At 47.3% G+C, this 257,500-nt stretch overlaps 11 protein-coding genes, 5 long non-coding RNA genes and 1 other non-coding gene across 28 annotated transcripts; 4 read left to right on the top strand and 13 right to left on the bottom strand.

The window, feature by feature from the left end:
• Positions 1–108,915: 108,915 nt before the first annotated feature.
• HOXA1 (homeobox A1) lies at positions 108,916–115,511 on the bottom strand. The gene is made up of 3 exons (XM_001363043.4): positions 114,884–115,511; positions 111,099–111,827; positions 108,916–110,457 (listed from the first exon to the last, which is right to left on the bottom strand). The coding sequence occupies exons 2-3, from the start codon at positions 111,751–111,753 to the stop codon at positions 110,099–110,101; spliced, it is 1,014 nt and encodes a 337-aa protein (XP_001363080.1). The 5' UTR covers positions 111,754–111,827; positions 114,884–115,511; the 3' UTR covers positions 108,916–110,098.
• Positions 115,512–115,930: 419 nt separating this feature from the next.
• Positions 115,931–120,825, bottom strand: HOXA2 (homeobox A2). Of its 2 annotated transcripts, XM_056800438.1 has the most exons (4): positions 120,229–120,359; positions 119,575–119,682; positions 118,514–118,748; positions 115,931–117,882 (listed from the first exon to the last, which is right to left on the bottom strand). In XM_056800438.1, the coding sequence occupies exons 2-4, from the start codon at positions 119,602–119,604 to the stop codon at positions 117,146–117,148; spliced, it is 1,002 nt and encodes a 333-aa protein (XP_056656416.1). In that variant the 5' UTR covers positions 119,605–119,682; positions 120,229–120,359; the 3' UTR covers positions 115,931–117,145. The 2 variants fall into 2 exon arrangements, with proteins under 2 accessions (XP_056656416.1, XP_001362994.2); XM_001362957.4 differs by having other exon boundaries at positions 118,514–120,825.
• Positions 120,826–121,407: 582 nt separating this feature from the next.
• On the top strand, positions 121,408–126,854 carry LOC107650212 (uncharacterized). 2 transcript variants are annotated; one of them, XR_008912518.1, is made up of 3 exons: positions 121,408–121,546; positions 122,330–125,418; positions 125,786–126,854. It is a non-coding gene; the product is annotated as an uncharacterized LOC107650212 (long non-coding RNA). The 2 variants fall into 2 exon arrangements; XR_001625320.2 differs by having other exon boundaries at positions 121,507–121,595.
• HOXA3 (homeobox A3) lies at positions 124,082–143,447 on the bottom strand. Of its 5 annotated transcripts, XM_056800437.1 has the most exons (4): positions 141,679–143,447; positions 139,713–139,794; positions 127,243–127,956; positions 124,082–125,946 (listed from the first exon to the last, which is right to left on the bottom strand). In XM_056800437.1, exons 3-4 carry the CDS (start codon positions 127,835–127,837, stop codon positions 125,174–125,176), a joined length of 1,368 nt encoding a protein of 455 aa, XP_056656415.1. In that variant the 5' UTR covers positions 127,838–127,956; positions 139,713–139,794; positions 141,679–143,447; the 3' UTR covers positions 124,082–125,173. The 5 variants fall into 5 exon arrangements, with proteins under 5 accessions (XP_056656415.1, XP_007505387.1, XP_007505386.1 ...); XM_007505325.3 differs by lacking the exons at positions 139,713–139,794; positions 141,679–143,447 and adding an exon at positions 135,973–138,251; XM_007505324.3 differs by lacking the exons at positions 139,713–139,794; positions 141,679–143,447 and adding an exon at positions 135,149–135,952.
• Positions 143,448–145,783: 2,336 nt separating this feature from the next.
• On the bottom strand, positions 145,784–148,278 carry HOXA4 (homeobox A4). Its single transcript, XM_001365671.4, has 2 exons — positions 147,460–148,278; positions 145,784–146,908 (listed from the first exon to the last, which is right to left on the bottom strand). Exons 1-2 carry the CDS (start codon positions 148,085–148,087, stop codon positions 146,568–146,570), a joined length of 969 nt encoding a protein of 322 aa, XP_001365708.3. The 5' UTR covers positions 148,088–148,278; the 3' UTR covers positions 145,784–146,567.
• Positions 148,279–158,415: 10,137 nt separating this feature from the next.
• On the top strand, positions 158,416–171,633 carry LOC130454679 (uncharacterized). Its single transcript, XR_008912519.1, has 3 exons — positions 158,416–158,749; positions 170,824–170,890; positions 171,493–171,633. It is a non-coding gene; the product is annotated as an uncharacterized LOC130454679 (long non-coding RNA).
• HOXA5 (homeobox A5) lies at positions 159,281–162,078 on the bottom strand. Its single transcript, XM_001362699.4, has 2 exons — positions 161,509–162,078; positions 159,281–160,376 (listed from the first exon to the last, which is right to left on the bottom strand). The coding sequence occupies exons 1-2, from the start codon at positions 162,065–162,067 to the stop codon at positions 160,126–160,128; spliced, it is 810 nt and encodes a 269-aa protein (XP_001362736.1). The 5' UTR covers positions 162,068–162,078; the 3' UTR covers positions 159,281–160,125.
• HOXA6 (homeobox A6) lies at positions 164,256–171,868 on the bottom strand. Of its 4 annotated transcripts, none has more exons than XM_007505326.3 (3): positions 171,473–171,868; positions 165,957–166,215; positions 164,256–164,515 (listed from the first exon to the last, which is right to left on the bottom strand). In XM_007505326.3, exons 1-3 carry the CDS (start codon positions 171,866–171,868, stop codon positions 164,256–164,258), a joined length of 915 nt encoding a protein of 304 aa, XP_007505388.3. The 4 variants fall into 4 exon arrangements, with proteins under 4 accessions (XP_007505388.3, XP_007505389.3, XP_007505390.1 ...); XM_007505327.3 differs by having other exon boundaries at positions 171,491–171,868; XM_007505328.3 differs by lacking the exon at positions 171,473–171,868 and adding an exon at positions 169,315–171,466.
• Positions 171,869–172,858: 990 nt separating this feature from the next.
• HOXA7 (homeobox A7) lies at positions 172,859–179,693 on the bottom strand. Of its 2 annotated transcripts, XM_056800440.1 has the most exons (4): positions 179,570–179,693; positions 178,060–179,442; positions 176,146–176,448; positions 172,859–174,861 (listed from the first exon to the last, which is right to left on the bottom strand). In XM_056800440.1, exons 2-4 carry the CDS (start codon positions 178,133–178,135, stop codon positions 174,557–174,559), a joined length of 684 nt encoding a protein of 227 aa, XP_056656418.1. In that variant the 5' UTR covers positions 178,136–179,442; positions 179,570–179,693; the 3' UTR covers positions 172,859–174,556. The 2 variants fall into 2 exon arrangements, with proteins under 2 accessions (XP_056656418.1, XP_016281984.1); XM_016426498.2 differs by lacking the exons at positions 178,060–179,442; positions 179,570–179,693 and having other exon boundaries at positions 176,146–178,038.
• Positions 179,694–184,585: 4,892 nt separating this feature from the next.
• HOXA9 (homeobox A9) lies at positions 184,586–205,357 on the bottom strand. Its single transcript, XM_056800435.1, has 3 exons — positions 205,274–205,357; positions 187,770–188,363; positions 184,586–186,049 (listed from the first exon to the last, which is right to left on the bottom strand). Exons 2-3 carry the CDS (start codon positions 188,317–188,319, stop codon positions 185,811–185,813), a joined length of 789 nt encoding a protein of 262 aa, XP_056656413.1. The 5' UTR covers positions 188,320–188,363; positions 205,274–205,357; the 3' UTR covers positions 184,586–185,810.
• Positions 193,025–193,110, bottom strand: MIR196B (microRNA mir-196b). The gene has a single exon (NR_032189.1). It is a non-coding gene; the product is annotated as a microRNA mir-196b (primary transcript).
• Positions 194,439–205,363, bottom strand: HOXA10 (homeobox A10). Its single transcript, XM_016426497.2, has 3 exons — positions 205,274–205,363; positions 197,650–198,843; positions 194,439–196,074 (listed from the first exon to the last, which is right to left on the bottom strand). The coding sequence occupies exons 2-3, from the start codon at positions 198,701–198,703 to the stop codon at positions 195,800–195,802; spliced, it is 1,329 nt and encodes a 442-aa protein (XP_016281983.2). The 5' UTR covers positions 198,704–198,843; positions 205,274–205,363; the 3' UTR covers positions 194,439–195,799.
• On the top strand, positions 200,864–202,918 carry LOC103105937 (uncharacterized). Its single transcript, XR_473681.3, has 2 exons — positions 200,864–201,157; positions 202,733–202,918. It is a non-coding gene; the product is annotated as an uncharacterized LOC103105937 (long non-coding RNA).
• Positions 205,364–207,256: 1,893 nt separating the features above from the next.
• On the bottom strand, positions 207,257–211,651 carry HOXA11 (homeobox A11). 2 transcript variants are annotated; one of them, XM_001362521.4, is made up of 2 exons: positions 210,718–211,651; positions 207,257–209,011 (listed from the first exon to the last, which is right to left on the bottom strand). In XM_001362521.4, exons 1-2 carry the CDS (start codon positions 211,454–211,456, stop codon positions 208,779–208,781), a joined length of 972 nt encoding a protein of 323 aa, XP_001362558.1. In that variant the 5' UTR covers positions 211,457–211,651; the 3' UTR covers positions 207,257–208,778. The 2 variants fall into 2 exon arrangements, with proteins under 2 accessions (XP_001362558.1, XP_007505384.1); XM_007505322.3 differs by having other exon boundaries at positions 208,825–209,011; positions 210,714–211,651.
• A 14,740-nt stretch (positions 211,652–226,391) lies between these two features.
• HOXA13 (homeobox A13) lies at positions 226,392–229,982 on the bottom strand. The gene is made up of 2 exons (XM_001362439.4): positions 228,952–229,982; positions 226,392–228,058 (listed from the first exon to the last, which is right to left on the bottom strand). Exons 1-2 carry the CDS (start codon positions 229,904–229,906, stop codon positions 227,814–227,816), a joined length of 1,200 nt encoding a protein of 399 aa, XP_001362476.1. The 5' UTR covers positions 229,907–229,982; the 3' UTR covers positions 226,392–227,813.
• A 262-nt stretch (positions 229,983–230,244) lies between these two features.
• Positions 230,245–239,160, top strand: LOC107650208 (uncharacterized). Its single transcript, XR_001625308.2, has 3 exons — positions 230,245–230,619; positions 233,092–237,969; positions 238,295–239,160. It is a non-coding gene; the product is annotated as an uncharacterized LOC107650208 (long non-coding RNA).
• Positions 239,161–251,633: 12,473 nt separating this feature from the next.
• LOC107650207 (uncharacterized) lies at positions 251,634–256,709 on the bottom strand. Its single transcript, XR_001625307.2, has 2 exons — positions 255,211–256,709; positions 251,634–251,799 (listed from the first exon to the last, which is right to left on the bottom strand). It is a non-coding gene; the product is annotated as an uncharacterized LOC107650207 (long non-coding RNA).
• Positions 256,710–257,500: the final 791 nt, after the last annotated feature.

Genomic DNA, 257,500 nt, shown 5'->3' with positions numbered 1-257,500 from the left:
TTCATATAATATTCTATACCTTTGTATACATTTAATTTTATATTCTTCTGTTCTATTACATGCATAAATTAGAATTGATAATAAATATGAAGTAAGAAGAGTAATTTAAAAGATATGGTGTGTCCTTGAAAAGATTTAATGCTGAATTATTTAAACAAGTTGTTGAAAATCTGGGAAGTGGATAAGAGAAATGACATAGACTCCAACTATAATTTCCTCTTGAAGTTAAAGGAATATAAACGGATTCCTCTAACATGGGGATCAAAAGAGACCCAAAAGTATCCTAGTCAGCCAGTCTTTGACTCATTTATCAAATGGAGTGAGATGGCTGCTAAAGGCAACAGTGGGTTAGACTATAAACTTTCTTACAAGGAAAGGTAATAGATGAAGATGATCATTATCATCTCATTAGGCAGAAAAAAGCAAAAGAGAGTAAAACTAGTTCCAAGAAGGTTTAGCAAGCTATCCAGATAAACCAAGTCATCCCAAAGGCATTCAAGGATAAAAACAGAAAGGACTACAAATTGAAGAAAAATGGAAAAGATTTGCAAAAATCACCTTAAGAAAATGCTTCTTCAAAGATGGCTGAACCACCACACTTGGATCCCACCATCACATTCCCTGAGGGACTTCCAGAGGAAATGGCATTAAAAGGAAAAGATAAAGAAAAAAAGCCCAGATCAGTTCTAGTATAGAGAGAAGAGATCTATGGTGGAGGTAACATAATTATGAGATTGAGGGACCAATTTACAAGCTACCTCAAAGAAGGGAAGACACCAAAGGCATGAAACCAACAAAACAACCTCTTAGACCCTTATTGCTTCCTAAAAGAAGTGACCAAGAAAACACCAGCTATGTTGCCTATATAATAGGCAGCTATGTGGCTCAATCAATAAAGAACTAAGCCTGGAGTCAGGGCTACATGAGTTCAAATCTGGCCTCAGGTACCTTTCCTTTGCCTTAGATTTCTCATTTGTAAAATGAAGATAATGAAAGCACCACACGGAGTCATAAGATTCGAATAAGATAATAATTGTGAAGCACTTAACACGGTGCCTGGCACATAGTAAATACTACATAAATGTAGATTATGGTCATTACAATATATCTACTCCCCCGTCTATGTAAAATTTGAGGGTTCTCCATAGGAAAATAGAGAGTATCCTGGATAAGGGTACTAGTAGAGAACAAGTAGACTTTCATAATCTTCTTCAATAATGGGCCCCATCTTTTCCATCTCACAACTGTTTGCAAGATGTAGAGGATGTTTGATACATACATACCAACCACCGTGTTCATTATTTGTTGAGTAGGAGAAAGCAGTCAACTAACTAGGCTTACAGACTCTTACAATAAGAGTTGTTGTATCCATCCATACACAGTGAACAACGCCACTCTCTCTTGCAGAGTCATTGAACTCAAGTAGCAAGACAAACGCCAGGATGACTGCTGATGGCCCGGGAGGCAGTCGATGGATGACCTGGGCATCTTCAGTGTCTGCCCAAACTCTAAGCACTCTACAGTGCCTGTTTCAGCTGCCTTCATGGCTGTTCTCATCCACCTATTCCACTAGGGGACCTTCACCCGCTTGGAGTAGTCACCTCCCTAACTCACCAATGGGCTTGTTGCCCTGAGGATACCCTCCATCTGGTTTAGCTCCTCTGCCAAGCTGATTTACTTGGAGCCACAGTGAGAGGCATGTCAGGTGGACATCAAAGGGCTCAGCAGGCCCCCACACCAGAGGTGCCAATCCTCCTTGAACCCTCATACATATAGAAGTGTAGCCATAACGATGATATATGTATAACCCAGATCAAATAGTTTACTCTCTCCAAGTGGAAGGAGGAAAGGGTGGAAGGGATCTTAGAATTTCAAAAAACATATAAAATTGTTATTGTATGTAATTAGGAAAATATATATTTAAATCTTTAGATCTCTTTAACATTTAATAATATTAATTATGATATATAATATAATTATCAACAATTAATATTTAACGTAAAAGTTTTTTTTAAAGAAGTGTAGCCATATTGAGTGATTATATCTGCTGCTAGCTGTAGCTGTTGATTGACTGGTTAATCAGAGTTGGGGTGGAGTTCCATGTTTACGAAAGGATTCATGCTTTTCAATGAAATCCACAGACATCAAAGACCTCTGAGGTAAGAAGAGTCGACGTATACATGGCACTTTAAAGTTGCAAAGACATTGCTGGGCATCATTTCATTTGAGCCATATACCAACCTATGAAGTAGGTACTACAGTATGGTATCTTCAGTTTATAGATGAGGAAACGGAGACTCCACCTTGCCAATGGCCATACGTTTAGTGTCAGGAGCAAAATCAGAACCCTCATCTCCCGTGATGCCAAAAACACTCGCATCTCTCCATCCTACTGAGAGAAGAGCAGCAGGTTCCTTTGGGAGAACCGGCTTCATGCCTCGCTGCTTGTTTCTTAAAAGCTGATGAAAACCATGAGAATAATGATGGCAATGACCGCTGCTCTATTGCCAAATAAAAACATTCAAACACTTCTAGATGTGATCATAAAAGATATTATGTCGCTGACCAAGAAAAGCCCACCAAAGGCAAATCATTTTTTATGTAGTGATAGCACAACCGAAAAAAAAAATAAAGCCATTCTCACTCAATGGCCAATAAAAAGTGGTAGAAAGAAGTATGGCCCCAGGAGGTTTGTTTCACTGTTTGATATTCCCTAGATATAACATCTCTCTCCTTACACGACTTAAGGAAATGGAGCCACAGCCATTTTACAGCTCTAGCATCTGGCACTCGATGATTCCTTCGGATGAAGGGAAGAGAAGGGACAGGAACTGAGCATTTATTAAGCACCTACTATGTGCGGGGCACTTTGCTGACTTCTAAGTGGCAGCCCTTTCCAACCTGTTCTTTGAGAGAGAATGGATTCCATTCAGCCATTGACTTTCTGCTTATTTGTCTTTCACTTTCATTTTATTTCCCATAATTCTTTATTGTCATCTAGGTAAGAGACTTCTCCTGTCTCTATTTGTTTTCTCTAATTTTTTGACAGTCTGGGATAGGCTTGATTCAGGGCTGTCCCCAGGTAATTTTGGTTCAACACTAGAATAAATGGAAACATTTGTGGTTTATTCTTGAGTTAGAAGGATTTGTTCCGCCCTAGCAGCAGAGGGACGTTCGACAAGGATGTGCATGAAGAATAGTGCCGTTTTTTCAGCTGAATGAAGCCTTCCTGCCTCGGCCAGCCAAATCCCCAAACCAGACTGAAGCCGCCATGGATCTTTTGACGTGGGTGACCTGAGAGGGCTACCAGTACTCTTGTCACTGGAGACGATCTCATCTGGAAGATCATCTCAATACCTCTTAAGGCTGGATTGGGGCGAGAGTAGGATATTCCTCTCATCACACTTGGGATGAAGCATTCTTTTTGGAAGTGCCAATGGAGGTGTGCACAGCATTATGCCGAACACTCAAGGTGCTTCACCTAAATGCACCCATTTCAGTAAAGTACGTGGAGATGCAAAGCATTTTTAGAGGACCTTCAAGGCTAGTATAAACAAACCATAGTGGGGCAACAGTGTCCTGAGTGCTGAAGGTCAATGAATGGATTTCCTCCCTGAAGCCATCTTCTGGTCCTCTCATCCAACCTCTTCAGAGAAGGCAACTGAGGCTCTCTGAAAAGGTGACCCAAGTCACCTCCCCAAGATCCCCCCGATGACCAGCGGCAGAGTCCAGATTTAAACTTGGCTCCTGTGGCTGCCATAGTCAGTGCTCACTCCGTCCACTACCTCAGTTTCGGTGGCCCACTGGCCACATCCAGCTAATAATCAGGACCAGAGGGCTGAGGCTCCTGAACTTATTGGGATTAGAATGTCCCAGGTGAGGAAACTTCCTCATCAATACAGATCACCTACTTCCCTACCATTTATAGTCAGAGAGTTGTCATGAGACCCATAATACTCCCCAGTGTGCCCAGAACCAGATTAAAATGTAATTGGGGAAGCAGCTAGGTGGCTCAGTGGATTGAGAACCAAGCCCAGAGATGGAAGGTCCTGGGTTCAAATATGTGTGTGTGACCCTGGACAAGTCACTTAATCTCTACTGCCTAACCCACACCACTCTTCAGCCCTGGAACCAAGACGCAGAATTGATTCTAAGATGGAAGACAAGGTGTTATTTTTTTTTTAATTTCATTGGGAAATATTTAAGCAATAAATAAATCTATAATAAACATAGATAATACTGCACTCCAAGCCACTACACAGCTGGTAGGGACCTGTTTCTTGCTTGTCACCCCTGGTTCACAGCCTTCCAAGCTTAGGTGAGTGACCAGGGTCACTGGGCCAGTAAGTACAGGGTTTAGACTCCGCTCTTGGCTTTGGGTTTAACTCTCTCTCCCCCAGGTCACCCCATAAATCTGTAAAATCTTGAGGTCCCAGGTGAACTATGAACAGGCAATCATTTCCTCCTGCCTGCTCCCATACACCTGCCCACTGAGTGTCTCATGTGACCTCTCACTTTTTCTGGGCCATGTTAGCAAAGATTTCTTCCTGTTCTGCTGTTCCTAAAAACAAACATCATGTTATTTTCTAACCATGAAGTATGGCACTTTAACGTTGCCGTGCCCTTATTATCCCTATCTTATATACAGGATGCTCCAGAAAGTGTCAGAGGCTGGATTTGAACTCAAGTTTTCTGGATCTCAAGTCCAGTATTCTATCCACTGTTCCACCTATCTACTTGTCTAGGACAGCTTGGCTCAGATGACAACCCTATAGAGTGTCGTAATCATTACCAGTATAATTATTTGACTTAGTTACCTCAGCAGAAAGCCTAAACCAAGGGTACAGTCAAGGGAGAATTCATGGCGACCACAAGGAAACCACATTCCTACAAGGACAAAGACAAGATAACTCTGCCAGGACCTACACCCTGGGCCCAAGGCAGAACAAATGATTTCAGACATAGGACTGAGGTACCAGGTGAAAGTAAGAGACAAGATCTATCACACACACACACACACACACACACACACATGCATGTGCGCCATCTTATCACTGCCTAGAGGAGGCAATTCAAGACTTAGCCTCCCAGCAGCCTCCAACTAACATGGAACGTTTGACATAGATCTTGGAAGTCATTAAGGCTCCTTACATCTAATGCTATAGACAACAGCCCTGAGCCACCCTCCCTCCTGGTCGGTCAGAGCCACCTCGGCCACCAGGGCATGTGCCCCTTAGTCTCTTGATCAGCACAATATTAGCTCCGATTCGGATGGCTTTGATCTTCACAATAACCTGGAAAGGTGGATGCTATTATCATCACTCTCTTTTTATAGAAACTAGGAGAATCTAGGTTAAGTAGCACCCACCCCACCCTCACACAGTCAGAGAGTATCTGAATTTCTGACTCTCTTTATATATATATTTTTCCCCATATTTCTGACTCTACCTCTAGCTCTTTATCCACTTCTCTGCCCCCCCCCCCCACAACAGAACTGAAGCAATGATGAGCAGAGGGCTGGCTAGCCTGGGTGCTGAAGCCTTAGACATTTAGGGATCATGGGCTGTAGGCATCTCAGAGGACATCAGAGAAGTCAACCAGCTCATTTTACAGATGATGAAACAAGACCTTGATGGCCACAGTGACTTACCTAATTAATGTTAGTACTACTGTATGGGCAGTTCATGTAAGGGTAGAAGCACGTGAAGCTGGTCAAAGGTAAACTCTGCCTACTCCAAAATGTCACCTGGGGTCAGTCTGCCTGGCTCAGTTCATTCTTCCCTATGCAGAGACACGCTAACAGCAATAATCTGGGCTTGCTCCATCCAGCATCCACACCAGTATTAGACTTGCTCAGATCTCACAGAGGTTCAATTCCCAGCATCCATAGGCTTATGCCTCCTGGGTCCTGGGAAGGTTGGAGAAGAGCAGAGTTCAATTTCTCTCTCTGTCTTTGACTAGTTCAACGGCACCTCCAGAAGCCCCAGGCACCTCTAGAAGACTGACTCCAGGTGAGTTGCAGATCTGGATTAGTGGAAGCACTGGTACCCCTGGGAGTTCCCTACAAGTTGAAACCACAGGTTCATACCCACCCATACCTAACTCCCATACCACACCCATCCCAGGCCCCACCAAAAATGTGCCAAGCACTATGCTGAGTACTAGGAAACATGGAGACAAAAAAGATATGGCCCCTGTCCTCAGGGATCTTACATTCTCCTTAGTTGTATGAGCCAAGGGGACCAAGTAGAGAGCAGGTGAGACTTGGAGTCAAGACAAGCCAACAAACATTTTTTAAAGATGTCCCTAAATTGTGCATCGCCTCCAGGGGATGGGTGGAGGGAAAGAATATGAATCATGTAACCATGGAAAAATATTCTAAATTAATTTCAGTTAAAAAAATAATGTCCCTAGCTCTAGAAAGTCAATAAACAGCCCCTGCCTTCAAGGGCATCACAGTCTAATGAAGTCATTTAGCCCTTTTGATCTCAGTTTACTCATTTGTCATATGAGCTGGAGAAAAAAAATGACAAACTACACCAGTATTTCTTCTAACAAAACCCCAAATGAGGTCACCAAGAGTCCGACAGGGCTGAAAGAACTGAACAACCACAACAAAAACAAAGATCTATACGAGGTAAATTGGAGATAATCAGGGAGGGGAGGCACTAGAATGAAGAGGGATCAGAAAGGCTTCTGATAAAAGGTGGGAAAATGAAGAGACAGAAATGAAGAAAGAATTCCAGATGTGGGGAAGAGCCAGTAGAAACTCAGAATACAATAGGAGACTACGTGTTATGTTTGGGAAATAGCCAAGAGGCCAGAAGAAACTCGGGTTCCAATCCTGCCTCTGAAACAGACTGGGTCTGTGATCAGGGCTGCCTCCCTTGGTTTCCCCATCTGTAAAGCAGAGATAAGGACACTGGCAAAAAATACACACTTCCCTGGCTTGTTGGATTGTCATGAGACTCGTTCCAGGGGGACAACGCTCTTGAAGCCCTCAGCCATCCGTAAAGAGCTCTCCCAACATCAGTTATCATTATACGTTCCTTTTTCCATGGCTCTGCCATTCTACATCATTCCAGACTTATCATCTTCAGGTTTTCCCTGGTGGGCACCTCTCTTGGCCTGAACCAGATTCTCTCTCTTGCTTCAGTCCTCCATTCTGTCCCCCACCCAGCGCTGATGCTGCCGGGATCGGAACCTCCTAATTCCCAGCCACAGGCAATGAGGCAGCAGATGGGTGGGAATCGGAGGCCAAGCTGGCATCAGAGATAGGCCACGGGTCCTGCCCGAGTCTGTCTGTTATGCAGTTTGGCTCATGGGCACAGGATGTGTTTCCGAAGTGCCCCCCAAAGGAAAGAAGGAAAGTGCGGCTCCAATTTCAGGCACTCCTCAGACAAAGACTCGCATCGCCTGCCATTAAAAAAAGCTCTCCAAACTTCACTCCCTGTCTCAGAGATGCTCAGGCCCCAGTCCAGCCGGGGGGGGGGGGGGGCGGTGAAGAGGGCACCCCCTGGCCAAAGCTAAAGAACAGCTGATGAACTTCCCAGGCATCATCACCGGCTCTGACATGCATTTCTTCTCTGTGCTGACCTGCTTTTCCGGGGTCAAAGTTGAAGAGCTGGGCTTGAGCTGCTGCGTGGAAATGTGGTGAGTGGCTGATATGTGCTGTCAGCATTTGTCCCGGCACAGCCCAGGATGGGGGCCTGCCGGGTCTCTCCAGCTCGGCTCCAAGTTAGCAAGGAATTCCTTTCAGGCTGGCCAGGGCCAAGCCGAGAGAAAACAGAGACCGAATCTGGCCCGCCAGAAGCCGCTCCTCCGTTGGGGACACAGCCCGAAAATGAGGTCGCCTTGGAAGGAACAGATTTATTCCCATAGATTTATGACAGGAGCGAGAGGAGGAAGATGAAGAAGAAGAAGGGGTGGGGGCGGGGGGACAGAGAGACAGAGAGAGAGAGGGAGAGAGACAGAGACAGAGCCAGAGACAGAGAGAGACAGAGAGAGAGAGAGACAGCCAGAGAGAGAGACAGAAACAGAGACAGAGAGAGAGAGAGAGAGACAGAGAGACAGAGACAGAGACAGAGACAGAGACAGAGACACAGAGAGAGAGACAGCCAGAGAGAGAGACAGAGAGACAGAGAGAGACAGAGACAGAGACAGAGACAGAGACAGAGACAGAGACAGAGAGGGAGGGAGGGAGGAAGGGAGGGAGGGAGACAGAGATGGAGAAACAGACAGACAGACAGAGACAGAGAGAGAGGGAGAGACAGAGACAGAGAGAGACAGAGAGAGAGGGAGAGACAAAGGCAAAGAGAGAGACAAAGAGAGAGGGAGAGAGAGAGATAGAGACAAAGAGAGGAGAGAGAGACAGAGACAAAGAGAGAGGGAGAGACAGAGACAAAGAGAGAGGGAGAGACAGAGACAAAGAGAGAGGGAGAGACAGAGCCAAAGAGAGAGGAAAAGACAGAGGGAAATAACAAATCTTTATCAAAAACATGAGTTTTCATGAAAACCACATTTGGGGGAAATGGTGTTTGTCCATCACTATTCCCAACATAACTGCCTTCCAATCAATTGGAATCAATTAAGCACTCTGTCAACAAGCATTTATTAAGTGCCTCAAATGCAATACTCCATCTCCTGTCTCCAGGCCTTTGTCCTAGTTGTCTTCATTTCTGGCATACTCTCCTTCCTCACATCCTTCTTTTGGATTTCCTGAGTTTCTTCAAGACTCTACTCAAATGGAGCATAGAGGTGGCCCACTAGATAGAGAGCCAGGCCTACAGACAGGTGGTCCTGGGTTCAAATCTGACCTCACATACTTACTAGCTGTGTGACCCTGGACAAGTCATTTAACCCCAATTGCCTAATCCTTATGCTTCCCTCTCAAAAAAATACTCCCCTCAAATGGTCCTTTCAGCAGGAGTCCTTTCCCCTACAAGCCTAGCTTTTTAGACTGTTTCCCCTAAGGAAGTTGGGTCTTGCATGTAGCTGTTGCCAAATTGTCTCCTACACAAAATGCAAACACTTGGAGGGCAGAGACTGCATTTTACTTTTTTTTTTTATCCTCACCACTTAGCTTAGAACCTAGTACTTGGAAAGACTGGAATAAATACTTGTTAATTCATTCTTTGTGCCCAATGGGTACAACTAGACTGATTTGTGCAAGGTACTCAACCTCCCCTGTGTCTTCTGGAAGGAATCCTTTCTCCATTGTGATTGACCATCTCCTCCCTCCAACTGACGTCTTTTCCTCTCCTGTCTCTTCTCTCCTGGGGTTTGCCTTTCTCTTAAGGACACCAACACCTCTTGGCCTCCTTCTGAGACTCTTATGGCTCCTGACATGGAGGCTTAGGAAGATGACCTAGCATCGTCTTTGCTCCCCTTCGATCACCATGAACAGAACTTTCTGTTCCCACTACCCCTCAACAGTCCCCTCGCCTCCTTCACTCCATCCTGTCCAGATCATTGCTGCTGTTATCAACAGACCTTCCTCCTCCACAAATTCAGTGTCTAGCCCAGTGTTCTCCCCCACTGACTCCCACCAGCTTGGCATCTCAGTTCCTTAATCACCTCAACTCCCCTGGCCTCTGTCCTCAGTCTACCTTCATCATACATACCTTGGACACATCCCCAACCTTCAGCAATAGCTAGTAATAGCTAACATTTTATGGCACTTACTCTATGCCAGGCACTGTGCTAATTGTCTCATTTGATACAACACTAGAAGATAGATGCTATTATTATCCCATACATTACATATGAGGAAACTGAGACAAACAAGTTAAATGACTTACCCAGGGTGACATAGTCAGTATCTGAGACTGGCTTTGAACTCAGATCTTCCTAGTCCCAGGTCCTGTCCTCCAGCCACACAAAGCAGAATCCCATTGGATCCCAGAAGCATTAGCATTAAATGTAGGAGGAGCTTCATAGATCATCTGAGCTAACTTTCTCATTTTACTGAGGAAAAAAAAATCAGGGTCTAGAGAGGGGATTAGAACTCAGATCCACACCAAAAAAAAATGATATAAAGAGGAAGCAATGGGGATTGGAGGTGCCATTTATTTGAAGGAGTTGGGTTGCCTCAGACAATAATCTGATGGCATTTCTTGATTTTAATCACATTTGGGTTTTGTACTGGATCAAAAATAGACAGAATGAGGTAAGACCCCTTGCTGTGAAATGTCCCCATATAGTTGATAAATGAGAGGAGCCATGATGGTATGCATTTGTCCTCAAAATGCTACTGGGGAAAAAAATGAGCAAAATCTCCAGATCTAAACTGAGAAGAACCAGAGAATAGTTCAAGAGGTCAAGAAGTCGTCATCTTTTAGGAAAGTGATGTTATTTATAACGATGCCAATACAAATCCTTCAGTGTCACAGGAGAGAGGAGAAGATTGTTTGCTACAGATATTAAGAAAAAAAACGGGGCCGTGAGAAAATGGAAAATTGAGGCGGGGAGGAAAGTTCCCTTCTGGAAGTTCCCCACTCCTGGACATCATCCAAGTTCCTAAAGCTGTATTTGGGGGAGAGGGAATCAAGAGCAAAATATCCCTCCATTTGTGTGTCATGGCTCCCCTTTGGCAGTCCCATCAAGCCACTGGACTGCTTCTCAAAATGGTTGTTTAATCGCAAAATATGCATAGGATTACTAGAGAAATCAACTCTATTGATTCTTAGTTCTCAAAATATTACTTAATACAAATTCACAAATTACGGGTTAAAAACTTGTCTTAAAGGAACCTGGGAAAGAAGTTAAGATACTCAAAAGGGTGACGGGAGAGTGCCTGGATCCCTGGAAAAGAACAAAAACATGACATTAAACGGTGAGGACCGAGAGGTGAACAGTTACGAAAGGGTGCCAAACCAAGAGCGGGGAGCAAGCAGGTCATTATCTATTATGCCAGCTTCAGGACTGAGAGCTATTAATATTTCCTGCCCCAGGCTTTAAAATTGTTCTCACTCTCCTATAATCTTGCAGCCTTGGACAATGAGATTAGATGTAGTGTCCAATCATCCAGTGAGGCAATTAAGTTATAGAGGCCGCCTCCCACTTCCTCCGGGGCTTCCATGCGGTGTCTAAAATCTAATAGGACCCGAACATCATGAAGGCAAAGGAGTCCGTCAGTCCTCTTCAGACTTAATTTTGAACAGTGTATTTAAAATGCTCGTGTAATTAAGTTACTCGAATATCCATGTCCACGGGTAATAAAGAGGCCCCATTGTGTATGACGGTGACTGGGAGGACTGAGTTGGGACTCCTCCATCTTTTTTATTGATGGAGACAATGACCTCTAACCTCTTCTTGTCTCTATTTTTCTATTTTGTAGCAGGAAATATGTTCAAGAAATCAACTTCTTCGCTACAAGATGGGGTAGGTAGCTGGACAGCAGTTTTTCTGACAAAGGTGTGGCTAGTTTTTGTGGACTGCGAGTTCAACATGAATCAATCGTGAAATATGGGAGGGACAGGGGAGGTGGCTTAATGGATTGAGAGCCATGTCTAGAAATGGAAGGTCCTGGGTTCCAATCTGACCTCAGATAACTGTGTGACCCTGACCAAGTCACTTACCATTGCCTAGCCCTTACCACTCTTCTACCTTGGAACCAATACATAGTACTGATTCTAAGACAGAAGGTAGGTTTTTTCTTTAAAACTAAATTTAAAATTTTAAACACAAAGGCAACTTAAACTGCATTGAGAAGCATAACTTCTAGAAATAAAGCTTCCAACTCTCTGTCATGTTCAGACCACATCTAAGCTTCCTCCTTCCCAGCATTTCCCATACACATCTCCTCTCCACTCGTACAATCCCTACTCTGGTACCTCTGTGGTAAAGGAGGGCTAGAACAGAGAAGGGACTCCAGAATGGCTCGTTCATAAGATCAGAAAATCACAGATTTAAAGCTATAGAAACCCTAAAGACAATCAAGTTCAATCTCTTCATTTTACAGATGAGTAAACTGAGACCAAGAGAAGTTAAGTGACTTGCCTAAGAGTCATATGCCTAATATCAGAGACAGGATTTGAACCCAGGTCAGTCTGCTTCTCAATTTAATGCCTCATGCATATACCATGCTGCCTCCTGGACTAGTGAAGGATCTCAAGTTTGTGGCCTATGAATAACAGCTGAAGACACTGGGGAGGTTTAAATTGGAAAAGAGAAGGCTCAGGAAAACATGAAACTTGCCTTCAAGTAGTGGAAAGGCTGCTCTGTGGGAGAAGGCTTAGACTTGTCTGTTTGGCCAAAGGAAAGTGATTCTTGGGTCTTCAGGGCTGTGCCAGAAGTAAGAGCAGAACCAGGAACAATAGGTAGAAGTGGCCAGGAGACAGATTTAGACCTAATGTCAGCAAAGTTTTCTACCAAAGCTGTTCAGTTGTGAAATGGACTTCCTCAAAAAGGGGTGAGCTTCCCCTCTGCAGAGGTATGCAAGCAGAGGATGGAAGGCCACTTGGGGAGTGTTCTAGGAAAGACTCTTCTGGTTTATCAGTTAGACAACATGGCCATCAAGGTCCCTTCCAACTCTAAATTCTATGATTCTGTCAAAGTGGAATGGAATTAGAAGATAATTGGACCCCTCTCCCCTTCACTGATCTTCAAGGAAAGAGCAGATGCTCATTTCTGGGGGAATTCTTTGGGGGTTTGGGTTAAACTGGATAGCTTCTGAGGCCCCTTTCAATTTTGAAATTCTGTCACTGTGAAGCTGGAAGCTCTTAGGAGGGAATTTGCTCTACATTGCCATCATTTCTGGAATCTAATAGGAATCATTAGAGAAGACAAAGTCTTTCTGGGAACATTGTTTCTCCCAAATTTATCTCTAGGAGTTCTTGAGCAATGATAGAAATGGGACAACTAAATTTTCCATAAAGATCCCAGCAAGTTGCATAGAAAACCACATAATAACATGATCTATGTTCTATTGTATTTTTATTTATTTTGCTAAATATTTCCCAATTGCTTTTCATTCTAGTTCCAGGATACACTGGAGAATGTTGCAGGCCAGAATTCAGCATCTTTGTTTTTGAGCACTTACCTGCCAGTTTTATTGGAAGGCTTATGTTCTGAAATCCATTGGGCGTTTCTTTTGCACCAGAGAGATGCTTGGGATCATTCTGACATCATTGATTTCAATGGCAGTAGCCCTATATGGCTGAACTAAAAAACCCACAACTCCACCCCTTGACCCTCCATCTCCCCAAAACTGACAAGCTCAGGGAGTTCAATGACTTTTCTTTAATATTTAATTCATTTCTCCTCTTCCAGGCTTTAGGGTAAATGATTGCTGCTTATAATGCCAATGACTTGTGGAACATGCCGGAAAGAATGCAGGGAAAGCAATAACCTAGTGATGGAACTGATGAGGTCCAGTGATCTGAAGAGAAAAAGAGGATTTGAATATCTTCATCATTGTATGAGTGGATTTTATGTGACAAACATACTTTTAATATGGCCAAAAGAGAGTCCTACCAGCCTGGAAGTGACTCTTGGCTGAAATAGGTGAGCTAAATAAGGGTTCAAAACTATAAATATATACCAAAATAACAGGTTTATTAAACTAAAGGAAGAAGGGAAAGGGAATCAGGGAATAACTAACTTTTAGCCCCCAAACCCCCCAAAATAACTATTCTAAACTAATTCCTTAAATTATTAAAATTGGGGAGGGTTTGGTAGGAGCAAGAATAAGGCCAAAGAAGATCTCACACAACTGGAGTCCTTCTTTGAGTCAAGCAGAAGTCTCAGTAGGAAGTCACCAGCAGCTCTGTTGAACACCCACTCCTCTGCAGCAGTAGCAGCAGCAGGGATAGGCAGAATCTCAAGGAAGGCCCACAGGAGAGGGAATCACTGGCTCTCTGGGCCCACCCCAGAATAACCAAACTGAAAACCCTCTGGACTCTCTCCTTACTATTAGGGAAAAGCAACAGTCTCTCTTCCCCAACATTCTGGAATCTCTCTTGTTCTCCAGGACTTCCTGGTTTGCAGGATTTCCTATTGCTGGTAAAATCCCTTATAACATGGCTTTTAATGCCTGGTTCTGCAAAGTCCAAGCTCAGGATGGACTTATCAAGCTCCAAATGGTTTGAGTAAAGTCCTAGTGATGGACAGCATATGTTGTCCAAGAACCTGCCTCTATAAATTTGGGGAACTGGATAAAGCATTCTGGCTGAAGTGAGAAACAGAATCATCTACTAAGGCACAGACAGACTGCCATCTCCATTCCTGGAAAGCTTTAGCCCCCAAAGAAATCATAAATCTTTTGAAATAGGCTGCTCTGCTAAAGACTATATCCTTAGATAGCCAAGGGTCACCCAACCAGCATGTGCCAATATGGGGCAGGAACATAGACCGTCCTGCCCCAAGGGCCAGTTCTCTATCCACTATGCCACACAGCATCTCTGTCATCTCTCTACATGTATCTTTTGGTGGTGGTGGTCCTTCATTTTTTAAGAGGACCATTGATAACACTGGGCAATGTTTTGGTTTGTATGTGAATTGAATTTAGGTGAGGCTGATCTGATACTGATTTAATAAATAAATTAGTGATGATGCTGGTCCCTGAGATCCCTACTGAGTGCCCGCCCCCCCCCCCCCAGACTCTGTCCTGTACCTTCTCCTCTTTTCTCTCTCTCCTTGGTGCTTCCATCAGCTCTCCTGGGTTCACTCATCATCTCTATGTAGATGATATCCAGATCTATATTTCTAGCTCTAGGTGACCTCAGTGTCCCATCTGTATATCAAACCAACTTTTTCAAAATAGAATTCGTTATCTTTTCCCCAACATTCTGCCCTTTCCCAAACTTTTCTATTACTTTTGAAGACGCTATCATCTTCTCAGTCATTCAGGCTCCTCCCCTGAGTGCTCTCCTTGACCCTTCACTCTCACTCGCTCCACATAGCCTATCTTTTGCCAAGCCTTCTCATTCCTACCTCCACGACATCTCCCATAATATCTCCTTCTCTTCATTCACACAGTCACCACCCTCATCTCCTGCTGCTTAGGCTCCCTTCCTCAAGTCTCTTCCCCATTCTATCCATCTTCCATTCAGCTACCAAAGTAACTTTGCTAAAGTGTAGGTCGGCCCATGAGACTCCCCTGTTCGATAATCTCCAGTGGCTCTCTACTGTAACAGTTACATTAGTTTCTCTACTAAAAGTGTTATATTTTTAGGGGTTTATTAAAGATTATTAGGAATCAAGGATAAAGAAAGTACAAAATAAGAAAGCACGTGCCTAGGGCACATCGCTCATTCACAGCCACTTACATCTTGAGAGATGCGTGTGCTTAGAAGCGGAAGAAGCGAGCCCAAGTAGGCGGTACAGTCAGTTTAAATACAAAATTTGTTCTCGGCCCAGGTGGGGATCTCAGGTGAGATTATAGGGCATTCTGGGAAGTGCCAAGGACCTCTGGGGATTGAAGTCTGGGGTTCAAATCTCCATTTTTATACTACTACCTGTCAGATAAAAGATAACACGATTTCCTTGGCATTTAAAGCTCTTCATGATCTGGTCCCTTCTTACCTTTTCCAATAATCTCATACCTTCCTCCCCTCCACTCACTCTATGGTCTAGCCATATTGATCTACTTGCCATTCTTCACACACAACACGCATTTCCCCTCTGCATGCCTTTGCCTAGAACGGTCTTTCTCCTCACTCTCTTCTCTTAGAATACTTAGCTTCCTTCAAGACTCAGATCAAATGGCACCATTGACACAACTTTCCTCATCACCTAACTTCTTTGTTGTTATCTTCCAAGTTACCTTTTGCCCTCCCTGTATGAATTTTGTCTATATGTTTTTTTTTTAACCCTTACCTTCCATCTTGGAGTCAATACTGTGTATTGGCTCCAAGGCAGAAGAGTGGTAAGGGCTAGGCAATGGGGGTCAAGTGACTTGCCCAGGGTCACCCAGCTGGGAAGGGTCTGAGGCCAGATTTGAACCTAGGACCTCCGTTTCTAGGCCTGGCTCTCAATCCACTGAGCCATCCAGCTGCCCTCTTTGTCTATATGTTTTTAGCTGCATGTTGTCACCCCCATTTTGACTTTTATTCTCCACTGCTGGAAGTCAAAGTTAAAGAGAGAGCCAACTCTGGTAGACAAGAGTCATACTGTGGAAAATATTGACCCAGAAAGCCCGGATGAACAAGAGAGGAACCACGTGAGGTCTCCACATGGACGAAAAGACAGCAAGGCCCCTTTGAAGTAACATGAGGGTCAAATGAGATAATAATTGTCAAGCACTTAACCCAGGGCTTAGCACATGCAAAGTGCTATATACATGTTAGCTATTATTATTGGAGACACACACGAAGTACAGGAGGAATGAGTTGCCTTGACCATGTGCATTCCCTCCATGTGTGACTCATTACCAATTTGTGATGCTATATATATCTTTATGAGAGTACAGCCAAGTTTTTATGGGGAAAATTTTTTTACCCACTGCTTTTACTATGCCGTTTTACAAAATATCCTCACTTTAAACAAATTGTATCTACGAGGAGATTATTCAAAGTAAACTTACTGGCAGGGGTTCATGAGCTATGTTTGTAAGAAGTGTGGACCCACAGACCCTCTCTGAAATCTATGAGAGTACTTTTCTGAGATCCCAGAGGGGATGCTAAAATAATAACCAAAGGTAGGTGACATCATTCTATGATCCGAGCAGCAGGAAAGCATCCGTGATGCTTTTGTCTTTTCACCTAGTTTCAAAATGTCAAAAGGAAGGAATCGCCAACATTTAGCGAGCCTCCAAAATGGCAGTCAGACCCTGTATTTGGTACTTTAGTGAAGGAAAACAACTTATAATGAATCCCTTGAAAAATGTATATGTGAAGAGAAATCATCAAGAATCTCAAAGATGGCTGTGGTAATTATAAATGACTTCTCATGTTTTAGAGATTCTCAAGGCTCTGCCAACAGCACATAGTTTGGAAGGTCCTACCAAGTTGGAAAAGGAGATTTGGGGATGGGAAGGCAGGACTAGCCCAGCTACATTAAAAGAGGCTCAACAATCGCTTATCAGCCAAGAGTTGAATTTTTCAACCATTATAAGTCATGAAGAATTTCTACTGAGTCAAAAACGGGTTATTGTCATCTTCGTTGATGGAAGGAAGCCCCACACCTGAAGAAATCACTTCAATCCCTTCAAGTTCTAGAATGGATACATAGAACTGGAATGTTGTCAGTGGAGGAAAATCCCAATAGGGAAACTACCTCCTCCATGCAGTCTTTCATTTTGTAGGTAAGCCCTGTGTGACCCAAAGGTTATAAGTGACTTACCTTTGGTCACACAGCAAGTAAATGTCAGTGGTAGTAGTGGAATCGAGGTCTTTCATACACTAACCCCTATTCCTTCACTATACTCTATCAGCCTTTCAGCTAAGCACAATACTTCAAAATTGAGCCCTGGTCCTGGAGTCCAAGGACTCAGGTCCCTGTTTTGCCTCTGCTCCTTATTATTTGTATGACTTTGAGTTAGTCATTTAACCCCGTACACTTTGATTTCCTTATGTAAAATGAGGAAATTGGGCCAGATGGTCAGAAAAGTCCCTTCTAACTCTAGATCTGTGATCTGATGATAAAGGAAGCCATGAATATAGATGTCCTGGAGATGAATGTTGGTAAAGAAAACATAAATACTACTAAAGCAATTAAGGTAATCCATTAACCACATTATTCCTTCACTTACTGAATTAGGAACATTAAAACATGCACACAAAACTATTTCATTTTGATTCCCAAAAGTTCAAAAGGCAAAGCAGCCTCTCAGGTCATCAAATCCAACCTAAACTTGAATAAGAAGATTCTGGGAACAAGGAAGGAAGGAAACAATAATTTGTTAAACACCTCCTAGGTGCCAGGCATTATGCTAAGCACTTTACAACTAGTATCCCATTGGATCCTCACAACAATCATGGCAGGTAGGTGCTATTATTTTTTCTCCCATTTTATAGTTGAGGAAACTGAGGTAGATAGAGATTAAGTGACTTGTCCAGGGTCACATAGGTAACAAATATATGAGGTCAAATTTGAATTCAGGTCTCCCAAGTCCAGTGTTCTCATCCACTACCCCTATAACCAACTGCCAATAGAACAAGAATTCTACTAGTCAAATAATACATTGTTTGCATGTTGTCTCTTTCAGTAAGCTCCTTGATGGCAGGAACTATCTTCTGGCTTTACTTTGTATCAGAATTTTTACACGGTGCCCAGGATATGATTAGGCATTTGATAAATATTTGTTGACTGTCTGGCTTTTTTGCAAGGTTATTTAAATAATTTTAGATTTATTATTTGGGTAATATTTACTTTTAACTTTTAAATGTTTATCAACTTACTTAAGGTTAATTTCTAACCTCCATTTATTTATTTCTCCTAAGCCTCACCATAGGCTTGTGTAATGGGCACTCTAGGTATTTTTATTCCAATTTACCAATGAGGAAAAATGAGGCTAAGGCAGGTTAATAATGAATTTAATTTCACAAAGCAGGAAAGTATTAGGAGCTGAATTTAAACTCAATTTTCCTTCACCATCTCCAGTGGAACCCTATAAAAATCATCATTGATGCTTGAAAAAATCATTGGTGGTTGTTTCCATTAGGATTTCTGGGCAGTTGGATGCTTCGTTTATCCACAGCACTCATTAAAGCTCAAGCAACCATCTGTGGTCCTCTTTCGAGGTCCCCCTCTGAGTCCTGTTATAGTGTGGCATCATCTTGAGCTTTTAAGGGCTCTGCTAACCCAGCACAAGCTCTGGAAACTCTTCTCGAGCTGGCAATGTGCTCCAATTCAGTTGGCTATTTGAGTGTTTTTCTTACTAGGGACAGAGGTTCTCTTCATGAAGATGTTGGCCACAAGGCCAGGAATTCCTTGACCATCGAGAACCATGAAACAAACCCCAAGTCACACTGAGATGGTTCCAGACCCACTGGAGGAGATACAGGATGGCATCTTGTATTCCTTATCCCAGTGTGAACCACTAGTCCAAAATAGTCATGAAGATTAGGATGATAAACTTACCAGCAGTTCCCGACTATTTCTAACACAATCCAAAATGGGGCTTACTAATTAAACTCTCAAATTATTGGAGGCCTCAAGGACTTGGTGGTTTCAAAATATTTGATAACACGAACTTTTTCCAACATAAGGTAAGTTAAAAGAGCTATTTCTGCCGTATTAGCATTAGATTGGAGAGCAGAACAAGGTTGGCACAAGAGTCTTAGTGCGCATGTCGGCTCTTAATCTTTCACATGCCATGGACCTCGTTAGCCATCTGGTGAAGTCAATGGACCCCTTTGCAGAATCATTTTTAAATGCATAAAATGCACACAAATGTAAAAGAAAACACCTGTACTGACATACTATTATCAAAATGTTGGGAAAAAAAGTTCACAGACTTCCAGATTAAAAGCCCTTTAAAGGAATTCATTGATAGTCATGGAAAGGCTTATAGATTTGGTTTGAATTTATTTTTTTTTAATTCTGAACTTAAACACCAAATAAAATGAGTATTGCCATATACAGAGTATATGGAACAAAAAAAGAGCATTGCACATGAAACTAAGAATCCTTGCCTGATGTCCTGCTTCTACATGTTTCCTTCTGGCTTTCTTTTTGTTGCTTTCCATACATTAGGAAAGAAAAAAGAAGATTCAATGACTCTTTTTTTTTTTGTCAACACTATCTCCCATCTCTTTCTCTCCTCCCCTAATCCTTCCAACTGAACAAAAGAAAGGGGGAAAAAACCTCATAAAGAACATGCAGAGCCAAGCCAAGCAAATTCCCCCATTGGCCATGTCCAAAGTTACAGTTTGTTCTGTACCTTGAGTCCATCATCTTTGTTGGTGGAGACAGTGCACGTCATCCTCAGACCTATGGAGATGTGATTGGTCATTTCTTTGATCAAAGTTCTTAAGATTTTTATAATTGTATTTACAGTGTTCTTCCTAAAATAATGTTCTCCCAGCTCTACTCATTTCTCTTTGCATTAGGAAATACACATTTTCCCAGGAAGAATTTGGTTTGCAAGGCCCCGCTCTGACAGTTATCGAGTTTTTCCCTCTTTGTTTCTCTCTGTCTATCTCTTTATCATAGCTGATATAGAAACTGAGAGCTTCACGACTTAATCGGCAAAGATGTTTCCCTTCCAGACTCAGCCTTCCAAGACAGAAGCCTGATTGTTTTTTACAAACCAGAATGTCTGCTCCAAGAAGAGAGATGGGTCCTGATGTTTTAGAAAAGGAAACGAAGAGCAGGAAACACAAAGGACTCCCCGTGTTAGAAGTTCAGTTGTTCCCAAGACAAGAAGGAAGAAGGAAACACATTTCGCCAAGGACTCTTGGATAGATGCCGCTTTTCCCTAGGCTCTTTTACTCCATGAACTGGGTTCTGTCTTTTGATTTACCTCAGCATGTCAAGTGAACTCAAGCCACATGCTCCTGGAAGCCAGTGAACCATCTGAGTACCTAGGGCAGCTTTGGAATTCCCCAAGATGCCCTAGTAAATAGGCTTGAGACTCCATATACCCTGAGAGACATGCTCCAGTCTGGAATGCCTCCAAGCGCTCTACTTAGGGTCTAAACTGGGCCAAGGTTCTCTCACTGAAAGTGCAAGGAGGAAAAATGGCATCAGAAAATGGGATGATGAGAACCACTAGCCCCCGACTCTCTGGGAAAACAGATTAGGAAGTGGGGATGTGAGGTGCAGGAACTGGACCATCCCGATTCTCCACTTGACATGGCTCTCCTCTCCGATGAAGTGGCTCATCACTCCATTCACAGCTGCCCATCTTGTTGTCTCGTTGTCCACATCACACTCCAGGACATGTTCTGCACCTGGTACAAGGGATCACTCAGGCCTGGAGAGCTCAGACAAACAACTGACAATCAAAAAATAGATTCAAATATCCATCTGGCAAAAGCAGGTCCAACATAGTTAAAAATAAGTTCAAGGGAATAAAAGCAGATGAAATCCACTGGCAAGAAGATATAAAGCAGTCAGCAGAGGTCTCCTGGTGTCCGAGGAGCTCTTTGCCAAAGCCCTGAAAACAGCGTTCATATTTTCTTGACCAAAGGGCTGACAGATGGGTCTTTATATCCATCCATATGGGGCAAAGGAAGCCCCAACTGCCCAACAACACCTCCCTGGTCCTACCAGTGTTGTAGCCCACAACCTCTGCTTTTAAGTTACCCACAGAGCTTTTATTCACCATGCAAGTGACCTTCCTTAATTTCTCAGGAAATTGAAGACACCCATGGAATATATATAGGGTAGCTCATTATCTGGCCACATAACTAGCTCATCATCATTGCTCAGTAATTGCTTTATATATATATATACATATATATACATATATATATGTATATGTATATATAAACCCTTACCTTCCATCTTGGAATCAAGTCTGTGTATTGGTTCCAAGGTAGAAGAGCAGTAAGGGCTAGGCAATGAGGGTTAAATGACTTGCCCAAGGTCACACAGCTGGGAAGTGTCTGAGACCAGATTTGAACCCAGGACCTCCCGCCTCTAGGTCTAGCTCTCAATCCACTGAGCTACCCAGCTGCCCCTTCATGAATTTCTTAAACGACATCCTTTTATTCTGGTTCTCTTCCAAATTTTCTTGTTTATAATCTATTCACTCACCCCCATTTGATGCCTCTCCATTGCCTGTTGGGGACTGATTCTTTTCTAGCCTTTGAAGACCTCAATGTGCTGCGTCCATAGCTATACTACAGGACTGGTGTAAGACTGGAATTAGAAAGACAGACCACTGGCTTGAGTCACTGTGGGAAGATCAATGGATCATGTAGCCAAATGGGACCAACTTGGTGATACACATGATTGTGAGCTCCTTGAAGATAGTAACCGTCCCTTGTACCTAAAGGTGTTCAGACACTAAGTGTATTTACCAGGAAAAAGTAAAATTAAACTAACCATACCCACTACAATGGCCCACCCAATCATGAGAGCCCAACAGAAATCGTCATCATTCTAGAGCTGGAAAGCCTCTCAAAGGCCATCAAGTCTACTTGTCTCATTTGGCAGATAAGAAAGTGGAGACTCACAAAGGTTAAGGGACTTGCTCAAGGTGGTATAGGGAGTAAGTAGTGGAGGTGAGATTTGAACTCATGTCCTCTGACTCCAACTCTAGCTTTCTGTTCCTTGTATTTTCCTGTCTCTCACTATCTAGTACAACCAGTTTTTTTTTTATTTGTTTGTTTATTAAACTCTTACTTTCTGTCTTAGTAACAGTAGGGCAAGGACTAGGCACATGGGATTACATAACTTGTCCAAGGTCACACAGCTGAGAAGTGTCTGAGAAAAGATTTCATACAACCACAGTGGGGGGGGGGAGAGGGAGGGAGGGAGGGGGAAGGGAAGAGGGAGAGGTAGAGGGAGTGAGGGAGGGAGAAAGAGACTGAGAAAGGGAGGACAGGGAGACAGAAAAAGAGAGAGAGGGAGAAAGATGGAGGGGGGAGGGAGAAGGAGGGGGAGAGAGAAGGAAGGAGAATACTTCAGAAAGGTTGTCAGGTAGCTTTCTCTCAGTTTTTAAAAAAGCAGTTTATAGACATTGTCTCATTTTGAATAGGTTCGGCAACCTGTGCTTGATCCAGAATCTCCTTTGTAAGATTCCCCCAAGAGGTCACCCAGATTTTGCTTGAATACCTCTAGTGAATGGAAACTCACTACCTCCCAAGGCAGTTTTTCCAGGTACAGGAGACCTGCAAGGCTGGCCATTGCAAGAGCAGCCCTGCTGAGTACAGATGCCCAAATCAAGTTACAGTGAAACAAGCCTATTCTCAGTCAGATTATGTACAGATGCAGATTTATTTGCTTTTATCCAGCCAAGGGCAAAATGATTGTGCTTGCTGGCATAGCTACTATTTGGGGGTCCCCATGCCCATTTATTTCCCCACTCCAAACAGCATCTTTTCTCGATTTAGTTTAGATTCCAACTAAAGCCATTTTGGCATTTAAAAGTCACGCCAATCGCGTCTGGGGGGGGGGGGAGTTGGGGTTGACTGTCCCCTCCCTCCCCTCATCATTCCCCCTGGAGCTTGTCAAAAGGAATAATAGCTGCTCTTCCTCTTCTTCTTCTTTATGGCCTCAACTGCCACTTCTGTATCTCTATCCCAGGAACAGCAGACACCGTCGGATTCCACGGCTCGGCTCCAGGAGGGGTGGGGGTGGGGGTGGGGGGGGAGAATTATGCAAATGGCTTCAAAATAGTTTAAAGCAGGGATGACTTCAGCATTTGGATATTGGCGGAAAGGCCTTTAATATGCAAGGCGGAGCGCCGGCTGCTTAGCGGGTCCAAATGCCAGTCTATAGATCTGAAAGACTAAAGATCACATCACGGAGAGGGTGACAGAAGTGACAGTTTGCAATGTGCCAATGATTTATGCCAATGTCTTGCTTGACGATGCCGTTATAGACAGCGCTGTCATTAAGAGTCCCTGCTGACTGCCGGGCGCGTTTACGGCGCTCAGATTCTAGGGAGCCTCACTGAGGATCGAAGCCTTCCTGCCTCGGAGATTGCACCGACCAGCGTGTCTCTCCCTGGAGCCGCTGCTGCTGCTTTTAGGGCCAGTAAGCACAGGCAGCCTAAGCAGGTGGCTGAGGAAGAGAGAGACTGTCCAGGTGGGCCCAGGGAAGTCCGGGAGCCGGAAGGGCATTCCTTAGCAGCCGCCCACTCAGAAATGGGGGGGGGGAGGGGGCGTCCCGCTCTCCATTGTCTCCTACGAGCCAGGCTTGACGTGGGACAGCCACAGCCTGCAGTTTCTAAAGAGCATCTCCGGAAGCAAAGCTCTGGAGGAAACTGTCAGAATGATTATGGATTGACCTTCAGCGGCGTGTGTGATATTCCGATGGGGGGGGGGGGGGGGGTCAGGCCGCCAACTCCGGCAGGATCGTTCTCTTAAGTCACGAGCTTTCTCTGATTTCGGCTGAAATGAAGCCCCTGGAACATGCAGATACCCATTGCGCTAAGTGGAAGGGAGGGACAGCGAGGACGCAGTTCTATTGTTCAAAAATCCCCTTCCAAGGGACCACGGCGATTTCCTTCTCAATTTAGGGGGGAGCCCCTGACTGGCAGGGGCAGACGTCATTTCCTTCCAACATCCTCACCTCTGGGTGGGCAGAGATGAAAGAAATGAGCCTGGCTTGGTGAAAGGATCACAGCTGGCACCAACTTCTCCCGAGAAAAATTTCAGACAAGCCCGGAGCCATTTCTGAAGGGCCGAGGGGTGAGGGATGTTCAAGGTCTTCCCTCTCCCGTACTGGTATCGGGAGACAAGATGTTTCCCTGCGTGGTAGGAAGAAGTCGGCAGCTTTGCCGTTTAAGGTTTAAAATGAAAGAAGGCCACCTTTGTGGCCTTATTCTTTCTCCAGACTCCAGCTCACGAGAGGGCATGTGATGCTTTGATCCCTAAAACCATCCTAACCCAAAAGTCCAACAAATAACATATACTGGAAACTGAAATTTGTATCAACACAAGAGCTGTCTTGTATACTTTATAGGGAAATAACTTAGAGTAATAATACTAATAAGCTCGCATTCACAGAGTGCCACATAATGGAAAGAGCATCGAAATAAGTCAGAGGCCCTGCATTCAAATCCTGATTCTGCCCCCTTGCCACCTTTAGGACACTGGGTAAATCCCTTAGCTTCCCTAAGTCCCGGTGGTCTCCTCCAAGGTGAGAGTTGAATAAAATGATCTTGAGGATCCCTTCCATTCACCAAAGAAATGATCCCATTATTTTTTAAAGTCTACACTACACACACCCTCTCATCTGAGCTTTACTACAGCCCTGTGAGTAGATATTGTGAGTATTGTTTTCAGTCTTACTTAATGGGTAAGGAAACTGAGACTGAGAGGGATTAAGTGATTTGTCTGGAGACAGCAAGTGTCCTTCATAAGATTTCTTGAAATCCCGGAAATCCAAGCCCAGTGTTTTATCTAATAGGCTATGCTGTCTCTCTCCTCATCTAAGTGTAGCCAGCTGAAGCTGTGGGTAGGAACTCTGTGCAGAATATATCACCTCCAGAATAAACATACCAGCTTCCACTTCTCATTGCTACCCGCTCATCTCCTTTTTAAGCATCTTTCCAGATTCAACGGCAGCTTGATACATAGATCATCAGGAATTACTAAATTACAGAAACTCTGTCTCTACGTAGCTCTTGCCCTCTCCCTTGCCCTCCTCACCCCCCATCTCCTCCTGAGCTAGGAAAAATTTCCTCTCTCTTCTGTGTTAGTTTTTTCTCTTAGAATCTCACATCATGGGGGCAGCTGGGTAGCTCAGTGGATTAAGAGCCAGTCCTAGAGATGGGAGGTCCTAGGTTCAAATCTGGCCTCAGCCACTTCCTAGCTATGTGACCCTGGGCAAGTCACTTGACCCCCATTGCCTAGCCCTTACCACTCTTATGCCTTGGAGCCAATACACAGTATTGACTCCAAGACGGAAGGTAAGGGTTATTAAAAAATTTAAAAAAAAAAAGAATCTCACATCATGTCCTTACTGGTTTGTACTAAAAAAAAAAATGTAAATGGCCTTATAATGTAATGGCAATTTCAAAATACCATAAAACATTTTTTAGAAGCATCAAAACAAAACAAAGCAGAGTGGATATGAATAGAAGCACTAAGGTTCCATTTCTTTTCATCCCTCCTTGTTAGAGAAAAGATGGGAAGTAAAGGGGCTGGACAAGGAGCTTTCCCAGAATGGGAAGCGGGATTGGGAAAGGAAGTGAATATCGATCATGTCAGCAACCATGATCTACTCTGCTCGAGTCTGCTGCTGTCTACTCTCTCTTCTACCTAACTAACTTCATGTGCTTCCTGCCATGCCATAAATTCTCAATTCTGCATTCCCTGCTTCCTCAACAGCAAAAACCTCGTCCACTTGGCTTGCTCCCCTCTTCTATCTGGGCAAGTTAGCTTTTGGTGGAAATTTACCGAGATCAAAAGCCCCAGAAACATTGAGAACATAGGCAATGCCTGCATGCCAGCATTTCTACACCCCAAAACATCCAAACCAATACAAATGGGGGAGGGCTTACAAAAGGCCAGCTTATAACCGAAGTCATCAATAGAACATTCTATTGTTCAAAAAATCCCATTCCAAGGGACCAAGTTGATTTCATTTTCAATTTAGTGGGAGAAAGCCCCTGGATGCTATGGGCTAGAGGTCATTTCCTAGTGGGGGAAAGACCTTAAGGGAAAGACCAAGCCAGATCTGAAGAGCTGATTGCCAAGAGAATCTGAATACATGAAATCCTAAGAATGTGAATTATGCTTAAACTATTCCTAGCTCCCCTTTTAAGTGTTATCTTCCCCCACTAGAATGTCAATTCCTTGAAGGCTGAGGCTATCTTTCTTGCTGGTATTTGTATACCCAGAGCTTAGCACAGTGCCTGGCACATAGAAATCACTTAACAAATTGTTTAATATATATCTATGTATGTCATGGTCATCCAACAAACTCTGGGTCATAGTGAACTTGGCTGTACAGAAAAGGTTAGAAGTTTCAATAGGCAAATCGTCTTCATAAAACAAAACTTCCTAACAATTAGAGCTTTGGCCATAGTTAAGAATGGGCATCCAAAGAAGGTAATGAGCTCCTCCTCCCTAAAAGTCCAAAGATAATGCTGGATGACTCCTTGATGGCTTTATTGCTCAGGCAGAGACTGCTACCACAAGGCTCCTGATGGATCTTTCAGCTAAGAGATGTAATCATGAAAATAAAATATTAAATGTAATATTAATTTTAGAAAAGAGATTGTGGTCGCCATCTATAAAATTAACTCTCAAGTCATAACTCTGTTAGTAGTTCTTAACAATTAGGTTTTAAACAAAATGGGGGGGGGGCATCTGGGTGGTTCAGTGGATTGAGAGCCAGGCCTAGAGAGTGGAGGTCCTAGGTTCAAATCTGGCCTCAGACACTTCCCAGCTGTGTGACCCTGGGCAAGTCACTTGACCCCCATTGCCTAGCCCTTACCACGCTTCTGCCTTGAAGCCAATACACAGTGTTGACTCCAAGATGGAAGGTAAGGGTTTAAAAAAAATAAACAAAATGGGGATAAAGTAAAAAAGAGGGAAATATAGGAAGGAGACAGAAAATATCACCTAGCTAAAACACCCTAAACTGAATCAGGAAGCCAAAATCCAAAGCCCACCAAGCCACTTAAGAATGCAAAAAACCCTTGAGTGCACAGGAGGAGGTACCAGAGCTCCCACTCAAGACCGTGTTCCACCACAGTGCCAACTCAGAGAGTGCTCCACATCCTGAAACATACACACACAAAGTGGGATGCAGGATGGAGGAGCTTGGGGAGGATAAGCTTGGGGAGTGAATTTTATCTACACAGAGATCATGTGAATATTATTCAGGTTGAACATAACTGAAAATTCCCAATTATTAACTTATTTATACCTTTTAAAAAATGACAGAATAATTTCCCAATATACCACCTACCCTCCTTGAATCCTTCCTTGTCACAAAGGAAAAACTGAACAAAATGACAATAATTGAAATAGCAATTTCAAGCTTGAAAGTACTTTATATGCCTTACATTCTGGTCTTCTGCTGAGGGATTCAACATATTCATGAATGAATAAATACAAGCTCTCCCAAGGGGTCCGAAAGAGAACACAAAGTATTGGCACTAAAAAGAACACAGGAAGTTGTAGTAGTATTTTGTTCATATTATATTCAATGGAGTTGAGTCCTTGAACAATTTGCTATCAAACCATCATTCTTTTAGATTTAATGTTTGGCAGACTCTTGGGGAGAATCAAATGACTTTTTAAAAATGAATACAAGTGTGAAAACACACACTCATCTTCTGAAGAGTCATTAGAAGTATCTTCAAGAAAAACAGCAGCAGCAGCAGCTAGGATGGTGGAATGATACATACTTCATCCTATTCCCATTTGGTTTTTCTTTCCTCCACTAGGTCTCTATGTTTTGAAAGCTTTCCATTTCCTGTGGCTTGGAGATAATGAGTATTTGATAGAGCCACATCTATTTTTTAAAATTTAATTAATTTAGACTATTTTTCCATGATTCCATGATTCATGTTCTTTCCCTCCCCTCTTTCTCCTTTTCCCCCATAGCCAATGAGCAATTCCACTGGGTTTTACATATCTCATTGATCAAGACCTATTTCCATATTATTGATATTTGCTCTTGGGTGATCATTTAGAGTCTACATCTCCAATCATATCCCCATTGACTCATGTGATCAAGCAGTTGTTTTTCTTCTGTGTTTCTGCTCCCACAGTTCTTCCTCTGAATGTGAATAATGTTCTTTCTCATAAGTCCCTCAGAATTGTCCTGGCTCATTGCATTGCTGCTAGTAGAGAAGTCCATTACATTCAATTGTACCACAATGTATGAGTCTGTGTATAATGTTCTCCTGGTTCTGCTCCTTTTGCTCTGCATCAATTCCTGGAGGTTGTTCCAGTTCACATGAGCTACATCTATTTAAAACATTGTTCTTGGGTTTTTATGGGTCAGTGTATGTCTGGGCAATTGTAAACAAGAGTTTTATCTATACTAGTGTCCTAATTCAAGTTCTTAAATTCAAGTCTTCCTAACTCCAAAGCCAGCTCTCTGTCTTCTATCATGCTGCCTCTCACATGTAGGCACATACGTATGTGTAGATTGCTCTATCCACCAATGCAAACCAACAACACGTTTATGTGTATATATATACATATATGAATCACCCTTACCTTCCATTTTAGAATCAATACTGAGTACCAATTCCAAACCAGAAGAGTGGTAAGGGCTAGACAATTGAGGATACGTGACTTGTCCAAGGTCACACAGTTAGGAAGATATGAGGACAGATTTGAACCTAGAATCTCTCATCTTCAGGTCTGGCTCAACATCCTTAGTTTTCTCTTATAATTTAGATCCTTAAGAGAGTTTCTTAGAAACACTGATAGGATGAGTCACTGTCCCATGGTCACAAAGCTTCTTTAAAAACACCAAAACCTACCTTTCATCTTAGACTCACTACTATGTTTATATAAGTGACTTGCCTAGAATCACATAGCTAGGAAGTGTCTGAGGCCAAATTTGAACCTAGAACCTCCAGTCTCTAGGCCTGTCTATCCACTGAGCCACCTTGCTGCCCCCAGGTCACATAGCTTTTAAAGACCAGAGACAAAACTTGAACTCAGACTTCCTGATCTCAAGATTGGTCCTCTATGTATGATGCAATTGTCCTTTCATTAACAAGCTGTTGTCTCTCCTCTTCCTTGCAATCTACCTTCAGACCCCAACATTCCCCAGAAATTATTCTCCTCAGAATCACCAGTGATCTTTTCATTGCCAACTACAGTGTCTCCTTGGATATTGTCACATCCTGAAACCTTCCGGTAGGACAACTTGCCTCAAATCTCTTCCTACTCCAATTCATTCTCCATTTGGCCATCCAAGTGATTGTCCTAAAGTACAGTTCCCACCTTGTTGCTCTTCTAGCCAGAATCCCCAAACTCCAGTGGCTCCCAATCACCTCCATATAATATCTTCTGTTTAGTACTCAAAGTCCTTCACAAAAGTAGTACAACACACACACACACACACACACACACACACACACACACACACACACACACACCCTTATATTACTGGCTACCTTCTCTTCAATCCAGTGACTGTGAGTGGCCTTGCTATTCCACAAACAAGGCACTCTGTCTCAGTTCTAGAAATTCTCTTCGGCTATCCCCCATGCCTGGAATGCTTTCCTTCCTCGGTTCTGCCCCCTGGTTTCCCTGGCTTTCTGTACATCCTTACTAAAGCCCCATCTTTTACAGGAAGCCTTTCCTAACCCCTCTTAATTCTAGTGCCTTCTCTCTGTTCATAATTTCCAAACTCTCCTGTATATAGTTTGTTTGTGCACCACGGCTTGTTGTCTTCCCCATCAAAGTGTAAGCTTCCTGAAGACAGGGCTGGTCCGTTGCCTCTTTGTATCTCCCAGCATCCAGCACAATTCCTGGCACACAGCAGACACTGAAATGTTGATTGACTGATTGAATTCTACAATTCCTCCCACTAGATCTTTGGTATTCCTGCTACTACTGGAGCTTCTCCCAGTCCCCCAAATGGAACCATATCCTGGAGACTTAGCAACCAGTGATTCCTGGTCGCTTGTGTGTGTGGTAACTTCCTAAAAGGAAGTTCAAGGCTGTAAGTTAATCTCTGCAAGACTAAAGGCTTAAAAGCAGTCTGAAAAGACCATTGAAGGTCAGAATTTACATATTGATCCAACAGTGCGTTTATTCTCTAACAAACATGTAATTAACTTTGCTTTTATTGAATTTTGGTTCACGACCCGTTTTATTTGTCATACTTTCACTGGTAATTCCACTGAAGTGTGGGGGACAGATGTTAGCTAAGAGGAAGGCAGGCCTGCTAATCTATTTGGATAGCCTAGATTTAAGAGACACTAACCATTGATGGGCTTGTCAGCTCTCTGATTGGCAGCTGGGTTCCAGTCTGATACTAGCTGTCTGGCCACGAGAAGTCTCACCAAGAAGATCAACCCTGGCCAGAAAATGACGGCACAAAGGACAATCCAAATCCTGAATATAGCTCAGATCATGGTGCTCCTGGACCGACAAATAGTCCCCTGGTAAATCCCATTAATCCTGACATTGACAGAATCGTAGACTTAGAACTGGAAGGAAACGTGGGCATCATCTAGTGCCACTTTTTCCTATTTGCTTTCTATTTATTCTGTTTATTACACACATGTGTGATTTTGTCTCCCCCACTGGCACACAAGCTTCATTCTAAGTTCCCTACAGCCCAGCACAGTGCCTGGCACGTAGGTGTTACTTAAATACTTTTTGATGGGGACGGAAGAAGGGAGGGAGAGAACGTGAGTCATGTAACCATGGAAAAATATTTTTAAAATAAAATTATATTTTTAAAGCCCTTCACAGTCCAAAAATGCCCCCCCGCAACCCCCCAACGTACATCTGGAATACGCTGCCTTCTTGTCTCTCCTTGGCAGAATTCTTTTTCTTCCCCAATACATTTTCTTCAGGCCAAAGTGCAGGTACCGTCTCTTCCATGCAGGCTTCCCTGATTCTCACCAACTTCCCTCTCATAATCTTATTTCCTCACTTAAAAAGTAGATAACTCTATTGGGCTACAGGCCTGGGATTCCCCCTCCTACCTAAGCCCAAACTCACCAGGAAAGAGCTAGTCAGGGATGGAATATGCAGGTAGCAGCTTTCATCCAAGGGCTGACCACTATTGGCATCTTTCTCGCATCTCCACAGGAAAGGTAAAGATTTTCAACCAGATCAAGGGAAAGAATGTTCTTCCAAGTCCAGTGGTACCAGGAAGGCCCAGCCTTTTTCCCTCTCCTCCTTGGGAGCCTTTCATAGGGCCTCGTCCCTGCCAGGGGTGGCCATTTGGGTCCTAGCCTAAAAATGAGGTTCTTCAAGCAGATTCTGGCACAGAAGTGTCTCCTGACTCCATTCTGCAGCCTGGTCCTGCGGTGGGATTCTCATGAGGGAGCAAAAAGGAAAGAAGGAGTCTTCAGGGATTTCAGGCAAAATGTCTACTTCATGCCCCTCTCAGGGGGCTCCTCTGACCCTCAGCAATCTTGTGCCAGCAAAGTTATACCACCCAGGCTCGCCTGAAGAGGGGCTGAAGGGTCAGGGTCCAAGAGGCTGCTAGAGATGCCATGTCTGCTTCTAGGAAAAGCCGCTGCTCAGACTCATCTAGCCGCCATGCTACTGCCTGAGACTGCCAAGCTTTCCAGGCCTGAATAAGAGGGCAGAGACTGTCTTTTTTTCCTTTTCCATTTTATAGCCAGCCCCATAGTTTACGCAGTGTGGCCTCCTCAGACAGGATTCTCCCATTAAATCAAAGAGGACCTTGTTAACAAAGGATGGTCCCTAAATTAAGCTATGAAATATTTTTAGTAAAGAAGTGGGTGTGAATGTGGGCTGCTTCCAAGCCTACGTTGTTCAGGAACAAGTCCAATTGCCCTCTGTTCTTTCAGGTTATGTGGGATATTGTGCTCAAGACTGAGTATCACATTTTAAGAGGAACCTTGCAGAGCACCCCTGTTTTTTAGTGCTGGAAGAGATCCTAAAGACTGGCCAGAGCATCCTAGATTTAGAGCTGGAAGGAACGTAAAGGTCATTGGGTCCAATCCTCTTCTTTTGGCAGATGAGAAGCTTAATGTTTATTAATATTAATATTGTTGTTTTGTTTATTTTTATTATATATTATTTAAATTTTTTATTTAATGATAATTAATAACAATAATGATTAAAGCTTAATAACAAGATGAGACTTAGCTAGGAAGTATCCAAGAAAGATTTTAATCCAGGGCTTTGGATTCAAATTTAGCCCCCTTTCTACTTCCAAGAGTGTTCTAGATAAGACTCATTTGATGGAAATGGCGGTACTTCACTAAGAGATTCAAAAGGCAGTAAGTAGGCTGCTTGGTTCTAACGGGCAGATCCAATCGCAAAGAGGCAAATGTAGTCTTAAGTAGGAAAATCTTTTTAACAACGAGAGTTGCCCCAAAGTGGGCAGGCTGCCTAGAAAGAGGTAGCCACCCTTTATGGAAGTCTGAAGCTGACCCAGGCTTAAGGGAAATGATAGATGTAAAATTCTTTGTAAACTCTGAAGTGCTATACTATAATAATAATTATTATTCACTCGGAATCAGCTTACGCACATCTTCTCCTGCTTCGTAAGGGCCACAAATCTTCCCTTGTATTCACAGGCCATAAGTTGTTCAACCATTCCACAACCAACAGGCACCAATTTTTCTCTTGCTTTTTGTTTGCACACAGAAAAAAAACTTGCTGCTGTGAATATTCTGATAAATGGGGCCATTATTTCTTGTCTTTGACCTTGGAGCCTGTGCCCAGTAGTGGGACGGTGGGGGGAAAAGGGTCTGAACAGTTTATTCAATTCCAAGATGTTTTCCAGAACAGTTGGACCAATTCACAGCATTGCCGGTGCCTTTAGTAGCACTTAAGCTTGTAAAACGAGTTAATGCAGCCTGTGCTAGTTCCATGGCTCAGAACACACAGTGGACTCAGAAAAGTTCAGGGATGTATTTGAGAGCCAAGTGAATCGTCCCTCTCTGGCTGCCATTCTTCTGGTCGCTTCCACCCCTTAAGATTGCTCATGGAACTGAGAACCGCTCGCCTGATCCCAATTCTCCATTCAAAGCATTCCTTCCCAATCCAGTCCAGCTGCTTTTCCTCGTCTCTAAATGATTTTCTCTCGTGCCCACCTCTACCAGGTGGCATACGGAGATGAAGGAAGTAGTGCCACCCTCCCGTCATTGGCTTATTATTCCTAAGACAACCGTAGACATTTACAAAGCAAGCAAGTTAAATGGTAATGAAGGAACTCAGAAAGGTTAGTTTAGGTGACTAAACTCTGATTCAAGAGCAAGAGGAAATCTTACAGCAACTAGGGAGAGATTTCACCCAGTGGGTCCGTTCTGAGCAGTTTCTGGGGCTCTGGCCATGTTGGGGTGCCACATTTTCCCTCCATACTAGCAGCCCTTCATTCACCCTTTTTTCTCCATCTTTCTCGTTCCTCTGCTTCTCTCTTCCAATAATTCTAACCTAACTGAATGCCAGGGTTCCTTGTGGCTCCCCACTCAGGTCACAGGCTAACGCAGTATAAAGGAAGTCTCCAACATTCTTATTTCCAAAAGTTTCCAGGGGGCCACAGTGACTGAGGGGCTCCCATCCAAACTGGCCTCACTTGGGGCTTCAAGTCATATTCTGAGAGTCCATCCTTATGCCAAACCCTTGCTCTGATTGTTTAAACAAACATAGTGTAAGCCAGAATACCAATTATTGATGAGCATGGAGCCCAGTCAGCTTCTTCTCCAACCAACTCTCATCATCAGTGAACATTTATTGAACAAAGATGAGGGCCAACGACTTTTATTTTAAAGCAAAAAAAAAAAACTTACATCTGAACATATTCCTCTGAAGCCCTGGGTAGAGTCCTCCCTCTTCTAGTCTGCAGTAGCCACCATTCCAGCTTCCCGGCCCTGACAAAGGGATCGAAATTTCTTTTTTTTTTTTTGGTTCTTTTAAAGATATTTGTCCATGTTTGTATATTTCATTTTCTTTCTCTCCCCTCTTCCCTCCCCACTCCTAGATCCAATAAGCACGTCCACAAATATATCACAAAAATTTCCGTATTATTCATTTTTGCAGTCTTTTATAACCAAAACCCCCAATCATATATCCATATAAACAAATGATAAGTCATTTGTTTTTCGTCTGTTTCTGCTCCCACAGTTCTTTCTCTTGTTGTGGATAGTGTTCTTTCTTGTGAGTTCCTTGGGATTGTCTTTTTACATTGAATTGTTCCACAATGTTTCACTTTCTGTGTACAATGTTCTCTTGGTTCTGTTCCTTTCACTCTACATCAGTTCCTGGAGGTTCTTCTAGTTCATACAGAAATCCACCAGTTCATTATTCCTTTGAGCACAATAGTATTCCATCCCCATCATATACCACAATGTGTTCAGCCATTCCCCAATCGAAGGGCACCCCCTCATTTTCCAATTTTTTGTCACCACAAAGAGCGCAGCTGTGAATATTCTTGTACGAACAGTTTTCATTATTGTCTCTTTAGGGTACAAGCCTAGGGGGGTCTAAATTTCAATAGGAAACAAAAACACACCTATTGTTTCTCCTGTCAGGCAAGTGGATAGTGCCTGGAAAGATCTGGTTTCAAATCCAGTCTCAGATACTTCTTAGCTATGTGACCCTGGGCAAGTCATTTAACCTCTGTTTGCCTCTGTTTCCTCATCTGTAAAGTGAAGATAATAATAGCAAGTAAGATGTATTTGTAAAGTGCTTAGTATAGCACTTGGCACATAATAAGTGCAAAAGTTAGCTAGTAATATTATGAAAACACTAGATCTCATGACTTTACAACACTGTGTGATGGAGGGGAACCTAGAATGTGGGCGTTGTAGTTCCAATATTAGCTCTGCTCCTTACCTTTGATAAGTCACTGAACCTCTGCACATGGCAACATACTCATCTGTAAAACAAAGAGACTGGACTTGGATTCATTTAGATTAAACCAGGGATTTTTAACCCTTCTCTGACCCGGACTCCTGTGGCAGTCTGGTGAAGCCTAAGGACCCTTCTCAGAATAATGCTTAAATAATTGAAGGAAATGCTAGATTTCAGTCAGAGGATAGTGAAGACAAAGATGTGGAGTCTCCCCCTTAATTTATCAAATGAAATAACATTTGAAAAGGCCTTACCACAGTGTCTGGCACATAGTAGGTGTCAAACAAATGCTTCTTTCCTTCTTCTGCCTTCCTTTCCCCTCTCCAAGTTCACAGACCTCCTGAAGTTTATTCAAGGACGCCAAAGCATTGGTGGATCCCAGGTCACGAATCCTTGCATTAACCTCAATCCAATAATCATTTTGAAGAGCCAGCTAGGTCCTAGGCACTGGGGATCCAAAGACAAAAATGAAACAGTCTCTGCCTTCAAGGGTAGGAGGGGGTTCAGGGTAGGTAGAACAAGATTCAAAGAGAGGGAAAATAATTCATGGACAAGCATCAATTACCAAGGGCCAAACAAGGAGCGAGGTATCCTCTAAGGTCCCTCCCGTGTCTGTTTCTGATTTTCAGTTCAAAGCTGGATGAATGATGTCATTGGAAAACTGGACCTTTCCTTCCTTTCCACTTGGTACTTTCAAAATATTTGAGCTTCCTATGGGATTCTTCTGTAAAGAGCGAAATACTCATTTTTAATATGAATTAAATGGACATTCCCATTAGCTATTGAAGGAACCCATTGCATCAAATGCAATAAATCCCCCAAGAACATGGCACTCTACTCGATGACTGCTCAGCTAGTCACTATGTGTATGTCAACATCAATTAACATTTATGAAGCGCCAACTGAGTAATTTAAGGTACCATCTTGGACTCTCTTTATAGATGCAGATAATTTGGAGAGGTAGCCACTGGAAGGCTTCTCGTTGGGTCCAAGGGGAAAAGGTGAATTATGAAGGTCATTCCTGCATCTAGCAAATACGTTTTATCACACTCCTGTTTCTTGCCATATGTTCCAAGTCTATCACTCTCCTGGCCTCTCGTTCCCCTCCACTAATCCAAACAGGTCCAATTCTGCCAAAAGTCGGCCGTGCAAGGCACCAAGCAAAACAGAAAGGGAGCACGTGAAGTTAGGAATGCTGACTCGAAACCCATTTAATTGATGCAGCTGGTCCTCCTTGTCATATTCATAATATAATCATTGCCCCAGTGTGACCATTCAGGGGACCCCAGGTACGGAGTAACATGGAAGTACTTCACCCAGCCAGTCTTTCAGGCACTTAATGATCTGTCACAGTCCTTCTTTCCTCTAAGGTGTGCACAGGCTCAAAGAGAAAACAAATTTTAAAAAGAAAATCTATTCCATCCTTCAATGGACAATCACTGAGTCCTTCCAGAATTTCTATTTAGACTTATCTTGACCAGAAATTATTATTAACAATAATCAATATAACTCACACTCATAGTGCATAGCTCTTCATAAATGTCATTTATTATCCCAGTTTAACCAATGCTAACTATCTGTGTGACCTTGGTGAGTTGTTTAACCTCCTTGGGTCTCAGTTTCCATATCTGAAAAATGGAAGGAGGCAGCTGAAAGGTCCCTTCCAACCCTAGCTCTATCATTCTGAGACTTGACCAGAGTCACAGAGCTAGCACGTGTCCATTTGAATCCAAGTTTGGTATCCCTACCCAATTGGCCATAATACCTCTAATTAAATGTCATGAAAGTGTGGACAATGGGAATTTATAGAGCTTTTGGACTTGGCTGAAAAGAGAAGCAAAAAAAGCCTTCTACTCCCCTCTCAGTCAGGTGGAAGGAGCAGCCTATGGATGTAGAAGGTCACATACATTACCAAACTCCCACCTCTCCATTTTAAATTTTCCTTAATTTTTTCCTTCATTTCTAAGAAATCCCTATTCTGGGAGTGGTGGGGGATATAACGTAACAGGACAATTTAAGGCATGTGCTAGGAAATGACTGTGAATAGTGATAATAGCTAGCATTTATACAGTACTCAAAGGCTGGCAAAATGTTTGTTTCATTTGATCTTCACAAAAACCTTGTGAGGTAGATGGCATTATTATCCCCATTTTACAGATGAGGAAACAAGCTGAGAGAGGTTGAATGAATAACTTGACCAGAGTCACAAAACTAGTAGTGTCTGAGGGACAATTTTAACTCAGTTCTTCCTCATGGCAACTCCAACACTCTATCCTGCTGGTTCAAAAAAACTATATACACACACACACACACACACACACACACACACACTTAAAGTCATAGAATAATCTGTTTGGAGGAGCTGTGGGAAAACAGACATGTTAATACATTATTGGTGGGCTGGTACATTGGTCTAATCATTCTATAAAGCAATTTAGAATTCTGTTTTTAAACAACGGTAAAAATGTCAGTACCCTAGGAAGCTCGCTATACGACATATCACCCAAGGAGGTCAAAATAAAAAGAAAGATCCCATACACACCAAACTGTTTATATAGTAGCAAAGAACTAGGAATAGAGCAGATAATCATCAATTGGGGAATGACTAAACAAATTATGATACATGGATATAAATGGAGTATGGCAGTGTTGTAGGAAATGATGATAGGATGAACTCAAAGAATCAAAGGAAGACATACTTGAATTGATGCAGAGTGAATTAAGTGGATATAAGAAAACAACATATGTGAAGGCTATAACCAGGTAAATGACAAAAAAGTGAAACTGGCAAGACTTTGTTTCAGATGAGAATTGAAAAAATGTACCTCTCTCTCTTCATTTCCAAAATGGAGGAGGATGAGTGCAGACTATTACTTTTACTATCAGATCTGGCTAATATGTTGGTTGATTTTATTTCCCCTACTCAATGAGCCATTCCTTTTTTATTCTTTGTTATAAGAGATGGCACCCTGAATAGTGAATATATTCAGAAATAGAGATTACATGAACACAAAAGATATCAGTAAAAAATTAAGTTTAAATAAACCTCCTCTAAAGTTTTGAAGACCTGAAAACAAGTAACCATTTCTTTGCTAATAGAAATATTTGTCCCTGATAGTCTCTCCCCAAAATATAGTGAGTATTTCCCATGAGAGGCCATTTGCCATGATTTTCAAATGTTAACAACAACCACCCTTCTAGAAAAGTGCTAACGGGTAACCCCGGAGAGCAATGGCTAAGGAGCAGGGTAGCCTTTTGACCCAGAAGTGTACTTTGCAGATGAGGTTGCTTACTGCCCAAGGGTTTCATTCATTGCTAGGGAAGACACAGTGAGAACTGGGACCTTCACACAGGTCTCAGTGATGGTTATCATGAACCTCCGCAGCTGGCTGTCCCATCAGTACACATTGCCCTGGGCAATCATCTCCAGATCAACACTAGCATGGGTGACAGCCCGCCAGGCAAGCAAGAGCTTCCTTGACCACTCAGGTCATCTGCAGTTCACCTGCCCCAAAGCTCACCTGAGGAGCCCTAGGTCATTGGACCATTGCTAGAACTAAGCCGGGTCATTCCAGGCAGATACGAGATATCAGGTGACTGCCCACTGTTGACAGTTTAAATACACTCAGAAAGCCTAAAACATGTTGATTTTCTGTGAGTCACAATTGCATTTTTACTAGCAGAGGAGGTATTGTTAAAAGGTAAATGCATTTTGAAAGGAAGGCTATAAAAAGGCTTCCTGTCACAAACCATTTCTAGACTCGGCAGTGCTGGGAAGGAAAGGTAATATCATTGGGCATCCATCTGATCAAATTTGTCACTGCTAGAAAAGAGAAGGGTCTTTTGGTCAAGATTGTGGAACCTAAATGGAGTTTGCTGTTTCTGCAATCTGATTTTGCAACAAATTCAACCGAGGAAGCCAGCCAGGGATCAGGGCACCAGCCTACCTGGGTCCTAGACTCCCAGGAACATGTCAACAAGCCCTCCTCAGCAGCTTTCTGTTCATTTCACCATTTTAAACCCCTTACGAAATGATCCCATATTTTCACTATTAATCCCTGTCCATCACAGGGGCTGCCACCATGATCGCCACTCTCCCAAGGCAGGAGAGCTCAGGTAGAGCCAGGACTTTACCTTTGCTGAAAAACACATCGATCTTCCATTTCCAGGGTTCCTGGACAGCAGGAGAGAAGCCTAGCAAAGGGAGCCTGTTCTAAATGGACTTCCCTTTAAGTCCAGAACTAATTTAGCAACTGTTTATCTTTCTCATTTTACTCTAATGACCAGTGACTGAGAATTTAACTGGTTTCCGGGAATCTCTGGGAGTGCAAGAGAGGGCTCTGTTTATGACATACGACCAATTTATGGCTGTTGTGGGCCAAAGCCTAATAGGCAAGACCCGTGGCTGACTTCATCATTTCAGGGCTGGACTTGGCCCAAAGTGTATTAGCTCCCTGTGTTTTTCTTTACGGTGAGGTTTTTATGAACAATTGCTTCCAATTGGAAAACAGCTCCATGGCAGGGGAGGGGGGAAGAGCACTGTTGGAACATTGATCCTGGGTGGGGGTGGGATCAATGAGGGGAGAGAAATGTCTTTCAATTCGTCACAGGTCATGTAGGAGAAAGGGGTTGGCAATCCATTGTCATTGTCATCCTTGCATTATAACACTGAAAAGATAAACAAAGTGCTTTATAAATATAATCTCGTTGTATCCTTCCAGCAACTCTGTGAGGGAGGAACTATTATTATGCCCATTTTTCAAATGAGAAAACTGAGGCATCCTGAAATTAAGTGACTTGTCCAAGGTTATAAAAGACATAAATCTCTGTGGAGGGATTTGAACTGGTCTTCTTGACTCCAGGTCCCATATTCTATTCACTACATCATTTGAAAAAGGCTGAAACATCCTCTAAGGTCCCATCCAAACCTAAAACCCTAAGATCCTTCCATCTTCTAGGAGGAAAGACCTGGAAATCATTTCTCTGGAGTCTCTTCCGGTCTATAATGGTCAACTCCTTCTCTGAAGCACATGTTAACATTTCTAGGACAGTTATTGGAGTGATCATAAGCAAGTGACTTAACCTTTCTGAGTTCCTTATCTTGCTTTAGAAATATACACCTAAATATAAATATTACCCTGACTTCAAGAAAGGGCATGATGATTAGATGTCCCACAGATCCATTTACTATCACTGGGACTCCTCTGGAAATATTCACTTTTGTGGCCACCATTCCCTTCTAAGCCTTGTCTATCTCTTGAGAATATTAAGCTCCTTGAAGAAAATGTCTTTGTATTCTTAGTGTCTGGCACACAGTAGGCACTTATTGGCTAGTCAGGTGGCAAAGTAGATAGCACATTGGACTTTTAGTCAGGAATATATGAGTTTGGATTCTGCCACACATACTTAGTAGCTATGTGACTTTGGAGTAATGTCAAAAAACAAAACCTTTGTTTGCCTCAGTTTCCTTGTGTGTAAAATTGGAACAATAATAGCACCTACCTCACAGGATTGTTAGGAGGGTCAAATAAGAGAATATTTACAAACCTCAAGAGCTGTATAAATGTTTTGCTATTCTTCAGTCGTGTCTGACTCTGCATGACCCCATGAACCATAACATAGCAATAGTGGACTGGAATTTTCTTAGCAAAGATACTGGAATGGTTTACCATTTCCTTCTCCAGTGGATTAAGGCAAACAAAAACTAAATGACTTGTCCACAGTCATCCACCTACTAAGTGTCTGAGGGCAGATTTGAACCCAGGTCTTCCTGACTCCAGGTCTGGTATTCTATCCATTTCACCACCTAGTTGCTTCATATAAATGTTAGCTTTCATTATTAATAATTTTTTCATTCATTTATCTGTGAAATGAGAGGGTTGCAGCCAAGGTGGAAATTTGTTTTGCTTAACTGTAAATATTCATTACAAATATTTTATTTTTTCTACCTTTTTTCCCCCTCGATGCATATGAGGGAATTGGATAGAAGACAGAAGAAAAATGCTTGTTAATTGAAAATAAAAATAAATCATGAAGTGAGGGTTATAGGACCAGATAATCCATAAAGTCGCTTTCATCTCAAGACCTAGGAGGTTCTGTGCCTCACTGACAGAAGAGAATTTTAAAAATCAGTCCCAAACAACAGTGGGGAACAAAGACTTCAGAGACTGAGAACCTGAACGGGCCTCGGTAGCCCACATTCCCTTGTTTCACACGGTAGTGGCCTGCCATGGCCATGGTCACATGGATAGTAAATGGTGGGGTCTGGATTCGAATATGGACCTCTGGTTCCATAGGAGGCCTCCTTTCCAGTCACTCTTGACAGTAACAAATGTCTTGAAGTTGAGGTTCTCTTGTGCCCCTGGCCATGGGGGCCATGACCCAAATCTGGCTGTCCAGCTCCACCTGAAGCTGCTGTCCAGCTGGGTCGCCAAACTCCCGAAGGCAGAGAATAAACAGCTGGGTCCAATGGTTGGGGTCGCCATTACTGGTCAAAGGAAGATTTTTATCAAGAAGCTGATAGGAGGGAAGGATGGAACTAAGAAGCCAGTCCTCGGGGTGCACTGCCAGAGAGAACAGGAAATAGCAGTCACCTGTCCCGCTGTTTCCCTCGTCCTCCCGTGTGACGACGTCCTGGTGTGGCTAAGATGGCAAAGGTGGGAGGCGGCAGAGCCCTCTGGCTCTGTGATGACCACTGGGATTCTGAGCCTCCAAATGAGCAGAATGAGGCATTGCAGCATCTTTTAACTATGGGGGTTTACTGCTTTCAGATGGATTTGTTGGTGTTTCCTTCCCCAGAAACGAATGAGAGAAATAGTGTGGCATAATGGAGAGAGAGACCACCTCAAGGTCAGAAAGACTCGGGTTCAAATTCTCTTTCTCATATATAGTGTCTATAAGACCCTGAACAAGTCACCGGATCCGCAGGTCATTCTCTAAGCCTAAGTTACAGAGTAAGTGATAATTCGCCTTCGTAGGGAAAGTTTGTCCATCATTCCAAATACCAATGGCATCCTAAGTTGGGCTGTTCTTTGGTTTTCTTAAGGAGGAGCAGAGAGGGTAAGCATTTTTCTATTTATTTTCTCTGAAAAAGAAAAGATAAGGGCAGCTAGGTGGCACAATAGATATAGAGCCAGGCATGAAGATACAAGGTCCTGGATTCAAATCTGGCCTCAGACACTTCCTAATGGCGTGACCCTGGACAAGTCACTTAACCCCCATTGCCCAACCCTTGCTGCTCTTCTGCATTAGAACCAAACCTTAGTCTGGATTCTAAGACAGGAGGAAAGGGCTTTTTAAAAAAAGAGAAGATGAACTGGGATGAATTGTGAGTTGCTTTTACTTCTATGTGGCACTCATTTGCTTTGCTGGGAGCATGAAGGTCCTGCAAGCCCCAATGGATGGACTAATCTCCTAGTCTCCGCAAGTTCTCCCAGCCTTTTGGGTTTATTCTAAAAATCTCCATTCATGGCCAGCACAAAGCCTGGGAGGCCCTTGTTTCCTGGTCAATTTAGAGAACCAGCTTCTCCTGCAGGAAGCGTTCGCCACCTTGGATTAGGAAAGAAGAGCCCCCCGGCCCTGGACGCCCCTCCTCAGGCTCTTCTCTCTTGGATGGACTGACGCCATCGTGGGACACCAGCTCCAGCCAGACCTTTGTGTCCTGCTCGGTGGCAGGAAGAGTTCCTGCCCCAGATGGGAGGACGGGCACTGCAGGAGGGTGATTTATTAAAGCCGAGCTTCCAAAGCAGAGAATTGGGGTTGGACTGGCTCCATCAAGGAAGAATAGGCTACGTGTGTAAACAAGAGAGCTGAAATATTCATGCAGGAAAGAGCGTCATTTTCGGCTTTGGCCACGCTCATGATGGACGTGCCATCAAGTGTTTTATTAGCTTCAAAGAAAAATAGAGTCCATTACCAAATAGGAACTGGGTTGACGAAGAGAAGGGAGGGGTGCAGAAGAAAAGGCCAGAGCAAAAAATGGGGGGGGGCATGGACAGAAGAGCCAGGCGAGGGAAGGTAGCTTCTGTCTTACCTTGGCTCCCCAGAGAACACAGACAGAAGGGGAAAGGCAGACCAAGAGGCCCAGCAGCCCAGAGAAAGTAGTCCTTAAAGGAGGCAGCTTTAGAGTGAAAAGGGCCCTCCATGTGGAATCAGAACACCTTGGGTTCAAATCCTGCCTCTGTCACTTTGTTTCTAGGTAAACTTAAGCAAGTGCTTTTTAAAGACAAAATGAATGAGGGGAATGTTCTCCACCTGCAGAGAAAGAACTGTGGAAGTCGTCTTTCCCATCAGTGTATCTTTAGCTTTGTTTTGGAGTTTGGGTTACATATGACTTTGCTCTTACAACAGTGACCAGTATGGAAGTGGGTTTTGCATGACAATTAAAAATTTCAAAATTAAACCAAAAAGACTAAATGAGGGGACTGGATTAGATAAGTTCTAAAGTCCTTTCTAGCTAGAAATCTAGAATCAAGATCTGAGTTCAAATTCTACCTCCCACTCTAGCTGAGTGATTCTGGCAGAGTCACTTAACCATTTCCTGCCTCAGTTTCCTCCTCTGTAAAAATCAGAATAGTAATAGCCCCCAACTCCCAAGGTTGTTTGTGAGAGTGAAATATGGCAATCATTGTAAAGACCCTTCGTAAACATTCACTATGACCGTGGTAAAGAAGTAAGTGCTGCTTCATTCTCTGGATTGGCCCAACTCTAAAGAGTTGGTGAGAAGAGATTAGACTCTGTCCTGCTAAAAAAGAGAAGGGAAATGTTCGCATGGCTCCTTGGACAGTTCAGGGCTTCCTTTTCCCTTGACCAAAGTGGTAAGAGGTCGACTCTTTGTCCAAGCTATGGAACACAACCTTCCCCTTCTGGCCTCCCTCCTTCTGGCCCCCTGAGAGGTAGGATGGTGCATGCTGGGTGAGTTCTCTTAAGTGTCCTGTTCTTGGGGATCCAGAAGGGTCTGTACCTTTTGTAGCCGAAAATGACCCCAGTGGAAAAAAGACAAGAGAAAGCTCCCTGTCGCCTCCCTTCCTCCCTCCCAAGCTCCAGGCTCTTCTCCCTTCTCAACAGGGTCCAGGCTGCTCCCTCTTCTTATTCAGCTGACTCATTTTCCATCCAGCAGGTAAACATGAGAGCAGCCACCAGTCAGGAACCTTTGACAGCCCCCATTTCCTGGAGCCAATGCCGGATGGACAGAACGTGCTGGATGGACAAGCCAAATGAACGTGCGGAGGTGCTTTCACTGTACATCCAGGACGGTGGGTCTTCCTTGCCAGGTCTTCTCTTCCTTTTATGGGACAAATAAGCCTAAACAATGGCCTGACCATTTCCCCAGTGGCTGCTCTTGGTGCCTGGCATGGGGCAAGCCAGGAGATATTCTGGAATTGCCTCTTTCAGCCTAGCAGAAGACCTCGAGTCATTGGTTCCTGAATGACTGCTTTGGGGAATGGGGCATGAAGGAGCTTTGCAGAAGATCTCAGGAGTCCCCAGGGCTGGGGGCGGGGGAGGAGGAAAGCCCACCAGTTCCTGTTTGCTTTTTGGAAATTTCTCAATCATTACAATATGATTGGAGAGGAATGGGAGCCAAAGACAGAGAAATGTGGGCCCCTCCATATCAATGACCCGGGGATTTTGCATTCGTACAGGCAGAGTTCATGAACTCCCGCTCACCATGTTAACAATCCACCAGGTTTCTAAAGGAGCGGCAGGGGGCTGCTGGAATTAGGAGGCTCCCCCATAAACATCAATAACAGGGCTTTGACACACTGGGCTTCTGCTCTGCAGAGGGCCCAGGTCTGAGGGCTGCTTGCAGGGGGCACCTTCCAGCCACCAGTAAGCAGCGGCCCAGCCGGCCAGCCTGCCCGGAAACTCAGCCTTGTGCTTTTTGCCTTCATGACTCACAATTTCATGGGCTTCCCCCTCCCCCCCCCCATGTTTCTGGTTCCCATGCCTGAGTGCCACCACGAAGAAAGGAATCCCGGAACACCATCTGTCGCCATTTTGGTTTGGATTTGCAAGCTCTAGGTGAATGGAATCCCAAATGTGGCCCCGGGAGGCCCGACGGGGGCCAGACTGGATTCACGAGGAAGCCTGTTGGGCAAAGGATAATCCATGCGGGCACACGGGGCCCATGGCAGGTGGCACATCCATCCAGAGATACAGAGGAACGGGGCAAAGGCTTGAGATGATATGAATGTAAATGCAGCCCAGCAACTTGTTTAGAAACACCTTCCCGAATGGAAGACAAAATGCATGAACTTCTTGGCCAGAGTTTTTCCATAGACTCCACAATCATTGCTACCTAATGCCCTCTCTGCACTCCCTTCTCCAGGAAAGCAGGGCTGGGAAACTGGGGGGCTAGGAGGCTGGAGTCCTGGGAGGCTGGGAGACTGGGGGCCAGGGGACTGGGGGCCGGGGGACTGGGGGCCGGGGGACTGGGGGTTGGGGGACTGGGGGCTGGGGGACTGGGGGCCAGGGGACTGGGGGCTGGGAGACTGGGGGCCAGGGGACTGGGGGCTGGGAGACTGGGGGCCAGGGGTCTGGGGGCTGGGAGACTGAGGGCCAGGGGACTGGGGGCTGGGAGACTGGGGGCCAGGGGACTGGGGGCTGGGAGACTGGGGGCCAGGGGTCTGGGGGCTGGGAGACTGAGGGCCAGGGGACTGGGGGCTGGGGGACTGGGGGCTGGGGGACTGGGGGCTGGGAGACTGGGGGCCAGGGGACTGGGAGCTGGGAGACTGGGGGCCAGGGGACTGGGGGCTGGGGGACTGGGGGCTGGGAGACTGGGGGCCAGGGGACTGGGAGCTGGGAGACTGGGGGCCAGGGGACTGGGGGCTGGGGGACTGGGGGCTGGGAGACTGGGGGCCAGGGGACTGGGGGCTGGGGGACTGGGGGCCAGGGGACTGGGGGCTGGGGGACTGGGGGCCAGGGGACTGGGGGCCAGGGGACTAGGGGCTGGGGGACTGGGGGCCAGGGGACTGGGCCTCAAACCAAAGTGACACAGACAAGGATGTTTTTTCCAATTTTCAACAGCTGAGACATTGCAATCCTCATACATTTTCTCTGGTATTATTGGAGGCCTGAGCAGTGCAAAGGATTAGACTTCCCTTTGGCACTCATATGTAGCCGGTAGAGGCTCCCTCTTGAAATTGTTTTGAATAATTTTGCACATGCTTTGCATTTATTTATCTATGAAAATAATGTGTTCCCTGATCTCTGTCCAACTCCCTTTCCCAACCTCCAGAAGAATATTAAGTTCCCTAAAGTCAGAGACTTCCTTCCTTCCTTTCCTTTCTTCTTTCTTTCTTCTCTTTCTTCCTTCTTTCTTTCTTTCCTTCCTTCCTTCTTTTTTATCTTTTCTTCTTCCCTTCTTTCTTTCCTCTTTCTTACCTTCTTCCTTCCTTCCTTTCCTTCCTTCCTTCCTTCCTTCTTTCTTCTTGGCTTTCTTCTCTCTTTTTATTTCTTTCCTTCTTCCCTTTTTTCTTGCCTTCTTTCTTACCTTCTTTCTTTCTTCCTTCCTTTCCTTCCTTTCCTTTTCCTTCTTTCCTTTCCTTCCTTCCTTCCTTCCTTCCTTCTTTCTTTCTTTCTTTCTTTCTTTCTTTCTTTCTTTCTTTCTTTCTTTCTTTCTTTCTTTCTTTCTTTCTTTCTTTCTTTCTTTCTTTCTTTCTTTCTTTCTTTCTTTCTTTCTTTCTTTCTTTCTTCCTTCCTTCCTTTCTTTCTTTCTTTCTTTCTTTCTTTTTCTTTCTTTCCTCCTCTCACTGCCTTAAGCTCTTAGAGAAACCATGTGGGGGTGTACACACCTAATCCCATCTGCTGGAGAGCTTGGGAGTTCCAAGTGACATTGGACTCCACAAGTCTGGTGTCTGCTCAGGTTTGATCTTAATATGCTTGGCTCCCAAAAGCAGGGGGCCACCAGGTTGTGTAAAGGGTGGTGACCTGACCCAGGTCAGAAATGGAGTAAGTCAGAACTCCCAGTAGTGGGCTAAAGTTTGTGAATTACCCCTGAATTACTGCTTGAGTGTGATGAGAAAAAACCAGTGTTAAAAGAATAAATGAATGAATGAATATTTGGAAAGACAGTGTGGCCTAGCAGATAGAGAGCTGGCTCTAGGAGTCTACAATCTCCCTGAGGACTGTTTCAGATGGGTCTTTGTATCTCCAGAGAAGCAGCCTGGTGTGGTGGAGAAAGAGCTGATCTCTGGAGCAGAAAAACCTGAGATCTGACATGGGCTGGCGATGTGTCCCTGCGTAAGTCGCTTAGCCTCTTGGTGCCCTATACAACCCTCCAAGACCATATGTTTTGGAGGAAGTGGCCATCTGGCCTCCACCTTCCTCCATGGCTCCCCATAACAAGGAGAGCACAGATCTATGCCCTATCCCTAAACATATATCAAATTGCACAAACATTAAGCAGTTGGGAAACTGTTCTCTGAGAGGCAGCTTGGCATGTTAGAGAGAATTTAGAATTTGTAGTCAGGAAGAGCTAGGTTCAAATCCTGTTTCCGATATTACCAGTTGGGTAAATTTGAACAAGCCATTTAAAGTCACCACCAGGCCTCAGTTTCATTATTTGTAAAACGAAGGGGCTGGACTGTCTCTGAGATGCCTTCCAGCTTCAGTGCAGAGCTTTCTTAGAAGAGTAACTCGCATACAGTAGGTGTTTAATAAATGCTTGTTGACTTGATTCAGATTGGTAGAACTAGGTGGGCACCATGCTGGTGCTTGGACACCCTAAATGCAGGTCAACAGATTCTTGTTTTGTGAGCCTTTCTGTTGGAGTCTCAGCTCCCGAGCTTTATTTCCGGACATCACTAATGCCCAGATCTGTTTTCCTTTGGGCCCATCATCATTTCAGCCGGTATAGCTCACTGAACAAAGGCGTTTTGTGAACATTTCTGCCTGCTCTTGTTAACTACCCCCAATTAGACTAAATTAGAAAACCTACTTTAGGGCCTTCCAGAGAAAGCGAATCCAATGAGACCAATTCTTGCATTTTCAGAGCAATATCATTTCTAGCTCCCACTGGCCTGCCCAGCCCCATGCGGAGAAGCAGAGCTGTGGGAGCCCAGACGATTTACGCTCAGGAGTTCATTAAGTGGCCTCTTTTGTAGATTGCCAATCCACAAATTCTGCCGTCGGGGAAAGTCTTCCATGACTGGAGATTCATGGACATGCCTCGTCCTAGCCAGAGGAAGTCAAATTTACTCCCCACCACCACCAAAAGCCTTGAGTGGGCGTGGGGGGAGCTTACGAGAGAATGGGAAACGCCAGCTCCCATCATCAATTTTTTCCTCATTATCCCGTTTTTCACTTTACTACAATGAGACATCATTGATTTCGCCAAAATATTGCCTAACCAGGCTTCTCCCCTCTCTTTCCTTCTTCTTTCCTTTTTTCCTCAAGGGGAAATGAAGAATGGGACACAACCAAAACATCTCAACAGCTTTTTTTTTAACCATGATGCCTCTGGTATTGAAGCCCTTCTTTCACTCACACAGCTGTCACCATGGTTCAAACATGTAGCAGCTCTTGCCTGGATTATCACAGTGGTCTCCTAACCAGTCTCCCTTCCTCAAGTCTCCCTATTTCACTCCATCCCACAACTTGCTACCAAAATTATTTTCTAAGTACAAATCTGACCATGTGTGCTATGTCCCCATTTGGGGTTTTCTTGGGAAAGAAATTGAAATGATTTATCATTTCCTTCTCCATTTTACAGATGAGGAAACTGAGGCCAATAAATTAATTGGCTTACCCAGAGTCACACAGCTAGTAAGTGTCAGAGGCCAGATTTAAACTCAGGAAGATGAGTCTTCCCAACGTTCTTTGGAATGGATTGTGAGCCATGGTAGACTCTGGCACAGGATTGTCCAGCATGGTGTGCCTGCATCAAAGAAGGTGCTGTGCTCTATCTATGAACAAAGTGGAATGGCAGTAGCTCAAAAGAACATCAAGTAAGCAAATTTAGAGATTTCTCCATTCCAAATGGTCAAATGGATATTTGTGCCCAGCCTGTGGAAGATCCTTCCAAGCTCCGACTGCTCTGACCAACCACATTGACTCCAACACAGCTGTATCATTTTGGTCCTCTTTGAGTACAAAGGACAACAACCAACCAACCCTTTTAGGGATAGATGCAGCAAGAGATGGGGCCTGACTAGGTATGTGTGGGCCAAGAGAGAATTCAGATTCCAGGATAATGCCAAGGCTCCTGGTAGATTCAGTTGGCAAGAAGGAGGCTATTTCAAAAAATAAAGGAAGTTTGGAAAAGGAGAAAGGAGAGAAAAATCCCCTTCCCAGGACCAACCCCTTCCTCCAAGGACTCTCCTCTCCAAAGTACTCCGGAACGTCCAGAACGTAGTTATTCGAAGCCCTGGAAACGGTTATCTAACTTCTCAGTACACAAAGGTGTTCACGCCTCATACAGCCATGATGCATGATTGATTGAGGATTTAGAGTAGTGGGATGCTGGGATCAGCTGTAACTAGCAAGCTGGTGGTTCGCTTTTCAGTGTGAGCATTTGCTTGTCTCAGAAATAAGCAATCCCCACAACCACAGTAAATGAGCCTTGATTTAGTGTTTTGTTGATTGTCTGGATTGTCTAGAATTAAGTAAATGTTAATAATAATGCAACTTAACCTTAAAAGTGTCATCTCCAGACTAGGGCCTGGAGACCAATAAGAAAAGAATAAGAAGCATTTCTGTAGCACTTTAAAATTTGAGTCATCTGGAAACAGAGGCACTTGAACTAAAATAAGAAAATAGTGTCTTGAAAGCCAAAGTTAATCAGCTTGAAAATGAGGCAAAGGAGATGAAAGATCAGAAGAAGAAGGATAACCAAAAAGCCAGGGATGAAACTCAGTCTTGACTACACACATTTGGTTTTTGGTGGGGTTCTTTTTTAAACCCTTACCTTCCGTCTTGGAATCCATATTGTGTATTGTTTCCAAGGCAGAAGAGTGGTAAGGGCTAGTCAATGGGGGTGAAGTTACTTGCCCAGGGTCACACAGGTAGGAAGTGTCTGAGATCAGATTTGAACCCAGGACCTCTGGCCTGAATTTCTATCCACTGAGCCACCTAGATGCCTCTATGCATATTTGTTACAAAGAAATGTTTTTGTTTTCTTTTTTTCAACTAGAGGGGTGTGATAGAAAGAAGAGAGACACCAGGGAAGAAGAAAAGAGGACAGTGATGCATTTTTCATGAATGGAAGAGAATAGAAGGAAGGGCAGAAGGAATCATGTATAAGGACAGCTTTACTTTCCTTGTGTGGAAAATGAGGACAGCAAACTAGATGGTCTCTGAGATTTCCCAAATCTAAATCGTGTGATTCTGGGGTCAGTCACATCCATTCCTTGGGCCTCAGTTTCCCTATCTGTAAATCTGAGGGGGTGCTGCTAGATGGCCCCTCAGCTCCATTCTAGCTTTAGATCCAATGTTCTATGAAACAATATCTGCTGAATGGAAGATCTTGACTGCATTTGACTGTCACCTGTGTGATACGGCTCCTGAAACTTCCATCTAGACTCATAGTGGGGAAGAAATTAATTTCCCTTTTGGATAAATGAACGATGTGGTGAGGCCAGCAAGCCAGGAGGCCCATTGTGGTCTGCACTGAGGAATCAGCCAAAGCCAGAATCTACTCAGAATGAAATATTCACAGAGGACCTGAGCCAAGGGGTTGTGGCACTTTGATCCATCGCAGACAGTGCCAAGCCTTAAAAGCGTCTGGTTCTTTTCTTTCTAAAAGTGTTCATCCTAAGGAATTCCCTGAGAGATCCTCTAGATTAATCACCCCAAACAGGAGGCAGAGGCTGACACGAGGGCCTGAGGATAGAGGATTTGGGTGTCCTGCTTCCCTCAGCTGCTGAGGACTAGGACATAAAGGGCATTGCCCACGGCTCCGCCACGTTGGCATCATCGGTGAGGAGAAGCATGTAGCAGAGCCCTCGGGGAGTGGAGATCCGTATCAAAGAATCCTTTACCATCATCCTCGCCTAGCCTAGAGCAAGGAAGATTCTCCCTGTGGGTCCATAGTGGCCTCGAATAAAGATGGGAACTAAAGAGACATGGAAGAAAGCGTTTATGAACTGATTTGGAGTGGACCAAGAAGGACAGTATAGGCAGTGAATAGGCACCGGGATGGAGCTCTGGTCCTGGAGTCAGGGACACCTGAGTTCAAATCCTGCCTTGGATACTTACTAGCTTGTGTGACTTGGAGTAAGTCACTTACCCACTGTTTGCCTCAGTTTCCTCACCTGTAAAATGGTGAAAAGAATAGCACCTACTTCCTCACAGAGTTTTTGCAAGGATCAAACGAGATGATATTTGGAAAGCATTTAGCACAGCATGTGGTACATAGTAGCCACTTTGTAAATGTCAGCTATTAGTTATTATTAAAGGAAAAGAGACTAACCTCATGGCCATGCCTAGATATGCCTATGGTCGAAAAACAAAAGTTAGCAACCAAGTCTTTTTTTTTAATAACCCTTACCTTCCATTAGAATAAATACTGTGTATTGGGTCCAAAGCAGAAGAGCAAAGGCACCTGGGGTTAAGTGATTTGGCCAGGGTCCCACAGCTAGGAAGAGACTGAGGCCAGATTTGAACCCGGGACTTCCTGTTTCTTGGGTTGGCTCTCAATTCACTAAGCCACCTAGCTGCCCCCTTCAGTATCAATTCTAAGAGAAAAGAGTGGTAAGGGCTGAGCAATTGGGGTTAAGTGAATTGCCCAGGATCACACAGAGAGGAGATGTGTTGGGCAAAATTTGAACCCAGGACCTCCCATCTCTAAGATTGGCTCTCAATCTCCCAAATCATCTAGCTGCTCCCAACAAAGCTATTTTTTTAAAGGATGAAACAAAAAAAAGATCAAAGATGAAGAATAGGAAGGGAGCTCAGAGGCCATCGGTCCAACATCCTCGTTCTACAAATAAGGAAACTGAGGCCCAGGGAACCTGAATGAATTATACAAAGAGTAAATACCAAAAGTAGGATCTGAACCCACATCCCCTAATTACAGAGTCAGTGCTCTTCCCTCTCTACCAAGCAACATCTAATTAATACATCTATATGTCTTGTTTATTAAAATAAGAAAACCAAAAATAATAGGAACAATCATAAAAATCACCTTTAAAAATACTTTAAGACAACTTTACTTCCACTGTCTTCTTTGACACCAAGAGAACAAGCTTGTGTCTCAACAATCAGAAATGTGGTAGGAGTCCAGCCCTTTGCCCTCTAAAGGAGGGGCTGATAAAAAAGCTTGAATGAGACCCTGAACAGGGTCAGAGCCAGAATGGAAACTTCTCACCGCTAGCCCAGAAACTTTTCTGTTCCTTCCTGCTTGGGACTAATCGGCCACTGAACCCCAGTTTCTGAGGGCCCAGACTCCAAGTCTGCCTTCTCCCCAGGCCCAAGGGAGAAGGACCCTGGACCACTCCCCACTCTCCTTTTGGAAAAGGCCAGGATGGGCTGGCTGCACTTCTTGCATTCTGACCTTGCTGAAATGAGCTCAGGCCTCCTTTAGACTCTGACTCTGAAGCCCATGGATATTCCCAGCCAGCCCCAGCCACCAGAGAGGATGCCCTGGCTGGGCTTAGTCCGGATCGCAGGGAACAAATGTTCAACAGTCACTAACTTGTTCAGTGATATTCCCTGCTCCTTCCCAACCCAGGAAGAAAGAGGCGAATATTTTATCTCCATTCAGTCAATGAGCAATTATGAAGCACTTGCAGCATGCCAATCATCACCCAAGTGCTCAGGACACAAATATAAGCCTAAAGGATGGTGGCCTTTAAATCTCAGCAGATATAAACATGTTGTCAGTGTCATGAAAAGGAGCAAGGGCTTGTGGGGAGAGGAGTCCAGGGAGACGATAAGGAGATCCTCAAGATGGCAGCTGAAGAACAGCCATGACCAAGAGGCTCATGGGCCAGCTGAGAACCAAGAGAAACCAGCTTCTTGGTTTAAGAGAGGAAGCATACGGCCCAGAAAGAAAGCTTGATTCCTTCTCATCTCTCCATGTTGTCACTCTAACATGTACCAACGTCTGGAGCCCAGTTCCCTCATCCCATGCTCATTATGGCTCTGCAGGGAAACGTTTCCTACCACCTCGTAACTAAAATATTTTGGAAGGAAAATGGTAAAGGGCGAAGAGCACTAATATGAAGGACCTGGGTTCAAATCCTACTTCCTCTATGACCTTGCCCAAGTCATTTAGGTCTCTATTTAGGTCACAGTTTCCCCCTGTATAAGATGAGGGGATTACACTAGATTAGCCTCGAGAGCCAGGATCCTTTGAAAAGGATATAAGACCATTCTTCAAGACTCATTCTTAGCTCCCATGTAGGGCACAAAATTTATCAAGTTCAGGACATTGACATTTTTCCTTCTTGATTTCTTTCTATTACTGTTCTGTCAAATACACACATATACTCTCTCTCTACCTCTCTGTCTCTGTCTCTGTCTGTCTGTCTGTCTGTCTGTCTCTCCTTCCCCCCCCCCGCCTCTCTGTCTCTCCTCTCTGTCTCTCTTTGTCTCTGTCTCTCCCTCTCTCCCTCCCTTTCTCTGTCTTTATGTCTCCGACTCTGTCTCTCTGTCTCTCTCTCTGTCTCTCTCTCTCTCCCTCCCTCTGCCTCTCTGTCTCTCTTTGTCTTTGTCTCTCCTTCTCTCCTCTTCTCTCCTTCTCTCTCTGTCTCTCCCTCTCCCTCTCCCTCTCTCTGTCACTCTCTCCCTCCCTCCCTCTCTCAGCCTCTCTGTTTTTTCCATCTCTGTCTCTCTCTCTGTCTCTGTCTCTCTGTCTCTCTCTCCTCCTTCCTTCTCCCCTTCTCTCCCTCTCCCCTTCCCCTCTCTCTTTTCTCTGTCTCTCCCCATCTCTGTCTCTCTGCTCTCTCTCTCTCTCTCTCTCTCTCTCTCTCTCTCTCTCTCTCTCTCTCTCTCTCTCACACACACACACACACACACACACACACACACACACACACACACACACCCCTCAGGTACTAAATTTGAATGCCGATGGTAATCATAAGCTTTCTTACTCAGCTGCACAAGTCAGGAAATGCCTGGTAACAAGTCACACATATTAGACATTTTGCAGCTAAATCTGTAATAGAAACCTGGCTTGTGTGCAATAGCAGTGAGTAACAGGGCTCCAGGGGGCCCTCCATTTGCATTTCTTGAGTGTAGTGAAACTTGCCAAATACAGGTAGGGCCATTCCATGATACAAACCTTGGAGTAATTCCAATTTAGGAAATAATGCACATTGTCCCAGATGGAGCCCTTTGCAAGAGGCCCCTTGGCACAATGGGAAGAGCCAAGGGACCTGGGTTCAAATTCCAGCTCTTCCACCTCCTGGCTTGTGACCTTGGACAGGTTAATGGGCCTTAGTTTCCTTAACTGTAAAATGAGGTCGTTGGACCAGTTGGCCTCTGAGGCGTGTTCCAGCTTTAGATCTGTGACTCTATGGCTCTCTAAGTTCCTTCTAGCACCAAATACTGGTATTCCAGTGGGGACAGCAATCAGAAGACTTGGGTTCAAATCCAAGATCTACAGGCTATTTCTAGGAGTCCTATTTTGGCCAAGACTCAGTTTCACCATCTGTAAAATGAGAGGCTCATACTAGACGTCCTCTCTGAAATCCCTTTAGGACGCACCTCCCCGGCTCGTCCCAAGGCTCCAAGGAGAGAATAAAGCCATGTGCAGCCCTTAAATCACTCTGGAAATGTCAGCTATCATTAGGGACTTGGGCAAACCCTTGTTGACTAGCCTCCGATTAAAAGCGTTCTTGAGTCTGTCAGTGTGGCCAGCAGCCCATGAATGTGAGGCTCGCCAAACGTAAACATTTAGCGAGCTGCCAGATATGATAACCGGGACGGGGATCCCTTTTATTTTAAAGCCTTTAATCTGGGGCCGTCTCTTCTTTGACATTTGTCCACAGTACAAAGACAGATCTTCCCTTCGGCTCTCTGATAAGCTGTCAGAGCTCGGCGGCGAGGGTTCAGCGCGGCGCTGCTGGCCTCATGTGTTGGGCTGCCTTTTTTCCCATAGTAAGTTATGTGCGGAGGTTAGTAGCAGTGTGTTGAAATAACTTTACCTTGGGATAATCGCCCTTATCTTGCCTCTATCTATCATACTCTCCATTTCTCTATTAGTCAGGTTTACCTTTGGGCATCTCGCACACCAGCTGTCAATCTGGGCTTCCCTCCCGAGCATTTGCAGCAGGCTGAGGAGTTCAGGTGCGCTGGACCAGAGCCGATCGCTGTTTTTTCTCCTTCCCCCAACTCAGGCCGGAGACGGAAGGCAACCGAGCCTCTGGCTCTCCAGATGTGATGACGCCTCGTGCAGCTGGAACTTCTTTCCACCTGCCTCCTGGGTCATGCCTCGGCTCTCTCCTTCTACCCCCTCCTCCCCTCAGCCCCCTCCCCAGAGAGCACTTTAACTAGCAGCTCTGGAGGCTGAAGGGAAGAAGGAAGAGCTGCAAGAGCCCTCGGGGGCATCTCATCCAACGACTTCTTGTGACAGAAGGGGAAATTGAGGCTCAGACAGGTGTCACAGCATTACAGAACTGGCAAGTTGGAAAGGGCTGGTCTACGTCTTGGATGTGTCTAGAAGTCCAGCCCTTTCTCCGATTTATACAAAACAGTGAAACTAGAAGGTCGGCGAATCTTGCTTTTTAAGCGCATTTAGAAAGTTTTATTTAGAAGCTCTTAAAGAGTAGAAGAAGGTTCACAGAAGTTCATGATAGGAAGGGACCTCAGTAGCCATCCAGTCCAATCTATTCACAAAAGGACTCCTCGTTAGAGGGTACCAATGGATGGTCCTTGACCTCCTCTAAGGAAAAGCCATTCCAAATTCTCAGAGTTGGGAACTTTTCTGGCTCTCCAACCTAAATGTGCCTCTGTGTACATTCTACTCACTTCCCCTCATTGTATCCTCTGAGGGCAAGTCTCATCGGGACCCTCACCCCCACCTCGAGACTTGAAGAGAGCTGTTATGTCCTCCCACAGCCTCAGTTCTCTGGTTTAAGCACATCCAGGTTCTTTAACTGACCCTTCTATTCCGTAGAGTCAAGGCCCTTCCCCATCCCAGTTGCCCTTCAATGCACTCTCTCCGGTTTGTCAATGCCCTTCTTAAACTTTGCTGCTGGAATGGAGCCGAATTCTCCAGACGAGGTCTGAGGAGGACAGAGGACACCTCCACACTCAGGGAGCCATGAGGCAGCCCAACACTGCAGTCATCTTTTTGACTCCGATGGAGCCATCGGCCCTCTAAGATGCCCTGACCCTTCCCAAAAAGATGATGCTCGATGGAGCTCTCCCCATCTTCTATTCATGAAGCTGATTTTATAGCCAGTGCAAGATTTGGCATTGATCCTTGCGGAATTCTGTCTTAGTAGAATTCGCCCCACATTCTAGCCTGGAGGCTGCTTCCCCTTGGGTAGTGACCCTTCATCCAGACGTCTCCTCACTTACTTCTGTCCCTCTGACTGGAGGGCTGGCAGGCAGAGCAAAAAACTACTCCACGCCTCCCTGTGCAGAGGGCTCAGCATCCCAACCACCCTTTGTTTGCCTCCAGATGCTCTGCTTGCTTTCATCTCTACCATCATCACCCCATTCACCCCCAGATTTCCAGCCACCCTTTGTTTGCCTCCAGATGCTCTGCTTGGTTTCATCTCTACCATCATCACACCATTCACCCCCAGATTTCCAGCCACCCTTTGTTTGCCTCCAGATGCTCTGCTTGCTTTCATCTCTACCATCATCACCCCATTCGCCCCCTGGTTTCCAGCCACCCTTTGCCCCACTGCCTTTAGAGCTTCCTTTTGTGCATTGTCTTTTCCCATTAGATTGGAATCTCCTTGAAGGCAAGGACTGACTTTTCCTTCTCTTTACCTCCAGTGCTCAGCACCATGCCCAGCCTATAGTAGGCTCTTATTACATGTGCCTTGTATGGTGCGGTATTATGCTGTGCTGCACTGAATGGTGTTGTACTCGAGTGGATTCTATTACCTGCCAAAGTCCTTTGGGAGTCTGACTGCCATCCACTGTTAGCCCGCCTTCCAGGCAGCCAGTGACCACGCTGGGGATCCCACAGCTGAGCCTCTGCTTCAAATGATGGCACACTGACCACACACCATGCCCTCTCTGAAGGCATTGGAGGGTCCTTGGGTGTTTGCCAGCCAAAAGCACAGCCTTAGTCATTGGAGCTGGGTTTGGCTCTCATCTCTGCAACTCTCTGTAAGCAAAGGCAGCATTTGGTCCCTCTGGGTCTCAGTTTCTTCATCTGTTAGACTAGCTGCAGACCCTTCTCATTCTGGTCCAGTCCAGCTTCCCATCAGTGATGCTGGGGATAAATCCGGGATCCTGTCACCCTCCTCCAGGCAGCCAAACAGAAAGAGGACATGGCACAGCGAAGAGGGACAAGGACAAAACTTCAGAGAAATGGTTTAGGGGTGGGAGATTGGGCAGATGACCTCCAAAGAGCTCTCTAAGCATCCTGGGAAATCACAGTGACCAACGGTGACCCCAAAGAAGAGATATGAGAGTGTCTGTCCCCTCCTTCTTTGCAGGGGGTGGGAGAGGAGGGAGATGTGCGAGTGGAGTGCTACAGAGAATGTCGCATCGCCTTGATATGTTGGTCCACTTTGCTAAACTATTGAATTCGTCTCTCTTTTTTGGTCTGTTATCAGCAATGCTTCTCTGGGAGAGAGGAGCAGGGAAGGGCTCGAATGAAAAATCGAGGTGCTAGAAAAGCAAAAGGCATCAACACCCTTCTAAGACATCTCTTCAAGCCTTAGAGCCCACCCACTTTTGAGTTCTTGATTTAAATACTGAGACACATATCACAATCCTGATGGGAGCCTCCAGATGGCCTCCCTTCTCCCCTTTTCTGCTCCACAGCTCATATACGCATTCTTTTTCTTTTTGAAACCCTCATCTTCCATCTTAGAATCAATATTAGTAGTGGTTCCAAGGCAGAAAGAGTAGTAAAGGCTAGACAATGGGGTGGAGGGTGAAGTGACTTGCCCAGGGTCATACAGCTAAGAAGTATCTGAAAAACCCAGGACCTTCCCTGGTTCTCAATCCTCTGAGCCACCTAGCTGCCCCCATGTATGTATTCTTTTTCTTTTTGAAACCCTCATCTTCCATCTTAGAATCGATACTAGTATTGGTTCCAAGGTAGAACAGTGGTAATGGCTAGACAATGGGGGTTAAGTGACTTACCCAGGGTCACACAACTAGGAAGTATCTGAGGTCAGATTTGAACCCAGGATCTCCTGTCTCTAGGCCCAGCTCTCCATTCACTGAGCCACCCAGCTGTGCCCCCCACCACGTATGTATTCTTAAAACTTGAAACTACACTAAAATGGTTGAGATCCCCGTGTGTGTGTGCACACACATATCTACATTTACAAATAAATGTGACATTTATATACAATATAAGCATCTGTTGTATAAAAATATTGTACGTAGGAATGCAGCATACAACAGGCATGACATAATATATAAACCAAATACTAAACATCCCTAAACTTTTTGCACCATTTAAAGAGAAATGCAGTCGTTTAAATTGGGCTGAGACTTTTCAGACACTGTGTGCGTGTGTGTGTGTGTGTGCACACGCGTGTGCTTTCTTTTCTTCAAACGGCCGCTGCCCTTCCCTGCCCACCGCCCAGTGTTCTGGAGAGGATGACTCGCCTCTCCCAGCTTTGGGGGGCTGCCTCGGCTCCCTGTCTCCCGGGGTCCCCCCAGCCTCCCTCGGTCTCTCCCCGTTGCTCCCCAGCCTGCGCCTTCCTTTGCTGCCCTCCTTTTCCTCCTCATGAAGAACGTAATTAGCCATTACAATGTTCCTACAGTTTCTGGGGCGAGTCTTCCCCGAAGCAGGTTGAGATGCCTGCCAGGAGCACGAGGGAAGAAGCGGGTGGCGTTCGTGTCTGCCAGGGGCTCCTAATTCCCGTCTCAGGGTCCCGCCGTTTGCCTGGGGAGGCAGGGCGAGGGGTAGCATCTCCCCGTACGGGATAATGACTGGCATCGTTGGACCCACTTCCCTCCTGAAGAAGGCAAAGCCTGGATCTGGCAGAGGAAGGATTGTCCTCAGATCCAAGGTCTGGGCAAGTCACATGATCCCGCTGAACCTCAGTTTCCTCATCTGTCAAATGAGGGAGCTGGTCAAGGTGACCTCCAAGGACCCTCACAGCTCTAATCTTGGGGTTCTCGCCGCAGGCCCGTGACTCAACAGAGGCAGAATTGAATGTTGGGGTCACTCTCCCCCAAAGAGCACCCATCATTCAGCCCATGCTTGAGCCCCCCACAAGCCATCTGAGTTAGACAGAACAAGAGGCCGCCAGAAATCCAAGGCCCCCCGGAGAGGGGCTAGCATGCAGGAAGCGGCCCGGCCCCCTCCGCGGGAGACCCGCTGAGCAACAGTCCTCGGCCCCCCAGGACAGAGGAGAGAACAAATGTACTCCCAGCAGCCATTTGTTCCTGCTGGCTGCAGGAGGTGCAGGAGGTGCAGGGCCGCCCCAGACAGCTGGCTTGACACAAAACAGAAAGATCAGCATTTTGCCTCCAAAAAAGTGTGGGAAATTGGGGAAGGGGGTGGCGACAAGAGGCAGGCAAGAGGCCTGAGGCAGCTCAGCTTGTGGGTGAGAGAGGAGCAGCCCAGAGACAGATGGGGACTCCACCCTCCATCCATAATCACTAAGCATCTCAGATGTCAAAACAAAACAAAACCAAAAAAGAAGCCCAGGGTGTCCTCCCTTGGGGGATTCTGAGGCTGTCCAGGCTGCATCCATGAGAAAACGAGAAATCGATGGGGAGCCCCTCTACAAGTGGAGTCAGGCCCACCCAGGCCACAGAGCTGGGGTGGAGGGGTGCTGGCTCGAGGTGGTATCGTCCCAGGTGCTCGGCTGGGCCCAATCAGGGTCTGGGTCTGTCTGCAGCAGAACCCACACTGCTAGTCCTCCAGGGACACCCGCTAGTGGGTATCCGAGGCAGGATTCAAACCCAGGACTTCGTAACAAACTGTTTCTAGAAGCAGCCTTTATTACAGTTCCCCCAAGGGGTTGAATAGGGCTCTCCCCGCACGAGGGAAGGATGCTGGCGTCTTTCTCAGGGGCCTGGCCCCTTCCCGCGGGGGAGGCAGCAAAAGCTCCCAGATTCCCAAAGGGGCCATTTTCTAAAACCATCTTGGCTTTATCCACCTCCAGTCTGGCAGATTGCAGAGCCAAGCTGGGCAGCCAGCGGTCTCCCTGCTGCCCCTGGGGAGTCTGTTTGTCCTCCCCCAAACACGAGAGCAGGTCCCCACAAAGCAGAAGACAAGGACTCTGGGTGTTGAACCCATCCTGGCAGACTCTGGGAGGGTAGTGGGGCTGAATTACTGTGTTCATTCTTTCTTTTCTTATTCTTTGTTACAAGGAATGGTTCTAAGGCAGCTGAGGGGTCCAGTGGATTGAGAGCCAGGTCTGGAGGCATAAGGTCCTGGGTTCAAATGTGGCCTCAGACACTTGCTAGTTGTGTGACCTTGGACAAGTCACTTAATCCCAATTGACTAGCCCTTACGGCTCTTCTGCCTTGCAAGCAAGACTTAGTATTGATTCCAAGAGAGAAGGTAAGAATTTTTTTAAAGGGATAGTTCTCTCAATGGGGGAGGGAGTGGACTATATTAGAAAACAAAGCTCATAAAATAATAATGCTACTGATAATAGCTTCTTTCTATAGTGCTTTAAGGTTTACAAATCACTTTATAGATGGTATTTCATTCGATCCTCCCAACAGCCCAGTGAGATGGATTCTATCACTATTTGATTATCCTCATTTTACAGATGAACAAACTGAGGCTGAGGGAGACTTGCCCAAGGTCACACAGATAGTGGGGGTTCGAGGCAGGGTTCAGAAACGGGGCTTCCTAATCCCGAGCGTAGCCCTCTTTCCTAAGGAAGTCATCGATTACAAATTTGAAAAATCTCCGTCCCCAAAAGGGATTAAATATGGTTCGACCCCCACAAGGAGAGGGCAGAATCCAAATTCTTCTCTAAAGGACTCTGCGCCTCTGGCTGTCTACTCGGTTTGGAATGCTCCTGACAAGGGCTGCTCGCCTGACTCACAACCAGACTGGCCCAGGCTGCCGCCTCAAACCCAGCTATTTTGTTCAATTAGAAAGAAGAAGAAAAGTAAAAGTGGCAATAAATAGGACCTGTCATTCCCTCAGCCTGCCAGAACGGGGAAAGCTCCTTGGAGATGTCTGAGCCTCAGGACAGCCCTGTGAGGAAGGGACTGAAGCTATAATTATGCCCATTTTACAGAGAAGGAAGTAAGGACCAGAGGTAGAAAGTGATGCCCCATTATGGTCCACCTGGGAAGTGTTCGTAGCAGAAAGTGAACCCAGATTGTCCTGACTCCAAGTACAACACTGTCATGACACAGAGCTAGAAGAAACTATAGGAGAAAGAGCACTGGCTCTGGGGTCAGAGGATCTGAGTTCAAATCCCACCTCTGACATTTATTACCTGGATAACCTTGGGCAGCTCCTCTTATCTCTGTTTTCTTATCTGTAAAACAAGGGATTAGACAAGATGAACTCTAAGATTCCTTCCAACACTTCATCTATGATCCTAGGTTTGCCCTAGCAGTCAACTGAGCCTTAATTATGCACCTACTATACACCAGGCACTGGGCTAAGTGCTGGGGATTCAGAGAAAGGATATAAAGCAGTTCTTGCCCTCAAGGAGCTCACATTCTAATGGGAGAGACAACATGCCAACTGTTGGGCAGAGGAGATGATGGCAATCTGAGAGGTATCTGGGGATGCTGGGAAAGCCTTGGGATAGAAAGGAAGGAAGGAAGGAAGGAAGGAAGGAAGGAAGGAAGGAAGGGAGGAAGGAAGGGAGGAAGGAAGGAAGGAAGGAAGGGGGGAGGGAGGGAGGGAGGGAGGGAGGAAGGGAGGAAGGGAGGAAGGGAGGAAGGGAGGAAGGAAGGGAGGAAGGGAGGAAGGAAGGAAGGAAGGAAGGAAGGAAGGAAGGAAGGAAGGAAGGGAGGAAGGAAGGGAGGAAGGAAGGAAGGAAGGAAGGAAGGAAGGAAGGAAGGAAGGGAGGAAGGAAGGGAGGAAGGAAGGAAGGAAGGAAGGAAGGGGGGAGGGAGGGAGGGAGGGAGGAAGGGAGGAAGGGAGGAAGGGAGGAAGGGAGGAAGGGAGGAAGGGAGGAAGGGAGGAAGGAAGGGAGGAAGGGAGGAAGGAAGGAAGGAAGGGAGGAAGGGAGGAAGGAAGGAAAGAAGGGAGGGAGGGAGGAAGGGAGGGAGGAAGGAAGGAAGGAAGGAAGGAAGGAAGGAAGGAAGGGAGGGAGGGAGGGAGGGAGGCAGAAGAACTAATGACAAAGCCAGTCTGAACCCAAGTCCTCCATCTCCAAATCAATACTGGACTTTTAAAATGCTGCTGTCCTAAAATCTTAGCCCTAAAATCCACATCACTCCCTACTCTCCAGATGTACTCACCAAAACATTGGAAGAAACTCCCTTTCAATCACTATTTTAGAAAAGCCCAGCTGTGCTTCCCTTCACTCTCTGCTCTGGCATTGCCTTCACCAACTGCCTTGTCACCCTTCAGGGCTCTTCCCTCCTCCCAGCCCCCCAATTCTGAAATCAAGACCAAATCCACGTTACCTTTATTCTCGGGTCTCGCTGCTTCCTGTTACCTCACCCACTGGCCCTAGAGCTTTCTGAACCAAAGCATCCTTCCCTGGCCTCGTATGTCCTTTGTGCTCTGTCTCCCCCTTTAACAGGTAAACTCCCTGAGGACTAGGGGGAAAAAAAGTTTCCTTTAGTATTTATAGCCCCATGCAATTGGGATCCATCATATATTTGAATAAACACATTGTCATTTGTCACCCACCCTTTGATAAAGAGATGATGGACTCAAGTACAGACTGGACATATTTGGGGGGTCTGAGCATTGCAGGGAATTGATTTTGCTTGACTAAACATGTAACAGGAATTTTGTTTTTTCTTGCCTTCTTAATAGGGAGGTGGGGGAGAGAGAGTTAGGAACAGATACACTAATAAATGTTTAACAGTGGGCTCCCCACCAAAAATTATGCGCACTTCATACTTTTAAGTTTAATCTGCACCATTAATATCTTCACCAACACTTTCTTAAGTCTAGACAATTAATGAAACAATAAATCCAGCTTTGATTTCCGAGGGATAAATGCTCACGCTGAAAATTTAATAACTAGCTCTTGAGTCAGTTTGGAGTGACTTCAGCACAGTCCTGAGTGGAAGGAAAAGATCTTCTTTTGAAAATAAAATTTAATTAAAACCACTTTTTCACTCATTCATCCAAGCCAAGGGGATTTCAGAACGATCGTCTCCATCCGGAGAATTCTAACAAAAACAAGAAAGCCAGGCCCTCTGCTCTGAGCTCTAATGAGTGATAATCAGTATTACAAGTGTTCACTCAGCTGACTTCAAAGCTAGGCCACTCCAGTGAAATTCAGTCACAGTGGAATGAAATTGGACATTCCACAAGACAGCCAACTTAGGCAGTCTGGTCTAAAGCCAAGTGCGCCCTCGCTTCTGCGGGGTTCTTCCTCCCATCACGGGCTGTGTCTTTCACTTAGATTTTTTGCATAGTATTGTCAAGATGCAGCAATCTGGGTATATCAGCTCTCCTAATAAGGACAGCCCAGCTTGAAGAATTTCTCCCTTTCTCCATTAACATTCCTGCCTGATTTTCTGTGCTGGGTCTGAAGGGCTGGCTGAGGGTGTAGCATAAATTATCTGCCTTCAGCAAAATGAGCAGCTGAAGAACAGGGGGGACCTGACGGTGCTTGCTAGGCCATCATTAGCTTGCTGTAAGCACATACTGTACTGACTGGTGATTGCCTGCCATTCAGTATCTGCAGAAACTTCACTCGGGGTTCATTAAATATGAGCTGGGAAGGACAAGGGAAACACTAAGCTACAGAAGCTGCTAAGTCCCGGCCGGCTGACCTGCAGCGTGCATGGGATACCATCGTCTCGGCTTTTTAGCAGCATGTTTGATGAGAGACAAACACGCTTTGGGATACGGATGTTTTCAAAAGAAAAACGACCACCACCTCCCCCCTCAGAAAAACTCAGGAGATAGATTAGGTGCCATAACAGGGGGAGACAGGGGTTTGCAGGGCATGGGTTCCATCCTGGTGCTGCCACCTACACAGTGCTGGATGTCACTTTTTACCGATGAGCCTTGGATTCCTCATCAGTAAATTGAGAAGACTGGACTGGATGTGCTCAAAGGTTCATGACAGTTAAAAAATCTTTGATCCTCAGACAGAAAAAGAATGCTTTGAAAGTCCTAGGGTGTTACCCAAACAAAGGGTAGAGGCAGTCACAAAAGATAAAACAGATATCATTGATTACACGAAACTGAAAAGATTCTGCACAGACAACATTAATGCACCTGGGATAAAAAGGGAAGCAATAGAATAGGGAAAAAAATCAACTTTGATTGAACTTTCTAAAATAAGGGCATGGTATCCCAAGTATATAGTTTTTAATTAAAATATTATGTCATGTAAATTTACAAATGTATATGTGTGGGTACATATGGATGTACACATATGTGGCCAAAAACAATTCTCCAATGGATAAACGATCAAATGATATAGACACCTACATGACAGAATGCTTCAAATCAATAGTAATAAAATAAATAAAAAACCAAAGAATCCTAAGGATTCACTCTCTGCCCTGCAAATTGGCAAAAATCACAAAAGATGGTCCTGGTTCACATCAGAGGAGTTGTAGGAAGATAAGTGTATGACACCCTTGTTAGTGGAGCTGGGAACTGATACAGCCATTTTGAAAAGCAATTTGGAATTAGGCAAACAAAATTACTAACGTGTCCGAGCTCTATGACCCTTGGGTTCCATTACTGGGCATATACCCCATGGAAGCTATTTATTGGTAAGAAGAAAGGCCCTACATTTTGTGCTAGCAAAGAACTGGAAACAAACTACCTACTCATTGATTGGCTACAGAGAATTGTGATACACATATGTAATGGAATATTTCCCCTGTGCTGGAAGAAACAATGAACAGGATGAATACAAAGGACAGAAAGATCCAGATGAACTGATACAAAGAGAAGTGAATAGAGCCAAAAAAAAAAGAGACATAGTAACTAAAACAGCACAAATGGACAATAAAGTCAAAAGCAAATGTTGCGAAATAATAAGCAACAAACAAGTCTTAAAAGAGGATATCTGGGAAGTGCTTCCCCCTGGCAGACATGACAGGTGCACAAGTACTGCACCTTCCACATTTCTTCAGACTTTGTGGATGAACTTATTATGATGTTATGATGATTTTCCCTCTTGTTTTTTTAATCTCATGACTCTTTATTCAATGGGATGGCCCTCTGGAATAGGGAGGGCACGGGATGTTGGGGGTAACTATGGTGATGGATATATACAACATAAGGCTTCAATAAGAACTTTTTTAATCCTAGGGCAGCTTCATTCTCCTCCCACTGATATACTTTATCACATAAGTGCCTCTCCTTCTCCTCCCCTCGTCCATCCTTTTCAGTTCCTTTGATGTGTTGTCACTCCTCATTAGGACGTAAACTTGGCAGAGACTGTCAGTTGTCTTTCCCAGTATTTGTATTCCCTGTTCTTAGCACAGTGTCTGGTGTACAGTAAATGTGTCCTAATAAATGCTTCTTACCTAGCTTTGCCTTTTGTTCTAAAAAAAATAGTGCTGGGGCACATGGTTTAAAAGGTAGATGAACAAAATACTAGCCAACATCTCCCCTTTGGGTAAAGGGCTTTACCTATGTTGTCTCATCTGATCCTCACAAGCACCCTGGAAGGGAGGTTCTATTATTAACCCCATTTTACAGATGAGACAATATGAGCCTTCTGATCCCTTTCAAGGCCAAAGAGATGATCCAAGCAGGACTTAAAGCTGGGTCTTCTCATCTTCCAGTCTGCCTCGTATCTTCTCTCTGTGACGCCATTGAGTTTGGTTTATTTAGCTCTTAGTTTTCTTTTCTGTGAATAGTGAAAATATTGGACTCATTTGCAGGAGCTGCTAGAAGGATGAAAGGCTTTGCTCTGTTCCTCTGGCTTTTGATTCCAGTTGGCACCATACAACAATGTATTGTTTGCCCAACTCGTAATTTACTTAACAGAGGAAGTTAGACAGCAGCTCAAAGATCATTCGAGTGCTGCTTCTGTGTGAGTCAATACACCCATTTTTTGTCCATCAAGTAATTTCTCAGATTCCTTTTGCTTTCATTTGGCAAGAGTTTCAATACTTTGGACCAAGGAGTAGAGGAGGTCATGCTAAGTATCTCTTCTGCTTTTGCGTATTCTCTATTTCTCTCTTTCCCTTCTCCCTCTTTGCTCCTCTCCCCTTCCTTCCTTCCTTCCTTCCTTCCTTCCTTCCATCTTTCCTTTCTTCCTTCCTTCCTTTCTTCCTTCCTTCCTTCCTTCCTTCCTTCCTTCCTTCCTTCCTTCCTTCCTTCCTTCCTTCCTTCTTTCTTTCCTTCCTTCTTTCTTTCCTTCCTTCTTTCTTTCCTTCCTTCTTTCTTTCCTTCCTTACTTCCTTCTTTCCTTCCTTCTTCCTTCCTTCTTTGTTTCCTTCCTTCCTTCTTTCTTTTTTTCCTTCTTTCTTTTTTTCCTTCTTTCTTTCCTTCCTTCCTTCTTTCTTTCCTTCCTTCTTTCTTTCCTTCCTTCTTTCTTTCTTTCCTTCTTTCCTTCCTTCCTTCTTCCTTCCTTCTTTGTTTCCTTCCTTCCTTCTTTCTTTCCTTCCTTCTTTCTTTCCTTCCTTCCTTCCTTTTTTCCTTCCTTCCTTTTCCTTCCTTCCTTCCTTCCTTCTTCCTTCCTTCTTCCTTCCTTCTTTCTTTCCTTCCTTCTTTCTTTCCTTCCTTCTTTCCTTCCTTACTTCCTTCTTTCCTTCCTTCTTCCTTCCTTCTTTGTTTCCTTCCTTCCTTCTTTCTTTTCTTCCTTCTTTCTTTCCTTCCATCTTTCCTTCCTTCCTTCTTTCTTTCCTTCCTTCTTTCTTTCCTTCCTTTCTTTCCTTCCTTCTTTCCTTCCTTACTTCCTTCTTTCCTTCCTTCTTCCTTCCTTCTTTGTTTCCTTCCTTCCTTCTTTCTTTTCTTCCTTCTTTCTTTCCTTCCATCTTTCCTTCCTTTCTTTCCTTCCTTCTTTCTTTCCTTCCTTCCTTCCTTCTTTCTTTCCTTCCTTTTTTCCTTCCTTCCTTTTCCTTCCTTTCTTCCTTCCTTCCTTTCTTCTTTCCTCCCTTCCTTCCTTCCTTCTTTCCTTCCTTTCTTCCTTCCTTCCTAACTTTGGTAAGCATCAATCATTTATGCAAACCATTGGCAATTCAGGTTATTACCACCAATTCAGAAGCATCTTGTTCTAGCCCTTATAAGAAATCCCTAATGCAGGGCTGGTTCTCAAATCATTGTATCACTGGTTCCCACTATCCCTCTTATCCTTCTTAAACAAAGACCATCATTTCAAAGACAATATGTAACTCTAGAACCCTCGTACTTAGTGAACTGAAGTATCTTTCTAGCTGTACATTAGCTGAAGAAGAGAATTCTGTGTAATAGACAGAGGGTTGGTCTGGGAGTCCAAAGATGTGGGTTCAAATTTTGCCTCTGCTAGGCTTGTTGGTCAGAAGTCACATTCCAGAATAATAAATGGGAAAAGAAATCAACTTTACATTGCTTTTAACATGAAATCAAAAAGTTTTCCTCTATGTGTTTTGTGTTTCAAACAATCAACAAGCATTTATTAGAAAGCATTAAAAAAAAATGTATCTCATTTCTGTGGAATGCAGCTCTGGCCTGAAGAGGCAGTGTAGTATAGCAGATAGAATGCTTTATTTGGAGCCAAGAATACCTGGGTTTGAATGAATGAATGAAAAAACACTTATTAAGCACTAATTACATGCAAATCAGGGCAGCCAGGTGGCACAATAGATAAGAGTGCCAGGTCTGGAGCCAGAAAGACTCATCTTCCTGAGTTCAAATCTGGCCTCAGACACTTACAACTGTGTGGCTTTGGATAAGTCACTTAATCCTTTTGGCCTCAGTTTCCTCATCTATAAAATGAGCTAGAGAAGGAAATGGCAAACTACGCCAATGTCTTTGCCAAGAAAGTCCCAAATGGGGTCACAAAGGGTCAGCCACAACTGAACAACAACACATATGTAAAGTGCTATGCTAAGCACTGGTAATACAGAGAAGTCAGCCATTCACCACTCTCTAGGAGCTCACTCTAATTGGGAGACAAACTATGGGACACTTCAACTGAAAGTCAGAGGGGAAGGTCCCATGGTCCTTAGGGGGTAACAGCAAAGCAAGTAGTCATGTTTCTTTAATGTCATTTTCATTAATAAAATCCTATCCATTTCTAATACTGGACCATTTAATAGGGCCAAGGATTGGGGGGGGGCGGTGAGGGGGTGTTCAAAAGACATGGCTGTATCATCTGCAGGAGCAGTTGCCAGGCCATCTCAAGGGTTGGTTCTCAAGAAAATGGCTGTGGACTCCAGGCTGGAAATATTGGCTTCCAGGTGTAAGGTCCTAGACTGTCTCCATTAGGGTCTGAGGGAAGATGGTGGCAATGGTGGTGGTTTAATTTATTAGGCACATAGTGCCCTCTATCTTGAGCTAAGCTGATTTGTCTGTCACGGATTGGTTGGCAGCTGGTGAAGACAGCTAGCTGCTTCTCCCAGAAGCCATCTCCCCCAACAATGACTTGAGGACTGAGCTAGAAGCAGGGCTGGTGGTCGAGGGGAATGTTGTTGCTCTCAACCCTCCTTTACCTATAAATCCCATCTCTTACGTTGACTTGCTGGATGGCTGGATTTCTGAGCTTCCATCTCCTTTTTGTAAAATAAGGAAAATAATACTTGTAGCCCTTCCTTCCTGGGGTTGTTCTGAGACTTAAGGGCAAAGGCAACAACTGTCCCACTCTGTTTCTGTATTCCCAGCACCTAGGACAGTGCTTGGCCCTTGATAAATATTTGTTGATTGATTGATGATGAAAGTAAAACACTTCTTCCGTTCTAAAGCCAGGTACAAAATAATGTTCAAAATAATTAGTGTCAAGACTATTGTTGGGGACGAATGTGGGGAGTTTTCTGAGTCAAGTTTCAGAAGTCCTCAGAGGGCAAGGCAGCTTTATTTGACCACACTCCAGACGGGTTCCAGGATTTATGCAAAAATGATGTCCCCGGGCATCTAAATGACCTAAATAATTTGTCAAGTTGCTGAATCAGGTCAATAAGAGACTGAGCTGCTGTTGGTGGTGCTATTTTGAGAGGACATCTAAACTCCCAGAAGCTTGGAAGGGCTTTTCTGTCAGCCAGAGGGCTGTCTTGACCACATCTTATGAAACAGCACTTAGAAAAATAAGGGCAAGTGATTAGCAACCACAGAAAAATGCTCTAAATCATCTGTGATTAGAGAAGTCAAAATTAAAACCACCATGAGGTTCCGACTCAGACCCATCAGACGGACAAAGTTGAGACAAAGGAAAACGACAAGTGTTAAAGAAGCCACGAGAAAACGCCACTGGTGGAGTTGGGAAGTATTCCAAACATGCTGGAAAGCAATTTGGAATTATGGAACCAAAGAGTTACTAAAGTGCATTCCCTTTGATTGGTGATACCACTATTAGCCTATACTCTGAAGAGATGAAAGAAAGAAGAAAATGACTCACGTACAAAAATATTAATAGCGGCTCTTTTTGTGGTGGCAAAGAACTAGAAACCGAGGTAATATCTATCAGCTGGAGAATGGATGTGCAAATTATGTACCTAAATTTAAGGTGAAACTATTATGCTATAAGAAATGGTGAAAGAGAATCTATGAAGACTTAAACAATAACTGATGCAGAGTGAAGTGAGAAGAACCAAGAAAACAATTTATTCAATGACAACAATACCGAAGACAGACAACTCTGAAAGGCTTGAGAACTCTTCTCAATGTAGTGACCATTCATGATCCCAGATACTTCTGACATTCAGGCAACGGACTCAAGCTGCAGAATGACACATACATTTTTGAACACATCCAACAGATTTTTTTTACTTGACTATGCATATTTGTGATGAGGTTTTTTGTTTTTCTTTCTAGGAGGGGATAGAAGGGAAGGCAATTTAATACTTGCTAACTTGGTGGGGTGGAAAAAAGTTTTAAGAGATAAAATCAAGTAGACAAAGCTGTTCTCCACTATTAGAATATCCTAGATTTAGAGCTAGAATGGACATCAGAGGATGAACCCCCTTCTTTTACAGGTGAGAAAACTGAAACCCATAAAGAGGAGGTAACTTGCCCAAGATCAAACAGAACTAAGGCGCGAACTCAGGTCTTCTGACTCCAAATCTTATGCTTTTCCCATTAGACCATACTTGGGGTCTATAGAGGCATTTCAGAGTGTAAAATTCCCGCTAATAGCTGGCTTGAGTGAAAATCCTCTCTTTTTCAAGAAATGTAACTCTGGCTAAAGAACTAAGAAGGAAGCAACGGGGACTCAAAATTTGCTGTCCTGATCCCTGATTATACCATCCACTCATTTCACTGACCCTGGTGACTCTTAATGTTCAAGAGTTCTCATTTATGACCCAAAGCTTCCAGTGGAGGAAAAGTAGACCCAGAAATCTCCAGCATTTCATAGCACTTGGCTAAAGGCAGCGAATTTCCATTTGGTGTGTTAAGGAATTTTGATACAAACACTTCAGAATAATGATCTAAGATGGATGGATGGAAGACATATGGCCTAAGCACGTATGCCTCTCGCTAAATGAGCTTCTATCACCCAAGTAACCTCCTCAATGATCTGACTGCAGGAGGAGAACATAAAACTTCTGAGTTTTAATCTGAGCTCAGGAACTAGTTAGGGCTGATGTACCAGTAAAGTCATCTAGCTTCTGTTTTTGTACATTTTCTCCCCGGGAACAAAGGCCTAATCATACTTACTTCCTCCCTGGGGTGCTGGGGGAATTAATTGGTTAATGTTCCTGAAGTAGGTCCTAACTGCTCTGCATTATCATTAGTGGGAATTGTACATTTTGTAGCAATTACATTCCACCTCAAATGTGGTCGCTCCCAGGTATGTCCCAACTCGGGGAATATTGAGAGGGGTTAGAGAGAGTTCAAGGAGTGGGAAGTGGAGATGCCCAAGTTGAGTGAGGAGATCAGACAGGGACTTGGCCGGTGGACCACTTGGTGGAGTTACCTTTTACCTGAAATGGCGGGCCATTGAGGAGATCGATTTTTATCTACAGAATCACTTGGAAGTTCCTGCTTCCCAGGCACATTTAAAGAGTTTTAAATGTCCCCCAGAGTGGAATAAGCAATTAAATTATTTATTAGGCTATGTATCCAGCTGCACTGAACAGCCACCAAGTAGTTTTATGTGTCGTTTGATTGACCAAAATAGTATATCTGTGATCCACAAGGGCTGGAGAAAGGAAAACTCTATTTTGCTTTTCTGAGGAACTTTTTCAGAAGGGAGTTTTGAAAAGGAATTATTCAATTCACTATTATTAAGCACTTTCGCTGTGCCAGGCACTATGGATTCCTTTTACATCAATGATGGTTTTTTATTTGATTTTTAACAATTTCCTCAGTGAGGAGATAGAACTCCTTCTGGCAACTGCTGGGCAATTCATTGTCTTAAAGAATAGGCCTGGGCACTGGTGTTAAATGACTTGCCCAGAGTCACTCAAAAGTAGCTAGCTGGCACAATGGTTAGAATACCAGGTCTAGAGCCAGGAAGATTCATCTCCCTGAGTTTGAATCTACCCTCAAACACTGACTAGCTGTGTAACCCTCAGAAAGACACTTAAACCTGTTTGCCTCAGTTCCTTCATTTGTAAAATGAGCTGGAGAAGGAAATAGCAAACTCCTTCCAAATCTTTGCCAAAGAAACCGCAAATGGGCTCACGAAGAATGGGGCACAACTAATGAACTAAACAACAACAGAGGCACTCAGTCAATATGCCAAGGGCAGAACCTGAACCCAGCTCTTTTTGATAGCTGAGTCAGTTCTCTACCCTCTATGCCAGGTTGGGCCTCCAAGGGTATAAAGATAAATTTGAAACCTCCCTTGGCAGCCTGGAGCAATTCTCTGGGGAATATGACATAGTATTGTATAGATGTACATATTGTATATGCAAATATGTAAAGAGAGAATACACAAAGTGCTAGCAGGAAAGCACTTCATTCATTCCCTGACTTTCTTTGGAGCCCATTCCATTCCCAAGCATTTCCCCAAATGGAGGAAATTCTCCAACACCAAAGAGTTGTGCAGGAGCCCTTCGGGAGTTCAGGATCCGGCTGCAAGCAAATTTACACTTAGTGAGAGAGGGGGCAGTAGTTAGCCTGTAAATCCCGAAAACTGACCTTTGATTTATGCTCATTAGCTTTCTTTAAACTAGGCAGGGCTGAGACTGTATGGAAAAATCATGGCTTGTAGGATCACAGAGCTAGAACGTAGAGGCCAGTGGATCCAGGCCCTTTACTTGGCAACTGGGAGACAACGAATTTAAGTGGAACATGGGAGTCGTGGCAGAAGGAGGGTTGGAACACAGATCTCTTCCTGTCTCCAAGACTAGCTCCCTAAGCAGAGACTTCTCTGGTAGTCAAAAAATTTGAGGAGCCAGGTCAGTCCCAGTTGAAATTTGGGGTGAGTATTTTAAGTACAAAGCTCTGAAGAACAACTTAGGAAGAGCCAAGTCACCCAGAGTTCTGCCAACAGCCCCATAACGATCACCAGTTTCTAGACTGTAAAAGTTGCTGTTTCTAGAATATAATGGGTCACTCTGATTTCTAGAGAGCCAGTGTGGCATGAAATAGATAGAGATCCTGCTTGGAATCAGGAAGAAATAAGTATGAGTCTGACCCCTGACACACACAAGGAAGTCACTGATCCTCTCTAAAGCTGTAAGCTGTCTTTACTGACCTTCATCGTTGAAGGGAATTTCTTCACCATTAATTTCCTACCTTGATGAAATCATAGATCCAAATTTTTATTTTTTTAATTCAAAGATCTTTTATTTTCCCAATTACATGTAATAACAATTTTCAACATGCATTTTCTGAAATTATGAGAACCCAATTGTCTCCCTCCCTCTTTTCCTCCCCCCCCAAACAATACGTGCATTATCATGCAAAACATACTTCCATGTTGGTCATTGTCATAAGAGAATACACATACAAAACCAAACTCCAAAATAAAACCTTAAATGAACTAATGTGAAAGATCAGAAAAAGCTGCAACGATCCGGGGGAACTGATGCAGGGTGAAATACGCAGAACCAGGAGAACTTTATACACAGTAACAGTGATAGTGTATGATGATCATCTGTGAGAGACTTAACTACTCCCATCAATACAATGTTCTGAAACAATTCTGATGGACTTACGACAAAGAATGCTCTCCACCTCCAGAGAAAGAACTATAGGAGTCAGATGCAGATCAAATTATATGATCTTTCTCATTTAAGGTTTTATTTTGGGGTTTGGTTTTATGTGTGTATTCTCTTATGACAATGACCAATCTAGACGTATGTTTTCTGAAATACTCCAGAGGCTCTGAGGATATCATCATACCTCCTCACAAGTTAAGAGAACATCAGCTCCTTGAGGGCAGGACGGCCTCATCTGGGGCTCTGACTCTTCCCAGAATCCAGCATAGGGCCACTGAGCAGAAGGCATGGTGGGGAAGTTTGAAAGGGGCAAAACTTCTCTGGTCCTGGAATTTCCTTGATGAAATGAACTCCAGGCTAGTACAAAAGCTCTCTCCACTGATGCAAATTAGTAACTCACTTGTCATTTTCAGTCAACATTATTATTAAATGAGATCATATTCATAAAGCTGTTAGCATAACATCTGGCATAAAGTAGGCATTTAGTCAACATTTGTTCTCTTTTCTCTGAAAGTTTAGGGGCAACTAGATAGTTCACTGAATAGAGCACTAGACCTGATTTTCAAATCCAGTCTCAGGCACGTGCTAGCTGTGTGACTCTAGGCAAGTCATTTCACCTCTGCTTGCCTCAGTTTCTTCCTCTGTAAAATGAGCTGGAGAAGTGACAAACCACTCTGGTATCTTTGCCGAGAAAACCCCAAGGATACTATCATCCATGGGGTTCCCAAAGAGTCAAATACAGTCAAACCACAATAATTGAAAGTTTGATTTTATCCATGGTCACACAAATAATATGCATTAGAAACAAGAGCTGAACTCAGGTCTTCTGGACTCCAACTCCCCCCACAACTCTGTTTACCCATGATGCCATGTTGCCTTTCATAGAAGCAGGCTCCTGTAATTTAACAAATATCTACTAAGCACCTATTTAAAGCAAGGTATGAGGCTCAATTGAATCTCTAGTTGGGTCCGTAGTAAAGGATTTAATCAGAGCAAGCTGAATGCAAAAGATGCTGCAAACCAACATTCAGCAACAGTTAGTGGACCCTGGAGGAGGGAGAGACAGCTTTTCTCCAGCAGTTAGGAGAACCCACAGAGTATCTGGCTGATATTTTATGGGGTGGACCCAGAGAACCAGTGGATCCCTCTTCTTTGGCTTTCTTGATATTTCTGCCTGTTCCTCCTGTTCCTCCTGCTGCTGCTACAGAGAAGTGGATTTCAGCTGTTGTTGGTGACATCTTTCTGGGACTGCTGTTTGAATCAAAGAGGACTCCTGTGTCGTGAGACTCTTTGGACCCTTTTGTCCTTGCCTGTACCAATCCCTCTCTAACTTTAATGAATACTCAGATTAGTTAGTTTAGAATAATTATAGAAAGTTTTAGGGTTTTAAATATCTGTGTGGGTTAGAAGTGTTATTTGCCCTTCTGTTCTCCCTTTTGCTAATTAAACCTTTTAATTTTATGTATATAGCTAGTTTGAATCCCTTCTTTTATCTCACATATAACTGATGGCCCCAACCAAGAGTTTTCATTCTCTACAACTACCATCTCCAGCCCCATGCACTAGTTCTATCACAGTGACCTTGGGGCACCACTTCAGAGCCAGTGCCCTAGTTCCCCTTTCAAAGAGGGATGAATGGAGCCATTACAGGAAATATATGTAGAAAGTAAATTAAAAGCCTCTGATGAAAAATGTGACATTAATGTAAAATGGTGCATTAAATTGCCATGCCAACAGGCTCCAGTGCAGAGCAACTGAGGGAATATTTATTTTCACTCTGCTTGTGTTATACAAAGGAAGGTGCACCGTCATCATTTCAGCCAGACAATGGGGTCCTGCAATGTAATTAGGACTTAGGACCATGCCATTTAAATGATGGCATCCGTTAGGGAAACCACCTCTGCCCAACCCTTTGGCCTGGCGTTTTCAGTGAGATTGGTGGCCTGACCTCTTGCTGGGTATCTTTCTCTACCCTGTACTGCCATAAGCAAGGAGTGGCTCCAAAGAAAGATGACTCTGCAGATTTGGCATTGGGAATCTCCCATTTAAAAATGTAAAAGGTCCCAAAGGTAGAGGTCTTTCCGATGCATCACTGGCAATGATGGGCTCTTATCTGGATGCAGCTTTGCATGAGTCACTGCAGAAATATTACAAGATTAATTACCACTAAAGTGTCGAAAAAGTGCACCTTCAAGCTGTTAAACGACCAAATAGAGATCTATTATGACAATAACAAGAGCATTACTCTCCATAGGGATTATTGCTATTAGCAGGAGGAGATGCATCATTTTAGGACATAAAAATTGAATGGAGATGTGATTCACACACATTTACAATAAAACCCACTTTTTAAAAGCTCCACAACAGGCTCTTGATTTAGGGGAGGGGGAAGGATTCCAGCTTCTTTTTCTAAACTTTTGTTAACAAATTTTCCTGCCACTGCTCATTTAGATCAGTTTCACACTTTAAATCTTTTATATTCTTCTTCCTCCTCTCCAGAGGCAATGGTGGAGAAATAATGGGCTACAGCACTAACAATACGCCAGCAATTTGAGTCCTGTGAATTATCTGCCAGCTACTAGCATCCAATGCAAAAGAAATGTATTTCAGCAATGGCACTACTGAGAATGTGCCCCTGATGGAGTCCAAGAGAGGAAACAAGGACTCAGAGATGCCGGAGCCCTTCCTTGGGAGCTCTTCTTTCTGTGGCTGCTAATTGAGTTGGGGCTGGTCTATGTGGTAGAATTGTGGGCAATAAGAAAGGATGGAGAGGAAGAATTCAGTTAAGCATGATAAAGACGGATAGGAATGGATGCAAAATGAAGTCAAATCAAAACAACAAAATGCAAAATCACTGCAATGATGTAAATGAAAAGATCATCCCTCTTCCTAACTTGTGTTAAAAGCACCAGCCTCCTCCTCCTCCTCCTTCCAGTCATCCTAGATTCTTCTCTCTCCTTCATGCTATAACCAATCAGTTGCTGATTTGTTGTCATGTCAGCGTTAATCAGTGTCTCACGTCTGTCCCTTTTCTCCACTGACATAGCTGCTTCTGTAGTGTATCCCCTCTCCATTGGACTGCTTCAATCGCTTCCTAATTGTTCCACCTACACTGAGTCTCTCTCAGCTCCCTTCTATTCCTCTGTTCACCTGGTGGCCAAAATGACACCCATAAAGCTTAAGGCTGGACGTATCATTCCCCTGGTCTAGTCATTTCCTATTGTCTCTAGAATAACATACAGAATGCCTCTGCTTGGCATTGTAATCTCTCCACATTCTAGTTTCAGTCTGCCTTTAAAGGGTTATACATTGCATGTCACTCCCTTCCACTCTCAGCATTCCAGTCAGACACCCAACTTGCTTTTTCTGGTTTATAACCAGTGGTTTGCTGGTAAATGCTTAGCAATCAGCTCTCTAAAAGAAAAATGGACTCCCGGCCCATTTTCGCATTGAATCTGCATTATTAACAATTTCGCCATCACTTTTTTGTGTCAAGATAATCATCAAAACAAATCAATCAAGCCATGATTTGCAGCATTTTCAGATATCTGATATGCAAATACTCCCACTGAGAATTTAACAATCGTCTCTCTGGAGTCTGAACAGATTCCAACCCATCTCTATTTATAATATCCCATCTCCAGCTTCCATGTCTTTACCCAAACTGCTACCCCATTTCTGCAATGCTGTCTTGCTTTCATCAAAGGTCCCTTTAAGGATCATCATCTCTGAGACCTCCCTTGATCTCCCTCCAGCGAGCTCCTGGTGCCTCCCTGAAATCACTTTGTAGATGTCTTGGATATATATTTTATAGCCTCTCCCCCTCCCCTGACTCCACCTAAAGCTTCATGGACCCTTTCATTATTTCCTTTGTATCCTTAGCTCCTAGCACAGAGCCTGGTAATTAGTAGGTGTTTACTAAATGCTTGCTGATTGATCAATTGCCATGCTCTTTGGGTATACACTCTCCTTTCCAAAGCCTCAGGAATAGGGTGACCTTGCAAGGGTTCCTGCCTCCTTTAACCATTCCACTCTGCGAAACCTTTGTTAGCTCTTTCATGTGGTTGTAAATTAAATGAAGAGTACACCATTGCTAATTTCACTGCCTGACATTGAATGAAACAGACTCAGCGCCATTCCCTTGACTTTCCCAGAGTATGCAAGAGAAAAAGTAATGACTGATTAACCCTGTAATTTATTTTGTGTTAATGCACTAAAAATAGCCTTGCAACTCTCTGGGCTAAGGAGGAGAGCAGCTGTAGCCCTTCCATATAAAACCAGCATTTTTATGAAACTGATCTTTGTTCCACCCAGGCTGCAGGGCACAGATCTCACCTGTTTACTACATCAAAGATCTTTAACCAGCAGGATTCAATAATTGGACTGTCAGATGGAGAGCCTCATTTGAATTTCTCTTCTCAAATCCTTTTCTTTAATCTCCTCCACAATTCCTTTCCTAATCACCCAGTTCTCTCCCATGTGAAACGCATTACTTTGAAAGTATTACTTAAAGAAATGAGTTCTTTTGGATATGTTTGTATTTCCTTATCCTTCCCCCCACCCCCGAAGAATGTATGCTTCTTGAAGGCAGGGATTATTTTATTTGATTTTGTAAATGCTTTCTCCAATTGGAGAAGTTTCTCTTTCTATTTTGTTTTTCTTTTTCTCTCCTAACACTAGGATCATGAGTCCATCTCCTGGGGAGTTGTTGATTTTTAGTTCATCCCAAGAACAAACTCCATTGTTTTCTTGTACCTGTGAACTTCTAGTTACCACACCAACCACTGGGCTTCCTTCTCATATGACTGGAATCAGAAGCAGACATGAAAAGGAGACTGTCTGATTCTCTTTGCTACCTAGACTTGGGGTTTCATCAATTACAACCCACAATGGGGTTTTTAAACCCTATTTTCTGTCTTAGTAACAATTCCAAGACAGGAGGACAAGGACTTGGCAAATAAGGTTAAGTGACTTACCCAGAGTCACACAGCTAAGAAGTGTCTGAGGTCACATTTGAACCCAGGTCCTCCTGACTCCAGGCACTTTATCCACTGTGCTACCTAGCTGCCTCTAATATTCTCCTTTTTTTAACTAAAAATGGTTTCGTTCCAAATCCTCTCCACTCCCTCCACATTCTCCCCACCCATTGAGAAGGCAAGAAATACGATACCCTTCATACACATGAAGTCAATGAACGAAACATAATTCTACAACAGTGATATGTTGGGGGAAAGCAAGAAAAAAAGCAAAAACTATGCTTCAATTTGCGATCTGAGTCTAGAGCCTATCCCTCTCCACACCTGCCCACTTCTTACTCATAGAACTTATCCTGTAGGCAAAATGTCCCACATCCTATTTAGAATTCTTTTTCATTCTCTCTCCGTGGTTACATGATTCATGTTGCCTCCCCTCTTTCCTCCCCTGTCCCAGAGTTCTGCTGGGTCATATTTACTGATCTGCTGGATCATGATTATTTTGGAGGCAGATTTTCTTTTCTTTCTTACCTCCACAATTTTGGTGCCCCATGCAACATTCTTATTCCTCTGATGACATATAAATGTTTATTGTCTAGAAAGTCACCGTTTCTAAACTTGGGGAGAAAAATACTGACTTGTTGATGGTTAGCTGAAGGCTTATGTTGTAGAATATTCCTTCAAGAAGTGTTGGTTATGGGGCAGTGAGGTGGCTCAGTGGATTGAGAGCCAGACCTAGAGACAGGAGGTCCTGAGTTCAAATTTGGCCTCAGATTCTTCCTAGCTGTTTGACCTTAGACAAGTCACTTAACCCCCATTGCCTAGCCCTTACCACTCTTCTGCCTTGGCATCAATACATAATATTGATTCTAAGATGGAAGGTGAGGGTTTTTAAAAAAAGGAACAATATTAATACTCATAATTCCCTTACCAAGTACAAAGATCTTTTTCTGATTTGATCTAAAGGAAGGGGAAAGAAAACAAGCATTCATTAAGTACTTACTATGTGCCAGGCATTTTGCTAAGCTCTTTGCAGATATTACCTCGTTTTTTTATTATTACCTTAAATTATTTATTACCCCCAAATATTTCTTCATAAGTGCCCTGTGAGATAAGTACTCCTAAGAAGAGCATTTTGCAGTTGAGGAAACTGAGGCAGACAGACTGGTTTGTGGGTTACATAGCTAGTAAGGGTCTAAGGCCAGATTTGAGCTCAGCTCTTTCGGACCCCAGGCCCAGTGTGCTATCCACAGCACCACCTCCAAAATGATTGGAAGAATGAAAATTGGATGTGCCTCTGAAGGGCTTCACAAAACGAAGTTATGAAAGAAATGAATAGTTTGAAGGCATGCGGCGCCTGTGAGAAGACCTCTTCAGAGGAAGGGACGGGGAAGTGGGCTGGGGGCTTCTCTCAGCCATGTGCCTTCAAAGGAATGCTACTCCACCTGTTTGTTGTAGACACTTCATCCAATAGGGATCAGAAACACACCTCAGACAAATAGAGACACAGAGCGGACTGTCAGTCAGGAAACATTTATCAAGCACCTACTCTGGACCAGGCACTGGGCTGAGTGCTGGGAAAACCTTATAAATGAAAACAAGCAGCCCCTGCCCTAAAAGAACTTATGATCCTTGGACTGACTGTGTCTGCTGGCTTATTATTATTTTTTAAACCCTCACCTTCTGTCTTGGAGTCAATACTGGCTCCAAGGCAGAAGAGTGGTAAGGGCTAGGCAATGGGGGTCAAGTGACTTGCCCAGGGTCACACAGCTGGGAAGTATCTGAGGCCAAATTTGAACCTAGGACCTCCGGTCTCTAGGCCTGGCTCTCCATCCACTGAGCTACCCAGCTGCCCCCTGCTGGCTTATTTTTAATGGAGGGGAGGGAGGAAAGAAGAAGGGAGAGAGAAAGACAGAGAAAGACAGAGAGACAAGAGACAAAGAGGGTAGGAGGGAAAGAGAGATGGACCTGTCTCCTGTATTCGCTTTTCTCTCTGAGTCATCTGAACTCATAATTAGTATAAAAGGCATCACCCAAGACATGGAGCACTGGAAATCATGATGGAGTTGCCTTTATAGATTCAACATTCCACTGGAGAGAAACAGCAGGTAGACCTAGAAACAAGAACAAAATCTATACAAAATACACCCCAAACAATTGCAGGGTGGGAGGATGAGGAGAGACAAGAACACAAGTTCATTAGTCTCTTCTTTTTAAAAGAAAAAGCCCCCACATGCAAATCCACCATGTAAATGATATGAAAGCTTCTCAATAACTCATACGTATTTTAATATTCTTTTTCACAAGGATAGCTAAGATACTTGTAATCATGACCAAGTTCTCAGCCCATTCCCAGGGTTCTGCGGCATCTGCCATCTCATTTCTTGCTTCCCCAGATGTACACAAGTCTTGTTTCAGGACAGCAATCAGGCAGAACAGGGGACATAACTGGCCCATCTTTGTTCCTCTGAAGAGCCATGGGAATGTGGCCCTCTACCAGCCCCTCCCTTCTCCAAGGATGCTGGCTTTCTCTACCCTGTGGAGGCATCTTCTGCCGACACTGAACAGACATTGGCAGCTGTGCTCCCCACAGAAGAGAAATAAATCATGTGACATCACAAACCATCTACGGTCTGGATTCTTGACTAGAAACATCAGGGAGGGCTCTGCCGAGATGAAGGGCAGTGAGCAAGCCTCGGAATTAAAGGCAACTGATGGAATAAGACTTCTTGGCAACTAAGCAAAACCCATGTGTCCTTCTTAAAGAGATGCTGCTGAGATGAGCTAGTCAAAATCTCCACATGTCATGTTTATTGACGTTCTCCCATGTTTAAGCTCCCAGATCAGGAATCCCAACCACAAGTCGCTTGCTGAACCTGGTAATTCCTGCATTTCAAATCAAGCTGGAGAAATTATACTCACCACTAACTGGATCGAGGTACCAGTGTTATAATACAAGAGAGCATCTGAGTCATTAAAATAGACCCAGTCACATAAGCACTTATGAAGAGAGAAAGAAAGAGAGAGAGAAGGAAAAAGAGACAGAGAAATAAAAAAGAGGAAGAGAGAGATAGAAAGAAAGAGAGAGAGAGAGAGAGAGAGAGAAAGAAAGAAAGAAAGAAAGAAAGAAAGAAAGAAAGAAAGAAAGAAAGAAAGAAAGAAAGAAAGAAAGAAAGAAAGAAAGAAAGAAAGAAAGAAAGAAAGAAAGAAAGAAAGAAAGAAAGAAAGAAAGAAAGAAAGAAAGAAAGAAAGAAAGAAAGAAAGAAAGAAAGAAAGAAAGAAAGAAAGAAAGAAAGAAAGAAAGAAGGAAGGGAGGGAAGGAGGGAGGAAAGGAGGGAAGGAGGGAGGAAAGGAGGGAAGGAGGGAGGAAGGGAGGAAGGGAGGAGAGAGAGAATAATCTTATTGAAACTGGACTAGAGGAGGCAGTTTGGGATGTTTGATAGCATCTCATTTAACCTCCTTCACCAGGATGGTGAATGGAGAGTCAACAATCTTGCCCATTTAGCCTCTGACTGAATCTGCTTGGTCCTTGAATTCCATTCTAGCTATTCCCCTGCAGTGTTGTGTGAGTATTCTTCTGGGCCTGGCACTGAATCCCAGCTATGACTCAGCTCTTGAGATCAGTAAGAAAAGAGCTGAGCTGTCCATTTGTCTTTCCTTGCCTCAGAAGCTCAGGCTATGCTGCTGAAGCCTTTTCATCAAAAACAGCACCAGCGTTGAGTATATACAGAATTTAATCCTTTAAGGGAAAGAATTCCACTTGTCTGCCTGGAAGTCAGTGAGCAGGATTAGGAGGGAAGAAAAGCAACCCTGACTGTCTGCCCTACACATCCTGCCACAAGTTTCTAGCTCATTTGGACGGAGTCTTGAAGTAACAAGCTTACCTAAAACACCAAACTGTCTTGACTTCTATTTCTTGAAGTTTAATGCATGTGTGTTATATAGAACGTTATATTGTTTATATGTTATACATAACACATGTTAATGGGGTCAAGTCAAATTCAAAACGATATAATTCCACGACCATTTATTAAGCCTCTACTAAGTGCCAGCTCTTACTATGTGTACTGTAACGGGCATTAGAAACACGAAGGCAAAAAATGAAAATAGTCTCTGCCCTTTAGCAGCTTCTATTCCACTGTGGAGGTGAGAGGGAAAGAGGGAAAGTCAGACGCAGAGAAGTCAATGTAATATACGACAATTTTTTACGAAGTGTTTTCATGGGGGATGGCAAGGATCGCTAATAAGGGGTGGGGGCTCAGAGTCAGAAAAGGTGGAAGAAGTGAAACTTAAGGTGAGTCTTGAATGGCAGTAGGGATTTCAAGGGGAGAATGAGGAGAGAGAGCATTCCAAATACATATATTGAAATGCCTGGACATAAAAGATGAATCCCGTCCATAAGAAAGGTATTATGGTAGGGAAAGCACTGGATCTGAAGGGAGAGGAGCTGTGTTCCAATTCTACCTTTGCATTTATTTCCTATGGGACCTTAGGTGAGTCATGTATCTCCTTGGTTTCCTATTTGTAAAGGGAAGGATTTGGACTGGATGGCCCTACCAACTCTGATTCTATGGTCTTACTGAAAAGAACAATAAACCCGTAGCCTGGAGATCTGACTCCAAGTCCTGCTTCTGCCATTTGTTCAATAAATAAATCATCTTTCTAAGCTTTCTTTTCCTCATCTGGAAGATAGGGCTACAAGTAGAAGGGCTTAGTGGAAAGCAGCTGGACATGGAGTCAGAAGGATCTAAATTCAAATCTTAATCTAGCCACTTGGGCACCTCAACTCTCTAAGTCCCAGCCTCCTCCTCTTTAGAAGGGGATAATAATAGCCCTTAGCTCACAGGATTGTTGCCAGGTTCAGTGAAATATTTATGTAAAGTGCTTTGCAAATCTTAAAAGCTTTATAAATATTGCCTAGTATAATATTATTAACTACCTGACAGGCTTGTTATAAGGAAAGTCCTTTGCAAACGTTAAACTTGTCCATAAATGTCAGACATTATTCCAGAAGGCGTGTAGGAAAGCAGAAAGAGAATGTTGGACTTGGAATTAGGAGAAACTTGAGTTCAAATCTTCCCTCTGTCACTTACAAGCTGGGTAATCATGGGCGGAACACCTAGCATTGATGAAAACTCAGTTTCCTCCTCTGTAAAATAGAGCCAGTGATGATTTCCTTGCCTCCCTCCCAGTGGGATTGTGACGATCAAAGGGCATCATGGTGGCAAAGCCCTTGGCAAGCTAAGAAAGCACTCTTGAAGTGTCCATTTTTATTACTAAATGGAAGCAGAGTTTGGCAGAGGTGTAAGCCTGGTAAGAGAGAAAGCTGAGGGGGCCCACGATGCACAGGAGCAGAGCCCAGTCATCTCGCCTATGGCTAAGGACTGCAAGATGTCGACATCATTGCTAGGTAGTGCAATGGATGGATCTCCATAAGGAAGAGCTCCATTTTGCCAAACATTGGTTTAGCAATGTCAGGCAAGCTAATGAAGACATTCGAGCTCTCTCGTCGTTCCTCAGGCCCATAAATAAGTTGTCAAGATCACTAGGTGCAATGGTTTAGTCAAGACAGAAGAGTATGTCAAAGATTAGGTGAGTCAGACTCAAACCCTCATTTGTCACAAGGTCAAGGAAGCAAGTTTCCTCACTCAGGCACACACAGCCTACGGAGGGGAAGTCCTTAAATTCTAGCAGAGATGCTGTTACACACACTTTGGGTACTATATCATTAGGGTGGGGGCAATCGGAGCTTTATCTAAGGGTGGCAGATTTACAGGGTGCTGACACCTCTCATTATAAAAGAAATAGAGCTTGCCACCAAGTTAGCAAGAATAATTAGGAAACAGCAAACTACAAGAGACCAGCTCCTATCCTGGATTTTGCTACTTGCCCCAGGAGGGGCAGCTCAGTGGCCAAAGGATAGAATGAGAAGTAGAATCAGGAAGATAACTGATCTGAATCCTGCCTCAGACCCTTAACTACTTGCGTGACCTTGGGTTTTAACATCTCTCAAGCCTCAGTTTCCTTATCTGTAAAACAGTACCTATCTCACAAGGTTGCTGTGAGGATCAAATGAGATAACAAAAAAAATAATTCTTGCAAGCCTTAAAGTGCTAGTAGTAGTAGTAATATTGTTGCTGCTGTTGTTACAATATTAGCCATACATATACAAGATTTCTAGTATCAGGTATGAGGAAGTTAACAAAAAGAATACTCAATTCCCATTCTTTTTCTCCTTCTCACCTTTCTCTCAAAGGTGGATTGAGAGCCAGGAGGTCTTGGATTCAAATTTGGCCTCAGACACCTCATAGATGTGTCACTCTAGACAAGTCACTTAACACCCATTGCCTAGCCTTTGCCACTCATCTGCCTTGGACCCAATCTACAATATTAATTCTAAGATGGAAGGTAAAGGTTGGTTTATGGTTTTTAATTTTAAAAAATCATTTTTTTAAAGTCATTCAAGGAGAACATGATAACTAATGGATTGAAATGAAAATGAGGACTGGATTTGGAGTTCGAGAAGGTTGCCAGTTCAAATCTCAGCTCTGCCATTTACTACCTACCTATGTGACCTTGGGAAAATCTCTTGAACTCTGTGGGTCCTAGTTTCTGTAACTATAAATGGGGAACAGGGAAACTGGTATTCTAGATGACTTTGGAGGTCTTTCCTACCTCAGATCCATGATCCTATGATCCATGGTGTTATAGAAAGAGTCCTGGGTTCAAATCTCAGCCCTGTCACATATTGTTTCATCTTGAACAATTCACATTTGTCCTCTGGGTCTCTGCAAAATGTTCTATGGTTGTAGCCCATGATAAAAAAGATGTAGCCCGTGCTGAAGAAACCTACTGAGCTATAATTCAGTGATATCAAAATATCGGCTATAGTGAGACTGTGGAGTCTTGGGAATGTTGCTGATCTGGCACCCACCTATTGTCTGAACCTTTGAATATTCTGTAGCACAAGTCTGATCCCGTTTGGAGCAGACCAGCTCTACTGGAACCAAAGATCAGCCACTGCTGGCCCATTGTCCCCTCTCACCCAAGGGGACACATTTTTGGTACTCTAAATAAGTCACTGAGGCACACATTCCAGTTCCATGCCATGAATAAGTCAGAAAAGCTTGCTCACTTGAATTGGCATCATTTATTTTCTGCTCAGTGATAATACCTGATGGAGTCACTTTGACTATTTTTACCAATATTCCTCAGAGCCAGGACAAGGACGGGGTGGGTCTGCATCATGGTCCAATAGCACCCCACCCCATTTGACCCTAACTCAGAATGTTAATAAGGAACTAAGTTAAGACTCAAACATATGCCTTCTGATTCCAAGTTCAACACTATTGCATACTGGATAGGGTCCTAGAACCAGGAGATCTGAGTTCAAAACCTGCCTCTGATAGTTTTTAGTTCTCTAACTCTAGAGATGTTACTTCACCTCTTGGTCTCAGTCTCCTTATCTAAAGAATGGGGATAATAACATCAGTATTGTATCAAGCTCAAAGGATTATAGTGAGGCTTCAAAACATCACAGATATGGATATAGTACTTTGCAAACCTCATCTGTTGTTATCATTAGGAAACAAGTTTCTTTGTACCCAGGACCCAGTTCTCCAAGCCTCTTTCAGTTCCAGCTTTCTGCAATTTCCTAGAAAGAGGGTAAGATAAAATTGCAGACTTGGGACTATAAGGAGCATCCAAGGACCTCTAGTCCAGCCAAAATCAAATGTTTCACTGCTTTAAAGTGACAGATGGGTATCTGGACCCAGATTTTCCTGACTCCAGATCCATTCCTCTATCCACTAGGCCTACATTGCTTCTTCTGATGAAGTCTCCATTCATAAGGATTCTGTTCAAGTTCTACCCCATTGGTGAGGAAGGTTGATCTAATGCAGAGCATTATTAACAAATAGTAATTAATAATCAAGGCAAGGGTGGAACAAATAAATGTAAATTGAGTCTTGTCCAAAGCCACATGAAAGGGCCATCAGGTAAGAGCTAAGAATCCATTTCACTTGGAAAGTCTCTGCTTCTGAACCCCTGATAACAAAACCTTTTCTTGTACCTTTGTCCAGTTTTTACTTTTGTCCTGGCCTTTGCCAATAAACAAATCATTACTAAATGCTATTTTCCAAGGTCTAGAAGGCAGGAAATATAAAGAGGCATTGAGAAAAGAGGCTTAGATTTGGAATAAGAGAATCCGGGTACAAAGCCTGACTCTGCCACTTAGTAACTGTGTGACTTCGAATAGGTCAATTAATCTCTCTATGACTCAGTTTCTTCACTTGTAAAATGAAGGGCTCTTGAATCCCTTGGGGATTCATGATGGTGATCCAAAGGGCTCATGCTAAAAATTCTTTAATGTCTCCTTAAGCAGGAAGATTAAGTTACACCTACATTTTTTTCTTTGTGACAATAAGCATGTTTGAAACATTATAGATTTGTTTGTGCAATGATTCCAATCCATCATGATCACATACACAATTACATTGCAGCAATTACATTGACTATTGTCCACTTCTAAGTGCAATGTATCCTTACAATTTCTCAACTTGCCATCAAATTGTTTCCAAATTGCCATAAGGATTCACCATTCAGTGTAAGCCAATTCCCAATGGATGCCCTTACCTTCATGTGTGTTCTGCACTCTACACCAGAATAGCTCCTTTGTTCCCCTCTGTTACTCTATAATCTTAGCTCATCATCTATGTGATCACATGATCAAGATATTACAAATGTTGTGATCTTGCAGTACAAAGGACAGGCTCTTTGAAAATCCTGATTACTGAACATGTCTACTACATCAAATCTTGAAACCATTACAAGGCATCTTGCAGAAGTAAACTTTATATTGACTCTTCTTGTCCCATCAAGCTATTCTCTGCTTTCTAATTTGAACTTATCATTTGCTTAATGTAATTACTTTTCTCTTTAGAAGGATTTTCAAATGAACTGATTGGCGACACTGGAATCCACCAGTTATTCAGTAGTTTCTATGAGTGTTTGCCAGTTTAGAAAGAGAAGAGAGTCACATCTGAAGAGATTCTTTCCTTTAAAAAGTTAGTTTATCTATGCCCAAAGGGTTATAAAACTGTGGGTGCCCTTTGATCTAGTAACACTACTACTGGGTCTGTATCCCAAAGAGATAATTAAAAGGGGGAAAGGACCTACTTGCACAAAAATATTTATAGCTGCTCGTTTTGTAGTGGCAAAAATTTGGAAATTGAGGGGATGTCTGTCCATTGGGGAATGGCTGAACAATTGGAGTACATGTTGGTGATAGAATATCATTCTGCTTTAAGAAATGATAAGCAGGAGGATTTCAGAAAAAGCTGGGAAAATCTGCAGGAACTGATGCAGAGTGAAATAAGCAGAACCGGGAGAACATTGTACACAGTAATAGTATTATATTGTACAACTTGGCTATTCTCAGCAATGCACTGATCTAGGACAACCCTGAAAGACTTGTGATGGGAAATTCTATCCACCTCCAGAGAAAGGACTGTTAGAGTCATCTCTCATATCAGTGTAATTATGGCTTTACTTGGGGGGTATAGTTATATATGAGTGTGCTCTTATAACAATTACCAATATGGAAGTGGATTTTAAATGACAATAAAAATAAAATGAAAAAGAATAAAAATGTTTAAGGTTAGTTTATGTATAAGCATTAATAAAGAAAAAGTGATATATGCAATTTAACTTTAAGTAAATATATTATTTAAATAAATTTGTCATTAGCCATTAGAAAAGTAAATATTTTGTAGCACAACTAGCTATTCACTTTTGCTGGTTAGGTTTGATATTTATAATTATACTTAAAATGACATGAAGCACATTTTAATTTTGAGGGACAAAAGTTATCCCCATGGTTATTTTAAATACCTTTAATGAGTTAAAAGAACATTATGAGTACCTCTAAAGTCACTCTAGTTCCAAACTTTCGAATCCTATAAAATCCTCAGAGCATGCATAGATGGAAGAAAACAAGGAAGATCATGACCACAAATGTGATAATGGTACCAATGATGATATTATGTTTTTAATAAATATGAATAAAATGTCTCTATGTATAAAATATATAATCATAAATTACCTTATACATTATAGGATATAATCTTTATATTTATAGATTTTCAAATGTACTTATAGAATCGTAGATCCAGAACTGGGGTGAAAAACCTCAGAGGCCATCTAGTACAACCACCTAATTGTATAGATGAGGAAACTGAGGCACAATAGGTTAAGGGACTTAGCCATGGTCAAGCACACCAAAGGCAGAACTTTACCATTTTGAGCCGAGAGTCAGTGCTCTTTCACTGTACCCAAAAGCCTGCCTCTTAGGTACACACAACATACGTGTGTGTGTGTATGTGTGCAATACATACATTTTTCTTTCCAATAATATCTAACTTTAGAGATATGGACTATCTTCATGGCGACCTCTATTCAGAGGCAACCTAGCAACGTAGACAGAGAATCTGAAGTCACTTTGGAGCCAGGAAGATCTGAGTTTAAGTCCCATTTCTGACATATTGTCATCACGGTCCTGGGCAAATGACGTAACCTCTGGGTGTAATTCTCTAAAGCTATCGTTTATGGAGCAGGTCCAATATACTTAAGCACACACATGCATGCATGCATACTTTTATTTATATGTGGCTGCAAATAAAATGTATTTATAATAGATTATGAGATTGAAATAGATAGAGATGGGGTTGGCATAGAGACAGAGATGGAGATGGAGATAGATGCAGATAAACAGCTATGCCTATATCTTCACAAGGAAATGCACATATCATCGGAATTGGAATTATTTGCTTTGCCCTTTAGCTTCAGTGGGCTGGTTGTTCTGCCCACTCCGGCTTCTCCTGGAACCCTGAAAAAACAAAGTGGAGCACAGAAGAGACAAAAAGAGCACAGAAACTCCCCTCTCCATGCCCAGGGACTCTATTGGAGAGGGCACCCTTCTCTTCCTTGAGCCCCTTCCAAATTTCCTTGGCCTTCACAAGCAACTCATTTCATTGAAAGAACTACTTTACATAGCTTTTCTTTCTTTATGCAACCAGTCCAGAGGCAGGAGGCCAAAAGCCCCAGCCTATTGGCAGGGAGGGGATGTTCCCCTGGGAAACTATCATTTATGGCCTCAGTTGTAAGGATTGAAGCCTGGAATCATAAAATGTCATCACTGGAAGGGACCGTCGGAAATGTGAGAATTGTGATCTCTGTTCCTGTGGCAATTTCCAAGGGTGGAGAGTTGGCAAAAGACTAAGGAGGTGTCAGTTCCTATGAAGAAATGCCAGACACATTTTAAGCACTTTAGGATATATCATTCATCCAGTCGTCATAAAAATAAAGTTGTGAGAAATCTTTTACCCACTTATAAAACTGAGAGTTGGTCGCAAGTTCAGGAGGACCTTGGTTCAAGTTGTGCCGCTGATGTGTGACCCTGACAAGTCCCACAACATCTCTGGGCGCTAGCTAACTCTCTAAGACAGTAGGTTGCAGAAAAGAAGCCGGCAAGTGCTGATGAGGGGATTTCCTCATCTCTGTATCCCTTGAATTAAGTGATAAACCCCAAAAGTAGTTCTATGTATATGTGTGTGCATATATGTTTATATATACACAAGAGAAATATGTATAGTAATAATACACACATATATGCTCCTTAATATGTAAAAGAATACATACATATATATATATTTATATATATATATATATACACACATATATAGAGGGAGCATTGAATCGCTTTAGCGGGACCCTCCCTATAATGGATCATACACATAACTGCCCTACTTGTAGGTCAACTTAAATGGTTACTTAAATAGTCAGTCATTTAAGTGCTTTGAGGTCATCCTTAGAGCTGAAGGGCTTGTGCTTTGAGGGGTCAGTGGCCCCTTCCTGGCCACTAAGAAGGAAGAGCTGATGACTCTGTGACTATTTGAAAGGGAGCGTCTGAACCTCAGAATCCTCTTTCGTACTGATTTTGGATTCTGTCTCTCCAGAAGTGGTAACCTGGCCCAACCTATCAAAATGTCCTGCCTAATGACGAGTTTGGGCTACCCCCTTTGTGCTTATTCTTTCCTAATCTCACGTGAACATCCATCCCAAGAGGAATGTGTCCAGCCTCGGAGATGAGCTTTTGAATTCAAGGAGTCCAGAGATCTTGAGTGTTTTTTGGTCAAAGCTAACTGACAACCTGGAGAGAAGTCTACTGTAGCCCTCTGGAGGAAGGCAAGAAGATGAGCCCTCTCCTGGACCAAAAAGACCTGCCCTAAGCATTCTTTGGACAGTGCACAGTCAAAGAGAAATGTAATCGAACTCCTGCACACTGCTTAGTGTTCTGATGACATTTAAGTATAAGTCTCCCAGGAGAGGAAAATAGTACTTTTAAGTTATCGAGATCTGTGTCTGAGTTGTTCTAGCAATGCTCCCTGTATTTTGTATCCATTAGCATTTTTTGTATGTAGGAAATAAATAGCTGTCCCATACTTGATCTACATTTCACAGTAAGTATCTTTTTATTTTCCCTTTGTAGATATCCAGACCTTAGCCCCAAACCTAAGCTTTAAAACATTTGTTCATGGAACTCCAGGGAAAGGATTTCAAAAGCTGAACAGTGGGGGCAGATGGGTGACTCAGTGGATGGAGAGTCAGGCCTAGAGCTGGGAGGTCCTGGGTTCGAATCTGGACTTAGATTCCTAGCTGTGTGAACCTGAGCAAGTCACTTGACCCCCATTGCCTAGCCCTGACCACTCTTCTGCCTTGGAGCCAATACATAGTATTGATTCCAAGGCAGTAGGTAACAGTTAAAAAAAAAAGCTGAAGAGTATGACAAAAGAGAACCTGCTTCACTGAATTAGCAGCTAGGCTCTCCCAGGATGGGACTCGTTACATATCATATGCCTAAATGCAAAGAAGAAGGAGTTGGGAAGACTGTCCTGGCCCCCTGGGTTCAACATTGATTTACCAGTCTTAGATAGATGCTTGTTTCTGAATATAACTGATTACCCTCCATTAACAAAACAAATGTCCACATCTTATAACTGAAGATTAATTCTGTGTCGTTTATGTTCAAGCTTGATCCCAAAGAAGAAAGGTGAGAAGGTGCCTCCTTTGGTTTTTTTGCAGATGTGGGGCACTACAGAATAATCTAGAATGGTTGAACTTCAGTGGTGTTGGGTGCTGTTGCTCAGTTTTCTCTTTCCCCCTCTTTTTCTTATTGTTTGTTATAAGATCTGGTTCTCTGGGAGAAGGAAGGAAGAGGGATTCATTGGGCAATCAAAGGGACAGGAATAAGGCCAGAGGCTGGAACTGTGATCTCACTGGCATAGAACTGTGTCTCAGAGACATTAGTAACTTGCCCAGGGTTACTCAGCTAATGCGTGTCGGGGGCAGAAGCGAGGCTCTTCCAAAGTGTCCCTTCTACCCATCGTGCCAAGGAAAGACGTTTTAAAGATATCAATAAAATACGAATTAAAATATGCTTCACCAAGAATTCCCCAAAACAGACAATGCATGCGTGTACATCTATAGATTCTATACTTATGTGCGTGTGCCCACGTAGCCATCATTTTCCTTCTTCTTTCTCACCTCGTGTCGATTTGGTTTTGCAAGTGACCCAGTTGTAGTTTTGCAAGGGGCTCCCTGGATCCTCCTGGATATTTGATCCCTGGCTTGGTCCTAGGCTTAAATCCCTCATCACCAAGGGAGGGAGTGCAGGCAGGGTCATCCTTGGGTCACAGTGGCTAAAGATGGCTGTCAACTGAGAGTTTGGGTTAGCTTTCCAATCCCTCTTTATCTCTGTTAGCTTGCTGATTCCTAGTGATAGAGTTGGACATTAACCACTCCATCTTCATGAAGCTGAATGGAAGCACCTCTATCCCCAGCTCTTCTCTTAGAGGTTAGGGGCTCTTGCCCTCTGGAAGTCAGGACCTGGAACAAATACACCCTTATCTGAATAAACAGGAACAACTCTCCTAGCCTTGCCAAGAAAAAAAAAAGAAGCCCTAATGAAAACAGGTTGAAACTAGCTGATGCTGTCTTTTCTCAGAATGAAGGTAATTATCATTCAGTAGAAAAATATGCCATGAAAGAAAACGAGTAATTGCCTTAGAAGACATTATCATCCAGAAAGTGTATCACCTGATGTTTCTTGTTTTGATGAATTCTCCTTCGGAATCCTCTTGCCTGTGTTCATCTTGATTCTCTACAGTCTAGGTGAAAGACAGACAGGCTTTAATTGTAAATTTGCCCATGCTTTATCACCAAGGTGATAGCACAAACACATTTCGCAGGGTTCTCATGCCATCTAATTACTCTGATTTTGACACGGACCTATCACAGAGAAAATTGATGGCACTAAGAAATATCACCGCTTTCTCTCCAAGGAAGGAGCGTTGAGGTGTTTCTACTTAAGTCACAGAATATTGGCTTCAGAGTAGCATAGATCTCAAGCAAGAAGAGACCTTGGAGGTCATACAGTCCAACTTCTTCATTATATACATAGGGAAATTGAGGCTCAGAATAGGATTTGTTATACAGGAAGTGGGAAAGGTAGAATTTGAACTCAAGTCTTCCTAACCTCCAGTCCAGAATTCTGTTTTTCCATTCTGCCTCCCTGACACCTTTGTATTGAATGCATGAATGAATAAAGGAATTAATGAATGAAAAAGCATATTTTACAAAGTTGGTTGTAAGTTTCATCCAAATTTTATCCTAAATTGAGATGGGATCATGACAGTGAGGGTGGACCACTATTCTCTAACTCAAGGGAATTATTGGAACAGAAAGGGTAGGATACTAATTTCAAAGGAGGAAGGAGAAGAAAAAAGCAGGGAATTTTCCATCTTAGAGATGGAGATCCAAGCCTAGAGATGAGAGGTCCTAGGTTCAAACCTGGCCTCAGACACTTCCTAGCTGTGTGACCCTGGGCAAATAAATTAGCCCCTAGTGCCCAGCCTTCACCACTCTTCTGCCTCAGTACTGCTACTTGGTGTGAGTTCTAAGACTGTTGTGGGAGTTTTTAAAAGTAAATAAAATTTAAAAACAAAAAAAAAATTAAAAGTTTCTTCTAGGATTTGGTAACTGGCTCCAGTAGGGTGTGCTTGTATGCATGGAAGCAAGTCATATCATGTATGAAAACCATCAAGAAGGTCACTTTAACAAGAATGGCTGAAGAGGCATAATGTGCCATCTTCCTGGGAACATGGCGAAAGCCTTGGAATGTTCCAGAGTTTACGTTGTATCTGGTGAACGACAGGGAGTCAAGAGAGCTTCCTGCCTATGGGAGTGGCAGGGCACTTAGGATGGGACTTTGTCTAATGGTGCATATTTGTGACAAAGGGCTGGTTTTTCTTTTTTCAATTGGTAGGTCAAGAAGCAGGGAAAAAAAGAAATGTTTGTTAACTGAAAAAAAAAAGTTTGTTTTCTACAAAAGAATACTGCTTTGGTAATTGTGTGGAGAATAGATTGGAAAGGGAAGAGGCGAGAAATAGGGAGGCCCTTCAGGGGCTGGTACAGTCGAGCAGGCTAGAGGAGTTGAGGACCTGAACTAGGGTGGTGGCTGAATAATTAGAAAGGAGACAGAGCAGGCAGAGAGGCAGAATCAAAAGCACTGGCAATTTATTGGGGTATGAGGAGGGAGGGAGGACGAAGACTTGAAGATGACTGAGGTCTCGAGCCAAGGTGCCTAGAAAAATCAGGAAGTGAGTGGGAAGGTAGCATCTAGAAGAGGGCTTTTCAACTTGAGTCCTGGAGAGGATTTCAGAGGGTCTGTGAACTAAGATGGAAAAATCGCATCTTTCTTTTCCTTCAGCTCTCACTGAAATTTAGCATTTCCTCCAATTATCTACAAACATCATCCTGAATCGGGGTCCCTCATAGTCACCAGAATACCAAAGGAGATATTTTTAAAAGGTTAAAAAACCTTTGATTGGAGGGAAAGAAAATGAACTGTGCTTGGTGCATACTGAGTTGGAGATGCCTAAAAGGACCTCAAGGCAGAGAGATTATTTTGTCAATACATATATGTACATGTTTCCCCCCCTATAGAATAGAAATTCCTTGAGGGAATTTGTGTGTCTTCAGGATCTAATACAGTGCCTGGAATCTAGTAGGTGCCCAATAAATGCTCATTGGTTGATTGATTGATTTCCAACAGGCAGATGGTTGGATAGAGCTCAGGAGAGAGATGAGGGTTATACGTGGAAGATTTGGGAGTCATTGGCATAGACATGTTCTGGGAGTGGATATCTGGGAGCTGAGCTCACCAAGAGAGAGGAAGTCTAGAGAGAGGACAGAAGACAACCCAGGCCAGAAGCTTTTGTTTTAGGGGAGAATCCAATGATTAGGGGGAGGAAGGTAGCTTGGAGAATGAATGGGACATAAAAATAAAAGGCATCTTTTCTTTTCTTTTTTTTTAAGAAGAGGCAACAGCAGGGGAAGGCCTTCACAGGCATAAATCTCGGACTGGCATTACGAGTCAGGGAACAGCATTCAGAGAGAGAGTGATGGTGCGGTTAGGGATCCAGGAGACATTTTGGCGTCTGTTGCCCTGGCATGTATAGCCAAACAAAATCAACAGATGCCAAATATTGGCTGGAAAAATGTAAAGTGGCAGCTTTCTTGCCCATAATCAGGAGCAAAAAAAAGAATCACAGAATTTCAGCTTACTTGCATAAGAGTTACATGAAACTGTCAACTGAATTACTTCCCCACAATTCTCCTTTATGACTCACCCCGAAAAGAAACCAGAGCTGACTTAAAATGTGGCTCCACAACCTTGGGAGTCCTATCCCCACCCCAGATGGAACAAACACTAAATGTAGGGATGAATCAACTCGCCAAACGACGAGAAGGTCCCAGCATCTTCTTCCTCATTTTGTGCCTTTAATTTGGCATTTTCAGGAAAGCCAGAGTATTTCATCTCAGCAGTGATCAAATAGAACTCTCCAATAAAATTATCCTACCAAGTGGCTTGATCCCAAGATTTTTCCGTCTTTCAATTAGGAAATATTTTTCCCATACCCATCGGGTGAGATGCTCAGAATCTTAAATCAATGAAGCCATAAATTACATATAAGCAAAAACATCAGGCCATTGGCCTTGCCCTAAAGATTTATTGCTGAAATAGGTAACTCCGTTGCAAAACCGTACATTAGTTTTTATAAAGTAAGAGACAGGGGGAAATCAATAATAACTTTAGCTCATTCTTGCTTTTAATGGTCCATTTATAACACCTACTTATCTCTCCTATTATTTTAACTTATTATAACAATGTCACGCCATGAGAAAAAAGATTGTCACCATTATGGAAATACCTATTTAAACTCAAGTCTGACTGACTAGACTTTACTGTGATTCCTCCTATCTAAGTAAAATAGCCCGAAATCTTCCCGTGTGTGACCTGTTCTTTGGTTCTTAGAGATTTCATTCTTTCTTCTATGCTCATGGAGTACCCAGAACTTTTGGTCGTTTGAGGTGGACTTTCAAACATTTGTTACCAACGTGGTGAACCCAAAATGGGTCCAAGGCCCATGACTCAGCTGGGAATGGCACAAAGGAGACTAAGTTTGATCACCCTGTGTGTCATAACTCACCATCACTATTTCCTACCTCTCTTGGCTTTGATCCCAAATGGAACTGAGTAAAGAATGTGGCTATGGCAGCAAAAAAATAATCCTGTCTCTTGGGAAATAGAATCCAATGCTAATGAGTAAGACACATCATCCTCACATGCAGGTCCATATCCCACTGGGGCATGGACACAAAGACAATTTGGTATTGTTGTACTTACTCAAGGCCACCACTCTGGTCTTGGGTGGTAATTCTCCCTGGTTTCAGGGAAGGAGAAATGGGGCTTCAGGGATTTCTCATTATTGAAGAGAGCATCCAAGTCAGTGAGATCTTAGATCTATTGAAATATGAAAGAAGACCCAATAAAAATTGAATTTGTAGCCCCAGCACTTAGCACAGTGCCTGTAAGCTCTTAAATGATTTTCATTCATTCATTCAAATAGATTACAGCCTACTACCAACCATGGAAGCAATGTTATGTAGGACATAGATGATCAGTAAAGGAAGTAGTCTAGTTGTGTCATGAGAGCCAGGGATAACTGATGGAGGGCCCACATGCACTGCCCTCAGACCCACAGGTTCTCTAGAATGTCTATGGAATTTCACCCACAGGAATTGCATAGGACCACAAAACGGGAGCAAGTTGTGTCCTGAAACCATCGAAGGGATGGTACACATCATTAAGATCTCTGATCCCTTGGTATAGTAAACTGTGGTCACTTTTAGTTCCACTTTGGGCCATTGTGTCAAATCATAAAGTCTTATTGGGGTCAAATTTGGGATCCAGGGGAAAGGTAGGGGCTCCTGCTTGCAGCCAAGCAGGGGAGGCAGAAAAGCATCCCTAGTGTCTTCCTCCACGTTATACCCTATGCTAGCTGACCCAGCTGCTGCAACTGGATAAAGCTTCTGGCCTGACTGCCAGCTCCTGGGTAGCTCCTTCCCTCCAGACTTTTCTCTTCTTCCTTGCCTACACCTTCTTGTTTATCTTCCCTCCTTTACTGCCTAAACACCTGTCTCCTCCCTCTCCCAAATTTAATTCCTTCTCTGCCTTCAGACTCCCGGGTGTCTATTAGATGTTTAGTTTTCAAAGCATGAGGCATAATTTAGTTAGTTTTTTATACTATTTTTGTTCTATAACCTCCATTTCCTACAGGCCTACAGCATATGTGGATGCTTTCCTAGAATATTTTTTCCTCTGAGTCAACATCTCTGACAGTAATATTCAAATGTAAAATATTGGGATATTTTCTTCATTGATTGTAATAGAAATTAAGGACATCCGTCTGAAAAATGTTCCAACTTTTACAATGACTTCAAGGTCCAGATGCCAGTTTAAATGAGAACTTTCTCTCCTACTTCTTCTCACCACTTACAAAGTAAGATCCTATCTGCCTGGGCCCCGGGTTCTACTTTTGCCTTGGACCTAAATCAGACCTCCTGTTTTGAAACCATGGAGACCGTGGTTTAGCAGCTTTTCTGGATCTGGCCCACAGAATTTCTCTGAACTAATTTGCCCTTTTCTAGAGAATAAAGTTCCATACCTCTCTGTGTTGGCTCCTTCAAGAGCCCTGAATTTAGAGTTAGAGAACCTGGGTTTAAATCTCAGTTCTACATTTCTCTCTGCATGACTTTGGACAAGTCACTTCCTCCCCTTTTCTCTAGGCTTCAGTTTACTCATCTACAAAATGAGAGGGTTGGGCATAGTGATCTCGAAGATCTAAATCCTATTGGGCCTGGATAGTATCCTCCCCCACGTCTCCTTCCCTAACCTATTTCTGAATACTTCAGCCAGGTCCTCAGAGAGCAACTGATTAGTTTTCTCTTAATGACTCTAATCATTCCTGGCTGTCATTTCTTGTCCTGGTGTTCATAACTTCTCACCAATGGGCTTCCCATTGATAGCCAGTCAGACAAGATTAGCTATTTTCACAAAGGACTCTTACTAGAGTAGAACAATTCCTACAAAACATCTCCCTCACAAAAAGAAAAACAAAAACAACCGAACTCCTTCTGTCCCATCAGTATACAGGAGTTCATGGGAAAGGGAACTCTATCAACAGGAGACACCTGACCCGAGGATAAACTCATGACTCCTGGTTACTGGAAAGCCTTTTGTGAGTTCATCAGAAGCATTCCTCTCTTTCCATGTAAACTGGAAGGACCTCCAGGAATGGATACAGAGTGAGAGGAGCAGAACCAGGAGAATGTTGTACACAGAGACTGATACACTGTGGTTCAATCAAATGTAATGGACTTCTGTACTAGCAGCAACGCAGTGACCCAGGACAATTCTGAGGGACTTACGAGAAAGAAGCTATCCACTTCCAGAGAAAGAACTGTGGGAATAGAAACACAGAAGAAAAACAACTGCTTGATCACATGGGTCAATGGGGATATGATTGGGGATGTAGACTAAGAGATCACTGTAGTGCAAATATCAATGGTATGGAAATGGCTCTTGATCAATGACACATGTAAAACCCAGTGGAATTGCACGTTGGCTATGGAAGGGGCGGGGGGAGGAGGGGAGAGAAAGAACATGAATCATGTAACCATGGAAAATATTCTAAATTAATTAATGAAATAAAGATTTTTACATAAAAAAGAAATAAACTAAAAAAAGAAGCCTTTTTCTCTGGTGCAAAGAGTCATGCTCTGTAAAGAGACTTCTTCCCTGGAATGGTTGATTTTCTGCATCTGTGTTTGTCCATCTTAGCCCTCAGATTGCTTTGACATTGCTTTCTCCTATTGGCTCAGTTTATTTCATTGAGGGAGGGGAGGGTGTTGGGATGTTATGTTCCCTCTGGACTCATGAACAGGTTGAAACAGTATAAAGGGTTTCATTACAGAAGTATATGCTCAGGGTGTGAAGGATGCACTGGAGAGGTGGCAGGACCAAGGGATGACCACCGGTCAGTGATTATACTATATCTGTAGCCATACAATGTGGAGAGATCTGTCAGGGGCCTCTAACATGCTGGCTCGACTCCCTATGTTGGACTGATAAAGGAATCTGGACAAGCATATCACAGCATGGGCAGACATGGAAGGGTTTCTACCTCTTGTTGAAGGGAACATCCAAGGCAACAAGATCCTGGATCTGTTGAAGTAGGAAAGAAGACCAGGGAAAAACACTTCATCTGGCTTCTACTTGGAAACACTTGATGAGTGTTTTATGATTGTAGTGCCCAATTTCATCAGAACTCTTGGCTATTCTACTCAAATCAATTTGACTGGGATAAATCAACTCTTCTCTTTTCACAGTTTGCCCAGATCACCTGCCTCCTGGTTATTAAGTCATGCTTTGGGGGTGGGGCAGCTGGGTGGTTCAGTGGATAGAGAGCCAGGTCTAGAGATGATAGGACATGGGTTCAAATTTGAATTCAGACACTTCCCAGCCTTGTTAGTAAGAGAGAAGGTGAGGGAAAGAAAGAAAGAAAGAAAGAAAGAAAGAAAGAAAGAAAGAAAGAAAGAAAGAAAGAAAGAAAGAAAGAAAGAAAGAAAGAAAGAAAGAAAGAAAGAAAGAAAGAAAGAAAGAAAGAAAGAAAGAAAGAAAGAAAGAAAGAAAGAAAGAAAGAAAGAAAGAAAGAAAGAAAGAAAGAAAGAAAGAAAGAAAGAAAGAAAGAAAGAAAGAAAGAAAGAAAGAAAGAAAGAAAGAAAGAAAGAAAGAAAGAAAGAAAGAAAGAAAGAAAGAAAGAAGGAAGGAAGGAAGGAAGGAAGGAAGGAAGGAAGGAAGGAAGGAAGGAAGGAAGGAAGGAAGGAAGGAAGGAAGGAAGGAAGGAAGAAAGAAAGAGAAAGGAGGGAGGGAAGGAAGGAAAACATTTGAAGTGGTAGGAGCAGTGTCTATTCTTTCCAGCTGTTCTCTGGAGTAAATTTAATTTACTCAAAAAAAGAAAAAAAAACATTTTCTCAAGGATTTCCTTTTCCATGACCAAATGTAATAACAGAACTTCAAAAATCAGTAAAAATGGCATCTAGAAGAACACTGGACTGGTTTACTTTGTTCTTTTCTGTTTCACACAATCCCTGTATTCTGTATCTTCACAAGTAAAAGAGCCTTTAGCCATGGAAAGGGGAGAATGGAGATAAACATGGGAAAGACATTTTAAGACCAGAGAGGTTGAATGACTGGCCCGAAGTCTCACATGTGAGAAAACCAAATCTAAGTGTTCCCCCGGCTCCAAATCCAGTTCATCACACTGTCTCATTCTAATTAATTTAGTGTAATTCAGTAAGTACTACTGAGTGTCTTACTGTGTGCAAAGCATTATGCTAGATTCTAGGAAAGGTATCTGACCTCCAGAGGTCAAAAACTTTCTTAGCTCCAATTTATCCCTATATACACATACACACTATTCATATATAACTTTGAGATCTCTAAAGTGCCTAACTTTATGATCTTCCTTAGTATTTGTCCATTCTGGCAAACAATTTTTATCTGCCATCTTTACTAACTACTTAAATGTGTTTTTTAAACCCTTCCTTATCAATTCTAAGACAGAAGAATGGCAAAGGCTAAGCAATGAGGGTTAAGTGACTTGCCCAGGGTCACACAGCTAGGAAGGATCTGAGGTCAAATTTGAACCCAGGTCCTAACTCCAGGCCTAGCACTCTACCCACTGTGCTATCTAGCTGTCTCTTAAATGTGTGGATTTTAAAAAATTTAAGTCAATACTCCCTTACCGCTGCTTCTACTGCTAACATGGGTTAATACTGCACTTTCATACTAACAAAGACTGCTTTTACAACGTGTTTCTTCCCAAGAAGCCCATAATGCTTCAGTGGAAATCTTATTTATTCTCACAATATCCTTCTAAGGGAGTTTAGAGGAATTGACGATGGGTGGAGAAGAACCTCTGAGAAGTTTACTCTGTCTCAGGGCCAGGCAAGTCTCAGGAGGGGCTGGCTCCTGCTGCTTCCAGAATGACCCAAAGAGAGGCAGAAGACCTCAGTCCACTTTCCCTGAACTTCCTGGAGAACATGGTCCTTCCATTAGTTCTCGGATAAGAGGTTTCAGTTAAACTGTTTAAGGTTTAACACAGTTTAATATAAGGTTTTTCTTTTAAGAGATGAAAATAGTTCATTGTTTAAAGGGAGTTTCCCCATTGGATGTTTCCCTATACAAATAAATCACTGATCCAGAACCCCCTTTCCCCCCCCCAAAAAAAGTTTTTTCATTAAATGAAATAAAAAGGAGAAAGGGAAGGGAAAATCAATGTTTGATTACAGAAAATAATGTTTAAAATGCAACTGAGTCTAAAGGATCCCAAATATCTGAAGAAAAAGAAAAGAAAAATTCAACATCCATATGGTTACAATCATCTGAAAGTAGTCTAACATCAACAAGTATTGAGTTCAAGGACTGGAGCACTCTCCTCTATAAAAGGCAGCCTTCTGCTCTAGACTCATACACCTCATCTGGCCTGGACTGAGTTCAGCCTTGGGAGAGCCAGAAAAAGGTCAGGGGCAATTGGGTGGGTCAATAGATTGAGAGCCAGGTCCATAGATGGCAGGTCCTGGATTCAAATCTGGCCTCAGCCACTTCCTAGCTGGGTGACCCTGGGCAAGTCACTTAATCCCCATTGCCTAGCCCTTACCACTCTTCTGCCTTAGAACCCATACACAGTATTGATTCTAAGATGGAAGGTAAGGGTTTATAAAAAATAATAATAAATTAATTTTTCAAAAGGTCAGTTTCCTTTTCTCACATTATTTTCAATTCATCAAATTCACTATCCCAGAACCCTCATGGGTGGGGAGGGGTGGCAGAAGCTTCACCGTTCATGTTAACAGAAAGGATTAGATAAGATTCAGTCTGATTCTTATCCTCAACAGAACATAAAATAATTGGGGGAGCTACATTTCACCTTAGCTTTGCACTGTCCAACAACTCTCAATGTCTGGCTTCTGAAAAAAAAAAACAGAAGGCTGTGGACTCACCCTCTTGGTGGTCTTCTATTCCAAAAGCATTGTAGAGGTTGAGGGGGGGGCTTCTCCTTTGCTGACAGTAACATTGTCCCAAAAGACTCAGGATGGCCAAACCTTTTCTACTCATCAAGTGACTTCCAAGGCTGGGATGTGTCTACCTGAAGTACCCTGCATGTGAGTTCAAGAAAGAAAAGGCTTGACTAAGCAAGTTTTGGGCATTAGCTGCCATGTTTTCGGGACCACATGGCAGCTGTCCTTCTTCCACAAATCAAAGGAAGTCCCAGAGCCAGGTACCCTTTGCCATCACCCCTCTTAGACTCACTTTTATAGAACTAAAATATCTGTAATGTTTGACTGAATCTTTTCATTCATAGCCTTACAACCAGGACATGGTCCTTCATCTCTTCAGAAGCAATTTTCTCAACCAATTACTGTCAGTCACAGATCAGAATTATTAATCTTGCATTAATAGACTCTTTGGCTGCAAAATCTTGAGCTCCCAAGAGGCAACCATGCTATCTGCTGGCCAAAACACAAATACATCCTTTAGGAAAGGAGGGAGGTGACAGTCCTGCTGCCCTCCCCTGCTCGGGCCATACTGAAGTATGATGTTCAGTTCTGGGCTTTACGTTTTCAGAAGGACATTGACAAGCAAGATGGCATCCAGAAAAGGATGGCCAGGAGGGTGTAAGAGCATACTACATGGGGAACGATGGAAGGAACTCGGCACATGTAATCTGGAAAGAAAAGCCTCATGGTAGAAGCAACTGTCATCGTGGAGCATTTGAAGGGAAATATTGAAAAACAAATACATTTGAGAAGTGAAGGAGACAATCCAATCCCCTTATTTTACAAAAGTAGGAACTGAGGCCAGGAATTAAATGACTTACTCATAGTCATATAAGTAGCTCATGATTAGAAGGTAGGTTCTTGATGCCCAAATGCATTGCTCTTTCCAGTAGTCTATCCTCTTGTTATAACTATAGGGCAAGGTCCCTCCTTGACCTCAAGGGTCTTATAACTTGGTTGGGTAAAAAGACTGTCACAACAGGCCAATTAAAAGGAAGTACAACCTATAAAAGTTTGAGGCACAAGCTCAGCGTCATAGGAGGGCATCATTCAAAGAAGGGGGAGATAGAGAGGTGGGAGTGAGAGTAATTGGGGGATTCATCTTAGAGGAAATTGGCCTGGAGCTGGTATAGTTTAGTTACAGAGGACAAGAGAAGGAATTCAGAGGAGGGATGAGAAATCTAAGGAGAGGGATGAGAGTACAGCTGAATTGAGAGGAGGGATGGAGCCTGCCTGGTCTTATAAATACTCTCCAGCACCTGTGAAAGCTCAAAGTTTCCAGTGGTTGGAATCCTTTGCCCTTTTGTCTGAGAAGAGGAAGAGGTTTAAACCCTTAATTCTACTCATTCATTCATTCATTCATTCATTCATTCATCAGCATCCATATAGTACCTATGGAATGGCAGGTCCCAGGGCTCCAGAGACAGAAAACAAACCCATTTCTGTCCTCAGAGAGCTTATGTTTTTGGAAGGGAGTGAAGAGGATGATCAAACAGACCTACGGGATCCTCTCTTTCTGGTGCTCCTGATGTTCCTTTCTCCACTCTGTAGAACAGGAAAGGTCTCTCATCTGATGCCCTGGATCCCGTAGGTCTGTTTGATCATCCTCTTCACTCCCTTCCAAAAACATAAGCTCTCTGAGGACAGAAATGGGTTTCAGGGCTAAGAACAGAGCAGCTAGAGCTCTGGGGAATGACTGGGCGTGGGGGAGGGTGCTCTTGAGCTCAGAGCCAAGTGTTGGGACTGGCTGCAACAAAGCCCTGGGGAAGTCGTTGTTACCAGCTCTTTGGAAGGTCGGAGGCCAGTCTCCCCACCCACCCCCTTACCCCCACCCCGTCGGAGGAGCAGCAGAGTGGGTGCCATCGGAGAACCTCAAGTCCTCTACATTTCTATCCACACCACACTGATTAGATGCTTTTCCCTTGAAATGAATCGTACCCCACCCCCTGCAAAGGACCTCTCCGGAAGAGAACCCCCAGAGAGCCCCTCTCCTTGTTTGCTGTTCAAAGCAAAGGTGTATTGGCCTGTTTTGTTACTGCTGCTGCTGCGGGGACTGGAGCGGTGTTTGCTGGGATGGGAGGCGGGCTGGAATAGTGCTGAACCTGTGGTTGTTGGTTTTAGCTAGCTAGGAAAGGCGATCAGTTAGGCTCCTGGCCATGGTGGAGGACCCTGGAAGATGCCAAGACCCCTCCATATTGACTCCCCACAGAGAAGAGGCGCCCGGCCATTTTCAGATGCATCTAATTCCCGGGAGGACTGATTTTTGAAATCAAGATACACGTGTCCATGCGGGGAGGGGGAGGGAGAAAACAGGAACCCTGGAATCCTGGGGAAATTTAAAAATAAAACAGTGTAATAGAAAACAATTTAAATCAAGACAGATCTGAAAAATAAACAACTAACTAAAGAAATCGAAATTCGCGTCTTGACTTGTGTCCCCAAAGTCGAAAGGGAAAGCCGAGACCGCAATTGATTTCTTATAGCCAAGACCCAGATGCGGCCGTTACGGAAAGAAGGGAAAATGCCCGTCCTTCGGGATCACAAAGCGATAGGGAAGGAGGTGGAAGCGAGGAAGGGAGAAAGGCACCCAGAGCCCGAGCCTGGGCTGAGCGGCCCGGCTGCTCTGTAGTCTGTGGTTCTGCGATGGAAGGTCAGCCGAGTTCGATGCCTGGGATGTTTACCCAGAGGCCGGTGTAAGCAGCTAAGCCTCGAGGGATTCTCCCAGAAGCCTCCAGCCGGGGCCCAACATCCCTAGCCTAGGGAATGCCCCCGACGGGCAGAAGGAAAGCGGTACAAAGCGAGGCTGATGGCGTTTTTGATTTTTTTTTCCAGGTAAGAGAGTGAGTCACCCGAAAAAATGAAGGAATACGGGCAGAGACAAGCAAGGAGGCCAGGCTGCGGAATAGGTCCAAGGCAGGAAGAAATTTCAGCGTGAGAACCCAACCTGGAATGTGTTAGGAGAACCCGTGGGCCCCGCCTCACTGACAGCAAGCTTTGCCAATTTAGTGGGGTCAAACCCTTAATGCAGGAGGTTTGCTTTCCTGGCGATTCTTTCCCAGGTCGAGATGGAATTTTTCAAATGTTTGTGGAAACCAGTTCTCCCCAATTTAGTTTTCAAGGCTGCCCTCACGCCTTACAACGTAAAATGCAAAAAGGTGGCCGGCCTTTCTTTGCGAGGATTTGGATTCGATCCGTGATGGGTCCCCAGAAGAGAAGAGAGAGGGGTGCTCGGGGCTGAGTTACCCAGAAATCCTTAGGCCAGAGGACTGGGGTGGAAAACGTGGCAAGAGAAGAAAAGTATGGACCGAGAGCTCGGGCTGTCTCCCTCCCTGCCCCCCTCTCGTCGCAGGTGTGTGAAAGACCCAAACAGAGCCCCGGCCCGCCGGAGTGGTGCTTTTAGGGAAGGGAACAGGAAGTGGAGCGGCAGCTAGAAGGGTGGGGAACAATTTTGCTCCTGAAAAAAAAGGAGAACTAGAACTAGAACTTTCCCTGGATCTCGGCAAGAACGGTCAGGACCCAGGAAGCTCAGCCTGCCCTCACGAATACAGCTGCAAAGCGTCCGCTTTCCTATTAGAAAGTTCCCGTGCCTACGTCTTCCCCAACAGGCCACTGTCCGCAGCGCTAATAGAGAAGCCTCTGGGAGCCGTCCTCTCCTGTCGATTGGAAATGCCAGGCTGAGCACTGTTGCAGCACAATCAGAAAATGCAACGTGCCTTCCATGGTATCTAAAATAGGTGTGCAGGCACGGAGAGCACAAAAGGGATGCTCGGCCTTTCCGCTCGGAAACATGCCAAAAGGCCAGTTCTCCCTCATGGATGCCTCTCCTTGGGAAGGAAGATGCGGACTTGGGGCCAAACGTGAGCTGCCATTAGGAGAGCGTTTAATAAGCCCCCATTGCGCATTCATTTATGCAGTGATTACGTGAACTCTGACCTCTGGAGCTCCGTGGCAATTAGCCACGTTGTGCAGCTTTTCCCACCTCCAACAGTAACCTCTTCACCCTTCTTCCCATTCTCGGTTCTCCACGTCCATTGCTTTATCCTCCCCCCCCCCTTCCCCTTAGCGGCTGGAGCTGGAGGCCAGCAGGATTCCAGGGCATCCCCCAATATGCGTTACCCCTCGGTGGCCCCGGCCTCCCCTCCCACTTCATCCCCCCCACCGCCCGACAGGCTGTGCACCCAGGTCTAGATAGAAGCTCAGGGAGCGGCCCATCACTCAGGCGGAACTCGCCCTGCGCTTTTCCTAGGAGCTGTGCTTCACTGGCCCAAGGAGCCCAGTTTCATAGCTCCTGGCATGGGAAATAAATAGGATCCGTTCCGTCGGTCTAATTTAACGTTTTTAAAATATTCGATGCAATTTACTATAAGCCAAGTGAAGGCTAATGGATTGGCGGTGGGGAAGCAAGAACAGAAGAGAGGAGGAGGCGGAGGAGGAAGAGGCCAGCAGAGAAACTTAAAAAAAAAAAAAAAGACCCCCGGGAGGGAGAGGAAAGTGTTTTAAGTTTTTAGTAAACACTGTTTCGCCTAAAAAAGAATAGGAAAGTTGCCCCCTTCCCCGGAGGGATGGGACTGGAATTGTTTGCCTTCAGCGGAGGGCTCTCTCTAAAGTGACCCATCTCTGAATTAATTTCTGTTTGAACTTTCGGTGAACCTGAGATTAAACTGGGGTGAGCAGCTAAGCAGTTTGTTGATGCTGCCTTTTCAACAACCCTTTCAGACTGAGTAAATATTGATCGGTTGGAATCTGATTGCCCCAGAGGAAAACCCCCCCAGCCTCTGCCTGAGCTCCCAAAGTAAACTCAAAAAGGGGTGTGGGCTGTGCTATATTCCGGGGGCTTCCTGAAAAATCCGAAGCCCGACTGTGGTTGGGGGATACCCTGAACTCTGGGTCCGCGAGGCCCATACGCTGTAAACCGTGGGCTTTATGAAGGATGATCCCCAATCCCTCCCTACCCCACGATCCTCCTCTCAAGAATGGTAGCTTTTGGAGCTGTACAGATGTGGGGGTTCCCCTATTTTAGCCCTTTCGGGGCCTTCAATTACCCCTCTCATTTATTTTTTCACTGACTTGTCTGCTTTCCTCTGAGACCCAAAGAGAGAGAGACCTTGAAGTAGGTCATGTTAAGCTATTTTGATTTAATCGATTGGGACAGCTAAAAAGATACAAATGTTTTCGTTGCTGAAAGGTATATTAATGTGTCCTAAATGCATTGCTCGTTCGCTGATTTATCCCACCACAGAGAAAAGACTTGGTCAATTTCGCTGTAATTGATCCTTCTCCTCCTCCTCCCAGTTCCATTAAAAAACCGGTACCTGGACACTTGCTTGCCCCGGCCCGGGGGTTGGGACCCCTCTGCTCTTAGATATTGAAATCAGGGTCGCTGGCATGCAAATGCCCTCCTTTAGCACATGAAAGTATTTGGAAGGAGGCCATCTGTTTTGTTTTGTGCCCTTACACTAATAAACAAAAGATAGAGTCGAAGCCCTGGCGGGAAAATGAAAGAAATATTTGGATCTGCTTTGAAGTTGGGCTGCATCCACTGCGGTCTTTTTTTAGGGACGGTCCCAGCGCTGAAGCAGGGAGCCTTAGCCCTCTCCCGGTGCCCTTGATATGGCCGACGCGCCTGCAGATCGAGACTTGTCTCCTTTGACAAGGAAGTGAAGAATCTCGCGTAGATGCTCCACCGAACCTGTGAGAGGCAACTTTGCAGCCCTGACGCTCCTTGTAAAGCATTCCTTTGTTGGGGAAGGAAGCCCAGGTTGTTTGTTTATTTGTTGCTTAGGAGAAACATTCATTTGTTATTTGGAGGATGCCAGGATTTTCCCTTTTTCTGGCTGCTACAGGCTGGAATGTTCCGCTAAAAAGGGGTTGGGTGACGAGGAGGTGAAATTTGGGGGAGAAAAAAGACTGCATAAAGCCTGCAGCTTCGAACTGTTGCTTTTTTCCGGAATCGTGGCTCTGTGCTACTGGGCCGGGTAGGACCTTGGAGGAACTCTTACAAGTTTACCTGACAGTGGATGCAGAAGGAAAAAGGGAAACTTCTCCCAGGGCCTCTGGCTAACTGTAGCATGTGCCGGGGAATAAGAAGTCTCCCAGCACAGTGTTCCAGCTCTGGCATAACTTTTCAAGAAGGTGATTTAGCTAAGAGTTTAAGGAGGAGGAGAGGGAAGGATGAAGGAGGAGATGGAAGAGGAATAGCAAGAATGGAGGGGGGAGAACAAAGAAGAAACTCTGCTAGAAAAACAGCCCCCCTTTACTTTGAGGGGTGCAGGAATTGCAAGTCATCATTAGCAGTCAGCAAAGAGGTGAGGGGCATGAGGGGAAATGAGGTCGAGAGGGAGGACTCCACTCCTAGGACAACTTGGTAGTGGAGGCAATTAAATGTGAGTCCCTTGATTGTTGGTTCACTGATGTGAGGAAAGACTGGCTGAAGACAGTTTGTGCTTTTGAAGGGAGGTCTGTTTATATATATGTCAGCATTCAGTTAGAGGTGAAAAGGTTAGCACTTGACCCAGGAAGTTTCTGTATTTGTTGCAAAAATAGATTCAGTTCATAAATTTCCTTGTGATTTCAACTTTAAAACCCCCAACAACTCTTCTCTTCAAATATATACATACATACATACATATAGGTATGTATATTAAAAGACACACACACACACACACAACTACCCAGAAGCAGAATGTAGGTGTCAAACATGAGACTGAAAAAAATGAACCAGGAAGGATGGGTTTTAGCTGCAGGATAGAGAAAAATTTGCCTTAATCCAATAAAGGACAACTTCTTTGAAAGGACAGACCCTTCTTTTCCTTCTCCCCACCTGAAATGGTCAACTGAGGTTGAAATAGATTGCAGTAGATTGGAGGAAACACAAGGAAGCCCAAGCGTACCTGAAATGTGAATATATTTATTACAGCTATTTTTAGGACCCGTAAATTCTGCTCTGGATTCCGTCACTCTTGGAATCTCAGAACTTTTCATGATTGTACAGAGACTCAAACATTGTGGGACCACAAAGGACAACTGATAGAACTCAGTGTAGTATCTTTGGGGGCTCAAATCATTGTGCACCATGCAGAAAGCTTGTTCACAAATCACATGAAATCTACATTCATTTCGCCATTCATCACATTTACAATTGGTTTGGAGATACATCGAATCTAGGGGAAGATTACTGTGGAAAGAAGGTGTTTGGGGATATGCCCTAAGAACAATCCAACACAATTTTGAAGAGGGGCAGGAGGAGGCCAGAAGAGGTGGGAGGGATGGAGAAGAGAGGCACTGCACATCCAGGGAGGTTTAACAACAACAAAAACCCAGTGCAGCCCAGGCCTACTTATCTCCTCCCAAGACACAGGGCAGCTTCCCTCTGAGGTATCTGATTGGGCTTCACCAGTCCACTTCGTTGTCACTTTTAGTCCTATATAAAATCACAGCCAGCTTTGGGAGTGTGTTCACCCTGTTTTAATCTCCTAGTCTAAACATCATTTCTAGAAAATCTGTATAAAGATAAATCTCTTAAAGTATTTACAACCAGCAAACTCTCTCACACAAGAAATTGAATGCATTAAATTAAAAAGGTGAATTGTGTAAACACTTTCTTAGTGCGTCCTCTTCTTGAGGTCTTAGGCTCTCTTTTGCCTGCCTTTAGAGTCAGGGAGATAAGGAGGAGGAGAAAGAAAGGGAGAAAAATCATTTGAAGTTAGATGACAGGTATGTCCCCTCTGCTAGTGTGGGGAAGAGATTGGGGGGGGGGGGAGGAATGGAGCTTTTCCAAATGGTATCTGAATCAATCCTAAATGGGAGGGGGCTTCAGAGGTCGTCAGGAGACCAGATAGTGGCACCCCACCATTAGTGATGTTACTGCCACCCAGCCCCTCCATCTCTGAGCCAGAATTCTCTTGAAACACAGTGGCCTAGCCCGAAGAAGACCTGAAGATAACATCAAAAAGAGAGACACTGTAAACGAAGGGGAAGATAAGCTAAGAATGTGCTTCGGGTTAGCAGTCCAGCACTAGAGTCTCATGGGGTGCCGGTTGGCGGGGAAGAAGAAAGAGGCCCGGGGCCAACTCAGTTGGAGGTAGTCAGAGTGTCTGAGGTAGAGGAGGCTGGGGAAGAGGGGCCACAGGGAGAGGAGGTAGATTTGTCTGAGGATTCCTCGGCCTTCTCCTCGATCCGTGATGGGGTGGTGGGCGAGATGGGCAGCAGGCCCTCCTTCTCTCGCTTCTTTTGCTTCATGCGGCGGTTCTGAAACCAGATCTTCACCTGGGTCTCGTTGAGTTGCAGCGAGGCCGCGATCTCCACCCTCCTGGCCCGAGTCAGGTACTTGTTGAAATGGAATTCCTTTTCCAGCTCAGTAAGCTGCTTGGTGGTGAAGTTGGTGCGAACTGTGTTCGGTTGGCCAATATACCCGTATTCACCAGCTTTCCCTGGAGGGCAGGAGCGAGGAGGGGGAAGAGGGGAGAGAAAAGAAGGATGTTTGTGGTGTGATCTTTTTTTAAGGCATAACCGTCTCTCTCTCTCTCTCTCTCTCTCTCTCTCTCTCTCTCTCTCTCTCTCTCTCTCTCTCTCTCTCTCTCTCTCTCTCTCTCTCTCTCTCTCTTCTCTCTCCCCCCTTCTTCCTCCTCCTCTCTCTCCTCTTTTCTTCCTCCTCCTCTCTCTCTCTCCCTTCTCTTCCTCCTCCGCCTTCTCTCTCTCCAAGGGATTTACCCCCGCCAAGTTTCTGAATCATAGTCAGGTAAAGGAGCAAAGGAGAACTTGTCCTCCTAGACAGAATTCTGAGGAGGGCGACTGAGGAGCTACACGGTAGTCACTTGAAGTCAACCATGGGTGTGAGCACCCAGAGATATTAAAAGAACCATCAGCACCCCCAGCTCAGGACACTGGCCTCCTGATCCCCCTCCGGCCTATGACTTCCTGGGCACCATTTCCCTGAGTACACCTGAGCTCTCCAGCCCACCCAAACCCTCCCCTCACCCTAAGGAAGCCGCCAGCCGGCCAGCACTGCAGCCCAGCCCCTCAGGGCGGTGGCACCAGGGCCAGGTGTTCTTTCTGCAAGTAGAGAACTGACCTGTTTTGGGGGGATTCCTTTTGACTTTCATCCAGTCAAAGGTCTGTGCTGGAGGTGACGTCTCTGCTGAAGGAGAGCGACAGGTCTCTTGGTGGCTGGCATGGAGAGGGGACAAGGAGTTATTATAATTTGCCAGGGTCAGATTCTGCGCTTCTTGTCCATATGAGTGGTGAATGTATTGAGGCGAGCCCACCGTGCCCCCGGCATAACCCTGGTGGTGGTGGTGGTGATGCTGGACCATGGAAGATGAGAGAGTTCCAGAGTAAACAGCGGGAGCGCACGAGGGGTACCCGCCGCTTACGTCTGCTTCCTGATTTAATGAGTAGGGGCTGTAACCTGCGCCGAAGTTCTGCGATCCGAACCCCGGGCCACAGCTGGAGTGGGAATAGGACATACCCAGGTTGTTGAGGTGCTGGTAGGCGGCCGGCTGGGGGTAGTGGTGATGGGCGTGAGGGTGGTGGGGGGGACTCATCTGGACCCCCCTGCCCACCAGGAAGCGCTCGTCGCCCCCGCAGCTGTTGGCACTGACCGCACACGACTGGAAAGTTGTAATCCCATGGTCCGGGTGGTAGGCTCGGGCGGAGCAGGTCCCCGAGTCTCCTGCGTTGAGGATGGGGTGCTCCAGGAAGGAGGCGCTCATTCTCGCATTGTCCATCTGCCTGTCACACAGTGACCGGGTCCTGCCGAGCCCTGGGTGACCGTGCCAACTTTCTCACTTCCTCCATGGGGCTAAAGAGAAAAATGATATGAATGTACAGTGTGCAGGGGGCGGGGGAGGGGGAGAGAGGGACGGGGCGCACGTGACCGAGGCAGCCAATGGCGGAGCCCCCTGCGAAAGTTTGCCTGTTCCTGCTGGTGATGGATCACCGTTTCAGTGGCATTTAAATCCCGGGCGCTCCTCCATCAAGGTGACGCGCAGTCGCCCCCCCGGCAGCAGCAGCGGCAACGGCAGCGGCAGCGGCAGCGGCAACGGCGGGAGCCCGGCACTGGGGCTGGGGCTGGGGTCGGGCCCGGGAGGACCCGGAACCCTCGAGGGAGCCGCCGCTGTAGCTGCCGCCGCCGGAGGCTCCCGCTCGGCTCCATCCGGGGAGCTGCCCGAGGAATGAGGGGAGTGGGGTAGCTATCTCCTCGCTGCCCCGCGAGCAGAGGAGGAGTAAGAGGGGCGGGGGCTCCGCGGGGAGCGTCCTGGCTCTGGTCAGGATTGCAGGGGGCTGGGGGCTTTAGTCTGCCCAGAGCAGGCCGAACGATTGCAGGTGAGTGAAGAACCCCCTCCCCCTCCCCCACTCCCTCACCCGCCCGGTACGGGAGTGAGCAAAGGAGCAGAAGACGCAGACCGCCCCGCGCCCAAGCCCCAGCATCCGGGTGAGTGTGTGCGGCACTGTCCCTAGCTGGCCCGCGTTCTGGTTATTGTCATGACCACAGGTCCCTTCGGGGACAGGGCCTGGGAGGAGGGGACAGTTTGGCGAGGAGGTCTCCAGGCCTGGATGGGAGGGAGGAGGCTAGGAGCAGAGGGACGAAAAAGAGGAGGTGGAGGGAAAGGGGAAGAGGAGGAGGAGGAGGAGGGGGAGGAGGAAGACTTCTCATCTCCACTGAAGGTCTCCAAAGCCAAGGAGCTTCCCCCTCCCCAATCCGCCCCAATCCCCTAGCTATTAGCATGGCAATGAGACGTTGTTGTAATCTGACGCCCAGGGGCGGGAGAGCTGGGGGACCCTAGACTGCCGGGAAAGGCCTCCGTAGCAGCAACAATCCCCCTCGCCCCCTCCTCCTCCTTCTCTGTAATCGACTCTGCCTGGGGAGCCCGAGGTGACCCCCGAGGAACTCAACTGAGGGATGGAGGGTGGGGGGCGGGCAGGGAGAAACGGAAAAGGGGCAAAAGCTGGTGAACATGCTCAGCTCTAGGACTGGTCCAGGATCTGCTGTCCATCTGGTAGCCCCCCACCCCCAACTGGAGGGCCACCACACGGGGGCCAGGACATCCGAGGCCTCTGTCCAACCACAGCCCCCAACCGGGAGCCTAGGCGTAAAAGACCGGGGAGGGGGGAAGCATGAAGGATAATCTGGTTCCTCCATTTCTGGGGAGCTCGGAGGTCCCCCCCCCACCCCAATCTAACCACCGGACTCCTAAGGCCACCATCCGGGCCTGTCTGGCGTTGGGGGTGGGGGCTGCTAAGTGGGAGGGGCGACAGATGGTTGATGATAGAAAGGAGCTTCCCCCTCCTTGCAATACCCACCCCCCCCCCCCAGCTTCCCCTGCATGGCTTGTTTTCCCTGGAGAGTTGGGTTGCTACTAGGAGGAATCTTTTCCCAGGCTGGGGGTCCTGTTTTCAGTCACCTTCGTTCTCTCACAGCTACTAACGGGCTCTTTCATTTCTGTGGGCCACTAGGCTCCTAGTCAGCCTGCTGGGCAGGCAGAGAAAAGGCCAAGGAGCGAGCAGACAAGAAAGAGTTTGGGACAAACAGCAAGGCAGAGAGGGCCAGGGAGCCACAATCTCACCCTTCTGTGGGGATGCTCCCCTGGGTGGACAGCCCTCCGAGGTTTGCAGCAAACCCCAGCAGGGGGTCCTCTGAATCCCAGGACCACAGATCTCTCCACAGGCCTCCTCTGCCTGGTTCCTCGTCCCAGGTCCTTTCTTGCCACCCTTCCAGCTTTAAGAACTCGATTTTGAGTGGGCCTATTGGGACTCCCTTTTTGTTTTGTGTGATCACAGAGAAGCAGGGAGCTCCTTCCTGCCTCCCTACTGAGCCCTCCCCCCCCCCCAGTAGCCTTCACCTCAAAGAGGAGAGAACCAAACTGAGAGGAGTCTCCAGCCTGGGCCACCCCCACAGAGCACCCAGAGCCCACCCTTCTCCACTTCTACTCCCCCTCCCAGCAGGTACAAGGGACTCCTCCCGCTGCTTTTCCCTTCCCTTTTCATTTCTCCCTTTGCCCTTTGCCCCATACCCATGAGGAGAGCCCAAAGCAGGCTCCAAGGGAGCCCTTCACTCAGGATCACCACCATGTCGTGGGGCAGAGAAAAAAGAGTCTGGGCCTTGGCTGAGAAGCACAGTGCCTTTCCCCTCTTCCCAGATCTGAGGCGCCTTCCCTGAGACTGTGGGGGAGGGCTTGGGGTGGGGGTGGGGAGGGGAGGCGCAGATAAGGACACAGGGAAGTATTTTCCTTTCCAGGACCACAGCTTCTGCTTAGTCTTCCCCTCTTTTCTTCAGGTCTACATCTTTGTTTTAAGAAGCTCTTCTCTTTTGTTAGCCTCCCACTCATTGCCTAGCAGTCTGTGGCCTGCTCAATCACAATGAAACATAATAGGGAATCAGCCAATGAGTTCTATTGCCTCTCCATCTTGCCTGCTCTCTCCCATTCCCCCTCTCTATCCCATCCCCCTCCTCTCTTTCTCCCTCCTTCCTTTGCCTTCTCTATTTCCCATCCTCCCTCTCACACTTTCCCTCTTTCCTCTATTTCCTCCCTCCCTCTCTCCTTTTCTTTTCCACTCTCCTTCCCATCCTCCCTCCCCCTTCCAACTCTCTTCCCTCTTCTCTTTCCCTCTCCCTCTCTTTCCTCCATTGCCTCCTTCTCTGTCTCTTCTTTTTCTAATCTCTCTCTCTCCCCCTCCTTCCTCCTCCACTTGCTGTTTTCCTTTTCTCTCTCTCCCCTTCTCTCTTCTTTTCTCTCCTTCTCCTTCCTCTTTCCCACTAAGCGGAAGCCACGGCGAGGGATTTCCCTGGTGTGTGTAAATGTCCCCAGACACACACCCACACTGGCAAAGCGGGCAACAGAAACCGAGGTACCGTACCCATTGATGTCTCTCCATCCCGCTTAGCCTCTCGGCTGCCTGGGGGGCTCCCACAGGCTCCGTGTAGTCCAGACCATCGCCTCCACTTCCTTAAGCGTCTTTCGCCTTTCTTGAGCTCTCTCCCCCGCCATCTCACAAAAGGACTGGCCTCAGAAGCACAAGCCGACCGGGAGACTTGAATAGCAAAACCTTCTCCCCCCGCGCCCCCCCCAGGAAATTGGGCTCGAAATTGATGAACCAGTTTTCCTGTGGCGTTTGAGGCCTGGGGTGGAGGGTGAGAGCACCCAGCCATAGGAGAACCCCCCATGCTTCTCCAAATGGAAGGGGGAGCGGGAGAGAGATGGTCATTAAACTCCAAAGAGGTGGCTAGGTTAAACTCGCCTCTTCCCTCCCCCTAAAGGCCCATCTCTTAGAAAGGAAAGGGGGGGGGCGGGGAAGGCCCAGGCTCGGAGCTTTCCGTGGCATCGGCAGCTTAGCCAAGCTGTTGTTTTAAAAGAGCAATAAAAATGACTTATAGCTTAAACGCCTCCTAACTTAATGCTTTCCGACGGGGATCCCCAGCTCGGGCAAATACGTAAGAGGACTTGTATTTGTGCATGTGTTCCTGCGATTGATCTCTTTGATGACATTCTCATTCATAGAAAGAGTTTGATTTATGAGCACTAGGAAGAATCTTATCCAGCCCTTTTCCCAGCTCCGGCCCACACAGCCCAGCCCAGCCCAGCCCAGCCCAGCCCAGCCCAGCCCTGCTCTCCGCTGGGCTCCCGAGGCCAAGTGAATTCTGCCCCTTCTTTCTCCCCCAGACGCCGCTGAAAGAGTTCTACGGGAGGGGGCCCGAGGAGGTGGGGGGCGGGGGGGCCACGTTCACCCCCTCGCAGGGCCCAGATTTCCTTTCTGGCCGCTAAAGCGATCGGTTAGTAAATCGGCTGAGCCCACTCACACATGTTGCTGGCCCTCTGTGTTTTCTCACGGTAAATAACAAGGTTCAGAGAAAGAAGGGGGGGGGGGGGGAATAAGAGGAAAAAAAGCAGCACCAGGCGACAGCACAGCCCTACAGCGTCTTTTATTGGCGTTCATTTAAAGTGCATTTCATAGGTAGACTCTGCCCTGGGAATCTGCGCTCTTTCGAAGATGGCGCGCGGAGCCGCGCTCCATTTTAGACTTCAGCTGGCTAACCTGACCTCCAGGCTGCAAGGATCCCTTCTCTGCCGTGCGTGCGAACTGGTTTAGGCAGGGAATATTAATTTCGTTTCCTACCCCGAAATAAACGATTCCGGGCGGGCCTGCGCCGGCCCAGTGCCACGAAGAAGCCCTCGGAAAGGTCCGCTGCAGCCTGTAACCGTGATTTGGTTTGTTTTTCTCTCCTCTTTTTTAGGTCGGCTTGCCGGGGACCTCGCCGCGGCGGGGCCACTAGCGGAGCTCCTTTGGCTGGCTCGGACGGGACCGCTGCGGCCGGCATCATTGGAATGTAGATGTTTGAAACAAAGGTGTAGAAATAAACGAATTGTTTGGAACTGAGCTCTGGCCCTAGAGACGCTCGGAGTGGTCTTTTCTTGGGCTCCACAATCAGCACGGAAAGGGGGCGGATTTTCGAGGCACTTGGCAAGGCTCCACTCTCAGAAACTCCAGCTCCACATTCCCCTTCCTTTCCGGGGTCCCGTCTATGGCTTGTACCTCCTCGGGAGGCTCTGCTAAGGAGAGCTAGGCCTCTCCCCAGCCCGGCCCTTTCCTGTCGCCTAAGCTCCACGGAGAGACGGCCTGCTCCCCCTGCCCAATATGTTCGAATGGAAATCAAAGAAGAGAGCTTGTGAGCAGAATTTTATTGACCAAGTTAGACTAAAAGGAGGGGAGGGAAGCGCTAGGAGTCTGGGCGGGGGAGGGGGATAAGAAAGTTACTCGTAGCAAAGGAGGATTTCTTCTACCAAAAATACTTATGACAATGCGTCCTAATGTAATACAAAAATAAAAAGAAAGCGCCGCCCCGGGATAGGCTCGCTTTCTTACAGGCCTCATATATTGCTTTCAAGGGATCACCTAAAGGGCATTTGGGTTCAATCCAAAACACCGCTCACTTCGTTTACCCTGCAAAGATGGCTCTGGAACTGGGCCGGGAGGGACTAGGCAGAACCCCTGCCTGGCCACTTTGGGGGAGGGAGAAAAGGGAGGAGAGAGGCAAATGAAAGAAATTCTAAAAATCAGCTCCCGGGAAAAGAGAAGGCGACCCCCCAAAGGGATTTTTGTTTTGCTTTTTTTTTAATGTATTTAGTAATTCAGGTGCTGTAAGTCAATTGTAGTAAGTGTGTCTGTAAAAAAGTCAAAGCTGTCGGCTGAGATGTCTACGGGACTGTCGAGGGAGCCTGGTAAACTGGGCGACACGGCATCTGAAAGCTGGAGGCAGGAATCTGTGGAGAAAACGCTGAAGTCTTGTAAAGAGGGGACGTCCAGGGCCTCTGGGCTGTCATTGTTCAGGCCAGCTGCACAGTTCTGGCCCATTGTTGACAAGCAGTTCTGAACAGTGGGTGACTGGTGCTGAAAATGTTTCAGATTTTTCTCATTGCTGCTTAAAGGCGAAACGGGGAAACTTTGGGACTCGCCATTGTGCACGTTGGGCGCCTGCTGCTGGGACAGGGCGTTCTGCTGAAAAGTGTAGCCTTCCCTCTCCAGGAGGGCCCCCGAGACGCTGAGGGCCTGCTCAAAGAGCGACTTCTCGTCGTCGTCCTCGGCTTTCTCGGGGTCCTCCAGGCTCTTGTACTTCCCTTCGCCGTTCTGGTTCTCTTTGCACTGGGTCTGCCTCTTGTGCTTCATCCTGCGGTTCTGGAACCAGACTTTCACTTGTCTCTCAGTCAGATCCAGCAGGGCTGCGATCTCCACCCTCCGAGGTCTACACAGATACTTGTTGAAATGAAATTCCTTCTCGAGCTCCAGCAGCTGGGTGTTGGTGTACGCCGTTCGCAGGCGCCGGGAGCCCCCGCTGCTGTTATCTGCGATTTCCAGGGACTCTGCAGAAAGGGAAACCGACAAGAGACACACGCACAGTTGGAGGTGGAGGGTCCAAGCGGGGGTTATTCCACTGGAGAATAAATATAGCATAAAGTATCAACTGCAACAAAATGGCCGCCCTCGTATGCAGTAAAATCCATTGTGCTGCTGCCCTCCTTGAGCGCCCAGCCCCGTGCAAGCCCTGCTGTAGCCCCTCCGAGCCCCCAACATCCCGACCCGGGAACAAACTTTATATTAGCCATCCCGCAATTTATAATTAATGCATCAGCTGCTTAGCTGAGCAAGAACCATCTATCACTCTTCATTACTGTCAAATAGCCAAACTCTAGGACAGCGAGACAAGAGGAGGTCAGTTCCAACTCAAATAAATCATCCCATATTAAACAAGTTAGGGAAAGTTTTTTTTTTTTTAATAGCATTGTGGAACCCATCAGCGCCTTCTCTCTTCCTCCACCAGCTCCTCTCCAGAGCCCCCAGCAGAGAATCTAAGGCAGCCGGGCAGCCCCTCTCTCCTTTTCCCCATCTTTCTCCCTCCCCCCCCCCAAGCCCCACGATCCCAAGCAGGGTAAAAGCCGGACCCAAGAGCTGAGTTGGGTGTGGGTGGGATGGGGGGGAAGTCTTTGAACTGACCTTTGTGGTTCAAGCAGGCATGTCCAGTGGCGGAGGCGGAGGCCGAGGAGGCAGGAGGCAGAGCGGTTTTCTTGGAAGCTTTTTTCTCTTTCATCCAGGGGTATTCCGGGGGCTGCAGGGCGCCGGCGGGCACCGGGCTGCCCCCGCCGCCGCTGCTGCCATCGGGGCTCGACTTGGGGCGACCGCCGCCGCTACCGTGGCGAGGGTGGCTGCCCGGGTTCAGGCTGGGGATGGTCTGCTCAAAAGGAGGAGGAATCAGTGTCGACTGTGAAAGCGACGAGCTCTTGATTGATGAACTTTGAAATGTATCACCGACAGGGGGAAAAGATGTCAGGCACTCAGCGAGCGACGGCTGACTATTGATAAAGCCAGTCTCTCGCTCAAATTCGTAATTCATGGCCTTCTCCTCGGAGCCCCCTCGGAGAAAAAGTTCCCTCTTCTGGAGGGGCTTAAGGGGGGCGGGGGGAAGGCCCAGGCGAAAGGAGAGAGAGAAGAAAAAAAAATCTCTCATAGAAGATCGCTGCTGGGGTGTTTTTTTTCTAATTCACTGATTACAGCCGTATGGGGACCGCGCTACTATTAAACTATTGAATTCATGGAGACAAGGTTGAAATTGGACCGAATTGGCTGTCACATGATTGCTTCTGCCCAATGACAATTTGGGCTTTAATCAAAAGAAGCCACTGTCTGTTTGATTGATCCAAAAAAGTCGGGAAGGAACGCCTCATTGGGGGCTAGCGAGGCTTTATTTACACTTTTTTAAAGGCAAAAAATACATCTTGGTGGGTGTGGGTGTGGAGGGGCTCGGGTGGGAGTACGAGAGGAAGGGGGCCGCTGGCCTCCGAAAGAAGCAAGATCGGTGTGTGTGTTTGTGTGTGTGTGTGTGTGTGTGTGTGTGTGTGTGTGCTCTCGCGTGCGCGTGCGTGTGTGTGAGAAAGAGAGAGAGAGAGTGAGTGAGTGAGTGTGTGAGTCTGGGATGCTGATCTAGCCGATTGCTGCCCTCCCTTCTTCTCCCGCACACTCCTAGCATTGTTTGGGACTGTCAGGAAGACGCTTCGCACCTCACAAATCAATCTGACGCCTGGAGTCATTAACAAAGTAATCCATTAATCTTCAAAGTTTTGACACCCGAGGGCCCCCGCATCTTAGCCACATAAGTTCTTCTCAGACTGGGGGCAAAGACAGAGGGAGGGAGAGAAGGAGAGGAAGAGTGAGGAAAGGGGAGAAGAGAGAGAGAGAGAGAGAGAGAGAGAGAGAGAGAGAGAGAGAGAGAGAGAGAGAGAGAGAGAGAGAGAGAGAGAGAGAGATCTACTGGATTTTTTATTTTCCTTCCTATTTTCTCCCCCATCTTCTCTAAACTAGTTCCAGATCTGGCACCTTCAGTTTTTCAGTTTGTTCTGTCTCTCTCTGTGTCTCCATCTCTCTGTATCTCTGTCTCTCCCCTTCCTTTCTTCACTCTTCTTTTCCCTCCCCCAATCTCTCTTCCCCTCTCCCCTTTCCCTTCACCTTTCTCTTCCTCTCTTTCTCTCCCTCCCTCCTTTCCTCCCCTCTTCCTCTCTTCCATTCCCTCTTCTTTCTCCTTTTCCTTCACCTCTCTGTCTCCCTCCCTCTGCTTCTCCTTTTCTCTCTCTCCCTTTCCCTCCCCTCTATGCTTCTCTTTCTTTCTCGATCCTTCCTTTCTCTGATATCCGCCCCCCCCCCCTTCCCCGGTGTACAGTGCCGGGCACAATTGGCCTGCGTCCGCTCAGCCCATTGTTCGCGGGACTTTCCGCAGCAGCCTCGCATCTGGCTCCTGGGGGAAGTGGAAAATAGAAGGCAGCTTTTGTGTGCTCCACGACTTTCCCTTGCCGTCAACTTCCCCGGCGCGGACCGTGACAGATAGATGCATATGCCAGTAGGGACTCAGATCCCTGTGCACAAACCCTATGTAGAGTGAGCCACATAGCCAGAGGCATGTAATAATGCTGCCTCTACCATGCTCCCGGCTGCTGACTTCTTGGGTTTAATGCCCGTAGTCCAGGGGCTCGGGTGAGTATTGCCGATTTCCTGGAAGTCAGCGCCAAGGAGAAGGAAGTCGCTGTTCCTTCTCCTCTCCTTCCTTCCTCCGGGGTCTGGTTTTCTTTCTTTCGTTCGTTCGTTCGTTCTTTGTTGACTTCTTTGGGGTTTGGATTTCTTGAAGCGAAATTCGCGGCACCTGGAACCCAAACAGGCTCTTCTCCCAGCATCCATCACCTGGAGTCTTTCCTTTTCCTTGAGGCCGTCTCAACAGCTCCAGGGCTGGGGACTGCCATTCGGACCCTGGTTCTGTTCCCAGAAATCGAAGCCAGCGTTAGGAAAAAAAAAACAACAACAAGCAAAAGAGCTGGGGGTGGGGGCGAGGAGAGGAGAGGAAGCCAAGGAGCAGTGCCAGGGACTCTAGAGGATCCCGAAAGCCAAGGCCTCGCTTTGAGGCAGCGAGCCTCTCCACCAAAAGCCATCAGGGCCCCAAAGAAAGGACATTTTTACCAGGACGAGAGCAAACGATTTGCAGCCCCACCCCCAGCGGCCCCCCAATACCTGCGTGATGCTGGCGATGCTCTGCTCTCGGCTTTCCCTTGAATGGGTCAAGCGAACCTTGCCCCGGCTAGCTCCGAACCCGCACAGCTGAAAGAATAAGTTACTCTACAAAGATTAGGAAGAGAAAAAACACTGGACGGTTATAAACCAGACACCCCCCCCCCCCCTCCATGAGACCAAGCCAGGGAGAAATGTCTTATTCTGGGCGTTGAGGCGGTTCGGGTTCAAAGGAAGTACAGTGTGGGATTGGTCATTTACTAGCTAAAAGCAACGCCTTACATGTAGAGAGAAATGCTTCCCGAGCTTTTTAATTTTCTTGCTTTTATTCCACACAAAGCTCTGAAGGAAGTCTGGGCGCGATCAATCTTATTCGCCAAAAGGTCTGACAGCTCCTGGCCCTTGACAACACATTGGGAGCTTCTTGCTCTTTCCAAGACCAAATGTTGCCGAGAAATGAGGGAAGAGCGAGAAACGCAAGTAAACAGGGCCCAGGGTGGCTTTGGGGCCCCCATTTCCGTGGCCAAAGGTTAGGGGGACGGTTTGCGATGCAGAGCTTTGCGGGGCTTCTGGCTAGAGACGTCCGGCTTGGGGGTTGGTTTGGAAATCTCAGGGCTGGGTGGGAGCTGAAGCAAGAAAGCAGGGAGCCTCCGCCTGCAGATTTCTGCAGCCTTTGTGAGTGGAGCTGAGTGGGCGCTGAATTCTGCTCGTCCTTTCTGGGGCTTCTAATTCAAATACCATCTGGAAGAAATTCTTTTTCTCTGGTCACTCAACAGCAAGACCTGGAAAAATCTATTACTTTAACTAGGGGGTATTTTAATAAGGATTGGACCAAGATTTATCTAGGACACGGGAGGGAGGGGAGCAAAATGATTATCTTGGCTAGCAAGATGCGGAAAATAATATTATAATCTCATTTTTAAAATCTCTGCCCTCGGGGAAGGAGGTAGCTCCGAGCCGGGCTCACTCCCGAAAGCCCTTCGCAGGAGCGAACTCCGAGATAGAAGGAGGAATTCACCCCGTCCTCCTTCTCTTCTGCACCCAACTTGTAGGATTTATTTCTCTAAAAAGGGTTATTTTCAAGAAGCCTCCGATTCCCCCCAGATCTTCCCGTTCAAAGGCAGCAAGGCTACCTTCCTAACAAAGCCCACACTTCACTTTCTGTATTTATCCAGTGCGCCATTTTTGCCATAAGAGGGTGCGAGAAATGGGGAGAAATGACAGCAAGGGATCTTTTTTTAACCAAAATTGTCTCTTGGTCAGTGGCGCAGGCAGAGAGAAGGCAGAGAATGTCTAAGCGTGGAAGAAACATCCAAAGAGTTCTGTTCGCAGGAAGCATCTCTGGCGCGGCTTCCCGCTACTCGTTTCCTTTCTTCTTTAAAAGAAAAAAAAATTAAAACGTTAAGTTTCTTGTCCCAGTTAAGGGCAAATCCTACATCCTCGAGCGTGTGTCTACACATGTACCCATCTACCGCGGACGTTTCCAAAGGTCATTCCAGGAAGGTTCTCAGAAGATAAAGAACATATTTTTAGAGTGAACAAAATGGCGACATTTTTTCCCCTGTGCCTTGGGAGATGCAGCGGAGAGAGGGCAAGGCTGATTTCTCCCCCCAAATATACGCCTGGCTACAGATATAGGTGGCTTTTCACTTCGTGCTTTAAGCTGCGAGCAGATACAGGGCTCAAATCGGAACCTTAACATCCCCTGGCTTATAAAAACAAAAAACCCAAACCCAAACCAACCCCTAAGAAGCAAACATTTCTTTTTGAATGTGGGGGCTCTGGGGGCTCTCCCAGGGGCGGCTCCAGGAGCAGCAACACAATATTTCGTTCTCGTGGCATCAAAAAAGGAAAACACTTGGAAGCACTGCATTTTATTAGAAAGCCAAGCGGCCACGTTCTCTGCCTCTGTCTCTCTGTCTCTCTGTCTCTCTGTCTCTGTCTGTCTCTGAAAGACCCCAAGGAGGGGGGAAGAGGAGCCCAGGCTCAGAAATTGGGGCAAAATATCCCCATTCCCGGGAAGAAGGTTCATGCTTGCAAGCTGCCAGCGACTGTCAAGCAGTCCAGGGAAGGGGAAGGCTTGGCTAGCGGCTGCTGCCTACCTTCACTTCACGTTCGGCCCCCTTTGTGAGCCTGAACTACCGTAGTTACCGAAAAACTGCCTCAAACCTCCTAGGCGATTTATGACGGACTGTCTCTTCCTGGAGTGATTAACGACATGGGAAGTCATAAACGACTGTATTTCGAATTTGCCCCTTGGAAACGGCGTCCCGCCGCCTCTGATTTGTATGCCTGGCTCCGCTGGCCTTTATTTAAGGCAGCCCCCACACCACGTAACAGTCTTTGGCTTCTCTCGGGTGACCCCGATGCGAGAAGAGACTTCCCCAGTGCTCAAGAGAGGAACGTCCTTCTCCCTTGGGGTGGCTGGAAGGAGGGCGACAGAGAGGCAGGAGAGGGGAAGAGAGACACCCAGAGAGAAAGGGAAAGAGAAAGGCTCTCAGGAGAAGATGGCGATCGCCCGCCCGCCCGCCTGCCCGCCGGCCGGCCTGCCTGCCTGCCTTCCTCCTCGAGCAGAGTGGTGGATCTCCATCCCCGCCCCCATTGCCCCCCCACTCTCCCACCCACCCACTCGACTCCCACTGCTTCTCGGGCCCAGCACCAGCACCTGTGATCGCCGCGCTTTGTTCCTGGCTTTGGGAGCTCCAGGGAGACTCTGGCTCTGGATTGGGGCCTGGCAGCTCGGAGGCACGACCCCAAGCCAGCCCAGCTAGAACTAGAGGTTCGGACCCAGAACCCGCATCGAGGGGGCGCCCCCTTCCCCACCCGCCTACCCTGCTAGCAGCACCTCAAGGACAGCCCTAGGCCCAGGCGGGCTCCCGGAGCTCTGCTCGGGAGAGCCCGGAAGGATCCTGGGGGCTCGGGCAGCAAAGACTGGGGATACCTGTGTCTAGCCTCCCTTCCCCTGGGCGTGGGCAGCCCCTAATCTCGGCCAAAGAACACGTTCTGGATACCGAATTAGTCAGAATAAAAACTTTATTTTGTTTTTTTGTTTTTGATTTTTTCAGAACGTGAGCAGCAAGGAATGTAGACCTCTCGACAAATCTGGGATTTTTTTTTTTCAGGATTACAGATTGTTGGGGGAGGGGGTCTGTTTAGCCGGATGTTACAAGCATAAACTACTGTTGGAGGGGGGAAAAAAGAAGGGAAAAAAGGTGGTTTCTCTCTGGTATTGTTACAATCGTTACCATCTTGGTAAAGGAATTCTCTTTCCTTTTCGAACCAAACTGTCGTTAGAACGGCAATCTGCTCCTGAACAAAAGGTCAGAGGAGAGCTCCTGAACAATCAGGGTATGGGGGGGGGGTAATATAAATATGAGCGGATGGGGATAAATAATATTTAAACACTTAGATTACTCAATGTTTGCAAAAAAATATAAATAAATCTGACTGTTCACCAGCATACACACATCGAGAGACGGACACAGATTCATTATTGTCCAGGGAGCCCCTGTTTCAAAGCGCCCTTTGATATCCTTTCTCGCTCTTTAAAAGAAGTGCAATAAAAAACAACAACTAAAATAATAATTAATAATAAAACACAACTTAATCGCTTCCCCTCGGGAGCCATAATGTACGAACAAATTCACATTGAAGAACTCGGCTAGAAAATTTGTTCATATACCCTGTTTCAGATAAAAGAATAAAGAAGGTGAAGGAAGGAAACCCCTCCTCTCGCCCCCACCTCCAGCCAAAGAGAGCCGGAGAACTCGAGCTGGGGGCAGATAAATATCACCATGGAAACTCTAGAGCCATTCAAGCAACGAATATTGCTACGTCATATAAACTATAAAAAGGCTTTACCCAAGAAAACAAAAGAAGGGGTGGGGGAGGGGAGAGAGGAGAAAGAGAGACAGGGAAGGAAGGAAGGAAGGAAGGAAGGAAGGAAGGAAGGAAGGAAGGAGGGAAGGAAGGAAGGAAGGAAGGAAGGAAGGAAGGAAGGAAGGAAGGATCATTTAAAAAAAGAAGAAGAAAGCAAAAAGCACAACAGAACCAAAACAAGAAAGAAAGAAATGGGTTGACTTTGGGTCCACTCAACCCCGAGGTCCATCACAGATGGGTCAGCTTGGGTGCCTCCTGAATTCTTCCCTGAGAAGGATGGTGAGCTGTAAGGTCTGTGTAGGTGGGGTGGGGCTCACAAGGTCCATGATGATGGTTGTTGGCTATGGGCCCAGCCCCCCCATAGTCCAGGTTGGCAGAGACGGGATGGGGGAGATGAGTCAGACCAAAGATGGAAGACCCGGAATTACTCATGGGCTCCACATAGTTGCCCCCCACGAAGACGGGGCTTCCCTGTAAGTGTGGGGTCCCATAACTACCGTTGCCTTGAAGGGGGTGAGGGTCGTAATCGGGAGTGACCGCAGCAGTCCCCGAGTACCGCTTCTGAGGAGGTGGGCAGCTGTTAAGGGCAGCTGGGTAGGAGTTGGGGAGGCCATAGGCGTTCTGATGAGGCTTGCTAAAGGATGGGGGCGACTGGGGCTCATAGGGAACACTGTTGACCAGAGAATGCATAGAGTTAAGGTATCCCCCAGCTCCAGGGGGAACCGGGCTTCGGCTGGGGGACTGCCCCCCGGAGGACGTCATCATGCCTTTACCCTTCTGATCCTTTTTATATTTCATCCTGCGGTTCTGAAACCAGATTTTGATCTGTCTCTCGGTAAGGTTGAGCAAGTTGGCCATCTCTACCCTCCTGGGCCTACACAGATACCTATTGAAGTGGAATTCCTTCTCCAGCTCCACCAGCTGGGCGCTTGTGTAAGCTGTTCGAGCCCTCTTGGATGATGCCTGCCCCGGGGGGCTTTTATCGCCAGAGCAACTCTCACCTACACAAATCACACACAAAGAAGAGGATGAGTACTCCACAGCCACTGAGCCCCCAGCCCCTGTAGCCCAAGCCAACGGCCATGGGCACACTCCCTGGACCACTGGGAGGCCCTTAGAGCATCTGGTCCAGGGAGGTGCTCCCCTTCCTCCATGGCCTGCTCCTCTCCACCCTCCTCCCCTCCAGCAGCCTGGAAGGACTGAAAGGGCAGGAAATGTTCTACCTCTCAGCTGTCTCAGGGAGATGGAAGAACTATGGAAAACAGACAACTGAAACCAAATCTAGGGGGAAGTGAGTTTGTGGGAAAGTCATCTTCATCCTCCAGATGAAGGAGAAGCTCCTCCCCCCCTTGGCAAGAGGGCTGCCTGACTGAATTCTTTTCACCCTAGTGCCTAAGGCTCCATTTCTCCAGGCATGTATATCTAGTGAGGGTGACCTGCTAGAAAGAGGTCCTGAAGCAGCCTGAACATGGGAGCAAAGCCATCCAGTCCCTGAATGGACCGCCTAGACCAGTGGGGGAAGGGCTCCAAGACTTTAGCTGGGAGGCATGTGGCATGGATTTGCCCAAGATGTTCCTTACACTCCTGGTCTCCCTGGGCTCCCCCCAGGCCTCCCCAGCCAAACACGGTTTGTTCCAGGTTTAGAACTACTTCTAGTACCATCAGCTGGAAAGGAGGCAGATGTAAACAAGAGGCCTGAAAGCTGCAGAGGGCTCGCTCAGGCCCAGGTGGTTCACATTAGGGACTACAAACTCGGTAATCCCCCACCCTGGGTCTTCTCTTTCCCCCAAGGCCTGACTTTCTTGTGCTAGCACAGAGCACGGGTTTGCTGGAACGTGTGTCCCAGGCATTGAACCTGCCTGAGCACCAATAGCTTCTGATTTTAGGCAAAGCATTGATTCTGACTGCAGGTGATCATGAACCACTTTATTGGAGTTATTCTTCAGCCTGGGGTTGCTGCCTCATTAGATTGGGCCCAAAGAGGGGGAAAAGAGGCTCAGAGGGTCTTCTGGGCAGGGGCCCAGGCCTCCAGCCTCCATAAAAGACCAGGGATGGTGGAGACTCTTATCCCTGGTCTCTGGGCAGGACTGTCCTAACCACCACCAAGACTAGGGGGAAGATGGCGGCCTGGGCCCAGTGGCCTGAGCTACACTGGGGCACCCTTCCTGGAGGAAAGGAAGTTAGAAAACTTTGTGGGAGGAACCCAAAGCAGGAGGAGGGCAGAACCCTGAGGATGAGGGTCTTTATGGAGCTCTGCGTTCCTCTCTCAACTATCCATGCCAACCCTGGGAGGTTACCTGAGCTGGAGCTGCTGTTTTTCTGCTTTGTGTTTTGCCGAGACTCTTTCATCCAGGGAAAGATTTGTTTGGACATGGTAGGCGAGTGGAGCAGGGGACTCTTGGTAGAGTTGGTGGGGGCCGGGTTGCTGCTGGCATTTTGAGGTGGTGACACAGAGGGAGGGGGCTGTGAAGAGGATGGAGCCGAAGGAACAGGGGGCTGAGACTGCTGCTGGGGCTGTTGGGACGGTGGTGGTGGAGCCTGCTGCGGCGGTGGCGGTAGTGGTGGTGGCTGCTGCTGCTGGGGCTGCTGCTGAGGCTGCGGCGGCTGCAGGGGCTGTGTCGGGGGCTGTTGAGATTCAGGGAGGCCCTGAGCCTGGCCCCCCTGGCCCCCGATGGTTCTCATGCAACTCTCGTTGATGTCATTGGCCTTGTGGCGGGCCACAGTGCTGCCAGGGGACTGCAGGGAGCAGGCTGGCCGGTGGTATTCGCTTTCCACCAGCGAGGAAGGCGGGGGATATTGCTGGTGACTCGCATTATAAGTGAAACCGTTTGCTCCTTGGTAGGGGTAGCCGCCGTAGATCGCCGAACTGTCGTAGTAGGTCGCTTTTTGCATTTCGTTGTATCCCGGTATTTATTTCACACACTGACAGGGTCTTGACACCCTTGAAGCCGAACATTGGCACCCCCCTCCGTCACGTGACGTTCCTCTGCCAATGGCCGCCCCCGACAGACCTGGGGGGTGGGGGGTGAGAGGGGGAGAGATGAGAAGCGCAGCGCGGTGAGGGCTCAGTACAAATCCATCTTACTTTCAATAGCTAAGTGACATGAAAGCTATAGAAGAAAAAGTGGTCAGCAATATTTAGCAGCATGACTTGGCCCCGGGCTCAGGGAGACGAGCTATAAAAAGCCGCTGGAATTTACTGGCAGCTTCCAATATTTGGTTTACTTGTGCCTGGAGTTGGGGGGCTTTCCAGGCTGAGGAGGCCTGGGGGTTGGGGCCGATACAAGCTTTGCGCTCCTCTCCCCTCTTGATCCCACCCTCCAGCCCGGAATGAACTCGGACGCTTGGAATCTTCCTTTGCCTGAGATGGGGGACCCAGAGGACCGAAATTTTGGTCTTTTTCTTTCTCCTCCCCTTTGATGGGGTTATGGTCACCCTCTCCCTTCGCGGAGGTGCTAAGGGCGGAAGGGGCTATTGGCGAGCCAGCTCTGGGGATCCCAAAGAGATCAACACCAACTCTCTTCTCTAGTCTCCACCATCTCCTCTGGCACATATGCAGATACACAAACACACCCAAGCCTCCAAAAGTTATGTGTCTCTTTGGGATTCGAGGAAACCAACACTTGCAGGCCCGGGTCAGTTTCAAAGATCTAGTACTCTGAGCTATTTTCCCACCTCCTTCATCTAAACTGACCCTCTGGGGCTTCACTTCCCCAGATTTACTCTCATAAAGAGGGGGGTGGGGAGAGGCAATTGGACGGAATACAGGAGAAAACGCTAACAAAAATCCTTCCTTCCCCATCGAGTCACGATTTAATCTGAGGAGCTGATCTTTTCTTTTTTTTTTCTTTCAAGACCCCCGCTATCAGATCCCCTGGACTCAGTAACCACCCCCAGAGCAAAAGGCACCCCATCCCTGCCTCCCAGGAATGTCTGAGGTGCTGGCTTTTTCATGGCACCTACCAAATTCTACCTGTTAAAACATGATGGATGGGGGGGGGGGGGAGAAACCCACCAGGAACCTGAAAAACCAGCGTTCATCTCCATGACCACCGCTTGAACTTTCCTTCCAACTTAACGATAATAGGCTCTGTCTTGGAAACTGCTATGTAATTTGATGTATGGGGGTCATTTGGCTCGGGAAGAGGGGCTAGAAAGACAAACTAGAAATCCCTCCTTCAGTCCCTCAGTCATTTTTGTTGTTTTCGAAGATGTTTTGTTAACTCCACTCCTTTCCTTGCCTGCCAATACCTGATTAAAGAGGAGCCCTAAGAGTTAATAATCAGCACCTGAGAACTGAGGCCCGGAGAGTTTCTTTGGGTTTCCAGTTTAACAAATCCAACCTCTTGTTTCCAGCTCAGAAAAGTTCCAGCCCTCCAGTAAACATGTGTGAACACACACGCACACACACAACACATTAACGCGATTTCCTTTGGGCACTTCAGAAAGTAACAATGCCCTACATGTGGAGGGGAAATGGGCATTTTCAGTCTGTCTATGTCTGCTCTCCCAAGTTGTTTAAGACTACAAGGGACCGGCAGGCATTTTGTGAGTGTAAAACAAAAACAAAACAAAAAGAAGTGCATCTCTCAGTGGCTGATTCTGATTTCGTTTTTTTCATGATCTACTCCTTTGGATTTTATTATTGCCCCACCAATCTGATCAACATCTGGAAAACAGGCACAATTAATTCTCCAGCACCTCAATTAAAAAATAGAGCATCCCTTACCCAAAGTGGTTGTATGGGAGCCCTGGGCTCTGCAGAAATGGCTGAGGTAATCCAGATAACACAACTGGAAGAAAAGCCAATCTTCAATAATTTGGGAGAAGCCAGAGGAGAATTTAATATCACAATTTCCTGTTCTCCTACTGAAAGGGGCTCCCATTCCATTTGACAGTGTTAATGTCTAACATTGTAAATATTTTAGATACCAGGCTTGTGTTAAATACAATGTCAGGTTAAGAAAATCACTCCAGACACTTGAACAGCAAGATATTAGATAAAACAAAATTAAGTTGATTTTCAAAGTGCAATACTTCAAATGACTTGCTAATCCATTATCCCAAGCCAGAGCAGGCTCCTGCTTAACTTCAAGGCTTTCCCGAAGTTGGGGACTGCTCGGTGAAAATTTGGGGGAAAACAAGGCAGCCCCGAAAATGGGGAGCCACTTCCTGGGTCCCGTCCCCAAGTTACCCCTATTGTCTGAGGACCCCGGACAGCCCCCTAAGTTTGCTTCCTAACGAAGAAGTTGGAGGTCAGCCTGGCAGGAGGTCCCCCTCCACCCCAAAGACAAAGGCTCGAACTCGGATTCCAGCGCAAAAATTCGATTTCTGGACCATAACCAGGTGCAGCTGAGCAGAAAGCGAGTCAGGGGCTGCCTGGAGCAGCCCCTATTGTCTTCCTTTCAGATAGGACCAAATTGGGGCTCTTGCCTCCCCCCCCCCCGTCCCCCTGGCGCTCCTGCTCCCCGCCTCAAGCTCCCACCCCAAATCGGAAGGGGAGCCAGGTGAGAAGAACCCCCCCACGCCCCACTCCCCCATCCCTACGAAGCAGAAAAGTTAAGGCAGGAGGAAAGTGGGCATGGGAGATGGGAGGGGGCGGAGGTGGGGGGAAACGGCCTGAACTCGAAGTCTAAGGGTATCAGTCACTGCCTGCGAGGAAGCTGCAGCTTGTGAACTCTTCATGAACCGAGATTTAAGTCTGTGGCCATAAATCACCGAGACAAACTCCGCCATTCAGCACTGATAGCGGCGGCGGCGGCCTGTGGCCCAGCTTACCTTAACTTCTGACGACGGACGCGGAAGGAGGCAGGCACCCTCCTCCCCTGCTCGAGGCCGGCCCGCCCGCCCGCGGCCCCGCTGCCCCGGCCCAGGTCCCCTCCGGCTCGATCGAAATGGGCACCAGCTCCAGGCATCAGCCGCCGGGAGGAAGACCCCGGAGCCCAGGACGCGAGAAGAGGCGGGACTCCACTCGCTGCTCCTGCACGACTCGCCAAGGGCTTGCTGGGGCGGCTCGGACCCCCCTCCCCCCTACCCCTCCCCTAGCACCCCCCTCCCTGCCCTTCCTGAGGGCAGCAGCCGGGGCCCCGAGATAAGAGCTATCGCCGCACGGGTCTTTTCCTAGGGTAGTGGCACCGAGGTGGGTATGTTTCTTATGAATATTACACGCGGAGCAGCAGCGTCTGGTCGGGGTGGGGGGTGGGGTGGGGTGGGGGTGGGGGTGGGGGAGAGGCAAAGCTGACTGGGGAAGCGCGGGCCGGAGTGGGGGATGGGGACTGAGGAAGCTGAGGAGTGAGAAGAGAGAGGGAGTGAACGAGTAAAGGAGGGCAGGCTCCCCCCACCCCCACCCTCATCATCCCCACCCCCTCCATGCTCTGAGGCGTCACTAAAGTCCAGGAAAATTATGCTAATGAAGACAAACAGCTCTCACAAAGGGGCTTTCTCACCAGGGTCTTTATTTCTTATGAATCTGTTTGAGAAACCTCCTAATATAGAGCGCTCTACAGCCTGGGGGGCGTGGGGAGAAACTAGCATGGGGGGCACCAAAGTTTCCCTGACACTAAATGGCTAACTTCCGCAAGGATCTTCTCCTTGCCTTCTTCACTCTCTATCTGTCCCCAACTTCTAGAGAAAGAGATATGGGCCTCCATTCTCCCCGCTTTTACTAAGGGTTGATGGGAGTCCGAATCCTGCCAGGGTCCATCATTGCATCCAGCTGGATTTGACTGTATCTGGAGACCCCAAGTGTATCAGTAGTTTCCACCTCGAGAGAGGTGGGGAGGAAGGGGGAGCAGGAAACCGCCAAGCCGTCCGGCCTCAGGGCTCACCTAGGTCGCTGCCTCAGTGCCTGGGACTAGGTGCGGCTTCCATGCGCTGTGTCCTAGATGGTGGGTGCTTCCCTGCCCCCAACGCTAGCCACAAGCCATTCTCTCCCTTTGCTGGGGGGAAGGGGGACGGGGTAGCGCTTCGATCCTGGTACTATAGCCACTTCGGGATGCACTTTCCGCCCCTGCCCAAGCGCGCCCCAAGCCGGGCAGAGGCCCGAGGCTGTGTCGGCCTGTGGCAGCAAGGGAGAAACCGCGACTCTGCGTAATGACAAGGCGTCGGCGGTGGCGTCCTCCTCAAAGGCAGGCGTTAAAAAGAGAAATAGTGTGTTTAAACTCGCTCTCTCGCAAGGAGCCCAAGTGTCACCTTCGAGAAAAAACAAAGCCCGAGGAGAGGGAGCCATCCGCGAGCGCTCTCAGGCCGGGGCGGCCTCTCATGCATACCAATGGTTTTTTGTCATTTATGGCCAGGCAAGATTTATGACTTCATGCACCAAAGCTGTAAACAGAGAACTAAAACAGAAAACACTTGCTCCTTATGGCATATTGCGCCGCCCGACATGAAAGGAGAAGCCGGGTCGCGTAGGAGGCAAGGCGAGAGGGGGCCGAAAAATCCGCTGGCCTGCATTTTCTCTTCAGCCCAGCAGCCCACCCCCGGCTTGGAGGTTTCCCTGGAAGAAAGGAGGCGTGGGTCAATGATCAACCCCGCACTTTCTCCTCCAAACTGCTGAGGCGCCGGGCTGCTCCGCACTGGCAGCCAAACTAGCTAGAGGAGAGCAAAGCTGCGAGAAGCCTAGGGGAAGAAGAGGAGGACGCCGAGGCCCGGCCCAGGGTTAGAGGTGGGATAGTGGAGAGCCAGAGGAGATGTCGGCTTCCAGAGAGGTCCAGGGTAGATAGCTCGGCCCGCTCTGGGTTCTTTCGGAATTAAGCATCCCCTGGGAAGACTAGGAAGTCCACCCCCGAGTCTGCTAGAGGCCTCTAACTCAGGGCTCTGAGCTAAAGACCTGCCCGGGAAGAAGGTAATCTTAAACAGAGGCATCCTTCGGCCTCCCAGGGCGCACCTCCCCACCAGGGGAAGAAGGCTCGAGCTAGACAAAGGTGCTTTCTTCGTGGGCTTTTCCTGCTCTGGCCACTCGCGGGCCCTAGACACGGAATGGGGGGGGGGTGCGGGCATCTTGGGTGCCCCTTCCCAAGTCACTTAGAGAAACGGAGACTTGGAAAGGGGAGATCGTTGACTTCTGGCATTCATTTTGCTCCTCCGAGATCGAGGTTTTCCCATCGGGATTGGTTTGGTTTTTGTTTATTTTAAAACAACAACGACAACAACAAAAATAAAACCAATCTCCCTGAAATGATTTCTCGGTGCGCTCCCCCGCCCAAGGGGATCTCGATCTTGCAAAGCCAGATTTCCTTCGAGAACGTTTTCTGCCCTTCTCTCAGAGACAAGTTGAATAAAAGCGCCCTAGGGCTCTAACCTTTCCGCCAGGCCTCGAGACGGAAAAAACCACAATTTCGGGTTGCTCAAAGAAAAGAAAATCAAACTCCTCTGAGAAGCCCGAGACGCCTTCCGTCTTCTATTAGGGGTTTCATGCGCAAGGGGGGAAAGCTCCTAGGAGCTTGGTTGCCCGATAGAATCGAAGGAACGCTTCCCTCTGGAGCTGTTCGGGAATCCAGGGGGGAGAGAGGGAGAGGAATTTTTGCTGGCAGGGATCCGGGATCGGAATCCCACCTGGGGCAGGAGAACTCGGAAGAAATATGTATCCGCGTTATGCTTGAGATGGGGGTGATGAGGCCGGGCCTATGGGAAGGAGACTGAATCTGCTTTGGTTTCGCCGCCTTCCCTTTTCGGGAGAGGCGAATTCTGTAAAGTGTCTACCACATTTTTCTCGTAAGAGAAGATCCAGGACCAAGGCTCACTTGCTATCCATTCGACTCGCGCCAGCTCTAAACAGATAATAAAGGCCGGCTCTGCAAACCTCCGCTTGCTCTCCATTTCTTCCCAGTGAAACTATATTATTTATGAGTCCTTAACTGGGTCAAAAACGCGCCAGAACTGGGTCATAAATCATAGGAAACGCTGACAAGTAATTGAACTGCAATTAAAGCTTACATTTTATTTCAAGGGGCGTTTTAGGCCACTTAAAATAGCCGCTGTAAAACATGTTTACCAATGAAGTCGGCAACGGGGAGTGGAGGAGCAGCCCTTGTTTTGACTGGGGACAGAACACTACTCAAGCTGGGAAACTTGATTTGGCTTTTAAAAATCGGGGGATGGGATGGGAGAGAAGGAAAGTTGGTTTTTGGGGTTCAGATCTACTTTCCCAGTCCTAGCAGCTCTCCCGACCCACCAGTCCTTTTTCCTGCAGCCACGTAGTACCAGAGGCAAGCCTGGCTTCTCCTAAGTCTCCAGCTTGTTTGTGTCTCCGAAGCGGAGGTAGGTTAGGATCTCAGGAGCATCCTTCCCCGGGGTAAAGAATGCCTGCCAGGGACCTCGGAGCGCCATAAATCTCAGCTCAGCTCCAATCCCATGCCAGGGCTGCCTTCTACCTGCCTGTCCCAGCTTTCCACTTCATACTTTGGTGAGACCCAGGGAGAGCCCCCTCCCCTACAATGTGGAGAAGAAACCAAAGTCGGAGGCCCTGTCCCCAGCCCTAGCTCTAGCCTCCGGAGCTGCTGCTCTCTCTTAAAACGGAGACTGTCCACCTTCCCGTCCCAGCCTGGATGCGCAGAATAGGGAGAAGGAAACAATGGAGTCCCTCTGTACTGCTTCCAGGAAGGCGTGTGCGCCCAGCACCGGAATAGTAAACACAGTAGTGAGCCCCATCACAGATAAGATGGAAGCAACGCGACTGCGCTCTCGGCCAGTTCCCTCTCCCCGTTCTCCCAGCGCGTCCCCCGTCTCCGACCAAACAGACAACCAGAGGCCCCCTCACTGCCGCCCTCCAGCCCCCACTGGCCAACAGCGCCAAACCAAAGGCCAACTGCCCAGGTCTTTGCTTCAGATCAGCTTCTGGAAGCCCAGTGTATTCTAGGAAATCTGGTCCTAGGAAAGCTGCAAGGAGGGCTCTGTAGGGGGTGAGGCCAACAGAGCAGCCCCCAGCCTCTCCTCCTCCACACACACGCACACACTTTCCTGGACCAGAAACTCTGACTCTACTGTCCTAACTAGCCCGCGAGTTCGGGGTGATTTGCTATTCGGAACCAAGACAAAGGGGGAGAGAACGGGCACTGGGATCAGTTCCGCGCGCTCCCTTGCGCCTCCTGGGCTGACCTTTGCCTCTACCAGCAATAACTTATCGAAGAAGCGAACAATCAACGGAAATACCTTAAAACCAAATCCATCCTCCTCCTCCCGAAGCCTCGCGTCCCATCAGCTCACCAGTAATCTTTCCATGAGCCCTAGAATGCTGCAGCCGGCACGGAAAGCTCTCCGAGGAGGAGAAGGGGAAAGAGAAGGAGGGGGGGAAGGAGAGGGGGGGGAAGCTCTCGCTCTGAACGGAATCTAGGATCACGTAATCACAGACGAAGCCCGCCTCGGTGTCCGCTCCAAATGCCACAATAATGCGCTGCATTATGTGCTCACGTGGTCACGCGTCAACTTAAATCCTTTTATTTGAAATAGGGAATCATTGAAGGAACTAGATTTTCAAGTAGAACCCTCCGGGGTTTGCCAAGAGAGGGGGAGAGACAGAGAGAAAGGGGGGCGGGGAGAGGAAGGAAGCAAGCAAGCAAGGAGACAGCCAGACAGACAGCGAGACACACAGCCTTGTCCCAAAGCCCCCAGGAAGAGGTTACAGGGCCAGGCGGTGCTTCTACTGGGCCGGCCTCGCTCTACTCTCCAGCCTCGTCCAGTTGCTGCCCCACTCCTTCACTTCGGCTTTCCTTGCACACACTCCAAACAGAGCTGGGGTTTTAATGCATTGCTCCCTTCCAAGTCCACTGAACTTTGGGAGCAGCCCTGCTCGGGTGGGAAGTGGAGGCCAGCCCGCATCTTTTGCAGGGCCGGAGCCTCATCTGGCCCCTGCTCCAATAATAAATCAAAACGCTGATCGCTTGCTTTCGATAAGGAAACTCCTTAATGAGTCACTTGATTGCCAGCCCAGCGTCCCCACAGGGTCCACTATCCCGCTATTGTGTGGAGCTTGCTCCACACCCACGCGGTACAACCGGACCGCCCGGTGGCTGAAAGGGCCTGTAATTTACCTGACAAAGGCAGGAGCGTCTCCGGGAAGCAGGGTTGCTGGGAGCTCTTAGGAGCCCCGGCTCGGGCTCGGAAAGCTGTGCATGGCTCCGCTGGGCTGGATGTGAATTTTTCAAACTCTGTAGGGACCGTCCCCGTTCAACCTGGGCTCACGCATTTCCTATGCACAGGCTGAGTGCTACGCGAAATTATAGGTTTCTAACGATGAAAAATGCAAAGGGGGGCGGGGAGGGAGTGATCTAATTGTCCAAGAGGAAAAAAACCCCAAACAACCTTCACTCGTGTCCCTGGAGCTAACCTAGAAAACAAGCGGGCGCCTTATCTGCCTGAATATCCGAACGGCTTCCCCTAAGACTGCTTAGTCCTTCCCAACATCCATAACGCTTTATCCAGCACCAGAGAAAATGAACTGAAGTAACTGACGTTCCCCCTCCAGAGCCCATCCCTTCAGCCTGCTGGCACTTGGACTGGACCCCTTCTGCTCTGACTCCAGCATTCAATGGCCAGGGGCTAACTAGACCAGATCGCCAAGGCCCTTCTTACCCCCTTCTCCCCCTCTGAAGTCCTGCGACCCCCTTTGGCCTGCTCTCCCTCTCTTCCCCTCCTCCGGTAAGACCCAATGTTAGTAACCAAAGATGCTATGATTTCTCTTTTGTCCCCAAAGGGACTAGATGGGGACTGAACCCATCCATCTGTAACTGTGGGATAACCATCCTGGTCAAAAGAGCCATCTGGGCATCCAAAGGGAAGCCTGCCTCTACCTTTAGTGAAAGTGAGTGTGCTCAGCCAGGAGCTTCCTTTTCCTTGCCTAAAGCCCTGGGCCTCGGTGGGATATTCAGATTTGACAGACTCAATCCAGCTGAAAGTGAAAATGGTCACAGCTGGGATTTAAGGTTGATTTGAAGAGTGAGAGAGAGCTCACTCCACTCCCAGGAAAGATAGTGCCACCCTCCACTCTGTGGCCCACATTCTCTCAAATCCGGGGAGCTTGCCAGAAGGGGATATGAGCCTGGAAAGAGTACTGAGCCTTAACAAAACAAAACAAAAAGTGTCCTCCACTATCCCAAATTGGGGGGGGGGGGGGAGGAAAGAGGGGAAAGAGAAAGGGAGAGAGACGGAGATAATGAGAGACAGAGACAGAGACGAAGAGAGAGGGAAACAGAGAATGAGAGAGACAAAGAATGAGAGAGAGAGACAGAGAGGGAAACAGAGAGAGAAAGAGGCAGAGAGAGAATGAGAGGGAGACAGAAAGAGGGAGAGACACAGAGAGAGAATGAGAGGGAGAAACAGAGCAAATGAGAGAGATAGAGAGAGAATGAGAGAGACAAAGAGAGAGGGAATCAGAGACAGAGAGAGACAGGGACAGAGAGAATGAGAGACAGAGACAGACAGAGGGGGGAGGTGGAGAGAGGGTTTTAGATCTTAGAATCCCAAGCAAACAGAAACTCCAGCAGCCATAAATCACCATCATAAGTCAGAGGTACATCTTCAGCTAAATGCCTTAACGCTAGTGAAAGGGGGTGGGTTTCCCAACTCAGCTCCCCTTATTTCTGTTAACCACTAAGTTAATGCTCAAACTTCTGTTTAACAATTAACATCTTGGAGTGGAGTGAGGCCAGTTTGTAAGAACTAGAAGAGGATGTCTAAGGATTTCCAAGGAAATAGAACTTCAAGGGAAAATGGTTTCCCAAAGCCTGGACTTTAAGCAAAAGGATGGTGCTCTGGCTTTTTCCCAGATGACAAGAAAAATCCAGCAGAAAGTTATGTGTCCCTTTTCACCAAACACTACAATTCATTTTCTAGGAGAGGACTATGATGTGTCACCCTTAATTCCAATGGAAAAGAAGAAAGAAAAAGTTTCAATTTTGTCACCTTCCATTCCATTGCACCACTTCTAAAGCAGACTGGAGAAGGGGGAAGACTTTATTACCCCTCTTACACTTATATTCCATCCTTCCACAATTACTAACCCCACCCACCCACAAACTTCTAGATTTTTCTGGAACTAGACTCTATTGGCTATCTGGGACTGGAGTGAGTGAGAGATACTTGGTATGGGTCCAGGCAAAGGAAATTGTTATTGAGAGGCAATAGAGCTGCCTTGGAAAAGGGATACTAGTAAGAGATGAGTTTGGTTAATATTTGAAAGGCTCTCAAGATTTTCACATTCAAATATGGTGATCTGATTTCTCTACTATAAATATACTTACAAGATGTTTTTGCTTTCTGTAGTTAACATAGGTGACATTCTCTCTCTCTCTCTCTCTCTCTCTCTCTGTCTGTCTCTCTGTCTGTCTGTCTGTCTGTCTGTCTCTCTCTCTCTCTCCCCCTCCTTCCCTCCCTCTCTCTTTCTGTCTTCTGTCTCTCTCCCCCTCCCTCTGACTTTCTTTCTTTCTGATTCTCTCTCTCTCTTCCCCCAGGTAAAGAAGATTCTCCTGTTCTCCTTGCAGTGGGGAAAGTCAACAATCATTACACATATGGGGGACCCCAGTTTTTGTGGGCGCTGCAGGGTATGGTAGCTTCCTAACGCCATTTCCTGATGCAATGAGAACATGACAATGGGAAGGGTGCTGACAATCGGCACTCTAAGTATATCCGGGGGGACCCACACAACCCAGAATAGCTGATAAAACTGCCTTTTGGCTCTCCTCATATCCTTCACTTTCTACTTGATCCGAATCCACCGTGGAGCGCCAGCCATGTTAGCACAGAGACTGGCTCACCCTAAGTTGCAAAGAAGTCCTAAACTCGCAGGAATTGGGGGTGGGGGAGGGGAAGGACAAATGTCACTGAAGATTTAGGCCTGGGAAATCGAGAGATAAACAGACTTTTCTGCAATCCCTGTTTGTGCCCAGCTTAAAAGGAGCAATCTTGGAAAGAACAAAGAACCCATTCCGTGCTCAGTAGCAGCGGCTCTGCGCAAAGAGAGGGTTCTGAGGGCTACCCCAGTCCTCCAAGAGACACCCCTCTATAGACCCGGAATTTATGGCCCTTTTACAAGGTAATAAACCACACTAATTGCCTTCCTGCATCCCAAACAACTTCAGCAGGAACTTGAAAGGATTCCAGAGAGCTTTTCCCTTGCCCTAAATCCGAAAAGAAAGTCTCCAAAGCGCAGAAGCCCTCTGCATTGTCTTAGGCAAGGCGACCCTCTGCCTACCCCAGGCAAGGAAGAGAGACCGCATCTCCACAGCCGAGAAACACACGAGATGCCAGCGAGGTCGCTTATCTCCGAGCTGGGGGGGGGGGGGGGGAAGGCCTGGGAAACGGCAGGGCCATTGAGCCCAGTGTCCTTAAAGTTCAATCGTGACTTTGATTTCCCCAACTCCTGACCCCCCTCCTGAGGGTCTGCAAAAAGCCGCCCCCTCCCTGTGCCACCCCCAAAGTCCCTCCCAGGCGCCTTCGTTTCCCTCCCTGGCTGAAAACCGTTGTAGTCCAAGTGGAGGTTTGTTGGGGCCGCTTGGAGGGCACTAGCTAACCACAGCAGCCCGTCCCACGCCATTCGCTCCCGGGATCTCGGGCTGCTCCGTAATTGAGATGGCCCTGCACATCCCAGACATTCTTTCTCTGGCTAGACCCAGCATTCGCTGGGGATGGGCGCTGAATAGAGGCCGACCAGCAAATTCCAACTCGGTTAAAAATTGATCAGAACTCCTCCCTCCCCCTCCCAAGCGGGAGGGCAAAGGAGATGGGGGGGAGCCCATGCCACCCCCGTTTTGGGCCCGCTCGGGGGCCCTCTTACCTCTTCGGGTTTCAGTCAGACCGCGCAATGGCTGCCTGCCCCCGGCGCTCGGTCAGTCATCTTTCCGGGTGCCCAGGCGGTCCTGCAGACAAACAGACAGCAGAGGGTGAATGGTGGCGGAGAGTCGGGAGAGCTAGGGGCATGCTCGCGTGCATAGTGAGTTCTCAGAGCCGGAAGGCCCCCGGGTTTCTGCCCAGCTTCGCTCACACCTCGAACCATTTAATTCTTGGTTAAAAGTTCAATAAACCCGGTCCCCGCTCCAGAGCCCTGCTCGGGTCTTTTCTTTCTTCCTTGGGGGCGGGCTTGGAATGGGAAAGGGCGAACGGTGGGCATGGAGAGGGGGTTCTCTGCTCTGGGCCAGGCTGGCCTGGGTGTGCCCTCTTCTCCGGCCCCCACATTCTCAGAGAGGGAGGGGGCTTGGGTTCTAGCCTGAGGGTTCTCTTTGGGGGTGGGGAGCGTGTGAGCGAGGGCACACTCTCAACCTCCCTGGACTTTGGAGAACTTTCAGACGGAGGCTCCGCTCCACAAGCCGGGCACAGCATTGTGAGCGGGAGGTTTTGTCTTCTGGTTTATTCAAACCCGGCCTCCGTCATCTCTTCGCCACACAAGAGGCCCAGCTGTGCTGGCCCGGGCAGATTTCAGACGAACTTCTGCTGGAAACTGGGAAACCCGAAGCGGCCACTTGAAAAATAATATTACAAGACGCCAATGCGGGAGCTGTTGGGATCCTGTGTGCAGAGCAAGCCTTTGCGACCAAGCTGCACCCCTGGATTTCTAGAAGCCTGGCAAGCAAAGGGCAGTGTTGTGATCGTGCAACTTGGGGGGGGGGGAGGGGTAGCATCTTCCAGTTCATGGCTTGGGAAGCTCTGAAGTCTGTCTTGAGAGAACTTCTGTGGAAGAAACTTTCATTGTGTGCTTTCAGAGTTCCTTCACCTCTCTTTCCAGCCCGTAGTGCGTCCCCCCACCCCCACTCCGCAGCCCGCCGAGAGACATGATCCTGACTGATCTCCAGCCGTAGCAGGCAGCGTCTGGATCTCTCACGGGCTGCCCAACAATATTGAACTGTGAAAGGTGCCTTCCCAGGACTCCCTGGCTGCTCAGTAAGTGGCTGGAACCCCCGTTCGCCTTGTGCGGCGCTACCCCTCACTTCCCGGCTTCTCCAGGCGCTTGGCCCTGTTTCCAAATCAGCCCGCTGCTTGCTTCCCCTTCCGCTCTTTGATCTCTTTTGACCTGTAATCAATACTCCGTTACAAATGGCAATATCGTCTATCGGCAGCCTTTCCCTCCTCCTTCAAATACGCCATTTGCGTCTTGGAAAGCCACTTCTGGAGCCACGCACACCACTCATTGTCCAGCGCCTCCACTCGGGACTTTCTACTCAACTTCTCCCCGAAAGGCACTGCTAAGTCGCCATTTAGGAGACGGATGCCCGAGATAACGATTATTGTTATGATTATTGTTGTCACTTTGTTACCCAAGGAAGGCCAGAGCACACCGTGGGCGCCCGACTTGGCCCAAGCATAACTCATGCCCACTAATGAATGAACCGGGAAGAAATTCGCCCGTGACTTTTCCCTCACAATGACTCCTCTGTCTCTCTCTGTCTCTGTCTCTCACTGTCTCTGTCTCTCGCTCACTCTCTCCTCTCCTCTCCTCCCCACCCCACCCCCAAGCCCTTGGAATTAGGAATTGGCTGTACTTTTGGGCCCTTCTCTTGTGGGCTGTGATTTATTAGCTCCAAGAAAACGGGACAAAGCTTCGCCCCAGCCCTGTGGCAGCCAGCGATCCACAGACTAATGTCCAACACAACCAAAAGTCATCGGCCCATTTCAGCACCAACAGGAGAATGGGAGCACCACGAGACACCCAAAGCCAAAGAGCTGCAGCTGCCCCCTCCCCCGCCCCCGCCCAGCTCCGACCCACGGCAAAAGATCCTCGGAAGATTGCTTGAGCCCTTCATACTCACCGGCAGAGTCCCTATTGCCCCCTCGTAAAGGGCTTAAGGTCTGAATATGGATTGCACATAGATATTTGGAAATCTATCAACTAGGAAGTTGAGTTTCACTTCTGAGAGTATCATTCCTAGTGAGTGAGACACTGCCGACCACAGATCCATTCTTGCCTGTCGGCATTAATTATTTAATGAGCCACGTGACCCTGCCAAGCTTGCCATTTCAATAGCACCCCCAGAACGGAGGCGACACCTTTCTCTTGGAGCACAGGGCTGTGTGTGTGCTTTCCTGGGCAGCCCCCAGATTTCCGGGCCTTGGGGCAACTTTCCCCTGCCTGCCACAAGCAGAGAACTGGGTCCTTCTTAGGCACAGCCAGTCCTGGGAATCCTGAGGGGAGATTATTCTGGGCCAGCGGCTGCCTTAAGGGTGGGACCTTCTGAGCCCACCTGCCCAGGAGCAGTTCCGTGTGCTCCTTGGTTTCCCCACCCTGGCGCCTGGAAAGGACGCCTACAGAAGCTGGCCATCGTGAAAGTCGTTTTGGGCCCCAGTGGGCCAGACATCCACACCCAGGCTGACCTGCTTGGGCGCTAGTAGACAAAGGACACACGTGTGTACTGACGTGTGCTGCTTCTGTGGCCACAGCACACCTAGCCAGAGATCTCCAGAAGTCACTACTCAGTCACAGGCCTTTATTAAGGCCCAGAAAATGGGGGTGGAGGTAAAACCAGCCATTCACTGGAAGGCTGGACAGGAGCTGAGTTCATTGTTATGGGGCTCTCCAGCTGCACAGGGCCCCTTGCCTCACCCTGGTTTGCCCTTAGTCCCTGAATAAGAACCATGTCATGCTTTTGACACATTTGCCTGAGTTCCACATAACATCTTCCAGCCCTGCAGAGTAGGGCTAGAGGCTGCCATCCGCTCCAGCCACCATAAATGCTCTGCCTTGTATCCCGAATGGAGCGGAAATGGTGCATCTCCTTCAACCCCCAGGGCTGCGGTCCCAGAGATGTGTCTGCATGGCTAGTGGGATGGGTTTTAGACCAACCGGAAGGGGCTCAGAGGCAGATTAGGCCTTGGCACAGGTAGACAGTGTTCCCAAGTCAAGGAAATGTCTACCCCAAGAGATCCTGAGGAGAACCAGTCAAACAACAGAGCTCCGCCCTTCCCTCAGGAAACCCAGGCCCTTACCCTCGTCCGGGTCCTTCAAAGCTTCATACATTTATTCTAAATAGGGTCCAATCGGGTCTTTACTGTAACTGCTGGGATGAAACGATTCCAGGGCTGAAATGTTAGCAAACAGCTTGGAGGTTTCAAGGGGGAAGGAGGTCGAGTAAGGAGGAGAGGGGATGAGAGGACTCTAATGGGAGGCAGGCCAGAACTCGGAAGGAGGTTGGAGGTAGAGAGAATGAAGAAAACCCCAGGAGCTCCCCATGTATAAAATTCAGGAAGCTATGTGCAGGACTCACTGCAGCCACCCCAAACGTAATCTATCTAGGTAATCTGCCCATGGAGCTCGATTCTGGGTATTAAGTACTGTACTCTGCCTGTCACACTTGAATTCCTTCTGTAATAAAACACCGGGAATATCATAGATTTCAGCAAAAACTAGGAAAGAGAGCTTGCAAGCTGCCATTTTCCTTCAGGGGGGAGAGTGTTAAGCACTTGCTTCAAACTGTGACAATTAAAGTGTCTCCCATCCGATTTAGGTTGATTTCAGATGTTGACAAAAGTTTTAGCTCTGGTGTTCTTCTATGGGTTTCTTCTGTGACTAAAGTAGATTGTGTGTGTATGTGTGTGTGTGTGGGGGGGGGGAGATAAAAAGGGAGAGAGAGAGAGAGAGGGAGGGAGAGAGACAGAGAGAGAGAGAGAGAGAGAGAGAGAGAGAGAGAGAGAGAGAGAGAGAGAGAGAGAGAGAGAGAGAGAGAGAGAGAGAGAGAGAGAGAGAGAGAGAGAGAGAGAGAGAGAGAGAGAGAGCGCTCTAGGGCTTACACAGAATACTATCTTTAAAGGTCAAGGGTCCCCAGGGCCAGTGGGCTTCTCTAAAAAAAACAATTAATGGGATAGAAAATTTGTCCTCTCGGTGACCCCTTATGGTTGCCCTAGCAAAAGAAGGACAATGCAAACGCTGAAACTCCGAAGCAGAATTTCCTAAGTTGTTATAACATTCTGACTCAAAGGAGCAGGTCTACAACAGGCTTGAGTGAAGTCTCCAATGGAGAGAATTATCCTCATCATTCAGATTTTTTAAAAAAGTCCACGTTGACCTTAATTATCCAGGCATTTCAGCTCCATGTCCTTCTTTTTGAATGGTCTTAAGTTGTTTTAAAAAACGATCTCCATACTCCACTTCATTTTCCAAGTGTATAAAGACACTCCACCCAAAAGTCCCCTCTTCCCAACACACACACACACACACACACACACACACACACACACACACACACACACACACACCAAGGCCTGTTCATTTCTAGGCACCTCCCAGCCTCAGAACACAAAGGATAAATAGGAGCATTTACCTTATATGCTGATAATCTGCCGTAAGAGACTTTGCAGCCAGCATTTCGTTTCCACCAAGAGTCTAAGCATTTTTTTAGCAGACAGCCAAGATTTTCCATCTTTATATATGAGCACATTTTTTCCAGGGACATCCTCTGCTCCTCCACAGACTTTTCCAGGAGAATGCCTTTCAGAATTGCTGTTGAATTACAAAGAAGTATTTATTGTATGAGGTGATTAATGATTCTCGGCAAAATTGCTATTTTCAGCGTGATTTAATTTCGTTTTACAAGTTGGGGGAGGGGAATAATAAGTTGAAGCCCCAGGTTGAGAGGGCCAGAGCCTCCAGTTCACATCTTATAAAACATGGTTCACTTCAGGACTTTGGATGACTTCTGAACGGGTTTATTTGTTCCTCTCCAATTTTTCGTGGTAAGACCTCCACAGATATATATATATATCTACATATATATATATATACATACATATATTAGTGGCAGAGGAATGGAAGCTGCTCTGAGCAATGGGGCCCTTGTCTCGTTCTCAGATCTATTTCGTTCATTATTAAAGAGCTGGCAGAATTTGCTTTTAACAAATGGCAGCATGTAAAAGAAACAGAGCTCTCCTGCTTATTAGTGAAGTGTTTTAACTACTGATGGGGGAATGTATGGGAAATGCCTCTGGTGTGATTTTCCACCACCACCACCACCATCCCAGGCTCTATCACTCTCTGCACATGAAGTGAATTCCTTGAGGCTGGCGTGAGTGTAGTTTCCCCTCTTATTGTCGCAGAGGGAGTGTCCCATTAGATCTAAGGAAGAAGATGCCCAGGGATATTGGTGTCCAGCCTAACCCCTTCTTTCTGTATGTAGTACCCAACTGTCTCATACCACAGACAGTGAAATGAATTGGAATTCTCCAGAATCAAAAGTGGCACCAAGGGCTGCTTCCACTTCTTCCTGCCTCTCCCATTCTGGGGGGCTGACTCCGGTGGAGATAGCAGCCCCTTTGTGACATCATCTGCACATCCTTCTGGGCCAAAACTTTTGAGGCACAAATAGTGGAGAATTGAATTCAACTCTTTCCCCAACCTCCCCCTCTCCCTCCCCAAATCATAAATCAGTGTTTAGCTCCCAGTTTCTTGAAAAGAGCCGCATTCCCTCCCACCCTCATTCTGACTCCTAAGAAAAGCTTCGAAGGGCAATAAATATCAAAATGACCACTTACTTTCAAGTGTCATTCTGGTTGTGTGTGGTTCAGCCGGGGTAAAACAGCTGCTGGAAGCCATGAGCCTCCTGCACAGCCTGTGCCCCTTTTCTGTCCCTAGCCCTATAGCCACAGTGAGAAATGAAACCTAAGCCAAAGAGCAGGCGTGTTTGCAGCAAAAGCGAACACTTTCCTGTCTCCTTTAAACTCTGCCATGGTCTCTTGTTTAAGCCAGGCAAAGTTTCAGACTCAGGCTCTCTCGGTGTCTCTGCTGTCTATTTTTCTCTCTTGCTCAGGTCAGAAACACAACCGGTTTTGGCGATCAGCTAAATTAGACACAAGAACCCCTCATTCTCAATTCCGATCCAAGGAGATGTCTTCCTCACCAGAAAGTTTAGGAAACACGAGAACCAGTTGTTTTAAGCTTTTAATACCATAGTTTGTTGTTGTTGTTTTACAGGATTTATTCGAAGCACTTGGCTCCATATACAGTTACACCAAAACCCACAACTGACAGTCTCACGTGGATCTAAATGGGCCCCCTCTTGCCAGTTAGAGCTGGGCCAGAGAGTAAGACAACAATAAACCTCTAACAATATTTTAAATAATGAAATCAAGAGAAACTAATGTGTCACAAACATCATCAGGGACTATACACCTGGAGACCACTTAAATAACCTTGTGACATCCCAAACGTCCTCTCCTCTTCTTGGTTTCGGATCCCTTTCTGCAGCCTGCTTTGGGTGGGTGGGGGACACTACAAGCGGGGAGGGGCCCTGCTCTATTGTTCGCACTATCTGTGGGTGAACATTTCCCGAGAACTGCACTACTAGTCTAGTCACCACTGGATAGGACTGTTCATTTTCGCCATTTCAAAAACACTGCATACAACGGAGTCCTTGTTAGTTGGATACCGAACTTCACAGCCCAGCTCGGGGAGCATTTCCATAAATAAACAAGCCCACTGGTAGGCCAGCCAGCCAGTATCTGAACTGGGTCCAGAACTGGGTGACAACTTGGCCTCCTCTGCCGTGCAGGGATCACGTCTTCTCTCTCCCATTTTTAGTATTTACAAACGCGTAGTTGGGTGTCGTGTCCCGTTTATTTTTGGTCCAGACAGAAGGGGGTGCGGGAAGAGGAGCAGAAGAAGAAAGGAAGAAGCAGGGAGGGAATTAAATGGGTCTGGGGATGTGGACGATTAGAGCGTGGAGGAGTTGGGTGTGGAGGCACCTGGCTGGTGGCGAGGGGGAAGATGCGGGCCCTGAGTCTGCGCCTTGGGGGGCTGGCTGCCCGGGGCCGGGGCCGAGGAGCGCATCTTGGTGTTGGGCAGTTTGTGGTCCTTCTTCCACTTCATTCTCCGGTTTTGAAACCAGATCTTGACCTGGCGCTCGGACAGGCAGAGCGTGTGAGCGATCTCGATGCGACGCCGCCGGGTCAGGTAACGGTTAAAATGAAACTCCTTCTCCAGCTCCAAGACCTGCTGCCTGGTGTAGGCGGTTCGGGAGCGTTTGGGTTCCCCTCCATTGTAATTGGGGTTGACTGAGCGTGCAGGGCCCAGGAGAAGGCGGAGGAGGAAGAAGAAGAGGAGGAGGAGGAAGAGGAGGAAGAAGAGAAGAGGAGGAGAGGGGGGAGAGCAATTGGACAAGATCATTATATAATATAACCTGACACCAAGTTCACGTAAGAATACATACGGCAAAGAAAATGTTTCACAGGTTATTGAGAACGGAAAACAAGCGAGAGCCATAAAAAATGGTGTTGGGCATTGGGGCTGAAGAAAGGCTTCAAAGACACATGGCCCAGAGCCGCTGCCAGGTCAATTCAATTTATGGGGGCTATAATTACTGCCCTAACAGTTTGGCGTCTCGTAAATCTCCCGATAAAGGGACCCCGGATACAAAAGGTTTCTCACGTTTTGATTAGGTGGCACACACACGCACAGTGATCCCCCACCCATCCACCCACCCACCCATACCTCCGCTGCCAGGGCAGTGGGTCGCCCCTCCTGGCCCTCGCCTCTGCCCCCTCCTGCCCCGTGGCCCTCCCAGGCCCTTCCACCCCGCCCTCGCTGCGGCCCAGGCGTCGCTCACCGGTGCTGACATGGATCTTTTTCATCCAAGGGTACACCACGGGCTCCTTGCCGCCTTTCAGGCCGCATAGGCTCTTGTCCGCGAGGAGCAGGGGGCACCCCGGGGGGCTGCCCGCGGCGGCTGGGGCGGCCTCGCTGCGGCGGGGGAGAGCAGGAGGCGGGGGAGGCGGAGGGGGCGCAGGGTGGGGTGGCGGCTGCGGGGGCTGAAGGACGTGGCTAGCCGAAAGCAAGCTCTGCCCTGCGGGGGCAGCTGGGGCGGCAGCCGCAACCCGGGTCGGCCCTTGGCTGGGGGCCGGGGGCGGCGGGGGCTGCTCTTGCCTTGCCCGGCCCGGGCTGGTGCGGCCGTAGCCGTACGGGTAGCGGGAGCCGGCAGCGGGGGGCGCGGGGTAGAGAGCGGCAGGGGGTGTGGGCGACGGGTACCCAGGCTCCGGCCCAGCCCGCGAAGGGCGATAGTAGCCGGGGGGCGAACGGCCGGCCCCCGAGGGTGGCTGCAGGTGCGGGGGCTGCGGGGGCTGCGGGGGCGGGGGATAGCCTCCCGCGTCGGGGCCGCTGGGCGCCCCGAACTCCTCGCAGGGCGGGAACTTGGGTTCGATGTAGTTGGAGTTTATCAAAAACGAGCTCATGGTCATTAATTTGTGAAGTGCAAAAATACTAATTTTTCTCGCGTTGTCGTTTTTCTGGGCTCGCTGAGGCCCCTCCCCCTCCTGCCTCGCTCCCCATCCTCCCTCGGCCCCCCTCTTCTCCTCCCCCTTCCTCTCCTCTCCCTCCCCCGCTCCCCAAGTGCCTCCCCTCCCCCTGCCCGCTCCCGCCCCCTCCCCTTTCTCCTCCCCTGGCGCTGCAGCCGCGGACAAAGTTCGGGTTCTGTCCCCTCCCCCCCGCCCCTCCCCCTCCGCACCTTCGAGCCCCCCCCCGCCCTCCCCCGCACGTGACCCGCTGCCAGCCAATGGGGACGCGGCGCGCGCGGCCCCGGATCAGGAAACTCGGGGTTGGATGATGGATGCCCGGGTCCTGGGCGTGGGGGAGGGAGAGAAGGAGGGGGGACGGTCAGCGGGGGGTCCTAGGCCCGCGCCGCTCTGAGGAGAGAAATGGATGCGTCTTCGGTCTGGGGTGGGGGACCACGACCGGTGTAGGGTGTTCTGCCGCGTCCTGTCCCCCGCCCCCGAAACCAAGGTCATAGCGCACCTCTCCCTTATGCAGGACATAATATCCCTCCCCCCAACCAATGTCCATTTCTGTCTCCCTACTTCTTACACAGAGGTCGTAGCTCCCCTTCCTCTTCCCTCGAAGTTTCTCACCCCCACCCCCAATTAGCAGAAGTGCCTCATCCCTCCCACACACTCGGGTCCAACCTTCCTTTACCCTCCCAATCCCTTGCCCGTCCTCGCAAAGGTCGCCACCTCCCTGCCTTTTTCAAAAAGACTTCTCACCCACCACACCCACCCACCCCGAGGTCCTTGAGCCCACTTCCCGCACATAGAAGACCGTGTGCCTTCCAGCACTCTCTTCTCGCACCCACTTAGGCATCTCTAATTCTTCACCACATCCTGGTCTCCCTTTTCCCCAAATGGAACCCAGCACCTGAAGAGTGTCACCTGGGACTGGGACTGAGTCCCCTGAATCCTCGTTGTCCTTCCCCTGGGATGAGACAGAGCAGGGAGAGCCTTGACTTGGCCCAAGGCTGAGAGAGAAGGGAGACGGGGACTGTGGGGTGGCCTCAGCCCACTGAGAACAGGGCCTCCAGTGTGTGACTGTTCCTCGGTGTGTCTGAGCATAGGGCGGAGAGATCCCTCCGCTGGAGGCCCCCCTGGAAGAGCAGCGGACCCCCACCCCTGAAAATCACCGTCTTCCCTTCGGAGAGCCCAGCTGGCGAGGCCTTTGGGTCGGGCTCTATCTGCAGGTCAGGCTGAGGACTGACGTCTGCCTCAAGCAGGGGAGGGGACTGGGGGAGAGGCTGAAGCCTGCCACAGGGTAATTGAAATCTGGTGGTTAAACTAATTACCGCATTATTAACAAATAAATTACTTATTAATTCCACCCAGTGTTGATCTCGGAAGTAAATACTAAGACTGCCTTTCTCCATGTGTACAAGAGTTTACTCTTTCCTTTTCTGGGTCAGACACACACCTTGCTTTCTCTTCCTTTCCCCTCCCCTCCCCTCTGGTTTCCTCTCCTAGCCCTCTTCTCTCTCTCTCTCTCTCTCTCTCTCTCTCTCTCTCTCTCTCTCTCTCTCTCTCTCTCTCTCTCTCTCTCTCTCTCTCTCTCTCTCTCTCTCTCCCCCTCTCCTCTTTTCTCTTTTCTTCTCTCTATCTCATCTCCCCTCTGCCTTCCTCTTCCCTTCCTCTCCTCGCTAGGCTGCCTGACCATCCAAACATATCCTCCAGTTTACCTAGAAATCGAGAGCAAGCTGGGTGTCTAAGGAGCTAGGGCGAGGCCAGAATTTTCCGGAAGGGGTACCTTAATTGGGTTTCTCAAAAGGCATTAGGAAGAAAACCTTCCTCCCCGCCTGGGTTTCCGAGGTAGACAGAGAAAGTTCTAGCCTAAAGCCCAGCAACACTTCAGAAGGAATGTCATTTCTCTCTTCATTTATATCAGTTACACACATGAGTTACTGAATGTTGAAATATATCCATTTGATGGATAGTCGTTTAATGCTTAGCCACATAAAGCCTATTATATGCAACTAATCTTTAAACTAATTTAGGAAAAAAGACGGAAGAAGGGGATCTTTCTGGCTCTCTCTCTCTCTGGGATCTCCCAGATTTGCTACAAAGAGGTTTCCAAGGTATTTTCTACTTGGGGCCTGGGGAAAGCGGGGAGAAATAGCCCGGAACACAGGCTTACACCGGCTGTTCGGACCATTGTCAAAAAAAGCTCCTGGGAGTTTATCACCCACACATATGTGTGTATCTGTAGCTGTACATGTGTGTGTATAATATATGTTACATAGTCAACACCTAATCGCATGTTTACAGATTGTCCCAGAAGCCCTGGGAGAAGCCGGTTTGCCTGTTCTCCGCGATGGCCTCTAGCAGTGAAAGGCAGCCGGGTAAACAGAACCCCAAAGTCCATTCACCAGGAATAAACACCGAAATCTTGCACCTTTCCTCTTGTCATCAACCCTGCCTTCTTGGGCCTTTTCTATGTCTATTTACAATCATTGGCCGGCATTAAAACGCAAAATCCATGTTGTTTAACTGCTGGGTTCTACGATGTGGCTATTTTTAGAGGGTAAGGAGAAAGGAGCGAGCGCTGTTTTGTGTCTAGTTGACCTAAACCGGCAAGCTGAAGTCTGTTATTCATGTGGCTCTGTTCCTCGGTGGAGATGGGCTTCTTCGGGATCCCCCAAGGCCTGTAACTTGTCTTTGTGGTTTGCTATCATAAACAAAAACTCAGCCAAGACCACCAAGTGTTATCTCAGACACCGCCATTTTGACGTTTTAGAGCGAGATTTATGGCTGTAATAAACAACCTCAGTACCTCTTCTGATCCGACCAGAACCCCCTTTTGCAAAATACTGCTTCATTCAACCAAATTAATATGTATGTATGGTCTAAAAATTAAAATAGCTTTTATCCTAAGAAACGGGACACTATGGGAAGCCTGGGAAGGCAGCCTCTAAAACAACCAAAAGTTTACCAGCAGCATCCCTCCTGAGAAGAGAGTGGAATTCAGTGAAATGAAGCAGAAATGGAGAGTTCTAATCTTCCTCTACCAACTGGATCCAATTCCAAGGAGTCAAAGGGCTTTCCCCTTCTTTGTAAAACATGTAAGCTCCACTGCTTATTCCACGTGCTCGGATAAAATATATGTACAACAAAAGATTTCTCTAAATCCCATCGCATAAAATAACTTTCCACTGAATCCAAGCACCATAAATGGGGGGAGGAGGGGAGTAAGAGAGACTGGGAGGGAGGGAGGGAAGGAAGGAAGGAAGGAAGGAAAAAAAGAAGGAAGGAAGGAAGGAGGTAAAGGGAGAGAGGGGGGAAATAGGTAGAAAGGATAGAGAGAGGGAGGGGAAAGAAATGCATTTTCAGTCTAGTTTGAATCTGATTTGAATCGTTTTGAATATATTTGGATCAGCCTTTCCTCCTGAATACAACCCTGTCCCAACTTTCAAAGTGACCGAAAAGTGACACCGTGTGCATTTTGTTTCTTATTAATCTCACACATTGACAGTCTTTGTTAAATAACAAGGCGCGCCCTTCACCAGCCGACATTTTCATATTTGTTAGACGCGCTGACCTGAAGTTCACCTCGGCCTTGGACTTAGCTGTTCTCAAAGGTCTATACAGTGTCTTTTAGATAGCTGGGTGCTTCACCCAGGTCACTCCTTCGGAGAGAAAACGGGGGTGGAGTGGGGTGGGGTGGGGGGAGTATCACAGGGAAGTAAGTGTAAACGTTATGGAATGGATCGACTGTATCTCTCCTTTGTTCCTTCGAATCAAGATCCTTCTTTCTGTTTAATACTTTAATACTGGATAGGGGTTAAGAAGCCTACGAAGCTTTGAGATGCAAAAAAAAAAAAGAGGGTGGCATTTTGAAATTGGTTATTTACACCATCTCAAAAAAAAAACAAAACAAAAAAATCCCACCGCTATCCAATATTGAGTCTTCAATAGAAGTATATCCAGGACTATTTGTTTTTCCTGGGCTTAAAAAAAAATAAACGAAACCCAGACCTGGGGAAATATAACTTCTATTAGAATTTAAATGAATTTTGACTCATCTATCTGCTTGCCGCCTTAAAGGAGGGAACTGTTAAAATAAAGGGATAGTTTCTGTAAAGTGCATTATGACTGTTAGCTCCCAATTTAAAGACTGTATAAAAGATGTTAATAATTATTGAAAAAAATCTTTGGTTTTTTAAAAGGTGTCCCACAAACTTTTTATCTAAGACAAAATGAAAATGTGCACTTTGAAAACACATGTTTTGGGGAGAGGAGGAATAAAGTAGATTTTCATTTCCTTCCTAGCACTAACCTACATATAGTCATAAAAGTGTGCCAGACAGATGCACAGCGTGGTTACCAGTAAGCCTATCTTCCTCCCCATCTAGCAGATATACCACAGATCCACAGATTTCTCCATAAAGAAAGATCCCACTACCGAAACATTTCCTTTGCTCCCTAAAACATCCACAGGGAGCATGGCTAGCTCAGGAAAATAAGCCATCTCAGTGGTTACAGTGCCTGTTTTGCATGGCTCTTCCCCCCGCATGCACCCCTATTTGCAGAATAATCAGATCCCTGGTTGTATGAAGAGAGAGCAAGATAAATATTTCATATTTGCTTTTTTTCTGTTATCCTCAAGTAAGCACCTGAAGGTCAATTTCCTAGAGAAACTATGTCCCTCGTCAAGAGAAAACCAGAGTGTCCAGCCTCGTGTAAACAGGACTTTTCCTAGCTTTCCAAAGGCAATTAAGGAGCATGAATGAGATTTCCCTGCCCATTTTATGTTCTCAGTGTATTTGTGTTTCCTCTCTCTTATTTTTGTAGCCTTTTCACTGTCCCTTCCTTTCTAAATATATCTTTAAAATTTCCTAAAAATCATAACATTATTCTGTGTTTCTTTCTAAGGGACATTTCATCAGAACTCTTACTCCAAATGGCACATTTTCTGTAGTCGAATTGTACTTGGAGAGATTAGAAGTTGTCTTACATTCAAAGAAGAGGAATAACTTTATAGTAGGGAGGTGAGGGTGGAAATTTTAACAGCGCAGAAGATCTTTTCCTCAAGTCTGGAAAGACCAGACCTTTAAGGAGCATCTCTTTCCTGGGGGATTTTGGGGGCTTCTCTGTTCTCAGTCCTCTTTCCAGATGAGGAGTCTGAATTGAAAGGGGGTGGGGGAGGCAGCCCTTTGTTGTGGTTTTTAAAAAATCGAAATCTAATGCAAGTGAAAAGAATTCTGATCTTATCCCCACCCCAAAAATGAGCAAATCGAAGTCACTTTCTCCAAAGGATCTCCTCTGTCCTATTTTCTTGTCTTCTAAAAGCACGAAGGGAAAGGGGGTCGAGTTGGAGGTGAGAGCTTTCGGTGGCTTTATTCCTTTAACAGATCAAATAAAATCTGACCTCCTCGGAATTGGGCGCATTTTGGTCCACCACAAAGCCCGGGGCAGGCTGGCGGGTGCCTGGGAGCTGCAGAGAGCTGTGTGTCTATTTACCTGCTGCCTCCGAGGTCCACAGAGTCACTGAGAATGTGGCCGATAATTCAAGATGAAATACAGCGCGTATTCCTCTCGAAAAGAGGAATTCTCTCTCCTTTCCTCAGTAATTGAGGTCATTCAAGCACCAGGGTTCACCTGGAGTCCATAGCGTGATACACGCGAAACTCGACGCTATATTTTATCTTTTGTGTTGATAGCCGCATCTCGGCTGTAACATTGACATCAAACTCCGTCTGGGCAGATGACGAAGAGTGGAGCGCAACGTAAACTTTTGACCCTCCACTTTTTGACCCGCAGTTGTAACGCCCTAACCACAAAGATATACAAAAGCGCTGCCTCTGATTTCTTTGAGGACGGGAAGGGCGCCCTGTGTGTTTCAACAGTTCTGCTCCCTCCCCGAAAATGTATTGGGGGAAAGAGAGAAGATGAAAATCTATTTTTGCCCTCTTTCCTGACTGTATTTCCTGTCCAATCCGTTTCCCCACTCTTTCGGCAGCGCTTAGAGGGACTAGCTCCAAGCAGCTCCTCGTTATATTTGCAAGGGAAATGGTGGGTAAGTTGGGGAACCATGAAAAAAGCGGAAAGCTGGGGGGAAAGCGGGGGCCCCAACTTCCACTCGTCATTTTTCTTTTATTTAAAAATAAAGCCACAACAAACCGAATTGTTGGGGAAAGCTTGCCTAGGCAGAGGAGTTGACTGTGAACTTGGTCTGAAGCGAGCTCTGCTGGTGATTCCTAGGGTGTGCAGATTTATCTTTTCTGCATTTACTTAACCCGGCAGTGAACTGCACTGGCTGTCATTTGTTTGACGATGACAGACTTCACCTCAAGCAAGGACTGTTTCACAAAATCGCAATAATTACCCAATAACCTTCATAACAAATATTATTATTGAAAAGACCGTTTGGGAAGGGAGAGCAAAAGGCAGGGAGAGAAAGGGGGAAGCCTGTTGGCAAATACCAAACGGGGGGATCCTCCTCCCCCATCTTCGGGTCTGTGGGGTGTTCTGTAGACCCACCATCTAGGGACATGTCAGAAAAGAGGGCACAAGAGTCTGCGCTAGGAGGCCTTTCCTGGATCACTGTGGAAACCTCCATTGTTGACCTAGAGGAAACCTCCAGGAGATGGGCTATCATTGTCCTCTTCATGGAAGGACAAACTAGGGCTTCCCTACCTACAGCTTAGGCATGAAAGACTGAGGTCAACTCAAGCGAAAGGGTTCTCCCCCCCACCCACCCACCCCAACACCCTACATACATTCCACTGTGTGATCTATTCCTTTATTACTAATTCTTTGGAAACGATCATATTTTGGACTGCACCAGCACAAACTGCTCTTTCTGATGTGAAATACTACACTGCCTTCTCTGAAAGAATTCTGAAGGGGAAAAAGCACAACCACAAAGAGGCACAGAAAAAAAGGGAAAAGTCAGAATCTTGGCGTGCTGTTTTGAAATGAGTCCATGGAAAACGTAACTACCAATAAGTAAGTGTAACCAGAGGCTTCTATAATATGTTTATAATTCAGGTGATACTGTCATTCTTCCTGAGGGAAATAACAGGGCCCTGCAAATGTAGGTTCTTTTCTTCTTTTACAAGGTGAGATACATCCATGCCCTTCTGTCACTGGGTGAGGTTAAATGTCTCAATAAAGACAACCAGGACCAGGGCTTCTTAAAAGTAAATTTCATCCCATAAAATGATCCAAGTCAAGAGGGCTAAAAAAAAAATAACTGCAGAAAATGACCAGACAACTAGATGTCTTTTCTTTACTCTGAACCATTTAAATGGAGGGGAGGAGGAGGAGGAGGGAGGGAGAGAGGGAGAGAGAGAGAGAGAGAGAGAGAGAGAGAGAGAGAGAGAGAGAGAGAGAGAGAGAGAGAGAGAGAGAGAGAGAGAAATTTCTCCTAAAATCATCTTAATAATTATGCTGACTGAATTTAGAATTTTTAAAGCCATGGGACTATCTGGGTTTCCACAAAAGAATCTCTTTTAACCCCTAATTTAGTTGAAAGAATACAGCTACCCAGACACGATCATCACATTTGTAACTCATATTTTGGAGTATCCAGTTGAACTCTTTGTTAGTTTGTGGCAATAGATATTAGGCTGGGTCCTGTTTCTCAGCCAGTCTTCCTCAGCATTTAATGCACACAACTTTCTAGATAACTAGCTATTCATAGGCGCATCTACACACTTCCTCTGATTAAGCCACTAGAACATGGCAAGGTCCCTCCACTTCCCTTTCTGTTTGTTATTTTGGCCCCCAAGAAATCAGTCAACTAGATTATTTGAAGGACACTAAAATGAAACCTTGAGTTAATGTTTTCCAAAAACGAAGACGGAAGTCTGGGTAGCAAAACAAAGAACTAAGATTCTGCACATACACATCCACACAACTGGACCCTTACAAAGAAAAAAAGAGGGGAAGGATTCCAGGTAGAATCTCCATTTCTTGAGCAGTATGAATATTTGAATTTCGATGATCAGGTTACAGGATCACTCAATATAACTTAGAGGATGCAGGTTTTCCCCAGCCAACAAAAGGATCTTGTTGGGACCAAACACATTTACTCTTTTCCTGGAAATGCTGCCTTTTCCTCAGTTTTGTCTCTTACCCCTCTGATTCTATAACAGCTGTTGGTTGAATATTCACTGTCAAAATATAAACTCCATACAATAAAGTTTGGTGCAATTTTTAAATCGACGAATCTCAGACCCGAAAATACCCTCTCAAGTTATTATTGCTTGTGGGAAGCTCATGCAGATCCTCCGTGAGGAGAGCATCAAGAAAGGCAATATTTGATATTTTGCTTCATTCCAGAGGCCAGTTGGAGAAGTTGGGCTGAACTCAATAATACCTTGAGAAGGGATTTGGGGGTCATCTACTAACTCTATTGCTCTCGGAATCTAGCCAAGCACACTACCTCGGGATGAAGTCTCATTACGATGAAGTTCTTGAGGTTTTCCCCAGGAAAATAGACAGGCCTGAAGAGGGACGCTACTGGATGTGGCTGGAGGATGAGATCAAATAGAAAAATACAATCCTTTTCCCACTAAAGAATGAGCCGCTGGTGCCATTTTGGAAATGGTTGTTTTCAAAATCATAGATTATGTAAATTGTCCATGATCAAACAGAGTGAGGGGCTGACAAAAGAAAGGCGGAAATCTCCTACTGACAAACGACTCATTTCTTCCCTAAATTCCTCTTTATGGAGTGTCAGGAAAAACAAACCTAAGGACCTGCAAGACTTTTAAGTTGGACACTGAAGATTGCATTATTTCCTCCCAAACTGCAGAGTGGAGTTTTTCATGGGTGGGGTTTGGGGAGGAGAGAGAGAGGTGCTATTTTTTCTACTTGCTAACTAGATAGACAATCCTATTACCTTTTCAGAATAAAAAGCAGTGAAATAGGAATTCTAAAGAAAGGATGAAAGAAAGAAAGGAGAGAAAAGAAAAGAAGGAAGAAAGAAAGAAGGGGAAGGAGAAGAAAAGAAAAGAAAGAAAGAAAGGTTCTTTTACCCCTTTCATTCAGCTCTGGAAATTCAAAGACCAGAGTGAAATCCGGCCATAAAGTTTATTGCTGAGTAATCACAGGCTGGTGAGAACAGCCCCACTGAAATAAGAAGAATGTAGAAGCAAACAGGCAGTTGAGGCCTGGCTCCCACAGCTGGGGGTCGGGGTTGGGGAAAGGGAAGGATAAGATCTCAAAGGCCAGAACTCTTGGCGTCTATATTTCCAGAGATGCTCTGGAGTCTTGTCTATAAGATGTTTTCCAGTCTCTAAAATCTGAGTCTGTTGAGTGACCCTGCAGTGGTGAAAAGTACCTTTTGAATGGCCTCCTAACTAACATGCTTCACCAGAATATTACAGAAACTGGTGGGACAGGGGAAGGTCCCTCGCAAATGACTCCAACCTTCAGAAGGCTACTTCAATAGTGCCCCAAACAACCCCCACATTAATACAGAAATGCCCCCCAGTTACACAACTGACAAATCAGTAGAAATGAGGAACCAGTTGGCTTGGAAAGTCAGCACTGCTTTTCCTAACACTTGATCCTGGAGCAGAGCACCCTGGCCCAGACTCCTTCCCAAACTTGCAGCCTGAACCCCCCCAGCCCCCTGCTCGGTGCCCTGAGGATCCAGCCCACCCAACTATACCATCAGGGCTCCGGGAAGGTTGGGCCAGAAGCAAGATGAGGGCTTCCTGAGTGTCTGCTTTTGGGATTCCACTCCCCCTCCCCATGCACACACTCTATCTACCCATATGCACATTCTCTCTCTCTCTCACACACACACAAAAATCATCTTTTTGCAAACTAGAGAGCCCAGATCCAGAGAGGAGCGGAAGTCATTAACATCTGCGGTAGTCCAAGTAATTAAAGTTAGGCCTCAGAATCAATCTCTGCCAGAGTCACTTATTGGGCTTTACTTGGATGGGCTTGGCAAAAATTTCGAGCTTGCTGCTGCTCTTGGGGCTCCTCATTTGGGAAGGGGAGAAAGTTTGCAGGCGGATGGATAGATCAGACCGTCTGGGGGGGTTGTCCTGCCCTTTTGAATGCTGAGGCAGCCGCCCTCGGAGGTATTGAACCAGAGAGACAGAGACAGAGACAGAGGAGCCCAGAGTTAGCTCACTGTACAAATAAACTGCAAGGAACTCGAGAGGCAAACTTACCTTAACTTGCTAGGAGCCATTTTTCTGCGAGTTTTGAGAACTGGGCTTTGGGCACTTCTGCCCCTAAAATTGACAATTTGAATGACCAGGTGCCACATGTAGCCTGCAAAAGAGTCAAATGAAGTCCAGCGTCAGTGAGATTATATGTTATGTGGTATATAATGTTGGATGTCAACTCCCCAAAACCATAAAACTTACTTTAATGGCACCACGTGACTTTCTATAGCCAGTGAGCCTATCTGTCTGTGCTATGGATGATTTTACGATCTAATTCATAGACAAAACCCTATTCATTTGGCACCCAAATGTCATATAGCCGGAACTGGGGCTTATAAAGTTTACTGTTTTCTAACTTTTAAAGGAAGGCATCAATGTAAGCAGGCAGTAAGTGTGCAAATCTTTAGTTACTCTTAGAAGCTCAGAAGAGTTAACCAATCGAGCTATGGTGGGGGTAAGTAACATTACATTTGTAGCGAATTAATTGTAGCAAAAGGACTCAAATCTGTTAAGGGTGAATGTGGGGATCTGTCTGGTGCCGAGGGCTGGGGCTCGGGATCCTGGAAGCCCGAGGATCTCTGGCTAGTGGAAACCACCAGAGCAGTTTCCGAATGCACTGGAGATGTGGTGAAGCCGGGAGGGCATTGGAACAAAGGACCTGCTTTCTCTCCTTTCCCTTTCTTTCCTTTTCCCTCTTTCCTGGTCTTTTTGCTTTTTCCCAAATAGCAAACATTGGGGGCAATGAAAGGCAGGCAGTGGCAGGGTGGGGGAGCTTCTGCCCTGCCTTTTCCACCTCCCACTCAGGAGGGACTTAGTGGAAAGTTTCAGTGGCCCAGAGCTCACTGGCGGGGACACTCTAGCTCTCTCCTTTGCACCAGCGGGGCCCTGGCTGGCCAGGTATTCCGCTGGCCTCGGGGCTCAGTGCAGAGCCCGAGGCTCAGAGTCTGGGGGGGAGAGGCACAGAGCAAAGAGGGTACAGACCAGCTCACGAGAACTTACAATAGAAAGTTTATTTTTTGTTTCCAGTCAGGTTTTTTTTTTCTTTAAAAACAAATACAAAAAAAAAAAAGGAAAAAAAAGAGCTTATCACAGTTTGCTTTAAACAGCCAGACTCGGACTATATTTGTAACTTGGTTCACAAAAACAGACACCACTGAAGCTGCGCGTATAAGAAGCCACTTTTTTAGGAGTTCGTGCAAAGAGTTCTACAAAGGCACAGCAAAACAGACACTGCTTGGAGTCACACTTGGCGTCACAGATTCACTATTCACTACACGTTGATAAGAAGTTAAGCTGGAGCTCATCAAGTCACCTCTACAATAGCATTAGTTACTTACACAGGGAGTATAGGTAGTTAGAATAAAAATCTCTTAACAGCTTGGAGCTAATTCAGACAGGGACACTTCCACGCACATGCACAGTTAAAGAGACGGTTGAGTGCAACACACGACATTGGCACTAAACAAGGGGGTGGGGAGAGTCTCTCTCGCTCTCTCGCTCTTTTTTGTTGGCGTTTTGTTCTTTTTTCTCTTTGTTACAGTTACTTCAAGTAACACAGCTCGCTTTATATAAATAAGTTAAAACATCTATTTTTTCAAGACAAAGCCATTCAGGACAAAGAAATGTACAGAAAGCAGATCTACCATTACACTTAAACAGGCGCTATAAGAATGCTTATTAACAGGCTCATGATTAAAGGTGGGGAGGGGTGACAAGGACAGGATCTCTTCACAGAAGTAACACGAGGGGAGTTGCAGAAAGTCACCTTTAGTACTGACACTAGGCGCAGGTTCCACTAATACTGCTCAGTACTTTTAAACTCTCGCACAATTAGGGGCGGAAAGCCCCTCCCGCCGCGGCCATACTCATACTTTTCAGCTTATTATCTTTTTTCCATTTCATTCTCCTGTTTTGGAACCAGATCTTAATTTGTCTCTCTGAGAGGCAAAGCGCATGTGCTATTTCAATCCTTCTTCTGCGGGTCAGGTATCTATTGAAGTGGAATTCCTTTTCCAGCTCCAGGGTCTGGTAGCGGGTGTATGCAGTCCGAGCCCTTTTGCCTTCTGGTCCTCCTATGTTGTCTGCAACAGAAAAGTCACTGATTTTAAAACTCCGCAGCGATTTGCCTGCAAGGTCCTGGGCAGCCCTCGAGAGCCGGACCGTTAGCCTCTGGACGTTGTTATTTTTTTGGGGGGGGACACACGCTCAACAAGTCCTCTCTCCATTTCTCTCCCCCCCCCCAATTTCCTCCCCCTTTCCTTTCTGCAGAGAAAACAATACGGTTTGGCGACGGGCGAACAATCAGCAGATGTAGGGCCGAGAGCTGGAGCTTTTTTTCCCCTCCGCTGCCTGCTTTCTGCCTCCCCACCCCAGGAAGCTAGGCTCCCAGAGGCACAACCCTCCCAGCTTTCATACGATTTACTTTTACGATACCCTGAAAGCCCTCTAATAATGGTCATTTTACGATAGGAAAAGTGGTCGCCGGGTCATCCTTCCTTAAAGTTACCAGGAAGAATGACCCCCCCCCCCCCCCATCTTCCCCTCTGTTCTGCCGTACAAGTCCGGGGTTCTTTCTTTTTCCCCCGTGCCTGCTCCCCGACCCCCCCCCCCCTTCATAACCCTGTGAGCTCCTGCCCTGATTATTTCCTCAACTCCTTTTGGGGGGGGGATAATTAGTAACGCTGTTTCCCCAGTATAGTCCTGCTAATAAATTATCCGCCGTGACAAGCACCTATTCACTTCCCCCCTTCCCAATATCTACCTCTCTGCCCCCTCAGCTGCTAAGAGTTGGGAGTGAGGAAGAAGGGTTGCGGGGTTCCTCGCCTCCCCCCCTTGCCTTCTCTTGCCTCTTTCCTTCCTTCTTTCTTTCTTTTTCCTCTTTCTTTTATGCCTTAACTTGCCTAGCAAAGCGGCCATTTGATTTACCCCCTTTCCAAGCACAGCGAACTGAGCGAACTAGATGGAAAGAGGGAGGAAGCGGTGTAGGCGAGGCAGAGAGGGAGAGAATGGCAGAGAGAAACCGAGAGGCAGGGACATACATGGGGGAGAGAGAGACAGGCAGTTCAAGAGAGAGCTCGGAGCCATCGCGGGTTCTTGGAGAAAGGAGAGACAGTCAGACAGACAGACAGACAGACAGACAGACGGAGGGGGAGAGAGAGAGAGAGAGAGAGAGAGAGAGAGAGAGAGAGAGAGAGCGCCCAACGTTTGCTTTACCATGACTTATGTGCAGTTTCCTCATCCAGGGGTAGATCTGGGGCTGGGCTGGCTGAGCTGGACTTTGGTCGCTCTGGGCACTCGCCTGCTCGCTGCTCGCTGGGGTGTCATCCTCGGTCCCAGACGAGGTGCCAACCCCCTCTCTGCTTATGTGAGTGTTGCTGGAATTGGACGAAGTGCTCGTGGAGTTAGCTAGCGAGTTTTTCACCCCGTGATGACTCTCGCTGACAGGCGAAGCGGCCACGGCGGTGCAGGGCAGAGGGTCAGGTGGAGGCGAGTGAGACGACGTAGCAGGTTGGTTATACCTGGGCTCCGTGGACGCCGAGGTGGCATTGGCGGGGTAACTGCGGGCTCTCTCATTGGCACCAAAGTGGCTGGAAGCTGAGCGCCCAACGCTGAGATCCATGCCATTGTAACCATAGCCGTACCTGCTGGGATGCATGCTCGCTGAATCCCTGTATTGCTCGCTCACGGAACTGTGATCTCCATAATTATGTAACTGGTAGTCCGGGCCATTTGGATAGCGACCGCAAAATGAGTTTACAAAATAAGAGCTCATTTGTTTTTTGATATGTGTGCTTGATTTGTGGCTCTCGGTCGTTTTGTGCGTCTATAGCACCCTTGCACAATTTATGATGAATTATGGAAATGACTGGGACATGTACTTGGTTCCCTCCTACGTAGGCACCCAAATATGGGGTACGACTTCAAATCACGTGCTTTTGTTGTCCAGTCGTAAATCCTGCCTGATGACCTCTAGAGGTAAACTCGTGCACTAATGGGGGAGTTGGGTGGATGCTGGAGGCTCGGCGCGCGCGCCCCGCGCGCGTCCCCGCCACCAGCTCCCGACTTTCAGTCGGACTCTTGCGCCACCCTCTGGAGACAAGCTAGATCTTCACCCTGCAGACCCGGGGCTGCAGGGCTGGGGTCGAATTGAGGTTACAGCCCATTATAGCAAAATTATTGCATTTCCCTCGCCGTTCCATTAGTATGTACCAATTGTAAGGGCTATCAGCTGCAAATCACAAAACTAGAGATAATGCAAAAGGCTGGGGAAATGGTTCAACTTTTATTCCTTTGCCTTCACTTGCTTTTCTCTTTCCTTTCTTCCCCTCTAATTGTTGGTGTGGGCTGCTTTTTTTGTTTTGAGTTCGGGTTTTTGCGGTCCTGCCGTCTGCCCAGGATTCTGCCAAACGCCCAGATCACCTTATTTCTTTAGGGTGATGTACACCGAGGCAATGAGAGAAATAAATCTTGACGCCCCTCTCAGCAGCTGCAATCGCAGCCCTCTTTTCTGCAGGCGAATAAGTGCTCCCACCCTGCCGATTTTAAAGGACAAGCAAGCATCTAGTAAAGATAGCTTTTGTGCTGTAGTTTTCCGAGGCGAGGTCAAATTCCGTACAATTTTATGGTCCCGCTTGGGTTTTTTCTCACCAGTAAAGATGCTTTTCGCAGATAGCTATTCCAGTCGCTTTGAGGACTGAGCCCGGGGAAAAAAAAAATCTGTTCCACACCGTTTTCCAGATGCCCGATCCGGCCAGCCCTGAAAGCGAGGGGGTTTCTGGCTGCATATTTCTGGGCTCAGGCGAGGCTCCCCACAAATGCAGAGGCAGAGGTGGGGCGACCTGCTTTGGGAGTCCTGCTCAGATGAGAACAAATTCAGGGAGAGCCAGAATGGAAGCATTCCAGGGTGGCTCGGGCTGTGGCTCTTCTTTTTCCTGGGCTCAGAGATTCGAAAGTAAATGACAAAGGTAGCAGAGAGATAAGGGACAGTCTGGACCAAGCCCAGGAACCCCCTGGAAATGAGGAAAGCTCAGGCCAATGTACCACCCAATAAAAATGACCCCCCTTTTACTGACACTTGAAAGGGGGGAGGGAAACCAACAACAACCCGGTCTTCTGGAATTGCAGCTGGGACTCCGTGTGGCACCTCAACCGCGGGAAGATCGAGCTTCTCCCGAGTCTGCAAAGTTCAGTGCCCAGATTTTCTTGCCTTCCTAGGAAGGTTGCTTTTCTTCCAGTTCTAGTTAGCCGATTGCATTTGGGGACGTTAGTTTTGTAGCTCCTTCCCGGCGATTCTTTGTTTCCTGAAAGTTCTTCCCTTGTCCATTTCTGCCCGAGGCGAAATTATTCTTGGAGGTCTTTGGGGGGGAGGGGGTGCGGGGGACCCCAACTGTCTTTTCCTCTTTTGTTCAGTAGATTTATTGGTTTATGTCTTATCACATTGTATGTTACTACCGTAAAACTTTTTGTAGACCCGGCTGGACAGCCAGCTCCCAAACACCGTAGGGAGGAGCCGAGCCCGACCGTAAATGGTATTCTGAAAGGGTTGAAACCCCGGGTCGGTGTCTTTTCCCTTCCGAATCAGCTCTCAGTTCAATGTGTGAACGGGTTCAGATGCCACACTGTGCACCTATCTGCTTCGGTAGCCAAATAAGAGCCAAGAGAACAGACCCTCGGACAATCCGAGATGCTCAATAGAAAAGCGGGTACCTTCTGGGGGTTGGGTGCCTGGGAACAGGAAAAGGAAAAGAGGGGGCTATGTACACAACAGACTTTTCAATGGCTCCCTTTTTTTCTTTTAAGCAATACAGTTGATTCCAATGTTTAGCTTCTCCTCCAGCTTTAGAAATCAACCGACTGTGAATACTTAGGGCAGCAATAGTAATGGCAGGATGAGAACACAAGAGGGGAAAGCCGCTAAGAAGGGGGAAGGCCTGGGAACTTGGCTGATGCCGTTCGTTATTCTACTCCCCTGCCTTTTCCTCTGTTTCTTCGCTGCTGGGCTGTGTGGAATTTATGAGTTTGTTCTCTTTTTTCCATTTCATTCTCCTGTTTTGGAACCATATTTTGATCTGTCTTTCGGTGAGGCAGAGCGCGTTGGCGATCTCAATCCGGCGCCTTCGCGTCAGGTATCGGTTGAAATGGAACTCCTTTTCCAATTCGAGGGTTTGGTATCTCGTGTAAGTTTGCCTTCCCCTTCTGCCGTGGGTGCCGTACACAGTACCTGGGAGGAGGCAAGATAAAGGGAGTTGACTTGAAAAAGGGTTCTGGGATTTCAGAAAGAAAGAACAAGATGTGCTGTAAGCTGGCCCCTCTAGGCTCTCCTAGAGAAGCAAACCTAGCCCATCGGCTTGTTTTTTGACTTTGCTAATTCTGCAGTAATGGAGATGACTAAGCAGGTCAGTGGTATTTGTTCTAGGCAGGGATGGCTTTCTAAATTGCAATTATTGCATTGTGATTTTCTTGTCTAGGAAGGAAACCAATAATACTGGAGGGTGGAGAGGGAGCCATACTACTCTCAGCATATAGAGAGATAGGACCATACAATGTGTGTGTGTTTGTGTGTGTGTGTGTGTGCGAGTGTGTGCACAAACATCTGTGTGGGTATCAATGGAGCTAAGCCATCATAGGGCAGCCAAATTGTGAGTAATAAAAATAGTCAGCTTTCACAACTCCTCAGTGATTCTTCCAAAACCACCCTGTACGAAAGAAAACCGAGCATGGCCCCTTTGAAGATAAATGGATTTCTTTTTAAAGGCACAAGACCTAAGTTTCCAAATCTGCTTCAGTCTTTCTGTCCTGCTCCAAGGTACCTTCTGTTAGTGGAGCTTCGGGAAACCAGGGCAAATAAAGGTGGAGGGAGGATAGGCTTCTGGAGTTTGTGGAAATTAATGGCTTTGAAGGCAAAGAGGGTCTTTAGGGTATCCTCCACCTTAATTAAGCCCACCTTGCTGAGGAGCTGAAGGATTGCCAGGGTCTTAGAAGTTGACTATTCAGGGAATAGTTTCTGGCAGAGGGGGAGAGGAAGTAGGAGGGACAAAATCTGAAGCTGGAGAACTGGGTCCTCCAACTGCTTTTGGGTGTCACTAGAAGGGAGTAGATTGGGCAGCTCCATCTATCTTTGCATCTCCGAGGCGTATAGGAGAGGGGGGTTTGGTGTGGAGGGAGATTGATCATTAATGATGTGTGTGTATAGAATGTTGGTCCACCGTGGCTTGAAAACTCCACATGAGGATGTAGTATGATCTCTCTCTCTCTCTCTCTCTCTCTCTCTCTCTCTCTCTCTCTCTCTCTCTCTCTCTCTCTCTCTCTGATTGTCCATGTCACAGGTCCTAAGTAACTTGGCAATGGCGGCCCCCACCACCACTCCCCAACAGTGTCACGTTACATGGATACAGGAGTCCTGCCTTCCTATAATCTAGTTACCCCCATTGGATTTTCCCCCACTTCCTTTTTTTAATCCAAAAGAAAACTTTTTCTTCCTCCCTTTCTTCTTTCCTTTCCTTCTTTCTATTTTTTCTTATTTTGCAATTTGCTCACTCTCTCCCTCTGTCTCTCTGTCTCTCTCTCTCTTCCCTCTTTCTTCTTTACTGTTCTCCCTTCCTCCCTTCTTTCCTTTCTTTTGTGGAGGTGGGGTTGGAGGGAATTGCATGCCAATGACTTACCAGCACAGGAGTTCATCCGCTGCATCCAGGGATAAACAGGACTCGTGTACTTCCGGTCGCTGCCTTCGTCATTTAAGATTTTGCCCTGCACGCTGCTTTCGGATTTGTATTGTTGCTCAGGAGAAAAGTGCAGATACTCCCCGTGGCCCCTCTGTTTGCCACTGCCCGAGGGAGAAGCGCTACTCAGGTCCTTCTCTGAATAGAAACAGGAGGTGCCGTACTCATAGGACGCTCGATTGCAAGCAATGACCGTGTTGGACTGTTGGTAGAAACAAGGTGAGGTGTATGTCTTGTCCTGGAGGCTCGATGCCCCATAAGAAGCGGGGAAATGCCTCAGAGCATCATAGCCAGCTGGATAGAGGGGGATTTGCCCGAGGAAGGAGTCCTGTCCATTAGGCAGGCTCCCAGGGAAAGTGGGATTCACAAAATAGGAACTCATTTGCGCTCCCCTCTGCAGGACTGTGATTTGTTGTGTATTAGTACATCTGGCTATAACTATTAGTAGTCATCGAACTGGTTTGTTTCTGGATGGCCGAGCGCCAAAAGCGACAGCAGCAAATAGCACCAGCTGACGGCGCGGCGGCCAATGGGAGCGAGCCGTGGAGCCCGCTCCCCGGGGACCCGCGGCGACCGAGCCAGCAAAGTTACAAACAACCCCCAGCCCGCACACCCGGCAGATTAATGGGCACGCACAGCCAGCCTGCCCGCCCGCCTCTCTTCCTGGAACGCCAGCCCAGGGCCGCCCGCCGAGGAGGGGGCTGGTCTCGGCCTCCTTGGCCTCGGGGCCCCGGGGATTTGGGGGCCCTTCAGAAGCCTGGTTTTGGAGGACAGCCTAGCCGAGGCCTCCTCTGTCTCTGTCTCTCTCTGTCTCTCTCTGTCTCTCTGTCTCTCTCTCTGTCTCTGTCTCTCTCTCTCTCTCCTTGTTTTTAAGCAACTGGAACTCTGATAGACCTTCTGCCAGGAAGGGCCGTGACAACAGATTCCACCCCTACCCCCCTTCTTTTCCTTTCCCACCCATCCTGCTCACTGCAACTGCAAAAAGGGACAGATTCGTCAAGTTTGGCTCCGCCAGGGGGAGGCCGAGGTCAGGGGGTCCCTACCCTTACCTCTCTCCCTCACTTCCCACCCTTGGGCTCTGGAACCCCACCGGTCGAATGGGCGGGGGTGGAGGGGAAGACAGAGGCTCAGAGGAGACCTTCCGCCACTCTTTTGCTCACTGCAACCTGGAAGACGATGAGAGCACCCCTTCCTCCCACACTGACCCCAAAAGAGGCCTGTGGACACCCCAAGGGGCCCATACTCTGAAGGGGAGGAAAAGAAATTTGCACTCTCCTTGACCAGGGCATCATGCTCAACCACTGGCCAAAAGGGTCTTTCTGATCTCCTTCTCCTCCCTCAGGCCTCCCTATCCCATTTTAAAAAGAGAGAGATTAAAGACCTCTACTACCCCGACTCAGGTACTTTCCAATGTTTCATTTTGAGGGAGACCGACGACGATGGCCGCGGCCCCGTGGCCCACAAATCCCCATTCTCCTCCCCCAACCTAGTTCCCGAAAGAGCGATCCCGAATTCGGCCATTTTTTTTTTTTAGAGAAAAGAAGGGACTTTCCAAAAAGGAGGCGAGCTACAAAGGTTTCTGGGCTCCCGAAACCCACCAGGGCCTCTTCCCTACACCTTCTCAGTCTTCCTGACCCCTCCAAGTATTCTGGTTTCCTTTCTCTCACTTCATCGATGCTGTTTCCTCACTGAGATCGAAATCCAGAGAGAAATGTTTACCTTATTCAAAAGACACCACCCCTGAACAGGGCCGAGGGCCAGTGCCCGAAGAGAGCAGGCAGCCCAGTCCTGTTCGGTATCCCTCCGACTAAATGATCGAACCCTGGATTTATGAACATTTGAATGAACGGATACCTCCTTAAAGGTCGAAATCTGCGCCCTGGCCGGGCTCTGCAAGCCCCAAAGCTGGGGAGCTCATGCCCTGGATGGAGTTATGGTAGTTGCCCCCAGAAATTCTGGAGGCTACTTGAAACAACGCCTGGCCACCTAGCCCCTTGCATTCCCCAGACAGTAAATGAATAAATGGCTCCATCCAGGATGACTCTCCAAGAGGTGTTTCCTCCAGATCTTTGACTTCCCAACAGATGGATTCATTTCTTTAAAAAAAAAAAGGCAATAGCGTCCCTGTGGCATTTTTATGGTTGTGTTTGTAAAGCCTCCTGAATTAGCTTTAAAGCCCTGAATTCTATGGTGGCTGGAGAAAGTCTATTTGTGCCATTTTGCTGAATTTCCGGAGGCTGCTTATAAGATCTGTAAAACCCTAGCGAATGTATGCAACTCTCAGCAATATCCTGGTGGTGTCAGCGATATCAGTGGGAGAAGCAATTACCTTCGGTGATCAAGCAGGAACTTTGCTAATCTTCTCTATCCCCCCTCCATTTTCTTCTCTCTTTACACACTCCTAATCTGGAAAGATCTGGCGGGTACCTAGGTCTGTTTACAAACATCCGTAAGCTGTGCATACACTGTGTGTGTCTGTGTTTATTTTTTATGGGATGCAGCTGAAGTCCTCGTGCCTATTTCCAGAACAAACCATTCCCTGGAAAGTTCTACAAAAATAAATAGGGGGTGGGCTGGAGAAGAAAACGGGGTGTTTCCCCCACATATTTCAGAATGGAGGCCAAAGGAAATCAGGGGAGAGAGAAAGAATTTGTGTTGGAAAACTGCGTGGGAGAACGTCCTGGTTTAAGTTAGGCGTTTTCAGCCAGAGGTTTCAATAAGGTATTTGGTGGAATCTTGTGAAAAGCAGGGGCTTGGTGCTGCCTGGCTCTCTGGATGAACATTTCCCTTTTAGCCAGGTCCTTTCAATCCCCACAGCCCCTCCAGCCCCTCGGGGTGAGTGCTGGGATTTGGGGTGGGGTGTCATTGTTTTCCTGGTTTGGCCTAAATTCTCGATAGGGTTTTCGCGAGACAAAGTGAATTCTCCTTTTTTTCAGGGCAAGAGGGAAGAGCATTACGTCCTTGTTTCCGTAGTGACTAAACCGGGAAAAAAATTTTTTTTTAATACCATAAACTAAAACCAAAATTGAAACCGAGCGTGTTCTATAGGGCTGGTGTGCGATAGGTTGGCAGCCGACCAATTTATTTCTCCATCCAGCTTTAGGTGTTTTTCATGAATCAAAAACAACACACACGCACACCAGGAAACTGGTGTGACCCACACAACAAGCAAGCGAGATTAGACCACAGCACGAGGCAGACCCCAGGGGCTCCCTCTGAGGCCAGACGCCTCCCCCGGCCACTTCCCAGCTCTCTCAAAGCATTAGAAGGAAGAGGGAGGGGGGCGGGAAAGGCCACTTACCTTGGAACTGCTCTCCAAAGAGGGGGAGGGGAGGGTACCCCAAACATCTGCCCAGGGTTCCAAGAACCCCTTTCTCTGCCCGCTACTCCTCATTCTCGCCCGATGTCATAGTGTCAACTCCAGCAAGTCCACAGTCCGGCAGGGCCACGGCCACGCCACGCCACGCCACGCAGTCTCCATCCCGGTCAATAGGATCAATAAGTCAGAGGCTGCTAATCACACAGGTGCGGGGGCGGCTGGACCCGACCCCTGCAGGCAAACCCCTATTTCTTCAGTCACCGACTGGAGATAGTCTCTTCTCAGGTTCAGACCTGGCCCTGGGCCGCTCACAAGCCCCGGAGCTTGTTCTCAGACTCCCAGATCCAAATGGTGTTGGCTAACCATCCCTATCCCCCTCCCAGAACCATTGTTTGGATTCCACGGGCATGAGGGACCTCATTTGGGGGGAGGAGGCAGCCATGCTATTCAATCAGTCCTCTCCAGGCTATGCAACCGGTTTCCAGATATGTGCAGTTGGGGGTGGGGTGGGGGTGCCCAGGCCATCCTTGGGCCTGCAGAGAACCAACTGGGAGGTGGGACACGATCCAAAAATGACCAGGTGCCCACAACCTCTCTGGGTAGGCCCGTTGCCCCTCCCCATTCCATTCCCCCTCTCCAGTAATTCCTCCTAGGGGAAGTAAGAAGCCACTCTGACCAAGGCTCGGCTTCCCCTTGGCTGCGGACGCTCGCCGATACTGCTCTTGGCCACAGCGTGGCAGCACTGAGCTCCAATCGAGCCTCCATAAATAATCGCACCCCCCTCACTGCAGTTGCAGGGGAGCAGACACCGCAGTGCCATGCAAATACAATTCTTTAGCCGCCGAGAGAATACATACAACGCCGGTGTTAACATTAGGAGTGCGCGCGGCTCCTTCTGAATTACGGTAATGAATACCAAGATATTCCTGGTGCCCCCAGCCTCTGCACCGCTGCCGGCTGAGGGGTTTTCCTCTCCCTCTTTGCTCCGCAGTTCACAAACCAAACCCGAGGCCACCCTGGGCCACCGAAACACATGTTAGGGTGTCAAATACGTTCCGAAAACAGGTCCCTTCGAGCCCTGCTCAGATCTCGCTGACTTTGCCTTTTCTCACGAATCACCTTCGCTCTCCCTTCTTTTTCCACATAACCTATTCCCATTACCGTCAGGTATGAGTCCTCTGTCCCAGCTGAAAGGCATTTGCTACTGATTAGAAAGGAGTAGCGAGCTCCCAGCCTGCCCAGAGACCCAGAGAGCTAGACACACGCGGAGGTGGACGTACAGTCACTCGACACCCATGGACCCCGGGTCCACGCTGCGCTACCTGCTCCAAAACACCCGGGCCGCCCTCGGCCATAGTAGAAACCGAACCATTCGAAGACAATCGTGCCCAGCACCAGCGAAACATCGTCCATCCAATGAACACACAAACCTATTCAGCCGAACCCCCCAATTCCAACAACAAACCGATTTGCTCTATTCTCCTATTGCAGACCTCTCTCCTGGAAAACCCGTACCAAACGAGAAGCTGGTCACTGCAACAGGGCTCTCTCTCCGTTTGTAAGTCTCTTTTCACTTCTTTTACCCCGGCAAACCGAATTCACCCCAAATGAAGGGGCACTCGGACCCACAGAAAAGGCTGGCCCATAGAGAGTTTCCCCTTTTTTTTTCCCTCCCCTTCCTTTGCCGGAAATAAGTTCCTTCGTTTGTCTGGGGGAGGGGGTAGAGGAGGGAAGGCGGGAATCCGAATTAAACTGAATCACCATCATCAACCCAAGGAAAAAAAAAATTCCTCTATGGCAAAAAAAAGTCCTCAACTGCAAACCGTGGCTCTCTGAAAAATGGCAACCAACGCTGGGAGTTTGGGGGGCTGGAAGCAAAGTGTCTGGCGCTTGGTGCCCTGGTAGTGCCAGGATTCTGAGCCACCGACATGCCCAATCAGCCGTACATCTCTCTGTACAGAACACATATGTGCCCCCCATGCCCAGTATTCACTGTAGCTCTACACCAGTAGGCAGCTCTAGGGGGTAAGTGCTTGTCTCCACATCGGGCTCTCCTTAGGCTCTCCGAAATCCCTCCCGCCAGTCAGCCCCAGCGCTACTAAGCTACCTCTGGGGCGGGCTAGTGGCGAACGCGTCTCACCTTTAGATTCTGACTTACAGGAAAGAGCTCCGGTCGTTCTGACAGCTGTCGCTTTGCCCGCCGCCCGAGAGACGAATCGCCCTCCTTTTGGTGCCAGAAGAAGCAGGAAATTAGCCAGGTTGCAGTTGAAAATCGGCCACTCCGCCGCTTGGAATCCAGCATGTCCCATCTTCCTTTGCACCCGAGCTCCAGGAAAGGCCCGTGCCGGGCGGCCGGGGCTGGGAGGCCGCCCCTGCATGCTCTCCTTCTCCGCTCCCCATTGCCTCCCAGAGAACAGACGCTCTGGGGGCTGAAAAGCCTGAGATCCGAAGCAGTACCGAGCTCAGCAAAAGAATGCAGCTCTATTCTCGCAAGGGAAATTATAAAAAAGTTCATGTTCACGGTTACCATCCACATGACCGACAGCGGCCAATGGAAACCCCGAACAACTCATAAAGTTGTATTGCAAAGTTGTAAATTTTCATAAACAACAACGGATTTATGGCCTTTTCCTCATCACTGAGAAGAGGCAGGTCTTACGGAGGCGCCATCTTACCAGGAAGGCAGCCCCGGAGTGCTAGGCTTGGCTTTTTGCAGCCCCACTTTGCCCTCGTTTTATTTGAGGAGCAATTAGACGCTCTCCCAGCCAGGAGGAGGCCGCGGCGAAGGCCGCTTGGCAGAGGCAGGCAGAGTAGAACTCTGGGCCTCTGCAGGTCAGCCCTGGGCTCCCTTCCTCACCCCTTCCCCCTCCCCTCGGCCTGGCCTCCTCCTCCCCCCCCCCCATTCCCAATCTCTTCCCTGGCTGCAGGAGATTTTGAGCGAATTTCGATTTCCCTTCCCCGTGACCCCTTTGCAGCAACAGCCCATGGGATGGGATGGCCTAGCCTAGAATAGAATGGGACGGCCTGGAATGGGATGGAGCGATGCACCAGGGCTAGACGGGAAGCCCTGCCAAGGGCATTTCGGCCCTGGAGCCCCACACTTTTTGTCTCACTTGCAGTCTGGCTCCTGAACCTCACAGGCTGGGGTCAGAACCTCGGGGAGCCTCTCAGCTCTGCCGGACTCAACTTCAGAGCGGAGGCAGGCTATGGAGCTAGGGCGAGGTATGGCCAAGCCACCGTCCTTTCTCCACCCGTCCCCTAGGACCCTATTCTGAGAAAGGTGCCCATTTGGGTGCCCACTTATGCGAGCCACAGCGCTGGAATGTTGGCAAATGGAAATGTGTGTTTATATTCACATGTATCCGGACCTTCCCGTATCCACATATGTGTGTAAGGAGCACATACGTGTGTCCTCCTTCCACACCCTCAGCTCGCTCTTTGCCCCCTGCCCCGCCCCCCCCCCCAGCCCTTTATTTCCCCCAGCGCCTTTTCTAGTGCCTGGCGGTGAATAAAGAAGCCCAGTCTATTGTCACCAAGCATATATGCATTTATTTTTCTATGTAACATAAACCACATTTGGCGGGGGCAAGACTGGAACAGTCACCTCCTTGGAGTTCACACACACAGTTGGGACTCTCAAGACCTACATAGACGGCAGCGCCAGTGTGGACGGGAACACGAGAGAACACCAGAGACAGGGGCAAGGGTGGGGCAGGGACCAAGGCCGGGCAGCTTCCACAGGGCGTTAGAGCCGCCCAGCCAGCCTGCCTCGCTACAGGAGTTAGCAACAAAACACCACACTACAAAGGTATCCCAATGAATGACAGCCTTCCCGAGTCAGGACGGGGTCTTACAAATAAGCTTCAAGACAATATAAATGACCCCCGAACTCGGTCAAATAGACAGGATTTGTTGGTGTAGGAAAAGGCAGGGTAGCAATATTAAACACTGGCTAGGAGTCAGGACTAGGGGCGGGCGGTGTGGAGAGGTGAGAAGGGGCAGGAGAAGGTGTATTAAGTGGGGGGCGGGGTGGGGGGATGGTCACTTTCGCCAGAAACTTGGTTCAGAGGATGTTGCAGCCCTCGGAAGGTTGGCCAAGCAAAAGCCTAATGGGGTGCCAGCCAAGGGAAAGAGGGTGCCCTCCTCGCCCCCTCCCCAGAAGCGGAGGCATTTCTTCTGAACTCGGAATGTTCAGGCAAGGAGAGGAAAGCGAGTTTGCAGCATATGATTTCATTTAGAGTCGCTTTGGAATAAATATATTATTATTCTTTTCAATTTAAATAGAAGCCAGTGAGCCCTGGTCCCCAGTTCTCTGCCCAAGCTACGAAAAGAAGCGCTCCTCCACAGTCAAGTGGACTAAAAGCCTTTTGTGAAAATATTATGCTTTTCTTTTTTCCCTTTTTCCCTTTTTTCTTTTTCTTTCTTTCTTTGTTTCTTTCTTTTTTAAATCAGTCATCTTTAGCATCTAATCCTTCTTGGATTCCTAAAGCACAGTCTTAATGAAGGAGCTAGGTAGGTGAAGCAAACAAATAGGTAGTTTGGAAATCAGATAGGTAGTACAGATCATTGCTGGAGTGTAGTGGTTGTCTAGGTGTGTGTGTATATGTGTGATCGTGTATTGTGTATTGGTGTGGGTCAGAATGTCTCTCCCTCCCCCACTTTCGCTCAGGAAGGAAAATGAAAGAGACAATTCTGAACTGTGAAACGGAAGCCCCAGAGCTCTGGGTTGGCATATTAGGTAGTTTGGTGGGCGCCTGGACGCCCTGGCCCTCTTCATCAGGGGGTGACCGAGCCCAAGGGCTCTGTTAGGTAGTATCTCTGAGCGCCAGCGCTGTGTACCCGTCGGGCTCCCTCGGCCAGGGGTAGGGATAGCAGCCACGGGGCCGAGGGCACCGACTGGGCAGGGGGGCCCTGGCCTATGCGGGCTCAGGGTAGAGGAGCTCAGCTAAGAGACTCCAAGGGACCCGGGGAGGAGAAAGAGGGGGGAGGGGAGAAGAAGACACAGACTAGACACCTCAGTGTGGCCAGTCTTGGGAGCTGAGCTAGGAGGGCAGAAGGGCAGGGGAGAGGAACAGGATTTGGGGGGAGAGGGTTTTTTTTTCTTTTTCTTTTTTTAAAATAAAACGGGTATGTCTCTTAAAGACGCTTTTCCGACTGTCACGTGCATCCATCAGACTCCACAGCTCTGCTGGGCGGCTAGGGCTTCCTTCCTTCAGCTCCAGCCTCATTCTTCCTCCTCCTCTTCCTCCTCCTCCTCCTCTTCTTCTTCCTCCACTTTCCCGGCCGAAGGGGTGGTCGAGGCGTTCTCGGTGGCGGCTGGAGCTGCAGCTCCCTCGTCCTTGTGCTCCTTCTTCCACTTCATCCTCCGGTTCTGGAACCAGATTTTGATCTGCCTTTCGGTGAGGCACAAGGCGTGGGCGATCTCGATGCGCCGCCGCCGAGTCAGATAGCGGTTGAAATGAAACTCCTTCTCGAGTTCCAGGGTCTGGTAACGGGTATAGGTCTGCCGGCCTCTCTTGCGATCCGGACCTGCAAGCAACGCCAGACACCGAAAGAAACAGAACCCACGGGGGATTAGCCAGGGAGCAAGAAGAAAAGATCCTTATTTCCCCCAGGCGCCTAGACCCTTTAGCCCCCACCCCTTCTTTCCCTCGCCTTTCTCGCCTGGCCGCTCGACCTCCCACCCCTCCCCCAAGCCCCAGCTCGGACCAGTTCTCCAACTCCTGCTGCCCCTACTTGTCTACGGAGTTGGGGGGGGGGGTGTCGGGATGGAAAGAGAAGAGAAGAAATAAAAAACAGATCTTCATGGGGGTGGGGGTGGGGAAGGAAACATTTAAGTCCCGTACAAACTTTAGGAGGCTTTCCCCCCCTTTCCAGCCGGCTAAGTTTCCACAATGCCTGCACTGACAAAGAGAAGTTAGCAATATAGACTGGGGGCAAGTAAGAGGAGTATATCTCCTTTTCCAGTCGAAGAGGGGCCCAGCAGCCACCAGGGCCAGTGCAAATATCTGCCAGTTACTGGGATCTTTGGACCCCTTCTCCGTTCCCTCCTGTACCCACAAACACGACCAACTACCAAAGCAGCTTCCCTGGGCAGCTGGGCCTGGCTCCCCAATCTAGCTCAGCGTGGACCCCCTGCCTTGTTGTCGGCTCAGCAGTTCTTTCCTGAACCCCTCCGTCTTTCTATCTCCCCAGTCCTCAGGCAGTCTCTACCCCAAATCTGCCTGGGCTCCAGGTGGTGTGGGCAGGGAAGGCATGGGGGCGGCTTATGAACCTTCTTCTCTCTCTATGGAGGAAGAAAAAGAAAACGAGAGAAGAGAGCAAAAGGAAAAAGAAGAGGAAATGGCGAACGAGCACACTTAATGTTAAAAATTCCAAAGCAAACGGAGTTAAATAAATTTACGAGGATAGAACCCATTAATTGGGCAATAAAAAGTTTTATGATACTCATTTACATACAATGCTACGGGCTCTCTACGCAATGGCGCCTCTGCTATAATTAAAACCATGGAGGCTGGCTCTGACAGGAGTCACTTTGGTTCTCCGTTTGCCTGCCTGCCTGCCTGCCTGCTTGCCCTCTGCTCTCCAGCCCTGCCCTGCCCTCTTATCTCCCCGTTACTGCCCTGTCCTTTCCTGTCCTCTCCATTCTCCCTTGTTGCCCTTTCTTCTCCTTTCCTCTCTTCTTCTGTCCTGTCTTCTTCCCTCCTCTCCTCTTTCCCTGCCCAGTCCAGTCCTCTCCTCTCTCCCTCCCTCTCCTGGTCCCTCTTGCCCCTTTCCTCTGTCCTCGCCTCTCCTCGTGTCCGCTGCCCCTACCTGAAGACCTCATCCAAGGGTATATCCGGAAATTGGTCTCTGCCTGGCTGTGCAGGGCGCTCGCCTCGGCTTTCTCACAGCTGCCTTTGGTTAGGTCATTGCAGAGGACGGGGATATTCTGATCAAAGGACGAGCAGTGCAGGTTGTAGGCGTCTGAGCCCAGGCCGTATCCGGACGAGAAGGGGCCTGGATAAATGGCACTGTTCACATTGTACACGCCGGGCACTGAGGAGGCGAAGGCGCCCGCGCCGGGTCCGTAGCCGCTTCTCTGGGAGTTGGTGGCAAAGGAGCAAGAAGTCGGCTCTGCATTTTGGAACAGAGAAGCCCCCGCCGTATATTTGCTAAAAAGCGCATTCACATAATACGAAGAACTCATAATTTTGACCCGTGATTTGTTGTCCGGCAGGCTCCCGTGTCGGTTTTACGAGGTAGCGTGATATATGGTAACATTACACCCCCAGATTTACACCAAACCCCATTTTCTTTTGGACGGAGCTTGCCTCCAGCACGTGACCGGTCATATGACGGCCTCCGCCAATCTCCTCCTCCATCACAGGTGGTAGAGCTCAGGGTGACTCCAGCCTCCCTCCTAGCATGGCAGGGGAAGAGGTTCAAACGGGGGAGGGAGTATGTATGCGCTCCGTGCGCCGATCGTCCAGTGCCCTGCCTGGGTGCGGGTCCAGCGATGCCCGGGCGTGCGGGCACCCTCGGGACCAGGGTTCGCTGGACACTTGTCCCTCTGCTAAGGGTGACCACAGGCGGAGAGCTTCTCCCTTACTGAAACCGAGACAGTATCCAACCCTTTCCCACCCCCTGCTGCCTTCACCCTTCCTTCCTCCTGCTTCCAGACTCTTGTCTCTCCTCCGCACGGTTTCCCCTACCTGACTCTCCCAGCTTCCCACCCATCCTGGCCTCTCCCTGGATTCCTGCAGGACTGAGACTGAATGGGCAAGGTGCCAGCCTGGATGCTATAGGTGCCCCTCTGCATGACTGCTGTCCGACGGCTTTAGTATTTCACTCTCCACGATGGCCCGTTACAGGCAGAATGTCCTATTTGGGCTTGCCAAGAAGGCACAGTCCTTCCAGACGCAGTTAAAATTAAATATTAAAATAAAACAAGTCACTCACTACATTAAACAGGAACCATGTGTCTCAAATGAAGTAAAAGTTTCCGAAAAGCTCTGCCAGGGCAATCGGGGCACTCATTTTCCACCCCAAAGTAAGAAATTGAAAATCTCTCTATTAATGAGCCTAGTTTGCAAAAAGGATTTATCAGACCCCAAGTTTTTCCTGTCGCTCCACCCCACCCCCTGCTCCTCTTCTTGGTCTTTGGAGTCACCTTCCCCCAGAATCTGCCTCTCTGAAAGAGGAGACTTCCTTCGTGTCCTTCCACCCCGGTCCAAACTGCTGGTCGTATGGGAGAAGTGGGGGTCTCTTCCAGGCCAGTTTTGACGTTTCTTTGTTCTATGATCGAGCTCCTGCAAAACTGGGCGAAGGAGCTGACACCAACCACATCCCTTTCCCCTCCTGCGCCCCTGGCCAGGTTTTCTGATCGTAGGATCTACAGCTTCAAGGACAGATCAGAAAAGTGAATTGGGTTCAGGAAGGATCCCTTCAGCCAGTCCAGTCCCACTGAGCCTCTAATGGGTCTGTATTGTGCAAGTGAAGTCATATACTGTGCGGCAAGAGGATAGTCTAGCAAATAGGAACTAGTCTTGAAGCGATGGACAATTTGGGGCCCTTCCCAGGAAATGCATCTCTTTATCTCTTTGGAAAATTGGCTTTAGTGGGGTGGGAGTGTGTGTGGGTGCAATGGAAAATCTAGCCTTACTCCCCCCTTTCCCAGTGGTTTTCCAGTCTACTTTCCCCAACCCCTACACAGTCACACACTCATACTAGCGCAAACACACTTACCTTTCCTCTGCTCCGCTGCAGAAGGCCACCTTATCCCCCCTCCCCCGCATCGCACAAGCGAAGCCAGAAGCTTCATTGCCTCCTTCAGCGCTCCCCCCACACCCCAGCCCAGCCCAGCTCAGCCCGCCTTCCAACAATGGAAATGCCTCTCCATTGAGGATGTCGGGGCGAGCCCTTCCTCTAAACGGATCGTAAAATGACTTTGCTTCGGCCCTCAGACAGAGGGCCCGGGTCAGGATAGCTTTTACTGCCCGCCTGTATTGCACATCATAAACTGGAGGGAGCACAATGGATTGCCCCGGAAATTCTCCTGCAAATGAGAGTTTGGTTCCTTGGGTACAAAGCGCTGCTCACCCTTTAAGATGGTTCCTGGCCGGTGTGTTTGGCCGCACCCTCTCTGGGTGTTGACACTCTGGAAAAAAAAATACACAAAAGGCACTCGGCCGAATGGGGCTCTGGAAGGATGGCAGGGCCCAGCAGCCCCGGGATTCAGGAATTCAGAACATGTCACTGAATTTGGCTAACGGAAAGCCCAGGCCCTTTGGACACTGCACTCGAAGGGGAGGTGAACTACTGGGGGGCTTGACCTGGAGCTGTGCCCTAGTCGCCTTGTCTGGGTACTTTATGCCAGGAATTACTCGGAACCAGAGGGTCCAATCTCCTGAAATGCCTCTTTATGGCGGCTCAGGAGGCCAGCTCCATCCCAAGTAAAGGAGGGAGGGGTGAATGGGGTGGGGGGGCAGAGGAAAAAGACAAATCTCCTAAATAGCATCACTTTCTGGTAGGAAATAAAGGCCCAGGGACATTAACCAAAAGCGAAGCCAACGAGAAGACGACCCAGGAGATCAAAGCGACTGAATTAGACTGCTTTAGACCAATAAATTGTTCCTCTGGTGACAACAGACCAAGATGCAAGAGAAAGAAACAGGCAGCCCAGCCCCTGTCTAGACTCGGGCGAGGAAGATAGGCGACAGGGTTTGCAGAGATGACATTTAAAACAGACCATGCCCTTTACGAAGAGGCCGCCAGCCGAAAGGTGGGGGGAAGAACACAACGAATTTCAGCACCCCACGACTGGGGCAGCGGGAGCTGCTGCTTGCAAGCCTCTTCCCCTCCTGGGACACACAGGTCGGGCTCCCTGGCTGCTGCTCCCGAACTCTGAGACGACTTTCCCGGGAATTGGCCTACAAGCACGTCCCTGAATTGGGGAGCGTCCAGAGGGGAAACGTGTGTGTATGTGCTCCCCTTCCCTTTCTTCTCAATTTCTCATTCCCCTTCACTTTCTCCGCATGTGAAGGGGTCTTTTCCGGGCCAGGTGGTCCAAAATTCTCTCTAGAACCGCCGAGGTTTAGCCTCCCCTAGCGCTGCTTTACACCCGAGTAACTATAGAAACAGCAACAACATTCAGAACATATTGTTATCGTTTGGGATCAATAGCAGGCATACAGGTGCTCGCCCAGGTCTCTGTCCACCCCCCCCCCCATCTGCGCATTTATATAAACCCCCTCACCGGGTCAGGCCGCCGCGAAATAGATCTAATCCCACAGCTGGGTTCGAGCGGAAGGGTCTATTCGCTGCACAGAAGGCACACCCTTAGCTTGTAGCTCTCTCTTTTCCCTAGATGTGTGTTTCGGTAGAGTCAGAAGCAGAAATCCAGTCATCAATAAAAATAGGAATGCCCACCACAGCCTTGTCTCCACACCCCCAGCCTCTCTGCCAGGTCTCCCTCCGCGCTCGTTTCTCAATGCCCTTCCGCTTGCCCCTTTCCCCTCGTTCTCGGGCTTAACTGGGCAAAGACTATTTGTTAGTTGTAATCCAGGACATCTCAGCCGGCAGGATAAACTCATTACAGATGCGTGAAAATGAGCAAAGAAATGGAATGAAGTGGTCGGGGCTGTGGCCCTGCCGGGGTGGCGAACGGAGCTAAAAGGGAGCGATGGCCACTAACCACTCTCCCGAGCCTCTCTGCGAGTTCAGGAGCTCCCACGCAGCCCGGGATCTCCGAGGCCGCCCCGCCAGTCCGGAGCATTTGTGGCGGGTGCACTGGGGGCTCGAAATCTCTGCTGACACAGCCCTGGGTAAGACAGGCCGAACACCTTCAGTGGGTTCTGCCCTGCCTCTGGCTAGTCAAATTCCCGGCTTGGACAACCTGAACAAACTAACCAGCCTTTGGGCTGACGTATATGGGTGTATATCTGGAAAAATAGAGAAATATCTCTCTGTGCATTATGCACACACACAGCTAATATTCTAGACGCACACATGTGTGTATACATGTAAACATACATAGTTACACATCCAATATCTAGAGAGAAACCGTTCTCCATGGAATCAGAATATAGACACACAAACGCAAATCTGTCCAGGTCCGAATGCCAGTTTATGAAGTCATTTCACCATCTTGACTAAATGCGCCCACCCAGAGACAAACATGGATATAGATATGAACCCCCAAACACAGAATAAAAGAAAGGAAGAGGGCGACGGGCAGCCAAAATCCCGTCCTCAATTTTACAACGCGTTTGTCGCGGAGATCTGGGTCATAAACATTTTGTGGGCTTGGCGGAGACTATAATAACCCAAATAAATACAACGTGTGCCGGATTCCCAGAGCTCCCGGGTGGGTTAGTGGTTTTCTCAGTTTTCTTTTGCTTTTTCCATTTGGAAACAAACCCAGCTCCCGGCTTCCTCCCTCTCCTCGTGGAATGATAGAAGTGGTGCTGTGTGCTTGTGCGTATGGAACAGAGGTATTGTTGGATTCCTTCCTTTTCTCTCCTTTCCTGGGACTTGAACCCCGCTCGCACTTTCAATATTGGTGGTTAATTCTCTCCCCTCTCCCGCTCCGAATCAGGAAAACAAAACCCTACAGAATCCTGGTGATCCTCTCTCCTTTTTTCTTACTGCAAATAAAAAGAGGAGAAAAAAAGGAGAAAGAGGAAAAGAGAAGAAAAAGAAGGAAAGAGGAGAAAGGAGGAGGGAAATGGAAGATAAAAATAAATGTTGCCCTACTTTTGTAACTGAGGAATAAATATTAACTTAAAAAACAATAGTCTATATTGTTAGACCATTACAAATGATCTTATATTACAAATTAAATAGTCATTTTGTCGGGTTTTTAGCCTCCTGCAAAAGGCAATATTTAGGAGGGAAAGTGGAGACCCCTAAAACTCATTTTCTATTTAAGTGAGGCACTGCTCAATTTATTTAGATACATTCTTTCAAATAACCAAATCAATCCCTAAACTGATCTATTATGTTGCTGCTGGTGATTGTTTTTGTGATATTTTGTGCCTTGTGAGTGAGTGTGTATTTCTCTCCAGAGTGCTGGGCTTCTTACGGACCCGCTGTGGAAACCCTTGGCTCCTCTGACTGGCCTGCCAGGGTGGGGACCCAGGTCTAGAAGGTTATGCTTGCTGAGAACGCCCTTCTCGGCAAGACTGAGTTCCACGCGCGGAGCTTTGCTCCAGCGGGACGGCGGGCTGCTCGCCAGGGCGGAAAATGTGCGGATCAAAGTGTCGGCCCCAAGTTGTCCCCCCAAAACTTCTGCTTTAAAACCCATATCCTGCAAACTCCAATCTTTTCCAGGATTCAGAACAAGGGACAGACTCGCCTTGTCCATAGACCAATTTATCTTTTTTTTTTTTAAACCCTCCCAGAAAGGCATCAGTCAAAACATGAGCAGGACCGGAAATATCTGACCGTTGTTAAACTCAAATCAGTGGCTTCAAATCCAGAAATACTCCCATAAAGTCGACATTTTAGAAGTTGCCCAGAGTCCAGGCTGAAGGCTTCATGGCGGCAGCGGGTTGCTTCCGTGGAATCACACTGCCATCTGCTGGTCACTTGCCGCCACTGCAGCTCTCTGGAATGCCTAGGACTCGGGCCCCAGCAGCTGGCCCCCTTTAACAAGCTGGCCTTGGGGCCAGGGACGCCAGTCCCACTTCCAGCCCGCTGCAGGGTCCCAATTATAGAAAGGAGAAGGGGGGAAACAACTGCCATCCTCTTACCCTGTTGCTTAGAAAACATGAAAGATAAATGTCCAAACTGGAGCCCAAGCCGCCCAAGGGGCAGCAACCAGTCCCCATAAAAGGGGGCTGTTTCCTCACACCCCCCTTATCTTCTGAGACCAGACAAAATAAATGAAAAAAAGCTTTTGTGGAAAAATCTTAATTGTGGCTGGACAGTTGTAAACTCATTAAGGGCCGAATTCCAGACAGTTTGCAGACCCGTCCTTTATTACACACCCTTAATGCCCATTCTTTGAAGTTTCTTCAGTCTGCAGCAACAGAGGGTGTCCCAACATGGACCAATTAAGGCCTTCCTCCTTCCCTCCCTCCCTCCTTCCCTCCCTCTCTTCCTCTCTCTCTCTCTCTCTCTCTCTCTCTCTCTCTCTCTCTCTCTCTCTCTCTCTCTCTCTCTCTCTCTCTCTCCCCCCCCCCTTTGATGAACAGAACTATTTCTTTCTTTACTAATTATAACAACACATTCAGTTTTTCAGAGGTTAACTTAAAAACAAAACAAAACAAAACAGTTTGATGGGGCATTTTGCTGCCCCTTGCACCTCTAAAGGGCTTCCCTCCCTCCCTCCTTCCTTCTCTCCTTCTCTCTGTCTCTGTCTCTGTCTCTGTCTCTGTCTCTGTCTCTGTCTCTCTCTCTCTCTCTCTCTCTCTCTCTCTCTCTCCTTTTGATGAACAGAACTATTTCTCTCTTTACTAATTATAACAACACATTCAGTTTTTCGGAGGTTAACTTAAAAACAAAACAAAACAGTTTGATGGAGCATTTTGCTGCCCCTTGCACCTCCAAAGGGCCTCCCTGCCTGCCTGGCGGCAGCAGCTCCCTAAGTTTTGTCCTCTCCCCCTGAAGCGCTTTACACCCCATAAATGCTAACAGCCATCATTTTCTTTTATGGCGTTCCATGGTTCTGCGTTTTCCTTACAGATTCTTCTGCCAAGACTTGCCACTCCAGTGTTCGCTCTTGTTGGCCCCCCTAGAAGGCAAGTCCCCCAGTGATTCTTTGGCTTCTTTGCTGCCTCAGCCTTGCCTGAGAAAGGCAGCTAGGGGCAGGAAGACTTTCTGTGAGAGCTAAAATGTCAGCCTAGGCAGAAACTGCACTTTAGACTGTCATCTACCATCCAGTTCTTTGGCTGTTCTCTGGAGGCCTTCCATGTCCTTTACCCCTACGGCTAACAAAATTTCGTTTTGCCTCAGGAAAAATCCTTTTGCCTGCTCCCCGCCTCCTTCCTTTCAAAAGCTTCCCAGAATCTGGATTGAGAGTTTTGTGGCTTCATTTCTATTTCTAGGCCACTGGTAAAATTTTCTTTTTTATTGGACTTTTTATCGCTTAAAAAAAAAACTATCTTTAGGAAAGAAACTTTTCCTTTCGAGTTAAAAACAAAAAAGAGAGAAACAGAGAACGAAAAAGCAAGCAAGAAAGGAAGAAAGGAAGAAAGGAAGAAAGAAAGAAAGAAAGAAAGAAAGAAAGAAAGAAAGAAAGAAAGAAAGAAAGAAAGAAAGAAAGAAAGAAAGAAAGAAAGAAAGAAAGAAAGAAAGAAAGAAAGAAAGAAAGAAAGAAAGAAAGAAAGGAAGGAAGGAAGAAAGAAAGGAAGGAAGGAAGGAAGGAAGAAAGAAAGAAAGAAAGAAAGAAAGAAAGAAAGAAAGAAAGAAAGAAAGAAAGAAAGAAAGAAAGAAAGAAAGAAAGAAAGAAAGAAAGAAAGAAAGAAAGAAAGAAAGAAAGAAAGAAAGAAAGAAAGAAAGAAAGAAAGAAAGAAAGAAAGAAAGAAAGAAAGAAAGAAAGAAATTCTAAATCTTGGGGAAAGTCCACCACTTTAGGAAGAGGAGGTTGTTGGGATGGGGGTGAGAATCTCTCCCCATGTTTCAGGAACTGGCAGAAAATAATTACGTTTTTAAACGTCCTTGTATTCCGGATTTCGGGCGTCCTCCGTCACCCGGATTAGGCGCACGCAGGCGGTGGGGAGCTATTTTCACTTCGTTCCCGGTCCAATTCTTTCCCCATCTGTCTGGCCCCGCTGCTCTCTCTCTTTCTCTCTCTCTCTTGCTCGATCCTTAGCTGAGCTGGTTCGCCCCCTTTTGTCCACCCACTTTCCTTTGGGGGTCCTCTGACCAAATCTAAGGGCCCACAGGGCCCAAATTGGAAACAAGCGTTAAGCCTACACTAATGGGAGCTCTCTGCTCTCTCCAGCTGCAGCCAGTTCGCTGAGAAATCTTCCTTTCCAGTGTCCCCTCGGCCGGCGTCTGGGGTTCAGACTGGAAGCTAATGCCTCGATCTGGGGAGGGAAGGAAACGACTAAGAACCACAAAAGAAAGCTGCAACTAGGGGCTTGGTTCCACCGGCCTGGCCAGAGAGAGCAGAATGCCAAAGGAAACCCAGGTTTAGCCTCTGCCCGTGCCCTTCTGAAGTCCCTTGAGTTGCCTGGCCCTGGTGCCCCTCTAGAGCCTGGCTGGGGAAAAAGCAACCCAGCAGTGGCCGCTTAAAGAAGGACGTTCAAACAGTGGACCCGCAGAATAGAAAAGAATCAATATATTTTTATTTGGCAAAAAGTTAAATATCATCTCAACACAACAATTTGGTCAGTAGGCCATGAGGTAACTCTTGCAAAATATACAGTGTATTTATTTATTGTTCTGCCTCCACAGAAGTCCCCAAATTTCAAGTGATACAAATCTACGATAGCCCGACGGCAGGTTTCATAGCGCATAATTTATTATCAATAAAATTAACTCCATTACAATAAGCATTCGTCCCCCCTCGTTAAAACCTAACGTAAACTATAGGTAGTTACCTTCTTCACGTGGACAAAAAACTCCGAAATCGGAAACGGCTTCACTGGTGCAAAAACAAGATTCGAGCTCGCCGGAGTATTTCGTTTCCCCCCCGTTTTAATATATAGATTATATACAACTGACAAGACAGTATAGAGATCCACTGTACAGACTCAAATGTCCCGATTGGGAAGCCGTTGGGGAGAGGCGTTGGTTGGAGTCCACAGATCCCTCCCAGCCTAACGATTTTTGTTTTTTTCTTTTCATTTTTTTCTCGACTGGGATGATATTTTATATACTCTATTTATATTACAATCAAAGGTTAACTGTCTAGTTATACAGAAGAAAGACTTATTACACTACAGAGCTAGACCCTTTGCCACAACCTGAGTTCGAATGAGATTCCTAGCGTCCACGATGACAACCGGTAGGGCCGGCACCCAAGCACAAAAGTGGATTCACGAACAATGATTAACCACAAACAAAACACATGTTCAAGTATTACAGCAGCCTTCTCCGCTGCGCACAGAGCAAACCAAAGAACTACACACGCTACACTCTACAGTCTGTCCAGAGAGTTGTGCATTAGGAAAAGGTAGTTATTTTTCCCCCCATAAGTAAGGAACAGGTAGATTTCTTCTTTTCTTTTCTTTCTTTTTTTTTTAATACAAGCCAACACACACAGCCATACAGCACTAATGCCCCCTTTTTTTGTCCTAGGATAGAAAATGAAAAAGCTTACGGTACCTCTACCACAGGCTGGGCAAGGCCCAGAGCTACCATGACTAGGTACACATAATGAATGATAAGGATTGCAGAAGAGAGGAAGAAGGGAAGGGGGGGGATGGGGATGAGGCCTGGATACAGTCCTGGAGCTTGTGTGGGAATCATGGAGGCTGGGGAAGGGGGAAGGAGAAGGAAAGAGGGGGTGAGATCTTCTCCCAGCCTTCTTAGCAGCCCGGGTCACATCATTCATCCTTTGCTCGGTCTTTGTTGATTTTCTTCATTTTCATCCTCCTATTTTGGAACCATATTTTGACTTGTCTCTCAGTGAGGTTGAGGAGTCTGGCCACTTCATATCTTCGATCCCTGGTGAGATACATATTGAACAAGAATTCTTTCTCCAGTTCCAGTGTTTGGTGCTTGGTGTAGGGACAGCGCTTTTTCCGGGTGGACCTCGCGTGGAGCCAGTTCGCAGCTGGGTTGTCTGGGGGTGGGGGGAGGGGAGTGGGAGAAGACAAGATAGCATAAGAGATTTCCCCCCTGGAGATTATAAAATAGGAATCAGCAAAAGCAGCAGCAGGCCCACCTAGCCTCGACCAATTTTGGGGGGGGGGGAGGGCTTTGGGGGAAATCCAAGGAGATTGAAGGTTAGGATGTCCCTTTCTTATTTCCCAAGACCGAGTGTGTTTGTGTTGGGGGGGGGGGGTGTTGGGGCCAGACACAAACGGAATCAAAATACAGGAACACATGGAGGGTCACATACAATTTACACATAGCCTAGCCAAGCCCTCAGCCTCTGCCTTCTTGCTTCCTGGTCGTTTTAGATTGATTACAGAATATAACTTTAAAATATACCTCCCCTCTCTCCATCCCAGAGGAAACCTCACTGAACTGTATTGGCACAGAAATCCAAACCTTTCTTCACTTCCTCTTCTCTCTCTCTCTCTCTCTCTCTCTCTCTCTCTCTCTCTCTCTCTCTCTCTCTCTCTCTCTCTCTCTCTCTCTCTCTCTCTCTCTCTCTCTCTCTCTCTCTCTCTTTCCCCTCCTCTTTTCTCCTTCCTCCCTCCTCCCCCTCTTCATTTTGACCTTCCTGTGTGCTTTCCCTGGAAGACTGCACTACACAAGACCATGTCTCTCCAGCTGGTTGAATTAAGCTCGGATTGCTTATGAAGCTTATTTGCATAGCATGATATTTGAGGCTGCTGCTCCCTGTGAGATTCAATGTGCTTCGTTCTAGATAGTTTAGACAGCAGTCAGCCGAGGGAAATGAGTTTAGGTCAAGCATGCTCTTTCCTCTCCCCCAGGTCAGGTCCCCCCAGCTCGGACTGTTATTACTCCCGCTGCTGCTGGAGTTGGGGCTGGTGACCATAGATGTCTCACAAAAGAATATATTATCATCCCCTGCTTTCGAAGAACTGATCCAAAGTAACTTTGTCCCTGGAGTCCAGAAGGCACACACCAGAAAGTTCTAATCACGGGGTTTGGGATGGGACAGATGTCCTGGTTTTGGTAGTGTTTCCCCTCACCAAAAGCCCCATACTCCACCCTATGTCTCTCCTCCCTTTGCCTCCCACCCCCCACGCCCTCCAGCACCACCCCCTCCACCTCAGTTCTGGATTTGGGGAAGGGGGCGGAGAGGAAAGGGAGTGTTTCATCCATTCCATCTATACCAGCAAGTCCTGACTTCTGCCTCCTAGTGGGAGTGGGGATGAGGGGGGTGTCTGGACAGGTAGAAGGGGGGAGGGAAGAAGGGTGAGAGGCACAGAGAAACAGAGACAGACAGAGACAGAGAGATAAAGAGAGGCAAGGGGGAGAGAGAGAGAGAGAGAGAGAGAGAGAGAGAGAGAGAGAGAGAGAGAGAGAGAGAGAGAGAGAGAGAGAGAGAGAGATTGAAGAGGAGAAGGAAGGGGAAAGGGACAGGGACAGAACAGGAGAGAAAAGGCAAAGAAGAGATAGAGAGATGGAGAAAAAGAGAGGGAGGGAGAGAGAGAGAGATTAAAGAGGGGGAAAGGAAGAGGAAAGGGACAGGGAGAGAACAGGAGAGAAAAGGCAAAGAAGAGGTAGAGAGATGGAGAAAAAGAGAGGAGGAAGAGTGAGGGATCCTTCCCAAGCACTAGTAGCTCTCAGTCCTGGCAGTGGGCAGGTTCGAGCAGGAGGCAGGCAGCGGGGGTGCAGGGGGAGAAGGGTGTCCGCCTGTCACTTACTCGGATCAATGGGTGGTTTGTCCCCGCCGGCCTCACTGTCTCCATTGTTTTCCGAGAACGCACCTTCGCTGGGCTGCTTATCCCTATCAACTGGAGGAGAACCACAAGCATAGTCAGACAGAGACAAAGTGTGAGTGTCAAACGTGGTACAGTCACCCCTTCTGGCCGAGAGCGGTTCAGGTTTAATGCCGTAATGCCTGCTGGAAGGTAAACCCGGGAAGGACAGAGAGCCCGGCATGGGCTCCAGCCAGGAACGCATGTACCTGCCGTCAGGGGCCGCCGCTACGGGCGCCTGGTGGTGCACATAGGGGTGGTAGACGGCGGGCACATTGTTGGCACTCGGTGGGTGCACCGGGTTCCAGGAAGTACCGAAGACCGATGCCTTCGATTGGAAGCTGCACGGGCTGAAGTCCGGGTGCTCCCCTAACGCCGGCTGCCGGGCGGGCTGCGCCAGGGCGCCGGGGCCGTAACGGGACGGGACCAGCTCTTCGCTCTCGTGGAGCAGGAACGAGTCCACGTAGTAATTGCTCAGGGTCCCCGAAGTCGACATGGCCACGCGACGCCGCCGCCGCCGCCGCTGCCCCGACGCCGGACCTGCGGAAATTATGAAACTGCAGATTTCATGTAACAACTTGGTCCCGGGGAGAAGTACAGTCACCTAATAAGTTGAAGGCTGCCTGTCACGCCATTGGCTGGCCGTGTCACGTGCCGGGCCAACAGAACAATAAAGTATAAATCACTCCGCAGGCTATTAATGGGCCAGTGTTTTCCAGTCATAATTTTTATAGCAAAGCCATATGTTTTTATGCAAAGGGATATTTGAGTTCTACGATAAAGTTTGTTTTAATTGTGGCCAACGGAGATTAAAAGATCAGGTTGGGTCTGACTACCCCCTTTTTAAGCGGACTATTTTATATCACAATTAATCACGCCATCAGTGAGGCAGAGCTCCCTGCGAAAACCTGGGGAGCCGAGACCTCCACATAAAATTATACAATAATTGAAGCCATAAAAAAGCAAAATCGCATTCTCGCTGTACTGTATTTAAATATATATTTATGATATTTCATAAGGAGTTATTGTTGCGAGAGCCACGGGGCTGGTAGGAAGGCAGGAAGGAAAGGCATATTCATTTGCCTCGCCGTGTCTCCCCGTAGTAAAAATTTACGAGTGCTCGGAAAGGTTAAATTATACTATTGTGTTTGGTTTGGGAGCTCACTGTAAATAACCGCTCCGTGCCGCGCTGCGCCGCGCCATGCGCGGCCGGAGCCTCCAGCCGAAAGTCAAAGGCACTGCCTGCTTCCCGGCTGGCCCCGACGCCTAGAACTCTGGCCCCAGCCCCGGGACGGATCCCGGGCCCCGTGGGCCTCGATCCTAAGGAATGCCGGAGTTTTCCAGGGCCGCTCCCGGCCGCCCTCCAGCATCTCCACACACATCTCCGCCCCGGGGCTACGGGCCTGGGACGCCCAGACTGCAGACTCCCCTTTCTCCCACCCTGTCCGGCGCAGGCTGGCTGTTGTGCCCCTCAAGACGCGCCCCAGCAAAAAAGACTCGAGCCCGGAAAGTATCTCCAGCCGCCGCCGCCGCCACACCCGGGTGCCTACAGATTTCTTCTCCCGGCTTTAGCCTTTTTTTCCCTCCATTACACACGCCAAGCCGCACTGGTTCGAACACACAAACACACACACACACACACACACACACACACACACACATGCCGCTGCTGCCTGCTCCTCTCAGGCTCTGGGGAAACAAGTATGCTGGGCGAGGAAGGCTGTCGTGGGGACCAGTGGCTACGTCTAGCGGGCACCCGGGCAGGCTCCGAGAAGCTTCAGCAGAGCTGAAAGAGCAGCTCCGAGGCCTTGTCCTGGGGCCCTGGTCCAACCCTGAGCCCTGCTGGTCTGGCAAAGAACTCTGTCCGAGCTACCACTCCTCCGGCAAGCCTTCCAGAGGGGTTGAGCACCCGGGAAGAAGCTTGCCCACCGCCCACGGCCTGGAAAGGGGCAAGTGTTTACCAAAAGCTGGGGAGTCTTGAAAAATGCACACCTAACAAGAGAACAAGCCCATCAGCCCTCCCTTCTTCCTTTCCTTCCTCTGCCCATTGCCATGGGAAGGCAGGGGAAGAGCTCTCTATGTAGGTATCGGGGAACCCTTCACAATCGTTCACAGGCCCTAGGTAAGGGAAAGAATTGTTCTTTTATTAATTTGTTGGATGCCCCTAGTCTGCTAGGTTCACACACCCAACATCCAAACTGAGCGGAGGATTACAGTCCTCGAGCAAAACAAGTGAGCCGTCCTTCAGCTCAAGTCCAGTGTTAGGAATTAAAGTAAGGATCCAGCACTAAGAGAGAATGGGGCTTTTGACTCGAATTCCTTCTTCCGTAGCTTTTTTTGGGGGGAGGGGCCTCTTTATTTCGCCCCCCCCCGTTGCCATAGGGGCTGGGGGGGGGGGGGAACAGGCTGCCTTCCTGTTAATTTGAAAAACCCAGTCCTAAGTAGAAAATCGTGAGGACTTACAACTGGGTAATAATTAAATTCACGTGTGAATATTCCACATGCAAAAGTATGTTTCTCATTAACTTTACATTTCTTTTAGTTCTTTCCTCTCTCCCCTTCTTTTTTCTTTCCCCTTTCCTCTTGTTCAAGTTTTCTCAACAGCTAACAACAGAAATCTCAGAGAAATCCCATTCTTTCCCCCAATTCCACGGCTGATTCGAAGTGATAAGAAGCTGTGAGGGTCTTATCTCATTGAGGCAGTCAGAGAACAGAGCAAGACGCAGCAGTTCTAGGAAGGCCTGCCGGTTGGCTTCCTAAAAAAATATGGAATGGACGTGAATGAAGTTAGGTACACAATGACCTCCAACTTAGCCCTGGTCCGCTTGCTTAGTTCCTGGGCTAGCCTTCAGGGCTCCCTGATTTTATTCTGTCTTTTTTTTTAATTGCTTCCTCATAAACAAAGAACGGACGAGGGGTCCGGAGCAGTCCTCTGGCATCGTTCGGAGGCTGCTGGCCCTTATTTAAGGTCAGTTTTGTTCGTTGTTAACGCTGCAGACTTAGCTACAAGCAATAGACTTTACCGGCTCTGAATCGAGGCAACCCCCAGCCCGTCCTTTCTCAGTTTCAGCCTAGAGAAAATGCCGAACAACCACCAGCACCAGCACCAAGAAAAGTAGCTGTTCTTTCAAACTGTCTAATTATTCCTAAACTGAATCATAGCTGAATAATTGATACTCGGCGAATTACAGCGCTTGAAAGAGGCTGAGAAGGAAAAATTCCAAGCCTCATTTGGAGAGATCAGTGCGCTGGCCTAGGTTTTTATTTTAAATGTGAAAGCAATGGTTGGGGGGTTTTTGTTTGTTTCAGAGAAAACGACCCTAGCTGCCAGCCTAATAAGCGAGTGTAATTAAGAACCGCTCTCCTCTCTGCATATAATTCTTTTTTAAGGGTACTGCATAGCAAATGAATTGAATAGTAGACGTCGCCACCGCGCCAGGCTCTCTAACGACCCTCCATAGACCACAAGCACCAGAGGTTAATCCAAGACTCGCAGTGGCCTTCAGAGCAAACTGAACAGCGGCAGGTTGGGAAAGGACAACTATTGCGTTTTTCCCTCATTAAAGAAAAAAATAAAAGGCCCCCTCCAGGCTGGCCCAAAAGGCTGGAGGAAGAGCAGCTATTTTGCCCGTGTTTCGGCACCGCGTGGGACGGAAGGGGCCTTTCTGTTGTTGTTGCAAGCCCGGCTCGAAGGGGAAATGACCCTTGCCTCTTGCCTCCGAATAGATTCCACCTGGGGACAGGCACTCAACTTCGGACTGAATTCCCTAGAGTCTTGTAGGTCCTCTCCACGCCCATCCTGAATGAAACTCCCTGGATCTGGAAAGGACCTTTCCGAATGATTCTCCTTCCAAATCCTTCTGACTCTTAAAGAAAATTCACTGGACAAAATCATGCATTTAATGTAGTAGATATATCAAGATTTATTCTAATAACCTGGGACTGCATTGCCCGAGAGGGTCGCATTTTCTGCGCGCAGAAATTTCCTAATTTAGACAGAAGAAGGACTGTGGCAAAGCTCTGCTCTAGGGACAGCCGCAGAATCTGTCTGCCGGTTTGGCTCCTACCGGGTTTTCTAGGAGAATTCTCCCCGAAGAGCTTCCTTGCCCCTGCCAACTCAATCAGCCTCAGCTCCTGGCACAGTGCAAGGGAGCGGCTTGCCACCCCCCTCCACCCCATCCACACATTTAGCCTGCAGAACCTCTCTGGTCACTCTTGTCTTTCCACCAGTCCCCATTTCTCCCGAGTTCCCGGGTTCCCGGTTCTTGTTTGGTGTCCATGTAACAAAGCCTGAGCATGGGGCTCCCCACGACAGACCCAGCGAGGTCGCTGTTGTTCAGTCCGCCTCAAAGGAATGCAGGCGCCTGCCCGCTGCCTAATCGTGATCGTAACCGAGGCCTTGCGAACACTACCAGGCCAAAGTGGAGTATCTGCCTCGATTTTTACCCTCTCTTGGGGACCTCATTCTTTTTCGAGGTAGACAGTGGAGACCTCAGCTTTCCCCCAAACCTAACCGCAGCACCTGAGCAGGAGGACCAAAGTGAATCCGCAGGATTAGCCCACAAACCAGGCCTGTGCCCCAAAGACCAAATTAAAGGAGAAGGAAATATAGAGGAGCGCGTAAGAGAGGAAAGAGAGGGAGACAGAGACAGAGAGAAAGAACAGACCCCGACTTCCTTCCACCTTGGCCCTTCCTCAATAAGCCTAGATCAGTGATCTTGGGGTGAGGGGAAGGGGTGTCACCCAGATTTCCAGGCTTCTTCTAATTCTCCCCTGGAAAAGGGAAGCCTTGGGCTTTTACGCAAAAGGCAAGGGCAGCTGAAACGCGGGTCCAAGCCCCCGCAGCCCCCATTCCTCAGCAAACCGCACCTGACCTTGAATGGCCCCTAGTCAAGAAATTCCTACCACGCCTCCGCCGCCGCCGCCGCCAAGCGAGCTAACCTGACCATACCTGCCCCCAGTTTGGGGGGTAGTGGTGGAAAAGGGGATGGGAAGAAAGGAAAGAATAGGGGACGGAGAAGAGGGAGGAGGACTGGGTGCTCCTTGGTCCGCACACTCCCGCGATCCGAGAAAAGCAGGAGACGGCGAGGCTCTGTGCTCCCTGAGGGAGTAGTGGCATTTGGAAGTGACGCTTTGAGCTCCATCCACGGCCCCTGTCTTCGGCCCCCTGCCCTCCGGCTCTCTATACCTGGTGACGAATTCAACTGAAGTAATGAAGGCAGTATCGTGCTGTCGAGAGAAAGGTGGAGCCCCAACAACAGGAAACTACCTAAATCACAGACCAGTTCTGCTGCTCCCCCAAGGCCTGGCTCCTTAAGCAGGGATTTCGCTATAGAGAGAGAAAAAATCAGGTCAAAACCCAGCCCAAGGCGCCGTTGCTCCAACCTGCCCGGAGCCGCCGTTGCCGCCACCGCCGCCGCCACCACCACCGCTGCAGTCTTATGACTGCTTAAAATGGGAAAAGGAAAGGAAAAGACAGAGAAGGGAGGGCGAGAGGGATAGAGGGACAGGGAGGGAGGAGGGAAAGGAAGGAGAGGGAGAGAGAACAAGAGCGAGAGAGCGAGCGAGAGGGAGAGAGGGAGAGAGGGAGAGGGAGAGGGAGAGGGAGAGGGGGAGAGAGAGAGAGAGAGAGAGAGAGAGAGAGAGAGAGAGAGAGAGAGAGAGAGAGAGAGAGAGAGAGAGAGAGAGAGAGAGAGAGAGAGAGAGAGAAAGATCCGGTGTGTGCATTTGTTTTTCCCAAACCTTCAAGAAGGGCGAACCGTGGAGAAAAGGGGAGGGCGTTAATGGGCCTACCATAAAGCCCTAAAGGACTGAGCTGAGCATCGGGTTCAAAGTCTGTCTTGTAGTAGAGTTGGCCCAGCGGCTAGGACTAGCCAAGCCTGTAGGCGCTGCCCCCCCCCCCCAACTTCCTTCTCCCCCCTCCTCTTCCTCTTCTCTTCAAACACTCCCCCAGCACTCTCTAGGTGCCGCCGCCCCCCACCCCCTTCCACTTTAATCTGGTAAGGCAAAAACCTCCTTGCTTCGCCAGGCTAAAGCAACCAGGTAGGCAGAAGGCTTAGGTGGGGGTAAGGGAGGGGGCAACCAGAGTTGAGAGGAGCTTGTGTGGAGGGGGGAGTTGGGCTTGGAGCACATTGTCTCTCGCCCTCCACCGTCTCCCTCATGGGGCTCACCTTCCCAGCATCTCTCAGGGCATCCGAGTGTTGTAGATGGCACCTATGGCCAGCTTCCTGCCTAGGCAAAAACCTCGATTCACTGAGCCCGGGTGTCAGACGCAAACCAAACCAAAAACAAACAAACAAAAAAATCGATCTCTGATCCATTTTCTACCCTCCAGAAATACTCTGCGGCTTCCTCTGTCTATGCAGCTCCTCACTCGACTGAAACCACTCGCTCGTCCAAGTCAGCAACAATCCAGATATACTAGCAAGTCATAAAAGGAACAAAAGCCCACAAACCTTAGAGCTGCATTGCTCTACGGCCGAGACAAATTACGACTGTCTAGGTAATATTTAAATGGATGCCTCGAGTAATTGCAGGGAGTCCAGGCACTATTCCTGTTGTAAAAGTTGGGGACGAGATAAAGTGGGTGGTGAAGATAAACAGTCACAAAAGAGGTAAAATTAAAAGGCTTCATTCCACGGCTTTTATTCTTCTATATAAGAACATAAACATTGTCTTTTTTTTTCCACGCACAGCAGCATTACAATATTAATTTATTCTGATTTAGAGTAAGAAGTAAATAGAGCTAGGACTAACATTTATAATAACGATAGAATGCATTTGCTTAAAACAGTATTGGCAATTCTTTAATAATAATAGACATTTATACAGATTTGTACTTAGAGTTCTCTTTTTTCTGCACCTACAGGTTTGACCCTTTTATGCATGTAACTTCACAGTATAAAGGAAATTCGAACAATGTCTCCCTTTCTCTCTCTTCTATCCCGTCTGCTAGAGTCCTCTGAAGGGTTCCATGAATATCAGTGAGCAAAATAAAAGCGAAATTTACTCCCTCCTCTTCATAAGGCAGGGAGAATTGTGTGTGCTTGTCACGTGCTACCAGTGGTAACATTACTTAGAGACAAAAATTCACTAATTCCACATAATATAATAAGCAAAACTACAATAGGTCACTATCTACAACAGGGGAGAGAGCGGAAGTCAGAGGTAAGTGTGAACATTTAATGCCAGAGCAACACAAGACCTTGGATGGAGTCAAGAGGTAGCCCTTTCCTCATCCAATTTTAAAGCTGTGATATTTTACAGAGAAAAAAGAGAAGGAAACTCACTTTCTCTCTTCCTCTTTCTCCCTCTCAACGTCTCTCCCTCCTTCTCTCTCTTTCCCCCAACACCACATCACGCCCTTGTTTTCACCCTGCATGTTGGCGGTGATGAAGTCCTTCTCTTCGTAAAGAAAGAAAGGGAACTAGGAACGGCAGCACCCCCCCCCACAGTCTCATAGCACCCCATCCCCCAAACCTGACATGAACGCGAAATGGAAAGCCTCGACTACTCACCCGTCACCTCCCCACAGACACCTTAGCGCTTACAATGAGTACACTCTTGTCGCCAGGGTCGCCTGGACTCCGAGCCTGGCTAGACACGCGCAGCCCTCTGAGAGATGACACTTGGCTCGTGGAAGGAGTGGGGAACCAGGGAGGCGAGGAAGCTCAGCCCAAGACGTCGCTGGAAGCGTCTGCCCGTCTTTTTGTTGTTGTTTGTTTGTTTGTTTGTTTTGGTGGTATGACTCCCCCTCCCCACTTACCCCCAGGAAACAAGACAAACAAACCAAACCACCCCCACCCAATCCCACCCAGCAAAGCTGCTATGGATAGATGGAGAATGGAGAAAGGGATGGGAGGGAAAAAACCCAAAACTCGTGACTCCGGGTGATACAGGTGCGAATCTCTAGCGCCTAGGAAGAAGGGTTACTGGCTCTTTTCATCGTCAAAACGTGGTGGTCGTTTGGAGGTTCATCAAGAAAAGTTAAAGTTGGCTGTGAGCTCCCGAATTCTGTTCTCTCGGTTCATTTTCTTCAGTTTCATCCGTCGGTTCTGAAACCAGATCTTAACCTGTCTGTCTGTGAGATGGACGCTGCGGCTGATCTCTAGGCGCCGCTCTCGAGTTAGGTACATGTTGAAAAGAAATTCTTTCTCCAGCTCCAGAGTCTGGTGCTTGGTGTAGGGGCATCGCTTCTTCCGGCCACTCTTCGCTGTCAGCCAGTTAGCCGCGTTCTCACCTTTGGCGTTGCCTGGGGTCGGAGAAGAGAAAGCAGGGAGGGAAAAGAAAGGGAGGGGGGAAGGCAGAGGAGGGAAAAAGGGGGGCAAGGGGGAAGGCAAGTTAGGACGAGGCCCACATTGGAGCACCAATATACTGAGGACCCTGACTGGCAGCAGGCGCCCTCTCGGACTCAGGCTCCCGGGAAGCCCTCGGGCGGCTTTTGCCCAAGACGAGGTTGAAAGCTTTTCCAGCACATAGTTCCTAATGGACCCCAGACTGTGGAAAGGAAGGGTGTGAGGAGGGCTGAGAGCTAAAAAGAGAAAGGGGTTCAAATCTCCCCTTTGGTCATGCCGAGGAGGGGGGCGACTTCATTAAAAGCCATTTTCTAAAGGCCTCCTGGATCTCTCTTCCCCCAGAAGAACACCACACACACACCCCCAAATTGCGTTTTAATTGGTTTTCCAAACACCTGTTTTCACACAAAGGGAGCTAGCGGGGAGGGCGCGGAGCTTGGAAGCGAAAGCCGGGCACCGGGAGAAGGGCGGCAGTATATCTTGAACTTAACGCCTTTCTTTGCCTTTCCTTCCCCTTCGCAGACAAGCATTTCCTCTGCCCCCCTGAGCTTGGGGGCAGGGAGTCCCATTATTGCCCCAGGGTCAGCAGAGGAAAGGCTGGGGGGAGGGGACCTTGGCTGCTACCCCAACTGGTCTCTACTGGACTGAAGGTGGGCGTGGGGATGGGGGGAGATGGTTGAGTTCGTGCCAAAGGAAAAGAGGGAAAACAATCGACTGGGTGTCATCCCCAAGCCCCCAGCCAAGAACATAGGAACTAGGGGGATTGCCAGGTAAAAAGAGGGAGGAAAAACCCTACTATGCTCTGGCTCCAAGCTCTAGGGCTGGGGTAGACTGGACTAGGCTGCGGGTGTCAAAAGAGATTCCCTTCAATTGCTCCTTGGAAGGAGGATCTCATCGCGACTGTGACTTTGCAAAAGGCATTTGGGATCGTAAACTACAACTTCGCCCGTTAATAGGGCTTATTTATTGGCGCCGGCGGCTGATTATTTTGGAAGCTTTACAAACAGCCTTATTATCTGCGAACCACCTTCTCCTCGCTGGCGAGGCTGGGCTGGTGGGTTGGGGAAGTTGAGTTGGGGATTCTGAGAAGGAGGTTGTAGAAGGGGGTCGCTCCCTGGCCTTCTGGTGCTGATCACCTTCACCCCAGCTCTGCTGGCGAACAAGCCTGGAGCTAGAGAGTGGAGGCAGGGTGTCGGCAGCACTCTAAACCGGACATTAATTTTTACTGCGTCCCCACGCCCAAATATTACAAAAAAAATACTAAACCAAGTTCACAAGGTCAGTTGAAGTGGAGCTGCGTGCCAGACCGAGCCTGCCGGCTACTGGACTTCCTCTTCTCTCCTCGGGGTTCCTTGCCACCTCTCTGCTGTTTCTGGGGCTTTCTTTCTTCCTCTTGTCTTTCTGTCCCCCCCCCTCCCCTTCTCCCTTCTTCGTCCCCTTATCTGCCTCTCTCTCCCCTGTTGGTCCTCCTGGCGCTGGCGCTCTCTCCGTCCCGTTCCCTCCTGGCAGGTTCGAGGCTTAAGCACACTTACCTATGGGGTCTTTCTCCGGAGAGGGCTTGCTGCTCTCCGAGGGAGCGGGCGACAGTTCCTCTGCGGCGGAGGACGACGCCTGTGTCTCTTCCTCCGCTGCCTGGGAGCCACAAGCTAAGGCCGTAGGGGGAGGCGACTCCAGGGAGCTCTCCTTCCTGCTCGTCTCAGCAGAGACCGAAGCAAGAGCCGGCTGAGAATCGAAGCGAACTTGGGGCTGCTGGGGGAACGGGGAGGCGCCCAGCTGCGCCCCTGATCCTGCGGCAGCCGCCGCAGCGGCGACCGCGTTATAGCTCTTGGAGCTGCCGGTGCCATAGGCTTGAGACAGGCGGAAATAGCCTGGGACCGGCACGCCACCGCCACCGCCGCCGCCGCCGCCACTGTTGAGGGCGCAGACCTCGGTCGGAGCCCGCGGGGGAAAGGAGGTCAGCTCCGGGGCCGTTGAACTTTTGGGGCATTTGTCGGAATCATAGAGACAATAAGAGTTTTCCTCTTTGATGTTCTGGGCGAAGGAGCAGGAGGTCGCTTGTGGCTGCGGAGGCTGCTGCTGCTGCTGCTGCTGCTGCTGTGGCGGCGGCGGCGGCGGCTGTGGCTGCTGGTGGTGGTGGTGATTCTGGGGCTGCTGCTGGCTCTGGGACTGTTGTTGCTGGGGCTGCGGCTGGTGAGTAGGGGGCGGCGGACCATCTGGCTGTTCCATACGACACGATCTGGGGCCATCTAGCCAGACTTCCATGCCCGACATGTAAGGGTGCGACGAGGGCACCAACCCGCTCGGCGAGCCGCCTCCTTCATTGCGTTTGCTTAGGACCGGGAAAAGTCCGCAGCTTTGCAGACCGTAGGACAACTCGGACGCTTGTGGCAGGTAGTGAGGGTAATAGCCGCCGCCACCGCCGCCGCCGCCGCCTCCTCCTCCGCCGCCGCCGCCTCCACCTCCTTCCCCTCTGCCCGAGCTGATCAGCGAGTCCACCAAAAAAGAGTTCGCGGCCGGGCTCTCGGAGCATGACATTGCTGTGGGATAATTTGGCGAAGGGAGCAGATAGCCCTTTCTGGCTGACATTTCTTGTACAAAACATGCTGAATAGGGTTAGAGATCCCCCCGCATCGCGGCGAGCGCCCGCAGCCAATGGAGAGCCAGGGTTTCCCAGCGACCCCTCCCAGTTTGGTTTCGTAGGCGCTATGCTGGTCTCAGGTCGACCTCTGAATTGAGAATTTATATAAATATGTAATGTATATTGATGGGCCCGGAGACACACGCCCCAACACCTAGGGCTGGGGCTCGGGACTCTGGGGGTGAGCTCTCCACCAGGATTTGGGATTAGCCACTGGATTCCTCCTTCCCCAAGCCATGCACCCCGTTTTCCTGGCGGGAGGGGGGAACCAAGACCATCTCTGTAGCGCTCCTGGGCCCTGATATCAGATAGTAAACAAGTGGGGTGTTTATGACGCCTCCGACCTAGCGCTATCCGGGAGCCTGAATCTGCCCTTGGCTTGCTCCAGAAACCTCTCTCCGGATAAGGCACACGTATGTGAGCTGACTTAAATAAAATTACATATACACGTCGCTTGCTCTCCCTTCTTTTTTTTCACATTTTGACGGGAGGCGGGGGGCGGACAGGTCAGTACCCTCCCAGTGTCTCGTAACCCTGCTCTTTCTCTCTCTGCCCAGAGTAGGGGGGAAAAAAGATTTTGGCTGGGATTTGGCGTTAAATTCTTTAGGAATTAGTTGTCCCCAGAGCATAACACTAGCCTGGGACCCAAGTTTCAGTCCTGGTCCAACGCAGGCTCTTAGCTAACAGCTCGGGCGGGGCTCGGTGGAGGAGTAAGGCGAGCCGCCTCGGGCCAAGGCAACGAGCTGGAGAAGTAACGAAAGAGTGAACTAAAGAGGAAGAAGCCTGGAGGCCCAGACGCCCAGAGAACTGGCGCACCTCACCCGCACAGAGGGGTATCTGGCAGACTCCCTGCCCCAGTAGCTCTCTTCCCCTCGTTTTGGTTTCTCTTGTAAGTGGGGAAAGCGTAGCGACTTCTCTCCTCTGGGGTACAACCACAGTGTGTGTTCTGTCTACGCCGCACCGGTTCTGTTTCCTAACCTCAGCGGCTTGTTTGCTCTGCCTCTGATTGTATTTGTTTCAATCCGTTGGCTATTATTATTTATAATAATAATGGCATTTTCTCAGAGTCTGCTTAGGACAACGTATGCAAACAGTCTCTACGATTCCTCTTCATTCCTTCTAGTTCTGACATTCTGGGATTCGGGTCTTTTAAAAGACCAGCTTGAAGTCCCACGGAAGGCAGCATGGAATACCTAGGATTGGGACGAGAGTCTGGAAGGAAAGATCTGGGCCCAGAGTCTACCGGGCTTTGGCATTGAATAGAGAGACTGGCGGCTTCTCCGCTTCCCCCTGTCTGGGTTTCGAACAGAAGGCAGAAGGAAGCTAAGGCAGCCAGAGCAAGTGCTGTAGTGCCCACGAAAATGGCACGGTGTGATTTTCTCTCCTTACTAATCCAAGAATTCTCAGCTCATTGGCAAGCCTCTTCCAGCCAGCTCTACCGATAAAGTTAGTTTCCTCAAATAAAACCAAACTCAAATTTTGTTCCTTTCTTTCTTCCACCCTAACGTTCCCATCCACTGGCTGCTCCTTTCTCGCCAGCACAGTGCCGCAGAGGGAGTAAATAGGGAATAGGGGACTTGGGGAAGAGATGAAGACCAAGAGGGGAATGAAAGGAGGGAGAAAACGCTGCTGCCCGCGTTCTGAGCACTGCCCTCTTTCTCTGTCTTTAGCCTTGGCTTTCACACAATCACGGAGGATCTGACAAGAATCAGTGTCACTGTTCCCCCCCTCTCCTGATTCTCCGGTTCCCCCTCCCCTTTACCCTTCTCCACCCCCACCCCCACCCCCCAGAACTCCCTCTCCTCTAAACCCCATCGATCTGTCAACCTTTAGGATATTTTAAAACGAGTCTCAGTTGATGAAATCCCTCCCAGGCTGTGACAAGCTCCAGGACAAGTTATTGGGGAGTGTGCCGGGCAGGCAGCAGAGCAGCCCGGGTGACTTTCCATAGGAGGGGCTGTTCCAAAGCCTCCTCCCTCTCCCTCCTCATCTTGGAGGGTCTCTCCTCGCCAACTGTAAACGCTGGAGTATGAGAGAGGTTGTCACAACTTTCCCCAGCCCCATAAAAGGTTTATGGAAAGGCAACGTTCTCCGGGTGTGATCAAATAGACCCCGGCAAGTGGTTGTCTTTATAACAGGGAGCAAGGTCCAGGCCCAGGCTTCTGAGATGGGCTCTGTGCCTTTGCTGGCCTCCCAGCTCCTTGTCCTCGCTCTCTCCTGAGTCTCCCTCTCTTTACCTCCACCCCACTCTCAGACCATACCTCCTGCTGGCTCATTCACCTCCACCCCCACCCCCCATTTGCTGGCTGACCTACAAGGCTTCCCCATGCGCCAGAAAGCTCCAGTGCGATGAAACTCGAGCCCTCGGCCCACGCTCCTGATCCTTTCTCAACCCACAGCAGGTATAAAGTTGGGCTCCCTTGGGCAGGTCGCTCTTGCTTCTGCTTAGCTATCGGGACAGTGGTCAAAGGCAGGCCTGAGCCTGGGCCTTGCCCAGGCTTCTTTGCCGACATGCAGAGTGACTCTGGGAGAGAGGCCAAGGCCAGAGGCGAGAGGGGCCCCCATCAGCCACAGCTCCTGGGCTAGCCAGAAGAGAAGAGGGATTGGGATCTGGTGGCTCAGCCAGGCCCAGTGCCTCTTTCTCTCCTGTCTACACCGGGAATGCATAAAGCTAAGCTCTGGCCCAGCCCCAGATGGGCCCTCTGAGTCCCCCTCCTCCCTTTCTTCCATGTTCACCAGTGTCTGGGCTTCATCCGTTGCACTACATCTGCCAGGTAATGGGTACTGCAGTCGAACCCAGAAAAAGGTGCAAGGAGAGGAAGCAGGAGGAGGTTAGAGAGGAAGAAGGCAAAGAACAAGGACTAGCCCAACACATTCTCTAGGCCTCTGTCAGGGACTAAAGCAGAGATAGGGCTGGGCCACTGAGGGTCATTTTCTTGGCGTCTAGAGAGGGAGATCATGAACCCGTAGCCTCCTGCTAGCTGGTCCTCTGGCTTTCCTCCAGAGCTCACAAGGCCAAGGCAAACGGCAGCCCAGCTCTTCCAGGGCGGCTAAGGTAAACCCGCCATACACGTTTCTTTCAGGACTTATCGGGTGCCCCTACCCGAACTCCCAGAACCTAATGACTCCTTCTCCAGGTGTCACAGCCCAGGGCTCCCGGCCTCCTCTGACTGCTGTTGGGGCTAGCTTACCCTCAGGCCCGCTGAGCCCTGGGGAAATGAACAGGAAAATCAAAAAGGCCTGGGGGTCCAAGACTTGGACACGTCGGACCGTGTGCCCGCTGCTTGTCTTCAGGGACAAATATCCCCAGAGCCTTTTAGGTTAGGGAGACCAGCCTTTTCAGGGCAACTGAAGTAGGTAGAGAACACGGGCAGCTCTGAGGGCAGCAGACCTCCCTCCCCATCCTTGCAGCGGGAAGCTGTTAAATGCATCAATTTAATGCGCTGAGGTTCCCCCAGCTCGCTAATCTTTGGGTAAACCTAAACTCACTAACTCTCAGAGTAAATCTGCCTCTTCCGCCTCCCCCCCTTGGATGCTGAGTAGGTTGGATGCGATGTGGTTGGGGTTTTTGTTGTTCTTGTTTTTGGTTTTCTGCGTGTGGGCTTTGCCTGCTCTTGGGCGAAGTGCCTCCGCAGGTTAAAGAAAAAGTGGGGGAAAACTCCATTCTCTCTCACCCCCACTACGAAGCAAAGGGTTTTGTGATAGACACCGAAAACTCAGGAGGCCAGGCAACAACTGAGGCCGCCTAACGGGAATCCAGAGAAATCTGCCAGGCCCCCACTGCCCTTAGCGAACTTCCCCCCACCAGACCGTCATCTGCTCCCCTATTTCAGAGTTCTCGGTCACTTGTCAGGACCCTGTGGAAGAGCCAAATGGGTTTTTGGTTTGGATCCGTTCCAAAGTGGGCGGCTCCCCGCTGCAGCCCAGTGCCAACGAAGGGAACAAATGAAAAGCTCGCTAATTTTTATCTTTCCTAGAATACTTCCATGCCGGGGGAAGCGGGCCCGGCGGCCGGCGGGAGAGCAAGGAATTCCCTGGAAATGAAGAGAGACACACTATAACTGTGATTCCAAAGGAAGGCCGTTAGATCTCCTCATGGCCTTGTGCAAGGGGGTTTGCGTCATGATACATGCATGGTACAGATGTAATAAAGCTGTTGGATGCGTTCGTTTTTCTTCTCTCCCCCAAATGGCGCAATATTATTGATATCGCAGTGAAATCCCAGGACCGGTCTGTCCTGTCCCATATACTCATTTTAATATGTGAGAGTGCTCTATTCCCTGCAGAATATTTCGACATTGGTTATTTAATGTAGAAGCACAGATCTCTCCCTACCGTTTATGGCTACAGGCATGTTTTGGATTACAAAACGCATACTCTGCCGCCGCAGCAAGAAGCTCAAATTAAACTCCGCTTTCTCTCCCGCCCCTCCCCATAATCTCGGATTATGGGAAGGTTGTAGGCCTGGGCTCTATCCTAAAACCGAGCCGGCTTCCACGTGGTAACATGCTGGTGTTTCCTTCATCAATACAATATTCCCATATCCCACCTTCTTTTCCCAACGTGTATTAATCTGTAGCAGAAACGTCCACTTGGCACTGTGGGCTCCTATCCTCCCTTCTCTACTTTCCTCTCTTTCTTTCGCTAGTTTAAGACCCCTTTGACCCAAACGGATGTTTCCTCTGGGTACCTAAGATTGAGCCCCAGGCCCTCCCCCGAGCTCCTGCCTGGATCCCGCTAAAAGGTCTAGAATGGCCTCGATTGCTCTCGGTGCCCCTGGCGATATTAAAGAGGCCTGACCAGGCTGGGGAGCTTTGAGTCACGTTGGACATTCTCTACAGCCAGGAAAAAAAACAAAAACAAAAAAAAAACCAACAAAAACCTTTGGGCCTACTTTGAGTTTTCCTTCCCAAATGGACCCTTGCATAGGATGAGAAATAATAAACTGTTATTGCAAGAAGCAAGCTTGTTTTGTTTTGTTGTGTTTTGAAATCGAGTTCCCAAGTTGATCCCCCAGTAAATAATTTGTATTTAAGGGAGCCAGGGGCCGATGGCGGGACTCCCGAGTTTTTCTCTAGCAATTTTGGGAGTGGAACGCAGGGGACTGCAAAAGATAAACAGTTTCCATGTTGGTCCCGGCCCGCCTCAATCACGAACTCTGGAATTCAGGCACTAGCTTTCCCGAGATCGCTACACATACTTTAGGAGCAGTTTTTCGTCAGCAATGACGCCTTTTTCCTCGTTCATCTCCAATAAGGTTAACATTTCCTATTTGGCCGCATTGAACCAAGCAGACAGACGTGCCCTTTGCTTTCTTTCCTCTTTTCTCTCCCCTTTGCTTTCAATGATCTCTATCGAAATTTTGCTTTCTTCAGAAAGCCAGACTCTCCGGCCACCATTGGCTTTCCGTTGGCCTTTTCTTACAGCCCAGAGGTGGGCTGTCTTTTCTCCTGCCCACTGCAAGTAGCCCCTCATTCTCCTGGAAGGAGTAGGCCCAAGTACTAAATAGGAAAGACCCCCAGAGCCCAGCTCCCCTCCCCAGTGAGTCAGACTCTGAGGAAGGCAAGTCACCCTGGGTCTCGGCCTAATCTGGGGGCACATGGGGAGTAAAAGAATCTCCTTATCGGAATTTAGAGAATGGAGGGGGAAAGGGAGTAGTTAACCCCTTCGCTCATATTGCACGCTGCAGAAGCCAAGCTCCAGCGAATAGGAATGAAACAAAGAAAAGGAAAACTAGATATCATGTTCATATTTATGGAGGCAGAGATTGAGACAGCAATGGAGGGTGAAGAGGGAGGGAGGGAGAGGACAACGTTGCCCACGAAAATAGAAATGGATTATGTCTTTTTAAATCTAGTTTTATAAAAACCCTGATGGAGGGATTGCATTATCGGAGTTCGGGCACAATGGCAGCTTTTGGAAATGCGGATTTACCAGTGGTACTTCCCAATTCGCTGCTGCAGAAATCTAAATCTGCTCACTCCCTAGTGGCCTTTCCTCTCTCGAACAAAGGTCTCCCACCAGGCCAGCCTGCGCATTAGGGAGAGGCACAGACTGGGGGGGGGGGGCTGCCTTCCTGCAGAATACACAGCAAAACGTTCCAGCGAGGGATTGAGCCATCTGACTCTGCCCGAGCTGAAGGTCGAAACCGGGAAAACTTTAAGAATAAGAGACCTCGTCTGAGTGCCCCACCAACGGCAACCCCACGAAAACGACCTCACTCCTGTAACACTTGCCGGCTTCTCCCGGCGGCTTGACCGAAGCAGGGATAGTGCAACAGCCGCCCAAGAAAGACAATTGCCTCTAAGTAGAAAAGGGCTAAACCCGGAGTTGAACCTCCAACTTTTAGACTGGGTCTGATCTCCGCATCTTTCCAGCTAGGGGACGGCGGGGGGAAGACCTTGAACCCAGAGCGAGGAGCTCGGGCAGGGCCGCCAGCACGCTTGACCACAGCCCTCAGAGCCGTTTTCCAACGGACACCACCTGAGACTCAAACCTTCAAACTTGTGGGCACTTACCTTGAGGGGGTTTCCTAAGGCACTGCCCATCTCTTCCGCCGGCGCGCCCTTCCCGGCCTCCCGCGTGTGTGTGAGGGGTGTTTAAATGCGATTAACAACCTATCTTGAGGACCCCCTTTTGCGACTGGGAACTGGGGAAAGTGAGATAATTTAAACGTGCTTCTTCTAGGATCTGAAGGGAACAAAGGCCAAGCCAGCTTCTTGCAGGGCTCCGTGGCTCCCACGGCGGCGGCTTTGACATTGATCGGAAGCGCGCCACCTCGTGGCCGCCGTACGCCTAGGCCCGAGCGCGAATGCTGGGTTTTCAATGCCGGCTCTCTCATAAAGAGATGCTGGAGAATGAGCCCAGACCGCTGCTATTCAGATCTAATTTTTACATCTAAGAAATTGCTTCAAAACCTCGGCTGGGTTTATAGCAGAGCATTCCAAATATGCAAATCGGCCAGTCACGGACGGGTTTATGACCACATTGTCACAGCAACCAAGAGGATGTGATTTTTATTGGGCCAGGAAATCAAATCCTCCGACCAGGGAGCAGCTCCAGGCCTCCACTCTCGAGCAACTTGCAGCGATTTCAGTTAATTTTTAACTAGCAAGGAAAGGAAGTCCCTGCTTTTAGCCCGGGGGATGCAGAGTCCTCCCTCCTTTCCCCCTCCTCCAGCACCCCTCCCCATCCCTCAATATCCCAGTCTGTTTGTCTGTCTGCTTCGTTTCCTTGACAGGCATCTCTGTGTCTGTCTGGCTCACTTTCAACTTGCATCCACCAGGCTCGACTAGTCAGATAAACAAACAGACACCGGCTCCTCTTCCTCACTCTCGGATTATATCCCTCTCCCCAGGGCCAGACGCCGGCCTGACTGGGTGGGTGGGTGGGGTTGAGGGGGTGGGGTGGTCAACAAAAGGTCCTGGCTGGTTCGCCCTTCACCTCAAGGTTATGGGTGATGTCCAAAGCAAGATAGAAGTTCAAAGCCAGGAAACAATGAGAAAAAGGCTGACTACTCCCCCCCCCCAAAAAAATCCCCCCAACAAAATAGAAAGGAATAAAAGGAAAAGGCTCCCTTGTATGCCGGTTGGGGAAAAGGCCCTTTTGGAAGGATCCCCCTAGCACTGCCCCAATCCTTCATTTTCACGCACTTTGTTTCCTGGTGTACCTCAAAACCCTTTCGGGACAACCGTTTGATGGCGGCCCTGGACCAAAGAGCCACAAGCCGAGTCCCTCTCCCAAACCCTCTTTGAGTTTGACCCAGAGAAGCTTGGAAAGGTGAGAAGGCTGGAGTCTTTCCTGAAGATCCTATCTGAGATGTACCCCAACTCTCTGCCGTTGGAGGCCCTGACTTTCTTCCAATCTGCTTTAGTGGAGGTGATGGAGACTCTGGGGACAGACTCTTAGCCTAGTGACCTCCATTAAACTCCACCCCCCCCCCCCCATCGATTTCCTCCGAACCTTTTCATCTGAAGCCTGGGGCACCCTTGGGATGAACAACAACCACAACAAACCTTACCAAATTCTCTCCATTCAATGAAGGAGGAGTGGGCTTAGTGGTCTTTTCCCCCTCATTTTTGCTTCCTATTGGTGGGTGATTCGATTACAGGCATTTGGCGATGGGAAGCAGTCAGGGAGAGGAATGTCACAAACCAGGATAAATATTATGAAGTTTCCACTTTTTTTTTTATTTTCCTTGTGCCCCGTTGCAGTGTATACATGCAGCCCAATATGTTGGCATACGAAAAGAACACTGTACATACATAGAGACGATACATTTCTCAAAACAGTGATGGAATATGAAGATAACGCATCTCAGTGAATTGTGGTAAGGAAGGACACGACCCTGTTTGGTAAGCTGACTGTCCTCCAATTCGTTTGTAGGTCCCCCCACCCACCCACCCATCCTTGCATAAGTTTGAAAAGCTCCTTCCCTCAGCCCTCTCCGAATGCAACCACCTCCCCCAAATCAAAATATGTAAAAAAGTATTCCAACAAAATAGGTTATGGTTTCTTTATTTACAAGTCTTGTAAAACACTGTTCCTGTATGAAACATACATTCAAAATTCTCACCAGTAAATTAATCTCGCCATGAACATCGCTCCTTTTGTAAACAGATATAGAATCTTAAATAGTTTTCATTCTTCCTTTTTCTTTAAATTGCATTTTCTTCCATCGCTTTGGTTCCTGCAGGGAAATATATATATCTCTATAGACTATTTTTCTTTTAAAATAATTGCGAACAACTCCCCTTTCCTGGTGTACTTCGGGCAAAGCTTTTTAGGACATGGAATGGTAGGACATACACGCAACTGGAGGGGAGAAAACAGAATGCGAGTATTTACATTGTCTGCCTGCTCTGCCCCATTGCGGAATTCCTGCCTCCCTCCCTACTTTCGCAAACAACACTGGATGAAAGGACTTTTAATGATCCGATGTCAGTGCATTGCACAAATCCACGTCTCAATTAAGTGTTGGGTGGGATTTGCCAAACTCGCTCTCCACAGGTATTTCCTGAAGAAAGTTTGAGGAGTCAGAAGCAGCTTGTGAGAGGAATTTGTCTTTTCTCTCCCTTCTCCCTCTGGTCCATTGTTGAAGTTCAGGGGTTCAGTCCGAGCCCCGGGTGGGCTCTCTCCAGCTTGGTTACTTAACCGCTACAAAACCCAGAGTCTCTCCAGGTGGGCAGAGGGCTGGGGCTGCTGTGATCGCGGTCCTGTTTTTTTCCTTTTTCTCCCCCCCACTCCCAAGGGATCGGGTAAGTCGGTACCTGAAATATTTCAGAAACGTTTCCACTGTGTTCCCTCTCGACTGCAACCAAAGGCTAATTAGCCTCTTTTCGTTTTGGCTGTTGGAGAGAGTACTGTTTATCTTCCTTTCCATCGAGAGGGAGTGGGGCCCTGCTCTAACTGAAGAATCCCCCTTTCTTCGGTACCTTCCTCCTTCTTCCCCCCCCCTCCCCCCCACGTCTGCAGTTTGTTTTTGGTGGTGTGGTTGTTTTTTCCAAGTTTGATTTCGCATTGGTCCTCGCTGCATATCCTGGGTCTTAGCACCCCTTTCCATCTTAGGTCAGCCATCCTGCACTGAGGCCCAAGCAAAGGGACCTACAGCTAGGTGTGGAGACCCCTTCTCCCTTTGTCCTATGCCTCCCTTTGGAAAGTAAGGAGCCAGTTTCCTTATAGCCCGGGTACAGGGTCCGTCACAGTAAGAGATAAAAAGTTCCACCCTGGAGTGTGGGGCAACCAAAATACTCTGTCTTAGAGCCATAAGGGTCCCAATGGAATGGATTCCAGTTGATATGGGAATAGGAACATTCCACTATCCTCCTTAATAACGCCAAAACCCCACCAAAGGCCCAGGGCGCTGTCCTGGCGTGTGAACCCCCCAGTCCCTCTATCCCTCGGTTCCACATCTTTCTCCTGAAAAGTCACCCGTGTGGCTTGACCTTGTCAAGGGCGAAATAGGAATTTAATCTCTTCTTGGAAAAAAAAAAAGCCCCACGAACCCCCCAAGGCGGACCGACTTTAGAGTAGCGGGTTGGCGGAGTAGTATTGTAATCGGTCTCTGTTAATTTTTTTTTCTTTCATGCGTCTGTTCTGAAACCAGATTTTGACTTGGCGGTCGGTCAGGTTGAGCATTCGGGAGAGCTGGAGACGCTTCTCCTTGTTAATATAGACACTGAAGAAGAATTCTCTCTCGAGTTCTCGAATCTGGTATTTTGTGTAGGGGCAACGTTTTTTCCGGGTCCGCTGGCCACCTGTGGAATGAGAGAAGGTAGAGAGAGGGTTGTTGAGGTGTGGGGGTGACCTTGAGATTCCAACTTAACCCCTTAACATGAAGAGCATGGGCACGGGGACTGGCACCCTTAGCCCCTTTGGGCTGGCACTGCCCTTTAGTTTTGGCTAGAGGACTTCCCATGACACCTTCTTCGCTTTCTCCAGTCTATCTCGCCTCTCTAACCCAAAGCCGGGAGTGGAAAGGGGCTACTTTCTGCAGGAGGCTGAATGAACCAAGCTCTCCTCGCCCAACCCAGGAAAAGGCTTGCTAAAAGTCAGTACTTCAAGCCAGACTGGCCCCCCTCCGATGAAGGCAACACACCAGACTCTAGATCAGAAACGCATGTTCTCCCAAGCAACAGGCGGAGAGGCTGAAGCTTTTAAAGCTAGCCAGGGGTTACCCTGAAGCTCTGAGGGCCCTGATAGACTAAACAAACAACCTCTCACGGAAATTTCACCTTCTAGCACCTGGGGCATCCTTTCTCTTTCTCTTTCTCTTCTCTTCTTTTCTTTTCTTAAGGGGCATGTGAGACAGCTCCCATTTCAGCGACTTCTCTCGCCCTTGACTATTGGCTGGGGTTTGGCAAATGTCTCTGACTTTTCTTCTCCCTCTTTTGTCAGAGGCCAGTGGTCTTTGAGTCTACACTTGGTCAGTCCACTCGGATTCATATCCTCCCCGTAGTTAAAAGCAACGGCTTCTGGGCAGCCCAGTTCCTTTCTCCAGCCGTATAGCGGGGGCCCTGACCCTGCCTTCTCCCTCTCGCAAGCAATTTCCCGGAGATTTCAGCAAATGCTCCCCTCATCTCTAAGATTCCGCCCCCCCTCCCCACCCTCCACCCCAAACGGTCCTCTTCAGGTAGGACTGAGGGGGAGAAACAGAGCCCAGTTCTTCAAAGCCTTGGCAAGCTTGGTCTTTTAAAGGAGTTGAGGGGAGAGGGGGAAAAACACAGACATAAAAAACCCCCCTTCTGACAGATTGAATAACAATTGCGAGAAGGAACACGCCGCCGGACAGAAGGCGGCCAGTAATTGCCACAGTGCCTGAGTAAAATGGCTTCCTTTGGACAAAAAGGCCAGCTTTGGGTTAATTTGTTTCTTTCTAATATATTGCTAGCGTGGGCCGGGCGGGCTGAGCTAGCTGGCTGGGCAGCCCAGCTCCCTCTCTCGCTCTCTTGTTCTCTCTCTCTCTTTCTCTCAGGCGGTGGTTACACACCAGCCCTGCCTTTGAATGTGGGCCCCTAACTAGACTCTGGGCGCAACACATGGCTTTTATAAAAAGCGCTGGATTACCTCGGTATCAAAGGCTCCGGGATCCCTTTCGGGGGTGAATTTACAGGCGACCCCCCTCCATTTCCCCCCTTCCCGAGGGCTGACCCCGGAGCGGGAGCCGGGACTCTGGGCGGCTGCTTGGGGGGTGAAGGGCGGAAAAAAAAAAAGAACCGGAGTGGGTGCTTTACTTTCCTTTTTTTTTTCAGGCCTCCATTGGCCGGTGGGTATTTCACGGCCAATTTCAGCCCTCGCCACGTGATCGCGCCTTTTTATAACAAAGTTTTGTTGGGGGAAATCTAAGGGCCCTTCATAAACCTTATATGCTTATAAAACAGCATATAAAAATTTAACAGCGGGGCTGCGCTACATTTCCAAGTCCCCTCTCAGAGAGCGCGCGGGGCGCTGCCTTTATACCTACTGGAGCCGCTGGATTTGTCCTCATTGTTGCCGGAAGAAGATTCGGGGCTGCTGCTGCTTTCAGTCCGCCGGCGCCTTTCCTTCTCCTCTGCTGCAGCGGCGGCCGCCGCTGCCGCAGCAGCCGCCGCCGCCGCTGCATTCTCCCTGCCGCCACAGCCGCCGCCGGCGGCGTCCGAACTTGAAGTTGGCGGGGCAGCTGCAGCTGCCGCCGCCGCCCCGGCCGCCGGGGGCATTTTGTCCGTGCCCTTGTCCCCCGGGTAGTCGGAGGAGGCGGTGGCCAGGTTGTCCGGGGGGCCGTAGGCAGTCTCAAAAAACTGGTCGAAAGCCTGGGGCAGGACCCCGTTCCTGCCCACAGTGCTATAGAAATTGGACGAGGTGCCCGTGGTGCTGGGGTGGTGGTAGACGTTGGCGGAGTTCTTGGCCAGCATGTCGCCCACGCTCGCGCTGCCGGAGGCGGGCAGGCAGTCTCTGTGCATGAGCTCCTCTGCGGAATAGCAGTGGGGCAGGTTGGCCCGGGGGTGCCATTTACTGGAGGGCTCAATGGCGTACTCCCGGAAGGTTACTTCTCTTACAGGTTGGACCTGGGGGAGGTTGGACGAGTAGGAGTATGTCATGGGGCGAGAAGACGGGGTTTGGGGCAAAAAAGAAGGGAGGCTCGAGAAGTCAGGACCCGAGACGTAGTAAGTACAACTGGGTAAATACATGTTAGACGAGCAGGGCACGCGCTCATCAAAATCCATCCTGGGCTACCTCGCTCTCGGCGCATTAGCTGAGCTCCACATGATTCTCGGATGCAGCTGCGTCTTTGAAGCAGATCCGTGAAGTAGAAATTTGGAGACGTAAGCTGACGTGGAAATCTATCCCCATCCTTAGCAGGGAGGTGCTGGTCATGTGACCAAATGTTGAAATTGACAAGCTGCGAGTAGTCCAGGCCCTCCCCCCCCTTCCTCCCCACCCCCCACCCCCTTTCCTTTCTTTGTGGCCATCTCAGGGGAAGCAACAGATCGGCACTTGGTATTCTCACCGAAAGCTCAGTAATCTCCAGTGTAACTCATGTTCGCTGGGGCACCCTCAGAGGACCGCCGGACGCGTGACAGACCCTGCTTGGCTCCCCTCCGGGGGAGGGGTTCTCAAGCTCCTGCCTCCCCCTCTCCATTACTACAGACCTCGACGGTCCGTTCCACCCCTCCCCCCTTTAGGCTGGCGAGTGCTTTCTTGCCAAGGTGATCTCCTGGAGGCATTGGGACTGGGCTGGGAGCCCTGTGCTTTCTGTCTTTGGGTCCGCCTCTGCCTTTCTCCTTCTCCCTGGTTTCCTGGATTCCCCCTCCCTACCCCACCCCCAGCTCCAGTCAGGGTCTCTTGCTTCCGATTCAGCCCCCCCTCCCACCCCCCCCATCCCCTGGTCTATCCGTTTCAGAGCTAGCCTTCGTCGCTGTGAATGTGCTGGACTCCGGGCTTGTCCGATTTGCACGGTGGCTCCATTACACGCTCGCATTCACGGTCACTTCCGAGGCGCTCCAATAACTCACCTCCCTTTACTGGGATCCTCATCAGTTCCCCAAGGCGGTTTTCACCCGCGCTTTTGCAGACCTGCTCAGCTATGCAAGGCGTTCGTCTCAGCCGGGATCTTCCTCCCTACCCCTACCTTCCCACGCTTGCTCCCCACCTTCGGAGCTCCCTGACTCGGAGATCTGGCCTAGAGTGAGGCGGGGAGGGGAGGGAGGCTGTATGTCGTCCTCGATGCCTAGCAAAGATGCCTTGGGAAACCAATGGCCCTGAAGAGAGCCCGGGCTCTACAAACACTTCCAGTCTTGCTTAATTACAGCAGTCTAGTTAATAGGAATGGACGTCTGAGGCTCTCTCCAGGAGCAGGCTGGACACGCAGTGACTCCCCACCGCTACTTCTCTGCAGCAGGCAGACCCAGACAGTCTTGGGTTGGGGTTCTGCGGGGGGGGGGGTAAGTTCCCGGCAGGGAGAGAAAAGGGGGAGCTCTTTTGGAAAACTAGATGAAGGCTTTGCCTCTTTGCTTGAAAGAGAAGCGAGAGCAGGCAGCGGCGCCTGGGCAAGACAGGAACTTGAAAGTCTCGGTGTACACCCCTTAGGACGAGGAATACCAAAGAAAACAGAGAGAGAGCCAAACACAGCACCTTTGGATGAAGGCGCTGAACGACAGACAGACACAGAGGCAGATAATGCACACACAGAGACAGAATAGAGAAAGACCGAGAGAAACGCCTGTGGTGATTCTGACAATTGAACTCTTATTTGCTTTGGGGAAAGTAGGGAAAAGGCAAAGAAATGAAGGAAAACCCTGGCAGTTCTGCCAGATTTAATTACCCAGCTTTAGGGGGTGAAGAGGGAGAGGGAAATCGCTGGCTGTGGCAGCTGACCACAAAGGGCGCCGCAGAAGCCGGGGTGCTTAGGAATTGATCCTACTTTCTATCCCTCTTTTCCTGGCACTTGCAGGGAGAAGGTGCCCAAAGGAACTTGAAATAGGAAAAAGGCTAAGCTTTTCCCATTCCACATCTCCCACTTGCAGTGGTCAAAAATATCTCCATATCTGGGTGTGTATATATGAAGATTTGCAGCCTAAATTCCATCCAAAGATCTTCAGTATTTAAATGTCAACATCGATTTATTTATTTATTGCTGAGCTGACCGTAACTGACTTAATAACAAATCTAATCATGTTTGCTCCGGGAAAGAAATATTCTCATTATGTATTTTCACCAAATGATGGCTCACCATTCCATTTGAATACCGGCCATAAATATCAATAATACGCAGTAATTACTTTGTAGTGGAGTAAACTAATTTATTAGCATTTATGTTTATATGCTTTTTTTTTTTACAAGGATTACTTCTCACAAATCACGTCCCTCGGACACCGCCATTTAACGAACTCTAATCAGGGTCTGCATCGAGAAAACCCTGCGATGATTAAGGTTGGTGGGATAAGTTTAAGGATGACTCCTTCATTGCCAGCTCGTCATTTCTGTCCCCTGTTGCTTGGGCAGAGGTAAAGAAATGAATGGGTAGTGGAAGGGAGGCATGAGGATGAAGGAAGTTCTCGATCTGATGCACTTCAAGGAAATAGCATATTTCAAGTGGCAAGGCTGCAACACGTTTACCTCTGCCTCATCTCCTGGTTGTTGTATCCTCTCCTTCACTTATTCTTGGAAAAAGGAAAGGAAAAACAAATGTAGATCTCTGGGCTTCCTCCTTTTTCTTTCTTGCACTGAGGTTTCTATATAAAAAATACACCCCCCACCCTCGACTCCCCCACCAACCCCCTCCCTCCAACAAAAGGGCTGTCTGAAGGATTTCAGTGACTTTGAGATAACAAAGGCGCCACCATCGCAGGCTTCGCCCCGCCCCTGGGCGATGGCAAACCCATTCTTGCACTTGTATTAGGGCTTTTAAGGCCATAATTGAACACGGGACGTCTAGGAGAACCGAAAACAGTTCTAGACAGACCTCCGGCTTTATAGCCCTTTGGCAGTCAACTTCAGCTTGGGGTAGAGCAGACAAGCCCGCGTTGCTCAGCAGTGAGATGGATGCGCCAGCCTGTCCACAACTCCTAGCCGTCACTTTTTAATTAACTGCACCCCTATAGAGGGAAGAGTGACCCCGAAAAGGTTGGTATGAGGGGGTCAGTCAGATTTAGATTTACCTTTTCCGGCTCCATCTCTTTTTTCCCAACGTGGCACAGGGGGAGGGGAGGTTTTCACTCTTATCCCTATTACCCCCAAGGTTGTGTACTGGAAACAAAGGAGAACCCAGAGTGAGAAGAGGGAGCTTGAGGATGCAACCAGGGTGGCTGGCCTGAGCGAGAGCTAGGCTCTGACTTCGGGCACAGGTCGGGGGAATAGGGTGAACTGAGAAAACCGAGCTCGGAGCGGTGTATATTGGAACTCTCCAAAACAGAACTGCCTCAAGAGAAGGCTTTGGAAGCCAGGCAAATCTTTGGGGATTGCTAGTGGGAAAGGGTGGGAGCAAGGAGACAGTGTGTGGGAAGATAATGGGGAGCAGACAGACAGACGCAAGGTCCTGTTCACAGCTTTATTTGCTGTTAAATGAAACCTAACTCATCTACTCTCCCAGCCTTCTTGGAATGCCTGGGCGGGAGATAACTGGGGTGGAGAGGGGGGTGGCTGTCCCGGTCATTTTTTACTAACAGGAAAGAATATTCGTTATTGGGGAAGAAGTGGTGGAGGGAGAGAAGGCCCAAGGCTGCCAGGGGGAGGGAGGGGGCAATTGATTTTGACTTTGCTCTTTGCCTGTCTGAGGCTGTTTAAGGAGGCCCAGTCCAAGGGTACAAGGCTCGCTCAGCTTCGGGAGAGGCCCAGAAGATGTGGGAAGAGCAGGCAAGAATCTGGGCATATCATGACCCTTTCCCGTGTTCTCCAAGCTTTCCCAGGTAAGATAGACCCAAAGCTCTGTCCTTGTCCAGGCGATCTGGTCTCTGCAAACTGCTTTAGCACGGGGGAAGACAGTCAAATAACCTAGAAGATCGATTTCATCTCTCTCTCTCGATTTCTTTAATTTTATTGGTCAACATGGAGTTCCTTAAGAGCCTTATGTAAAGTGCCTACAAATTTCTTCGGAGGAAGGCAAACAATTTTAGGAATTCTGGACATTTGGACCAACCTGCTTCTAATGAGTTCTAATGGGCTGGCAAAGAGTGAAGTTCCTTCGGGCTTATTTGTAAAAAAAATTCTAAGGCTCTACGGTTAAGCGAGAATTGGGCTCCTCTGGTTCCGTTGGGCGCATTTTGGGGGCGAAAGCAATTTTTTCATAAAACAGGGAAGGGGTAAAAAAAAAAAGGCCATATCTGCAGGCGTCCAAGTCCTCTAGGACAGTAGTGATCCAAAGCAGACTTGGAAATGCAGAAGCGAATAACGATCGGAGCCGGCAGGAAAAACAAACCAAAACCTCGCCTTGGACTTGGCGGAGGATACAGGCTGAGAGTTCGAGTTCCTCTGTAGCTGGACCACTTCCACGGATGGGCAATGGGATAGAGGGAGCATGAAAGATGGGTGGAGAAATGGGTTTTACCCTCACACTTCAAACCTGGGCCAGCAATCCCAATCAGAACTGGCTGTCTGGATTTATCTGGCTATCTAGCCTCAGGTTTCTCTTTTCAGGATACGGACCCTTTGGTCGCCGCTATTTGGCGGGTGGGCTCCCGAGGCAAGTGCCCACAGGGAAAAATGTGCCTTAAATTGCTCTGTGGTCCCCAGTGTCCACATACTAGTCTGGCTTTGAAAAATACACCTGGTTTTAATCTGAGTTCTTATCGCATCGGTTCTTACACCCCCTTTTGGGGACATTTTCTTCCTTCTTTTTTTCCTTTCTTCTCTCCCTCCTTTCCTTCCCTTCCTTCCTTCCCTCCTTTTCTTCCTTCCTCCCTCCCTCCCTCTCTCCCCATTCCTCCCTCCTTCCTTCCTTCCTTCCTTCCTTCCTTCCTTCCTTCCTTCCTTCCTTCCTTCCTTCCTTCCTTCCTTCCTTCCTTCCTTCCTTCCTTCCTTCCTTCCTTCCTTCCTTCCTTCCTTCCTTCCTTTCTTTCTTTCTTTCTTTCTTTCTTTCTTTCTTTCTTTCTTTCTTTCTTTCTTTCTTTCTTTCTTTCTTTCTTTCTTTCTTTCTTTCTTTCTTTCTTTCTTCTTCTTTCTTTCTTTCTTTCTTTCTTTCTTTCTTTCTTTCTTTCTTTCTTTCTTTCTTTCTTTCTTTCTTTCTTTCTTTCTTTCCTTCCTTCCTTCCTTCCTTCCGCTCTCACTAGAAATACAGAATATGTCTGGAAGGGAGGTCGTTCTGCTCCACAACCGCTGAGACTTTTGCCTTTCTTTTGCCTGCTCCCTACAAACACACCAAGTTGGTTTCTCCTTAAGGATCTGGTCCCAGAAGAAGGCAGAGCTTGTTTGAAATCCTAAGTCACCCAATTCGGACACATTTTATGTGCATGGAAATGTCCAGTTTATGAAATCTCGGCCCAATGTAAACATCCGCTTAGGTCTCAGCTTGGCCGCCTTCTTCGTTGGAGCTGGGACATTAATTTCTTTAATCCCCTTCTGCAGTCAGATTCTCCCCACTCCCAGCACACATACTCCCTCTCTGCAAACCCAGTCCTTGCCGACTGGGATGCATGCTTCTCCCACTCAGGGATTTGCCTTCCTTGGGCCACAGGCTTCTGCTGAAGTTCCCTTCCCCTGATCGTCAAGGAAGGATGGCCACTCGAAAGATCGGTCTTCCAAAGGCTCCCCACTAAGAGGAACATGGACACAAAAGAATGGAGGAGTGGGGGGGGGGCGTTACTGAGGTTGAGCAATTTCCCGCTAGATTCTAGACCAATATAGATGGTCATGACCCTCGGTTACACTTCAGCTTGTCTTTGGAAAGCTTTTCCCAAAGCACCCCCCTTTGCCACCCTCTTCTTCCTCTTCTATCTCCAATTCCCATGAGCTTATTGCTGCTTCTCATACCGCTTGGTGGCATTGAAAGCTCTGAACATTTAGCTGTAACATAATCATTGTCTGAGTATCTGGTGTGGTCTGGTGGTGGTGGTAGTGTTGTGTGTGTGTATGTATGTATGTAGGTGACTAATGGTTGGGGTACTGAAGCCTTGGGGTGGGGTTAGGACAGAATGGAACCAAGAAGGATTCAATAAAACCACTTTGCTGATAATTGAAGTTTTTTTCTTTCTTTCTTTCTTTTCTTTTTCCTTTTTATTTTTTGGTCATAGTCTTGGAAATTATTGATTTGGCCATATCAACTAACACATTTCTCCTCTCTTTTCACGTCTATAGACTACTTTGTCCCCTATGTCCTCTCCTTCAAAAAACCAGAAAAACAGCCAAAACCAGAAACAATAGTTGTCCCTACAAAACAAACATTCACTCATTTCTCTTTATGTCTTCTCATACAGGTGCTCTCTGCAGGCAACTATGGGGCAGGAAAGAGAAATATCTAGAATGGCCTCAAGATGTTGACTGCTAAATATATTTTCTCAGGTTATCTTAAACTCCTGGAATCTGGGAAATAGCTGTATCTATTTTATATCCTTTTAAGAGTGGGGGAGAACCTCTTATTCCCTCATACTTGGAACCTGCAGATACAGTAAAAAAAAAAAATTAAAGTTCCCTTACCAGTTGGGGGCAGCTCAGTTTTCTGTGAAAGTGACTGGGTATGGATGAGCGGGTTCATTGGAGGAGTCCCTCCATTATTCCATACGAGAGGCTTTATAAACCCACCCATAGCTTCCTCTCTCCTATTTCAGACCTCAGCTGGGAGCTGTTTTGCTGTATTTAGGAAAAATTAGAGAAAGCAGTCATGATCACCACTAGGTGAACCTAATAATTTGTGCCCATCCCTCTGCCACCGGCCCCTTCTCAGTTCCTCTGCTCACATTCCCGACACCACACCACCCTTGGTTCTTTCTGACACTATTTAGACAGGGAATGGTTTGAACTTGACTTGGCAACAATAATACCTGCTTTAATGGTGAATGGATACCTACTAATTATTCCAAATCCTTTCTGCCACCAATATCCTATGACTAACAGCCTAATAGATACCCTAAGAACCCTAAATTCTGTCTCTTTTATCTTTGCATATGAAGCCTCTTGGTTCCATTGGGAGCAAAATCTGGTTAATATTTGCCTATTCCCCACACTGACCCCAGAGGGAAGGAACATTTTTTAAATCCCTTTGAGAATTATTTTTATTTTCATTGCTGTCAAAAGGTTTTTTGGGGAGAGAAGTAGTTCAAGTGGGCAATTATGAGAAGGAAAGTTGCTCAAGTTCTTGCAGGTCCCCAACCTCCCTGCATCCCTTGGTTTAAGCAGTTTTGTGTTGAATGATTATTTCAAAGGGGTTTTCTTTCCATCTGATTTTGTTGGCATTTATTAATCAAGAACAGGGTCAGATTCCTGGGCTCCTGCCTTCTGAATGCATCTGGGGCCAACTTTATCTGGCCTGGCCTGGAGGCATTTCTAAAGACCAGAGGAAGGATTCTCCCTATTGGGTTAAGGGCTTGTCTGCCTGTGATTCGGCTGGGGGCTCTGTTCCGACATGTCCAGTCTCTTTCTCTAAGGAGGAAAACTGGTCCCTGCCTCCTGTGCCCCAACGGAAGGACAGGAGCTGGGCACCAGCAGCTATGTTCCCAACTCCTCCCTAAACCCAAACTTGCTCTGCTCCCCACAGAAATAAAGAGGAGCCCGGAATTTGAATGCATTGTCTCTCTGATTCTGCTATGTTTATGGGGGAGTGGGGAGGCTTTGCCCTGAAGGTCTGAGGTTGGGTGTGTGGGGGTAATAGGATGGGGGTGTGCAGGGAAGTCCTTTTAGGAACACATTTTGGGTTCTCCTTCCCCAACAATTCCATTTTCTCTTGACTAACACTCTGCCTGGTGGACAGCAGTACACATTTCAGTCTGTCTGAAATGAAAATCAGGATGTGGCTCATAGGCTAACCAGTTTTGGCCTGGCCTGGTCATTTCAGTGTCTCCCCAAGAATGCCACAGACGGTTTAACTGCACATAACCCAGAATCCTTTCCCTCAGTTAGCAGTGAACAGATGGGGGGGGTGTATATAGGGGGAGGAGGGAGGTTCTGGGCTTTTCTTTCCTTTTCAACAATGATTTCCAGGGGCCCCCTTTGGATTCATTTTGAGCCGTCTGGTTTGCTTTAGACATGTGCCAATCATTACCTGTAGCGAGGATAAGACTGAACAGCGGGTGGGCAGGGGCGATTAAAAATGCAGGCGAGGTATTTCTGAGCCACAGACGCCCAAGAACCAGGCCAGAAGCACCAAGAGAGTCAGCCTGCACTGGGGTAAGCCCCGGGCCCTGGCAATCATCCTGCATTTCTTTTTTTTTTTTTTTGCCAGAATGGGTAAAGGAAAGATGAGAGAGTCTTGCCCCAAACACCATCTTGAATCCCAGCAAAACTTATTTCAATTCCATCTCAAGATCTCCAGGATTCAAAACAATCCTGGAGCTGAGATTTAGGACTTAGCAAACAAAGAGGCTGGGGCCCAGGGAATCTTGTAGCAGCAAGGCTTCGGAAACCCCAAAAGGAAGATGGTCCTCCTCCCACAATGCACCCAAATTGTCTCCTTCCCACTCAAAAGCTCTCTTGGCCTCATCTCCCCCTGCCCACATTCAGACTCTGCATCTGGGCACCTAAAAAGGCCCCTGGGCTCTGAGCTGTAGCCTGTTCCAGCAAACTCGGCCAGATCTGCCTGAATTTTACAAATGGAAGAGAGGGACCCCCACCCCCAAATCGAAAGAAACCTTCCAGGCCCCAGCACTCCCAGGAGGCATCCAGACATGATCTCAATCGAGGTCGACGACGGCACTGTTGTCTTTCAATAAGACCCCTTCTAAGCCCCAAGCCATGCGCTTTCCCCCACCCCCACCCCCACCTCCCAACATTTCATTCTCCCTCGACTCTTACCGGGCCAGGGACTACATGCTCATCGTAGCCAGTCCTTGGTGTCAACGAATGGTGTCCAGAAGCTCTGCAGAGGGGCTCAGGGTCCCGAGGCAGGCGCTGCATATCTATCTCCTTAGCCCCCCCCCCCCCAAGCTGAAACGTCTCTCTCTCTCTCTCCCTCCCCCTCTCTCTCTGTCTGCCTCACTCCCCACTCCTCCCCCCAGCAAAGGATGATGAGAGGCCGACCAGTCATCTTCAGCTTGTTCCTTCAGTCACTTCATCGGCCCAGGGGGTGGGGGGGAAGCACGGAGATAGATGATATTCAAAGCGCAACAACTCCCCCTCCCAAAGGAAAAACACAATAACAAGACTGGTCGGTACTCCAAGCAGCCAGGTTTGCTCGCCCTCGACATTTTGCCAGGAATTAACGAGTCTGCGAGAGAACAAAGTCACAAAGAAAGACGGAACGCAGCCGCTATCTCCATTTTCCTCCTGGCCCCCAGAGTCCAGTGTGGGCTCTGGAGCGGCCAGTGCCCCTTCTCCGTACTCCCTTCCAGCACGCAGAGGGCCTGGCCACAGACATGACCGTGGATGGCTCTCTAGAGGACTTGACCTTTACGCCGCTGAGGAGGGCGCTTTCTTTCACTACAGGGGGAAGGGGGGGGGGGTCAGGGAGAGGGAGGGGGATGCGAGGGAGGGCGGAGGAGAGATGCCTCTTTATCTCGGGAACTTTCAGTGCTATTCTACCCAATAGCAGTCGGAACAGTCCCTATTCCCGTCTGCTGGCTTTGGGTAAACGAGTTTCCCCTCCCAGCCCCACCACCTCCAGCTTCATACCCTCTTCTCAGCCACAGGCTTTGTGTAAAGTCACCACCCAGCTTGAAAGCCTGGGGCAACAATGACCCTGGAGAGCAGAGCCTCCCCCCCCCCCCCCAGCCTAACTGGACCTGCAATGTAGCTACCTCTAGTACTCCTAAGTCAACCAAAACCGGGCCTCACGACCCTCTCCTATGTCTGGACCCCCATCCATCACCACAGGTACACGGTATGTTCTGCAACATCCGACCTAGAAATGAGGACCCCGGGTTTGGGGTGGGGAGAAAAGAAAAAGGCAAGATGGCCAAAGCTCCAGCGTCTCTGGCCCCAGGCCGTCTGGCAGCTGCCCATTTCATGTCCCAACGAGGTCGAGCCTTCGCAAAAGGTCTGTGCAGCAGACCTTGCCACCGAGAGTGAATTGGCCGTCCTGTTTTTGCGTTCTCCCTTAAAACCAAATAAGTCTCACCCAGAGCCGGGGATTAGAGTTCTCCCGTGTTTTCGTCTGGAAGGGGCTTCTAGTACCTAATGACCAGGCCTGAGACAGGCCCTCCTGGGCTTGGAGCCCGAGCTCTAGGAAAGCTCTGACTGACTGACGCTAGCTCTCCAGGCAGCCCTTCTAAGCCGCCAGAGAGGCCACAGACAGCTCCCAGGGCTGCCCTCCACCAGCAGGGGCTCCGCAGGAGAGCCACAGAACCCAGAACCCCCAGAACTCCGAACAGCGCCTAAACAAATACAGGATTTTCCAGCGGAAGTATTTGGGGGGAGAAAAACACAGTTCCTTTTCAGCCAGTCTTAGAATTCCTTTTAGGAAATATGTCGCTGTCAAGTTTTATTTCCCGTTGCAAACCGCCTTCTACTCTGCCAAGAATTAAGACGGAGAGCGATTAAATACCCAATTATTCTCTTGTCGGGGGCCTGGGCCTGGAGAGGGTGGGGGCCCACACAATCTATCCATCCATTCGTTTTATTGTGTCCGTCCTCCTCAAACAACACCCAAACGAATCCGATCTTTCAAAACCCAACTCCGGGGCTGAAATGACGTCAGCATACATCAACTTGGGCTGGAGAATGCCAGCTTTCGTCTCCGGCTAGGGTCGGGAAGCGCCTAGCAGAGCTTTGAAAACTGGCACCGTTTCCCAATACTCCTCCCCCCTCCCCCAGTCTCGATGCCAGTGTTCCCGGGCTCCCGGGCTCCAGGTGCATGCTGCAGCCTGTCTTCTACTCCGATCCACACCACCTTCCTCTCAGATTCCCTACGCTCAGAACTACTGGGAAGATCGAGGGTACCATTTTGCTAAGACTTTTCGCTTTGTAGCCGGGATTCATCCACTCCTTCTGAGTGAAAGAGAGCCCTGGCGGGTCTGGGAGCTCCACCGCCTCTCGGTTCCCCCTTCCCTGCCTCTACTCCAGCAGGCCTGGAGGAATGGCCTGAATGGGGGTGACCTTGAGGGTTCTTGTTCCTCTTAAAAAGTACTTTGCAAATCTGGTTTCTTGCTTCTCAGCTCGGATGAGGCCAAGGCTCTGCAGGCCCAGGCTGTGCCCGCAGCAGACGAACGGAAGGACGCCCGGGCCAGCTAGGCTGACGGGCCTTGGGGCTGCAGAATAGTTATGGCCTTGAAGCTCTTCTCTTCCCCAACAGCCAAGGAAAATAACAAACAAGTCGCGGCATCGTCGCCCCCTTCGTCTGTCCATAGGTAGGAGCAGCCCGGGAGAAGGTGCCGAGACCGCCGAAGGGGGCCCTTCCCGTTTCGGGAGGAATCAAGCTGCCTATTATTTACTCGCCGGCCGGAGCAGATGAAAACTTAATTGGCGTGCCTGTCCGGGAAGCGGAGCATAAATCTCTCCCGGCCTCTCGAATATCGGCTGCATCTTTGCTTATGAAAAATGGGAAGTGAGCGACTGGCTGGGCATTTCTCGGCTTCTACGCCAGGTCTCGGGCTGTTGACACGCATTCGATCAACTTTAAAGGAATGCGCATAAATCAGCGGTGGGACGGGGTCTCGGACTCCATATTCGAGGTGCAGGAGGGAGGGAGGGAGGGAAGGACTCCGAGTGGGGCAAGAAGCCGGGAAACCGTGGAGCGATGCAGGGAACACAGAGGGGGTAAAGAGGCGGGTTGCAGGAAAACAACCAAAACCAAAACAAAACAAAACAACCCCAGCAGCAAATATGACAACTCTAAGTATTCGCCAAGTCTGCAGAAGCGCCTTGCTTGTTTCAGTGCTGAGAAAGTCCTCCCTTCGCCTTCTAGAGGACGCTACGAGCTCAATGTCTGCACTTCGGGGGGCTTTTAGAAAAGGTTGGCGTTTAGGCGAGGTTTTTTTTTTTTTTTGAACGGGTTCCATTTCACATTTTTGTGTATGTATGCGCTTTGCCATTTAAAATAGGTCTATTTAAAAACTCCAGACTGTGCGTAAACAGCAGTGGAATGCACGCAGTGACGTGTAACAAATTCTCTCCGTGAAATGTCTTTCGTAAACTCGATTACATAAAAACCCTGATGCAATAAATAAGGCTAAAGGGCCTAGCGTGGATCACTGTTGATCTGCCCATCTCTTCTAGGTGTATATGTAGTTTGGTTTTGTTTTCTGAACCTACGATCTTTCTAGGCCAGCCCCCAACCAGGTTCACTGAAGGCTAGTTTTGGTTGATTTCCTGAATATTTTCATGCTGCTCTCAAAGCCTTCCCACTTTGCATTTTAGGAGGCTTTTTAGAAGGGGAAGGGGTGAGGAAGAGGAGGAGGAGAGAGGAGGAGGAGGAGGAGGAGAAGAAGAAGCAGAAGCAGAAGAAGAAGAAGAAGAAGAAGAAGAAGAAGAAGAAGAAGAAGAAGAAGAAGAAGAAGAAGAAGAAGAAGAAGAAGAAGAAGAAGAAGAAGAAGAAGAAGAAGAAGAAGAGGAGGAGGAGGAGGAGGAGGAGGAGGAGGAGGAGGAAAAGGTGGAGGAAGAGGAGGAAGAGGAAGAAGAGAAGAGAGAAGAGGGAAGAGGAAAAGAGAAAAGCAATGCTTGGACATTACCAGGCTTTCTCTGCTCTGTTGGTTTCTTTAAGAGCTCCACAAGCCACAGCAGTTACCATCACTATCTTGAAGATTAATGAACATTATAAATAAAAGAGGAATAAAAAAATCAATATCTTGGCACCATCCTCAGAACCATAAAAATTTGCCTCCTCTCCAACTCCTCCCACCCCTCTTTCCCCAGTTAATCTATTGTCTTTTAAGGTTACAAATCTCCTTGTAGGTAGGGTTTAGACAACAAGGAGGAAAGGAGCCTAGGTTGGGTGGTAAAACCAGGCCTTCAAAGTCTGAGTCCCTGAGGTCACCCTGATTGCTGCCTGCCAGTCTCCCAAGCCAAGATAATTAGTAAATTACTCCATTCTCTAGAAATTAATACCCATGCACCAACAGATGTTTCCCTGACTACATGTCTACAATCAACAAACACAGAAAAGGAATAAGAGAGGCTCTGTGGCCTTCCCAAAGAGTCCATAGATGATCTAGGATGCCCTCGAGGTGCATTGAATTAGGAAATACACTGGTGGTGTGTTTATGTTTAAGTGTGTATTTTATAAGGAGAGACCTGGGCTGGCTTATTGTCATTTGTGTCAAAAATATACTAAAAAATCCTTGTCTTTAGAGTAAGATTGCATCTTGCAGACTTATTGGTGATCACTTTTTAAGGTGACTGAGTTCTGAAGAAATATTTTAATTTTCTCTGACTAATTTTGCATCTTAAAGAAGGTCTAGCTTTTTGGAGGTGCAAGGAGGAGGAACAACAGAGGGAAGTGTTTCCTGGGTTGTTTGGGTGTGTTTGTGGAGCTCACAACTGAACATGACTGCATTTTCCATGAAATGACAGAGTTAGTATAGTACTATTTCCAAAATAAACAGGAAGGCAAACCCTCCAACAAAAGGCTGTAGAAAAAGCCCTAAGCCTATGTACACAAGCTCATATCTACCATATGGACATTCATAAATACATTATACCAGGTTATATCATATATGCATATCTTCTTTATGGAAAACCAACAGGCAAGTCTCACAGGCTTTCCATTCATGACTGTACACATGCAAAGAAACCCTCAACTTCTGGGCTGCCAATGGAGTCTTCCTATGAATGGCGCTTAGGGTCAGATCTATAGCTCTGAAATCAAGAAGGGTTCCCATATTGACCTTTAAAGAAGTGGGTTTCTTTGAATTTCTGAAATGTAATTCTAGAAGTCTAGAGTGAGCAAGGCTTCTAAAACCTTTTTTATTTGCCGTAAAGGTTTCCTAATAATTCTAATTACAGCAGTAGACCACCTTAGGAGATGACGGGAAGGAAAGGAAGGTTTTTGAGGGAGGTCTCCTGTACTGTAACAAACATGTTCAGCTTTGAAAACACATCCATGGACTTCTGACATGGCAGAAAAGATTCATTATTAAGATGGCTTAAAGTGAGCTTTGGAGAAACCATTATTACTATAGAGAGATACTATATATGTATATATATATATATAATCTGTATTTATATATATGTACATATATATATGAGGAGATTCTATATCACCCAAAGTACAGGAGGCCAGAAATTATTTCCAATAACTTCATAAATCATCACACATGTCAACACTGACCCTACAACACTTTGACGGGACACAACATTTACAACATATTTCCAAGCCTGGAATATAAAAAATATGAGTGTATTCGCCCAAATGTCACATATTCACAAACCCATATAATTAGTATCTATTTAGGCTGGATTTTTCTGGATTCGAACCCCCCCCAACCCCCCAAAGAACAGCTCTGCCTCCAAGAAGGCCTGGGTGCTCCCTAGAATCCTTCCCCATCCCCTCTCCACTCAGCCCCGCCCCAGCAGCTTTGTAGGAAGACAAGCCGAATGACAACAATCCGCGGAACCACCAGGTGGCGCCCTTGATCTACCGATCCCAAAGAGCCTACTTCATGAGCTGTCAAAAGTCAAGGTCACAAATCGTCTTTTTTCGTCAAGGTCAAGGTTTAGGGCCTTTCCCAGTCTTGTCATTTCAACAAATATCAAAACCTGAACTTTTAGACACATCCAGACCCAACAAAAGACCTTAAAATACGGCGGCCCTGGCATCTCTGATCCTCACAACTGGTTTTCATTTTCCATTGAAAGCCTGGGAATTTAGAATATCTCTTTTCCTTTCCATCCTACCTTCTTTCTTTCTTTTCTCCTCCTCCTCCCTTCCAGAATACCTGACACTTTAACCTTCCCTAAGCACTTCTCGGCTGGCTGAATCTAGAGAGAGGGAGATTTCATCCTTTGCTCATATTTACAGGAAGAATACGAGCTGGATTGAGAAGAGAAAAGAAGGGTCCTAGTTTGAAAAGATGAGATAAAGCTGGGTCTTCGCTCTCGCGCAGCGCAGTCCAGGATAGGGAAATAAAGAGTATTTCCTTGAGATTGTACGGCAGTGACTATTTTATTAACAGAATAAACATCACTAGATCACTATCTACATGTCTTAGAATTTTTTCCTTTTCAGTAGAAATATAAAAAAATGAGGGTGCACAGATACATCGTTCACAGTGCGCTGAATGTCTTTATTTACAAGATAGCATTTTTTTAATAGTGAATAAGAACAAGTCTAATGTGCTGGTTGAAATAACTGATTGATTAAAAAGGTGCTGTAAGACGAATCCCTAACACTGCCTAATGCGGTCTCATAACAGATGATAAACAAGGAAAAAAAACTAATTACTTAAATGATCAAAATATAGGTTATAGAAATCAAAATATTGGACGGGGGCAAGAATGGATTTCGGCTCTGAGTTTTCTAACCCCTACTTTTTTTTTTCTCCAGAAAAAAAAGCTTCGTCAAATAGAAAAGGCCAATTCTAACAAGTACTCTATGGGGATAAAAAAGAATTGGGAGGGTTGTCCCCCCTCTACCCGAATTGTATTGCTGTTTTGGTGGTAGTTGCAGGATTAGGCTAGAAGGTGTCTTGGGGAGTAAAGTCGGATTAAAAGATGTGGAGTCCTTTGGAAAATCAATGGTTTTGGATGGGTAGGAAATACAGTCCAAATGCCTCGATATCTGCTTTTAGCAGCAATTTAATAAAAGTTTCTAAAAAGGATTTTTCTAAGCAGACATTTGCTTTCTATCCTCCAAATCTCGGCTTGGCTGTCTTCACCACCCAGACTAGAAATCTTCCTTTCTCAGAGCTGCCTCTTTCCCTGACCTCTTCCCCTTTCTCTTGATATTTCTGCCCTCAGGATTCCACTACCTTCTTTCCTCTCTATTTATACATAAAAAACAAACAAACATAAAATAAATGCATTAGCTTTACCATCCAGCAAGTGGACATTTTCACTCGGATTTAGTTACCTGAGCAGGCATCCCACATACAACTGGGATCACAACGTAGGGGGAACATTTTTTTTTTTGTAATAAAGGCAGATGTTGACCATGACCTCCTGAATTTCACCAGCTTTCAGATTCTAACCGTTTAAGAGAGCGTCCTAAAATACAAAGGTCACATAAATACTTACAGGATTTCAGTAAATGCGTAACTTATCTGAAATTGCGTATTTGGGGGTTGGCGTTTGGGTTCTAGAGTTGGGCATTAACAGTCAGTCAGCTTGGGCTTTCGGGAGAACTGTGAAGTCTTAACCGTTTCTTATCGCAAGGTTTTTTGTTTTTGTTTTTCAAAAGACGTTATAGATTCCATCAAAGACATCTCTTTAGGAAAGAAGAGGGCCACCGTCTCTCCTCTGATCGATTTCATTATTATTAATTATTATCTGAATGTAGGCAAGGCAATGAGTTCGGCAACTTTCCCAAGAAGAGCTGCCTCTTCTCTCCATTAAAAAAAAAAAAATCCATTAACTTGTCGTCTTGAGTTTGTTGATGACTTTTTTCTCTTTGACCCTCCTGTTTTGGAACCAGATGGTGACCTGTCGCTCGGATAGATTCGTCGTGGCTGATATCCTCCTCCGTTTGTCCTTAGTAATGAATTTATTTGTAGCATATTCCCTTTCGAGTTCTTTTAATTGGACCTTGGTGTAAGGCACCCTTTTCTTCCTTCCCCTTCGATAGGAGTTCGCATCTGAGGGATGCGAGACAACATCTATTCAGCAAGGAGAGAGAAAGAGAAAGAAGGCGAGTTACATACCCAGGGAGCAGGCCCGCTGTGCCCGGGGATGGCACTAAGGATAGTCCGACTCCCAGAAACACAGCGCCCTGACGCCTGCCCAATCCCCCTCCTTCCACTAACACCTCTGCCACCTTTGGACCCAGGAGCTTTGAACTCCAGAAGGAAGGGTCAGTCTGGGGCCAAATTGATCCTTTCTACTTCCAAGAAAAATCAGCAGAGGTTGACTACCTGACGAATGAGAGGATGTGCTCAAATCCAGCCACGTTCATGGAGTGCACAGACTCTGTATTTGGTGCCCAACCTGGGGGGACTTTCTAGTAGCCAATGATACCAGACTTTCAGCTGCCTCATCACCTCCCTTCCTCCCCAACTTTCTTCTAGTCTAGCTCTCCCGCCTATCTGAAAATGGGCAGCTCTTGTCTGCAGTATACTGGGGGAAAGTGAGGAGGGAAATTGGAGAGTGGAGATAGTTGGAAACCTAAGGGATGACTCTTTATGATTTCCCCCAACTACTCCGAGAAGCATTCCTTGGAGGAGAAGGGTTCCAAAGAGCGGAGACTTGGGCACAGGGGAATCGACCAAGCGCCCTCTCAGCTACCGCCCTGGCACCCCACCCTACCCCCACTTCGAGGGTGACAGGCATAAATGGGAAGTGGAAAGCAAAGCGGCAGGGGTTATAGCAAAGCCATGGTGCAGAAGGTGATGAGGGGCTCGGAGAGGAAGAGGGGGATCGGCTGGCTCTCAAGGTTTGTTGAGGGTGGAGAGGGCAGCTGGGGAAGGGCTAGGAAAGGACTCGGAACGAGAAGGGGCATCAAGCCCAGGGTGCAGAATGGAGCCACGGGAGGAGGGAGAGGGGCGTCATTTACCCGGTAGAGTGGACTTCCAGAGGTGGGGAGGCTGGCCTTGCTCTTTGGGGCAGTACACCTGGCCATTCCAGCCGTTGGGCAAAGCCCAGGGCTGGTAGCTTTCCATGGGCAGCCCCAACGGCTCGTGGCGGGGCTCGCCGGGACCCCCGAGTCCCGGCACGACTGGCATATCCAGGTAGCCGGGCACGGGCTGGTGGTGGTGGTAGGGCCCGGCCGCGTAGCCTTGGTGGTAGAAGGCGAACTCCTTGGCGCGGGAGCTGAACTCCTCGGCTGCCGCGGCGGCTGGGCCTGCCGCCGTGTCCATGTATTTGTCAGCGAAGGCGGCGGCGGCGGCGGCAGCCGCGGCTGAGGCGGGCTGTGCGGCAGCAGCGCACGACTTGAGCGCGTTGGGATGGTGGCCCATGCGGGCGCACGGGTAGTAGCCGCTGCCGAAGTAGCCGTAGGGCAGGGCGGCGCCGGACGAGCTCTGTGCGGCAGCCGAGCAGGGGCTGCACTGCTTGACCGGCTCTGCGCCCGCTGCCCCCGTGGGCCCGGGGCCTCCCGAGGACGACGACGACGAGGACGCGGCGGCGGCAGCGGCGGCAGCAGCTGCTGCTGCTGCTGCTGCGGCTGCAGACGGGGGAGTCTCCCCCGGGGCGCTGTAGGCTGCTGCCGCTCCGGGGGCCAGGGGCGCGGGGTGCGCCATCAGGTTCCGGCACTGGTTGGCCGCAGCCGCCGCCGCAGCCGCCGCAGCCGCGGCCACGGAGAAGTTCCCCCCCGCGTGGGCGGCGGCCGGGTGGTGGAAGCCCCCGCCCCCCGCCCCGGCTGCTGCCGCCGCGGCCGCTGCCGCCGCCGCGGCCGCCGCCCCTTCCATGTTTTTGTTGAGCTCGTCCGCCACCAGGCCGCCGCCGTTGTCGTAGAGGAACATGACGGTGGGCTCGATCCAGCGGGGGTGGAGGAGCACGGAGGCTGTCATAGCCCGAGCCGCATGGAGAAGACCCTAGTGGCGCTGTTTTAAAAAGCCCCCAAGAAGTGAAGAGCGCGCTCCGCGGGGCCGGGGCCCGAGCGAGGGGGGCGGATCGCGCCCCGCGGGGTCGCGCCAGGCGTCCGCCCATTGGTCCGACCCACCCGCTCCCTCCCACGTGATATGCAAAGCAAGCTGTTCCAGGGGCTTGGGGCTGGGCCTCCGCCTCCTTCTCCACCTCCTCCTTCTCCTCCTTCTCCTCCTCCTCCTCCTCCTCCTCTTCTTCCTCCTCTTCTTCTTCTTCTTCTTCCACCTCCCCCTCCTCCTCCTCTTCCTCCTCTTCCTCCTCCTTCACCACAACCACCGCCGCTGCCGCCGCCGCTGCAGCAGCCACCCGGCCCCGGGGGGAGCAGGCACGGATAATTCAATAACACAGTCATGAAGGGAAGGAAGAAGAACGCAGGGCAGTGGGGGAAGGGAAAGAGAGGCAAGCTCGGAACTCAAGTGTCTTCGACTCCCCCCAACCCCAGCCACCGCACTCCTCCAGGGTTGGGCTCCCCGCAGCGCCACTTTCCCCCACCCCCTCTCTTCCCCACCCCCTCCTCCCCCGCAGTCCCCCATCAGGGAGGGATGGCCTAGAAGAGGGGGGAAGGGGTCTGGGAGGTGAGAGGACCGCGGTGTTTTTTCTGTACCAATGTATTCCCGAAGCTGGGCAGGAGGGACAGGTACTCTGGGAGGATGGGGCTTGGCGGGGCGGGCGGGCGGGGCACTCGCTCGGTATGTTTGGGTGGCGGTATCTGTCTGGGGATTTTTCTGTTGCTGCGTATCTGTCTCGGTCAGGACTCCAGGCGTGCGGGGCAGTTTCTGGGCCTAGGCCAGCTCCGATATTTTCCTTGGTTCATTCTTGAGGTGAGGATTGGAGAAGGGAGGGGAGCGCTTGGTAGTTGTTTTTTTTTTCTCCTGCGCCCGAGAAATGTGCGGCGCTGTTTGATCCGGCTCTAAATAGCTGATTAGGAGAGGAAAGGTCCCAAGATGGTGGTGGCCCTGGCCTAGAGACGCTTCGGGACCCCCTCCGTTTCTCTCTGCCCTCATCTCTACTGTCCAAAAGCACTGGGAGGACTTGTAGCCAACCCAGACGCAACAGACACAGCTATTACACCAACACCCCCACCCCCATCTCCCGTCCTCTAACTGATGACAATTGTGCAGATCCTTGGAAGCTCGAGGAGGCCTCCTCCCTGAGATCCTAAGTCGGAGCGGGCTGGAACGAAATAGCTTGGGAAGGACAGACTGGCCGCCCAGAGCTGGCCGCGTAAGGAAGAAGAATCCAGCCGGCTCTGGAGAATTTTCTCAGCTAGTTTAGTTAGGTTTCTCTCCTCCAAATGGCGGCTTAAATGTTTCCTTTTCGCCTTCATGTTTTAAGGTGAAACTTCCAGGTTTCGTGGCTCCTTTTTTTCGGGGGAGCAAAATCCGTTCTTACTTCTCCGTTCAGAATGCGTTCTTCTCCTTCCTCCAAAATACTCTCCCGCCCTCTTCAGCCCCCTCCCCATTTGGATGAGGCTCTTGTCTCTTTATTCTATTCGTCCTACCCATTCTGAATAATGTGGCTCCGCGGACGAGGACCTGGCTCCTCTTTTCATCAGATTTAAGAAGCTCCAGGATGCCTTGCATCTTTTTCCTGCAGAGGAGGATTTGGGCCAGGCCCTGGCTTTGGCCCTGCGAGCCCCTGTAGGCGCAGATGGAGGCTGCATATCGGGAATCAAGATTAGATAGGCGCAAAAGTCCCAGAGGTCCGTCAGCTGGAGACTCAGCCAACTCGGGTCTTCAGCACTTTGGCCCTTGCTGGGCAGAAATCTACGGACGCCTTAGGGGCTAGGAGACCAGCCTTGAGGTCTGGAAAAGAATAATCAGATGGCAGGCAGGTAGGTAGGTAAGTGGGTAGGTATGTAGACAGACACAGACAAAAATTTGTATTAAAAACGAAACCGAAGGCTTCCTGATGAAATCTTAGGGATTTCAGCGAGGCGAGCAAAGCCACAGAGGAGCTGGATTTTGTGACCACAACCCTGACCCTAAGGAGAGCTGTGCGAGGGTGGTGAGGAGGGAGCAGGCTATTTTCCTGTCCTCTTTCTTTGACGGTCCTGGACTCTAGGCAAGATGCCAGTCCGGCATTTTCGCAGAAGAAAGTATTGGCCTGCCAGCTCTAGGGATGGACCTGGAGAACAGGGGATGCCGTTAGCGATGATTTTTCTTACACTCATTTCTACGCATTTACTTGGACCAACATAAGCAACGACTGACAAGAACCCTGTCATTTCTCTGGCTTTTCCTCTCCAGTGACCTTAACTGCAAGCAAAGATTTCTTCATCTCCCACATCCTCCTCTTACTTGAGCCCAAATTTTGAAAACTGTGGCTTTCTTCAGTAATGTTGCTTTTTCGTTGCTACTCCGGCGCTTTTGTCTTCCTTTTCCTTCCACCCTCCTTTTTAGCAGTCTCATTTTAAAATGCAGGAAGAGAGAGGAGACAGAAAAGAGAGAAGAGAGCTCAGAGCTCCAAGGGCAGAGCTGTTTTACATACGGGTCAGACACGGCTAGAGGCCAAGGTCAAGTTGAAAGTTGCAGTCTAGCCAATGTGAGAGCTGTCACTCAAACCTTGAAGACCCTGTCTGATTTTTTCCAAAGGTATCATCCCTGAAAACAGTGATTTTCCTTTCCTTTAACTATCTCCCCCTTCCCTCTCTATTTCCCTCCTCAATTTGTTTTCGATCTTCTTTACAATAGTTTTCCTTTTTCTTTCTTTCTTTCTTTCTTTCTTTTTTGGAAAGGAGAGGGAAAGGGGACTCGGTGCATGTCCTTGTAGCCACCTCTCTGCCTAAAAGTGCCTCACTATACCTTTCATTTCCATTCTTTCTTTCTCCCAGAGTTGAGTTAAGCCACACTGGATAAGATACCCAATATCAACTCCGAGTACTTTGATTTTGTTCTGGTCACTTTCCAATTGTTGGTTTAAAAAGGGTGGTGGAGATGCGATCCAAATTCTTCTCTCTTGACCCCCAAAAGCCCAAGGCCAGTGATGACTCCCTGACCGGTGGATACAGGGTGAACAGCCAAGGCTCCCCGAGTCCTTCTTTTCAGAAATGGTTCCCAAACGTCTTTGGCCAAAATTTTAGAAATTACCTTTTTTTTTTCTTTTTAAGGGAAAGGACTGATATCTCTGCTTCTATTCTCCTTCGGGTTGCGAGCTCCTTTGACCCCAGTTTTGGAAAGCTAAAAATAAGAAAAACGACAGGAATAACGACTTCAGCAATGTTTTTGAGGCAAAGAGGAACTTGGTCACCTGAATTATACAAACCGATAAAATGATTCAGTTATTTGACTAGCTTTCTGCCTCGCTCAACTCAAATATACAATGGCCAAGGCCTAAAGAGAGATTAAAAAAAAAAACAAGACCTGAATAATGTAAACGAGAAATCGAGTAAAAGTAACTTCAACATCTTGTCCGAATCACGGGGTACAGAGTGACTTGTATGGGCGTCATTAGCTCTTAAAATGTCTGAAGGTCCTTGAGATTAGATACGAAGCTAAGAGGGGAAGAATGGAATGCAAAGAGCTCAGTGGGTCTTTCTATCTACTGGACTTGACTTCTAGTCCTGGCTCTGCGATAGCCGGGTCAAAACGCTGTCCGGTTCCGGAAGGCAGATCTTTTTTCTCTATTTCTTAATCTGGGATTTCAAAGACAATGGAGACCCTTAAAATCAATGAATAAATCAGAAAAGTGTAGGAGATGGCCTGGCCACTCCATTTTTTTGATGTCTGCTGGGACCGTGTGGTAAAGTAGGTAATAAGCCCTCCAGTATGTGTAAAGGGAGACAGGAACATTATAGGTTTTTTCCTTCCTCCTGAACAACAAGGTCAAGATTAGAGGGATCTAGACAGCTGCGATCTGAGCCTTCTTATTGTGTCTGATATTCTCCTGCTTCTCTCTTGCTCAACATAAGCAAAGATACCGGCATGTGGGATTTTACTTTTAAAGAAAAATATTTTTAGGGGGCCTAGGAGAGTCCTTTAGTAAAATTTCTTTTAATGGGTGGCTGGTTTTCTTTCCTCCTGTGAACCGATGCCCAGGATTCCCTGCTTTTCCAATCACAACTTCGTCCTTGGTTTTGCCCACGTAGCCAGTCAAAGGCTGAAGAGGAATGAGAACCGCCAGAGTTGGTATCGATTTTTCCGTTCTACCTGAGAACTCTCACTCCCTGAAACTGGCTTTCAAGAATAGAGGCCCTCTTTGCCTGGGCTCAGAAACCGAAAGGGACGAGCATCCCCTCAGGGCTTCGGGTGTAGGAGAGACCGACACCCGGGATTCATCCGCCGCCTTAGGATGGCTTCTGCCTGCCTCCACTGGTGCTGCGTCCTTTCCACCCCCCAGTCCCTGGCTCTTCTCTCCTAGAAAGAAGACTTGGTACAGAGAGGCACGAGCCTTCTTTGCCAGCTTCCCGGAGGTGCGGGTCTGGGCGATATCATGCCTAAGCTAGGTTAGCCAAAGGTTTGGAAGAAGCGCCAGTTCCCCAGATGGGAACCTGCAGAGAGGGAGGAGCGGCAGCCCAAAGACGGCTATTCCGGAGAAAAGAACCTGGACCGGAAGAAAACGCGGAACAAATGGTTCTGTCTTCCACTTTGATTTCGGGAGCAAATGAAATGTGCCTGCGCCCGCGCTAACTCGGAGAAGGGCTGTCAACACAAATGCAGTGCCTGTATATACCTGACTCCGCATGGCTCACACCACGTATAAACAAGGCTCAGGCGTTGTAAAGACACTCCGTATTTCAGGACATTCATGTTTCTAATGTAAGCCAGGGGCTTTGCGAGGGACCTTGGCCGATCATCTTAACCCTCTCCCTTCCGCAGCAGGGCCTGTGGCAAGGACGAGATAAGCGGAGAACAGAACGGGAAGGAAAAAATGCTGAATCTGGGGTAGGAGTCTTAGTAGTGGGAGACTGGACCGTCTGGATGAGACGGGGAAGAGAAAAGGAAGAAGGGACGGAGGAGAGCCGTGGGGAGGGTTTCTTGGGTTGAGGAGAGCAGGACAAAACCGAACCCAAAGTCAGTACCTCAAACGAGAGCCATACTTTGCACTGATTTTCACAAAATTAAGAACTGTATGCCCCCACCTCCAACCCACCCATTCTCAGGCAAATCTGGGTAAGAGAGAAACTCAAAATTGCCTTGCTTTCTTTCCATCACAGGAAAGGGAAAATTTCTAGTGTAAACAGACGATTATTAACGGTATTCTGCCGGCAAGTACGGCAAGTCTCCGGCGTCACAAACTACAGAAACCTCAGAAAGATAGGAATCCAGCGGGTGGGGGCCCTAAAGCCAGGCTCTAACTTGGGACATACCCCATACACACTTCCCATTATCCCCCTGTTTTCCAATTCCTATTTCCTTTCCCAATAAATATAACAAGGGACACCGTCTTCTGCATTTTCCTAGCGCCTTTGATCCTTCGTCCAGGAAGGAGATGGTCTGTTGACGTTGAGGACATAGTCTCAGCCCCAAAGAAGGCTGAGGATGTAGGTAGGTACTGGAAAGCAAAGGACATCGACTAGGCAAGGAGTATCTACGGAGATTTAGTCTACAACATCTAAGGAGCTCTGAAGCCTAGACTCTTAGGCTATTAAGGCCACCTTATGCCACCGAGGGCTACTTGGCAAGAGTCTTACACTCAGTTGGGCCAACTTTCTGGGACAAAGGCTATTCAGAATGTCTGCCTAGCTCAGGATCAGAGAAGTCACTTCCAAGGATCGGCAAATACAGTCTTCAGACATACTGAAGAATGTCAATGATAGTGACAATACCTGGGAAGCCAATTGCATCTTTCCTGAACCCTTGTGCTAGCTAAGGAGAAAGGATTCAGAATGTCAGAAGAAGTGATGTACTCTTCTCTGCCTTGCCAAGAAGAACACCTTGGATTCAGGCACTCTCAGCAACCTCCCTCTTCCCACTTTTATAAAAACTGGGCAGGAATTTCTGAGGCCCCCCTGCCTCTTGGCCTGCCACAGCCTGACTACTGTGAGCTGGGGTTCCCTGGAGGTAGCCTTAAATGGTCCACTCCATGCCACAAACTCTTGGCGACAAGCATGTAGTAACAGAAAACAGGAATTAAAGGTTCCAAGGCTCAGGCAAACGGCACCCCATCCATCTCTGCCTGACAGAAAGTCCTTTGTCCTCTTCCTATCTTCAACTCCAAGGTCCTAATTCCTCATAAGGAAGGCTCAGCAACCTGAGAGATCTTTCCTGGCTCCTTGAGGTGGCTCTTGAGACCTCTTCCTCACTATCCAGTCACAGTCAGGAAAATACAGAAGGGAAAAGAGCTGAAGAAAGAAGGGGAAAGGAGGCTCAATTCCATTTCCAGAATGCATGGAACAGGAGGGCATCCCAATCCAAGAAAGAGTTGGAGAAGGTTGGGTGCAGGGAGGGCTTGCTCCTTTCGGCTCTGGCTCATTCCCACCTAAACTGATGCCTTTAGAGCCCTGGTCACAGGGACTAGTCTTTCCCCCAGTGGATTCCTCAAGGACGTTTAGGAATCAAAGAAAAGGGAGAGAGAGAGAGAGAGAGAGAGAGAGAGAGAGAGAGAGAGAGAGAGAGAGAGAGAGAGAGAGAGAGAGAGAGAGGAGATGGGTGAGAGCCCTCTCAACTCCTCATCTGTACAATCTATCTCACCAGGGAATAGATGGAAACGTGCATTTTCCTTGAACTCAAAAATAGAACCACAAACGTGGCCCTGATCTCGTGTATTCAGAAAATCATGATTCTCCAGGCACTGTTAGTAAATTAATTGAAGACTTTCTCCTTGGGCCTATTAAGGATGGGGGTGGGGTGAGATAAAGGAAAAGGAAAGAAATTTCGAGGAAGGAATGGTCTAACTTGGCACCCGCGCCCCACCCCATGCGTTCTGCTAGTAGGGGATGTGAGAGCTGGCGTGCATCTGCGGGCACGCCGTTCGCAGCAGTTAAGAACCCTCTCCATTGAATAATAACGGGACTCTCCAGCCTTGAACTAGTCTATGAAATTCTCCATGTAGAAAGAAACTGAGGGAAATGCACTAATGGGGCCACGTCCAAGTTGAATGTATGATCTTTTCAATTATGCACCAAGGTGTGATCACGGATTTATGGGCACATTATATGTTTGCAGTAATGAAGTGTTCGTGCTCACACGCACGAAACACACACACACACACACACACACACACGCTTCATTTACCCACAGTGGAATAGCCCAAGATTGCGGCATGAATGAATTCAACCCTCTAGGCCCGGTACAAGACAGATCTCTTCGCCAGCGGCCGAACTGGTTGGGTCACATATTTGGCCGACAGGGCTCAGAGCTCGCTCAGACAGAGCCTGGCTTGTCCCAGGGCTTCTCTCACCTTCCGCTCCGCCAGTACACCTGTCCTGCTCTAAAGGAGAGCGGCCGGCTTCGGCCTTACCTGTTTTGGGGCAGGCGCTCGCCGAGCCAACCATCCCTCCCGTTCTCTCTCCTGCCTTTCTTTCCTCCTCAGAGCTCGTTCTGGCTCTCTCCCTCTTCTCTAGGGCGCTCGCTGCCGAGCTGCTTCCCGCTAAAGCTGCCCTTTGTACACCTTCTCGTGGCCCTGCTCTGTCTCCTGGAAAAGGGGACCCGAGGAGAGCCATAAAAATAACCTTTCGATATTCGCTTTTATGGCTATTTACACCCGGCTCGGCGCTAGAGGAAGCTCTGACGCTTCATTCATTAGTCAACCCCACAGCCTCGGGTTTTTGATGCTCGCTTTATAGGTTGAGAAGTCCACGGAACGATGAGAAATCCTCGCCTGCCGGGCACGGCACCGCAGCCATGGTGGGAGGAGAGGCAAGTGAAGAGGGCGATGTGGGACTCCTTTCTTCTCGGCTTTCCAATGAAACGCTCGACTCCAGGAGCTGGGTGAAGGGGACCCGTTTTTGTCTGAGCCGGTGGAGAGGGAGGATTTCTCCCCTTCCGAATCGGCCTTAATTTGTGATCGCCCAGAAAATGTGAGGAAGCGCTTCTTGAAAGGAAAGGTAACTTCAAGGTGTGGGAGTATAGAGTGGAGCGGGCGGTGGAGGAAAACTGGGGCTGAGGGGGAGGTGAAAGCACTATTGTCTCCTCGCTTCCGTTGCTCGGTTATTCTCCAGAGTTGGGGAGAAGCAGAAAAAAGGGGAGACTCCCCCTGAGTGTGAGGAGCAAGGCCGGCAAGCCCTGGGCATTTCAGGCTCCTCCATGCTTAGCCTGAAATACCTTTAGGCTCCCCCTTATCAAGATAATAAATGGATGGGCGGAGGATTTATGCCCCCCGTTTCTCCAGGAACGTCCAGCCTTTAATCAGGCATTTCTGTTTCTGCCCAGAACCTTTCACGGTGATTAAAGCCATGCCCCAGTCCTCTTGATGCCCTCGGCGCAAATGTGGTCAGCTATCCCACACCGAAGGATCATTTCCTCACTTGGAGACCTGTGCCCCGCTTGCCACGCATATTCACAGGCGCACTCAGTCTCCCTCCAAAACGTTAAAAGCCAAGGACACTTACTGTATGAATAATCATTTAGAGGGATGGGGGCAGGGGGGGCAGGGCGTTTTCCCTAAGAACACCCTTCCAAACCTCCAGAAGCAATTGGTTTTATTCAAATACCCAGCTTCCCTTTTACTTCACCGTTCTTGGAGAAGATAAGCCGGTTCGGCCAATGGTGACGGAGTTCATTACCGGCCCTAATCCTCTGGCTGGGACCCTTCCCCAGCAACCATAGATGGGGGATTTGAAAAGGCAGTTTCGAAAACAGGAAGAGGAAGAAAACTCCAGTAAAGAACTCTAATCTAAATCCCCCGGCTGGGCCAAGTGTCACCCCCACCTCCAGTGAATGCGGTTATTTATTCCTCGTATTCCAGCGTGTGGGATTGTTTCGAACGTCCTCTGTTTGTGGTGCTTTAATTACTTTTTTCCTGATGTCTTGTTAAATAGTTGGCTGAGCTGATGCTAAATATGCAATCGCTTAAAGGCACTTGAATGGGGCTGGTGCTTGCAAATTGTGAGTCTGTAAATTAAGCAACAGTAGACATTATGGGCACAGATTTCGTATAAATATCTCTAACAACTCCAGCTCTAATGGGTGTAAACTCCAGAGAGGCTCTGCTGCCTCCTCTGTCCTGGGAGCCTGGCACTCAGTCTCCAGTCCTTCAGCTACCTCAACTGGGCTCAAATGAGACTGGGGGGGGGGGAGGGCGGTAAGGCCATTGTTGGATTTCTCTGCTGTATTCAGAATACGGACGGAACTCTCTGCTTTTAGCTTTAGAACAGATTCCTCGCAGAGTCCCACGTCTGGGAAGGGACTGGAACATGCAGCTAAGGCTTGGAAAAGGAAAAGGGGAAGGAGAAAAGGCTCTGGAATGGGAAAGGGGAAGGAAAGGAAGGAGAGAAAGGAGGCCAGACTGGCAGGCTCATCAAGACTGATGGGGGGGGGGGAGAGAGAGAGAGAGAGAGAGAGAGAGAGAGAGAGAGAGAGAGAGACAGAGACAGAGACAGAGAGACAGAGACAGAGAGACAGAGACAGAGAGACAGAGAGAGACAGAGAGAGAGAGACACAGAGAGAGAGAGAGAGAGAGAGAGAGAGAGAGAGGGAAAGAGAGAGACAGAGAGAGACAGAGAGAGAGAGAGAGAGAGAGAGAGAGAGAGAGAGAGAGAGAGAGAGAGAGAGAGAGGTCTTGAAAACAATTCTGCCGAGAAAAATATTTTCTTTTGTCCGTCTGTCTCAAACACAGCTAGAGGCCTGCTGATTCTAATCCAAGCACGTACAAGTCTTTTGGGCAAACAGACAAGGACAGAGAAAAGCCTCAGGAGGCACGGGTACTGGGGCCTGAGGACAGGGTTAGGGAAGGGTTTTGACCAACCTTTATCCATACTTTGTGAAAGTGGAAAGAAAAGAATTGAGGCTTAAAGAAGCCATGTGGGGTATGAAGTGAAATATGTTTGCTAACTTCTCAAACAAATCCCTGAATGCAAAAAATTTCGTTTAGTTGGTGAGCGCTGCAGCAGCCAGGCTGCTTTCCTCTAGATGAAACACTCTGGCCTCTGAGCCGGGATCCACACCTTCCTTCTTATTGTAGGGTAGGTAGCCCCTTGGTGCCTGCTACCAATTATCTCCTTTCAACCACTTTAAAAAAAGCCATATTTCTTCAAATTTTCTGGGACATAATGTGGGGTTATGTCAGGTCATGGGACCCTTGCCTGGTGCAAAGTAATTTGATGTCACCGAGAGCGATCAGACTCATTTGTCACTGTGAGTAAAAGAGGTAAAAACAACTTCAATCAGATGGAAAGGAGAGAGTGGGAAGTTTGCGTATGTGTGTGAGAGTGGGGGTTATTTCTTTGCATCTATGATCAGCAGTTCCAGGTAGGTCTATGGGGAACTTAGAATTACGCTCTCAGCTTTTTGCCTTCAGCTTCCCCTCCAACCCTCTGAGTTCTATTTAGCTTTGCCCTTCTGCTTAATGCCAGGGCTCTGGCGGTAGCTCCCTGAGAAAGGCTAGGCTCTGTGCCCCTAAGCACCAGGACTTAGGGATCTGGGAAACCAAGAGAAACCACAGAGGACCCTAGCAAGGGAGTGTCTATGCCCATCACAACTGAAACCCATTCAGTTCCTCAGCTGTTGCCACTCTCTGCCTTTGATGCCAGAGGACCTCCCAAGCATCTTCCCCTGGTGGAACGAGAGTTATTAGATGGAATGATCAGAGAGGACCATGCCCCTCAGAAGGGCATTCTGATCATGACAACATTTGGTAATGGGAATAGAGAATGAAGTCTGGTGAGTTGGAGGATGAGAATGTTCCTATATAACTTCCATACTCCCTGTTCTACTCAAGTGGGGAAATATCAGAAGGCAATCTAAAGTGAAGGAGAGGCTGAATCTGGGCACAGGGTCTAAGCATCACTGAAGACTCCCTACAGAAACTGGCCTTTGAATGGAGAGCCATTGATGGGGACTGTCTCCACTTCCCTCAACTCAATGGAGTAGATTAAGACTGGATCAAAAACTCAAGAGTTCTCCCATCTTATATACTGACATCCCTTGGGGATTACAGCTTCTGAATGGCAAGTCACCAGTAAATACTAAGGCAATTAACAATGACTCATGGATTCCATAATTGATGTCATATACTATTTAGACTGATTAATGAGTTCATATCATCTTTGTGGACACTTCCTGCCCCAACAAAGGTCATAGTACAGTCATATCTTCTCATTCTGTGCTGTATGGTTCTTACACATGGCTTTCCTTAAAGCCTCCATATAGGATCCAATCTACATGCTGACATCCTCCTCCCTCTTTTTTTTTTTTAATACTTAGAAAACAGCAATTCAACATGCTGGCTGTCTACCTGTTACCTCCTGTTCTTGATTCAGGGTGTTTGTGTGATCCTCATCAAACCAACAAATTGATGTCATTTTTCTAATTCTTAGGAGGAAGTCAGTAATGAGCTGAATCCTATTGGATTCCACCCTTTATCTTTCTTTTTTATTATTAAAATTAATTTTTTCAATTAACAAGCACTTTTATTTTTCCTCTCCTTGCCTGTCCCCTATTGAAAAAAGAGGGGGGTGGAACTTGGCAATATATGTACATAATCAAGAAAACAAATTCTCATGTTGTCTATACCTAACAATGTATCTCTCATTTGATATCTTGAGCCTGTCTCCTGTCTGTTAGGAAGTGGATACTATTCTTCAGTAATTTGCACTCTGTGTCCCTTTGTCTTTCAAAGTTCTTTAGTTATTTATACCTGTTCAGTCATTTTGTTTTCAGAGCATAAATTGTTCTTCTTACTTCACCTTGCAGCATTTCATCATTTCTTATGATATGACAATATCCTATTACATCTATATTTCATTTTTGTTCAATCTATTTCCAACTGATTGACACTCAATTCCTTAACACTACAGAAAAAGCTGCTATAAATATTTATGCACAGATGGGTCCTTTGGGGGCATAGACTTATTAATGGTATTGCTCAGTCAAAGGGTATGATGAGTTTAGTAACTTTGGGATATAATTGCAAGTTACTTTCCAGAACAGCCAATTCACAACTACACCACTACATATTACCTGCTTATTGTCCCATAGCCAATCCTTCCAACATTAGTTATTTTGCTTTGTTATCAATCTAATAGATGTGAGGTAGAGAAATTTGCATTTCTCTAATTATTAGTGATCTGCTGTATCCTTATATAACTAGTGATAGCTTGGGTTCTTCTCTTGAAAACTGCCTATTCAACTGGCCAGCATAATTCTTTTTACATTGATTTTGGGGGCATCAACTCTCTTGATTCTTCTAGGATATTGGATTTCCATGATTTATAGTCCTTCAGTATCACCAAGAGAACACTGATGTTAAAAAAGAGGAGCTTTTTTTTTTAAACCCTTATTTTCTGTCTTGGAGTCAATACTGTATATTGGCTCCAAGGAAGAAGAGTGGTCAGGGCTAGGCAATGAGGGTCAAGTGACTTGCCCAGGGTCACACAGCTAGGAAGTGTCTGAGGCCAAATTTGAACCTAGAACCTCCCGTCTCTGGGCCTGGCTCTCAATCCACTGAGCTACCCAGCTGCCCCCAAAAGAGGAGCTTTTAATGAAAATCCTAGAGTTATGAGATTTAGAATGGGAAGGAACCTTAGTAATTATGTATTCCACCATGCAGATTTACTCATTTGGAGTCCAGAAAAATGTGGTATATTATCCTACATAATATAATAATATAAGTTTGTATATAATAATAATAGAGTAGGTTAATTATTCTGTGGTGAACAAACACAGCCACTCATCTATTTCAAATCTAGTGTTGTTTTCAATTTAACTAACATTTATTAACTACCTAAGTGCAAGGTACTCTACTAAAGACTAGAGGTATAAAAGTAAAAGAAAAGTCTTTGACCTCAAGAAACTTATATTTTACTGAGGAAGGGAAGAAAAATAAAAGTACCCAAACATATACAAAATACTATGAAATACAATAAAAAAGAAGGGAGTATTTATAACTGGGAAGATCAAAGGTGTCATGCAGGAGTTGGCAGCTGGGCTGTTTTGAAGGAAGTGCTATATGATTGGGTTTTAACAAAGTATTTATTACATATTGATGACAAGAAACATTAGTTGTAATGTCCCATCTGTCCTGATTAAACTAGAAAGGGATAAATAAGGAGTGGAGGCCCATGGGCATAGAGGGATATCCGTGTCAAGATTATGTCTACTACTGATTTGTGTTCCTTGTTGGATCAAGCCTGAGATTTGGGAAGGAATTCTGATCTAAAGATTGGGGGTGAATCTCCTTTACTCTGGTCAAGGCTAAGTCTTGTGACCCAGAAGAGAAAAGTTTTGAGGAGGTTTTTGTTGAGGTCAAAGATAGTGCTGGAGATCAAGGCCATATGTCAAATGAGTCAGACCCTGGGACTTCCAGTCTGGTGAGATGAAGATCTGGCCAGTTATTGGGAAAGTCAGAGCCCCCTGCCCGCCCCCCCCACTGTTTGTCTATATATTTCTAAGAGGTCCTCTTAACTCTGATTTAAATTCCTAAAGAAATTGGATGTGTTTTTGGTGGTGGGGATTGGAAAGAAGGCACATGGGGAGGGGAAGGGGTCTTTGAGTATTAGCCACAGAAAAGTCAGTGGACAATCACTCTAGAGCTTGATTTTAGCATGGTGTCTAATTCCCAGTCATCACAAACTGCAGACAGACAGTTGAAGGAACATTATTTGTCATACTCAGGACATGGACCCTGAACTCTTTCTATTGACCACTGTCTTGGGTCGTGTCTTTACTAAATTCACCTTAGTTAAGATCTAACATAGGATATCCTGAATGAACCACCCTAGAAATACACTAGAAATAGTCCCTTCCTCTATAAATGACTTTGTATTCATGAGTCAATATTTGCCATTTGCTTATTTGTATTCCTCCCTGCTCCCAGTAAATATAAGTTCCCAGAGATGCTATCTTAAGGTGGCCTTTCCTGAGTTGTTACTGCCCTCCCCCAACTCTCCAATTATACTGTGTTAGAGTCAGGATGATTCTGAGTTTGAATCCTGTCTCTGACAATAGCTGTGTGATCCTGGACAAGTCACTTAACTTTCCTCTATCCTCATTTGTAAAATGGGAATAATAATAGCACCTACCTCCTAGTGTTCTTGTGAGGATAAAATAAAGCTATTTGTAAAATGCATCAAAGACCATAAAGTAAGTCCATTTATTATATTGTTATTGTTGTTATATGTGTATATCTTTTTTCCTCAATAGAATGCTATCTCTTTGAGGGCAGAAACTGTCTCACCATTGTCATTTCCCTTGTGTCTAGTATAGAATTGACTTATAATAGATAATAAATATTTGTGAATAGATTGATTGATTTAGGACAGGGACCATTTAATTTTTACCCATGTATCTTGTTATAGGGTGGGTTAAAAGAAGGGTCCAAACTAGCTATATATATAAAATAAAAGGTTTATTTAATTAAAGGGAGAAAGGAAGGGAAGAGAATCAGGTAATAACTTACTTCTAACCCATACCAGATATTAAAATCCTAAATTTTCTATAATTAAACTAAACTAACTAATCAATTAAAGTTAAGGATTGGTAGAGGCAAGGACAAAGGGCCCAAAGAAATCTCACAACACAGGAGTTCTTTCTTTGATCCAAACAGCAATCCCAGTAAGATGCCACCAGCAATAGCAGAAATCCACTTCTCTGTACCAGCAGCAGTAGAAACAGGTAGAATATCAGGACAGCCAAAGAAAGAGGCAACCAATGGCTCTCTGAGTCCACCCCAGAAAACCAGACAACTACCCTCTGGGTTATCCTGACAGCTAGAGAAAATGCAGCCTCATAGTCCTCCAGAGTCCACCAACTGCCAGCAACTGCCTCTGTGTTCAGTTCCTCACCTCCTGAGAGCTCTGGAATGTTGGCCCTGTCATTGCCCCCATGGGATCTCTTTGCTTCTAGCTTTTCGAAAAGCTAATCCTTTACAACAATCTACAGCAGTGATACTTAGCATACAGTGTGTGTTTCATAAATAAATATTTGTTCAATTAGATTGAATGTGCTCAAATTTAGGTTATTGGTGAAAGTGTAACCTCTTAGGAGGCCTCAGTGGAAACATCATGGATTGCTTTCAGGGAATTAAGTCAGAGGGAATGGGAGACTCCCAAGATTGTAGAAAGGGCTTCATGTTCTCTGCAGTGTCCAGAGAGGAAGATTGCTTGCCTACAGAGGAACCTGACTGACTAAATGATGGACCTGCAGTTTCCATCCCTTCCCACTAGATGTCTTCAGAGCTAATGATAATTGAAAGGCACTGTCCTTTGGGTGATGGTGGTGGATTTCTCTGTCCTGTTTTTGAAGTCTGGCACTTTAGCAGGGAAACCAGCCCCGCTTACTTTTCTTTTCTAGTCCTCCTTCCTCCGCTGTTTTTCTAACTCTTGTTCTTTTCAAGGGAACCTCTGGAAGTCGGGCTAAAATCTAGTATGGCCTCAGAGAGAGAGGCAGCCCTGCATGGCTGCTTGGCTCCCACTGGAATCTTTTTTTTTTTATTATCTTTGATGTGTTTAAATAACATTGTAAGGCTGGGCACCCACCCTGGATTAAACTTTAATCAGCTGAGCTCAAGGACAACCAGGTGGTAAATGAGTTTACTATGACATTGCTATTTAGGGGACAATGCATAGTCCAAGGTTCAGTTTGTACAGTGACACAGGGTCCTGCCACCCTCTTGGTTCTTATCTGGAGCTAGACTGAGTTCCAATTACTGCCTCAATTATAGGCAGTCTTGGGGAAGGAGATTTCTCATCTATTTAGTCCCCAAACATGCAGACAGACAGACACCTTGAGTTACAATGGGAATTAATGACCACTTAACCGATCATAAACAGCAAAGAAAGTGAAGAGGGCAGAAATTCCCAGCCCTCACCATTTGCACTGGGGATCTGAAGAATGATGAAAGAAGTAGTGCCCTGCAAGCATTCCTCTTTCAGCTCATATCTGTCAACATCAAGCTCACTTTGGAACACTATTCACCTTTGGGCAATGGAAATTCTTTCACTTAAAAGTTCTTGTGCAACTCCATATTCACTATGTATTTTAATTTAGGATGAACTTATAGACACACAAACACAAAAACATGTCAAAGGTCATTCCTTCATTAACTGCCATTTTATTGAGGATTAATTTCAGTCCTGGGTTTATTCCCCACCCACCTCTAAGAATGTACTCAATGCAAATATTACTATTATACCGCATTAATATCACAATATAACACAATACAATGTCACATAGGGTACATCCAAAGTATCAGTGAAGTTTTTTTTAACCTTTGCCTTTAATCTCAGAATAAATACTGTGTACTGATTCCAAGGCAGAAGAACAGCAAGGGCTAGGCAATGGGGGTTAAGTGACTTACCCAGGATCACATTGCTAGGAAGTGTGTGACGCCAGATTCTCAATCTACTGAGCCACCTAGCTGCCCCTATTAGGGAAATTTTATGCTTTACTTTTGGACTTCCCATATAATATAGAATAATATAATATATCATGACATAACATAATCTAACATAGCATAACACAGCAAACAGAATATACTCTAACAACATAAAATATATGATGCAATATAGTATAAAATCAGATCATATATATTCTAGTAAATACATATTTATTCTCTCATATAGTTTGTCAATTATCCATACATATATCCACATAGACATACAAGTACATGTACATATTTTGACCTGACTTGTGATTTCATTACTGTAAGGAGTGTGTATCTATATGTATCTACATGTAAATGTATATCTGCATTTTACACACATATGCAATTCTGTAATATCCTTTAATTCATTTCAATTCAACAAGGTTTTGTTAATTATATGCTATATTGTGCTAGGGTTTGGAGGGAAGATGACCAAAAAAATCAAGACCATCCTCACCTCCAACAAGCAGATTCTAGCAAGAGATGTGACAAGGTATTTATACAGATAAGTATGGAAAACATATAAAGAAAATGTGGAAATAGGTTGTGAGTGATAATACACGTATAACCCAATGGAATTGCATGTCAGTTCCAGGAGGGGGGAGGAAGAGAACACGAATCATGTAACCATGGAAAAATACTTAAAGATAAATAAATAAATAAAAATTTAAAAGAAATTACAGGGAATAAATACAGAGCAATTAAGGGTGTTGGGAAGCACTAACCACCTTCTACAAAGCCTTCCCTGAACTCTAGTTTAATTTGAGTTCACAAGCCCTTATTGAGCACTGTTTCAGGTACTGTTCTAGGAAGTCGAGGTTACAAAACTAACACTGGAAACAGTCCCTATTTTTAAGGAGCTAACATCCTACATGAGGGACATATTCCTTACAATGCATTTATTCTTTTAAAAAATATATCTATACCTCTTTATTTGTTTGCTTTCTTTTTCCTTCTCCTTGAAGTTTTCTGGTGCCATTTATTTTTATTTTTTAAATCTACAACATAAAAATATGTGATTTATTATAAATATGTAATAAATTATAATAAATCTTCTGCTCAAAGAGAAAATTCTCACATTAGCTATGTCTAAAAATTTATGCCTCATTCTTTCCCCCCCTTTCCTTCTACCCCTTCCCACTCCCCAAGAAGGCAGGTAATAGTACATATATTATCACATAATACATATTTCCCTGTTCATTATGTTGTGAAACAAGACAAATATTATTTACAATCGAGAAAAACTCACGGAGGAAATAAAATGATGAATGGCATGTTTCAATCTGCATTTGGATTCCATCTGTTCCTTCTATGGGGGTGTATAACCTTTTTCATCATGAGTCCTTTGAAGATGTCCTGGATCCATGACTTGTTGATAAGTTAAATTATTCACAGCTGATCATTATACAATATTGCTATTACTATATACAATGTTCTCCTGGTTCTGCTCACTTAACATTGCATCACTTCACATAAGTCTTTCCAGGTTTTTTGTGGTCATTTTGTTTGTCACTTTTATGACAGTAGTACTATTACAATCTTATACCACAACTTGTCCAGACATTTCCCAATTGATGGACATGCCTTCAATTTCCAGTTTTTTGCCATCACAAACTGAGCTACTATAAATATTTTAGAGCACATAGTTTCTTTTCCTTTTTCCTTGATCACCTTAGGAAATAAACCTAAAATTGGTATTACTGGGTTAAAAGATATACACACTTTTGTAACTCTTTGAGTATAACTCTATATTGCTCTCCAAAATGGTTAGATCAGTTCCACCAACAATGTATTGTTATCCGTATTGTTCCACATTCACTCCAACATTTGTCATTTTGCCCTTTTATCATTTTAGTCAATTTAATAAGTATGCAATTATATTCAGTTGTTTTGATTTGCATTTCTCTAATCAATAATGATTTAGAGCAAATATATATATAAAATATATAGAGAGATTTGAGTTTTAATTTATTAAGCCAAAAACTGGCTGTTCATATCTTTTGACAAATTATCAATGAGGAATGGCTCATGTTCTTATATTTTTGACAAAGTTCTCTAAATGTTTTAGATATGAGACTTCTGTTTATAAAAAATGTTTTCCTAACTTAATACTTTCCTTCTAATCTTGAGTGTGTTAGTTTTATTTATACAAAACCTTTCAATTTAATGTATTCAAAATTATCCATTTCATATTTCATGATGCTTTCTATCTCTTGTTTATTCATAAATTCTTCTCCTATCCATAAATTGAAAAGTAAAATGTTCCCTATTCTTCTAATTTGTTTATAATATTTTAATTTATACCTGGGTCATGTATACATTTTTATATTACTTTGGTAAATGCTGTAAGATATTAATCTATATCTAGTTTCTGCCAAACTGCTTTCCAGTTTTCCCAACAATTTTTACCAAATAGTGAATTCTTATTCCAAAAATTTGGAATTTTACCTTTGTCAAACCCAAGATTACTATAATTTTTAACAGAATATCCCACTTGTGTATAAACATATTGCACCTATATATGGAAGAACATTTGGACTCTATGTAAATGTATCTGTATGTATATGTGCATGTATATATGAATATGTAGAATAGAATGTTCACATAACATATACATATATTATACAAGCATATTTATATGACATCTATAAGTAAAGTTATATAATGTATATAATACAGCTCATGCATGTGTCTAGATATATCAATATGGATAAAGAGATGATAGAGATAGATAGGTAGATAGGTAGATAGATAGATAGATAGAAAGATAAACAGAAAGATAATATAAGCCTAGTATACTGGATAGGTTTCCTGTCTTGAGGTAAGAATCCTGAGTCTCTCCTGTCTCTAACAAATACTGCTTGATTGTGGATACTACATTTAAACATTCAGTGGCCTCAAATACTCTTTAAGATTGTGGATAGCCAAAAATAATGGAAGAGTTTCCAGAAGCATATACTGAACACCCCCAAAATCTGGACTACAAAAAAAAGTATGTGTCTGGAATTAAAAGATGCAAAGGAGATGGAATAACAGGAACTTTTACAGGGAGAAATATGGCTTTACACAAGTAAATAATACTACAAAATAGGGGTGCGGAGAGATGGGGGGCAGGGACAGAGACAGAGGCAGAAAGAAGGAAAAGAAGATAGGAAGAGAAATAGAGGGAAGGGTGAAGGAGGAGAGGGACAAGGATAGATAATTCAAGGTCAATGACAAGTTCTAGATTTGTGTTATGATCCAATTCCTGATATTCCTTATTCCTATACACCAGGCAACTGACCAATCAAGAAATAGAACAGCAAACATTTAAGGGTCTTCTGTGAACCAGGCACTGTATTGGAACATGGGATATATATATTAGCATATAGAATTCTCAACACCAAGGAAATTAATTGAACACATTGCCATACATTTTTCTGAACATTGTTAAAAATGCAGGGTTGATTTAGTCTTTTTCGATTTCCACTCTGTTGAGAACTGCTTTCTGCACTTGTTTTTACCCTCCATTGATCTCTGAGGACTGAGATTCTTCACAAAATTATTCCTTGAAATTGTGATTCACTAAGAATTCAAGTGGTTTGCTGAAAAGTGTTACATAAACCACAAGACATAAAATTGTCTTGGAGACTCAGGGCATGTCCTCAAATATATATCCATCTCAATGGATGGATTCTTTCCTTTCCCCCCACTATACTTTCTGCCTATCCTGGAAAATTAATTCCAAGGCAAGTATAAGTTCTATATTTTAGACATGACCAGTCTGGAAACATGTTTTATTCATGCAGATTTATTACAAAGGTTTTCTTTTTCATTTTCAGGGGGAGTGGGGTTAATAGGAAGAAGAGAAAATAAGTATCGGTCAATTGAAAACATGAAATTCATTTTAAAGAGAGGAAAGAAAAACAGCAGTCCAGAAAACCTCAAGGATTCCCAGGCACAGGAAGTCACTGTTTTTGCACTGAGAAACAAAAATTAAAATAAATGTCTGTTTCCAGGAAACCCCAACTTCTCAGCCTGCATTAGTGAAGGGCCTCAAGCCTGTCTGCTTATGTCTATCCAAGAGAAGATACCTTTTCTTTTTTACTTCCCTCCTGGTTGTTCTCTGTTGTCTGTTGAGGACTGTTACATTTTTTTATATCTATATTGAGTATTAAGACAGTTATTATTGTTCTATCCTTGTATATTGATTTCCAGGGATCAAAATTATATAAAGTCTAGGGCTAGGGATCAGCCTGAATATTTAGGAAAAGGAATGGAACTGTGAATGAAAAGATTACAAAAAAGGAAGGGAAATCTGAGTAAAGGAAAAAAGAGTAATAATCCTGGAGGACAGATAATGAGATGTCCAGCAAAGAAGTGTGATGAATAGGGCTGAATATTGTAAAGACCATCAGAATGACCAGTATGGAGATATACAAAGTTATTCATAAATACTCATTGGTTGATTGCTTCTTTTCTGCTTAATCCTTTTTATTTGTCATAAGGGAAAGTTCTATTATTGTGTGGGGACTTCTGGATATGACTTGCTATAATGTACAACAAGAGGCACAGATAATTTTTAAAAACAATAAAATAGGTATGTGTGTGTGTGTGTGTGTGTGTGTGTGTGTGTGTGTGTGTGTGTGTGTGTGTATGGCTTACATAGCTGTAATTATAACTGAGCCCTTCTATTACCCTTCCAGGTTCAATGGGGGGAAAGGAGAAAGTCCCACTTCAGGGACTCCTTTGGGTTTCTTTTATTTATTTTTTTTATTAACGATTTTGTTTTAAAACAGCTGCTAAATGTAAATACTCCAACAAGCCAGAGTATTCTTCCTAAACAACACAAAGGAGTGTTTACAATCTCATATATGATTTTCCTTTTTCTTCTTTTTTTTAAATGTCCCAATTTTCTTTTCTTTTCTTTTCCTTTCTTTTTATAATCATGCAAAACACACTTCCATATTGGTCATTGTTGTTCCTTTTTCTTCTCCACTGCTCTTCTCCCCAACTGCTCTAAGAATGTCTAGCTCAGCCTGGGCCCCAAGTCTCAGGAAAGCTCAAAAGGACATGGAGTAGGGCTCTCAGTCTCTGACAAGTCCAGTGGACGTTTGTGTAATGGGAGTGTGTAGCTATTTCTCGGAGGCAAGGGGGCACCTTCATTTTTAAAATAGCCAACCATGCAATTAGATCAATGGACACAAGAGGCTGTTTAAAAATTTTTTTTTATTTATTCCAGGCCCTGTCCCAGAAGGCTTCCCCAAATCTCAGGCCCCAATGTTTTATTGTCCAGTCCCGTCTGCAGGTTGTAATTATGGATTCAAGATGTTTAGGGTTTGCAAATGCTCTGGTTGTTGTTGGTGAAACTCCACTTCTGCAAAGAAAAAAAAAATCTGGAGATAATTAACTGGAATCCCCAAGAACACTGTGTCGCCTACACTGTAAATGGCTCCAACCACCTTTACAAGACGTTAAAAAAAACCCCAGCAACTCTTATAATGAATGGAAGTGGGGGACAATCACAGGATTAGGGTTTTCATAGAGTTACTCAGGGCTGGGGTATTCTTTATATTATCTGCTGTTAGGCTTTGTCTAGACTCAAGCTATTATGTAGTGAAAAGAGAGAGAAGTAACCATACTGAGCTGGCAATGTTTGGCTAGAAAAGCAAGGGGGAATCTAAGGGAGACAGAATCCCCTAGCCCAGGGGCCCGGAAGAGTGAGCTAGAGCAGGAGCCCAGCTGAGACTGGAGGAAGGAAGGGGAAAAATGAAGGGGAAAAGGAGGGGGGAGGAAAGAAGGAAAGTAGAGGAGCCCACAGCTTGTGGTAAAAGAAAGAACCCAATTTAGCAGATATTTCCATATCTTGTCTGAGGGCCAGATCTAGTGGGACTGGGGTGGTAGGTACACTGACTTTCTGGATACAGGTAAAAGAGTCTGCCATTTGGAGGCAACACAACACAGAAAGGAGGCTTTGGGTGGACTGAGGTCGTCGATGGAAGCCTGCTCCACTCATCAGGGGATTAACCTTCTATTCTGAGCCCAGGTTGCTAGGGACAAGGTAGAACAGCTGGGAGTTAGTGGGGAAACTTGCTCCTCTCCAGAGAATCTGGCATGTTCTGGCCACTTGGAAAGGTTAAGAGCTCTTGGACTATAGGCTGCCAAGGCATGTGTCAGTGACACTGGGAGTCAGGGGGCCTTTTATGGCCTTTACTAGGCTCCTGTTCTCATAGCTACTCTCCACCTCTCTTTCCCTCACCTCAGCAGATCCTAGCTTTCCCAGAGAACACCTCCCTCCATCCCACTTCTGGTCTGGACACCATGCAGCTCCCAAAGCAAAGGGTCCACCCTGCCTGTTTTTGCCACAGAAGACAACTGGATTCTGGAAGACTCCGCACACAGTTGCATGCTCTGTTCCACAGGGTGAGGAAAATAGGAGAGGGCAAGAGGGAAAAGAAGGAGACAGAAGGGAGGAAGGAGAGAAGAGGAGAGAAAAAGAAAGGAAAGGAGAACTCTTTACTTTGAAAGGAAAGTGGAACCATCTTACTCTTTTCCACTTCTTAGCTGGAAGAAAACGATGGAGAGGACTAGAAAAAGAAATCAACCCTGCTTTCCTGTTATCTGCAACAGCCATTTTATAGCAATAAGGAAATAAGAGGTTTAAATAGCAAGGGTTTTTTATAATGATGATAATAATGTCGACTCAAAACCTGGATCAAAATAGCACAAAAAAACGAGATGGATCTCAAAGCATTATAAAGTATTTTAGAACTAAGATTTTTGTTTTTACAGCGTCTCTCAAAATAGTCTTTCTTCGTGCCCTAAGAAAGAGCTATACCTTCCAACACATTAAAAGTAGTAAGTATTCAACTCTGCAAACGGTTTTGTCCTCTTCGAACGACTAAGAGCACACTATTTCAATAGAAAAGTAGTGATAACAAACGCTAAGGGGTTTGGCTTGGTCTTGGTTTAATTTCACAATCGAAAACAGACCAAAGCAATGCACACAGACACCAATCCATTGGCCAAGAAGTAGGTCTTCTTCTGACCTCCCTCCCACCCCGCGCTGGATGAGCTCCTTGGTGCCATGTCCTGCCCAGCTTTCTGCTGGCATCCAAAACAAACCCCCTTTTCTGGGAGGGTTTCCAAAGGGATTCAAGGAGAGCAGAGTAGGGGGGACTTCCAAACAAAACGTACATTGCCCGGGCTGCGTTTCTGGGGTGCGAAATAGCGTCCCGCTTCCCATTCCCTTCTCTTGACATTGAAGGAGCAACCCGGGCAGTGCAAAAGGAAGTTTGGAGACAAACCAGAGTTGCCATTGGCTTTGGCTTCGTGGGGAGGTCGGCCAGTGCTTGTTATCGCAGAGCTAAAACTCATTAGAGAAAGGCTTTGTTTTCAAACTTCGGCTCAATCCCTTTATTTATTTATTTATGCAATAAATTGGGCATGGAAAGTGTGGGAGGGGAGGGGAGAGGGGATGGGAGAAGAGAAAAAGAAATGCAGCGCTTTACGACCCACCTGCCTTTTTCAGCTCACCTCTTCCCTAGCCACCCTTCCCTTTGTGTGCAGCCACAAAATTTAAGGCTCTGCCAACTAAAGAATGACAGGGAAGGAAATATTCAAACATTAAAAGCGTCCTCGAGATTTTCCCCTTTCCCCAAGACACAGACAAATTAAGATCCCCTGGTTAACTGACTGGTAAAAACTATAACACTGCTCTCCCCACCCCCGCCCCTCTCCACCCCGCGCCCCCAAGCCGGAGTGCGAGAGCATCCGCGGGAAACTGACCAGCAGAGAAATGGAGGTTCTGGGAGAAGAGCTCTAAAATAATCTTCCACCCCCTTCCCAAACTCCTCCATCTCTCCTTTCCGAGCTGCTGGGTTGGGAAGGAGATGAAAGCTCAGTCTGCTTCCAGGCAGGGGTCCGGCCCCAGAAAGGTAATCCCTAGCTCTCGGCGTGCCTTCGCATAATGAGATGGCCTGGGGCCCGTGAAAGTGCAGATCTGGGAGGTGGTTAGAGACCGCCTAGCCCCAGGTTCGAACAGAGCACCCGGGAAGGAGTGTATGCCCCTGTCCAATTCTTCTTTCTCTCTATTTGCCCAGGCTAGTGAAGGCGGGGAGGCAGGAGGTGGGATGTTTTGAAGGGACAGAGAGTCTGAGAAGGCTGGAGAGGCCTGCAGGTGCGGGGGTCTTGTCTTTTGGTCCCTCCCTCTGAAGGCTGGAGGGGACAAAAGACCTGGCAGAGTGGCCCCCAATCTTCACCCAGATCTCAGCCAAAACGGGACCAAATACCAGGGTTCAGAGAAACAAAAGAAAACCAAGCAGCCTGGGTTCTGGAGAAATCTTTCTCACCACCCCACCCTCCTCTCCATCCCAACCCCCTTCCAAACAGCGCCCCCCCCCCCCTTCTGACTGCAAGGCTGGCGACGCCTAAAAAGCTTAACCAGGATTTTCTCAAGCAGAATGCCATAGAGAAAAGTCATCGTTTCTGCGGTTTTCTTGGATGATTTAAAAATTAAGGATTGCAGAGGAGGGTCTCAGTGCTATTATTCTGAGTAAAAACACACACACTCACAACCAATCTCTCTCTCTCTCTCTCTCTCTCTCTCTCTCTCTCTCTCTCTCTCTCTCTCTCTCTCTCTCTCTCTCTCTCTCTCCCTAAATTCGTTCTCTACTATCCCAGTCGAAGTGTTGATGGATGCCAAGCACCCCATTTCCCCCTCCCTACATGTCTTCCCCACGATCCAAAACGAATCAGGCCCCTATGGACGCCCACATTTTCGCCTGACCTGTCTTCCAGGCCATGCCAAAGAGCCGCTTGGATGCCTGGGCAAAAGTCCTCAGGACACTGGAAAAGGCTCCTCCTGGGACCTAAGGCCGGCCACCGGTGAGTCATTTCTTTTCCGAGGTCTCCTGTGTCTCCTAGACAAGGCAAAGGATTTCCCCCCCTAGTTACGTTTGCAGGGCAGAGGACCTCAGACTTGCCCCGCTAGAGTAAGCGCAGAGCTGGGTCGCGTTTCCATGAAAAAGTGTGAGAGGCTGATAGCTACAGGAACAAAGGTGGAGGGATCAGTTAGAGTTGTTGGATTTTCAGAGAACGATCCTCTGGCCTTAGGCGATCAGTGAAATCTGGATTTACCTAGATTTTCTTCTCTGTATGTGTGTATGTGTGTGTGTGTGTGTGTGTGTGTGTGTTTGTGGATGTGAGTGTGCATTCTTGCCTGCACTCTTTAAGAGAATTAAGGGACACAGATTGCTGGTAGGCACCTAAAGCTCGGAGCCGTCCCTCTGCTTCAATTGACCCACCGTGAGGCCTGACTGGGGGATGGGCACTCTCCAAGTGGGTCGGGCTTGGTGATTTTCCTGCGGGTGTCCCCGACCCAGTCGTGGGATCGTCGGAGATCCGGTCCCCAGGCCTGGGCTCGGTAATGAGCCGGCAGAGCAGTGTGAGGCGCCTGCCGGTTAATGAACAGAGTCGTCCAGAAAGTATCTGCTTTGATCTCCTTTGGACCCAGCATCTCGGCCTGGAGAAGACGGGGCTGCTAATTGGATTTCGCAGTTGCCTTTAATCTCCACCACCCCTCTTGGAACCTGACCAAGAGGAATTAAAACGAATTTGATAAACAAGATGTAAGTGAGTCTTAGTTTAAAACGGAGCGAAAGTGAGAGTTAATGATCGCAGCTAGAGTGCCACCTCACAAAAAGACTTTCGATTTGGGCTTCTGGGTCCCCTGCAGCCCCTCGTCTCCCTCATCTCTTTCCGCCCCCATTTCCTACACCTCGGATAAGGCTTAATTAGAGTGGAAGGAGCAGGGAAAAGAGTACTGGGGAGGAAAACACTTCCAGTTTGGTGTGTGTGTGGGCAGGTTGGGAGACATTGTGGGCCACTCGGTAAGTCTCGGAATGAGCTCCAGGAGGAAAGGTAGCGGGGTGGAGACCCTTCCAAGGGCCCCCCTGGGGAAGACGTGGAGAAGGAATGGCAGATTCAGTCCTACACAGGCTTCCTTTTGAATTTCAGGCTGGGAGAGAGTGAAGAGAGGGCAGAAGCTTAAGAAAGGGAGATTGAAGGAGCGAGAGGAAGGGAGAGGAAAGGAGGGCAAGACAGACACAGAGAGGGAGAAGAAAAAAGAAACTATCAGAGGCAAGCTTAAATTCCAAAGGAAATAGTTGCTGGTTTTTCCTCCTAGTTTCTCTTCTTAAAACAAGACCACATCATTCCTTGTTTTAATTCTTTGAGTTCTAGAGAAAAGGCAAAGGGCTATAAAGCTAAACTCTCTGGCAAGGAACTAGTTGGCTCTGGAGAACTGACTGCCCTGAAACCTCCTTTCTCCTAGTGATTAAAGGAGGGAGGGGGGAGAGGGAGAGGGAGAGATGGCTCTGTGAGAGGACTTTCAGGAGAGGTGCAAGGACAGAGAGAAGATTCTCAGAGAGGGGCAGGGAGAGTTCAGTAAGATGATGACAGAAAGCAGGTGAAAATGAAGGGACAATCACTGCATTTCTGGGCAACACAAGCTAATGAAATCTGTGAGTCTCCCAGGATTTCCTGCCCCTCCACTCCAACACCTTGAGAGGCCTTTGAACAAATATTTGGCTTCCAGACAGTAAATTTCTAGTCTCCAACTGGAAAGCTTTCAGACACCTATTTTTGTGTCTAGGGTATGTGATACAGTGAGGTAGTTAGGCTCACTATCCCTGAGGGCTGGATTAAAAAAAACAACAAAAAACAACAAAACAATTCATTCTCTCCCTGAAGTGGGATCTAACTTCTAGTAAGGGAAAGAGGTCATGTTGGGGGCCCTTCTCAATTCCTGGTTTACACATGTTTGCAGTCCCCTGATTAACAAAATCTGGAGCTGAAAACCTTTTGGAGAATCGGCTACCAGAAACCCATCTCCCACTTCACATTATACTATCCTTGGACCTTAAAGAGTCTTTTTACTACTTATTTACTTACTTACTTAGTGGTGACTAAGGGCAGAAAGACCTAGTGAATATTGTGCTCAGAGTCAAGAAGGCCTATATTCAAGATCTGCTTCTGATACATTTTGGCACTCTCAGTCCCAGTTTCCTAATTTGTAA

The sequence above is a fragment of the Monodelphis domestica genome, chromosome 5 (genome assembly GCF_027887165.1).
Source record: "Monodelphis domestica isolate mMonDom1 chromosome 5, mMonDom1.pri, whole genome shotgun sequence".
Taxonomy (NCBI): Eukaryota; Metazoa; Chordata; class Mammalia; order Didelphimorphia; family Didelphidae; genus Monodelphis; species Monodelphis domestica.
This window is presented reverse-complemented; position numbering and strand designations above follow the sequence as displayed.

Excerpts from the sequence above, each read along its gene's own strand:
- HOXA1 (XM_001363043.4), bottom strand. The coding sequence starts at position 111,753 with ATGGACAATGCGAGAATGAGCGCCTCCTTCCTGGAGCACCCCATCCTC. Across the intron at positions 110,458-111,098 it reads AAGGAATCCCCCCAAAACAG|GGAAAGCTGGTGAATACGGG; the intron begins GTCAGTTCTCTA and ends CCTGCCCTCCAG.
- HOXA2 (XM_001362957.4), bottom strand. The coding sequence starts at position 119,024 with ATGAGAGATTTTTTTTTCTTCTCTCTCTCCTTTCGCCTGGGCCTTCCC. Across the intron at positions 117,883-118,513 it reads TGCCTGCTTGAACCACAAAG|AGTCCCTGGAAATCGCAGAT; the intron begins GTCAGTTCAAAG and ends CCCTTTCTGCAG.
- HOXA3 (XM_056800437.1), bottom strand. The coding sequence starts at position 127,837 with ATGCAAAAAGCGACCTACTACGACAGTTCGGCGATCTACGGCGGCTAC. Across the intron at positions 125,947-127,242 it reads AAACAGCAGCTCCAGCTCAG|GTGAGAGTTGCTCTGGCGAT; the intron begins GTAACCTCCCAG and ends TGATTTGTGTAG.
- HOXA4 (XM_001365671.4), bottom strand. The coding sequence starts at position 148,087 with ATGACCATGAGCTCGTTTTTGATAAACTCCAACTACATCGAACCCAAG. Across the intron at positions 146,909-147,459 it reads AAAGATCCATGTCAGCACCG|TCAACCCCAATTACAATGGA; the intron begins GTGAGCGACGCC and ends CTGCACGCTCAG.
- HOXA5 (XM_001362699.4), bottom strand. The coding sequence starts at position 162,067 with ATGAGCTCTTATTTTGTAAACTCATTTTGCGGTCGCTATCCAAATGGC. Across the intron at positions 160,377-161,508 it reads GAAACTGCACATAAGTCATG|ACAACATAGGAGGACCAGAA; the intron begins GTAAAGCAAACG and ends TTTCTGTTGCAG.
- HOXA6 (XM_007505326.3), bottom strand. The coding sequence starts at position 171,868 with ATGTGGATGGTAACCGTGAACATGAACTTTTTTATAATTTCCCTTGCG. Across the intron at positions 166,216-171,472 it reads CTGTAAGTCAGAATCTAAAG|TCCAACACGGTCATTGCTTG; the intron begins GTGAGACGCGTT and ends TTCTACCAACAG. Across the intron at positions 164,516-165,956 it reads GCGGATGAACTCCTGTGCTG|GTACTGTGTACGGCACCCAC; the intron begins GTAAGTCATTGG and ends GCCTCCTCCCAG.
- HOXA7 (XM_056800440.1), bottom strand. The coding sequence starts at position 178,135 with ATGAAGCTTCTGGCTTCGCTTGTGCGATGCGGGGGAGGGGGGATAAGG. Across the intron at positions 176,449-178,059 it reads TGCAGCGGAGCAGAGGAAAG|AGCCGACTTCTTGCTCCTTT; the intron begins GTAAGTGTGTTT and ends TCCAAAATGCAG. Across the intron at positions 174,862-176,145 it reads CCCTTGGATGAGGTCTTCAG|GTCCGGATCGCAAGAGAGGC; the intron begins GTAGGGGCAGCG and ends CGTTGCTTGCAG.
- HOXA9 (XM_056800435.1), bottom strand. The coding sequence starts at position 188,319 with ATGTCGACTTCGGGGACCCTGAGCAATTACTACGTGGACTCGTTCCTG. Across the intron at positions 186,050-187,769 it reads CAAACCACCCATTGATCCGA|ACAACCCAGCTGCGAACTGG; the intron begins GTAAGTGACAGG and ends CCCCACCCCCAG.
- HOXA10 (XM_016426497.2), bottom strand. The coding sequence starts at position 198,703 with ATGTCAGCCAGAAAGGGCTATCTGCTCCCTTCGCCAAATTATCCCACA. Across the intron at positions 196,075-197,649 it reads TCCGGAGAAAGACCCCATAG|GCAACGCCAAAGGTGAGAAC; the intron begins GTAAGTGTGCTT and ends CTCCGACCCCAG.
- HOXA11 (XM_001362521.4), bottom strand. The coding sequence starts at position 211,456 with ATGGATTTTGATGAGCGCGTGCCCTGCTCGTCTAACATGTATTTACCC. Across the intron at positions 209,012-210,717 it reads GGACAAATCCAGCGGCTCCA|GTGGCCAGCGGACCCGGAAA; the intron begins GTAGGTATAAAG and ends CTCATTCCACAG.
- HOXA13 (XM_001362439.4), bottom strand. The coding sequence starts at position 229,906 with ATGACAGCCTCCGTGCTCCTCCACCCCCGCTGGATCGAGCCCACCGTC. Across the intron at positions 228,059-228,951 it reads CTGGAAGTCCACTCTACCGG|ATGTTGTCTCGCATCCCTCA; the intron begins GTAAATGACGCC and ends CTTGCTGAATAG.